General features: G+C 43.1%; 1 protein-coding gene across 3 annotated transcripts; it reads left to right on the top strand.

Annotated features, from left to right (window-relative positions):
* The first annotated feature begins 52,309 nt into the window (after positions 1–52,309).
* LOC143765042 (A-kinase anchor protein 2-like) lies at positions 52,310–238,840 on the top strand. 3 transcript variants are annotated; one of them, XM_077251316.1, is made up of 4 exons: positions 52,310–52,557; positions 219,471–221,826; positions 227,643–227,821; positions 237,134–238,840. In XM_077251316.1, the coding sequence occupies exons 2-4, from the start codon at positions 219,576–219,578 to the stop codon at positions 237,224–237,226; spliced, it is 2,523 nt and encodes an 840-aa protein (XP_077107431.1). In that variant the 5' UTR covers positions 52,310–52,557; positions 219,471–219,575; the 3' UTR covers positions 237,227–238,840. The 3 variants fall into 3 exon arrangements, with proteins under 3 accessions (XP_077107431.1, XP_077107422.1, XP_077107439.1); XM_077251307.1 differs by lacking the exon at positions 52,310–52,557 and adding an exon at positions 205,570–205,700; XM_077251324.1 differs by lacking the exon at positions 52,310–52,557 and adding an exon at positions 206,619–206,675.
* The last annotated feature ends 49,518 nt before the right edge of the window (positions 238,841–288,358 follow it).

Genomic DNA, 288,358 nt, shown 5'->3' with positions numbered 1-288,358 from the left:
TCAGAAGCCATGCGGAAACTCTACGTATCCTCGAAATCTCAAAACTCATCAAAAAATTGGAGTTTCTGCTCAGTGGCTACGTGCACACCAAGTCTATTTGCTGAGTTTTTTTTAAAGAGGAAACTGAGCAAAACTTCCAAGTTTTTGGGGAGTTTTGCATTTTTTAAAAGAATTTGAAGAGTTTCCTCTCAAAAAACTCCTTAGAAAACTTGATGTGCACAAAGCCAGATTCTGCTCTGAGAAATCAGCAAAAAGAAAAATCTTAGCACTGCTAAGCTTTATCTATTTGCAGCGTCGGACTAGAGTAGTTTTGGCCCACCAGAGAAAATCATTCCTGGGACCCACCATGCTTAAGGGATACTAGCTGCAGAGTCTTCCATTAGCATCCATCTAGTCAAGCTGATAATCAGGGAATTTTTCCCAACTATATACCTGCCCAAACAATCACTTGACAAACAAGCAAAACACTCATTTGTTGGGTGCATTGATTTTTACACTTGATGTAACCCCTTAGTGACAGTTTGCAGCTTAAAGGGAAGCTGTCAGCAGTTTTGGCCGATATAAGATGCGGCCACTGCCTTTCAGGGCTTATCTACAGCATTCTATAATACTGTAGATAAGCCCCCGGTCCCACCAAAAAGATAAGAAAAATAAGTTTTATTATACTCAGAGGTAATAGTCTTAGGCGAACTGAAGACCGCGCACACGAGGTAGATTTAAGGTGGTTTATACTCAGAGGGACAGTCTGGTCTGATGGGTGTCGCAGGTCCGGGTCCGGAGCCTCCCATCTTCTTATGATCACCGCCCTCCTGTTGCTTCATCGCTCCCCGGCATTGCTCTCCTGCGCAGGCATTCTTATCTGCTCTGTTGAGGGAAGAGGAAAGTACTGCAGGCGATGGGAAAGGTCAGAGAGGCCCAGCACCTGCGCACTGCAGTACTTTCCTCTGCCCTCAACAGGGAAGATAAGTACTCCTGTACAGGAGCATGATGCTGGGGAGTGATGAAGCAACAGGAGGGCGGCAAACATAAGAAGATGGGAGGCACCGGATCCGGACCTGCGACACCCATCGGACCGGACCGCATTGGACCGCCCCCTGGGTGAGAATAATAAAACTTATTTTTCTTCACTTGCAGGTTGGACCGGGGGCTTATCTACAGCATTATAGGATGCGGTAGATAAGACCTGAAAGATGGTGGATGCATCTTATATCGGCCAAAACTGCTGACAGGTTCGCTTTAATGCACAAGCCAATTTTTACAATTCTGACCACTGTCATTTTATGTGGTCATAACTCTGAAATACTTCAACAGATCCGAGTGATTCAGAGACTGTTTTCTCGTGACATATTGTACTTCATATTAGTGGTAACATTTCTTCAATATGACTTGCATTTATTTATGAAAAAAAACGGAAATATGGCGAAAATTTTGACAACTTTGCAATTTTCAAACTTTGAATTTTTCTGCCTTTAAATCAGAGAGATGTGTCACACAAAATACTTAATAAATAACATTTCCCACATGTCTACTTTATAACAGCACAATTTTGGGGACAATATTTTTTTGTTAGGAAGTTATAAGAGTTAAAAGTTTACAAGTGATTTCTCATTTTCCAACAAAATTTACAAAACCATTTTTTTAGGGATCACCTCACATTTGAAGTGATTTTGAGAGGTCAATATAACAGAAAATACCCAAAAGTGACACCATTCTAAAACTGCACCCTCAAGGTGCACAAAAACACATTCAAGAAGTTTATTAAGCCCTGCCGTGTGCCCAAATAATAGTATTTCCCCACATATGGAGTATCGCGTGCTCAGGAGACATTGCACAACAAATTGTATGGAGCAATTTCATCTTTTACCTTTATGAAAATGCAAAATAAAAATATGGAGCTAAAATGATTTATTTGGGAAAAATGTGATTTTTTTTTTATTTCCAAAGCTCTACGTTACAAACTTCTGTGAAGCACCTGTGGGTTCAAGGTGACCAATACACATCTAGATAAGTTCCCAAAGGCTATGTGCACACGTTGCGGATTTGCCTGTGGAATTTTCCGTGCGGATTCTGCATCTCTTGGCAGAAAACGCAGGTCAAAATCTGCACTTTTTTTATGCGGATTTGTGCATTTTTCCTGCAGATTTGCTGTAGATTTTGTGTGGATTTCATGCGTATTTACCCCTGCATTTTCCTATAATGGAATGGGTGCAGAAACGCTGCAGAAACGCACAAAGAATTGACATGGTTCTTTTTTTTAATCCGCTGTGGATTCCGTGCGGAATTTTCCGCACCATTAGCACAGCATTTTTATTCTCCCACTGATTTACATTGAACTGTAAATCACATGCGCTTCTGCAGAGTTGCTGCACGGAAAAAACGCAGCGGAGCCTCAGTAAATCCACAACGTGTTCACAAAGCCTAAGAGGTCTAGTTTCCAAAAAGGTGTCATTTGTTGGGGGTTTCCACTGTTTAGGCACATCAGGAGCTCTCCAAACGTGACATGGCAACCGCTAATTATTCCAGCATATTTTACATTCAAATATTCAAGTGGCGCTCCTTCCCTTCCGAGCCCTGCCGAGCACCCAAACAGTAGATTTCCCCCACATATAGGGTATGAACATGCTCAGGAGTAATTGCAAAACAAAATGTAGAGTCCATTTTCTCTGTTACCTTTGCGAAAGTTAAAAAAAACTTCTACTTTCGCAAAGGTAACAGGAGAAAATGGATCCTACCTGTGCCTGTTCTTGAATCTGCACCGTCTATCCAGCCGTACCAGTTCCTGTCCGGCCTGACTATCCAAGTCCATCTCTGCTCTCCTACCCCTTTGAGGTCAGCTGCTGCACTTCTGTGGTCTGTCCTGGCATCCACCTGGGACCATGTCTAACCACACCATTAGGGGTTATAGTGAAGAACCAGCTGGTTGCTTAGTTGCGCTCCCCCTCCACGGTCCATAGCACAGTGGTTCCACAACCACCAGTCATGATAGTTTGCCTAGGCCATGGAACCCGCTTATTCCAATACCACTCCGCTCTGAGTTACTTTAGGAGATAACCCACCAGACAGACCAGCAGAATGAAATCCTGTCCCACCTGCAGACAGTGAACACTCATTTGGACGGCCTGATGTCAGCTGGTGCATCCACTCCAGTCCAAGGTATCGCAACCTCGGCAATGACTATTAAGCCAGCAAGTCATGCACCGGGAACGGGTCCTCGTCTGTCTGCACCACCACGTAGGGAGGTGCCTGAGCAACTTTAGTGTTAGTGTGTTTGCTACCTTATTAGTTGTAAAGTCCCTGTATCTGTGCTCCCTGATTCTGACCATCCTGCCTAAACCCAAACCCGATCCTGAATCCGTCCTGCTTATACTTAATCCTGATCCAGATCCACCCCCTCCGCATCTGTACTTCTACCCTCTCCAGTCCAGTCTGATCCTGCGCCCATAATCCTATACCTGAGACCATTGTGTGTTCCTTTACCTGTCCTTTCTGTACCTGCTCCCGTATCCGCTCCGTCTGATCAGATGTACAGTATCCATCCCTCCGATTTAACTAGGCCTAGGAATTAATTTTAGCAGCTAATTAGTTGTCTATGAATAATTCTTAATGAGGGTATGGGTAGCACCAATTCCCTGTATTAAACAAATACTATAAAAGACACCAACGAAAAATCCAGTGGATTAGATAGATTAGTTATTAATACCTTGGTGATAGGATACACGCTAACTTAGTGGTTTTTTAAATGTCCTTTATTAGTTTGATTAAAAGTTATGTTTTATTATAGTCTTTGGTAAGGATCTAATTGCCTCTGGCAAGCTATTAATTTTTGTGCTTACCTTATGCTGATTATTGAACAGCAATTGTTGTTGATCAGTTTGAGTACTGAGACTCTACACAGCATATGCGATGTAGTTACACTATACTACCTGCAGTGCATGGAGTCTCAGTCCTTAAAGGGAACCTGTCAGCAGGATTTTGCTCAGTAAACTACAGACACTGTCAGGTTGGCACTGTTATACTGGTTACAATGATACCTTGGTTGATGAAATCCATCTTGTGGTTGTTGTTTAATCTTTGTGTAGTTTTCAGTTATTGAGATTCTTGTACTCTGGGGCAGCCTGTGGGGGGTGGTGGTGGTGGGGGGGGGGCTTTATGTGGTGCTCTGCTTACATATACATCTGTATTGGCTTATGACAGGTCACTGATCCTTCAGTGACCTGCACCCTATTTTACATACTGCATATACTAATGTGGGGTTACAAAAAAAAAATTCAGCTTCATCAAATTGTCACCGGCGGCGGAGCCTGCGCTGTAGCATGATACATGCCTGATATGCCTATATACATTTACAGTATGCTTTATTCCTATAGTATTGTGAGGTAAAAAAATTACGTTCATCAAAATGGTGGTGGCTCCTGCGCAGTAGCATCTATCAGAATGCGATAGATGCTAATGCGTAGGCGCCGCCATTTTCATGAAGTTGAACTTTTTTTATAGCCCTACAATAATATGTGCAGTAGGATAGGGGGCAGGTCAGCAAAGGATCAATGACCTGTCAAAAGTGCTTTTTTCATCATATTGTATTGTATACACCAGTGGACAGCTTCCAAATGAAAGCCGAAGAAAGAATGGCGAGGTCACTTCTGTTAACTGCTTTGCAAGACAAATGGACTCCGCTCATTCATTGCCCCTAATTGGCAGCACTTCAAACTGTGACAGCCACCAAACCACTCTGCTGAGCAAGCTGAACGGGGCTCTCTTAGCCTGACTTGCTTGAAGGTGAGCGATGGTTAACTCTTCAACCCTCTTACAGACATATCCTGTTCTTTAAACATCACTTTTCAATTTTTAGAAGTCATCTCATTTTCAATTCAGGCAGGATCACAATAACAGGTACCACTTAGATTGATAAGTGCTGGAAAGCAGATCTTTGAATGCTATTAGCATCCCCATTATTCATGTGCAGAAAATAAAATAAAAAAATCTACAATAAAAAAATAAAAACAAATTAGAATGAAACATAAATGATGTTGGTTTAAATGAGGAAAAAAAAAAGTAAAATGTACAGTCTTTTGCATGTTTATCACACTTACTTGTTTCAGATCACAAAACAAATCTAAATATTAGACAAAGATAACACACGTAACCACAAAATGCAGTTTTTAAATGAAGGTCTTTATTATTAAGGGAAAAAGAAGTCCGAATCTACAGGGCCCAGCGTGAAAAAGTGATTGCCCCTTAAAACTAATAACTGGTTGGGCCACACTTAGCAGCAAAAGGGTTTGCGATAACTGACAATGAGTCTTTTACAATGTTCTGGAGGAATTTTGGCCCCCTTCATCTTTGCAGAATTGTTGTAAGAGTTGAGCGACTTTTACTTTTTTCGGATCGAGTCGGGTTTCGCGAAACCCGACTTTGTCAAAAGTCGGGTCGGGTGAAATCGGCCGATTATTGCGAAAAGTCGGGGGCCGACTGAAACACGAAACCCAATGCAAGTCAATGGGGAATCAAAGTCGGCAGTGAGTGGAGGACAGGAAAACACCTACAGTGCCCATTTTAATGCCAAAAACATCAATTCTTATTACTTAAGCTTGTCAATCTTTATTTACTTTATAATAATAGTTAGGCATTGAAAACTGGGGGTCATTTGGCTAAAGTCGTGGGGGGGTAGGGCTGGCTCAAGATTTTCGTGGGCCCAGGAAACGTGGAATACGTCACGGCGGTGGAGCAGGGAGAGCTAAGTATTTCAACTTTGCAAGTGTTGTGATCCTGAGTAAGCAGGGGGAGCCCACTCATTCGTAGGAAGGTGCAGATGAAAGTGCAGGTTCCCTCATCAGGTGGGGGGGCATACTCATTGGCGACGTCACTGGCACAGGGCTCTTCATAGTACGGCAGTGTGTTTGATGGCGGGTGGCGCCTCCCACTGGCAGAGACACTTTTGCGTACTATGAGGGGCCCTGTGCCAGTGACATCGCCAACGAGTATGCCCCCCACCTGATGAAGGAACCTGCACTTTCATCTGCACCTTCCTCTTTGTTCCCATGTAAGGTGGTATAGTATGCGGGAAGGGGAACCTGACTTTCAGCAGGGTCAGATTCTGGCTGTGTAGAGTGCATGGGGAATGTAGTGGTCTGGGTCAATGTACCAGCAGACTCATCTAGCAGTGGCTGGGCAATGGGTAGGATGAGGAGAAAACACAGTTAGTAGGCCCAAATAATAAAGTGGGCTAAATGCAGTTCAAATGCGGTAACAGGACTAAACAGGCGGCATTGCTTTGTTCAGTGGAGGAAAACTGTAATGAGTGGCAGACACAGTTAGTAGGCCCAAATAATAAAGTGGGCTAAATGCAGTTCAAATGTGGTAACAGGACTAAACAGGTGGCATTGCTTTGTTCAGTGGAGGAAAACTGTAATGAGTGGCAGACACAGTTAGTAGGCCCAAATAATAAAGTGGGCTAAATGCAGTTCAAATGTGGTAACAGGACTAAACAGGCGGCATTGCTTTGTTCAGTGGAGGAAAACTGTAATGAGTGGCAGACACAGTTAGGAGGCCCAAAAAATAAAGTAGGCTAAATGCAGTTCAAAATTGGTAACAGGACTAAACAGGCGGCATTGCTTTGTTCAGTGGAGGAAAACTGTAATCAGTGGCAGACACAGTAGTAGGCCCAAAAAATAAAGTAGGCTAAATGCAGTTCAAAATAAAATTGGTAACAGGACTAAACAGGCGGCATTGCTTTGTTCAATGGAGGAAAACTGTAATGAGTGGCAGACACAGTTAGTAGGCCCAAAAATAAAGTAGGCTAAATTCAGTTCAAAATTGGTAACAGGACAAAACAGGCGGCATTGCTTTGTTCAGTAGAGGAAAACTGTAATGAGTGGCAGACACAGATATAGGCCCAAATAATAAAGTAGGCTAAATGCAGTTCAAAATTGGTAACAGGACTAAACAGGCGGCATTGCTTTGTTCAGTGGAGGAAAACTGTAATGAGTGGCAGACACAGTTAGTAGGCCCAAAAAATAAAGTAGGCTAAATTCAGTTCAAAATTGGTAACAGGACAAAACAGGCGGCATTGCTTTGTTCAGTAGAGGAAAACTGTAATGAGTGGCAGACACAGATATAGGCCCAAATAATAAAGTAGGCTAAATGCAGTTCAAATGTGGTAACAGGACTAAACAGGCGGCATTGCTTTGTTCAGTGGAGGAAAACTGTAATGAGTGGCAGACACAGTTAGTAGGCCCAAATAATAAAGTGGGCTAACTGTCTGCCAAAAAAATGTTCATAAATAAACAGGTTGTATAGCGAGATACAGGGGTGGGCTCCTTTGCTGAGTAGCAGACAGTGGTAGTAGGCGCAAAGTATTAACTGGTCTAAATGGAGGCCAGGGCCCCTGTATATTTTAACTATCATCTATCATTTCAACAAATTTGTATTGGCAGTGCAATTGAAGGATTTAACAGCACAGACTACACAGTGGTGGAGCAGGGAGAGGTAAGTATTGCAAGTGGTAGAGCACTGTTCGAGCTGGGGGGAACACTCTCTCGTGGGCGGCGGTACTGGCACAGGGCCCCTCATATTACGACGGTGTGTCTGACGTTGGTTATGCACCACCACTGTCAGAGACACTTCATTGTACTATGAGGGACCCTGTGCCAGTGCCGTCGCCCAAGAGTGGGCCCACCCACCTGTCCAGGCAAACGGCACTCGCACGGGTGCTTCCGCCATTTGGTGACCACGGCCCTCTGGGGGGAGTCAGCCCATTTAGGGAGGTATAAAAATGGCCTATGGTGGACATTCAGCTGCTGCAAATGGAGGGATTGGAGAAGTCAGTAAGAGGAGGCCAAAAGCAAAACATTTTTCAGGCAAGCTACGTGTCAGCAGGGGAAGGTGGGGCAAAATAATTTGAAATCCATGATTGGTTCATTTTAATGAAGGTTAGATCATCAACATTTTGGGTAGCCAGACGTGTCCTTTTTTCGGTCAGTATTGAACCAGCAGCACTGAAGACTCTTTCTGATAGCACACTAGCAGCAGGGCAAGCGAGCTCCTGTAATGCATATTCTGCCAAGTCAGGCCAGGTGTCTATTTTAGATGCCCAGTAATCAAAGGGGAATGACCTGTGAGGGAGAACATCGATAAGGGAGGAAAAGTAGTTCGTAACCATACTGGGCAAATGCTGTCTCCTGTCACTTTGAATCGATGCAGCAGTACCTGTCGTGTCAGCGGTCATTGTGAAATCACTCCACAACCTGGTCATAAAACCCCTCTGTCCAACACCACTTCAGATTTGTGCACCTCTAACACCTCTGCCATGTTGCCCCCTACGGCTCGTGTGAGAACCATCACCGTCGCTGTGTGCTGGGAATGCCTGAACCAAACGGTCTACAAGAGTTGCCTGTTTGGTAGCCAATATTTGATCAAGGTTCTCATGTGGCATGATATTTTGTAATTTTCCTTTATATCGTGGATCCAGGAGGCAGGCCAACCAGTAATCGTCATCGGTCATCATTTTGATAATGCGGGGGTCCCTTTTTAGGATATGCAAGGCATACTCAGCCATGTGGGCCAATGTTCCAGGTGTCAATTGACAGCTTGTGCTGGGTTGAGGAGCACTTTCTTGCAAATCAACATCACTTGTGTCTGACAAAAACCCTGACCTTGCTACGCCACCAGTTTCTATTGCCCCCTGAGAAGCATCCTCCTCCCATAAATATTCATCCCCATCATCCTCCTCCTCCTCCTCTTCGTCTGCCACCTCATCCAGGAGAGTTCCCTGAGCAGACAATGGCTGACTATCATCAAGGCTTCCCTCCTCCTCGGCTGCAGACGCCTGCTCCCTAATGTGCGTCAAACTTTGCATCAGCAGACGCATTAGTGGGCTGCTCATGCTTATGATGGCATCGTCTGCACTTACCAGCCATGTGCATTCCTCAAAACACTGAAGGACTTGACAGAGGTCTTGTAGCTTTGACCACTGCACACCAGACAACTCCATGTCTGCCATCCAAGTGCCTGCCCGTGTAGGTGTATCCTCCCACAAATTCATTACAGCACGCCTCTGTTTGCACAGCCTCTGAACCATGTGCAGTGTGGAGTTCCACCTTGTTGCAACGTCGATTATAATGCGGTACTGGGGAAGATTCAGCGATCGCTGATGGTTCAGCATACGGCTGGAGTGTACGGGCGACCAGCGGATGTGCGAGCAAAGTCTTCACACCTTCAGGAGCAGGGCTGGTAACTCCAGATAATTTTTGAGGAAGCACTGCACCACCAGGTTCAAGGTGTGAGCCAGGCAAGGTATGTGTTTCAGTTCTGAAAGGGATATGGCAGCCATAAAATTCCTTCCGTTATCACTGACTACCTTGCCTGCCTCAAGATGTACACTGCCCAGCCATGACTGAGTTTGTTGCTGCAAGTACTCAGCCAGTACTTCCGCGGTGTGTCTGTTGTCGCCCAAACACTTCATTTGTAACACAGCCTGCTGACGCTTACCACTAGCTGTTCCATAATGGGACACCTCGTGTCCAACACTGGCAGCTGCAGATGGAGTGGTCGTGCGACTGCCCTCTGTGGACAAGCTTTCGCTTCTGGAGGAGGAGGAGGAGGAGGTGTGGCGAACGCCTACAGCCAACTGTTTCCTAGACCGTGGGCTAGGCAGAACTGTCCCACTATTGCTGTCCCCTGTGGACCCTGCATCCACCACATTAACCCAGTGCGCCGTGATGGACACGTAACATCCCTGGCCATGCCTACTGGTCCATGCATCTGTTGTGAGGTGCACCTTTTCACTGACTCATTGCCTCAGTGCATGGACAATGCGGTCTTTGACATGCTGGTGGAGGGCTGGGATGGCTTTTCTCGCAAAGAGGTGCCGACTGGGTAGATCATAGCGTGGTACTGCGTGGGGCATCAGGTCTTTGAAAGCTTCGCTTTCAACCAACCGGTAGGGCATCATCTCTAACAAGATTAGTATAGCAATGTTTGCGTTCAAACCCTGTGTACGCGGATGAGAGGATGAGTACGTTCTTTTCCTAACAAGAGTCTCTTGTAGGGTGAGCTGGACTGGAGAGCTGCATATGGTGGAACTAGCGGTGCTGGTGGTGGACATGGCGGATTGAGAGAGGGTTGGTGATGGTATTCTTGATGTTGGCCTACATACAGTGTTTCCTACCAATAACCTTGTCATTCCCTGACTGCTTTGGCCTTGCGACGATACCTCCGCATTTGCTGCTGGTGGTGTCCTAACCGGTGGGCTTACAGTAAGGGAAGCAATGTAGCGTTGCTGACTACCTTCATTCTGAGCAGGTGCACCAATGGTAAGTGACATTTGGTAGTTAGTCCAGGCTTGCAAGTACATGCTGGTTAAATGTCTAAGCATGCATTTAAATTTTGAAGATTCTTACCTCTGCTAAAGGTCTTTGAGCATTTCTTACAGATAACTTTTGACTGATCATTCGGATCTTGGTTAAGAAATTGCCACACTACACTCTTCCTACTATGGAATACCTTTTCAGGCATTGCACGCTGTGCTACTTTCACCGGAGGGCCACGCTGTCCTAAAACTGTTTTTGTTTTTGACACACATTTTTGGCCTGATACGGGCCTGCCAGATGACAGCTGTTGCAATGTAGATGGCTGCTGCGGATCATCCTCCTCCGCTTCTGAGCTACTGGCAGCGGCACCCTCTTCCCCCAATGGCTGCCAATCTGGGTCAACAACTGGGTCATCTATCACCTCCTCTTCAATGTCATGTGCACCTTCCTCTGTGTCACCGTGTAAGGTGCTATAGCGTTCGGGACGGGGCACCATAGTCTCATCAGGGTCAGATTCTGGCTCAGTACACTGCGAGGGCAATATAGTGATCTGAGTCAATGGAACAGCATAATAATCTAGCTGTGGCTGTGCATCAGTGCACTCCATGTCCGATTCATCTTGTAATGGGCAGTTAACAATTTCCCTTTCTAACCCAGGCACGGTATGCGTAAAGAGCTCCATGGAGTAACCTGTAGTGTCGCCTGACGCATCCTTCACTTTTGGTTTGGGTGAAGGACACAAGGAAACGTCTTGTTCCTGACCGGGAGCATCCACTGACGACTCGCTGCTTTTATATTTGGAACTTTCTGAAGAGGAGGCGAAAGAGCTAGAGGCTGAGTCAGCAAGGAAAGCCAAAACATTTTCCTGCTGCTCCTGCTTTAAAAGCTGTTTTCCTACTCCCAGATAAGGGAGCCTTCGAGGCCTTGTGTAGCCAGACGATGACGATGGCTCAACACCTCCAGCCTTAGGTGCTATTGTGCTTTTGCCACTCCCACTAGATGCACCACCACCACCATCAGTACCAGCTGGCAACCACCGCCCACGGGCTCTTCCACCAGACTTCCTCATTTTTTGGAAAATCTAACCAAAATAACTACCGTTATATGGTACTGTAAATCAAGGTAGAAGGTGTATATAAACTTGTTGAGAATTTAAATCTCCCTTTTTTGTTGGGAGACTGAACCAAAACTCAGGCCCTGTGCATAAAGCAACACAATATAAGTGGCAGAAAGTGGCTGGCTGATATACGACAAACTAACGGGACTGAAGTATATCCACTTTGTGAGAATTTGAATCTCACTTTTTTTAGGGGAGACTGCACCAAAACTCAGGCCCAGTGTATAAAACAACATAATGTATGTGGCAGAAAGTGGCTGGCTGATATACGACAAACTAACAGGACTGAAGTATATCCACTTTGTGAGAATTTGAATCTCACTTTTTTTTTTGGAGACTGAACCAAAACTCAGGCCCAGTGTATAACACAACACAATGTACGTGGCAGAAAGTGGCTGGCTGATATACGACAAACTAACGGGTCTGAAGCATATCCACTTTGTGAGAATTTGAATCTCACTTTTTTTTGGAGACTGAACCAAAACTCAGGCCCTGTGCATAAAGCAACACAATATAAGTGGCAGAAAGTGGCTGGCTGATATACGACAAACTAACAGGACTGAAGTATATCCACTTTGTGAGAATTTGAATCTCACTTTTTTTTTTGGAGACTGAACCAAAACTCAGGCCCAGTGTATAACACAACACAATGTACGTGGCAGAAAGTGGCTGGCTGATATACGACAAACTAACGGGTCTGAAGCATATCCACTTTGTGAGAATTTGAATCTCACTTTTTTTTGGAGACTGAACCAAAACTCAGGCCCTGTGCATAAAGCAACACAATATAAGTGGCAGAAAGTGGCTGGCTGATATACGACAAACTAACAGGACTGAAGTATATCCACTTTGTGAGAATTTGAATCTCACTTTTTTGGGGGGGAGACTGAATCAAAACTCAGGCCCAGTGTATAAAACAACACAATGTAAGTGGCAGAAAGTGGCTGGAAGATATATGAAAAAATACAAGGACTGTAGTACAATTTCAATCTCCCTACAATGAACTCAGGACAAGTATGGCAGCAATAAAAAGGACTGCTGCACACAAAAGTGTGGACAAATAAACAAGATAACTGTGCAGAATGGAGCAACAGGATTTTTGCTTTTAAAAAATCAGTTGGTTTGCACAGCAGCGGTGCAAACAGCAATGCAGCTATCAGGGAGCCTTATGAGGCAGCCTAATAAGCTACAGAGCTGATGAACAAAAATATAGCCTCCACTGTCCCTGCAAAAAAAAGGTGGTGTTGGACATTGGAAATCGCTACAGCACAAGTGGTTTGGGGGTTAATCTTCCCTCCCTAACTATATCCCTTCTTCTGATGAAGCTGCAGCAACCTCTCCCTATGCTAAGATCGGCAGAAGTAAGATGGCGGTCGGCGTGCACGCCCCTTTATAGCCCCTGTGGCGCCGTAGAAAGCAAGCCAATCACTGTCATGCCCTTCTCTAAGATGGTGGGGACCGAGACCTATGTCATCACGCTGCCCACACTCTGCGTCCTCCTTCATTGGCTGAAAAATGGTGCTGAAAGCGTCATACGAAATGCGACTTTTGCGCACAGATCGCCGACCTCATGGCCGATTCCACACTAGGATCGGGTCGGGTTTCATGAAACCCGACTTTGCCGAAAGTCGGCGATTTTTGAATTTGTCCGATCCGTTTCACTCAACCCTAGTTGTAATTCAACCACATTGCAGGGTTTCCGAGCATGAACTACGTTTTTAAGGTCATGACACAGCATCTCAATCAGATTAAAGTCTGGACTTTGACTAGGCCACTCCAAAGTCTTAATTCTGTTTTTCTTAAGCCGTTCAGAGGTGGTTATACATTTACATTAATACAGAGGAAGTGGAAAAAGAGAAGTATAGCTCACAGCAGAGCTAGTAAAGAAATGGTGTAAATATATAACCGGTGGGAAGTAGTGTACTGTAAACTTATCCAGCTCAGAGAAAAATTGTTTTTTGCAAGAGTGTTACTAAGAGATCTGTGATTAATGTATGCCCAGAGGGTTGGTCAGTAGGTCTGTTTGTACCTCATAGGTAGACCATGATGGCAAATGCTTGCCTGTTGCTAGAACTGCCATATGTAAATATATATAAATAATAATAATAATAATAATAATAATGCAATAACCATGTACATAAAAAACAACACGCAAACAAAAAGGATGCGCATATGTACGAAATTAACCTTTGGAAATACCGTATTTTATAAAGGACCCAACTAATAAATAGTTTGTCAGTTTGTATTCCTTAAATATCATTTAAATGTCATTTACGGTACTTCACAAAACATTTGCAGGATCTGCTCAGAAAACAATAGAAAAAGACATTTAAACAGAACTGCAGTAACATGTTGATTGTGACCTTTCCTTTCTTGTCAAATATCAACATATATTTCATGGCTGGAGCTTAAAAAAGGAAATCAAATAAAAGGAATTGTTTTGCCAAGAGATTCAAGATTATGTCTTTACAGCCTGCATGCTGGCCCAATTTTTTTGCATTTACATAAACTCAATAACAAACTACAGATATGGGGGAACTATTATTTTTAATAGAAGTTGCATGAGGAAGGCTTCCAGTGAACTAGTGATTTTAATAGGATGCTGTATAGTGCCACTTCATCCTAATCCTACCAGGAGAAATGAGTATTATTGCTCTTTGTGCACATGGTCGTATTGGATTAGGGCCCTATTATGCCCTAATACAGTGACATATCAAGCACCATATGGTGGCTCTCTAGTCGAGAGCCATAAATGTTCTGCTGGATCTGTGGTGCGCACAAAACTTTACATGCCAGAATCATCTTGCCAATGACAGCTAATTATTTAGTAGGAACCCAAGAAAAAGTGGAGCTTTTGGCAGTCTAGCTTTTAAAAATAGTACTTGTCAAAAAAGGATTAATGTCACAATACGTATTGCGACCCAACGGGCGGTCGGTCAGCGGACGGCACAACACACATACAACGAAATGGTATTGAGGAGAGGAAGGCCCTACAGATAGGGAAATGGAGATGTTCACCACCTTAGCTCAAACCTGAGCCTGTCCCTGCACTCCCCTAAAACCAAAAATGTATCTCTCCCTCCAGAGAATCTGTCAGAGAGAGAGATCTTGGGTTCCAGTTGAGCCTGCACATGAGCCGAGACCCAGAACCCAGACATCTGCTGAAGCTGGTGCACCACCTGAGACCGCAGCTCCTTAAGCTCATCAGTGAGGGTCTGGATCAGTTGGGTGAAGACCTGCAATTGAGCCATGGTTCACCGGAAAAATGTGAGGGTTGGTGATGTCACGATACGTATTGCGACCCAACAGGTGGTTGGTCAGCGGATGGTGCAACACACACAACGGGATGGTATTGGGGAGCGGAAGGCCCTACAGATAGAGAAATGGGGGATGGTCACCAGCTGAACTGAAACCTGGGCCTGTCTCTGCACTCTCCTAATGCCCTAAGTGAGTCCTTCCCCCTGCCGCCATCACGAACCTAAGTCCCTCGATGTCACCTTATACTGCCCTGACTAGTGCACTGGCCAGCAAGGAGCACTAGCCTCACCACTGCAGATAATACAACACAGTGACAATCACCAAAGGGATGATGTGAAAATACAGCACTTAGCTTCCAGACACCGCTGCCAAGCTCCACACCGCAGATAGCACAGCAACAGAACTCCAAACACCAGAAGTGGCTGACACCGGAAAGCTGCTTCTGCTAGACTGGTCTCCAAAGATAAATTCTATTACCAACAGTCAGCTGATGCATCAGGGGACCATTTAAAGGATGGTGGGAGTGGTCACCACCACATCAGCTGAACCAGCAACACTGCAGTTACATCAAATTGCCAGCAGGGGTAAAAACTGACATTAACCCCAGATGGACTGAAAGGGAAAAAGCTACATTTAAAGAAAGTGGAACCAGAGCTGACACAAATCCAAAAATGGATCATGACAGTACCCCCCTTTCAATGAGGGACCTCTGGACCCTCAACACTGGACCTCACCAGACAACGACGTATGGTGAAGGCGCCTCGATCTACCAGAGTTCACCTCTGCAGTCACCTGATCCTTAGGTTTACGGCAAAGGCAGCCTGATGGAGATGACAATAACATAGGCTCCGGAGACGCAACAAATCTCCAGAGCGCCGGGCAGTGGAGTGTGTTGTGTATATGCATTACTGGGGGTAACACCAGCTGGAAAGTCCCCGGGCTTAGAATGGCCAACATCCGATATGGCCCGATCACCCTAGAACTCCAGGTCCCAATAGCATACTTCCACCTGATATTTTTGGTGGACACCCACACGTACTCATTCACACACACGTCCAGACATGAATGTTTATTTTCAAGCATGCGTTTACCACAAGATGGTGAACTCTTTGAGGAACCAATAACAGAGGCATCCCCCTGTGTCACCAAACTCATACCCCCACTACCCACAGAGAGAACCACCACCCTCCCCTGACCCCTTGGGGTTCTGGGTCTCGACTCATGTGCGGGCTCAACCGAAAACCAAGATATCTCTCCCTGACAGGTTCTCTGGAGGGAGAGATAAAAAATGAATGAATTTAGACCAATGTTAATCTATGATGGTGTGTTCATTTGCGTGTTTTTTTCCAGCTCGAATCTGATCACAATCGGACTGGAAAAAAATTGCAGCATGCTGTGGTTGTTATCAAAAATCGGATTACATCCCCAAACAGAAGTCAATGTGTGTGATAAAAAAATCACACAGCACTCACACAGTAATCGTACCATGCGAGTGCTGTGCGATTTTTATGTCCCGGTGTCCTTGGAAAAGCCGGCAACTCATATCCGGCTACAGTAAAATCACACTGACATAGTATAATAGAAAATATAGAATACATGTATACACATAGAATACATATATATATATATATATATATATATATATATATACAGTATATATATATACATGTCAGTGACACACACACACATATATATGTATTTATATTGAACTGAAAGATAGAATAAAAGCCGTTAATTCATTTGTCGGCTTCTGTAAAATCAGTGAAGGAGCTAACAGGATAGAAGAGATGGATTACATACAGTAAATTCATATAGAATAGGTAGATATATAGATGTCAGTGACAAATACAATTAGTACAGTGTATGTGCAAATTACTGGACATGTATTTAATTAATAAAAAATTATTTTATGAAAAAAATGGTGTGGGCTCCCGTGCAATTTTAAAAACCAGCAGAGAGAAAGCCAGCGACTTGGGGCAGATGTTTATAGCCTGGGAAGGGGGTAATACCCATGGAGCTTCCCAGGCTATTAATATCAGCTAACAACTGTATACTTAGCCTTTACTGGCTATTAAAATGGGGAACCCCCCAATAATGACATGGGGTTCCCACATAATTAATAACCAGCAAAAGCTATGCAGACAGCTGCAGGCTGATATTAATAGCCTAGGAAGGGGCCATGGATATTGGCGCCTCCCTGGCTAAATACATCAGCACTCAGCCACCCCAGAAAAGGCGTATCTCTAAGATGCACCAATTCCGGCACTCAGCGCTCTTCCCACTTGCCCTGCAGTGGTGGCAAGTGGGGCAATAGTTGTGGGGTTGATGTCACCTTTGTATTGAAAGGTGACATCAAGCCTGGCTTAGTAATGTACAGGTGTAAATAAGACACCTATCAATTACTTATCCTATAGTTGGTACATGTTAAATAAAGACACAGCCAGAATAAAGTCTTTTAATGAAATAAAACACTAAACACAGTTTGCCATCTTTATTATCCAGTTAATCCATGTGATGCCCTCGATCTCCTGTAAAAAAAAGTAAAAAAATAAACCAACAATATACCCATACCTGTCCGTAGTTGTGCTCCACGCCGTAATCTATATCTGGGGTATATCCAGTTTTCAACCAGGACGGTGCCAAGATGTGACCACCTGGCTGAAAACTACTGGTGAATGAGGAGATGCTGCCAGCGCAGCTTCAGTGTCTAGGGATGCCGTCACTGAAGCTGCGCTCCCTCACAGCCTGAACTGCGGTGAACTCTGGAGCATGGGAAAATGCCAGTTCATTTTCACACGCTCCAGAGTTCAGCGCAGGTCTATCTATCATATAAATATATATATATGCATGTTTTGAAGAATATTTAGTTTGAAAATGATATGCAAATGACAGAGAATTGCTGTATGTAAAAGCTCATGTTAAAATCGCATTGCAATCAGATAGCAATCCCACTGCATTCTGATGTAAATCGGATGCTAGGTGTGAAAAATCGGACTGTACTCGCATAAAAAACACATTACACTCGCATGACACTTACATTACACTAGTCCAACTCTCCTGCATCAAAATCGGATGGATTTTAAAATCGCTAGTGTGTCTCCAGCCTTATACAGATGATGCTTTGATTGCAGCGTATAGTCACAGTATATACAGCAGTATCACCTATATAACGTATTTACACACAGTAGTTGCAGTATCACCTACATAATGTAAACAGACTGGTGTACAGTGGGTACGGAAAGTATTCAGACCCCTTTAAATTTTTCACTCTTTGTTTCATTGCAGCCATTAGGTAAATTCAAAAAAGTTACTTTTTTTCTCATTAATGTACACTCTACATCCATCTTGACTGAAAAAAACAGAAATGTAGAAATTTTTGTAAATTTATTAAAAAAGAAAAACAGAAATATCACATGGACATAAGTATTCAGACCCTTTATTCAGACAATCATATTTAAGTCACATGCTGTCCATTTCCTTGTGATCCTCCTTGAGATGGTTCTACTCCTTCATTGGAGTCCAGCTGTGTTAAATTAAACTGAGACAAAGATAGACCTTTTTGGTAATAATTCTAAGTGGTATGTGTGGAGAAAACCAGGCACTGCTCATCACCTGCAAAATACAATCTCAACAGTGAAATATGGTGGTGGCAGCATCATGCTATGGGGTGTTTTTCAGCTGCAGGGAGAGGATGACTGGTTCTTTTGTAACCTTGGCCAGATGTGTGCCTTGCCACAATTCTGTCTCTGAGCTCCTTGGCCAGTTCCTTTGACCTCATGATTCTCATTTGGTCTGACATGCACTGTGAGGTCTTATATAGACAGGTGTGTGCCTTTCCAAATCAAGTCCTATCAGCTTAATTAAACACAGCTAGACTCCAATGAAGGAGTAGAGCCATCTCAAGGAGGATCCAAAGGAAATGGCCAGCGTGTGACTTAAATATGAGTGTCTGAGCAAAGGGCCTGATTACTTAAGAGTCAGACCATGTGATATTTCAGTTTTTCTTTTTTTATTAAATTTGCTAAAATTTCTACATTTCTGTGTTTTTTTCAGTGAAGATGGGGTGCAGAGTGCACATTAATGTGAAAAAAATGAACTTTTTTGAATTTGCTAAATGGCTGCAATGAAACAGAGTGAAAAATGTAAAGGGGTCTGAATACTTTCAGTACCCACTGTATATGCATTATAAAGGTGATACAGTGATTATATACAGCAGTATCGCCTATATACCGTATATACACAGTAGTCACAGTATCACCTATATAATGTATATAGACTGCTGTACATACATTATTTAGGTGATGCAAAGATTATATATAGCAGTCGATATATACATGAAAAAAATTTTCATCTTGGTACTCACTCAGGTCCCTGAGATGGGGAGAGGATGAAGAGATGAGGTGGGTCCTGTCCAGTCAGCGTCGGAGGTGCTGAGGACTCGGAGCGGATGTCCGGGATTGGTAAGGAGAGCGCTGTTCTCTGACGCTGGTACTTGCCAGCATCAGACAGAGAGAGGTAGGCGTCCTGTGCACGCAGCAGCGGCCTTTTCAAACTTCTGAACAGACCCTATGTGCATGCGCTCTCCTGCTTGCTGGCCCTGACAATAAGGGCCATGCTCACACACTGAAAAGAAAAGAGGTAATGAAAAGCTTAGGAAGCTGACAGTCCATTGAAGTATATGGCCAGGTGACCTTATTGTCACAACCTGGCTTCTCCAAACATCTCCATGGGAGCAGGTGACTGGAGAGCCCCAATGTGGCTTCTCCAAACGTCTCCATGGGTTCAATGATGGTCAATGAAGCAGACATGTATTCCTTATTCCTCCAGCTAGGGCCATGGTCCCATAAGCTGGCATCCTGTAGAATGTCAAATCTGTTGTTGTTGTTCTTTAGAGTCTCTTTGCAGAAGAATAGAGATCCTTTTTACACCCACAACTATCCTCCAGGCCATATTCCACAGATCAGGGGGGAAGGTGGGAAGAGGTTAACTCTCTTTGTTTGAGAATTTAATCAATCTGCATAGATTGTCTTTCACTGTTTTGCAGGTAAACAAGCTACATGGACTTATACGATGGGTAATCAGCTTATTAGCACAACATCGATTGTTCAATGATCCTGTGTCCCTGTCCTTCAAAGATAGCAACACAATAAACTGTAGGGGCTGATATAATAGGTAAACAGCAGCCATCCAACAATTCACAAACATCAATTCAAGAGTCAATGTTCAAACCAGGGGGGTAACTACCACAGTCACAGTGGTCAGAGGCACCCAACACCATGTTGCAGTGCAGGAGATTCCTCCCGCACCGCAACAGTCAGAGGTGTATCTAGGGAGAGGGGGGCAGCCGGGGCATGGAGAGATATGAAGCAGCTCCAGTCAGCATGATGAGACAGCTTCTCCTGCTCTGCAGCCCCGGGACAGAAGGCGAGAGTGGGGAAGGTGTGGTAAAGGACAGAGCTGATGTAAGCAGGAGAAGCTGAGGAGCTGCACGTTTATATCAGCCTCCTACTTATATCAGACTCCTCCCCTGGTCCCTCAATGCTTCCCATCTTCCATGCACTGAGTCCTCCTGCACCCCCATGCATTCCCTGCCCCTTGTCCCCGTGTGACCCGTCTGACCTGCTCTCAAGTCTCCCCTGTTCCCTTTCTCACCATGTGTTCCCCATCTACCCTGTCATCGTAATTCCTGTTCCCCTTCTTCCCTGCTCCCAAGTCTCCCCCATCTTCCCCTGTCCCCTTGCAGCCCTGTCTCCCCTTGTGTCCTCTTGTGCCTGTCTCCCTTGCCGCCTAGTCCCCGTGTGTCCCATTGTGGCCTTCTTCTCTTCCTCCTGGTCCCCATGAGTCCCCTTGTGCTTGTGCCCCTTGTCCCCGTGTCCCCTTGAGTCAGTCTCCCTTGCCCACTAGTCCCTGTGTGTCCCCTTGTGCCTGACTCTCTTGTCCCCTTGTGCTTGTGTCCCTTGTCCCCATGTCCCCTTGTGTCATTCTCCCTTGCCAACTAGTCCCTGTGTGTCCCCTTGCGCTTGTGTCCCTTGTCCCCGTGTGTCCCCTTGTGTCAGTCTCCCTTACCCACTAGTCCCCTTGTATCAGTCTCCCTTGCCCACTGGTCCCCTTGTGTCAGTCTCCATTGCCCACTAGTCCCCATGTGTCCCCTTGTGTTAGACTCCCTTGCCCACTAGTCCCCGTGTGTCCCCTTATGTCAGTCTCCCTTGTCCCTTGTGTCAGTCTCCCTTGTCCACTAGTCCCTGTGTGTCCCCTTGTGTCAGTCTCCGTTGCCCACTAGTCCCTGTGGGCCCCCTTGTCAGTCTCCCTGGCCCACTAGTCCCCGTGTCCCCTTGTGTCAGTTTCCCTTGTCCTCTTGTGTCAATCTCCCTTGCCCACTAGTCCCCATGTGTCCCCTTGTCAGTCTCCCTGGCCCACTAGTCCCCATGTGTCTCCTTGTGTCAGTCTCCCTTGTGCCCTTGTGTCAGTCTCTCTTGCCCACTAGTCCCCTTGTGCCCATGTGTCTCCTTGTGCCTGTCTTCCTTGCTTCCTAGCCCCCCTGTGTCACCCTTGTGGTTGTCTCCCCTAGCCCCCTTGTGGCCTTCTCCCCTGCCCCCTAGTCACCATTTGCCCATGTCTTTCTCACTGCCCCTGTATGGAGGGGCTGCATTATACTATGAGGGGGGGCTGCATTATATTCTATGGGGGTTACATTATATTGCATGGCGGGACTGCATTATACTTTTGTGGGGTGGCTGCATTATACTCTGGGGTGGCTGCATTATACTCTGTGTGGTGGCTGCATTATACTATATGTGGGTTGCATTATACTGTATCGAAGACTATGGGGAATACATTATACTATATGAAGAACTATTGGGTGCATTGTACCATGAGAAGTGAATTGTACACCATGGATGACGATGGCTGTGCAGTATACTATATGGAGCACTATGAGGAGTGTATTATACTATATGGAGGACTAAGCAGTGTATTTTAATATATGGAGGACTATGAGGAGTGTATAATACTATATGGAGGACTATGAGGGGTGCATTATTCTATATGGAGCACTATGAGCAGTGTACTATACTATATGGAGGACTGAGGAGTGTATTATACTATCTGGAGGACTGAGCAGTGTATTATACTATATGGAGCACTGTGAGGAGTGTATTATGCTATCTGGAGCACTATGAGGAGTGTATTATGCTATCTGGAGCACTATGAGGAGTGTATTTTAATATATGGAAGACTATGAGGAGTGTATTATACTATATGGAGGACTGAGGAGTGTATAATAATATATGGAGGACTATGGGGTGTGTATTATATTATAAGGAGGACTTCTTATATGGATCCCCATGACTGATGAGTCTAATGGTTTATTTTATTTTATAAATTACATAACAATGACAGTACGGGGGACAAATATATACCAGGATGGGGCACCGGATAGTTACGCCACTGGTCACACTATACAACTTTGCAATAAAGCTATAGTGTGCGAAATAAATATGAAAATGTGAATTTGGGTGAAAAATATTTTGGCATGGTGGGGTGGGGGCCATTTGAAAGTTCGCATCGGGGCCCATAACTTTGTAGTTACGCCACTGGTTCAAACTCACATGAACAGTAATCTATGTTTCTTGGCCTTCTTGGAATAATTAAGATTAAGTGCTGTGTCATCACATATGTCTATATGTCTGACTATCTATATCTCTTATCTATCGCTATAGCTTTCATTGCTGTCCAAAAACGCTAGATAAACGCAGGTGAAAAACAACAAATAAAAAACGTGGGTTTTTCTGTTGCATTTTTTCCTGACAATCTTCTGCTGACTGACTGCACAGACCTGGTACCTGAGCACTATGGCGACATTATGGGAGTAGAATTGGTTATGTTGTTGTACAATTATCCCTGACTAAAAGTACAAGAGTATGTCTGTGCTAATTAAAGGGTTTGTCCCATCTGGGAAATTTATGGCATATTTAAGGGATATATCATCTGTGTTTGATACATATAAGTCCCACCAGGTTCATTCAGAAATTTTCAGAATTCCTATTAGGAATCAATGGAGCAAGCCGCACATATGCAGCCATCTCTCCTTTTCTGGAAGCCACCACTGGTTCCCTAATATTTCAGCAGTGGGACCTGCATTTATTGGACATACTTTATATAGGATATCATTTCAATTTGCCATAAATGTCCCAAATGAGACAAACTCTGCATCCCACATGTATTCTTCTACTTGTGGTGTTGATGTTGTTTAAATATTTAAAAGCAGTTGATCACTCCATCTGGAATGGCACTGGAATGCGAGAATACGTGTCGTTATTTTAATGGGGCAAACATGCTGATCGAGAAGGGGCTGTTCGAGTAGTGTACATCTCCTTTAGGCTATGTTCACACGCTGCGGATTTTGCTGCAGATCCGCAGCGTTTTCGCAGCTGCGGGTCCGCAGCAGTTTTCCATTGCATTTACAGTACCATGTAAATCTATGGGAAACACAATCCGCAGTGCACATGGTGCGGAAAAAAACACGCAGAAACGCAGCGGTTTATATTCCGCAGCATGTCAATTCTTTGTGCGGAATCCGCAGCGGTTTTACACCTGCTCCATAATAGAAAACCACAGGTGTAAAACCGCAGTGGAATCCACACAAAAACCGCAATAAATCCGCAGTGGTTCCGCAGTAAATCCGCAGGAAAACTGCAGTGCCTTTTACCTGCGGTTTTCACAAATTCGCTGCGGAAAAATCCGCAGGCAAATCTGCAACGTGTGCACATACCCTTAAAGGGAATGGTGTTCAAATTTTTTTGTGATATAGGAGTGTGGGGGGCATTGTGGTATTTGAGTTGGTGGCCTATCTATCTATCTATCTATCTATCTATCTATCATCTATCTATCTATTTATCTATCTATCATCTATCTATTATCGATCTATCTCATATCTATAAATCTATCTATTATCTATCTATTATTGATCTATCTATTCTATCTCCTATATATCTATTATCTATCTATTATCTGTCTGCTATCTACTGTAACATCTATCTCCTATCTATCTATCTATCTATCTATCTATCTATCTATCTATTTATCTACCTATCTATTATCTATCTATTATTTATCTATCTTCTATCTATCTATCTATCTATCTATCTATCTATCTATCTATCTATTATCTGTCTCCTATCTAATATCTATCTCCTATCTATCTATCTATCTATCTATCTATCTATCTATCTATCTATCTCTTATCTATCTCTTATCTATCTATCTATCTATCTATCTATCTATTCTATCTATTATCTATCTATTATCTATCTATACCATATCTATCTATCTATCTATCTATCTATCTACCTATCTATCTATCATCTATCTATCATCTATCTATCTATAACATATTTATCAATCTATCTATTATCTATCTATTACTGATCTATTATCTATCTATCTATCTATCTATCTATCTATCTATTATCTATCTATTATCTGTCTCCTATCTATTATCTATCTCCTATCTATCTACAGTATCTATCTATCTATCTATCTATCTATCTATCTATCTATCTATCTATCTATCTATTATTTTTCTATCTTCTATATATCTATTATCTATCTATCTATCTATCTATCTATCTATCTATCTATCTCTCTATCTATCTATCTATTATCTGTCCCCTATCTAATATCTATCATCTATCTATCTATCTATCTATCTATCTATCTATCTATCTATCTATCTCCTATAAATCTATTATCTATCTATTTTCTGTCTCCTATCTATCTATATCTATCTATCTATTATTTATATATCTCCTATATACCTATTATCTATCTATCTATTGTCTATCTCCTATCTAATATCTCTCCTATCTATCTATCTATCTATCTATCTATCTATCTATCTATCTATCTATCTATCTATCTATCTCGTATTTATCTATTCTATCTATTATCTATCTATAACTATCTATACCATATCTATCTATCTATCTATCTATCTATCTATCTATCTATCTATCTATCTATCTATCATCTATCTATTATTGATCTATCTATACCATATCTATCAATCTATCTATTATCTATCTATTATTGATCTATCTATCTATTATTTCTATCTCCTATATATCTATTATCTATCTATTATCTGTCTCCTATCTAACATCTATCTCCTATCTATCTATTTATCTATCTATCTATCTATCTATCTATCTATTATTTATCTATCTCCTATATATCTATTATCTATCTATTATCTGTCTCCTATCTAATATCTATCTTCTATCTATCTATCTATCTATCTATCTATCTATCTATCTATCTATCTATCTATCTATCTATCCTATCTATTATCTATCTATTATCTGTCTCCTATCTATTATCTATCTCCTATCTATCTACAGTATCTATCTATCTATCTATCTATCTATCTATCTATCTATCTATCTATCTATCATCTATCTATCTATAATTTATCTATCTCCTATATATCTATTATCTATCTATCTATCTATTATCTGTCTCCTATCTAATATCTATCTCCTATCTATATGTCTCTTATCTATCTATTCTATCTATTACCTACAGGTCAACAAAAAAAAAAATTTTTTCTGGTGTCCAAAATATTTTAATGAATTTGGGGTATTTTTGGGGTGCTGATTCTGAATATGCTATCAGTTTTGCCAGATTGGCTCAAGTTTTTGACATTTTTGGTATCTTATTTATAGCACTTGTTGGTAAATGCGACGCATCATCTCATTAATTTCTTTGGATTAGTACTTGAACTGAGCAGTTCTCAATATAGTTTTGTGTTAATTAGTGTTCTAAAAGTTTGTTCATAGCTTGATTTTTGCACTAACTTTATGTTGTTGTCTGTTTTCCAGTGAAAAGCATGAACTCATCAAGAAGAAGTTGTCTTAACGATCCAGACTCATTCTGTTACATTTGTGGTGAATACACACTGCCAAAACATAGAAGAAACATAACAGACTTCGTAAAAAAAGTGTATTTTGCCTATTTTGGGGTTATGCTTGGGGACCAAGACAAGTTTTGGGCACCACACATAGTGTGCAAAGCATGTATCGAATTATTACGAAAATGGAGCAAAGGACAAAGAAAAAGCTTCAAATTTGGTGTTCCAATGGTGTGGAGAGAGCCAAAAAATCATCATGATGACTGTTATTTCTGTGCAGTGCAAGTGCAAGGATTCAATAAGCATAAGAAACGAAAATGGGAGTAACATAGAATCTGCAAGAAGGCCTGTCCCTCATTGTGAAGATGTGCCTGTACCTGTGTTTACCATAAATAACAGTCATCATGATGATTTTTTGGCTCTCTCCACACCATTGGAACACCAAATTTGAAGCTTTTTCTTTGTCCTTTGCTCCATTTTCGTAATAATTCGATACATGCTTTGCACACTATGTGTGGTGCCCAAAACTTGTCTTGGTCCCCAAGCATAACCCCAAAATAGGCAAAATACACTTTTTTTACGAAGTCTGTTATGTTTCTTCTATGTTTTGGCAGTGTGTATTCACCACAAATGTAACAGAATGAGTCTGGATCGTTAAGACAACTTCTTCTTGATGAGTTCATGCTTTTCACTGGAAAACAGACAACAACATAAAGTTAGTGCAAAAATCAAGCTATGAACAAACTTTTAGAACACTAATTAACACAAAACTATATTGAGAACTGCTCAGTTCAAGTACTAATCCAAAGAAATTAATGAGATGATGCGTCGCATTTACCAACAAGTGCTATAAATAAGATACCAAAAATCTCAAAAACTTGAGCCAATCTGGCAAAACTGATGACATATTCAGAATCAGCACCCCAAAAATACCCCAAATTCGATGAAATATCTTTGGCACCAAAAATGCTGTTGACCAGTGTTATCTATCTATCTATACCATATCTATCTATCTATCTATCTATCTATCTATCTATCTATCTATCTATCTATCTATCTATCTATACCATATCTATATATCTATCTATCTATCTATCTATCTATCTATCTATCTATCTATCTATCTATCTATCTATCGCTCTATCTATCTATCTATCTATCTATCTATCTATCTATCTATCTATTATTTATCTATCTCCTATAAATCTATTATCTATCTATCTATTATCTGTCTACTATCTATCTATCTATCTATCTATCTATCTATCTATCTATCTATTATCTATCTATTATTTATCTATCTCCCATATATCTATTATCTATCTATCTACTATCTGTCTCCTATCTAATATTTATCTCCTATCTATCTATCTATCTATCTATCTATCTATCTATCTATCTATCTATTCTATCTATTATCTATCTATACCATATCTATCTATCTATCTATCTATCTATCTATCTATCTATCTATCTATCATCTATCTATTATTGATCTATCTATAACATATCTATCAATCTATCTATTATCTATCTATTATTGATCTATCTATCTATTATCTATCTATCTATCTATTCTATCTATTATCTATCTATTATCTGTCTCCTATCTATTATCTATCTCCTATATATCTACAGTATCTATCTATTATTTATATATCTCCTATATACCTATTATCTATCTATCTATTATCTGTCTCCTATCTAATATATCTCCTATCTATCTATCTATCTATCTATCTATCTATCTATCTATCTATCTCTTATCTATCTATTCTATCTATTATCTATCTATCTATATCTATATCTATACCATATCTATATATCTATCTATTTATCTATCTATCATCTATCTATTATTGATCTATCTATACCATATCTATCAATTTATCTATTATCTATCTATTATTGATCTATCTATCTATTATTTCTATCTCCTATATATCTATTATCTATCTATTATCTGTCTCCTATCTAACATCTATCTCCTATCTATCTACAGTATTTATCTATCTATCTATCTATCTATCTATCTATCTATCATCTATCTATCTATTATTTATCTATCTCCTATATATCTATTATCTATCTATTATCTGTCTCCTATCTAATATCTTCTATCTATCTATCTATCTATCTATCTATCTATCTATCTATCTAAGGAATGAGATAGATAGATAGATAGATAGATAGATAGATAGATAGATAGATAGATAGATAGATAGATAAAAGGAATGAGAGATAGATAGATAGATAGATAGACAGATAGATAGATAGATGATAGAATAGATAGAAGGAATTAGCTAGATAGATAGATAACAGATCTATAGATAGATAATATCTATCGATCTATGTATAGATCTATCTATCTATAGATCTATCTGTCATCTATCTATCCCATTCCTTCTATCTATCTATCTATCTATCTATCTATCTATCTATCTATCTATCTATCTATCTATCTATCTATCCATTATCTATCTATCTATCTATCTATCTATCTCTTATCTATCTATTGTCTATCTATTCTATCTATTATCTATCTATCTATCTCTTATCTGTTCTATCTATTATCTAGCTATCATAACACTTAAGGTACCTTCACACTAAACGATTTACCAACGATCACGACCAGCGATACGACCTGGCCGTGATCGTTGGTAAGTCGTTGTGTGGTCGCTGGGGAGCTGTCACACAGACAGCTCTCCAGCGACCAACGATGCCGAGGTCCCCGGGTAACCAGGGTAAACATCGGGTTACTAAGCGCAGGGCCGCGCTTAGTAACCCGATGTTTACCCTGGTTACCATTGTAAATGTAAAAAAAAAAAAACAGTACATACTCACCTTCTTCTGTTTGTCACACGTCCCTTGCCGTCTGCTTCCCGCACTGACTGTGAGTGCCGGCCGTAAAGCACAGCACAGCGGTGACGTCACCGCTGTGCTCTGCTTTTACTTTACGACCGGCGCTCACAGTCAGTGCGGGAAGCAGGCGGCGAGGGATGTGTGACAGACAGCAGAAGGTGAGTATGTACTGTTTTTTTTTTTTACTTTTACAATGGTAACCAGGGTAAATATCGGGTTACTAAGCGCGGCCCTGTGCTTAGTAACCCGATATTTACCCTGGTTACCATTGTAAAACATCGCTGGCATCGTTGCTTTTGCTGTCAAACACAACGATACACGCCGATCTGACGACCAAATAAAGTTCTGAACTTTCAGCAACGACCAGCGACATCACAGCAGGATCCAGATCGCTGCTGCGGGTCAAACACAACGATATCGCTATCCAGGATGCTGCAACGTCACGGATCGCTATCGTTATTGTTGCAAAGTCGCTTAGTGTGAAGGTACCTTTAAACAACGGAATATAGCTCCACGTAAATCAAACTTCTGTGAAATCAAGCTGTCCACTTAGGAAGCAACACTGTTTGTCAATCAATTTCACATGCTGTTGTGCAAATGAAGTAGACAACAGATGGAAATTATTGGCAATTATCAAGACATACTCAATAAAGGAGTGGTTCTGCAGGTGGGGACCACAGACCACATCTCAGTACCAATGCTTTCTGGCTGATGTTTTGGTCACTTTTGAATGCTGGTTGTGCTTTCACACTCGTGGTAGCATGAGATGGATGGTACATCAATGCGAGCTGTGGCAAGAAGGTTTGCTGTGTCTGTCAGCATAGTCTCCAGAGGCTGGAGTCTCTCACAGGAGACAGGCCAGTACACCAGGAGACGTGGAGGGAGCTGTAGGAGGGCAACGACCCAGCAGCAGGACCGCTACCTCAGCCTTTTTGCCACAAGGAACAGGAGGAGCACTGACAGAGCCCTGCAAAATCACCTCCAGCAGGCCACAAATGTGCATGTGTCTGCAAAAACGGTTAGAAACCGACTCCATGAGGATGGTCTGAGTGCCCGACGTCCACAGATGGGGGTTGTGCTCACAGCCCAACACCGTGCAGGATGCTTGGCATTTGCCACAGAACACCAGGTTTGGCAAATTCACCACTGGCACCCTGTGCTCTTCACAGATGAAAGCAGCTTCACTCTGAGCATTGAAGCCATGGACTGGCCCACCCATTCCCCAGACTTAAATCCGATTGAACACATCTGGGACATCATGTCTCGCACTGTCCACCAACGTCTCGTTGCACCACAGATTGTCCATGAGTTGGCGGATGCTTTAGTCCAGGTCTGGGAGGAGATCCACCAGGAGACCATCCGCCGCCTCATCAAGGAGCATGCCCAGCCATTGTTGGGAGGTCATACAGGCACGTGGAGGCCACACACACTACTGAGCATCATTTCCTTGTCTTGAGGCATTTCCACTGAAGTTGGATCAGCCTGTAACTTCATTTTCCACTTTGAATTAGAGCATCATTCCAACTCCAGACCTCCGTGGGATATTAGTTTTGATTTACGTTGATAATTTTTAGGTTTTATTGTTCTCAACACATTCCTCTATGTAATAAATAAAGATTTACAACTGGAATATTTAATTCAGTGATATCTAGGATGTGGGATTTTAGTGTTCTCTTTATTTTTTTTAGCAGTGTATATCTATCATCTATCTATCTATTATGTGTGTGTGTGTTTAGAAGAATATTTCCTTTGAAAATGATGTGTAAATGACAGAGAATTTCTCTATGTAAAAGCTTGTGTTAAATTCGGATAGCAATCACACTGCACTCGGATGTTAATCGGATGCTAGGTATGAAAGATCGGATTGTGCTCTCATGAAAAACGCATGACACTCGCCCAGATTTGCAGGAACAAAATAGGACCGATTTTAAAATTGCTCGTGTGACTCCAGCCATATGTAGCTATCCACCCAGCAGCATCACAATTTGATCCATTTGGAATAGCAACATTTATGGGAAATTTATTGTAATGTGTTGTGCATGTGACTGTTTTCCAGCTATTATGCCATTGCCATCACATAGTGATCCAATTTAAACAGAGGCGAATATAGGTTTTATGGCATCTAGGGCAAAAATTCAACTTGTCGCCCCCTTCTATACGCAGCTTGCGTGGTTTGAGTAGTCTTCATGTTATGTTTCACATGCAATTTTCACACTTGGGCCTTGCTCTCACTTGCATATAAAATCGGCGACTGCATTGCGAGAAAACATCGCATTGCACTTGCCTGACACTCGTCCGACTGTCATCGGAGCGATTTTTCTTTTTTACGTAGATGTGAGCAAGGCCTTCTTCCTAATTCTCTCAATGTTCAGTGAAAAACCACAACCTCTGCGTCACTGAGATAAGCAGGAAGAGAAGCTAGTCATCATGTGACCTTATAAAAATCATATAAGTTGTCATGTGATGACAGCTGGTAATGACAAGCAGAGCCAGTGAGCATATTACACGCTGTTAGCATTGAGCATACTATAGTGCTTAATTTTATAATTAAAGGGTTTGTCCAAGTTTCTGAGGAAAGTCTGTAGACACCCTACGTGACTGTGGGCTTCTGTCAGGATCATCCTGTGCCACTGGCAAGAGTGATCATGGGACCACAGATACAGTGAGGGAAATAAGTATTTGATCTCTTGCTGATTTTGTAAGTTTGCCCACTGACAAAGACATGAACAGTCTATACTTTTAAGGGTAGGTTAATTTTAACATTGAGAGATAGAATATCAAAAATAAAATCCAGAAAAATAAAATCACATTACTGAGATAATGACTTTTGGGTTTTCATTGGCTGTAAGCCATAATCATCAACATTAACAGAAATAAATACTTGAAATAGATGACTCTGTTTGTAATGATTATATATGATTTTTACTTTTTGTATTGAAGAACTGAAATAAATTAACTTTTTGATGATATTCTAATTTTGTGAGAAGGACTTGTATATGTAAGTTTGGTCGACGTCAGTCTTGGATGTCCATGCACAGGCGTCCACAGGAACTAAGCAGTGAGCTGACTTCTTGTTTTGTTTCCTGCATAATAGATCCTAACTTCCTAAGTGATAATTATTATTATTATTTATTATTATAACGACATTTATTCCATGGCGCTTTACATGTGAAATATATAATAAAAATGTGTACAGTAATCTTAAACAATAAAAAATAAAAGTTATGACTGGTACAGGAGGATTAAACCTTTATAGTATATACATTTGGCCACAGCAATATGGTAAAGTTGACAATTAAGTAAAAGATATGTTTGCATCCATGATTGATGTAAACTACATTTGTCAGTCTGCATTATAAGGGCATCATAAATCCTTAAATCAGTGCAGGACATGATAGGTGTATGGTGTGATAGGCAATGACATGGTAGACGAGTGATATTGTTAAGTGTGTGTGATACATTACTATGATTTTTCCATGAATATTGGTATTCCAACTGGATTTTCATATTGTGATATTCCTGGGAGGAAAATATTAGCAGCTGCATATTAGTGATTACATCAGCAGGTGTATCTTAGTGATGACAAAGATGCCATGGTAATTAATTGGCAGTGAGAAAAGAATATGTAGATGGCTGTTAAGAATGCTTAAAGAAATGGGTATAGCAAGGTGGATAACTACTGTATATCCCTGTGTATCTTTATTACTCTGAAGGGAAAAGGTAAATTAATAGGGATGGAAGAGGTTGGATTACAGTACAAGATCTAAAAGGGTGTTAGGGCTGGCGGAGCGCACCGAGTAAATATTGAGATAATATAGGTGTGTTCGCAGCCCGGGGTCCACGTGCAGAAGTGGAACCTGCTGCTAATATATGGCGTCACTATATGGCGGTACAACGCCTGAATAGACACGGGTTCAGTCACCGGGTCTATATAGGAGCGAGCTCTGTTGCTTCACAGAGTCGCCAGAATTAGGATAATGCTGTGCCCTGTTAACCTCACAGAGGATCACCGCTAACTAACAGAGCAGATAGCATATAGTGGTCATACAGTCAGCATAGCACACAAACAACTCCTCTCCAGAGGTGCGGGAATTCTAGTGGCTATACACCAGCCCTAAATTCACATACACAAACTCCTCTCCGGAGGTGCCGGAATTCTAGTGGCTATACAGCCGATCCTGAGACATGCAGACACAGACCACAAAGTAGCTAAGCTCATAAACATAGGTTGATACTAGCACATGGCCGTGCCGCCATGCGAACCTTTTACAGAGAGAGCTCTCCAGGACCTTCCTAGTGGTCCAATAGGAACCGCTTCAGGACTTGAGCATGTGACTCCTGACCTCCAATAAGAGGTCGTCCCCTGGGCATGCTCAGTAGCGGAAAAGCAGGACTTAGTCCCAGGGGCATCTGCTCGCCGCAGAACAGTGCTGGTTATAATGGCTGAGCCTGGAAGATCAGCAGTAACCAAGCGCACAGTATCTGCCTGAGCCAGACACTGGGACCGATGTCTCCACTGCGGCTGAAGAAGAATGGGAGACCTCAGCGGAGGTGGCTCGAGATTCCCCTTTTGCAGTGGCAGGAACTCAACACCTAACAAAGGGGTTGTCCTGACTTCTCTAGGTCACTGCAGACATCTGAATCCTTACTGTGAGTGTAGTGCATGGAGTCAGGATTTTCCAGTATCTGTGCCTGGAGCAGGCGGTTACGTGACCCATGTGCATACTTCTGGCCACATTCCAACTAGACCTGCTTAGTCTCGCTTAATTTATATGTATTGAGGCAGAGCATGTATTGTTGGAATATGGCCAGAAGTATGCAGGCAACCACTTTAAGCTATGATCACCTAAAAATCATGATATAATAAAAGTAGCATTGCAGCATATGACTCTTAGAGGGTTATTATCACTGGCTCGTCTATCATTTAAAAAATAAGAGAGATGATCATTCAGACCATAAAGGTGTAAAGGCAAGCAGTTTCTTTGGATTCAATGACACTCCTTTTGTAAAGGTAATTTGTCCCAATCACCACCTCTTGTAGGAGGACAAACTACAGTATATTCCCAATTTGAAAGTAGAACCTTTCCAAGGTGTCCTCATCTCTCCTAATGTAACCATTGTGGTCCAGAATTATGTCTAAACTCCTACGCAGTTGAGCGTAGTTTACTGTTGGCAAATTTCCTATTTTTATGGGTTTTTGTCTGTGGAGACACTCATAAATGTGCTATGCTTGTTAACCTACACTTGCACACTTTACAGTGTCCACATTGGGATGTTTCCATTATTTTCAGGTTACCCACATAGTTGTTGGATTTATATCCTTGTCTGCAAAATGGCTGTGGACTAAATGGTCTCCCAGGTTTTTTTCCACCATATTGGGGGTCTTTCGTCTCTAGGAACCAGTGTACAGCTCCACAGCTTGTCTGGTGTGGTAACAAGCTGTGCTGTGCCTCTACATCAAGAAGGGTCTACTGTATATACAACACGGCATCTCTTGAGTAATAAAGGGAAGGAACTTTCTATATCCCAGAAAGACTATAAAATGTCAGGGACTATAGGAGCTTGAAATAATTCAAACTCTGCTTTTCCACTCCTATCTAAAATCATGAAGGGGTTTTGTTCTCAAATTTAGGTAGCACATCTGGTCACATTTCCTGGCATTAGTTGGTGACCATTAGCATAATGTTCTCTCTCTTGTCAACAGGTTTAAAGTAATTGCTATATCCTTAAAAAGTATGTAGTTCCTGTATTACATGTGATGGTGTATTGCCTTGCCACTATGCCTCCATTGTGTGTGTCCAACAACTAGAAAAACAAAATGGTCAATATTTAGGGTGTTCAACCAGAGGTGTATCTAGGGTTTCTGGCACCTGGGGCAAGAATTCATTTTGGCGCCCCCCCCAGGACATATGCCCCCCGTCAGCCCCATCATTGCCCTCTCCTCCTCCACCATCCGCATCATTGCTCTCTCCCTGTCAGCCCCATCATTGCCCTCTCCTCCTTCACCATCCCCATCATTGCTCTCTCCCCATCAGCCCCATCATTGCCCTCTCCCCGTCAGCCCCATCATTGCCCTCTTTTCCTCCACCATCCCCATCATTGCGCTCTCCCCGTCAGCCCCATCATTGCCCTCTCCTCCCCCCACACACACCATTCACTTCTCTGCACATTCCCCTGCAGCGCAATACACACACACACACACACACACACACACACACACACCCAATACTGAGCCACACACATACACATTCACATTCACATACACACACACAAACACATACACACATTGACATACACACACATTAACATACACAAACACACACACACATTCTCACACACACACACACGCTCACACACACACACATGCTCACACACACACACACATTCACATACACACACACACACATTCTCACACACACACACATACACACATTCACACACACACATTCACACATACACACACATTCACACACACACATTCACATACACACATTCACATACACACTGAGTGATATTATACACTGTGTGTACAATCAATATGGCCGCCGCAAGGTGGGAAACCGGGGGGCCGTGTGGCGGTATAACCAGACATGTCAGATGTCAGCCAGCTCTCCCATCCCCCTGTACATCATGTGTTATACTCAGTTATACTCCAGTCCCCTCCAGAGCTGCATTCACAATTCTGCTTAGAGGAGCGTTACACGGTGAGATCCCGGCTCTCGGGTTATGAATCACAAGGTCAGGTGCTGCCAAAAATGTGAACATAGCTCTAGATGTGACTTGGGAAAATGACAATAAATCCCAAAATTAATAGCACAAAGTATTGATCTGTGTCTGGAAAATTATAGGGTCTGTTAGGGGTTGAGACACTTACAGGAGTCCCCATGTCTGAGCCTCTCATAGGGGCACCTGTGTGTGAGAAACCTATGGGGTCCCTGTGCCAGAAACACTCATGGAGCACCCATGTCTGAGCTACTTATGGGGGCACGTGTGCCTGAAAAATGTATGGAGTACCTATGTCTGACCTACTTATGGGGGTCTCCATGCCTCAAATACTTATAGAAGCCCCTGAGTGTGCAACACTTATAGGGGTCCCCATGCCTTAGATGCTTATAGGGGACTCATATCGGAGACACTTATGGGGGCTCCTGAGCGTGCAACACTTATGGGGGTCACCATACCAGCAGATAATTTTTCTGTCTTCACACATGGTAAATCTCCATAACCCTCATTAGTGCCATTGAGCCACTTATGGGGGTCCTCATGCCTGAGGCACTTATGGGGGCCCTGGAGTGTGTGACACTTATGGGTTTCCCCATGCCTGACACACTTATGGGGGCCTGGAGTGTGTGACACTTATGGGGGTCCCCCTGACTTAGACATTAGGGGTCACCATGCCAGCAGCTATTTTTCTGTTTTCACATATCAAAAATGTTCGAAACTCTTCTTTGTGCCATTGTACGACACTTCCATCCATGGTGTAGGTCTATGGTAGAATTGGGTTTCTATGGTCGGCCATGTTTACCTCACTTTCACCATTCACACCCCAGTATTATACAGGACAGGCTTCAGTAATGGCGGCCAGAGGTGTCTGGACAGAGTCGGTGCGGCAGCAGACAGGACGGGCCCTTTGTTATGGAGGAGCTGTGTTTGCTCACGTCTGTGGGAACAGCGGCAGAGAAGAGTCTCATATAAAGGGGCCTTGTATGCCCGCGCCCCTCCTGCCCGCACCCACACATTCACACATTCTCACACACACACATGCTCACACACACATTCACACACACACATTCTCACACACACATTCACACACACACCTCTCAACTCTCCTCGCGCTCTGCCGCAGCATCTCATCGCCTTCCTCTGACACATAAGGCCGCTGAATGATGACGTCATCCAGCGGCGCGTCTGTGTGAGAGGAAGCAGGAAGACAGATCTCTGGGTGGCGGAGCTGCAGGGATTTCTCCCTACCCGCCGCAGCCACCCTGCAGGGGCCCCCTCCACCTCTGCACATGTTGGGAGTCGGCGCTCTGCAGCTTCTCTGTGCCGGCTGTCAGCTTGACAGTCGGCACAGAGAACAGCTGACTCCCAGACCGGGGGCGGCAGAATGCCGCCGCCGGGAGAGACACTGCGGACCGCCGAATTAGGCGGCCCGACTGCGCCCCCCTGCCGGCTGCGCCCGGGGCAAATGCCCCAGCTTCCCCCCCCTAGATACGCCACTGTGTTCAACCCTAGGGGTGTTTTGACACTCTTCTTCAAATTTGTAAAATTAACTTTCTTTTCCTCCCTTTATCTAGAGTTAAATAGTTCCATAAGTGTTAGGTATTCAAAAATAGTTCCCTTTTATTCTTTTTGTTCCCAGCATTTTGATTAAAAAAAATATCCCACTTTAGTTCCTTTGATCAACTCTAAAGAACTGAAGTGAAAGTGGGAAACAGGTGAAATGAGGTCTTGTTTTGTGTGAAGATAGAGTAATGTTTTTTGTTTTAGTATCTGGCTTCCTTGAAAAATCACATCTCCCACTGTGAATTTTTCTGAGTCGATATTTTGTTGCTGTACGACCTCTCTTAATGTAGGACCTATTAGTCATACATTATAAATACAGCTTCTCATTTGTTAAGAGCCATGTTCTACCCTTTCTATATCTCATATTCCTCCTTTAGACGAAGAGATTTCGAAATTTGTTTCCTTACAAGAGTTACTATCAGTAAATTGCTGGTTGTGATGACACAGCGTTTCTTGTTATTTATTATGCCTGACGTAAATTGAAAGGCCCAAAATCTTAAACTGTTGTCTGACGTATTGACTCTTCTTGTAGGAAGAATATAAACCTCTAATATTATCTCCTACAGGTTATTTTCTGTTATTTTTGCAAAATAGTAATGCATGGTCACTGAACAATGATGTTTGTTGATATGATGATTACATAGTAGAAATGCAGGAATCTGGGATGTTGTCACAGACAGGAGGCAGATCAAGAGTTAACAAATTTATTAACAGAGTTAAACTCTGATCTGCAAGGTAGGCCTGCGCTCACGCAATGCTCCGCTGACAAGGCCGACACTTTACCTTGCTGCTTCCCTCCAGGTCTGCTCTCCTTTTCCTGCACTCACCCCTTTTTATATCAGACCCACCCCCTACTGTCCAATGCAAAGGTCAGTCCATGTCTGAAAGCTCTCCCCCGTGCAACATTGGTGACAGTTCCAGAAACGAAGAGGCACCCCCGGTCTGGTTCATCTCCTTACACATACAATGTCCATGCTAGACAATTTGTTGTTTGAGGAAAAACTATGCAAATAGATTACATAATCAAACAATGCAGGTTGGCCTCATTCACGTCTCTCTCTGACCTCTGGATGCTGGTTGAAGACCAGTTGTGAACTATGTAAAAAGACTCTTCTGGTCCGTGTGAAACCCTTGAGGATCTCAGTTTAGGGGACTACGGCCTTGGCTGTAAGAACACAGGACTGCTTCATTAACCATCACTGAAACCCCAGAGACATCTTAAAGAATGCAGGTTAGGCAATTGGGTCACCTGGCCACATACCTCACTGCTCTCGGTTAGCTTCCTGTTGTGAACTTTGTTTTCAGGCTCCCTCTTGTGGTCACAGGTGGTATTGTGTGACTTTTGTTTTGGGCTCCCCCTGGTGGCTTTGTTTGTTATCCTGCGGGTCTGTGGCTGATCAGCTGCCTCGTTATTCACTTGGGAGTTTCCTATTTAGCTCTGTTTCACTTCCACTTGTTGCCGGCTGTCAATGTATTCAGGGCTATTCTGACTTCTTCTGACTACCTTGCTACCAGTCTCTTCAAGAGAAGCTAAGTTTCCGTTTTGTTCATTTTTTGATCATCTGTGTTCAATATGTTTCTTGTCCAGCTTGCTAATATGTGATTTCTCAGCTTGCTGGTAGCTCTAGGGGGCTGAGTTTCTCCCCCCCACACCGTTAGTTGGTGTGGGGGTCTTGAATTCTCAGCGTGGATATTTTGGTAGGGTTTTTTGCTGACCGCACAGTTCTCTATCTGTTTTCTGCTATCTAGTATTAGCGGGCCTCATTTGCTGAATCTGTTTTCATTCCTACGTGTGTCTTTTCTCCTTACCTCACCGTTATTATTTGTTGGGGGCTTCCTATATCCTTGGGGTTATTTCTCTTGAGGCAAGTGAGGTCTTGCTTTCTCTTTAGGGGTAGTCAGTTTATCAGGCTGCGTCGAGACGTCCAGGATTTTAGGCACGTTCACCGGCTACCTTTAGTGTGTTTGGATAGGATCAGATTTGCGGTCAGTCCAGTTACCACCTCCCTAGAGCTTGTTCTTTGCTTAGTAACTTAGCTGGTATTTCCTGTGATCCCCAGCCACTGGGATCATAACAGTACAGCCGGCCAATAAGGTGTTAATTGCATGGCAGAAGCAGGAGAAAAGAAGCCTTGAGAATTTTTTTTTTTTTTTTGCCGTGTGTCTAGCTGCTGTGTGTCTAGCTTCTCTCCTCCTCTTAATCTTGGTGTGGCTCTGAACTCAGCTGCTGATATGGATATTCAGAGTTTGGCCTCCAGTGTAGATCATCTTGCTGCAAGGGTACAAAGTATTCAGGATTTTGTTGTTCACAGTCCTATGTCAGAGCCTAGAATACCTATTCCGGAGTTGTTTTCTGGAGATAGATCTAGGTTTCTGAATTTTAAGAACAATTGTAAATTGTTTCTTTCTTTGAAACCTCGTTCCTCTGGTGATTCCGTTCAGCAAGTTAAAATTATAAATTCTTTCTTGCGTTACCCTGATTTGTTCCTTGTCATCTTACCCGGTTATGGCTTTTGTAGATTCAGGTGCTGCCCTGAGTCTGATGGACTTGTCATTTGCCAGGCGCTGTGGTTTTGTTTTGGAGCCTTTAAAATTCCCTATTCCACTAAGGGGAATTGATGCTACGCCATTGGCTATGAATAAACCTCAGTACTGGACACAAGTGACCATGTGCATGACTCCTGTTCATCAGGAGGTGATTCGCTTTCTTGTGCTGCATAATTTGCATGATGTTGTTGTGTTGGGTCTGCCATGGTTGCAGACTCATAATCCAGTCCTGGATTGGAAAGCAATGTCTGTGTCAAGTTGGGGTTGTCAGGGAATTCATGGCGACGCTCCTGTGGTGTCAATTGCTTCATCCACTCCTTCTGAAGTCCCTGCGTTTTTGTCAGACTACCAGGATGTATTTGATGAGCCCAAACTCAGTTCTCTACCTCCTCATAGGGATTGTGATTGTGCTATAAATTTGATTCCTGGTAGTAAGTTTCCTAAGGGACGACTTTTCAATTTGTCAGTGCCGGAGCATGCTGCCATGCGGAGTTATATAAAGGAGTCCTTGGAGAAAGGACTTATTCGCCCCTCCTCCTCCCCTCTTGGTGCGGGGTTCTTTTTTGTGGCTAAGAAGGATGGTTCTCTGAGACCTTGTATTGATTATCGCCTTCTAAATAAAATCACGGTCAAATTTCAGTATCCTTTGCCATTGTTATCTGATCTGTTTGCTCGCATTAAGGGGTCTAGTTGGTTCACCAAGATAGATCTTCGTGGTGCGTATAACCTTGTGCGTATTAAGCAGGGTGATGAATGGAAAACTGCATTTAATACGCCCGAAGGCCATTTTGAGTACTTGGTGATGCCTTTTGGACTTTCTAACGCTCCTTCTGTCTTTCAGTCTTTTAATCACGACATCTTCCGCGAATATCTGGATAAATTTATGATTGTGTATCTGGATGATATTCTGTTTTTTTCTGATGATTGGGAGTCCCATGTTAAGCAGGTCAGGATGGTGTTTCAGGTCCTGCGTGCCAATGCTTTATTTGTGAAGGGCTCAAAATGTCTTTTTGGAGTCCAGAAGGTTTCTTTTTTGGGTTTCATTTTTTCTCCTTCTACTATTGAGATGGACCCAGTCAAGGTTCAGGCTATTCATGACTGGACACAGCCTACATCTGTTAAGAGTCTTCAGAAGTTCTTGGGTTTTGCTAATTTTTACCGTCGCTTCATCGCTAATTTTTCTGGTGTTGTTAAGCCTTTGACGGATTTGACCAAGAAAGGTTCTGATGTTACTAACTGGTCTCCTGCGGCTGTGGAGGCCTTTCGGGAGCTGAAGCGCCGGTTTTCTTCGGCTCCGGTCTTATGTCAGCCAGATGTCTCTCTTCCTTTCCAGGTCGAGGTTGATGCTTCCGAGATTGGAGCGGGGGCTGTTTTGTCGCAGAGAAGCGCCGATGGCTCTGTGATGAAGCCATGTGCTTTCTTTTCAAGAAAGTTTTCGCCTGCCGAGCGGAATTATGATGTCGGTAATCGGGAGTTGTTGGCTATGAAGTGGGCATTTGAGGAGTGGCGACATTGGCTCGAGGGAGCTAAGCATCGTGTGGTGGTCTTGACTGATCACAAGAATCTGATTTATCTCGAGTCGGCCAAGCGGCTGAATCCTAGACAGGCTCGTTGGTCGTTGTTTTTCTCTCGTTTTGATTTCGTGGTCACGTACCTGCCTGGTTCGAAGAATGTAAAGGCTGATGCTCTTTCTAGGAGTTTTGTGCCTGACTCTCCTGGAGATTCAGAGCCGGCTGGTATTCTCAGAGAAGGGGTGATTTTGTCTGCCATCTCCCCAGATTTGCGACGAGTGCTGCAGGAGTTTCAGGCGGATAGACCTGACCATTGTCCACCGGAGAGACTGTTTGTCCCGGATAGATGGACCAGCAAAGTTATTTCCGAGGTTCATTCTTCAGTGTTGGCGGGCCATCCTGGAATATTTGGTACCAGAGATTTGGTGGCCAGGTCCTTTTGGTGGCCTTCCTTGTCGCGGGATGTGCGTTCCATTGTGCAGTCTTGTGGAATTTGTGCTCGGGCTAAGCCTTGCTGTTCTCGTGCCAGTGGTTTGCTGTTACCTTTGCCTGTCCCAAAGAGGCCTTGGAGGCACATTTCCATGGATTTTATTTCGGATCTCCCTGTCTCTCAGAGAATGTCTGTCATCTGTGTGGTGTGTGATCGTTTTTCTAAGATGGTCCATTTGGTGCCCTTGCCTAAGTTGCCTTCCTCCTCCGAGTTGGTTCCGCTGTTTTTTCAAAATGTGGTTCGCTTGCATGGGATCCCTGAAAATATTGTTTCCGACAGAGGATTCCAGTTTGTGTCTAGATTTTGGCGGACCTTTTGCGCTAAGATGGGCATTGATTTGTCTTTTTCGTCGGCCTTCCATCCTCAGACGAATGGCCAAACCGAACGAACTAATCAGACCTTGGAAACCTATTTGAGATGTTTTGTTTCTGCTGATCAGGACGACTGGGTGACTTTTTTGCCATTGGCCGAGTTTGCCCTTAATAATCGGGCTAGTTCTGCTACTTTGGTTTCTCCTTTTTTTTGTAATTCGGGGTTTCATCCTCGTTTTTCCTCGGGTCAGGTGGAGCCTTCTGACTGTCCTGGAGTGGATGTTGTGGTGGATAGGTTGCATCAGATTTGGAATCATGTTGTGGACAATTTGAAGCTGTCACAAGAGAAGGCTCAGCGCTTTGCCAACCGCCGTCGCTGTGTGGGTCCCCGACTTCGCATTGGGGACTTGGTGTGGTTGTCTTCTCGCTTTGTTCCTATGAAGGTCTCCTCTCCTAAGTTCAAGCCTCGGTTTATCGGTCCTTATAAGATTTTGGAAGTCCTTAACCCTGTGTTATTTCGTTTGGACCTCCCAGCATCGTTTGCTATTCATAATGTGTTTCATCGGTCGTTGTTGCGGAGGTATGTGGTGCCTGTGGGTCCTCCGGTTGAGCCTCCTGCCCCTGTGCTGGTTGAGGGAGAATTGGAATACGTGGTGGAGAAGATCTTGGATTCTCGTATTTCTAGACGGAGGCTTCAGTATTTGGTTAAATGGAAGGGCTATGGTCAGGAGGATAATTCCTGGGTTGTCGCCTCTGATGTTCATGCGGCCGATTTGGTTCGTGCCTTCCATGTGGCTCACCCTGATCGCCCTTGGGGTTTTGATGAGGGTTCGGTGACCCCTCCTCAAGGGGGGGGTACTGTTGTGAACTCTGTTTTCAGGCTCCCTCTTGTGGTCACAGGTGGTATTGTGTGACTTTTGTTTTGGGCTCCCCCTGGTGGCTTTGTTTGTTATCCTGCGGGTCTGTGGCTGATCAGCTGCCTCGTTATTCACTTGGGAGTTTCCTATTTAGCTCTGTTTCACTTCCACTTGTTGCCGGCTGTCAATGTATTCAGGGCTATTCTGATTTCTTCTGACTACCTTGCTACTAGTCTCTTCAAGAGAAGCTAAGTTTCCGTTTTGTTCATTTTTTGATCATCTGTGTTCAATATGTTTCTTGTCCAGCTTGCTAATATGTGATTTTTCAGCATGCTGGTAGCTCTAGGGGGCTGAGTTTCTCCCCCCCGCACCGTTAGTTGGTGTGGGGGTCTTGAATTCTCAGCATGGATATTTTGGTAGGGTTTTTTGCTGACCGCACAGTTCTCTATCTGTTTTCTGCTATCTAGTATTAGCGGGCCTCATTTGCTGAATCTGTTTTCATTCCTACGTGTGTCTTTTCTCCTTACCTTACCGTTATTATTTGTTGGGGGCTTCCTATATCCTTGGGGTTATTTCTCTTGAGGCAAGTGAGGTCTTGCTTTCTCTTTAGGGGTAGTCAGTAGTGTTGAGCATTCCGATGCTGCAAGTATCGGGTATCGGCCGATACTTGCTGTATCGGAATTCCGATACCGGGATTCCGATACTCTTGTGGTATCGGATATCGGGTATCGCAACAAAATTAATGTTAAAATGTGTAAAAGAGAGAATTAAAATAAAAAATATCGCTATCCTCACCTCTCCGACGCAGCCGGGACTTCAGCGAGGGAACCGGCAGCGTTGTTTGTTTAAAATTCGCGCTATTACTTGGTTACGTGAATTCCCGGCTTGTGATTGGTCAGGTCGGCCATGTTGCCGGGACGCGGACCAATCACAGCAAGCCGTGACGAAATTACGTCACGGCTTGCTGTGATTGGTCCGCGTCCCGGCAATATGGCCGCCCTGACCAATCACAAGCCGTGACGTCACGGGAGGCTGGACACGCGCCCATTTTAAAATGAGCGCGTCCAGCATCCCGGCTTGTGATTGGTTGACCGCGGCGCAACCAATCACAAGCCGTGACGTCACGGGAGGCTGGACACGCGCCCATTTTAAAATGAGCGCGTCCAGCCTCCCGGCTTGTGATTGGTTGACCGCGGCGCAACCAATCACAAGCCGTGACGTCACGGGAGGCTGGACACGCGCCCATTTTAAAATGAGTGCGTCCAGCCTCCCGGCTTGTGATTGGTTGACCGCGGCGCAACCAATCACAAGCCGTGACGTCACGGGAGGCTGGACACGCGCCCATTTTAAAATGAGCGCGTGTCCAGCCTCCCGTGACGTCACGGCTTGTGATTGGTCAGGGCGGCCATATTGCCGGGACGCGGACCAATCACAGCAAGCCGTGACGTAATTTCGTCACGGCTTGCTGTGATTGGTCCGCGTCCCGGCAACATGGCCGACCTGACCAATCACAAGCCGGGAATTCACGTAACCAAGTAATAGCGCGAATTTTAAACAAACAACGCTGCCGGTTCCCTCGCTGAAGTCCCGGCTGCGTCGGACAGGTGAGTATAGCGATATTTTTTATTTTAATTCTTTCTTTTACACATTTATATGGTTCCCAGGGCCTGAAGGAGAGTTTCCTCTCCTTCAGACCCTGAGAACCATCAGGAATACCATCCGATACTTGAGTCCCATTGACTTGTATTGGTATCGGGTATCGGTATCGGATTGGATCCGATACTTTGCCGGTATCGGCCGATACTTTCCGATACCGATACTTTCAAGTATCGGACGGTATCGCTCAACACTAGTAGTCAGTTTCTCAGGCTGCGTCGAGACGTCCAGGATTTTAGGCACGTTCACCGGCTACCTTTAGTGTGTTTGGATAGGATCAGATTTGCGGTCAGTCCAGTTACCACCTCCCTAGAGCTTGTTCTTTGCTTAGTAACTTAGCTGGTATTTCCTGTGATCCCCAGCCACTGGGATCATAACAGCTTCCTAAGCTTGTCATTACCTCCTTGCTGTGTGGGCCCGCCAAAAGCAAGGAGCCACTGGAGGGGGTATGCAACACTGGAAGCAGCTCTAATCCCTAATCTCTAATAATGTTTAGAAGTATTTTTTATATATGTATACAGGTAAAAACATTTATGACTTCAGAAAAAGACCAACAAATTTTATGTCTGTATGACAGGGGATGGGGGAGAAGAAATCACCGTTGTAAGTAAATTGGTATCTCCCTGCCTATCTGCGGAGGTTGGCACCCTAGACCGGCACAGTGGTGCCCCCGCTCGTCTGTGGCTAATCCATCCCTTTCCCTAGAAAACCCTACCAAGAAATATATAGGGGGTAAAAAGGGCCTTCATCACACCTCGTGATGAAGTACTAAGACGAAACGTGCAATGGGGCGGTGCGGGGATGCTTTTACAAGCCTAATTTCATGTAAGTTATGCTGTAATCTATTGTCCAAATTGTGGGGAAGTGCTACCACGTGTACTATTGCCTCTGTAGGTTTATTTGACAAGATAGGCATTTTTACTATGCTCTATGTTGTACTGTTTGGCGTCTCCATTACTTAGTGTTCAGTCCAGTAGTATGTTTGTTTCTAATTTATTTTTGGTTTTAATATACCATATTTTTCAGACTATAAGATACTCCGGACCATGAGACACACCTCAAATTTTGGGGTGGAAAATAGCAGAAAAAAGATTTTTATGAGATGGGGGTCTGTCTTATTGTCCGAATTTAAGGCATCTTTCCTGAGGGCCATTGATGGTACAGCGTGGTCACAGGAGGCATGGTCCCTTCCTCAGGAAGCCAGCGGTGGCAGAAGTGGGGCAATTCTGCAGTACTGGGGTGCGATTCTGTGGGTCCGGTGTTGACGGTGAGGCAGAGCACCAGAGCAGGGTCCATTCCTCAGGATGTTGGTAGCCGAAATGTGTCCACGCTGTAGTCCGGTGTTCATGCTGCGGCCCGTTGTCCACTCTGCAGCCCAGTGTCCATGCCGCAACCCAGTGTCCACTGCGAGCGCATCACCGGTTTATATGCTGCCATCTTCCTGAAGCCATGGGCCACTGGAGGCTTCAGGAAAATGGGCACCCGAGGCCGCGCGTGCACAGATTGAGATCTCGGCGGCCATTTTCCTGAAGCCGAGTGCCGCCGAGATCTCAATCTGAGCACGTGTGGCCTCCGGCGGCCATATTCCTGAATCCACAGCTTCAGAAAGATGGCCACAGGGAAACTGGTGATGCGCTCACCGTGGACACCGCACCGCGGCGTGGACAGCGGCGTGGACACCGGGCCATAGACACATTTCTGCCACCTGCATTCTGAGGAAGGGACCCTGCTCAGGTGCCTTCTTTCGGTGGGAATTCAATAAAAAATATTTTTTAACGGGTATATACTCTTTGGTTATTTATTTAACAGTTTTTGTATACAGTGTCAATCTATGAGGTTAATTACCCAAACATTCTAGCGGGTATTTCTTCTTGTTGCTTATCTTAGGTTTTATCTGTTTAATGGACAGTGTGAACATGCTCCTGTGCATGTATACCAACTTATACTTCAGTTAATTTCTTTTGGTTTGGAACAAGAATATATATTAATATTTCTCATGTGCAATGTTGTGCATTTCTATAATTGTTTGTTTACTTTGTTGTTATGTCTTTGCTTCAGAAATAATAATGAAAGACCTCAAGGAAATTGAAGAAAAAGGAGAGAGCAGCCTACAAATGACTGTAAGTGAAGTTTACAATATCACGTTACTGTGCAAATTAAAGTATTGGTTCCTGGAACTCTAAAGGGGTTTACTAGTTTAAAATGAATGGCTCATCTTATTGTTAAATCAGTGTGGGTCTGATTCTTCACACCACCGTTGATCAGCTGTTAAAACGGTGCTGCATTCCCTTTATTGTTTACAAAGCACAATGTTGTACTATTAGTAGCATCTGTGCTCCGTATATAAGCTTTATTTACTATTAATAATTTATTTTACTATGGAGGATGTCATAGAAAACATTATAACCCATAAAGCCACTCTAGTGAGAGGGCATTCAACCCCCCCTCCCCTCTTTTCTCACATAGAATTTCCAGTAAGAAAAAAAGCTTTACTCTATGTCTCTTTGAAATAGAATTGCACAATGGACATAGAAAAGTGGGTAAATTACTCATAGCTAGGGGGTGAAGAAACCATCTACGATAGGAATAGTTAACCATTCAAGTTCCCTTTTACAGCCAAAGCTCCATACAAAGTACAGGCTTTAGACAGGAAAGACCTTTTCTGAGGTCCAGATAACAAAAGGGACATATGTTTAAGTAGAGAAGTGAAAAAGTCTCCTTTGTTCCCAGGGAAAAAAAACATACTGAGGTGAAAGTAAACTATTATTTTCTTCAGGGGAAATGTTACACCTGCAACCAGACACGGGGTATAGGTGGAAAGTTATGATTATTGGGGTTTGTACAGATCCAATGTTAATGAGATATACATCTTCAACTTCAGGACTAATTGGGAAAGAATATGAATATTTTTTCATAACTGTGACACCTACCTATAAGCCACAAGCCTGCCATGTTGGGTTTACTATCTATGGAAAGATAAATTTCCAATAAAAAATATGGTGATGATAATCAGGTGTGAAGATATTGTTAACGTTGGGAATTTCATAAAATCATGAAGGGCTGAGAACATCCCACAACTCGGCCCATGTGAGGTCATCAAGGAGGGGGTGTATGGGTGTAACTTTTATGCTGATAAGAGGCCAAGACGAATTATGATCTGTGTTCCTGTAGAGAGATACATATTAGTGTATGATTCCCATTCACTAGACATTTCCAATCAAATTTCTTTCCTTCGCTAAGCTTAATCATCTCTGTGATCAGCATAGTACGTTTCTTTTTTTATTCCTTTTTATTGTATGTAATTTAATTGTATATTCTGTATTGTTTTTTTCCCTTTGAAAAATCTTTTGTATTTTTTTTATAAACACTGTCTATCATTCTTGATTAAATATGAAATTTCATGGTTATGTTCCTTTTGTTCTGTAAAGCGCACTCTGAAGTCATATGCTACCTGACAGGCATCCAGTCGGCCTGTATAACGCCTTCGCGATCTATGACATATACTGTATATGTCATAGGTTGTTTCCCCGCACTCCATGCGGACTGCGGCGCTAAGCCCACATGTTTTCTGGCGCATGTCAGCTGGTTCCATCAGCTGATATTTGCTCCTAAGCGCCGCGGGTGGGATCGTGATCCACCCGCGGCTGTTAACATGTCAAATGCCGCTGTCAATCTCTGACAGTGTCATTTAACATACTCACACCGGAAGCACGTCACAAACCCCGCACATTGGCGCCCGTGTTACATGACCGCCCTGTGGCCAGTGCTCATAGCAGATCATCATTTTAGCTACACATAGCAGGGCTGCAGCCCTGCTATGTGTAGTACAATCGATCGGATGATCACAGCTGCTAGTCTCCAATGGAGACTATTGAAGCCAGTGAAAAATTAAAAAAATGTTTTAAAAAAAATGTAAAAAAAAAATAAAAAAATATAAAAGTTCAAATCATCCCCCATTCAAGCTAAAACAATAAAAAAAAATTAAAAATACACATATTTGGTATAGCTGCATTCAGAAATGCCCAATCTGTCAAAATCTAAAAAGAATTAATCCGATTGGTAAACGGCGTAACAAGAAAAAAATCTAAAGGTCAGAATTAAGGTTATATGGTCACCACAAAATTGCAATTTAATGCAATAACATGCAATCAAAACATCGTATCATCACCAAAATGGTATCAATAAAAACGTCATCTCGGCTTGCAAAAAATAAGCCTTCACCCAGCCCAAGATACTGAAAAATGGAGACGCTATGGGTCTTGAAAAATGGCGTCATTTTTTGTTGTTGCAAACTTTGAATTTTTTTTTCACCACTTAAATAAAACAGAACCTATTCATGTTTGGTATCTGTGAACTCATAATGACCTGATGAATCATAATGGCAGGTTATTTTTAGCATTTATTGAACATGGTAAAAAAAAAGAAAAAAGCAATTGTGGAACTGCACTTTTTTTTGTAATTTCTCCACACTTTGAATCTGTTTCCCGTTTTTCAGTACTTAATCCGGATAAAACCGATGGTGCAGTTCAAAGTACAACTAGTCCCACACAAAAAAAAGCCCTCACATGGCCATATTGACTAAAAAGTTATGGCTCTGGGAAGACAGGGAGCAAAGAACAGAAATGCAAAAATGGAAAAAACCAAGTTCGTGAAGGAGATAAACGACTGGTGGTGGAAGCGAGTGGTTCTTGGGTTATCGTAGAGTTAGCAGTCACCATACAGGGGGTATATACTCATATTGCATGAGTGGGAATTGTAGGTCTATACACCATACGCTTACTGTTAGTTTCCCAATAATTCTAATAAAAAGTTGCTTGTCACCCTAAATGTCAGTTAAAGGGAATCTGTCACCCTCTTTGAGCGATTTAAAAGGAATCTGTCACTACATTTGAGCTATCTAAACTACTAATATGGGCATACAGGTTATAGCCTGCTGAAAAAAGTCCTAGCTGTATGCTGTATATAAGATGCCTTGTTGTGGATAAATCATCTTTTATGCTGCTGTCTGGATGATAACTCTGCCTCCAGAGCTTATTTTACATGAGAGGGGAGTTACCAGTGTGATATGTAATAGATACTCTCTGCTCTCCTGATCTTCCTGAAGACCTGCGTGTGGTTATAACTGACATCTTGCAGGTTCCTCTCAGCTTCCATCTCACAGGCAGGAAGGCTTGTAATATTGTGCTATACAGCAGAGCTCAGAGAGAAACAGAAAGTGTTTGCAAGAAGACAAATTTCATTTCTCCTGTTCTGTGTTAGTCACTTGTATCACACTGGTAACTCCTCCTTCATGTAAAATAAGAAATGGAGACAGAGTTATCTTCCAAGCAGCATCCTCCACATAGCCTGGAAGAGGTCATTCATATAAAGTGATAAAAGATGATTTCTCCACAACAACGCAGCTGATATGAGACATACAGATAGGACTTTTTCAGAATTCCATAGCCTGTATGCCCATATTATTAGTTTAGATAGGTCAAATGTGGTGACAGATTCCCTTTAGGCTATTAATAAGGGAATACAGGTTGTATATAGTTGATATTAGTCATATCTGTATGTCTCATGGATGGTAACTTGCTGTGTAGAAATCATCTTTTCTCACTTTATGTTAATTAGATCTTCCAGGCTATGGAGCGTTTGCTGCCTGGAAGATAACACTGCCTCCTCTCTTCATTAAAATACATTTCTCTCACACTTTCAGCTCTCTTACACAATTGGGAGAGCTGCCTGGCATGACTTTATTATACTGGAGAATTGGAAATGACATGCTTACTATGTGGGGGGAATAAGGAAGTCAGGTGTGCACATTTTCTGCGCACTGGAGAACACTGGGTGCGGAAGTTACAGTGACTCTGCAGTGCCTGCGCAGAACAAAATTGAAGCCAGTGGCCATAGAAGGGCGGAACAGTGCAGAGGATGCGCAGGAGCAGGATTTCCAGCCATGCATCTAATGTAATAGGTACACTGTGAAGAGAGGGGAGCCTCCCCAGAGCTTGGAAGAACTAATTAACATAAAGTGATAAATAATGATTGTAACACAAGACATCTGATACGAGACATGCAGATAGGACATTTTCAGCATTCTAAAACCTGTATGCCCATATTAATGTTTAGATTGCTCAAATGGGGTGACAGATTCTCTTTAAAAGTACATAGAGTTCAGTTTAATAACCATATCAGTTACGGTATATAATTTCCCTTCATCGGTGGAAATTAAGATGAAGACTTTTTGAGCATCATTTCTTAGAAAGACATTGTTTCTCTGCTAATTCTTCTTCACTTGTATGTAGAAATTGACAACTAGTTGTTTTCATTCCCCTTGGTGTGTCCCTACACACTCTGTTAGTGTCAGCACTGATTGGATAGTGAGAGAGTGTGTGTAGACACCCCCCTACTGGTTACACCCAGTTGTCAATCTATATATACAATTGCCTAAGGGGTACTTCCATCTGTTTGTCAGTCTGTAACTTCTGTAATGGAAATCCTGGGTTGGCGGGATTTGAGATTGGGGCGGGATTTGAACACCGCTTCACTTTTTATTATTAATGCAGCCTAAGCAACATCAATATTAAAAACATAGAATGTTAAAAATAATTTTAAAAAACCCCAAACATTATATTCTCACCTTCCGAAGTCCGCTGCAGCCATTCCTGCTCCTCGCGCTCCGGTCCCAAGAATGCTTTATGGCACTGACTCGAGATCTCGTAGCGGTCTCTCGAGATGATGACGTGGTGGTCTCGCGAGACCGCTACATGATCTTGACTCATTGCCGCAATGCATTCTTGGGACCGGAGCGCGAAGAGCATCGGTAAAGGCCTCGGCTGGATTCGGGGGCTGACGGAAGGTGAGTATATAACTATTTTTAATTTTAATTGTTTTTTTACAGGGATATGGTGCCCACATTGCTATATACTATGTGACCTGTGTTATATACTGCGTGGGCTGTGTTATATACTGTGTGGGCTGTGTTATATACTACGTGGGCTGTGTTATGTACTTCGTGGGCTCTGTTATGTACTGCGTGGGCTGTGTTATATACTGCGTGGGCTGTGTTATATACTACGTGGGCTGTGTTATATACTACGTGGGCTGTGCAATATACTGCATGGCTGTGCAATATACTATGTGGCTGTGTTATATACTGCGTAACTGTGCTATATACTATGTGCCTGTGTTATATACTACCTGGCTGTGTTATATACTGCGTGGCCTGTGTTATATACTACGTGGCTGTTATATACTAAGTGGCTTGTGCTATATACTATGTGGGCTGGCCTATATACTACATGGGCTGTGCTATATTCTATGTGGGCTGTGCTATATACTACATGGGCTGTGTTATATACTACATGGGCTGTGCTATATACTACATGCCTGTGCAATATGCTATGTGGCTGTGTTATATACTGCGTGGGCTGTGCTATATACTACTTGCCTGTGTTATATACTATGTGGCTGTGTTATATACTGCATGGCCTGTGTTATATACTACGTGGCTGTGTTATATACTAAGTGGCCTGTGCTATATACTACGTGGGCTGTGCTATATACTATGTGGGCTGTGTTACATACTGCGTGGGCTGTGTTATATACTATGTGGCTTGGCAATATACTACGTGGCTGTGCTATATACTACGTGGCTGTTTAATATACTACGTGGGCTGTTATATACTGCGTGGCTGTGCTATATACTACGTGGGCTGTGTTATATACTATGTGGCTCTGCTATATACTACGTGGGCTGTGTTATATACTACGTGGCTGTGCATTCTAGAATACCTGATGCGTTAGAATCGGGCCACCATTTAGTGTACTTATATTCATACATGCAGAGAAATGGTATAAGAAAAGAATTGTTCTATCAAAGGGAATGTAGAGCAGCCATGTCAGGGGGGCAGACAGGTCGTCTTGATAAGGATAGCAGAGCAGCAGACTGAATGTTAACAGTCCTTGTTTTGCCCTTCCTTGTTTAATAGTTGTCTGTGAAATAATAGCTCACAATGCAGCAAGGCTTCTATTGGCAAGCTTCGTGTAATGTGAGCAGCCTTGGATCTCATCCCACTGTGTACATCCACTCCTTCTAGTTTGGATCCCACAGCCTGATTGCACTGGAATGAGTGTGAAACCTCTAACCAACCCATTCATTTATTTATTAGAGAGAGCAGCAGGGAGGTAGTGGAGACCCAGGGAAGCTCAATGTCATAGCAGTCACAGTGCTGCTGCATATGCCCACACACTGGCCAGAGCAGCATCCACACCCACTGATGATGGGCAGCAACTAAATAACTGTGGCTGGAGGAGTTGCAACAACATTAAGTGGAGTGGTGCCTGCTGCTACTGCAGTTCTTGACTTCTTTTCACATCACCGAAACAGGAAATCCTTGTGATGTTTTAAGACCAAGGGATACAGAACGTCTATTTGGAGCCGGCATAAACCTCAAGGACTAAGGTACAGTAGTTTTAGCAGAATGCAGCAATCATCTTGCAGCATCTGCAGCTTCTAGTACCAAAACTAGACTGCTGAGGTCAGGTAGGTTTGGGACGCAGTGACTCTGGAGGATGGGGGATACTTCCAAATCCTAATATAACAATTAGGAAAATCGCATTCAGCATAAGACAAAATGATGCTGTTATTTTTCACCGATCTAAATATTTTGGATCATTTTTGTGACGCCTTTAGGATACGTAGAAGATGCATAACCCATGTCAAAGTTATTTCAAGTTTCTCTGTAAGACCCGATTGTTTAATTTTTAACGTATGAGACTTCCGGAGATGAATATTACACTGATGTAGGTTTTTACTGCACCCACTGTAAGTTTGGCAGCACTATTACAGGCTGCAGAGTCCAGCAGTGTCATGTCAGGGATGCTCAGTGCTAGAAGCCATACTGTTCTCATGTCTCCTAAGAAAATATACAAGTCTACAGAGGGTGATTGAAGGACATATTTATAGAAACTGCCTCGTTATTGCGGCTTCAGCTCTGGAAAAAGGCAGTAATCCATTCTATTAGTGTCTCACACTTGACAGCACATTGGGCTTCTTCATTTAATGATGTGCCTATAGCTGGGATAAGTAGGTGTTTAACCCTTCATCAACTGGAAATGACTTTGCTTGGCTCAAGTAACTACTTTGAGAATATTCGAAAGAGAAACGATGGGATCAAGACGCCTCAGGGGCTTAAAAAACAGTTGTGCCTTTACAGTATTCTCAGCATATAACAGCCTTACTAAAGCATATTTGATTACCTATGGGTTTACTGGGGATATTGACTTTGCATAGAACTGCAGACTTTTGATTTACATTAGAAGTTGTCAGCTTACATTGGATAAATTTTGATGTATGGTATCTTGACGTTATTCTGTCTCTTAATGCTCCGGAGTCTTCGCTGCCTTTAGTAAATTATTCTGCCATGAAGCAAGATCAAAACTTTCCTATGGTTTGTGTCAAAGTTTTGATTATTATGACTCATTGATAATATTCTCCATAGTGGTACTGCCCAAGTTTTACTGCTGCTCTTATCTCAAGACAACTTGTGTTTTTTCCAGGCACATTCCTAAATCATCAACCTCTTGTGTAGGTTAAAGCTGCACTCCAATCTTTTATTTTTATTTCAGCGCTGGAGCAGTGCCACAAAGGCAAGTTCCCTGCCCCTAGTATTATACTTACCAGCCACCATCTTCAGCTCTTCCCAGTGCCGCTCTGGTCCCACCCCATCTTGTGACCGCAACATCTGATTGACCGCAAGTCAGAGGTAACAGTCACAAGCTCTCAATGTAAATCTATCCGAGCCTTGTTCTGGCCTCGTTCTGTGTCTCATAGACTTAGACTGATTTGTGACTTCTGGATCGCCCAGCAAACACTGGAATGATCTGGCAGGTCGTAACATGCAGAAAACCGACCGGAAGACAGGGGCTGGTAAGTTTAATGCTAGGAGCAGGAAACTGAGATTGGTTGCACCGCTCCACCGCTGCAATAAAAAAATGCTGGAGTGGTGCTTTAACTTTTTTTTTTAAATGACCACCACTTGCCAGTACATTGGTGCTGCCCTGTGTTTACAGAGTAGTTTCTATCATCCATGACTCAAAAACCAACTTCGTTAATAGGAATTAGATTTAAAGTTCTCAGGACAAGAACCTCTCTATATTTCTTATTAGGAAGAATGGATGGCACAGATGGAGATCCTTCTGTGTGCCAGAAAATACAGTCACTCTGTAAAGTTGGATTTTGTTCTTGTGGGATATATTAAATGTATGGCCAAAATTGGGCTTTTCTGTTAATAAGCATTACTGATCTCTTCAATCATCATTGCTTTATTGCTTGTAGGTCATGAAGCAATTATATCATGCAAGTTTCACCAAGGTCTGGTGGCTCTGGTCCTCATCACTGTAAGACTGGTGGGGACCAACAAAGAGGTGGAGCTAGAGCTGTGAGGGATTGAATAAGATAGTAGTGTTGAATAAGATAGTAGTGCTCATTTTGTTATTATTATTATTATTATTATTATTATTATTATTTTTATTGTTAGGTAGTTGATGGCAAAAGTGTTTATTCATGCGTCATTTCAGCATTTCATTTGTCTGTTGCATTTTAGTAGAATACAAATGAAACAAGTGATCCGTTACATCATATGTAATTGAAAGCGGGAAGGTCCCATTAATTATTATTATTGGGTCTATTTTTTAGAACATAAAAAAGTATTGCATGCTTTTGGTTTAGCTGATTTAATGGATCACTTATTCCATTTTTCTGTTTCTCCATTTTTTAGACAAATGGAATATCTGAATGAACACTTCAACAAAGCCTTAGCCCATGTTTTAGATGTCCCAGACAATCTCTTTATAGGGTTTGTTCTGGCTTGGAACAAAAGTCTACAATCACTCTGTCATGATTCCACCACATGAATGCGGTTTACATTCCTGCGGTCTCTTGCCTACTAGACTTGTCCAACCTCCCTCAATTCACTTCTATTGAGAAGTCAAGTGCATATAGTTAGCATGTGACCACAAGTATGCAAATCAGATACATGTGGTCATGTGATTGTTTACTCACATCAGCAATATCAGGGAATCGTGACAGTATTCACAACGCATGCTGACATGATTCCACAGTCTGCAGTCTCATAGTGTAACTGCACAATTTTTGTCCCAGGCTTGGACATCTCTATTATTTTTTTTTTTTAGCGGATTGGATTCCTGCTTCTTTTTCTTGTAACTAACAATAGCAATTGTATACTTGTAAAGTTACTAAAATCCTCAGTGATACAGTGATACATTATAGCTGCTAACTTAAAATGAAAGTCACAGGATGTAAAAATTACTTGCTGCCCGTAGTTCCAACCTGTGAAGTCCAATTTTGGGATTTCACTGAATATTACTACATGCACCTTTATGACCATTTTCAGCTGCCTGTAGGAAAAATCCGGCATTTTTTTATTTCACCTCTGGCGTGGTATCAATAACACATCATGTAATCTGCTTGCCGTCTTCTTCTGTTCTTGGCGCTGCTCTGGTCCTCTTCTGTTACTTGTGTTGTTGGGCAGATCAGAAGTCACAACTCAGTGTAAGTCTATGAGATCCAAAATGAGGCCAGAACAAGACTCTCATAGACTTGCATTGAGCGCCTGTGACCGTTACCTCTGACATACGGTCAGTCAGGAGTTGTGGTCATAAGATGGCGGATTGGAACCAGAGCGGTGCTGGGAACAGCTGAAGATGGTGACTGGTAGGTATATTACGTGGAGCAGAGAACATGCATTAGAGATACCACTCCAACAGTGAAATACAAAAGCGCTGGAGTGGTGCAGTAAATTTTTATTGAAATATGTTGGCCAGTGTATGGGAAGGTGCACATATATAATTTGGTCACATATCTGGATACCAGACACTTGTAATAAAAAACATATCAATTTTGGAATACCATGACACTGTTCTTTGAGGCCTACAAGAAATCACGTTTACCTTGCCCATGGGTAGTGTATGATATGGAACCGCAGCTATATTGCAGTGATTGGGGAAGAGAATAATTTTCTTTGAATTATTTTTAATCAATGAAGCCCATGAAAAAAGAATATAGCACAAATGTTACTTTAGATTATTTATTATTGCACTATCCAGCAAATACTGAAATATTTTTCTAGAAGTATCTTGTGTGTAACTTGTTCTATTCTGTGTAAAGCATGAACCCTCCATTACAGTAATGTAAACTTGACAAATTGTGGAGGAAATGACTATTTTTTTCTTGAATAATGTTCCCACGCTAGTCTTAGTATAGTTAGAACCAAGAGACCGTTAACATTTTTCTCAAAACTTCTTTTAATAAAATACAGAATTTCCATGGGAAACATTGCTTAGTAGTAAGCCATAATTTTCGAGCATGGAAATTTGATTCTGTGAACTGTTATGGTGTCAATTTCATCACAAGATGTTTCTATTATGTTACAAACTGGTCTAGTGTATTCACAAATAACAGATGGGATTACAAAATCATCACTTATTACAGTGAACCGCCACTATTGTGTTATATATACAGAAATGAGAATTAGAATTTAAATACTAAAACAAGATGAAGCATTAATGTATTGCTCTATCGAACACTACAAAAAAGATTGTAAAAGTGTATACAGAGCACTCTTAAAATATTTGATCACAAATGTCATGATGAGTATTAAATGGGGATCTTCAGCTAGAACCCCGACATCCTTGAAAATGGTGAGTCCCACAACCCTGTCCTTATCATGAGATTAAAATGGAGATTTTCAGGAAGGACTTCCACAACCTTGAAAATATGGAGTCCCAGGACCCTATCCCTATCATGACAATAAATGAGGATCTTCATCTTTGACTCCCACATCCTTACAATGAACCTGTCACCAGGTTTGGCTGATACGAGTTACGGCCACTCCCTTTCAGGGCATATATACAGCATTCTATAATTCTGTATATAAGTCCCAGGACCCTATCGCTGCCATAAGAATAAATGAGGATCTTCATCTTTGACTCCCACATCCTTACAATGAACCTGTCACCAGGTTTGGCTGATACGAGTTACGGACACTTCCTTTCAGTGCTTATATACAGCATTCTATAATTCTATATGTAAGCCCATGATCCGACCTGTAAGAGAAGAAAAATAACTTTTATTATACTCACCTGAGGGATGGTTCGGTCCGATGGGTGTCGTTCTTCTTGGTCCGGCACCTCCCATCTTCTTGCGATGCCGTCCTACTGCTTGCTTCATGTGGATGATGTGTCATCCACACAGGCTACCCAGAATCCTACTCCTGTGCAGGTGTACTTGTCTGCCCTGTTGAGGGCAGAGCAAAGTACTGCAGTGCGCAGGCGCTGGGCTTTTTGGACCTTTCCCGGCACCTGTGCACTGCAGTACTTTGCTCTGCCCTCAACAAGGCAGACAAGTACACCTGCACAGGAGAGGGATTCTGGGGAGCCTGTGTGGATGACGCTTGGACGTGTCATCCACATGAGCCAAGTCGAAGGACGGCATCGCAAGAAGATGGGAAGCATCGGACCAAGACCAGTGACGCCCATCGGACCGGACCGCCCCCCCAGGTGAGTATAATAAGTAATTTTTCTTCTCTTACAGGTTGGATCGGAGGCTTATATACAGCATTAAAGATTGCTGTATATCAGACCTGAAAGGGGGTGGCCGTAACTCTTATTGGCCAAACCTGGTGACAGGTTCCCTTTAAAAATAAGGAGTCCCAGGACCCTATCGCTGTCATAAGAATAAATGGGGATCTTCAGCTTGGACTCCCACATCCTTAAAAATAAGGAGTCCCAGGACCCTATCGCTGCCATGAGAATAAATGGGGATCTTCAGCTTGGACTCCCACATCCTTACAATGAACCTGTCACCAGGTTTGGCTGATACGAGTTACGGCCACTCCCTTTCAGGGTATATATACAGCATTCTATAATTCTGTATATAAGTCCCAGGACCCTATCGCTGCCATAAGAATAAATGAGGATCTTCATCTTTGACTCCCACATCCTTACAATGAACCTGTCACCAGGTTTGGCTGATACGAGTTACGGACACTTCCTTTCAGTGCTTATATACAGCATTCTATAATTCTATATATAAGCCCATGATCCGACCTGTAAGAGAAGAAAAATAACTTTTATTATACTCACCTGAGGGATGGTTCGGTCCGATGGGTGTCGTTCTTCTTGGTCCGGCACCTCCCATCTTCTTGCGATGCCGTCCTACTGCTTGCTTCATGTGGATGATGTGTCATCCACACAGGCTACCCAGAATCCTACTCCTGTGCAGGTGTACTTGTCTGCCCTGTTGAGGGCAGAGCAAAGTACTGCAGTGCGCAGGCGCTGGGCTTTTTGGACCTTTCCCGGCACCTGTGCACTGCAGTACTTTGCTCTGCCCTCAACAAGGCAGACAAGTACACCTGCACAGGAGAGGGATTCTGGGGAGCCTGTGTGGATGACGCTTGGACGTGTCATCCACATGAGCCAAGTCGAAGGACGGCATCGCAAGAAGATGGGAAGCATCGGACCAAGACCAGTGACGCCCATCGGACCGGACCGCCCCCCCAGGTGAGTATAATAAGTAATTTTTCTTCTCTTACAGGTTGGATCGGAGGCTTATATACAGCATTAAAGATTGCTGTATATCAGACCTGAAAGGGGGTGGCCGTAACTCTTATTGGCCAAACCTGGTGACAGGTTCCCTTTAAAAATAAGGAGTCCCAGGACCCTATCGCTGTCATAAGAATAAATGGGGATCTTCAGCTTGGACTCCCACATCCTTAAAAATAAGGAGTCCCAGGACCCTATCGCTGCCATGAGAATAAATGGGGATCTTCAGCTTGGACTCCCACATACTTAAAAATAAGGAGTCCCAGTACTCTATCCCTGTCATGAGAATAAATGGGGATCTTCAGCTTGGACTCCAACATCCTTGAAAATAATGAGTCCCAGTACCATTTCCCAAAATGGAAAGATAATTGTTCACATATGGTTTTGCTTTATTGACATTAATGGTAATTGTAGAAATTCTTTAGATCCATTCTGTTTGGTTGGCATGACCTATTTTGAAGTAATTGTAGAATGCAACAAACCCTGTGGTTCTTAAGATTGCTGGGGGTCATGTCATAAATAGTAATTTGGGTAAAACATTTTATATGCTCTTGGGTATGAATATTTATAAGTTGCACGTATGTGCACGTATGTGCAGTTGTTGATTTCACAGCTTAGCAATAAGGCAGAATTGTCAATTGTGGCTGTAGAATTGATGAGAGGTTTTCCTCTGTATTGCAAGAGTATTTATCCATGGTGAAAATCTGCTTATACTCTACAAAATAATAGTCATGCTGCAACCTAAACAATATTCCCATCACATGCATTTATAGGATATAGGATATCCATAGGATGCCATTTATGTGCTATCAGTGCACGTTCCAGAGATAGAGCACATCTATCTTGAGAACTAGGCTCTATCTGGTGCCACTGGTAATGAAGAAGTGCATGTTCAGCTCTATCTGTATACTACTAGGAGACCTGCATGTTAGACTTCTTTTGCATATACGGTACTGTATGTCACATACACACTTCTCAGCACAAAATGTGAGTGCGACTGCAAATCTAGTTCTACTCACTCAATCTTGAACTCGCCTTCCACTCAGGCTGCAAAATAGAGCATAAATCACACCCCAACACAGTGCACATACCCCAAATACTTAAAAAAATGGGGTGTTGAATCATACAATTTAAAGAATAAACACTTTCAAAAAGCTTAGGCTTCTTTAGAGTATGCAAGATTCAAACTTATTAAAGTTTTATTTTTCGTTTTAGTTTTTTTCCTCCCCTTCTTCCAAGAGCCTTAACTTTTTTTTAATTTTTCCACCAATATAGCTATATGAGGGCTTTCTTTTTGTTGAACTTTTCAATGACATTACTAATTTTATTATATGATTCACTGGAAAGTGGGAAAAAATTCCAAGTGCATTGAAATTGCAAGAAAAGTGTAATTCCACAATTGTTTTTTCGGTTTTGAATTTACCATGTTCACTATATGATACATGTGACCTGGTAAGTACAATTACACAGCTATCAAACATGTACAGTTTATTTTTATTCAATTGGTGAAACAAAAATCAGAAATTTGTAACAAAATTTTTTGCCTGTGTCTCCATTTTCCGAGACCTGTAATGTTTTACATTTTCAGGATTTGGGGCCTGTGTGAGGGCTTATTTTTTCGCTGAGCTGACGGTTTTAATGATGGAACACACTGTTAGGGCTGGCGGAACGCACCAAATAATAAAAGAGCAGTAATAAGGTATGTTCGCTGCCCGGGGTCCAGAGATGTTACCTGCTGTTTAGTAATGGCGGACACTATATGGTGGTATAATAATGAACACACACGGGTTAACGTCACCCGGTATGTATAAAGATGGACTCTGTTGTTTCTCAGAGCCACAATACCGCAGAATGTGCGCTAGTGTTTGGTCACAGGACTCTGCCCCAAGGACATGAGGTTAGAGTCCCTCTAGACCCTCTAATGCACGGCACCACACCTGCGATGCCAGAAAAAACTAAATAATAAATTTAGCGCACTGAGTGCACACAGCGTCGCTTTGCCAAACGCCACTAACAGCCCTAACTAGGGAATAGAAATACGTGCACTAATTGTCGCACTGGCGAACACCTCTGGTTGACGCTGGTAGATCGTGCTCAGTGCTGGTATGCACTAACTGGCACTAGTTCCGCTCCAAACACCCAGACTCATGCAACAACGCTAGGGAAGGGGATAATTAGGAGCTTGCACCAGTATCATACATGCATCCACACACACCACAATATCAGGTTATACTAGCGCATGGCCAAGTGGCCATGCAAACCTCTTATACTCCCAGCCTTCTGGGACCTTGCCAATGGTCCAATGGTCCAATCAGAGCCGCTTGAGGACCTGGGCATGTGACCTCTGACCTCCAATGAGAGGTTGTCTCATGGGCATGCCCAGTAGGCAAAAAGCAGGACTTAGTCCCAGGAGCATCTGCTCATTGATGATTAATGCTGGTTACAATAGCTGGACCTGGGATGGCAGCAGTAACCAGATTCACAGCATCAGCATGAGCAAGACGCTGGGACCGATGTCTCTGCTGAACAGAATCCTCTGTGACTGAGGAAGAATGGGTGTGAGATTCCCCCTGTGCAGCGGCGGGAACTTGACACCTAACACACTCAAACCTGTCTGACCCCCCACACCTTTCATATATCCAAGTCATCCTTTAATCCACAGTCAATAACTCAAGTTTCCAGGACCATGACCCAGGATTGCCAAAAGAACCTCCCTGGCTCGAATTCCTGCTATATTCCCATGGCACAGACTGCAATAAAAGTTGAAGTTTTTTTATGGTTCTTTATACAAAGATAACCATGTAGATGTCATAAATTCATCCTAATATTACATTTTCTCTTGTGCAGTAGATATGCTGTAAATATCTAAAATAGGACTACCTCTTTAACTCTGACAAATCCACCAAATGTGCTCTGCAGGAAACCATCTCTTCAGAAATGAGAAGCACTGAGAGTTGGTTTTTGGTGGTGTGAATTTCTTCCATGAGCATTCATTAATTTCTTATTTTATACTAATCATGGGAAACATTACTTAGCCATTAGTTATAGTGGCAGTAAATCATAATTCTAGGGTCAGTGGCAGTAGAGCAGATTCTTTGTATTTGAAGTGTAACTTCAGTCCAGCACTGTACACAGATATAAACAATTTATGGCATATCCTTTTCCTGAGATGGATAATGAGACTGTTCCCATTTTAAAAAAATATAATTCATTCCCAACAGATAAAATCATATCCTGTGGAGGACATACATGAAATAGAACTTGTTACAATAAGTCCCTAAACTAATACATTCCAGGGAGTAGTTGCACAAAGTATTTGTCAGAGCGCATGGCAGGCTATCTGACAAGGTTCCAACTTTTAAAGGAAATTCCACCCTCCACTTCCCAGCAAAACACCAGCACTCATCTGCAACATCACTTAGGAATTCTCACTGCTCATATAGCCTATGGAGACATCTGCTTCTACAGTATATCATTTGAGGGTAAAGTTCAAAGCCAGTCAGAATGAAAGCACTTGACTAATCCATGTTGTATTGGGAGGTCTGTATTCATCTACAGAAGGAGAAATCCCGATAAAACCTCATGTCATGAACAGAGTGCCTGTAGAGTTCAGACACAAATTGTCAATTGACAGTATTTAAGTTGTCAAATCTCATTGGACATTTATTCACAATAGTGTACACCACTTGGAAATTATAGACAAATGGGAAAGGGAAGGGGGAAAGGATTTGTGAATAAAATGTAACTTTTATTAATTTTATTAAATATCAATAATAAATTAACTAAAATTAATTAAATCCATGTACAAGTGCTTCTCAGTAAATTCGAATATCATCAAAAAGTTAATTTATTTCAGTCCTTTAATACAAAAAGTGAAACTCATATTATATAGAGTCATTACAAACAGAGTGATGTATTTCAAGTGTTTATTTCTGTTAATGTTGATGATTATGGCTTACAGCCAATGAAAACCCAAAAGTTATTATTTTAGTAAATTAGAATACTTTATAACACCAGCTTGAAAAATGATATTAAAATCCGAAATGTTGGCCTACTGAAATGTATGTTCAGTAAATGCACTCAATACTTGGTTGGGGTTCCTTTTGCATTAAGGTGGCGTGGCAAGGAGGCAATCAGCCTGTGGCACTGCTGAGGTGTTATGGAAGCACAGGTTGCTTTGATAGCAGCCATCAGCTCATGTGCATTGTTGGGTCTGGTGTCTCTCATCTTCCTCTTGACAATACCTGATAGATTCTCTATTGGGTTAAGGTCAGGCGAGTTTGCTGGCCAATCAAGCACAATGATACTGTTGTTTTTAAACCAGGTATTGGTACTTTTGGCAGTGTGGACAGGTGCCAAGTCCTGCTGGAGAATGAAATTTCCATCTCCTAAAAGCTTGTCAGCAGAGGGAAGCATGAGGTGCTTTAAAATGTTCTGGTAGTTGGCTGCGATGACTTTGGTCTTGAGAAAACACAGTGGACCTACACCAGCAGATGACATGGCTCTCCAAACCATCACTGATTGTGGGAACTTCACACTAGACCTCAAGCAGCTTGGATTGTATGCCTCTCCACTCTTCCTCCAGACTCTTGGACCTTGATTTCCAAATGAAATGCAAAATGTACTTTCATCTGAAAACAACACCTTGGACCACTGAGCAACAGTCCAGTTCTTTTTCAAACTGTCATATTATCTACAGATTGTCAGGTCATGCCATTATACTAGGGGCTGCTGATAAGTCTTTGGTTTTCCCCAGAAAGAAACAAGATAGGATGATGAAACTTTACATTTATTTCACATACTCTCCACTGATGTCACAACACTACTTACATTGGTATTTCAAGTTCTGTAAGCCCTGCAAAAAGAAAGATTTCAGTTGTGCCTCAAACCAGGCATCCGTAGCAGCCATGGCATCAAAAATGGTGTGAAATTTGGTACCCTTGAGGTGTTTCTTCAAGTTTGCAAATAGATGGTTGTCAGAGGGAGCTAGATCTGGTGAGTAAGGGTACCGTCACACAGTGCAATTTTGATCGCTACGACGGCACGATTCGTGACGTTCCAGCGATGCATTTATCATATCGCTGTGTCTGACACGCTACTGCGATCCGGATCCCCGCTGAGAATCGTACGTCGTAGCAGATCGTTTGAAACTTTCTTTCGTCGTCTAGTGTCCCGCTGTGGCGGCATGATTGCATTGTGTGACACAGGTTGTATACGATGTGCGCACAGTAACCAACGGCTTCTACATCGCAAATACGTCATGAAATTATCGCTCCAGCGCCGTGTATTGCAACGTGTGACCGCAGTATACAACGCTGGAGCGATACTTATACGACGCTGCAACGTCACGAATCGTGCCGTCGTAGCGATGAAAATGGCACTGTGTGACGGTACCCTAAGGTGGGTCGTCAACCAGCTGGAAGCCCAGCTCTGCCAGTTTTGCCTTGGTTGCTTGTGCAGTGTACGCAGAGGTGTTGTCTTGCAGGAACAAGATTCCTTTGGACAGCATGCCGCGCCTTTAGGTCTTCAGAGCTGCCTGCAATTGGTTCAAAAGTTCAATGTAATACCTTGCATGGATGGTGGAACCCTTTTGAAGGTAGTCCACTATCAGCACGCCCTCTTTATACCAGAACACAGACGCCATCACCTTAGCTGATTTTTGCACCCTGAACTTCTTTGGATAAGGAGAACCACTGTACCTCCACTCTTTTGACTGCTCCTTGGTTTCAGGGTCATACAAATAAATCCAGGTCTCGTCCATAATGACCAGTAGATCCAGGAAGTTCTTATCAGTCTTGAAATGTTGACAAATGGACCAGGAAGTTTTAACTCGCATACTTTTCTGTTGTCAAACATCTGGGGACCCACTTTGCAGATAGCTTCTTCATGTCCAAATGTTCATTGATAATTACATAAACACGTTCATGGGAAATCCCCATGATGTCTGCTATTGCTTTAGCTGAAATTCTACGATTCTCCAGTATGAGGTTGTGCGCAGCATCGATGATCTCCGAAACAACAACCACTCTCCATCGACCAGAATGTTCCTCATCGTTGGTGCCAAAGTGGCCCATTTTAAATTTGGCAACCCAGTTCTTAACTGCAGAATATGAAGGGCATTGGTCCCCCAATGTCTGCGACATATCACTATGAATATCCTTTACGGACTTTCCTTGCAGAAACAAGATTTTATCACTCCTCTGCTCTCATTTGCTGTGAATATCGCATTAGACTCCGCAATTTTGTTTTCCTGCATGCGTAGAACACTGTTGCCATAAGCTAAAAAACAAAAAATTTTGAAAACATATATTAGACACATAAGGCTTTCATGTGATGTAACAATCGTTACTATAGAAACAAAAAAAGATCACAAAGCCGAAGATTTATCAGCAGCCCCTCGTAGCAGTGGTTATGTATCTCCGCTGCTGCGCGGTAACAATCACTACATAACTGCAAGCACGCTGCTGGGTAATCTGTTGGATGCAGCTCACGTGAAAGATCATGTGTAAGTGTAGCAGCTGCAGGCGTGGTCACCCTCGGTCAGTGACCACGCTGGTGATCAGAATCAGTCAGTGCACATAAACAATATGAACAATATAAACAAACTGTTAAATTATCTGCAGCTTGTCAGGTCATGCCATTATAGCAGCGCTTGTCAATGTATAGGATTTATCATTAACTCTATCTAGATTACTTTGTTTCAGACCCTATTTACTGTCTAATATCTGACTGGGACATGTGCCCCTGACGTGCGTTTCCCCGAGATACCAGCTTTTGCAGTTAACAATCAATGACTTTGAAATGTGATCTAGAACATTGAGTACCAATGGTGGTCATCTGCATTATCTTGTAATCTACACCTCTAGCACCAAATAGTAATCACTTGATATTTTTAGGGTGTCAATGCAAAAGAAACAAAGTGTGGGCAGGGGCACCTTAGGTTGAATATATGAAATGTGTGAAACATCTTCAAATATGTTTTTCTTATTCTCCTGGACAGGTATGGTTAGATGGACCGAAAAATATTATGATTACATAATCCCAGTATGCAATAATTAGAATTTATCATTCTTGGCATTAGTAGTAAAAGACGCATAGTATCACCTTAAATAAACAGAAAGTAAAACTACCTATGCTAAAGAGTTTGTTTTTAACTGTTTTGCATACAGGTTTTAAGACTGCTCCACAGCCGTGCAAAACCGCTTTGTTATCCCAATGATTAGCCTTTTGTCAGAGTTGCATTTATGTGTGAATTTTTTTATTTTTCACTTGTTTGATATATTGCTTCAGGTTTCATTTCTGTTGAATGTATTCTACATGCAACTCTGCATTTCCAATTCTTATTTATGGAATACTACTATTGCGCTACAAAACCTCTGTGTGGCGTAACCTTAGCCTGCACATGCTGATATTATGAATAAGCGCTGTATGGATCTGTAACACAGCACCCATAACCTGCTAATTTTCATACTGCTCCTCATCTGTCTCTGAGCCTATATATATGTAGCCAAATTGATTTATTTTATCTCATTGATTGACCATGGAATGATTACAAGTTAAACCAGGGGGGAGCAATTAATTTATCTAAGGGGCCACATGAGAATTTGTGATTGTAGCAAAGAGCCGAACCAATAAGCTGAACTATTAGTCATAGTGACGATGTCACCGCTGCAAATACAGATGCATAACTGGAGCAGTAGAAGGTGAGTAACTTCTTAATTTGCTGTTTTCATGCAGCGCAATCCATTGTACAGAAGGAATGTGTTAATGGAAAACCCTTTTAAGGGGACTGTCCACTCCAAAACAGCCCCTTTTAAATTCTGCAGATATTTACCGGTTCAGGTAGGCAGACCATTACTCTCCCAGTGTCCTCTCCACCTTTGCGCCACTCTTTGTTTACTGGCTGTAGTGGTGAGATCACTACTACATCACCACCCTAGCCAATCAAATAATTCAACAGCCCCTTCTGTCTACAGAGACTACAGCAGCGGAAGATAGGCAGTGCTGAACGTAGGGAGGCCAGAAAGCTATAACCAGAAAACATTTTTAAATAAAACAAAGTATAGTTACTTTCTACTCTTGAGCCGTCTGGCCGCTATGAGCCCTGTGTCCCCCGACGAACTTGTGGTATAAACAATGTCATGTGACAGCTGCAGCCATTATGTGACATTTCTTTTTATGTCACAGAGATGGTAGGGGACACAGGGCTCAGGGTGATAGAATGGTGCAGGAGGTAAGTAAGGTAAGTATACTCTTTTATGTGATACAGCAGTGATACAGTTGAACCTGCGATGATGGGCCGGGAGGGCCCACTGCTGGCACCGGGCCCCCCCACCTGCTCCAGGGCCCCATAGCGGCCGGGTGGCAGAGCAGGGAGATCGATTCTCCCTGCTCTGCCACAGAATATAACTGTATTGGCGTACTGTCGCTTACCCTATGTGCAGGTATTGCAGTAGTTTAGTAAGCATGGTTACGACCACTAACAGCTAACTGTCATAACTATATGAGTGGTTGTAACCATGGATACCTAAGCTACTGCAATGCCCTGCACATGGGGTAAAAAGCATAATGAATCAGAAGAACTATGCTACATTTCTAATTGGAGGTATTTGCTAATACCGTCATTATTACACTTACTACATATCGGGATAGGATCTTTGAGATGGAAATACCCCTTTAAAGATTTGACAGTTCTGAAGGGACAACCTAAGTAAAAGCAACTATAATGACCTTTGGGGTCCTGGTAAAGGAAATTGTCAGGTTATTTTATGATGACATGGTATGTTTCTATTCTGCATTGGAAGTTAGTGCTGGAAAGCTGCCACATTCACTGTTAATCACAAGGAAACTAAAGTATCAAAAGTGTAATTATTTCAAAGTGCAGAAATGACCCATCAGAAGAGTGTATGCACATACTTACCTCAAGTGAAAGTAAGCTGGTGTTATCAGAACAGTTTGTTCTTTGAGAGTTTTGGGCGTTGTATTGTTCGTCCAATCCATTCCTCCAATTTAAGTAAATTGACTACTGGATGTTCAATTTCTTCCTGGTGGTGTGTTCCTACACATGTCAAAGTAATGTGAACACAGGATCAGACTATATTAGGTCCATAATAAGAAAATATGCAACTGCAATTCCACGGAGGATATACGTTTTCTAATCAAACATGTCAGAGCTGACAGACTTTCTTTAACAGGGTTTTCCACTTCCAGGAAAAGCTAAAATACCTAAAATAACAAGCAGAGCAGGTACTCACCTTCTCCGGGTCTAGTGCCAGTGATGAAGATGCGACTCCACTGAGATGTCTCTGCAGAAAATCTTCCACATGTGAATATGCTACTATGATTATATTGAGCTTTTGAAATTAGGACAGTAAAAGAAAATAGATGTATGAAAATGTAAAACTTTTTAAATGCTGAAATGATATGATACCGATGTTCTTTACATAGATGCTGTCCAGATAATGAAATTGACGAAGACCAGTGTCTTAGTTACATATAACACATGTTGTAAAAAGACATTGTTTCATCAAGTTCAACCTTCTCCACAAGTTATACATTCTCTATAACTTGATTGTTTATAACCCACAATGCCATTTGTTGCTATTGGCTGCTATTAATGAAATTATTAATCATTATTTGAGAAATGTTCTGCCATGGTGATTGCACTTGGGCATGCAAATCATCAAGTTCCACTACTGGCAGTTCTCTGTGCAATTGTCGACGAATGATGTCCCAGATGTGCACGATGAGAGACAAGTACATAGATGTTGAAGACCAAGGTAGCACCGTTCATAATAGCACTAGCAATATGCGGCCTGGCATGGTTGTGTTGAAATACAACTATTTGGAATCTTTGAAGATATGTTTGTGTCACTGGTTCCATGATTGATCCATTTTGTACTGCAAGTGAAATTGGATGTCACATGCTAAGCATAAGATGTTAAACATTAACCAGAAGAAGGCATCTGCATGACATTGGGCTATGTGCCAGACGTTCAACTACAGATCTTCCATTGACCTCAAGCCACTATTTCCAAAGGATATCATGATGCATAGCAAGACCGCAAAGGAGGCTGGAATGAAGACCTACCCTATTCTTTCTTGGCCACAGTTAAAGCTGGGGATTAGTCTTAAGACCACATGGGCAGTGCCGTGAAGAGGCTTTTATGTGGGAATGTTACACATGGTCCTACTTCCGGGAGTTCGGTAGCATAATATCCAGTAGCGTGACCCCTCTAGTCTTTATTCCATGTAAACCGCTCAGCATTACATTGATTTGCTCGTTGAACCAGTGGTACTAATGTCACTGTAGTGTTCCAGGAGCCATTTTTCAAACACAACAACCCCATTTAATGTTGCTCGTGCTAAAGTGAGAAGCAGGAGCTGCAAGGCTGCAGCATCTCAGGATTTGTCTTCAATCAAATTCAACTTGGATATCATTGGTGGACAATTTCAAAGGGAGCTGCCAGTAGCAGATGTTTATAATTTGGGTAGACAAGAGGATTCTGCATGGCAAAAGTTCCTCAGAGGATTCTGCATGGCAAAAATTCCTCAGACAACTATTATCCCCTTCATTACACTGCCATTTTCCATTTTTTGGTCTTCATTTTTTTCCTCCCCTTCTTCCAATACCATAACTTTTTCATTTTTCCATCAATATGGCCGTATGAGGGCTTGTTTTCTTTGTGGCGCAAGTTGTACTTTTAAATTACAACATTCATTCTACCACATGGAATATTTTTCCTGTTTTCCAATATACAAAGTGTGTTGATATTGCAAGAAAAGGACAATTTCACAATTTTGGAAATTTTTATTTACCATGTTCATTATATGGTAAAAACTAACCTTGTAATATGATTCTCCAGGTCAGTCTGAGTACGCAGATAGCAAACATGAATATTTGATTTTTTTATTGAAGTGGTGGAAAAAATTGGGTCGCGTAACGTTTTAATGTTTTGGGATATATGACTGTGTTAGGGTTTATTTTTTACTCCCTGTGCTGATGTTTTTATTAATAGCATCTTGGGGTAGATACTATGTTTTGATCAACTCTTATTACATTTTATTGCAATGTTGTTGTCAGCAAAAAACGTATTGTTTTGTTTAGATTTTTTTCTCTTTTATGTTATTTACGTATCGGATTCATTTTATATTTTGATAGATTGGAGCTTCACGAAAGCAGCAATACCAAATATGCATATTATTTTTTAATTGTTTTATATTTATTGGGGCTTTTGTATTTTTTTTATATTTTTTTCCTATTTTTAAAAACTTTCTTTTCACTTTTTACTGTATTTAATAGTCTCTATAGGGAACTTGAAGCTGGCATTCATGGCTGATAATCATACAGCCAGTGTCTGATACATGCTGCCCATATATTGGGCAGCGTGTATCATCTGTCAGGTTCCCTTTAAGTCATGTAAGAAAATCAACATACAGTATCTGAATGTCAGTTTGAAAGTACATAGGTAGGGATCTTCCAATCCAAATCTGGACCTGTGGCATTTCCAATCCAGATCAGCTTTCAAAAGCCACATCCTGACATATATTTCATTATACTATGTATTCTGTTTAGGTCAGTTCTGAAAATGAAACGCTAGTTCTTGAATCTAAATTTCAAAGAATTGCAGAACTTCCCTTTTTACTGTAGGTCAATCAGCTGGAGATAAATTCCCTAGTGGAATTCCCCATCTCACATCAGATTGTACTTTTATTTTGACTTTTAATCATCTCATTGATGGGTTTATCATCGGATGTCCCATAGTAATGTTACAATGCTGAAAACTGGTCTGTCTCATAATATGGATTTGGCTTCATGTTAAATGTAAGTATGTAAAAGAGAAACGTTTCATTTTCAATTTTGTAGCTTTTAAATTTTTTTTTTAATAAAATACAGGCTTCCTGCATTGTCTGTACATACCGAGCAGCAGGATTTATGCGCACTTTTTGGCTTCCGCAATTTAAGGAGGTTAAAGGAAGTCTGTAACCCGAAAACACAAATTAAACCTCTTGCACATTCATATAGGGGATGTTGCCCCTATAAAAATCATACTTCTAAGATAGATTTTGTTTTCTATAAAATTATTGTATTTCTTATGCAAATGAGGGGTCCTCCATACACCCTTGGCGTGGCCGCATCTCCTCTTTTGTTGACTGAGAGCCCGTGCTCTGGTGCGATGAGTCAGTTGAATCTCCATCCTTGCACACACTGACACTGCAGCAGCCAAGAGCACACACAGTGTTCATGCAGGCATGCTCTCATCCACTTTTCCTGTCTGCAGAGGCCGCTGGCAGCACACAGGATCACACAATAGCAAGAGGCTGATGTTGATAGGAGAGAGGGATAAGAGTGTGTCTGCACAGACACTGTGTATGTGCACTCAGATTCTGCAGTGTCAGTGCAGGCACACTCTCATCTTTCTCTCCTGTCAGAGTTGGCTGACTGTTACTGAATGATCCTGTGTGAAGTGAGCAGCCGCTGCAGACAGGAGAGGGTGATGAGAATGCACCTGGCACTGTGCCTGCACCAAACATCAATGCAGACACTGACCATACAAGGGCAGACTGTGCTCGCGTAACCGCGCGATCGCACAGTGCATGTGCGGGAATACAGTGCCGACCAGGTCAGTATGACTTTGATGGGAGGGGGGGTGATTGTATAATGAATAGAGGAAGCAGTGATTTCTTACAGGAGCCGCACACCCCGGAACCTGGAAGATATCATTAACATAAAAGATTATAAGTCAATTTTTCAATGTCTACACCACAGCTATGAGGCATACAGGTGAGACCCGTTTAACCACTCTATTACCTGTATGCCCATAGTAATAGATAGAAATCGTCCAGGGGGTGACAGATTCCCTTTAAAGGCTAGAAAAGTATTTATTAGTTAGCACAGTCTTCATGAAATAATGCAATACAGCCCCTACCCTTAGAGTTCAGGAAGAGGCAGGGAAGATGCAGAGCCTTATCTCATTGTAAAGTATGATGGCTTCTTTTCTTTATGAGAAGAGTATTTTAATGGCATGGCACCTTTACATTTACCATTCAATGTATTGAAAAACAAGGAATAACTTCTTAGTGAGATGGAAAAAAAAAACAATTCCGTTATTGTGTTTTTGGGATCAGTTTTTATACCATTCATTGTGCAGTAAATCACCTGGCTTGATGAATTGGGTCCACTGTCTATATGCCCAATAGCGCTCACAATCTAATGTTCCTCGGGAATACAAATACACATCAGGACCATATTTATAGAAAGCTAGTTAAGCTGTTAGTATAATTTCTAATTGTGAGAGAATAAAGGATAAACTGGGAGGAAACCCATGTAAACACAATGAGAACATCATATACATGATGCCCATAGTCAAATAAAAACCCAACTGCTAACAGGCAAGAGTGCACATTACTGAGCCACCGTGCAGACTGTTATTGTCCTGTGTGAAAATACTGTATATCTGCAATATAGGATTCTATGGGTACTTCTAGTAAATGTTTTGCCCAATAGGAAACCTGTCACGTGATTCTTCAAAGGTGTTTAATAAAAAACATAGTTTAAAAATGTGGTTGGGGAAAATGTCTCTCAGCTGACTAGTCTGAGGTCGATCACCTAGATTGTCAAGTTTCTTCTTATTTATATGTAAACAGTTCCTGAACATCTTTTCAAAGTATGTTTTCCCTGAAACACTACAGCATTTTATAGTAAAACATACCGTCATAAAAGAGCTAGACGTTGATCCATACTACACGTTGTTCGGGCAGCAGGACTAAAACTAAAAATAAACCCTTAAAACAATTAAGTAGCACCATAGCCTGCTTCAAATGGAGTTGTCTTTGGATGAATCTTCCTCTTGTGATCCTCTGGTATTATGTTGGGCGAGTACAAACGTATACAGGGTTGGACTGGCCCACCAGAGAACCAGAGATTCCTCCAGTGGGCCCTGGCTTCTTTTTCAGGAGAGTTCATAGTTCAAAACTTCCAGCTGCTATGGAGCTCTTGATTGGGGGAGAAAGATGGGCCTCAGAATCAAATCCTCTGATGGGCCCAATGTTCTTCAGTCTGACACTGAATGTATAAAACCCCTGATCTTTCTTTTTTTCTTAAAGTAAGGTATGTCTCCATCTGGAAATTCCTTGTGTTTCCCACCTCTTAAGCTTCTTAATGAGAGGAACTCCTTGTTGAATACAAATGATCATGCCTTTTGTTCAATGTGGTGTTTCATCTAAACACAGCACATGATCCTTCCTTCCTGGATAACAGGGTGAGAATTGTTCCTAGAGGTACATTCAGTCGCTGTTCGTCGCTTGTTTCCAGTTCATATGGCTATGTCAGTACAGAACTATATACAGGGAGGAAATGGCAAGTGGATTCGCTAATGTCTGCTTGATTAGAATTGATTAGGAATTAATTTTTATTATTCTTTTTTGAGGGGTGTGCTTATGAGGAAAAACAATTCAATGAAGAAAGAATATTTGATTTTTTTCTGACAAAAATAAATAAATGTGTCCCAAAGGTTAGGTTTGATACATTCAAAAGCATTGTGAACAGACAGAGAAGACAGCAAAAGCCGGTCTTTCATATGCCCAGCTTTCACCATGAAAATTTATGGACTTCCGAAAACCAAATTTCTTCATCCCTGGGACTGCAAACATTCTAACAGTGAAGAATGTCAGTATCCTTTCTAGTTTGTTTGACATATATCATATATTATATTAACTAAAATAAGTACATAGTAATTAGAGATGACTGAATCTTTTGAAATTCAAGTTGACCACATTCGCTAAATTTTTCCCCAAAATTAAATTTTTAGTGAAACGAGTCCTGGTGAATACATCAATTGCCCTGCAAAGATATATGTAACACTCTGAGGTCTCCTAGGACTGTGTACTACCCCTTTCAAGCTACAAACGCAAACTCAACCTTAGTAATGTCAAAGTGACCTCAATAAATATTGCTATTGGCAAATTGATGGTAACTACTCTTCACTGCTATGATACCACACAAACTATTTACAGAATTTGTTCGCATCTAAATGTCTGTCTTTCTTTATCCCTGTTTCTAAGTTGTGAGCTGTGATCCTCTCACTATACAGATATACCCCAAAATGGTTGCTGCATTTCCTACCTCTACTTTTATACAGGCTATGATAGTCCCTCCTGATTATGTGCAGTAACATGTAAAAGTAATAGTTGCAAGGCATTATGGGGCAGCCCGCCCCGCCACATCCAATGTCATGTGAGTCTTCTCTGGCTGATGCAATCTGTTGCAATATACAAAATGTTGACAATTTGAACAAAGAGAATTGCAAATTGTTCACATTCATCAAATTCAGTGAATTCCTAAAAATGTGACACAAATTTGATTCACAATTAATCAATTTGCTCATCTCTAATATTAATTCATATCATTTTTGCACTGTAGTCTCATCTGTGCTCCGTGGACAATACAGTGGGGGAAATAAGTATTTGATCCTGTGCTGATGAACAGTTTATAATTTTAAGGGTAGGTTAATTTTAACATTGAGAGATAGAATATTTACGTCAAAGGTCATGTCCCTGCCTTTGATGTGGGCTTGCACGCCGAACCCACATCTTTCCCCACACATAATGACGAATTTAATCAACAAAGAATTAAATCCTTCTGTCAATCTCTGACATATGCGGGCAGGAAGCATGACATTAATCCCTCCCATCAGGGCCCCTGTCAAGTGATCGCGGGACGCCAATGATTTGTCATGACAGCTACTTGTGCTCGTGATTACAATACAACCTCACGTTGCTCAAAAATATGGCAATTTTTCAAAACATTTTTTGCACCTAAAGTGTTTACTCTTTCTGATGTAAAACATTTTGAAAGTTTAAAAATTTTTAGAGTGTTTTGGAATTTGCACGCTAGCTTCAAGCAGATTCACCAATTTAGGCAGAGATGGGGATGAGCCAGATTAGGGTGTGATGTGGCAAATTTTTCAAAAGTAGTGCCATTTCTTTCTCTAGAAATGTTACTCCAGTCCCTGACTGCAATAACATTTCTAGCAAGGTGTATGTAGATACACACCATTGATAACATGCACCAACTTATTCTGGCACGTCCCTCATTAGGTCTGATATACAAAACGCTACTCTTAATGAATCGGGGTTTTGTCTCCATCAGAAAGCAATTCATATTGAACAACCAACGTTGGGGGATAAACGCAACGTGAAGAACCCCTAATTTAAAGTTACATATCTGTCACAATTTTGCAGTAACAAGTTTTTTTTGCCTCCCATATCTTTCTTTTGGATGTCACTGTGAATAACAAAAGGTACCTTCACACTGAACAACTTAACAACGATAACGATAGCGATCCGTGACGTTGCAGCGTCCTGGATAGCGATATCGTTGTGTTTGACATGCAGCAGCGATCAGGATCCTGCTGTGATATCATTGGTCGGAGCTAGAAGGCCAGCACCTTATTTCGTCTCTGGATCACCCGCTGACATCGCTGAATCGGTGTGTGTGACGCGGATTCAGTGATGTCTTCACTGGTAACCAGGGTATACATCGGGTTACTAAGCGCAGGGCCGGGCTTAGTAACCCGATATTTACCCTGGTTACCATTGTAAATGTAAAAAAAACAAACACTACATACTCACATTCCGGTGTCTGTCGGGTCCCCCGGCGTCCGCTTCCCTGCACTGTGTCAGCGCTAGCCGGCCGTAAAGCAGAGCACAGCGGTGACGTCACGTTACATTTACACTGGTAACCAGGGTAAACATCGGGTTACTAAGCGCGGCCCTGCGCTTAGTAACCCGATGTTTACCCTGGTTACCCGGGGACTTCGGCATCGTTGGTCGCTGGAGAGCTGTCTGTGTGACAGCTCTCCAGCGACCACACAACGACAAAACAGCGACGCTGCAGCGATCGGCATCGTTGTCTATATCGCTGCAGCGTCGCTTAATGTGACGGTACCTTAAGTGGCTAGAGGTTATTTGCTATTTTGGGTGTGTCTAGTAGTTCTCTATTAAAAAAGTCCTTGAGTTTTAAACTTGATTAAACCAACTTAAACTGCTAACTGGAACTTTACAGCTGTCTGTCCTATATATCATGCTATTCCACTGAGAGCTCTGCTGTAACCAGTCCTGCTGGTTGTTCAGTAATGTCAGTCTGAGCACCATGAACCCATACTTGGTATTATATTGTCTTTATTAAAAACAATGCATTGTGAGAGAGAAAATCATTATATCTGTGAGGATGCTATTTTGCCTTTTCTAGTCTTTAGGTGCTCAGTGGTTAGCACTGCAGCCTTGCTGCGCTGGGGTCCTGGGTTCAAATCCCACCAAGGACAACATCTGCAAAAAGTTTGTATGTTCTCCCCGTGTTTGCGTGGGTTTCCTCCGGGTTCTCCGGTTTCCTCCCACATTCCAAAGACATACTGATAGGGAATTTAGTTTGGGAGTCCCATCAGGGACAGCAATGATAATGTGTGCAACCTGTAAAGCGCTGCGGAATTTGTTAGCGCTATATCAAAATAAAGATTATTATTATTATTTGGGAGTAATAGGACTTAGCCTGCATTGAGCGGTGGCACCATTACATAATTTTAGGGTGCCAACCTTTGTAGCTCGGGTAGTGGCAACTAAGTATTATGGTCATATTGTAGGTGCCCTTTCCGTTTTTGACGCTATCCTTTTGTTCCCCTCTTTATATATATATACATATATATATATATATACATATATATATATATATATATATATATATATATATATGTATATATATATATATATATATATAGTTTTGAGGCATTTTTAATGCATTTATCTAATGAAGAGTTACTGATTTTTAAAGTGCTAATTTCTCTGTTAACTGTGTGATGAAGGGGCAGAAAAAACAAAAGAGAAAAAATGAAAAATCAGGCAATCACGTATGGATTTAAAAGTAATTGAAGAAAAAAAATAGAAACGTTGAGTTACTCTTTAACTATTATGTTTTAGTATTTGCTGGAAAATATGCATGTTCAGTGTAATCAATCCTTGCATGCCTATACAGTGCCTTGCGAAAGTATTCGGCTCCCTGGAACTTTTCAACGTTTTCCCACATATCATGCTTCAAACATAAAGATACCAAATGTAAATTTTTGGTGAAGAATCACCAACAACTGGAACACAATTGTGAAGTTGAACGAAATGTGGTTATTTTAAAGGGAACCTGTCACCCCGGTTTTTCATTCGGAGATAAAAATACCGCTACATAGGGCATGAGCTGTGCTTTACAAAAGTGTTTTTTTTCTACCCTGATTCCCCACCTAAGCTGCCGAAATTACTTACCAAAGTCGCCGTTTTCGCTTGTCAATCATGCTGGTCTGGTCATAGGGGCGTGGTGACAAAGCTGTTTCTTCCCCCAGATCTTGCTTAGGTTTCCGTTGGTGGCGTAGTGGTTTGCGACTGCGCAGGTGACGGAAAAACAGCACGCTCTGCGCTATATCCCTGGTGATCGGTGGGGGCGGCCATCTTCCTGTGGCCATGCGTGCGCAGTTGGAGCAATCTGCTGCCCGGGGCTTCAGGAAAATGGCCGCGGGCTGCCGCGCGTGCGCAGATGGAGATCGCGGCGGCCATTTTCCTGAAGCCGAGATGCGAACTCTGCTTCAGGAAAATGGCCGCCGCAATCCCCATCTGCGCACGCGCGGCATCCCGCGGCCATTCTCCTGAAGCCCCGGGCAGCAGAGTGCTCCAACTGCGCACGCGCGGCCACAGGAAGATGGCCGCCCCCACCGATCACCAGGGATATAGCGCAGAGCGCGCTGTTTTTCGTCACCTGCGCAGTCGCAAACCACTACGCCACCAACGGAAACCTAAGCAAGATCTGGGGGAAGAAACAGCTTTGTCACCACGCCCCTATGACCAGACCAGCATGATTGACAAGCGAAAACGGCAACTTTGGTAAGTAATTTCGGCAGCTTAGGTGGGGAATCAGGGTAGAAAAAAAACACTTTTGTAAAGCACAGCTCATGCCCTATGTAGCAGTATTTTTATCTCCGAGTGAAAAACCGGGGTGAAAGGTTCCCTTTAAATTTTTGTGGAAATTCAAAAACTGAAAATTGGGGCGCGCAATATTATTTGGCCCCTTTACTTTCAGTGCAGCAAACTCATTTCAGAAGTTGATTGTGGATCTCTGAATGACCCAATGTTGTGCTAAATGCCTAATGATGATAAATATAATCCACCTGTGTGTAATCAAGTCTCCGTATAAATGCACCTGCTCTGTGATAGTCTCAGGGCTCTCTTTGAAGCACAGAGAGCATCATGAAGACCAAGGAACACAACAGGCAAGTCCGTGATACTGTTGTGGAGAAGTTTAAAGCCGGATTTGGGTACAAAATGATTTCCAAAACTTTAGACATCCCAAGGAGCACTGTGCAAGTGATCATATTGAAATGGAAGGAGTATCATACCACTGCAAATCTACCAAGACCCGGCCGTCCCTCTAAACTTTCATCTCAAACAAGGAGAAGCCTGATCAGAGATGCAGCCAAGAGGTTCATGATCACTCTGGATGAACTGCAGGGATCTACAGCTGAGGTGGGACAGTCTGTCCATCGGACAACAATCAGTCGTACACTGCATAAATCTGGCCTTTATGGAAGAGTGGCAAGAAGAAAGCCAGTTCTCAAAGATATCCTTAAAAAGTGTCGTTTAAAGTTTGCAACAAGCCACCTGGGAGACACACCAAACATATGGAAGAAGGTGCTCTGGTCAGATGAAATCAAAATTGAACTTTTTGGCAACAATGCCAAACAATATGTTTGGCGTAAAGGCAACACAGCTCATCACCCTGAACACACCATCCCCACTGTCAAACATGGTGGTGGCAGCATCATGGTTTGGGCCTGCTTTTCTTCAGATGGTTAAAATTGATGGGAAGATGGATGGAGCCAAATACAGGACCATTCTTGAAGAAAACCTGTTGGAGTCTGCAAAAGACCTGAGATTGGGACAAAGATTTGTCTTCCAACAAGACAATGATCCCAAACATAAAGCAAAATCTACAATGGAATGGTTCACAAATAAACTTGTCCAGGTGTCAGAATGGCCAAGTCAAATTCCAGACCTCAATCCAATCGAAAATCTGTGGAAAGAGCTGAAAACTGCTGTTCACAAACGATCTCCATCAAACCTCACTGAGCTCGAGCTGTTTGCCAAGGAAGAATGGGCAAGAATTTCAGTCTGTTGATGTACAAAACTGATAGAGACATACCCCAAGAAACTTGCAGCTGTAATCGCAGCAAAAGGTGGCGCAACAAAGTATTAAGTTAAAGGGGCCGAATAATATTGCACACCCCACTGCATGATATGTGGGAAAAATTTGAAGAGTTCCAGGGAGCCGAATACTTTCGCAAGGCACTGTAAATCATTCAGCCAAATCATTGACTAAAGTTGTTTATAAAACCCCTAACCAAGGGAGAGGAGGTCTGAGCAATGAAACCTGCCCCGTTTTTCTGATACACAAAAATTAAATATTTGAGGCTTCCCAAATGTCTCCTTGCACCCAATCAATGAAAATGGACAGCACGCAGATGGCATTCATTTCATGTCTGTTTTTGATACTAACCAGTTCACTGCAATGGTTGACTTTATTCCTCAAAATGGGCCAGAGTAAGACATGCTTTCTCTTCTTATGTGGACTACAAGTCTTCAAAAAAGAAAACGAACATGTTAATTATCCCATAGCGTATAATGTTCCAGTGTGCCGACAATGGAAAAACCTGACCTCACACAGACATCTGAATATGGCCTTACGATAACTGATTTACTATATACTTTACTTGTTTTTCAGCTATTTATAATCCATTACTACTAGTCTCTTAAATCTAAAAAACTTACCAAATCTCACCAGACAGTGGACATTATTTCTGTTGCTATGGTTAGAATGTGGATTTGTTCATTGTCATCATTTGTATCTTATGCAAATTGGTGTTGTGCCATATCCAATCAAGTAGTATAAACACGTCTGAAAGCACAAAAGGAAGTTTAAAATTACAAGTGATGTATAGGTAATGGAAATAGATCTCGAGAGCCCAAGCTAAAACAATTCTGAGCATACTTTTACCTGTTGGTTGGCTTATCACATACACTTATCTACTATGAAACTGCAACACCAAGTAGGAAACATGGTGAAATTATGGAAATCACAGGATAGATAGACAAGATAATGACATGTAAGGATGAAAAAAATGGAAACATTTTCAAAACATTTTGATTTATTCAGTGTTGAGTATGAGCGCCATGTGCAGAACTACCCGCACTTACACACCTTGGCATGTTATCAGTAAGGTTACTAATGGTTGGCTGAGGAATGTTTTACAATGCTGAATAAACTTGGGAGGGCAAATCATCAAGATCTACTGCTGGCAGCTCCTTGTGCATTTGACGACCAATGCCTTCCCAGACGTGGTCAATGGGAGACACGTCCTGAGATGTTGCAAACCATACTAGCATGTTTAGGCCATACTGGCTGCTCACGGTAGCACGAGCAACATGCAGCTTGGTATTGTTGTGTTGAAAAATATCCCCTGGGACACTTTAGAGAAATGGCCGTGCTCCTGCGGTGACAGCCAGGGACAGTTCCAGAACTGCCCCTGGCTTTTTAACCCCTAAATGCTGTGAGCGAGAGCGTTCACAACTAGTGTTGAGCATTCCGATACTGCAAGTATCGGGTATCGGCCGATACTTGCTGTATCGGAATTTCCGATACCGAGATCCGATATTTTTGTGATATCGGGTATCGGGTATCGCAACAACATTAATGTAATAATGTGTAAAAAAGAGAATTAAAATAAAAAATATCGCTATACTCACCTGTCCGACGCAGCCGGGACCTCAGCGAGGGAACCGGCAGCGTTGTTTGTTTAAATTTCGCGCTTTTACTTGGTTACGTGAAGTCCCGGCTTGTGATTGGTCAGGGCGGCCATGTTGCCGGGACGCGGACCAATCACAGCAAGCCGTGACGAAATTACGTCACGGCTTGCTGTGATTGGTCCGCGTCCCGGCAACATGGCCGCCATTAACCAATCACAAGCCGTGACGTCACGGGAGGCTGGACATGCGCGTATTTTGAAAAGCGCGCGTGTCCAGCCTCCCGTGACGTCACGGCTTGTGATTGGTTAATGGCGGCCATGTTGCCGGGACGCGGACCAATCACAGCAAGCCGTGACGTAATTTCGTCACGGCTTGCTGTGATTGGTCCGCGTCCCGGCAACATGGCGCCGTGACCAATCATAAGCCGGGACGTCACTGGAGGCTGGACACGCGCGCTTTTCAAAATACGCGCATGTCCAGCCTCCCGTGACGTCACGGCTTGTGATTGGTTAATGGCGGCCATGTTGCCGGGACGCGGACCAATCACAGCAAGCCGTGACGTAATTTCGTCACGGCTTGCTGTGATTGGTCCGCGTCCCGGCAACATGGCCGCCCTGACCAATCACAAGCCGGGACCTCACGTAACCAAGTAAAAGCGCGAATTTTAAACAAACAACGCTGCCGGTTCCCTCGCTGAGGTCCCGGCTGCGTCGGAGAGGTGAGTATAGCGATATTTTTTATTTTAATTCTTTCTTTTACACATTAATATGGTTCCCAGGGCCTGAAGGAGAGTTTCCTCTCCTTCAGACCCTGGGAACCATCAGGAATACCGTCCGATACCTGAGTCCCATTGACTTGTATTGGTATCGGGTATCGGTATCGGATTGGATCCGATACTTTGCCGGTATCGGCCGATACTTTCCGATACCGATACTTTCAAGTATCGGACGGTATCGCTCAACACTATTCACAACATTTAGGAGGCAGGGAGAGGGAGGGGGCTCCCTCTCCCTTCAGATCAGCATCAGCGCCCCCACGACTTCATCGAGGGGGCTCGATTGTTGCCAGCAAGCTATAGAAAGCCTCTTAGACCATCCTCAGAGTATGGTCTAAGAAGCTTATGTACAGGTCTAAAGCATTGCAATGTATTATACCTGTGAGCAAACTAAAAAAAAAGTGAAAGTAAGGAAAAAAAGTAAGTAAAAAAGGAAAAAAGGAAATTGTAAAAATATTCAAAAATAATAAAAAGATATACCATATATTATACCAAAAAATAAACATTTTTATATAAAAAAAATAATAATCCAAAATAGTACACATATTTGGCATCACTGCGTCTGTAATGACCTGATCTATAAAACTAAAGATAGAAGGTTAGGCTGACAGCACAACTGACAAACGGATGCCCGTCCTAATTCCACTAGACCCAAGTGGAAGAGTACATACCATGAATTGAAGTGAAGGACATCAGGGTCATGTTTGAAAAAGACCTTGAAAGTTGAAACGTCGCATTTGGCACAATAAAAAAACTTTTTTCACCTGGACTGGATGCTGTCCTTCACTTCAATTCCTGATCTATAAAACTGTCTCACTAGTTAACCCCTTCAGTGAACGCCGTAAAAAAAAAAACTTTTCAAACTGATGTAATGTAAATAAAAATATCACTGAAAACGTCATCTTGTCTTACAAAAACAAGTTCCCATACAGCTCCATCTGCGGAAAAATTAGCTCTCAGAATAAAATGATGCAAATATTTTTTTTATATATAAAATAGTTTTTATTGAGTAAAAGCGCCAAAATATAAAAAAAGAAATATAAATTTGTTATCGCTGTAATCGTACTGACCCGATGAATAATGTTGCCTTATCAATTTTACCACATGCGAAATGGCATAAAACATAAATAAAAAAATTCCTGAATTGCAGGTTTTTGTTAATTCTGGCTCCCAAAAATCAGAATAAACAGCGATCAAAAAATATCCTGTGCCCGAAAATGATATGAATAAAAATGTCAACTCGTCCCGCAAGAAACAAGACCTCACATGACTCTGTCTGCCGAAATATAGGAAAATTATAGCTCTTAAAATATGGCAATGCAAAAACTAGTTTTTTTGCAAAACAAGTCTTTTAGTATGTGACAGCAGCCAAACATTAAAAAGCAATATAAATCTGGTATCACTGTAATCGCACCGACCTGAAAAATAAAACCGTCTAATAATCACTTATACCACATGAGGAATAGTGTAACAAATAATTAGAACCAATTCTTCACCTGCTTTTGATTTGTTCATTCTGCATCGCAGTAAGGCTCGGCGCACATTTATCCTGCGCTCTGTGCTGAACGCTTACAATGTGGTTTCCATGTAAATCTCTGAAATACGTGTTTTAGATGGAACCCTCGGCAGAAGATTCCCTATAATGAGGCAGATGGAGACACTGTGGAAGCCGTCTGGCCTATGATCCGGTGGTGTCCGTCTTTTTAGGCATTCATAAAAGCACTGTCGGCCAGAGTTTTGTGAACTTCTGAAAAGGACACCACTGGATCATAGGCCAGACGGCGTCCACAATGTCTCCATCTGCCTCATTATAATGAGTGGATCATGCAGGGCTTTCTTCTGAATCACGTCACTCGGAGATTTAGATGAAAACCCCAATGTAAGTGCTCAACATAGAGCACGGGATAAATGTGATCCCATATGTTATGTAAAATGTTCCCAACAGAAGCTTCAACTCAGTCCACAAAATAAGGAAGTCCCCACTCAGGTCTGTCATCTGTCAATGGAATTATAGGGGGCTTCCACGTTACTGGTAATTCAAAGGCCCTGGAAAAGTGCTATGGCTCCTCACCCCTCAAAATAAATCTAGCGAATTCTACACTCCCAAATACAAATGCCCCCCTATCTTCTGAGCCCCGCAGTGTGCCTAAATCACATTTAGCATCCACATGATTGGAAAGGATATAATTTCCAAAATGGGGTCACTTGAGGTGGGATTCTGCTCTTCTAGCACTTAGAGGCTCTGTATATGGAGTCTGCAAACTATTCTAGGAAAATTTGTGTTACTGAAGGCAAATAGCGCTCTGTCCCTTTGGTGTCTTGCTGTGTGGCTAACCAGTATTGCACAGTCACATATGGGGTATTTCCATGTTCAGCAGAAATTGGGACACATTTTGGTGTCATTTTTACCGATTAACCCTGTGTGAAAATGTAAAATCTGGGCTAAAACTAAATTTTTGTGGTAAAAATGTAATAATTTTCTCTTCACTGCCCAATGGTATAAAATTCTGTGACACACCCGTGGTTGCAATATGATCACTGCCCCTTAGATGAATTACTTGAGAAGTGTAGTGTGTAAAATGGGGTCATTATTGGGGCATTCTGCTGTTTTGCCATCTCAGGGGCTCTCCCAGTGGGTCATGGCATCGGTACACCATAACAGTAAAATCTGCACTAAATTATGGTGCTCCTTCCGTTCTGAGCTTTGCACTGTGCCTCAAAAGCAGTTCCCGATTACATATAGGGTATTGGCATACTCCAGAAAAATTGCACAACAAACATATAGCTCCATTTTTTCCTATTAGCTCTTCTGAACATTAAAAATTTGGGGCTAAAACAGCATTTTAGCAGTAAAAATGTAATTATTCTTTCTTCACCACCCAATGGTATAAATTTCTGTGAGGCACAAGTGGTGTCAACATCCTCACTGCACCCTTAGATGAATTTATTGAGAGTTGTAGTTTGTAAAATGACATCGCTTATGGGGGAGTTCTGCTGTTCTGGCACTTCAGGGGCTCTGCCTATGTGACATTGCACCCTCAAGCCATTCCAGCAAACTGAACTCCAATATGGTGCTTCTTCTCTTCTGAGCTTTGCACTATGCCTCAAAAGTAGTTTTCGACTACATATGGGTTATTGGTGCGCTCAGGAGAAATTGCACAACAAATTGTATGGTCAATTTTTCTCCAATTGTATGGTCAATTTTTCTCAAAATTATAACTTTTTGGCAAAACCATCATTTTTGTGGGAAAAATTTCAAGGTGCTCACCATACATCTAGATACATTCCTTGAGGGGTATAGTTTCCAAAATGGCCTGCGCTCTCGATTTCAGCCATTTTTGCGTTCAAAAAGTCAAACAGTTCTCCTTCCCTTCCAAGCCCGGCCATGTACCCATACAGTAGTTTTTCCCCACATGTGGGGTATTGGCGTACTCAGGAGAAATTGCACAACACATTTTTGGGTCCATCTTGTGCTGTTATTCTTGTGAAAATAAAAAAATTGGGGTTAAAATACCATTTTTTTGGAAAACAAAAGTTTTTTTTTCATATTCACTTCTCTACTTTATAAACATTTGTGAAGCATCTGGGGTTTGAGGTGCTCAACATACATTCCATGAGGAGTCTAGTTTCCAAAATGGGGTTACTTGTGGGGAGTTTCCATTGTTAAGGCACATCAGGGGCTCTTCAATCTCCACTTGGCATCCGCACTGTATTCCAGCCATTTTTTAATTCAAAAAGTCAAACGGTGCTGCTTTCATTCTGAGCCCTGCCATACACACAAACCGTAGTTTTCCCCACATATGGGATATCAGCATACTTGGGAGAAATTGCACAACATATTTTGGGGTCCATTTTCTCCTGTTACCCTAGCGAAAATAAAAAATTGAGGCCAAAGTAAAATTTTTCTGAGAAAAAGTGAAATATTAATTTTTCTCCTCCCACATTACGTTGATTCTTGTGAAGCACCTGAAGGGTTAAATTTCTTGAATGTGGTTTTGAGGACATTGAGGGGTGCAGTTTTTAGAATGGTGACACTTTTGGATATTTTCTGTCATATATGCCCCGCAAAGTCACTTCAAATGTGATGTGGTCCCCAAAAAATGATTTTGTAAATTTTGTTGGAAAAATTAGAACTTGCTGATCGAATTTTAACCTCTCTAACTTCCTAACAAAAAAAAAAATCAAATTTTATTTTTATGTATACATTGGAAAATATACTTCGGGAGCCAAATTATAATTGATTGAACAGTATTTTCACAGTTTGCAGATATATTCTAGAAATGACTGCATTTGAAAATCCATTTACTGCATTCACATGAAGGAGACATTTGTAAAAATGTCTATTGTGAGTGAATGCCCCCATAGTGTCATACTGACATATGACACTGTTTGCACTTATATGAGCAAAGCTAAAAGGAGAAAAAAACATAACAAATGTCTTCATAGAGCTCATTTTATCTGACATGTCACATTACTGAACACTTGCTAAGGTCTGTAAACTGAACCAAATAAGGAACTGGACCACAAATAGCATTTTGATAGACTAGAAGGAGTAGGCAACTGTTGGAACACTTTGATGTATTACGTGCCTGGACACAAGTTTGCTCTGCAGGTAGTACTGTGTGTCTGCACACAGCGGAATTTGTTTGGTGTTTTGCTTTAGATACAGAAAGAATCTCTTCCTTTCTGGCTCCCTTACACATTGCTAAACAAAACGTTCATAGAGGCCATTTCCTTCACTAGTAGAATGGACTTCAGCTACCCTCCACCAAACCTCCTTCTGCACTTCATTTATCATCAGCCTTCAGACATTCGAAAAATGCTTGTACTCCTGTCTGTTATGGATAATAAATCCAAAATATTTCCATACCTGAGAGTGCCATACCTAAAATACATTCAAATTTAGATATTAAAACAATTTTTGGCTAAGACACTGGAATCGTTGTATGTTGCTTGAGTCTTGTGCAAGTTCTAGATTTATATTTGTGTCTTTAATAATGTTCTTAAAAAAATGGAAGACTTAAAGATTTTTCTAATCTGCCAAAGAAGTTACAAGAATCTGACAGAAACACTCACACCCAGTGATTAAAGGGTTTATCCAGGAATATTTTATTTTTCTCTCATGGGCCTAAGACCCAACAGATATGTAGTTGCTAACTACCTACCCGTTGCTTCTGGCACCGATATTGGTCGGCTCATACAGGCTGCAGACTGCTCCTGCGGCTTTGCGATGAAATCACATTGACAGAGCAACTGCTTCTCTTCTGCTCTGCTGTTTTGACAAGGCGTGACTGCCAGTGTCATGATGATTGACAGCTGGCTCCCTGCAGGAAGCCAGCCATCAATCAGCCATCAATCAGCATGCATTAGTCATGTCCCGTAAACAGAACGGAAGAGGTAGAGCTGCTCTGTTGATGTGAGCAGGACAATTGTTGGCAGGAGCGGTCAGTGACCACTCTAAGCCTGCGCCAGACAGAAGAGCCAGATAGATAGAAACTACCTGTTTGTTAATTCTTAGCCCCATGAAAAATAATAGCCCTGGTTAACCCCTTTAAACTCTTTGGTCCACAATGGTGCAGCCCATTGATCTTTATAGCCGCCTTTTGAATTTCCATATAATCTCATCTCAAGTAGAAGATTAATTAAATGGATGGAACTTAATATTACATTGTTACATATTCATTAAATAGGTCAAAATCTACTGAACGGAGTCTGCTGAGGCTTCTAAATATGCTGCATTCATCTAGTAAAGACAAGCAATTTTCCATTTTACTTGTTATTAAAAATCTTTTCCGTTCTCAATAAGGGATTTTAAAGGGGATTTTTGGGCTTCACTCTGTGACTGCATACCGCTGAAGCGTGACAGTGAGCAATGCGCACACTGTTATGAATCACCCGTATGTTCGGAGTGAGTGGCTGGGCACTGTATCCATGTATGTGGTCACTAGCCTAATCTGGCATCTTACAATAGAAGACTGTCTTTGTTCACAAGCTGCGAGCACTTGACCGCTGCAGACAATCCATACCCTCTGCGGTTACATGCCAGACTTTCATTGTGACTTCACTAAGTGGTGATGCCAGTAGTACTGCACGTGACCCTTCAGGACACTGCAGCACGTAATGAACAGGAGAGCAAGCTGCACTACTCCAACACTTTGTGGGTGCACCTTTTTGTATCATACTGTACATACCAAAATACTAAAGATAATTGTGCAACTCTTCTGACTAGTTTGTATTCTAGAGTGAGTTGAAGAAGCCTCATTAGCATATATCTCTTGTCTAACTGACTAAATGACATAAAAGTGTGTCATCTTCTCTCGAGCGAGTATATCCAGGACACGTCTATCAAGGACATTTCTTACGCAAACAGCAGTGTTATCAAGTCCCTTTCACAGCTTCACTTATCCTTCTGACTTCTGAAGACAGTGTGAACACGTTCGATTAATTATTAGAAATGTTACCACACCAATATTCTATCATCCTCATGGAGTAATTTCACACATGCTATTCAGGAGTAGTTCTCAATTGAGACTTGATTTTACAATGATGTATCCATAAAGTCAAAGCCACATTAACACTTTGTACTACTGCTCCTCGGGTTGCTACAACTTGCCATTAGTTAGGATTTTGGTTATTTGTTAGTAGCTCAATTTCAAAGATAAATTTGGAAATCAGTCTACCTCTTAATACCAAAGGCATAAAATGAGATATTTGTGAATTTGCCAAGTCGTAAAAATTGATAACCAGAATCACTTGGCAGGCAAAATACATTTTTTTAATGAAAAATTAAGTAGATTGCCTTACAGCAACAGTGAGCTGCACCAGGAGTAATACAAATATATTGCCTATCATAACTAGTTCAATATTGTCATGAATGGGCACGGGATGGTCTGGCAGATGGCACAACATATAAGTACAACAGGATGGTAAAGGGAGTAGAAGGCCATAATGGTAAGGAGCTGGGGATGGGACAACTCTAGACACCATCTTGTGCCTGTCCCTAAGCTCTCCCTGATGCCCTATGCTGGTCCTCCTGTTGTGAAATTGGATTTTGGGCTCCCCCGGTGGCCACTGGTGGAATTGAACTGGTGTGCATCATCCTCTCTGTTCACCTGTTTCCATCAGGATGTGGGAGTCGCTATTTAGCCTTGCTCCTCTGTCACTTCCATGCCGGTCAACATTGTAATCAGAAGCCTTTCTGTGCATGTTCCTGCTGCTAGACAACTCCCAGCTAAGTTGGACTTAGTCCTTGTTTGTTTTTGCATTTTATTCCAGTTCACAGCTGTAGTTTCGTTTCTGTGTCTGGAAAGCTCTTGTGATCTGAAATTGCCACTCTGATGTTATGAGTTAATACTAGAGTCTTAAAGTAATTTCAGGATGGTATTTTGATAGGGTTTTCAGCTGACCATGAAAGTGCCCTTTCTGTCTTCCTGCTATCTAGTAAGCGGACCTCAATTTTGCTAAACCTATTTTCATACTACGTTTGTCATTTCATCTAAAATCACCGCCAATATTTGTGGGGGCCTCTGTCTGCCTTTCGGGGAAATTTCTCTAGAGGTGAGCCAGGACTATATTTTCCTCTGCCAGGATTAGTTAGTCCTCCGGCCGGCGCTGGGCGTCTAGGGATAAAACGCAGGCTACGCTACCCGGCTACTGTTAGTTGTGCGGCAGGTTTAGTTCATGGTCAGTTTAGTTTCCATCCTTCCAAGAGCTAGTTCGTATGTTTGCTGGGCTATGTTCTCTTGCCATTGAGAACCATAACAGTTTGACCGGCCCAAAAGGGTTAAATTAATTGACAGAGAAAGGAGAGAAAAGAGAAGTCTGCTGAAGATTTTTTTTTTTTTCTCAGTTCTGAGTGTGCTTGTAATTGAATCTCTTGCAAGTCTGCCTATATTGCAGCCTTTCTCTCTCTCTCTCCTTCTAATCCTGGAATGGCTCTGTGTTCACCTGTTTAAAATGGATATTCAGAGTTTAGCTGCAGGTTTGAATAATCTCACCACGAAAGTTCAAAACTTACAAGATTTTGTTGTTCATGTTCCTATATCTGAACCTAGAATTCCTTTGCCTGAATTTTTCTCGGGGAATAGATCTTGCTTTCAAAATTTCAAAAATAATTGCAAGTTGTTTTTGTCCCTGAAATCTCGCTCTGCTGGAGATCCTGCTCAGCAGGTCAGGATTGTGATTTCTCTGCTCCGGGGCGACCCTCAGGATTGGGCTTTTGCATTGGCTCCAGGGGATCCTGCGTTGCTCAATGTGGATGCGTTTTTTCTGGCCTTGGGGTTGCTTTATGAGGAACCTCAGTTAGAACTTCAGGCGGAAAAGGCCTTGATGTCCCTATCTCAGGGGCAAGACGAAGCTGAAATATACTGCCAGAAATTCCGTAAATGGGCTGTGCTTACTCAGTGGAATGAGTGCGCCCTGGCGGCGAATTTCAGAGAGGGTCTCTCTGATGCCATTAAGGATGTTATGGTGGGGTTCCCTGTGCCTGCGGGTCTGAATGAGTCCATGACAATGGCTATCCAGATCGATAGGCGTCTGCGGGAGCGCAAACCTGTGCACCATTTGGCGGTGTCTACTGAGAAGACGCCAGAGAATATGCAATGTGATAGAATTCTGTCCAGAAGTGAACGGCAGAATTTTAGACGAAAAAATGGGTTGTGCTTCTATTGCGGTGATTCAACTCATGTTATATCAGCATGCTCTAAGCGTACTAAGAAGCTTGATAAGTCTGTTTCAATTGGCACTTTACAGTCTAAGTTTATTCTATCTGTGACCCTGATTTGTTCTTTATCATCTATTACCGCGGATGCCTATGTCGACTCTGGCGCCGCTTTGAGTCTTATGGATTGGTCCTTTGCCAAACGCTGTGGGTATGATTTGGAGCCTCTTGAAACTCCTATACCCCTGAAGGGGATTGACTCCACCCCATTGGCTAGCAATAAACCACAATACTGGACACAAGTAACTATGCGGATTAATCCGGATCACCAGGAGATTATTCGCTTTCTTGTGCTGTATAACCTACATGATGTGTTGGTGCTTGGATTGCCATGGCTGCAATCTCATAACCCAGTCCTTGACTGGAAAGCTATGTCTGTGTTAAGCTGGGGATGTAAGGGGACGCATGGGGACGTACCTGTGGTTTCCATTTCATCATCTATTCCCTCTGAGATTCCTGAATTCTTGACTGAATATCGTGACGTTTTTGAAGAACCTAAGCTTGGTTCATTACCTCCGCACCGGGAGTGCGATTGTGCCATAGATTTGATTCCGGGTAGTAAATACCCTAAGGGTCGTTTATTTAATCTGTCTGTGCCTGAACATGCTGCTATGCGAGAATATATAAAGGAGTCCTTGGAAAAGGGACATATTCGTCCTTCGTCATCTCCCTTAGGAGCCGGTTTTTTCTTTGTGGCTAAGAAAGATGGCTCTTTGAGGCCGTGCATTGATTATCGGCTTTTGAATAAAATCACGGTTAAATATCAATATCCGTTGCCACTGCTGACTGATTTGTTTGCTCGCATAAAGGGGGCCAAGTGGTTCTCTAAGATAGATCTTCGTGGGGCGTATAATTTGGTGCGAATTAAGCAGGGGGATGAGTGGAAAACCGCATTTAATACGCCCGAGGGCCACTTTGAGTATTTGGTGATGCCTTTTGGTCTTTCAAATGCCCCTTCAGTCTTTCAGTCCTTTATGCATGACATTTTCCGTGATTATTTGGATAAATTTATGATTGTGTATCTGGATGATATTTTGATTTTTTCGGATGACTGGGACTCTCATGTCCAGCAGGTCAGGAGGGTTTTTCAGGTTTTGCGGTCTAATTCCTTGTGTGTGAAGGGTTCTAAGTGCGTTTTTGGGGTTCAAAAGATTTCCTTTTTGGGATATATTTTTTCCCCCTCTTCCATCGAGATGGATCCTGTCAAGGTTCAGGCTATTTGTGATTGGACGGAACCCTCTTCTCTTAAGAGTCTACAGAAATTGTTGGGCTTTGCTAACTTTTATCGTCGATTTATTGCTGGTTTTTCTGATGTTGTTAAACCATTGACTGATTTGACTAAGAAGGGTGCTGATGTTGCTGATTGGTCCCCTGCTGCTGTGGAGGCCTTTCGGGAGCTTAAGCGCCGCTTTTCTTCCGCCCCTGTTTTGCGTCAGCCTGATGTTGCTCTTCCTTTTCAGGTTGAGGTCGACGCTTCTGAAATCGGAGCTGGGGCGGTTTTGTCGCAGAGAAGTTCCGATTGCTCCGTGATGAGACCTTGTGCTTTTTTTTCCCGTAAATTTTCGCCCGCCGAGCGGAATTATGATGTTGGGAATCGGGAGCTTTTGGCCATGAAGTGGGCTTTTGAGGAGTGGCGTCATTGGCTTGAGGGGGCTAGACATCAGGTGGTGGTATTGACTGACCACAAAAATCTAATTTATCTTGAGTCCGCCAGACGCCTGAATCCTAGACAGGCGCGCTGGTCGTTGTTTTTCTCTCGGTTTAATTTTGTGGTGTCCTACCTGCCGGGTTCTAAGAATGTTAAGGCGGATGCCCTTTCTAGGAGTTTTGAGCCTGACTCCCCTGGTAATTCTGAACCTACAGGTATCCTTAAGGATGGAGTGATATTGTCTGCCGTTTCTCCAGACCTGCGGCGGGCCTTGCAGGAGTTTCAGGCGGATAGACCTGATCGTTGCCCACCTGGTAGACTGTTTGTTCCTGATGATTGGACCAGTAAAGTCATTTCTGAGGTTCATTCTTCTGCGTTGGCAGGTCATCCTGGAATCTTTTGTACCAGGGATTTGGTGGCAAGGTCCTTCTGGTGGCCTTCCCTGTCTCGAGATGTGCGAGGCTTCGTGCAGTCTTGTGACGTTTGTGCTCGGGCCAAGCCTTGTTGTTCTCGGGCTAGTGGATTGTTGTTGCCCTTGCCTATCCCGAAGAGGCCCTGGACGCACATCTCGATGGATTTTATTTCGGATCTTCCTGTTTCTCAGAAGATGTCTGTCATCTGGGTGGTGTGTGATCGTTTCTCTAAGATGGTCCATTTGGTTCCCCTGCCTAAGTTGCCTTCTTCTTCCGAGTTGGTTCCTCTGTTTTTTCAAAATGTGGTCCGTTTGCATGGTATTCCGGAGAATATCGTTTCTGACAGAGGTACCCAATTCGTGTCTAGATTTTGGCGAGCATTCTGTGCTAGGATGGGCATAGATTTGTCTTTCTCGTCTGCTTTCCATCCTCAGACTAATGGCCAGACCGAGCGGACGAATCAGATCTTGGAGACATATTTGAGGTGTTTTGTGTCTGCAGATCAGGATGATTGGGTTGCTTTTTTGCCTTTAGCGGAGTTTGCCCTCAATAATCGGGCCAGTTCTGCCACCTTGGTGTCTCCCTTTTTCTGTAATTCGGGGTTTCATCCTCGATTTTCTTCTGGTCAGGTGGAATCTTCGGATTGTCCTGGAGTGGATGCTGTGGTGGAGAGGTTGCATCAGATTTGGGGGCAGGTAGTGGACAATTTGAAGTTGTCCCAGGAGAAGACTCAGCTTTTTGCCAACCGCCGGCGTCGGGTTGGTCCTCGGCTTTGTGTTGGGGACTTGGTGTGGTTGTCTTCTCGTTTTGTCCCTATGAGGGTTTCTTCTCCCAAGTTTAAGCCTCGGTTCATCGGCCCGTACAAGATATTGGAGATTCTTAACCCTGTGTCCTTCCGTTTGGACCTCCCTGCATCTTTTTCTATTCATAATGTTTTTCATCGGTCATTATTGCGCAGGTATGAGGTACCGGTTGTGCCTTCCGTTGAGCCTCCTGCTCCGGTGTTGGTTGAGGGCGAGTTGGAGTACGTTGTGGAAAAAATCTTGGACTCCCGTGTTTCCAGACGGAAACTCCAGTATCTGGTCAAATGGAAGGGATACGGTCAGGAGGATAATTCTTGGGTGACTGCCTCTGATGTTCATGCCTCCGATTTGGTCCGTGCCTTTCATAGGGCTCATCCTGATCGCCCTGGTGGTTCTGGTGAGGGTTCGGTGCCCCCTCCTTGAGGGGGGGGTACTGTTGTGAAATTGGATTTTGGGCTCCCCCGGTGGCCACTGGTGGAATTGAACTGGTGTGCATCATCCTCTCTGTTCACCTGTTTCCATCAGGATGTGGGAGTCGCTATTTAGCCTTGCTCCTCTGTCACTTCCATGCCGGTCAACATTGTAATCAGAAGCCTTTCTGTGCATGTTCCTGCTGCTAGACAACTCCCAGCTAAGTTGGACTTAGTCCTTGTTTGTTTTTGCATTTTATTCCAGTTCACAGCTGTAGTTTCGTTTCTGTGTCTGGAAAGCTCTTGTGATCTGAAATTGCCACTCTGATGTTATGAGTTAATACTAGAGTCTTAAAGTAATTTCAGGATGGTATTTTGATAGGGTTTTCAGCTGACCATGAAAGTGCCCTTTCTGTCTTCCTGCTATCTAGTAAGCGGACCTCAATTTTGCTAAACCTATTTTCATACTACGTTTGTCATTTCATCTAAAATCACCGCCAATATTTGTGGGGGCCTCTGTCTGCCTTTCGGGGAAATTTCTCTAGAGGTGAGCCAGGACTATATTTTCCTCTGCCAGGATTAGTTAGTCCTCCGGCCGGCGCTGGGCGTCTAGGGATAAAACGCAGGCTACGCTACCCGGCTACTGTTAGTTGTGCGGCAGGTTTAGTTCATGGTCAGTTTAGTTTCCATCCTTCCAAGAGCTAGTTCGTATGTTTGCTGGGCTATGTTCTCTTGCCATTGAGAACCATAACATCCTCCCCTCCGCCGCCGTCGCGTGTCTTGTCCCTGGCTGTCACCTCAGCTAACCCTGGCTAGTGTACTGGCCAGCAAGGATGCTAACCTTGTCACTGCAGGTGATAAAACAACAGGGAAAGAGACAAACAAGGGACTGACAGGGTACAACTCAGCTCAGAATCTGCTGCTATGCTCCACAGCAGCAAAATAAACAGCACCAGGTAAACAGGACTCCAACAGCGGCAATACTACAGTCACAGGAGAGCTCCATACACCTAGCTGGCCTGCATAGAAGTAACTCTATAACCGATGATTAGCTGATGGGTCATGTGTCTATTTAAAGGGAGGTGGAAGTGGTTGCCAAGCAACATCAGCTGACCAGCCTAAAAGAAGCTGCCAGCAAGAGACTGACATTAACTCTTGCTGGATCAAAGCAAAAAACTACATTTAAATTCCAGCAGATCCATAGCTGCCACAAATCTCTTAATGATTCGTGACATACGGGTTTTCAGCAACTAAATGTGAGCAAAAATATTTTCATAGCAAGCAAACTTTGAAATCAGTAATGTGAATGGAACGTCATCATCCAGCACTGTAAGCAAAGAGCAGTGATTGATACAAACACAGCGGATGAAAGAAGTATTGAACACGTCACCAATTTTCTACATAAAAAAATGTATATTTCTAAAAGTGCTATTGACATGAAATTCTCATCAGATGTCGGTAACAACTCGTCCAATCCACACAGGCAAAGAAATCAAACCATAGATGTCCATAAATTAAGTTATGTGTAAGAATGAGAAATAACACATGGAAAAAGTATTGAACACACTTACTGAAATGTAATACTTTGTACAAAAGCCTGTGTTGGTGATGACAGCTTTGAGACGCCTTCTGCATGAAGAAACTAGTCGCATGCATTGCTCAGGTGTGATTTTGGCTCATTCTTCTGCACAAACACTCTCTTCAAGTCCTGAAGGTTCCCTGGGCTTCTTCTATGAACTCTGAGCTTTTGCTCCTTCCATAAATTTTCTGTTGGATTCAGGTCAGGTGATTCTAGCAGCTGCATTTTCTTTCTCTGAAAACAGTTGAGAGTTTCCTTAACTATGTGTTTGGGATCATTGTCTTGCTCAAATGTCCACCCTCGTTTCATCTCCATCATCCTGGTAAATGGTAGCAGATTTTTATCTAGAATGTCTCAGTACATTTGTCCATTTGTCTGTCCTTCAATTATATGAATTTTGCCAGTGCGTATGCTAAAAAACAGCCCACACCATAATGTTACCACCTCCAAACTTCACTGTTGGTATGGTATTTTTGAGGTGATATGCAGTGTTTTATTGGCCATGAATAATGATGTGTATTATGGCATTCAAAAAGGTCAGTTTTGGTCTCATATGACCAGAATATATTCTCCCAGTATTTGTTTAAAGGGCCACTGTCACCCCCTCCAGCCGTTATAAACTAAAAGACCCACCTTGTGCAGCAGTAATGCTGCATTCTTACAAGGTGGCTCTTTTAGTTTTTGGTGCATGTATTCCCAAAATAAAGCGTTTTATAACTTCTCCAAAATACCTGTCTTTTACCAGGGAGGCAGGTACTCACCCCCCTGCTTGAAACGCCACACTGCCGTCACTCAAATCTTTAGGAGCGCCGGGCACCGCCCCCTCCATGCAGTTTTCACATGAAATCCGGCGCCTGCACTGTTTAGTACTGTCTGGTGCAGGCGCAGTGAGCTCTGGCCGTCTGACGTCACAGCCAGGCTTGCAGACTGAGCCTGTGCGGCCGCCCTGCTTGTGAATCCCGACCCCACAGTGTGTTATGCATTATGCAGCGTGCAGGGCTGTGATTCATAAGCAGGGCGGCCGCACAGGCGCAGTCTGCAAGCCTGGCTGTGACGTCAGACGTCCAGAGCTCACTGCGCCTGCACCAGACAGTACTACAAAGCGCAGGCGCCGGATTTCATGCGAAAACAGCGCGGAGGGGGCGGTGCCCGGCGCCCCTGAAGATTTGAGTGACGGCAGTGTGGCGTTTCAAGCAGGGGGGTGAGGACCTGCCTCCCTGGCGAAAGACAGGTATTTTGGCGAAATTATAAAACGCTTTATTTTGGCTTTAACTGCACCACTAACTAAAAGAGCCACCTTGTCAGAATGCAGCATTACTGCTGCACAAGGTGGCTCTTTTAGTTTATAACGGCTGGAGGGGGTGACAGTGTCCCTTTAAATGTTGTTGAGCAAACTTTAAATGCGCTTGAACATGCTTTTTTGTTCAGCAATGGAGTCTTGCACGGTGAGCATGCATACAGGCCATGGAGGTTGAGTGAATTACTCATAGTTATGTCTGAAACAATTGCACCTGCTGATTCCATGTCTTTCTGTAGATCTCCACAGGTGGTCACTGGCTCTTGGACAACTCTTCTGATAATTCTTTTCACACCTCTTTCTGAAATCTTTGCGAGGAGCACCTGATCATAGCAGGTTTATGGTGAAATTATGTTCTTTCCACTTCTGGATTATTGCCCCAACAGTGGTAACTGAAACCTTCAGTAGGTTACAAATTCTTCTGTAACCAATGCCATCAGTATGTTTTGCAACAATAAGGTTGCAAAGGTCTAGAGACAGCTCACTGGTTTTGCCCATCATGAGATGTTTCTTGTGTGGCACCTTGTTAAGGAGACACCTTATTATAGGCCATCAGTTGAAACAGCTGATATTATTTTTCACTAAGTGGCAGGATTGCTTTGTAATTACTGAATATTTTCAGCTGGTGTCATGGCGTTTTGCACCTCTCTTTTTTCATGAGTTCAATACTTTTTCTCTGTGTAATTTCTCATTATTACACGTAACTTAATTTTTGGACATCTATCTATTCATTTCTTTGCCTATGTGGATTGGATGGGTTGTTACTGACATCTGATGAAAATTTCATGTCAATACCACATTTAGAAATATATTTACTTAGAAAATTGGTGACGTGTTGAATAGTTATGTCACTGTAGGCCTGGTAGTTCCATTGCCCAGCAAGGAAAAGAATTCAAAAGGGATACAAATACACATTGCATAATGATCCAAATGGATAAGAAGGCGATGTAGGTAGCAAGTATGGACACAGATGTCAGTATATGAAGACTTATGCCCCCGTACACATTAGACAAATGTCGTCCGAGCCTGCCGATATTGACGGGTTCAGCAAACAGTCTAATGTGTATGGGGGCAGCGGCCAGCTGATCGTCGAAGCTGAATGAGTGCTCTTACGTATGGGAGCATCCTTATTCCATCTAAAAGACATAACTGGCAAATGTATAAAATAGGCACCTAAAAACAATACTGTGTCGGGAATATTCCTCTGGTTTTACCCACCACGCACACATTCAAATAAAATCTCAAACTATTTGCTGTATTACATCTTTTTTATTAATTTCAGCCAGCGTAGCTGGAGACAATCTTGGGAATGTTAAGGGACTAAATCCTGAGTAAATCTTTAAGTCATATGATATATTAATTATTTTATCCTAAGCCAAAAATGGTAAAAATATTTGTTTCACTAACGCTAAGTATATAAGCTATAGCATTAAATGGCCCTTTGAACAAGGATTATGACATACTTCACTTGTGTTTTTTCAGGTTACATTCTGTAAAATTTTAATTTGGAATTTTCTATGCTTTTGGCTACAGTATATGGTTTTATCTAGAATATAGCATTTTTATTTTTCCAAATAAAATAATGGAAGTCGCATGCAAACCTTATTGATTGGATGACTTATTGCTTTAAGAGGTATTGTTCAAATTTACTGTGTGTCTATCAGCAATAATTGCAAGATTCGTAGCACATAATCTACAGACTATAAGTTCAATGTGTCCAGATAAAAAAAAAACGAAAGTGGTCCTTTATCGTGCGACAATTAAAAATACTTTAAAGGGGTTGTTCTGCCTTAAGCTACAAGTTTGCAGTCATTCTATCTTTGGTTGGACTAAAACTTCTGAACATTCTATATTAGTGTAACATATTCTCCCTTCCTTGAGCAACCAAGGGCCAAATGTAAAGTGGTGTTTGTAAGATTGTGAACCCTTCAAAATTTTCCATATTTCTTAAATAAATTTGGCTGAAAATTGCCACAGATTTTTACACAACTTTCCGACTTTTTTTTTAACCATTCTTTTGTAGAACGACTTGTGTGCTTTGGGTCATTGCTTTGCTCCATGACCTACGTTCTCTTGAGATTCAGCTCATGAAGATATGTCTTGACATTTTCCTTTAAGAATTTTCTGGTTATAATTAAAAATTCAGTGTCTTAATAATGATGGCAAGTCGTCCTGGCCCAGATGCAGCAAAACAGGCCTAAATCAAAACTTACAGAATTTGGCTGAAGCCACTAAGTCAAAAGTAAACCTAGTGGTTGTAGTCAAACATACAATTATTAAACCCTTAACGACTGCTGATATGCCTTTTAACAGCGGCAGTTAAGGATACTTATTCCTCAGCGCCGCTTTTTAATGGCGCTGAGAAATAAGGTTATAGCGTCCCCCAGCATTGGAAAATCTCCAGGGTCTCAGCTACCGGGGGTAGCTGAGACCCCAGACAACATGATTCGGGTCAGTTTTTACCGCCCCCATTGTTATGATCGCCGTTATCCACAGAATAACGGAGACCACAAAAATAAAAAGTCAGATTTCCCATTTATTTCTCTCTCCTCCCTCTGGCTCTGTCCCCTGACTCACCTCGTCTTTTTCCGAGAAAAAAATGGCAGGCACATACACAGTGCGCCAGCCGAGATCAGGCACCCGGCAACAATAGAAGATTTTTCCTAAGGGTTCATTTTGATCACTGTGATAGACCCTATAACAAAATAAAAAAGTAAATTATAATAAATAAATTTAAATTTAATTTGAATTGATAATGAAAATTATATATAGCACAATATGCAAATATCCAATAAAGTGTAACAATAAGTGTAAAAAATCTAACTGCAAAGTGCCAAAGGAGAGATACATACCGGTGCTTCACACAAAATTAGAATATCATCAAAAAGTTAATTTATTTCAGTTCGTCAACACAAAAAGTCAAATTCATATATTATATAGAGTTATTACAAACAGAGTGATCTATGTCAAGTGTTTATTTCTGTTAATGTTCATGATTATGGCTTACAGCCAATGAAAACTGAAGGTCAGGCGAGTTTGCTGGCCAATCAAGCACAGTGATACTGTGGTTTTTAAACCTGGTATTGGTACTTTTGGCAGTGTGGATTGGTGCCAAATTCTGCTGGGAAATTAAATATCTATCTCCAAAAAGCTTGTCGGCAGAGGGAAGCATGAGGTGCTCTAAAATTTCCTGGTAGACAGCTGCACTGACTTTGGTCTTGATAAAACACAGTGGACCTACACAAGCAAATGACATGGCTCCCCAAACCATCACTGATTGTGGAAACTTCACTCTAGACCTCAAGCAGCTTGGATTGTGTGCCTCTCCACTCTTCCTCCAGACTCTGGGACCTTAATTTCCAAATAAAATGCTAAATTTACTTTCATCTAAAAACAAAACCTTGGACCACAGAGCAACAGTCCAGTTCGTTTTCTCCTTGGCCCAGGTAAGAGTCTTCTGGCATTGTCTATTGGTCATGAGTGGCTTGACACAAGGAATGCGACACTTGTAGCCCATGTCCTGGATATGTCTGTGTGTACTGGCTCTTGAAGGAATGACTCCAGCAGCAGTCCACTCCTTGTGAATCTCCCCAAAATTTTTGAATGGCGTTTTCTTAACAATCCTTTCAAGGCTGCGGCTATCCTGGTTGCTTCTGCCCCTTTTTCTACCGTACTTTTTCCTTCCACTCAACTTTCCATTAATATACTTGGATACAGCACTCTGTGAACAGCCAGCTTCTTTAGCAATGCCCTTTAGTGACTTACCCTCCTTGTGGATTCCTTCCCCATCATTGTGGAAACTACTGTATTAGCATAAAGGGACCTTTTTGAACTCTAAAGGTACCTTCACACGAAACGACTTTGTAACGATATCGCTAGCGATCCGTGACGTTGCAGTGTCCTGGCTAGCGATATCGTTTAGTTTGACACGCAGCAGCGATCAGGATCCTGCTGTGATATCGCTGGTCGCTGAATAAAGTTCAGAACTTTATTTGGTTGTCCGATCGCCGTGTATCGTTGTGTTTGACAGCAAAAGCAACGATACCAGCGATATTTTACACTGGTAACCAGGGTAAACATCAGGTTACTAAGCGCAGGGCCGCGCTTAGTAACCCGATGTTTACCCTGGTTACCAGTGTAAAATGTAAAAAAAAACAAACAGTACATACTTACATTCGCATCCCCCGGCGTCTGCTTCCCACACTGACTGAGCGCCGCAAAGTGAAAGTGAAAGCACAGCACAGCGGGGACGTCACCGCTGTGCCCTGCTACTGCCGGCGCTCAGTCAGTCAGTCAGTGCAGGAAGCGGACGCCGGGGGACGCGAATGTAAGTATGTGCTGTTTGTTTATTTTTACATTTTACGCTGGTAACCAGGGTAAACATCGGGTTACTAAGCGCGGCCCTGCGCTTAGCAACCCAATGTTTACCCTGGTTACCCGGGGACCTCGGCATCGTTGGTCGCTGGAGAGCGGTCTGTGTGACAGCTCTCCAGCGACCAAACAGCGACGCTGCAGCGATCGGCATCGTTGTCGCTATCGCTGCAGCGTCGCTTCGTGTGAAGGTACCTTTAGGAAGCCTTTGCAGGTGTTTCTTGTTAATTATTCTAATTTACTGAGATAATGACTTTTGGGGTTTTATTGTCTGTAAGCCCTAATCATCAACATTATCAAAAATAAACACTTGAAATAGATCACTCTGCTTGCAGTGGCTCCATATAATATATGAGATTCACTTTTTGTATTGAAGAACTGAAATAAATTAACTTTTTTTGATGATATTCTAATTTTGTGAGAAGCACCTGTATAATAGGCTGCATAATATGGCATAGATTATTGTTTTCCTCATAAGCATGTAATGGATGAGCCCTTCATGATGATTCCACATACAAAACAAGCCTACACCACCATATTTCACAAATGGTATGAGGATGTCATACTGTAAGGTTATGTTCACTTGTTGAGTATTTCGTGAGCTTTTTACCTCAGTATCTGTAACCAAAGTCCAAGAGTGGATGAGAAATACATAAGTGATGACATGTTTCTATTATACTTTTCCTCTTATTCTTCCACTGCTGACTTTCGCTTACAAATACTGAGATAAAAAACTAACCAAATACTCATTGTGTGCACATGTCCTAATGTAGCATCTCTCTTTCTTCAAACATGATGCTTCCTATTTAAACAAAAAAGCTGTAGTTTGGTCTCAGCCGTGCACAAGACATTGTTCCAGTTGCCTTTTTGCTTGTCCATGTCATCTTTAGAAAGCATCAAGTGGACAGCAATGTTATTTTTGGAGATCATTAACTTTCTTGCAATCCTGCCATGTGCACCATTATTGTTCGGTGTCTTCCTAATGGTGGACTCAAGAATATTAATATTAGTTCGTTAATATGAGAAAGGCCTTTAGATTCTTAGAGGTTACCTTGAGTTCCTTTGTGGCCTCACAGACTATTATATGCCTTGCTCTTGGAGTGATATTTGTTGATCAATCTCTGCTGGAAAGGGTAATAATAGTCTTGTATATCCTCGAATTCATACACAATCTGTCTGACTGGATTGGTGAAGTCCAAAATCTTTAGTGATTTTTTTTTAACCTTTTTCAGGTTTATGAGCATCAACAACCCTTCTTCTGAGGTCCTCAGAAATCTCATTTGTTAGAGGAATGATACACCTCCACAAATGTGTTGTGAATATCAGACTTTGATAGATCCATGTTCTTTAATTAAAACAGGTTGCCCACTGACACCTGATTGTCATTCCACCGAAAGAAAACACCAGACTCCAATTTCACCTTCAAATTCTTTACTAATCCTAAAGATTCACATTATTTTGCTACTCACAGAAATAGTAAATAATACTTTTGACTCATTTCTTTGATTTGTTTCTCTATTTCTACTTTTAGGAGTTGTGTGAAAATCTGATGCTGTTTTAGGTCAAATTTATGCAGAAATATGGAAAATTCGAAAGGGTTCACAATCTTTTAAAATCCACTGAAATGCTATAAAACACTATCATGTAGCCTGTCACTAAGTTAGGCTAATGATCATTAATATTTTGAACCATTGTCACATAAACTGTACAAGGTCAGCATTATCATGTGAAATGTTATTGATGTTTTTAGAGGGAGAAATGAATAAGGAATCTTGACTCCTTTCAACATATGAACCTGCCCTACATGACCTCAGGCATTCCTTCTAAGGAATGTTTGCTTAAAGACTGCCACTTGCATGCAGCTGCTGGTAAAATATATGTCTAGGTTACTTCCCACACTTGTTAGGGAGCAGGGAACATAGTCAACAGCCATTTAACAGGATGGTCAGTCATTTTCTCTGTGTCAGGGGTTAGGGGTAAACAAAAACATGAGGCTAGCATCTGCCCAGTGGGCCAACAATTACATAACAGTCAAAGAAGAAGCAATTACAGGTCAGTTAAACAAAGGTTGTCACTGTGATAATGGATATTTGTTTTACATAGATTGAAATTAATTGCCACTTTCAAGACTATATTAAGAAATGTCATCAGTAAAGTTGCTCCTTACAGTCACATTACACAGAATCTTTAACTCATTTACAAAGTAAATAGAGCTAAATGATCTGTACACTACCGAGGCCGATAATATTGATTTTATGAAGTGAATAGTTAATGTATAATTTATATAGTTAATAGTACACTTTTTCATATTATCCACAATACCAACTGTTAGTGATGATATCCTTTTCCTTTCGTCAAATTTTTTTTAATTAAACGCATATCTGACATTAGTTCTGTGCATTGTTTGAAACATCTGTGAGATATGGAGAAAAACTAAAGTTGTGTAATTATTTATTACTCAGGTAGCTGTGATTACAATGCACTCGAGCGATTCAGTATGCTTCTAAGCACATTCTGAGGGAAACATAACGGCCCTCGCATATTATTCCCCTTACTGTCTCACATATTGCCCCCTCTGTGACCGGGCATCCGCATTACCTTGTGACTTCCCAGCTCGATGCTCCACCAAAAACATAAAATTTTGCAAGGGCATAAGCCAACTGGTGAATGGAGAATTCCTCTACTCAGTATTTCTCATCCAGACCAGGGGAGAGTGGTCTGTCGCCCCACTAAATAGGTGACTGGATGTTCTTCTCCTTTCACCTCTTGCGAGAGAACCACTCCTTGCCCTTCATCAGAGTCATCCATTTGCACGATAAATCCATTCCTAAATGTTGGATTGATAAAGATGGGTTGTTTGCAACTTCATGGATTTCAAAGTAGTCAGCCACCTGTGGATTCCACAGGACCATGAATGATTTTCGTCCCTTTAAGAGATCGGTCAGTGGTGTTTTATAGTAAGAGGCTGGGGCCAGTTTTAAATGGCTTCGATTTTATTTACCGTATGTACTCGTTAGGGTGCCAAGGAAATGCATGGTAAAAATTAAGTTGTAAGTTTTTGAAGGTCTTACCTCCTAATTTTGTTCCTTTTTGGTCATAGATATTTTATAACTAGATGGTGGCCCGATTCTAACGCATTGGGTATTCTAGAATATGTATGTATATAGCAGCCACATAGTATATAGCACAGGCCACATAGTATATAGGAGCCATGTAGTATATAGCAGACAAATAGTACGTGGCCTGTGCTATATACTATGTGGCTGCTATATACATACATATTGTAGAATACCCGATGCGTTAATACAGGCCACGCAATATATAACAGTGGCCACGCAGTATATAACACAGCCCACGTACTATATAACACAAGCCACGCAGTATATAGCAGCCATGTAGTATATAACACAGGCGACGTAGTATATAACACAGGCCACGCAATATGCAGCACAGCCCACGCAATACAAAACACAGGCCACATAGTATGTAACACTGGCCACGTAGTATATAGCAGCCATGTAGTATATAACGCAGCCCACGCAGTATCTAACACTGCCCATGTAGTATATAGCAGCCATGTAGTATATAGTACTGCCCATGTAGTATATAGCAGCCATGTAGTATATAGTACTGCCCACGTAGTATATTGCAGCCATATAGTATATAGTACTGCCCACGTAGTATATAGCAGCCATGTAGTATATATCATTGCCCATGTAGTATATAGCAGCCATGTAGTATATAACGCAGCCCACGCAGTATTTAGCAGTGTGGGCACCATACCCCTGTTAAAAAAAAGAATTTAAATAAAGACCGCTAAGTCTTCTGGGTAATTTCGCAATGCATCTCTGGGACCGGAAGCTGGCGGAAGGCGCGAGCGCAATTGTCGGACTACGGACAGTGAGTATAGCAGGTTTTTTTTTTTTAATTATTATTTTTAACATTAGATTTTTTTACTATTGATGCCGCATAGGCTGCATCAATAGTAAAAAGTTGGGGACACACAGGGTTAATAGCAGCGGTAACGTTACCCGCGGCATAGCGCGGTATGTTACCGCTGGGATTAACCCTGTGTGAGCGGTGAGGGGAGTATGGAGCAGGCGCCGGGCACTGACTGCGGGGAGTATGGAGCAGGCGCCGGGCACTGACTGTGGGGAGTATGGAGCCGGCGCTGGGCACTGACTGCGGGGAGTATGGAGCAGGCGCCGGGCACTGACTGCGGGGAGTATGGAGCAGGCGCCGGGCACTGACTGTGGGGAGTATGGAGCGGGCGCCGAGCACTGACTGCGGGAGTATGGAGCGGGCGCCGGGTGTTATGACCCCAATGGCAGAGGGTCTCAGAAATAGTTACTAAGTCTGCAAACACAAAAACCAGCTCATAGGGCAGTGGTAACTGGGCTGACCATATATCTAATCCTAGCACCACAAATAACAGCAGCCGGGGAACGTGCCTATGTTGATTCTAGACGTCTCGCGCCAGCCGGAGAACTAACTACCCCTAGAAGGGAAAAGAAAGACCTTTCTTGCCTCCAGAGAAAAGACCCCAAAAAGTTGGATACAAGCCCCCAACAAATAATAACGGTGAGGTAAGAGGAAAAGACAAACGTAAGAATGAGCTAGGTATTTAGCAAAGAGAGGCCCACTAGCTAATAGCAGAATATAGTAAGATAACTTATATGGTCAGCAAAAACCCTATCAAAAATACCCACGCTGGAAATTCAAGAACCCCCGAACCGTCTAACGGCCCGGGGGGAGAACACCAGCCCCCTAGAGCTTCCAGCAAGGTCAGGAATCACATTTAGTACAAGCTGGACAAAAAATGAGAGCAAGCAAATAACTGAAAAAACAAAGCAGGACTTAGCTTAATTTTGCACGAACCAGGGCCAGCAGATAGGAGCAAACAAAAAGGATCTGATTACAACGATGCCAGGCACTGGACTAAGGATCCAGGAGGTTTATATAGCAACACCCCTAGACTAACGGCCCAGGTGGGTGCAAACTGAGGGAAGAAAATCCCAGAGTCATATCACTAGTAACCACCAGAGGGAGCCAAAAAGTCTAATTCACAACAGTACCCCCCCCTTAAGGAGGGGCCACCGAACCCTCACTACGACCACCAGGGCGATCAGGATGAGCAGCGTGAAAGGCACGAACTAAATCGGCCGCATGCACATCAGAGGCAACCACCCAGGAATTATCCTCCTGACCATAGCCCTTCCACTTGACCAGATACTGAAGCCTCCGTCTGGAGAGACGAGAATCCAAGATCTTCTCCACCACGTACTCCAACTCACCCTCAACCAACACCGGAGCAGGAGGCTCAACAGAAGGAACCACAGGCACAAGTAGCGCCGCAACAAAGACCTATGGAACACGTTGTGAATGGCAAATGACACCGGAAGATCCAAGCGAAAGGACACTGGATTAAGAATTTCCAATATCTTGTAAGGACCGATGAAGCGAGGCTTAAATTTAGGAGAGGAGACCTTCATAGGAACAGAAGACAGCCATACCAAATCCCCAACACGAAGTCGGGGACCCACACCGCGGCGGCGGTTGGCAAAACGCTGAGCCTTCTCCTGTGACAACTTCAAGTTGTCCACCACATGATTCCAGATCTGCTGCAACCTATCCACCACAGAATCCACCCCAGGACAGTCAGAAGGCTCCACATGTCCCGAGGAAAAACGAGGATGGAAACCAGAGTTGCAGAAAAATGGCGAAACCAAAGTAGCGGAACTAGCCCGATTATTAAGGGCAAACTCAGCCAACGGCAAGAAGGTCACCTGTTGTGAAATTGGATTCTGGGCTCCCCCGGTGGCCACTTGTGGAATTGAACTTGTGTGCATCATCCCCTCTGTTCACCTGCTCCTATCAGGATGTGGGAGTCGCTATATAACCTTGCTCCTCTGTCAGTTTCTTGCCGGTCAACAATGTAATCAGAAGCCTTCTGTGCTTGTTCCTGCTACTAGACAACTCCCAGCTAAGTTGGACTTTTGTCCTTGTGTGTTTTTGCATTTTGTTCCTGTTCACAGCTGCTGTTTCGTTACTGTGTCTGGAAAGCTCTTGTGATCGGAAATTGCCACTCTGGTGTTATGAGTTAATGCTAGAGTCTTAAAGGAATTTCTGGATGGTGTTTTGTTAGGGTTTTCTGCTGACCATGAAAGTGTCCTTTCTGTCTTCCTGCTATCTAGAAAGCGGACCTCGATTTTGCTAAACCTATTTTCATACTACGTTTGTCATTTCATCTAAAATCACCGCCAATATATGTGGGGGCCTCTGTCTGCCTTTTGGGAAAATTTCTCTAGAGGTGAGCCAGGACTGTCTTTTCCTCTGCTAGGATTAGGTAGTTCTCCGGCTGGCGCTGGGCATCTAGGGTTAAAAAACGTAGGCATGCTACCCGGCCACTTCTAGTTGTGCGGCAGGTTTAGTTCATGGTCAGTATAGTTTCCATCTTCCAAGAGCTAGTTCTCATATATGCTGGGCTATGTTCTCTCGCCATTGAGAATCATGACAGTTTGACCGGCCCAAAAAAGGGTTAAATTACTGGCTGAGAAAGGAGAGAAAAAAGAAGTCTGCTACAATTTTTTTTTTTTTTTTTTTTTTTTCCTCTAGTTCTGAGTGTGCTCTTAATTGAATCACTTGCTAGTCTGCCTATACTGCAGCCTTCCTCTCTTTCTCTCCTTCTAATCCTTGAATGGCTCTGTGTTCACCTGTTTCAAATGGATCTTCAGAGTGTAGCTACAGGTTTGAATAATCTCGCCACAAAGGTACAAAATTTGCAAGATTTTGTTGTTCATGCACCTATGTCTGAGCCTAGAATTCCTTTGCCTGAATTCTTCTCGGGGAATAGATCTCACTTTCAAAATTTTAAAAATAATTGCAAATTGTTTTTGTCCCTGAAGTCTCGCTCTGCCGGAGACCCTGCACAGCAGGTCAGGATTGTAATTTCCTTGCTCCGGGGCGACCCTCAAGACTGGGCTTTTGCATTGGCACCAGGGGATCCTGCGTTGCTCAATGTGGATGCGTTTTTTCTGGCCTTGGGGTTGCTTTATGAGGAACCTCATTTAGAGCTTCAGGCGGAAAAGGCCTTGATGTCCTTGTCTCAGGGGCAAGATGAAGCTGAAATATACTGCCAAAAATTCCGCAAATGGTCTGTGCTTACTCAGTGGAATGAGTGTGCCCTGGCGGCGATTTTCAGAGAAGGTCTCTCTGATGCCATTAAGGATGTTATGGTGGGGTTCCCTGTGCCTGCGAGTCTGAATGAGTCCATGACGATGGCTATTCAGATCGATAGGCGTCTGCGGGAGCGCAAACCTGTGCACCATTTGGCGGTGTCTACTGAGAAAACGCCAGAAAATATGCAATGTGATAGAATTCTGTCCAGAAGCGAGCGGCAGAATTTTAGACGAAAAAATGGGTTGTGCTTCTATTGTGGTGATTCAACTCATGTTATATCAGCATGCTTTAAGCGTACTAAGAAGCCTGACAAGTCTGTTTCAATTAGCACTTTACAGTCTAAGTTTATTCTATCTGTGACCCTGATTTGTTCTTTGTCATCTATTACCGCGGACGCCTATGTCGACTCTGGCGCTGCTTTGAGTCTTATGGATTGGTCCTTTGCCAAACGCTGTGGGTATGATTTGGAGCCACTGGAGGCTCCGATACCTCTGAAAGGGATTGACTCCACCCCATTGGCTAGTAATAAACCACAATACTGGACACAAGTGACTATGCGTGTTAATCCGGATCACCAGGAGGTTATTCGCTTTCTGGTGCTGTATAATCTACATGATGTTTTGGTGCTGGGATTGCCATGGCTGCAATCTCATAACCCAGTCCTCGACTGGAGAGCTATGTCTGTGTTAAGCTGGGGATGTAAAGGAACTCATGGGGACGTACCTTTGGTTTCCATTTCATCATCTATTCCCTCTGAGATTCCTGAATTCTTGTCTGACTTTCGTGACGTTTTTGAAGAACCCAAGGTTGGTTCACTACCTCCGCACCGGGAGTGCGATTGTGCCATAGACTTGATTCCGGGTAGTAAATACCCTAAGGGTCGTTTATTTAATCTGTCTGTGCCTGAACACGCTGCTATGCGAGAATATATAAAGGAGTCCTTGGAAAAGGGACATATTCGTCCTTCGTCATCTCCCTTAGGAGCCGGTTTTTTCTTTGTGTCTAAGAAAGACGGCTCTTTGAGGCCGTGTATTGATTATCGACTTTTGAATAAAATCACGGTTAAATATCAATATCCGTTACCACTGCTTACTGATTTGTTTGCTCGTATAAAGGGGGCCAAGTGGTTCTCTAAGATTGATCTCCGTGGTGCGTATAATTTGGTGCGAATCAAGCAGGGGGATGAGTGGAAAACCGCATTTAATACGCCCGAGGGCCATTTTGAGTATTTGGTGATGCCTTTTGGTCTTTCAAATGCCCCTTCAGTCTTCCAGTCCTTTATGCATGACATTTTCCGCGATTATTTGGATAAATTTATGATTGTGTATCTGGATGATATTCTGATTTTTTCGGATGACTGGGACTCTCATGTCCAGCAGGTCAGGAGGGTTTTTCAGGTTTTGCGGTCTAATTCCTTGTGTGTGAAGGGTTCTAAGTGTGTTTTTGGGGTTCAAAAGATTTCTTTCTTGGGATACATTTTTTCCCCCTCTTCCATCGAGATGGATCCTGTCAAGGTTCAGGCTATTGGTGATTGGACGCAACCCTCTTCTCTTAAGAGTCTTCAGAAATTTTTGGGCTTTGCTAACTTTTATCGTCGATTTATTGCTGGTTTTTCTGATGTTGTAAAACCATTGACTGATTTGACTAAGAAGGGTGCTGATGTTGCTGATTGGTCCCCTGATGCTGTGGAGGCCTTTCGGGAGCTCAAGCGCCGCTTTTCTTCCGCCCCAGTGTTGCGTCAGCCTGATGTTGCTCTTCCTTTTCAGGTTGAGGTCGACGCTTCTGAAATCGGAGCTGGGGCGGTGTTGTCGCAGAGAAGTTCCGACTGCTCCGTGATGAGACCTTGTGCTTTTTTTTCCCGTAAATTTTCGCCCGCCGAGCGGAATTATGATATTGGGAATCGGGAGCTTTTGGCCATGAAGTGGGCTTTTGAGGAGTGGCGTCACTGGCTTGAGGGGGCCAGACATCAGGTGGTGGTATTGACTGACCACAAAAATTTAATTTACCTTGAGTCTGCCAGGCGCCTGAATCCTAGACAGGCGCGCTGGTCGTTGTTTTTCTCTCGGTTTAATTTTGTGGTGTCGTACCTACCGGGTTCTAAGAATGTTAAGGCGGATGCCCTTTCTAGGAGTTTTGAGCCTGACTCCCCTGGTAATTCTGAGCCCACAGGTATCCTTAAAGATGGAGTGATATTGTCTGCCGTTTCTCCAGACCTGCGGCGGGCCTTGCAGGAGTTTCAGGCGGATAGACCTGATCGTTGCCCACCTGGTAGACTGTTTGTTCCTGATGATTGGACCAGTAGAGTAATCTCTGAGGTTCATTCTTCTGCGTTGGCAGGTCATCCTGGAATCTTTGGTACCAGGGATTTGGTGGCAAGGTCCTTCTGGTGGCCTTCCCTGTCACGAGATGTGCGAGGCTTTGTGCAGTCTTGTGACGTTTGTGCTCGGGCCAAGCCTTGTTGTTCTCGGGCTAGTGGATTGTTGTTGCCCTTGCCTATCCCGAAGAGGCCTTGGACGCACATCTCAATGGATTTTATTTCGGATCTGCCTGTTTCTCAGAAGATGTCTGTCATCTGGGTGGTGTGTGACCGTTTCTCTAAGATGGTCCATCTGGTTCCCTTGCCTAAGTTGCCTTCTTCTTCCGAGTTGGTTCCTCTGTTTTTTCAAAATGTTGTTCGTTTGCATGGTATTCCTGAGAATATCGTTTCTGACAGAGGGACCCAATTCGTGCCTAGATTTTGGCGGGCATTCTGTGCTAGGATGGGCATAGATTTGTCTTTTTCGTCTGCTTTCCATCCTCAGACTAATGGCCAGACCGAGCGGACTAATCAGACCTTGGAGACATATTTGAGGTGTTTTGTGTCTGCGGATCAGGATGATTGGGTTGCTTTTTTGCCTTTGGCGGAGTTCGCCCTCAATAATCGGGCCAGCTCTGCCACCTTGGTGTCCCCGTTTTTCTGTAATTTGGGGTTTCATCCTCGATTTTCCTCCGGTCAAGTGGAATCTTCGGATTGTCCTGGAGTGGATGCTGTGGTGGAGAGGTTGCATCAGATTTGGGGGCAGGTGGTGGACAATTTGAAGTTGTCCCAGGAGAAGACTCAGCTTTTTGCCAACCGCCGTCGTCGTGTTGGTCCTCGGCTTTGTGTTGGGGACTTGGTGTGGTTGTCTTCTCGTTTTGTCCCTATGAGGGTTTCTTCTCCTAAGTTTAAGCCTCGGTTCATCGGCCCGTACAAGATATTGGAGATTCTTAACCCTGTGTCCTTCCGTTTGGACCTCCCTGCATCCTTTTCGATTCATAATGTTTTTCATCGGTCATTGTTGCGCAGGTATGAGGTACCGGTTGTGCCTTCCGTTGAGCCTCCTGCTCCGGTGTTGGTTGAGGGTGAGTTGGAGTACGTTGTGGAAAAGATCTTAGACTCTCGTGTTTCCAGACGGAGACTCCAGTATCTGGTCAAATGGAAGGGATACGGTCAGGAGGATAATTCTTGGGTCACTGCCTCTGATGTTCATGCCTCCGATCTTGTCCGTGCCTTTCATAGGGCTCATCCTGATCGCCCTGGTGGTTCTGGTGAGGGTTCGGTGCCCCCTCCTTGAGGGGGGGGTACTGTTGTGAAATTGGATTCTGGGCTCCCCCGGTGGCCACTTGTGGAATTGAACTTGTGTGCATCATCCCCTCTGTTCACCTGCTCCTATCAGGATGTGGGAGTCGCTATATAACCTTGCTCCTCTGTCAGTTTCTTGCCGGTCAACAATGTAATCAGAAGCCTTCTGTGCTTGTTCCTGCTACTAGACAACTCCCAGCTAAGTTGGACTTTTGTCCTTGTGTGTTTTTGCATTTTGTTCCTGTTCACAGCTGCTGTTTCGTTACTGTGTCTGGAAAGCTCTTGTGATCGGAAATTGCCACTCTGGTGTTATGAGTTAATGCTAGAGTCTTAAAGGAATTTCTGGATGGTGTTTTGTTAGGGTTTTCTGCTGACCATGAAAGTGTCCTTTCTGTCTTCCTGCTATCTAGAAAGCGGACCTCGATTTTGCTAAACCTATTTTCATACTACGTTTGTCATTTCATCTAAAATCACCGCCAATATATGTGGGGGCCTCTGTCTGCCTTTTGGGAAAATTTCTCTAGAGGTGAGCCAGGACTGTCTTTTCCTCTGCTAGGATTAGGTAGTTCTCCGGCTGGCGCTGGGCATCTAGGGTTAAAAAACGTAGGCATGCTACCCGGCCACTTCTAGTTGTGCGGCAGGTTTAGTTCATGGTCAGTATAGTTTCCATCTTCCAAGAGCTAGTTCTCATATATGCTGGGCTATGTTCTCTCGCCATTGAGAATCATGACAGTCACCCAATCATCCTGATCTGCCAAAACAAAACACCTCAAATAAGCCTCCAGAGTCTGATTAGTTCGCTCCGTTTGTCCATTAGTCTGAGGATGAAAGGCAGACGAGAACGACAAATCAATGCCCATCCTAGCACAAAAGGATCGCCAGAACCTGGAAACAAACTGGGATCCTCTGTCAGACACAATATTCTCAGGAATGCCGTGTAAACGAACCACATTCTGAAAGAACACAGGAACCAGATCGGAAGAGGAAGGCAGCTTAGGCAAAGGCACCAAATGGACCATTTTAGAAAAGCGATCACATACCACCCAAATGACAGACATGCCCTGAGACACCGGGAGATCAGAAATGAAATCCATGGAAATGTGTGTCCAAGGCCTCTTCGGGACAGGCAAGGGCAAGAGCAACCCGCTGGCACGAGAACAGCAAGGCTTAGCTCGAGCACAAGTACCACAGGACTGCACAAATGACCGCACATCCCGTGACAAGGAAGGCCACCAAAAGGACCTAGCCACCAGATCTCTGGTGCCAAAAATTCCCGGATGACCTGCCAACACCGAGGAATGAACCTCGGAAATGACTCTGCTGGTCCACTTATCAGGAACAAACAGTCTGTCAGGTGGACAAGAGTCAGGTCTACCAGCCTGAAATCTCTGCAACACGCGTCGCAAATCAGGAGAAATGGCTGACAAGATAACTCCCTCTTTAAGAATACCGACAGGTTCTACGACTCCAGGAGAGTCAGGCACAAAGCTCCTTGAAAGAGCATCAGCCTTCACATTCTTTGAACCTAGTAAATACGAGACCACAAAGTCAAAACGGGAGAAAAACAATGACCAGCGGGCCTGTCTAGGATTCAGGCGTTTAGCAGACTCGAGATACATCAAATTTTTGTGATCAGTCAGGACCACCACACGATGCTTAGCACCCTCGAGCCAATGACGCCACTCCTCAAATGCCCACTTCATGGCCAGCAACTCCCGATTGCCAACATCATAATTCCGCTCAGCAGGCGAAAACTTCCTAGAGAAGAAAGCACATGGTCTCATTACCGAGCAACCAGGGCCTCTCTGTGACAAAACGGCCCCTGCCCCAATCTCAGAAGCATCCACTTCGACCTGAAAGGGAAGTGAGACATCAGGCTGGCACAAAACAGGCGCCGAAGAAAACCGGCGCTTCAACTCTTGGAACGCCTCCACGGCTGCAGGAGCCCAGTTAGCAACATCAGAACCTTTCTTGGTCATATCCGTCAAAGGTTTAACAACGCTAGAAAAATTAGCAATAAAACGACGGTAGAAGTTAGCAAAACCCAAGAACTTCTGAAGACTCTTAACTGACGTGGGTTGAGTCCAATCATGAATAGCTCGGACCTTAACTGGGTCCATCTCCACAGCAGAAGGGGAAAAAATAAACCCCAAAAAGGGAACCTTCTGTACTCCAAAGAGACACTTTGAGCCCTTAACAAACAACGCGTTCTTACGCAAAACCTGAAACACCATCCTGACCTGCTCCACATGTGAGTCCCAATCTTCAGAGAAAACCAGAATATCATCCAGATAAACAATCATAAATTTATCCAGATACTTCCGGAAAATATCATGCATAAAGGACTGAAACACTGAGGGAGCATTAGAGAGCCCAAAAGGCATCACCAAGTACTCAAAATGACCTTCGGGCGTATTAAATGCAGTCTTCCATTCATCTCCTTGCTTAATGCGCACAAGGTTGTACGCACCACGTAGATCTATCTTGGTGAACCACTTGGCACCTTTAATCCGGGCAAACAAGTCCGACAACAGAGGCAAAGGATACTGAAATTTAACAGTGATTTTATTCAGAAGCCGATAGTCAATACAAGGTCTCAAAGATCCGTCCTTCTTGGCCACAAAAAAGAATCCCGCACCAAGAGGGGAAGAGGATGGACGGATATGCCCCTTCTCCAGAGACTCCTTGATATACGAACGCATTGCGGCATGCTCAGGTACAGACAGAATAAATAATCTTCCCTTAGGAAATTTACTACCTGGAATCAAATCTATGGCGCAGTCACAGTCCCTATGAGGAGGCAGAGCACTGGATCTGGACTCGCTGAATACATCCTGATAATCAGACAAATACTCAGGAACTTCCGAAGGAATAGAGGAAGCAATAGACACCGGCGGGGAATCAGCATGAATTCCCTGACAGCCCCAACTTGACACAGACATTGCCTTCCAATCCAAGACTGGATTGTGGGTCTGTAACCATGGCAGACCCAAAACGACCAAATCATGCATTTTATGCAGAACAAGAAAACGAATCACCTCCCGATGTTCAGGAGTCATGCACATGGTTACCTGCGTCCAAAACTGCGGTTTATTTTCCGCCAATGGCGTAGCATCAATACCTCTAAGAGGAATAGGATTTACCAACGGTTCAAGAACAAAACCACAGCACTTGGCAAATGACAGATCCATAAGACTCAGGGCAGCACCTGAATCCACAAAAGCCATAACAGGGTAAGAAGACAATGAGCAAATTAAAGTCACAGACAAAATAAATTTAGGTTGCAAATTACCAATGGCGACAGGACTAACAACCCTTGTTAGGCGTTTAGAGCATGCTGATATAACATGTGTAGAATCACCACAGTAAAAACACAACCCATTCTGACGTCTATGATTTTTCCGCTCATTTCTAGTCTGAATTCTATCACATTGCATTAAATCAGGTGTTTGTTCAGACAACACCACCAGAGGATTAGCGGTTTTGCGCTCCCGCAAACGCCGGTCAATTTGAATAGCCAGCGCCATGGAATCATTCAGACTTGTAGGAATGGGGAAACCCACCATCACATTCTTAATGGCTTCAGAAAGGCCATTTCTGAAATTTGCGGCCAGAGCACACTCATTCCACTGAGTAAGCACGGACCATTTCTGAAATTTTTGGCAATACACTTCAGCTTCATCCTGGCCCTGAGAAATAGCCAGCAAGGCTTTTTCTGCCTGAACTTCAAGATTGGGTTCCTCGTAAAGCAATCCGAGCGCCAGAAAAAACGCATCAATATTTGCCAATGCCGGATCTCCTGGCGCTAGCGAGAAAGCCCAATCCTGAGGGTCGCCCCGTAAAAAAGAGATAACAATTTTAACTTGCTGAGCTGAATCTCCAGATGAACGGGGTCTCAGAGAAAGAAACAATTTACAATTATTCCTGAAATTCCTAAACCTAAATCGGTCTCCAGAAAACAGTTCAGGAATAGGTATTTTAGGTTCAGACATAGGACTACTGGTAACAAAATCTTGTATGCCCTGCACACGAGCGGCAAGCTGGTCTACACTTGTAATCAAGGTCTGGACATTCATGTCTGCAGCAAGCACAAGCCACTCAAAGGTAAAGGGGAGGAAGAGAGGAAAGAAAAAAAAAAAAATCAGAATTTCCTTTCTTATTATCCCACTTCTGCAATGCATTAACATTCAATGTTGGCCTGGCATACTGTTATGACCCCAATGGCAGAGGGTCTCAGAAATAGTTACTAAGTCTGCAAACACAAAAACCAGCTCATAGGGCAGTGGTAACTGGGCTGACCATATATCTAATCCTAGCACCACAAATAACAGCAGCCGGGGAACGTGCCTACGTTGATTCTAGACGTCTCGCGCCAGCCGGAGAACTAACTACCCCTAGAAGGGAAAAGAAAGACCTTTCTTGCCTCCAGAGAAAAGACCCCAAAAAGTTGGATACAAGCCCCCAACAAATAATAACGGTGAGGTAAGAGGAAAAGACAAACGTAAGAATGAGCTAGGTATTTAGCAAAGAGAGGCCCACTAGCTAATAGCAGAATATAGTAAGATAACTTATATGGTCAGCAAAAACCCTATCAAAAATACCCACGCTGGAAATTCAAGAACCCCCGAACCGTCTAACGGCCCGGGGGGAGAACACCAGCCCCCTAGAGCTTCCAGCAAGGTCAGGAATCACATTTAGTACAAGCTGGACAAAAAATGAGAGCAAGCAAATAACTGAAAAAACAAAGAAGCAGGACTTAGCTTAATTTTGCACGAACCAGGGCCAGCAGATAGGAGCAAACAAAAAGGATCTGATTACAACGATGCCAGGCACTGGACTAAGGATCCAGGAGGTTTATATAGCAACACCCCTAGACTAACGGCCCAGGTGGGTGCAAACTGAGGGAAGAAAATCCCAGAGTCATATCACTAGTAACCACCAGAGGGAGCCAAAAAGTCTAATTCACAACAGCCGGGCACTGACTGCAGGGCAGTAGGGAGGGACTAATCGGACTGTGGCCATCGCTGATTGGTCGCGGCAGCCATGACAGGCAGCTGGCGCGACCAGCGACTCGGGATTTCCGTGACTGAAGTTGCCGACAGAAAGACGGAAGTACCCCTTAGACAATTATATATACAGTATAGATTTTCTTTTTTTAAGATTAGTTATCATTTACTGGTTGCTGAATGGCACCTCATATTGCAGTTTTAAATGTTTGTTTAGTATTTATCTTCATTCATATCCCACGTTATGTTTGGTATGTTATGCCGTTTACCGATCAGATTAATTGATTTTATATTTTGATAGATGGGGCGTTTCTGAACCAATACCAAATGTGTGTTTTTTTGTGTTTTTTTAATCCTTTCATTTTCAATGGGGCGAAAGGGGGTGATTTGAACTTTTAGGTTTTTTATAAATAGTATATCCAGTTAAAGATATGATGACAAACTGAGTGGTTATTGTGTGTACAATATTGTGGAAAATGAGAAACATAAAAATTTAATGTCAACATATTTTACATGGTGAATCCTTATGCCAAAAGGAATAAATTTGAGGGGTAAGACTTGCCAATTTGCAAAGTTCATTTTTCCTTGGCACCCTAATACTCATGTATAAGTTGAGTTTTTCAGCCCCTTTTTTTGGCTGAAAAAGATGGCTTATACACAAATCACGGTCCCAGTGCTGAGGTCCCCGGCATCTCCGGAACATGTCCGCGCTCCCCTGCAGCCTTGGTAAGTGTTCCGGTGGCTGCTGACAGGGCCGGCGGTCGGTGTTGGCACCGGGACAAGTGTCGGTATCCTGAGCTGGCGGGGACACCGGCGTGCTATGGGGGCCAGGTGCCTGTGCCACCGCTTGCTCAGGACACCGGCACTTGCGATATTCACCTGTCCCCGATCCACCGCCGCGCTGTGTCTTCCACGTCCTCTGGCTGTGACGTTCAGGTCAGAGGGTGCGATAACGTGGTTAGTGCGCGCCCTCTGCCGGAACAGTCACTGCAGAGAACCGGCGAGGCTGAGGAGCAGCGGGCAGGGACAAGAGGTGAGTATGTCATTTTTTTTATTGCAGCAGCAGATATACAGTACTCATATCAGCAGAAATTGCACTGATATGATGAGCATTATATGGGGCAAATTTTCTATGGAGCATCTTATGGGGCCATCATTAACCTTTACGCAGCATTATATGGGGCAAATTTTCTATGGAGCATCTTATTGGGCCATAATCAACCTTTATGCAGCATTATATGGAGCATCTTATGGGGCCATCATTAACCTTTGTGCACCATTATATGGGGCAAATTTTCCATGGAGCATCTTATGAGGCCATAATCAACCTTTATGCAGCATTATATGGGGCATATTTTTCTATGGAGCATCTTTAGGGGCCATCATTAACCTTTGTGCAGCATTATATGGGGCAAATTTTCAATGGAGCATCTTATGAGGCCATAATCAACCTTTATGCAGCATTATATGGGGCATATTTTTCTATGGAGCATCTTATGGGGCCATCATTAACCTTTATGGAGCATTATATGGGGCATATTTTTGTATGTAGCATCTTATGGGCCAATCATGAACTTTATGGAGCATCTTATGGGGCCCTTCATGAACTTTATGTAGCATTATATGGGGCATATTTTGTATGGGGCATCTTATAGGGCTCCTGGTTCAATATGGATATTCAAAAACACTTAACCTACTGATGTCTCAATTAATTTTACTTTTATTGGTACCTATTTTTATTTTTGAAATTTACCGGTAGCTGATGCATTTTCCACCCAGTTTTTTGTGGCAAAATTAGGGGTCTCGGCTTATACTCAGGTCGGCTTATACTCAAGTATATACCTTAATTTAATTTAGAACCATTAAAGGAGTTTGTGTCTTTCTTTCAATTAAAGGACTTTATTCTTTATTTACCATACAACTACAGGATTAGGAATGGATAGGTGTCTTATAGACGCTTCTCCATTACTAATCCGTGGGCTTGATGTCACCTGACAACACATAGGTGACATCAACTCCACTTGCCACCGCTACAGGGCAAGTGGGAAAAGCCGGGCAAAGCACCAGAATTGTCACATCTAATAGATGCTCCTTTTCTAGGCAGCTGCTATTTTTTAGGTTGGAGGGAACCTATATCAATGATTCAATCTATTTTTGTTTTTGAAATTTACCAGTAGCTGCTGCATTTCCCACCCTAGGCTTATACTTGAGTCAATAAGTTTTCCTAGTTTTTTGTGGCAAAATTAGGTACCTCATCTTATACTTGGGTCTGCTTCTACTCGAGTATATATGGTATTTGAGGTTTGATAATCCCACAGCCAATAACGTACCCCAAACACCAGGCTTTCTTAATTACTCCTAACTGGAGCATGTTCTTTACCTCTTCCAAGATGGCTTGCCTCTGGGCCTCTGGCACAAGGTACGGTTTCATTTGCACCCTTACCTGAGACTTGGTGACAATGTAATGCTGGATCACAAATGTTAGATCGGGCAGTTCTGAGTATATTAATTGCACTAAGTGCACTAATTTCCAAGCCTCTTGTCGCTGTGTTTTGAAAAAGTTTTGCTAACCTTTATCTCGTTCACAGCCGATACACCATGTAGTTCAACTCCTCAATTTTGTCCCGGACTTCATATGGGCCTTGCCACCTGGCCAAGAACTTACTTTCTGCGGTGGGTAACAAAACCAACACTCTATCCCTTGTTTAAAGGACCAAACTGTGGTTCTTCTATTGTAACCTTAGTTCTGAGCAGCCTGGGCATTCAGAAGAATGCTTTTATGAGGGGTGGGCTCCTGTTCCCATGTGTCATTGGCAATGTCCAGCAGGCCCCTGGGATGTCTATCATATAATAGTTGAATGTAGAGAATCCCGTGGAAGACTGCGGTACCTCCCAGATGGCAAACATTAGATACGGCAACAACATATCCCAGTCCTTCCCATCTTTACTTACCAATTTTTGTAACATAGATTTTAGGGTCTTTTTACTAGACCATCGGGCTGTGGGTAGTAGACTGATGTGAGCAACTGTTTGATCTGGAGCAGTTTAACACCTTCACCCCGAAGCCTGTTTTCACCTTCCTGACAAGGCCAATTTTTAAAATTCTAACCACTGTCATTTTATGAGGTCATAACTCTGGAACGCTTTAATGGATCCCGCTGATTCTGAGACTGTATCCTTGCGACATATTGTACTTCATGATAGTGGTAAAACTTCTTTGATATTACTTGCGTTTATTTGAGAAAAAATCTGAAATTTGACAAAAATTTATAAAATTTTGCAATTTTTAAACTTTTAATTTTATGCCCTTAAATCAGAGTCATATCACACGAAATAGTTAATAAATAACAATTCCCACATGTGAGCTTTACGTCAGCACAATTTTTGAAACATCTTTTTTTTAGTAGGAAGATATAAGGGTTCATATTTGACCAACGATTTCTTATTTATATCAAAATTTGTCAAGCCATTTTTTAGGTACCACCTCACATTTGAGGGGCCCATAATACAAGAAATAACCAAAAGTGACACCATTCTAAAAACGACCCCCTCAAGGTACTCAAAACCACATTCAAGAAGTTTATTAACCCTTCAGGTGCTTCACAGGAATTAATGGAATGTGGAAGGAAAAAATAAACATTTACTTTTCTTTCATAAAAATTTTCCTTTAGACCGAATTATTTTTACTTTTGCAAGGGTAAAAGGAGAAAATAGACCATACAATTTGTGCAATTTACCCTGAGCATGCCGATACCATATATGTGGGGTAAAACCACTGTTTGGGTGCACGGAACCTAAGCCCCTTAAGGAACTTATCTAGAAGTGTATTGAGCACCTTGAACCCACAGGCGTTTCATAGATATTTATAATGTAGAGTCGTGAAAGTAAAAACAATCACATTTTTCCTAGATAAATCTTTTTTAGCTTCAAATTTTTTATATTTTAATAATGGTAACAGGAAAAATTGTTGTGCGCAGATACCCAATATGTGGAGGTAAACAACTGTTTTGGTGCACGGCAGGGCGTGGAAAGGAAGGAGCTCCAATTGACTTTTTTCATTTAAAATTTCCTAGAATAATTAGCAGATGCCATGTCGCGTTTGCAGAACCCCTGATGTGCCTAGGCAGTGGAAACCCCCCACAAGTAACCCTATTTTGGAAACTAGACCCCTTTGGGAACTTATCTAGATGTGTATTGAGCACCTTGAACCCCCAGGTGCTTCACAGTAGTTTATAACATTGTAGCCGTGAAAATAAAAAAAATCACATTTTTCCAGCAAAAATCTTTTTTAGCTCCAAATTTTGTATTTTCACACGGGTAACAGGAGAAAATGGACCCCAAATTTGCTGTAGAATTTCTCCTGAGTTCACGGATACCCATATGTTTTTTGCGAAAACTAGTTTTGAGGCACAGTGCAAAGCTCATAAGGGAAAACTTCTCAATTAATTCATGTAGGGGTGCAGTGATTATTGACACCACAGGTGTGTCACAAACTTTTATACCATTCGGTAGTGAAGAAAAAGTAATTTACATTTTTACCACCAAGATTGTATGTTAGCCCCAAGTTTTATATTTTCATACTGGGAAATGGGTAAAAATGGCACCAAAATTTGTTACACAGTTTCTACTGAATGTAGAAATACTCCATATGTGTACTGCTTAGCCATACAGAGAGACTTGGGAGGAACAGAGAGCTATTTACCTCCTGGAGCACAGATTTTCCTAGAATAGTTTGCAAATTCCATATCAAGAGCCGCTAAGTGCTAGAAAAGCAGAATCCCCCTCAAGTGATCCCATTTTGGAAATGATAACCCTTTGGGAAATTATCTACAGATGTAGTGACATTTTTTACTCCATGGGTGTTTTACTGAAACAAGCAGCAGTGGATGTTACTGCTGTTGTAGTGACCAGTAGGCTGTAATGACCAGTACATTATGCCCAGCTCATGCTTCTGGAGATATGCACCTGTAAATTAGGTGGGCTCTCATCATTTCAGAAATGCAAAACGTGGATGCAATATGTAGGTTTAGGTACACTATGGGGCTCAGAAGGGAGGGGGCATTTGGATTTGGGAGACAGAATTTGCTGAATTTCTTTTGGTGGGCGAGGAGCCATTTCATTTTTCCAGAGCCTTTGTGCTACCAGCAGCATGGAAGAGCTCTATATTTCCGTTAACAGATAACAGACCTAAGTGTGGACTTGCTTTTTTTGTGGATGAGTTGAGACTTTTATTGGGAACATTTTACATAACATTTATGATCACATTTATCCAGCACTCTACATTGAGAACATACATCGGGGTTTCCATCTAAATCTCCGAGTGACATGACAGATGAAATCCCCTATGGATTCATTCACTAAGGCAGTAGAGTTACTGTGGATTTCTTCTGGCCTCTGTTTAGCATTGTCTTTCATAGAAGTGCACAACAAACTGTGGCCAGCGACAATTTTACGCAATCCTAAAAAGATGGACACCACTAGATCACAGGTCCTATGGCATCCACAATGCCTCCATCTGAGTTATTACAGGGAATCTTATGCCGGGGGTTGTGTCTGAATCACGTATTTCAGAGATTTACACGGAAGTAAATGCTCATCGAAGTGCGCAGGATAAATGTGTGCTGAGTAGTGTTGAGCGATACCGTCCGATACTTGAAAGTATCGGTATCGGATAGTATCGGCCGATACCCGAAAAGTATCAGATATCGCCGATACCGATACCCGATACCAATACAAGTCAATGGGACACCAAGTATCGGAAGGTATCCTGATGGTTCTCAGGGTCTGAAGGAGAGGAAACTCTCCTTCAGGCCCTGGGATCCATATTAATGTGTGTTGTGAATTTGGATTCTGGGCTCCCCCGGTGGCTACTGGTGGAATTGAACTGGTGTCTTCATCTTCTCTGTTCACCTGTTCCCATCAAGATGTGGGAGTCGCTATATAACCTTGCTGCTCTGTTAGTTGCTTGCCGGTCAACAATGTTATCAGAAGCCTCTCTGTGCTTGTTCCTGCTCCTAGACAACTACTAGATAAGTTGGACTCTTGTCCATGTTTGTTTTTGCATTTTGTTCCAGTTCACAGCTGTAGTTTCGTTACTGTGTCTGGAAAGCTCTTGTGAACGGGAATTGCCACTCTGGTGTTATGAGTTAATGCCAGAGTTTTAAAGTAATTTCTGGATGGTGTTTTTGATAGGGTTTTCAGCTGACCATGAAAGTGCCCTTTCTGTCTTCTGCTATGTAGTAAGTGGACCTCAAATTTGCTAAACCTATTTTCATACTACGTTTGTTATTTCATCTCAACTCACCGCCAATACATGTGGGGGGCCTCTGTCTCCTTTCGGGGTATTTCTCTAGAGGTGAGCTAGGACTAATATTTTCCTCTGCTAGCTTTATTTAGTCCTCCGGCTGGGCTGGGCATCTAGAATCAACGTAGGCATGCTACCCGGCCACTGCTAGTTGTGCGTTAGGTTTAGTTCATGGTCAGCTCAGTTCCCATCTTCCAAGAGCTAGTTCCTATATATGCTTATGCTATGTTCTCTTGCCATTGAGATCATGACAGTTTGACCGGCCCGCAAAGTGTTAATTGTTTGGGCTGAAGCAGGAGAAAAAGAAGTGTTGAAGGGAAATTTTTTTTTTTTTTTTTTCCCCTCAGAGTTTTGCTGCCTAGCCCTTAATTGCTGTCTAGCTGCTTCTTACCTCCTCTTAACCCTTGAATGGCTCTGTGTCCACCTGTTTGTAATGGATCTTCAGAGTGTAACTGCAGGTTTGAATAATCTCGCCACGAAAGTACAAAATTTGCAAGATTTTGTTTGTCATGCACCTGTATCTGAGCCGAGAATTCCTTTGCCGGAATTTTTCTCGGGGAATAGATCCGGGTTTCAGAATTTTCGAAATAATTGCAAATTATTTTTGTCTCTGAAATCTCGCTCTGCCGGAGACCCTGCACAGCAGGTCAGGATTGTGATTTCCTTGCTCCGGGGCGACCCTCAAGACTGGGCTTTTTCATTGACACCAGGGGATCCTGCGTTGCTCAATGTGGATGCGTTTTTTCTGGCCTTGGGGTTGCTTTATGACGAACCTCATTTGGAGCTTCAGGCAGAAAAAACTTTGATGTCCCTATCTCAGGGGCAAGATGAAGCGGAAATTTACTGCCAAAGATTCCGTAAATGGTCTGTGCTTACTCAGTGGAATGAGTGCGCCCTGGCGGCGACTTTCAGAGAGGGTCTCTCTGATGCCATTAAGGATGTTATGGTGGGGTTCCCTGTGCCTGCGGGTCTGAATGAGTCCATGACAATGGCTATTCAGATCGATAGGCGTTTGCGGGAGCGCAAACCAGTGCACCATCTGGCGGTGTCCACTGAGAAGTCGCCAGAGAGTATGCAGTGTGATAGAATTCTGTCCCGAAGCGAGCGGCAGAATTTTAGACGGAAAAATGGGTTGTGTTTCTATTGTGGTGATTCTACTCATGTTATATCAGCATGCTCTAAGCGCACTAAAAAGCTTGGTAAATCTGTTTCCATTTGCACCTTACCGTCTAAATTTATTCTATCTGTGACCCTGATTTGCTCTTTGTCATCTATTACTACGGACGCCTATGTCGACTCTGGCGCCGCTTTGAGTCTTATGGATTGGTCCTTTGCCAAACGCTGTGGGTATGATTTAGAGCCTTTGGAGACTTCTATTCCTCTGAAGGGGATTGACTCCACCCCATTGGCTAATAATAAACCACAATACTGGACACAAGTAACTATGCGTATTAATCCGGATCACCAGGAGATTATTCGCTTTCTGGTGCTGTATAATCTACATGATGATTTGGTGCTAGGATTGCCTTGGCTGCAATCTCACAACCCAGTCCTCGACTGGAGAGCTATGTCTGTGTTGAGCTGGGGATGTAAGGGGGCTCATGGGGATGTACCTGTGGTTTCCATTTCATCATCCATTCCCTCTGAAATTCCTGAGTTCCTGTCTGACTATCGTGACGTCTTTGAAGAATCCAAGCTTGGTTCGTTACCTCCGCACCGAGAGTGCGATTGTGCCATAGATTTAATCCCGGGTAGTAAATACCCAAAGGGTCGTTTATTTAATCTGTCTGTGCCTGAACATGCTGCTATGCGAGAATATATAAAGGAGTCCTTGGAAAAGGGACATATTCGTCCATCGTCATCTCCCTTAGGAGCCGGTTTTTTCTTTGTGTCAAAAAAAGACGGCTCTTTGAGACCATGTATTGATTATCGGCTTTTGAATAAAATCACTGTTAAATATCAATACCCATTGCCGTTGCTGACTGATTTGTTTGCTCGCATAAAGGGGGCCAAGTGGTTCTCTAAGATTGACCTTCGTGGGGCGTATAATTTGGTGCGAATCAGGCAGGGGGATGAGTGGAAAACCGCATTTAATACGCCCGAGGGCCACTTTGAGTATTTAGTGATGCCTTTTGGTCTTTCTAATGCTCCGTCAGTTTTCCAGTCCTTTATGCATGATATTTTTCGCGATTATTTGGATAAATTTATGATTGTGTATCTGGATGATATTCTGATTTTTTCGGATGACTGGGACTCTCATGTCCAGCAAGTCAGGAGGGTTTTTCAGGTTTTGCGGTCTAATTCTTTGTGTGTGAAGGGTTCGAAGTGTGTTTTTGGGGTACAGAGGATTTCCTTTTTGGGATATATTTTTTCCCCCTCTTCCATTGAAATGGATCCTGTCAAGGTTCAAGCTATTTGTGATTGGACGCAGCCCTCTTCTCTTAAGAGTCTTCAGAAATTTTTGGGCTTTGCTAACTTTTATCGTCGATTTATTGCTGGTTTTTCGGATATTGCTAAGCCATTGACCGATTTGACTAAGAAGGGTGCTGATGTTGCTGATTGGTCCCCTGATGCTGTGGAGGCCTTTCGGGAGCTTAAGCGCCGTTTTTCCTCTGCCCCTGTGTTGCGTCAGCCTGATGTTGCTCTACCTTTTCAGGTTGAGGTCGACGCTTCTGAGATCGGAGCTGGGGCAGTGTTGTCGCAGAAAAGTTCTGACTGCTCCGTGATGAGGCCTTGTGCCTTCTTTTCCCGTAAATTTTCGCCCGCTGAGCGGAATTATGATGTTGGGAATCGGGAGCTTTTGGCCATGAAGTGGGCTTTTGAGGAGTGGCGCCATTGGCTTGAGGGGGCCAGACATCAGGTGGTGGTATTGACTGACCACAAAAATTTGATTTATCTTGAGACCGCCAGGCGCCTGAATCCTAGACAGGCGCGCTGGTCATTATTTTTCTCTCGGTTTAATTTTGTGGTGTCATACCTACCGGGTTCTAAGAATGTTAAGGCGGATGCCCTTTCTAGGAGTTTTGAGCCTGACTCGCCTGGTAACTCTGAGCCCACAGGTATCCTTAAGGATGGAGTGGTATTGTCAGCCGTTTCTCCAGACCTGCGGCGGGCCTTGCAGGAGTTTCAGGCGGAGAGACCTGATCGTTGCCCACCTGATAAACTGTTTGTTCCTGATGATTGGACCAGTAGAGTCATCTCTGAGGTTCATTCTTCTGCGTTGGCAGGTCATCCTGGCATTTTTGGTACCAGGGATTTGGTGGCAAGGTCCTTCTGGTGGCCTTCCCTGTCACGAGATGTGCGAGGCTTTGTGCAGTCTTGTGACGTTTGTGCTCGGGCCAAGCCTTGTTGTTCTCGGGCTAGTGGATTGTTGTTGCCCTTGCCTATTCCTAAGAGGCCTTGGACGCACATCTCGATGGATTTTATTTCAGATCTGCCTGTTTCTCAGAAGATGTCTGTCATCTGGGTGGTGTGTGACCGTTTTTCTAAGATGGTCCATTTGGTTCCTCTGCCCAAGTTGCCTTCTTCTTCCGAGTTGGTTCCTCTGTTTTTTCAAAATGTTGTTCGTTTGCATGGTATTCCTGAGAATATCGTTTCTGACAGAGGGACCCAATTCGTGTCTAGATTTTGGCGGGCATTCTGTGCTAGGATGGGCATAGATTTATCTTTTTCGTCCGCTTTCCATCCTCAGACGAATGGCCAGACCGAGCGGATTAATCAGACCCTGGAGACATATCTGAGGTGTTTTGTGTCTGCTGACCAGGATGATTGGGTTGCTTTTTTGCCATTGGCGGAGTTCGCTCTCAATAATCGGGCCAGCTCTGCCACTTTGGTGTCCCCGTTTTTCTGTAATTCGGGGTTTCATCCTCGATTTTCTTCTGGTCAGGTGGAATCTTCGGATTGTCCTGGAGTGGATGCTGTGGTGGAGAGATTGCATCAGATCTGGGGGCAGGTGGTGGACAATTTGAGGTTGTCCCAGGAGAAGACTCAGCTTTTTGCCAACCGCCACCGTCGTGTTGGTCCTCGGCTTTCTGTTGGGGATTTGGTGTGGTTGTCTTCTCGTTTTGTCCCTATGAGGGTCTCTTCTCCTAAGTTTAAGCCTCGGTTTATCGGCCCGTATAAGATATTGGAGATTCTTAACCCTGTTTCCTTCCGTTTGGACCTCCCTGCATCCTTTTCTATTCATAACGTTTTTCATCGGTCATTATTGCGCAGGTATGAGGTACCGGTTGTGCCTTCCGTTGAGCCTCCTGCTCCGGTGTTGGTTGAGGGTGAGTTGGAGTACGTTGTGGAGAAAATCTTGGACTCTCGTGTTTCCAGACGGAGACTCCAGTATCTGGTCAAGTGGAAGGGATACGGCCAGGAGGATAATTCTTGGGTGAATGCATCTGATGTTCATGCCTCCGATCTGGTTCGTGCCTTTCATAGGGCCCATCCTGATCGCCCTGGTGGTTCTGGTGAGGGTTCGGTGCCCCCTCCTTGAGGGGGGGGTACTGTTGTGAATTTGGATTCTGGGCTCCCCCGGTGGCTACTGGTGGAATTGAACTGGTGTCTTCATCTTCTCTGTTCACCTGTTCCCATCAAGATGTGGGAGTCGCTATATAACCTTGCTGCTCTGTTAGTTGCTTGCCGGTCAACAATGTTATCAGAAGCCTCTCTGTGCTTGTTCCTGCTCCTAGACAACTACTAGATAAGTTGGACTCTTGTCCATGTTTGTTTTTGCATTTTGTTCCAGTTCACAGCTGTAGTTTCGTTACTGTGTCTGGAAAGCTCTTGTGAACGGGAATTGCCACTCTGGTGTTATGAGTTAATGCCAGAGTTTTAAAGTAATTTCTGGATGGTGTTTTTGATAGGGTTTTCAGCTGACCATGAAAGTGCCCTTTCTGTCTTCTGCTATGTAGTAAGTGGACCTCAAATTTGCTAAACCTATTTTCATACTACGTTTGTTATTTCATCTCAACTCACCGCCAATACATGTGGGGGGCCTCTGTCTCCTTTCGGGGTATTTCTCTAGAGGTGAGCTAGGACTAATATTTTCCTCTGCTAGCTTTATTTAGTCCTCCGGCTGGGCTGGGCATCTAGAATCAACGTAGGCATGCTACCCGGCCACTGCTAGTTGTGCGTTAGGTTTAGTTCATGGTCAGCTCAGTTCCCATCTTCCAAGAGCTAGTTCCTATATATGCTTATGCTATGTTCTCTTGCCATTGAGATCATGACAAATGTGTAAAATAAAGAATTAAAATAAAAAATATTGATATACTCACCTCTCCGGAGGCCCCTGCACCTCACCGCTGTTAACCAGCAGCCTTCTTTGCTTAAAATGAGCGCGTTTAGGGCCTTCCATGACGTCACGGCTTCTGATTGGTCACGTGCCGCTCATGTGACCGCCACGAGACCAATCACAAGCCGTGACGTCATTCTCAGGTCCTAAATTCCTAGAATTAGGAATTTAGGACCTGAGAATGACGTCACGGCTTGTGATTGGTCGCGTGGCGGTCACATGAGCGGCACGCGACCAATCAGAAGCCGTGACGTCATGGAAGGTGCTGAGCGCGCTCATTTTAAGCAAAGCAGGCTGCCGGTTACTACCAGGGCGCGTCAGAGGGTGAGTATATCCCTATTTTTTATTTTAATTCTTTATTTTTTACATGGATATGGATCCCAGGGCCTGAAGGAGAGTTTCCTCTCCTTCAGACCCTGGGAACCATATACTGGGAACTTCCGATTCCGATTCCCGATACCACAAAAGTATCGGATCTCGGTATCGGAATTCCGATACCGCAAGTATCGGCCGATACCCGATACTTGCGGTATCGGAATGCTCAACACTAGTGCTGAGCCTTACTACGATCTTTGGGAGGCAGAATGAATAAAACAGCAGGTGAAGAATTGGTTTACACGGAAATCTCAATGAAAGCGCTCAGTGTAGAGTGCAGGATAAATGTGCGGCCTACTGTGATCTTTGGAAGTTAGAGTGAAAAAATCAACAACATGTGAAGAATTGGTTTAATTTATTTTTCCTCATGCAGCATAAGTGATTAGATTACTTTATTGTTCGGGTCAGTGCGATTACAACTTTACCTGATTTATATAGGGTTTTTATGTTTGGCTGCTTTCATACGCTAAAAGACACTTTTTATTGTGAAGACTAGTTTTTGCATCACAATAATTAGACAACTATAATTTGTCCATATTTCGAGGCCGACAGAGACATGTGATGGCTTGTTTTTGGCAGAACGAGCTGACGTTTTTATTGGTACCATTTTCGAGCACATGACTTTTTTTTCATAGCTTTTTATTCTGAATTTTGGGAGACAGAATGAACAAAAACCAGCAATTCAGGAATTGTCTTTAAGGCTACTTTCACACTAGCATTGTTTGCTGTACGTCGGTATGCATCGTTTTGGAGAAAAAAACGCATCCTGCAAAGTTGCCCGCAGGATGCGTTTTTTCTCCATAGGCTTGCATTAGCGACGCATTGCGACGTGTGGTCACACGTCGCATCCATCGTGCGACGGATGTGTCGTGTTTTGGCGGACCATCGGCACAAAAAAAGTTACATGTAACTTTTTTTGTGCGTCGTGTCCGCCATTTCCGACCGCGCATGCGCGGCCGGAACTCCGCCCCCTCCTCCTCGGACATTACAATGGGGCAGCGGATGCATTGAAAAACTGCATCCTCTGCCCCGTTGTGCTTAATTAACACACTGTCTGTCGGTACGTCAGGCCGACAGTTTGTGATGGCCCTTACCGACGGACTAGTGTGAAAGTAGCCTTAGGCTTTTTTTTACACCATTCCACGTGTGGTAAAAATGGTAAGGCACCTTTATTCTTCGGGTCAGTACAATTACAGCGTATATCTTTTTTTTCTATGTTTAGGCACTTTTACACAATAAAAAAAATTTAATGGAAAAAAATATTTCTTGCATCGCTTTATTCTGAGAGCTATAACTTTTTTATTTTTGTGCTGATGGAGCTGTATGGCAGCTTGTTTTGCGGGACAAGACATTTTCAGCGGTACTATTTTTATTTATATTTATCTTTTTCATCACGTTTTATTGCATTATTTCCTTGGTGATATGATAATAACGCATTGTTTTTTGCCTTTTTTTATGGTGTTCACTGAAGGGGTTAACTAGTGTGATAGTTTTATAGAACAGGTCGTTATGGACGCGGCGATACCAAATATGTTTATTTTTTTATTTACATAACTAAGTCTATTTATTGGAAACTTATTTGTTTCTTGTTTTTTTGTTCTTTATTTGGGGATTTTTTTAAAAAATATTTTTTACACTTTTTACATTGTCCCATGATGGGACATTACTGTATATATAATGGGTTAAATGCCCGCGATTGGTGCAGACAGAGCTGACACCTGCAACTGATTGCCACGGAGCTCAACATGATCCATTGCGATTGCGGCGCCTTACATATACTGCTGTTTGCGGGAACGCAGCTCCCGCAATGTAGTATATGTATGGCGCATGTCGGCAAGGGATTAAACAATTCTTTAGTGATCTTGGACATAAAAGGAGTTCCCTGATCTGTAAGGCTCTCCTTTGGTACCCGAAGGCAGCAGAACATGGCAAACAGCTCCTGGGCAATATGTTTTGCCAAGGTATGACGAAGAGATATCGGCTCCGGGTAATGAGTCGCATTATCCACTATGACCAATATATGTTGCTATCCACGAGCTGATTTCACTATTGGCCATAGCAGATCCCTAGAAATTCGCTTATAAGGTACGTTTATAACAGGCAGAAGTTTGCTATGAATGAGGTCAGCTGACATTCTGGGTACAACTCACATAAACACCAAGTCAAAAGAATCACTGCATAATACACTCTTGAGGGGGGTGTATAGGTCCCAGATGACCTCCGAGAACGTGTTTGGGTGCCATCTCAAGCACCACCTGGCGGCATGATTAGGGCACTACCAGCTGATTTATTACTTTGTTGCGGATTTTGTCAACCCAATATAACAATTACTGGTTGACCACCTCTTCCTCAGGTTGCTGTGCCATCCCATTTATCCTTACTACCCGTTCCCATACCCAGGCTAGTGAGGGATCCTGGAGCTGAGCTGTCCCAAAAGTCCCCTGGGATACTTCCAGCTCTGGAATTGATGTGGTCTCCTTGACCTCTAGTGCGAAGACCTCTAGGGTTAACCGATCGGGATTACACTCTTTACCTATGATGGTGACCCCTGTGGAAGGTATCCCTGACTGGAAATCTTCGGGTTCAGTGCCCACAAAAACCCATAAACCTTCAGTCCATGGGTTCAACAGTCAGTGGGGCAATTGGCAGCCACATGTCCTGGCCCCTGGCATCGCCAGCATCTGTCCAGATAAGGGAATACTGGGTCCCTCCCCTCAGTTTTGGCACATTTCAGACTAACCCCAGCAGAGGGTCATATCCCTTTTCCAGGCTAATGACCTTGTAAGGCCCAGCATGATACTTGCAGTGGGGCAGAGTCCTGTTTTAAGTCTATCCACCTGATCTAGGTTTCCCAGGTCCCCTTGCCTCACCCAATGCTGTATAGCTACTGGCAGAGTTCACACCAACTGGTTGACTACTACCCTCTCTACCATCCGTGCTGGGCTCAAGGTCTCAGGCTGAAGCCCTTTTTTTTACTAACTGCAACAATTCATATGCCTGAGACCTAGTGAGTGGGGTCTCCACAAATGATGACTGGTACACTCGTGCACACACACACACATATATATATATATATATATATATATATATATATATATATATATATATATATATATATATATATATATATATTAACCCCCAATCAGAGGAAAACTTTCATGTTATCTTCCGGACTTATCTTCCTCAGTGCTGACCTGACTTTGTCCCGGACTTCAAGATGAACCAGGGTCAGCGGTGGGAGCGTCTCTCATAGGTCCGAAATCTGTTGCAGATTGTTGTTAGTCTGCTGCTGTTGGTACAGCTCCTGCTGTTTGCCTTCTTCTGGTGCTGCATCTGCTGTTGCCATTGTTGCTGCTGTTGCTGCTGAAACTGCAACTGCTGCTGTTGGGTGAGGACCAACTGTTTTAATAGCTCCTCAGATTGCAGCCAGGAATATGTTTAATAAAGTCCAGTGTCACTGGCACTTGTGTAAGGGGTGACAGAGACTCGTATATGCCCTCACCCTTTTAAGTACGTCCCGGTTGAAGCTAGTACTAAATGATGTATGTTGTTGTAGTTAAATGCCATATCTAGTGCTGTTATGTACCGTATTTTCTGGCATATAAGACGACTTTTTAACCCCTGAAAATCTTAAAAGTCGGGGGTCGTCTTATACGCCGGGTGTCGTCTTGTATGCCGGGTGCAGACCAATATGTATATGGTGGGTGGGGGGAGTGGTCCCGATGACGAAGAGAGGGGGCGTCTCACAGGAAAGTGTGAGTGGAGTATCCCCCTATTACCACATTGTGGCAGCGTGGGGTTTCTGTGCTGGTGAGCGGCGGCGGCTCCTCTTGTGCAGCGTCAGGGCTCTGTGCTGTGGGACGGCGGCGTATCTTAGTGCAGAGTCGGGGCTCAGAGCACAGAGGCCCGACGCTGCATGAAGATACACCGCCCCACAGCACCCACGCGGAACAAAGAGGAGCAGCCGTCGCCGCTCCCCAGCACAGAGACCCCACGCTGCTACAATGAGGTAATAGGGGGATACTCCTCTCACACATTCATGTGAGACACCCCCTCTCTTCGTCATCAGGACCACTCCCCCCAAAAGGCACATTATTCACTGGCCCTATAAGATGACACATGGCATATAAGAAGACCCCAGACTTTTAAGAAGATTTTATATTTTAACTGGAAAATTTGGGGGTCGTCTTATACGCCCAGTCGTCGCCAGAAAATACGGTACATATATTTATATATTGTCTTGATTTATATGCTGTTTAATGTAGATGTTACTTAGGGAAAGTGCAGTACCTAGATGGGGCACAGTAGGATTAGGTAGTAGAAGCTTAATACAGTAACTAGCTAATATAGGAGGTGCCAGTTGTGGTTAAGACAGGAGCTTTTCCTGAAAGTGTTTAGTGAAGCCAGGGAGCTAGAACTGCTCAGTAGGGCCAGAGAGCCCAGACAGTCCTGGAGGGCCTTAGGCCCGGGGCAACACAGTCAGCTCCACAATGTTAAGGTGCAGGACCCAGCCATCCAGAGCCTACAGGGCGAGAAGTTTAGCTGAGCAGCAGGTTTACAGCAGTATTGGAACGAAGGCTGAAAGCAGGGCCAGGACAGTACAGGGACATGGCTCCATAATGTGGCAACTTATCGCATGGGCTGATGCCCTCAGATCCCTTGTAAAATGGCTGAGGGAACACCCAGGTGCAGTGAGATTGAACAGGGAGAATGCTGCGTTACTGCGAGACGCGGTAGGACCCGGGCACATACTGAAGGCGGTAAGAGGAGAAGCAGGAGAAGTGGAGGATGTCGATTGTATGGAACCCGATGCTGTAGATGTAACTGAGAAGGATGTGCTGTGAACAGCAGCAAGTAAAGTTTTGTGTTTGAAGTTAAAGCAAGACTGTGTCTCAATTTGTGTGCAGTCATATGAAAAGGGTCTGCAGCAGCTCAGAAGAGACTTGGAGAGTATGGATGACAGAGAGGCAAGTACCCTCATAGAAGTACGTTCTTTGCAAGTGATGGGAGGCCAGGGTGCGCAAAGACCTTTAACCTAAGCCACGACTACGGCCCTGGCTCTCCTTTACACTTGAACCCTTTTAAGGTTCTTGGGTGCTACCGTGTTTGTCCACATAGCTGGCTCTGGTCTCTGTTAGCTTCAAGCAGCCAGGCATACAACCACAGCATCTTCAGCTCTGCTGCATAAGAAATCCAAACACAGAAACTGACACACAAACCTTTACTGCAGTTTTAAAGGAAAACCGTGGCCATGGGCTATTTGTAAGACCCAGACTGGAGGGAGCGATCTGTCCCACTACCTTCCACAGCTCTCTCCAAAAATAAAAGCCCAAGAAAGGTTTTTCTAAACTGACTTGGTCAAATAACTTGACCCATTCCACACTCACTTTTATTTTGCATGGTAACCACAGCCGTGGCCTTGATTCAGTATGATTCTAAGCACATTCTGGGGATATATAACAGCCCTCGCATATGATTCCCCCCCACCGTCTCACAATACATATGCAGTTGTGCTCAAATGTTTACATACCACGGCTGAATTTTTGCTTTCTTGGCCTTTTTTCAGAGACTATGAATGATAACACCAAAACTTTTTCACCACTCATGGTTAGTGGTTGGGTGAAGCCATTTTTTGTAAAACATTAAATGAAAATTGAAAACTATCTGCGCTGGAATCCCAAAAAAGGAAATTTTAATTTTGAAGACCAGAGTTTAGAGATAAAAGATTTAAACTTAACTACTGCGAACACAGGTGTATATAAAAATCGTCACCTAGTGATAAGAACAGGGAACTAAAAATGTAACAGCCGCCAAGGAAAATAAAGGAATGTCTGTTAAAAACAATTATCGGTGGAACTAATAAGACTGATAAAAATGTTATAACCACCTAACAAGGATATATCCGAAGATGTGTGTTTAAAAGATGATAATAAAATAATATATACCTGGTGGAGCAGTCTTTACACGATGCACACTACCGTGTTTGCATCCATTTGTGTAGTCCAGAAGGGGTAGAATCAGGTGAAAGCCTGGTGTCATTTTCAGAAGTGCGGGCTGCAGGCGCTGCCCCGGCCGGTGGCAGAAAACCCGCGCCCGTTACCTCCTTACAATCTGTCAGCGCTGCTGGGCTGAGCCGCTAGGTACTCTGCTTGCTGCAAGACCTTCCGTGACGTCACGGTCACGTGATTACTCACGTGACGGCCTAAGGAAAGTATAATGGACCAATTCCTACGCGTTTCGGAGTCAGACGTGCTCCTTCCTCAGGGATGGTCCTTGTTACGTGATGTATACATTTATAGCCCGCAGCGATCACATGACCATACTAGGTATTAAATGCAAATAATTCTATTTCACTGTTCAAGCCTCTGGGAATTAAGGTGTCAAGCTTAAAGATCATTTTAGTTTCCTCCCTGGACATTTGTCGAATAAAATCACCTCCTCTCCAGCATTTCTGCACCTTTTTGAGGCCAGTGACAGTAGTACCACACATTAACCCCTCATGGTGGGTTACGAAGTGTTTGGAAAGCAGGTGACCTTCAAATTTTTTGTTGATATTTCTAATGTATTCATTAATCCTGGTTTGAAGGGCCCATTTGGTTCTTCCTATATATATTTTATCGCAGGGGCATCTAATAGAATAGATTTATTTTATTTTAAAATATTAAATGACCAATGATCAGCTTGCAAATAGCCAATTAGCGGTCATTTAACTACCATAATCGTGCAGTGTAAACACACCTTTATATTGGTTGATTTAAAATCATTCAGCTACTAACAGCTTTTGGCAGTGGCGTAACTACAAAGTTATGGGCCCCGGTGCGAACTTCCAAATGGGGCCCCCCCCCCTACCTCCGTGACGCCCCCCCACCCCCTTCCCCTAGATACGCCTCGGACTGTTGCAGGAATCTCCTGCACTGCAACATGGTGTTGGGTGCCAGCACAGCCCGCACAGTGGTATATCCAGCACAGCCCGCACAGTGGTATATCCAGCACAGCCCGCACAGTGGTATATCCAGCACAGCCCGCACAGTGGTATATCCAGCACAGCCCGCACAGTGGTATATCCAGCACAGCCCGCACAGTGGTATATCCAGCACAGCCCGCACAGTGGTATATCCAGCACAGCCCGCACAGTGGTATATACAGCACAGCCCGCACAGTGGTATGTACAGCAAGCCCGCACAGGGGTATATACAGCACAGCCAGCACAGGGGTATATACAGCACAGCCGGCACAGGGGTATATAGAGCACAGCCAGCACAGGGGTATATAGAGCACAGCCCGCACAGGGGTATATAGAGCACAGCCCGCACAGGGGTATATAGAGCACAGCCCGCACAGGGGTATATACAGCAGAGCCCGCACAGGGGTATATACAGCAGAGCCCGCACAGGGGTATATACAGCAGAGCCCGCACAGGGGTATATACAGCACAGCCCGCACAGGGGTATATACAGCACAGCCCGCACAGGGGTATATACAGCACAGCCCGCACAGGGGTATATACAGCACAGCCCGCACAGGGGTATATACAGCAGAGCCCACACAGGGGTATATACAGCAGAGCCCGCACAGGGGTATATGCAGCACAGCCAGCACAGGGGTATATAGAGCACAGCCAGCACAGGGGTATATAGAGCACAGCCGGCACAGGGGTATATAGAGCACAGCCAGCACAGGGGTATATAGAGCACAGCCCGCACAGGGGTATATAGAGCACAGCCCGCACAGGGGTATATACAGCACAGCCCGCACAGGGGTATATACAGCAGAGCCCGCACAGGGGTATATACAGCAGAGCCCGCACAGGGGTATATACAGCAGAGCCCGCACAGGGGTATATACAGCAGAGCCCGCACAGGGGTATATAGAGCACAGCCCGCACAGGGGTATATAGAGCACAGCCCGCACAGGGGTATATACAGCAGAGCCCGCACAGGGGTATATACAGCACAGCCAGCACAGGGGTATATAGAGCACAGCCCGCACAGGGATATATACAGCAGAGCCCACACAGGGGTATATACAGCAGAGCCCGCACAGGGGTATATGCAGCACAGGGGTATATAGAGCACAGCCAGCACAGGGGTATATAGAGCACAGCCAGCACAGGGGTATATAGAGCACAGCCAGCACAGGGATATATACAGCACAGCCCGCACAGGGATATATACAGCACAGCCCGCACAGGGATATATACAGCAGAGCCCGCACAGGGGTATATGCAGCACAGCCAGCACAGGGGTATATAGAGCACAGCCAGCACAGGGGTATATAGAGCACAGCCCGCATCTCATCTTCCCCCCCCCCCCGATAATGGCCCCACAGTCCGGTGAAAAAGAAAAAAAAAAACTCTCCTCACCTTTCCTTTTGCCCGCGCTGCTCCTGGTGGCTGCAGTCTGCCCAGGACACTGCAGGTGCGCGATGATATGACGTCATCGCGCACCCGCAGTGTACTGTCAGAGGCAGAGCGGGGAATGATGGGAGAGGGAGCGTCAGGTGACGCTCTCCTCCATCATTGCATTGAACTATACCGGTGTCATAGACGCCGGTATAGTTAAATGCGGCGGCGGCGGCGGCGGCGGGGGGGGGGAGGAACAGTGCAGCGGCCCACTACTGGCATCGGCTCTTCTGGCATTTGCCAGAAGTGCCCGATGTCCAGCCCGGCCCTGCCCTGACCTGCCGGCCCGGGGCCCCTGACCTGCGGGGCCCGGTCGCAATGGCGACCGCTGCGACCGCGGTCGTTACGCCCCTGCCTTTTGGTGATGTAGATCTAGATCAATAAGTGCTGATTTATGGGCTAAGCAATTCATATCAATCTCTTCTGGGAATTGGAGTATGAACCATACAAAAATTGCCCGTCCCACAATTGACATAACAAGAACAAGTGGCTTTTAAATCAAGCATTGCTTAACTCTAATTTATTGATAGGTACCATTGAAACCATTTGAACCATTGAAGTTTACATACGCTTTATAAAACAACACAAAAGCATGTTTTTCCTCAATATCTGACATGAAATCAGAATAAACTTTTCCTGTCTTAGGTCAGTTAGGATTACCATAATTATTAATATTTGCCAAATGCCAGAATAATGAGAGCAAGAAAATGTTTAAAGGCATTTTTGCTTACTGCAAAGTCAAACGTTTACATACACTAAGATTACTATGCCTTTAAACAATTCTGGACTAGAATTGATAGAAGATATCAGGAAGAGAATTATGGACTTGCGCAAGTCTGGCTCATCCTTGGGTACAATTTCAAGATACTGTACCTGAAGGTGCCTCATTCATCTGTACAAACAATTATATGGAAGTACAAACAAGATGGGAATGTCCAACCATCATACCACTCAGGAAGGAGATGGGTTCTGTGTCCCAGAGGTGAACATGTTTTGGTCAGACATGTGCATATCAACCTAAGGAAAAAAGGAAAAGACACTGTGAAGCTGGTAAGATTGTGTCAATATCCATAGTCAAACAAGTACTTTATCAACATGGCTGAAAGGCTACTCTGCCAGGAAGAAGCCATTACTCCAAAAGAAACATAAAAAAGCCAGACTAATGTTTGCAAATGCACACAGGAACAAAGACCTTAATTTTTGGAGACATCCTGTGGTCTGATGAAACTATAACTTTTTGAGCATAATGACCATCGTTACGTTTGGAGGAAAAAGGGAGAAGCTTGGAAGCCTAAGAACACCATCCCAACTGTGAAACACAGGGGTGGCAGCATCATGTTGTGGGGTTGTTTTGCTGCAGGAGGGACTGGTGCACTTCACAAAATAGATGGCAACATGAGAAAAGATTATGTGGCAATACTAAAGCAACATCAAGACATCAGCCTTGAAGTTAAAGCTTGGGCGAAAATGGGTCTTCCAAATGGACAATGACCTTAAGCATACTGCCAAAATGGTAACAAAGTGGCTTAAGGATAAAAAGTCAATGTTCTGGAGTGGCCATCACAAAGCCCTGATCCCAATTTTATTGAAAATTTATCAGCAAAGTTGAAAAGGCAGGTGCGATCACGGCAACCTACAAACCTGGATCAGTTCCACCAGTTTTGTCAGGAGGAATGGGCCCAAATTCCAACCAACTATTGTGAGAAGCCTGTGGAAGGATATCCCAAACGTTTCACTCAAGTCATTCAGTTTAAGGGCAATCGTACCAAATACTAATGAAATGTATGTAAACTTTTGACTATACAGTAAATAATAAAAATGCCTTAAAACATTCTCCATCTCATTATTCTGGCATTTGGCAAATATTAATAATTATGGTAATCCTAACTGACCTAAAACGGGAAAGGTTTATTCTAATTTCATGTCAAATATTGATAAAAAGATGCATATGTGTCTTTTTATATAGTGTATGTAAACTTCTGCTTTCAACTGTACATGTTCCGGCAAATACTTTTCTTTCTCCAGAAACATGGTAAGTTATAGAGACCGACTACTGAGTGAAGTCCTTGGCGTACACTGATGACCCTCTAATTAGCACTTGTTAGCACTGACAACAGAAACCTGGCAATAAATAACCCTAACAAAGGTGAAAGTAGCACCTGCTGCCTTTCTGGTATATTGTCAGCCACAAGGTTTCCTAATGTACTTTGAACCTGGTATCACATAGCTTTGGTGCTTTAAGAATCCTTACATGTTATTTGCATACTTAACACCCTTTAGACTTAGGGTACCGTCACACAGTCACACTTTGATCGCTACGACGGCACGATCCGTGACGTCGCAGCGATCGTATGAGTATCGCTCCAGCGTCGTAGACTGCAGTCACACGTTGCAATCACGGCGCTGGAGCAATGCCGAAGTCCCCGGGTAACCAGGGTAAACATCGGGTAACTAAGCGCAGGGCCGCGCTTAGTAACCCGATGTTTACCCTGGTTACCAGCGTAAAAGTAAAAAAAAAACAAACAGTACATACTTACATTCCGGTGTCTGTCCCCCGGCGTCTCAGCTTCTCTTCACTGTGTAAGCACAGCGGCCGGAAAGCACAGCGGTGACGTCTGACGTCAGACGTCACCGCTGTGCTCGCTTTCTGGCTGGCCGCCGCTCACAGTGCAGAGAAGCTGAGACGCCGGAGGACAGACACCGGAATGTGAGTATGTACTGTTTGTTTTTTACGTTTACGCTGGTAACCACGGTAAACATCGGGTTACTAAGCGCGGCCCTGCGCTTAGTTACCCGATGTTTACCCTGGTTACAAGTGAACACATCGCTGGATCGCTGTCACACACAACGATCCAGCGATGTCAGCGGGAGATCCAGCGACGAAAGAAAGTTCCATACGATCTGCTACGACGTACGATTCTCAGCAGGATCCCTGATCGCTGCTGCGTGTCAGACACAGCGATATCGTATGGATATCGCTGGAACGTCACGGATCGTATGGTCGTAGCGATCAAAGTGTGACTGTGTGACGGTACCCTAAGCTATGAGTGTTTGTTGCGTTTTTGATGTTGCAGATATTCTGTACCTACTATTTAACCCCTTCACCCCCAAGGGTGGTTTGCACGTTAATGACCGGGCCAATTTTTGTAATTCTGACTACTGTCTCTTTATGAGGTTATAACTCTGGAACGCTTCAACGGATCTTGGCGATTCTGACACTGTTTTCTCGTGACATATTGTACTTCATGATAGTGGTAAAATTTCTTCGATATAACTTGCGTTTATTTGTGAAAAAAATGAATATTTGGCGAAAATTTTGAAAATTTCGCAATTTTCCAACTTTGAATTTTTATGCCCTTAAATCACAGACATATGTCACGCAAAATACTTAATAAGTAACATTTCCCACATGTCTACTTTACATCAGCACAATTTTGGAACCAAAATTTTTTTTTGTGACGGAGTTATAAGGGTTAAAAGTTGACCAGCAATTTCTCATTTTTACAACACCATTTTTTTTTAGGGACCAGATCTCATTTGAAGTCATTTTGAGGGGTCTATATGATAGAAAATACCCAAGTGTGACACCATTCTAAAAACTGCACCCCTCAAGGTACTCAAAACCACTTTCAAGAAGTTTATTAACCCTTCAGGTGTTTCACAGGAATTTTTGGAATGTTTAAATAAAAGTGAACATTTAACTTTTTTCACACAAAATTTATTTCAGCTCCAATTTGTTTTATTTTACCAAGGGTAACAGGAGAAAATAGACCACAAAATTTGTTGTACAATTTGTCCTGAGTACGCTGATACCCCATATGTGGGGGTAAACCACTGTTTGGGCGCATGGCAGAGCTCGGAAGGAAAGGAGCGCCATTTGACTTTTCAATGCAAAATTGACTGGAATTGAGATGGGACGCCATGTTGCATTTGGAGAGCCCCTGATGTGCCTAAACATTGAAACCCCCCACAAGTGACACCATTTTGGAAAGTAGACCCCCTAAGGAACTTATCTAGATGTGTGGTGAGCACTTTGACCTAACAAGTGCTTCACAGAAGTTTATAATGCAGAGCCGTAAAAATAAAAAATCATATTTTTTCACAAAAATGATATTTTCGCCGCCAATTTTTTATTTTCCCAAGGGTAAGAGAAGAAATGGACCCCTAAAATTGTTGTGCAATTTGTCCTGAGTACGCTGATACCCCATATGTGGGTGTAAACCATTGTTTGGGCGCAGGGCAGAGCTCGGAAGGGAAGGAGCGCCATTTGACTTTTCAATGCAAAATTGACTGGAATTGAGATGGGACGCCATGTTGCATTTGGAGAGCCCCTGATGTGCCTAAACATTGAAACCCCCCACAAGTTACACCATTTTGGAAAGTAGACCCCCTAAGGAACTTATCTAGATGTGTGTTGAGCACTTTGACCCAACAAGTGCTTCACAGAAGTTTATAATGCAGAGCCGTAAAAATAAAAAATCATATTTTTTCACAAAAATGATCTTTTCGCCCCCATTTTTTAATTTCCCCAAGGGTAAGATAAGAAATTAGACCACAAAAGTTGTTGTGCAATTTGTCCTGAGTACGACGATACCCCATATGTGGGGGTAAACCACTGTTTGGGCGCATAGCAGAGCTCGGAAGGGAAGGAGCGCCATTTGGAATGCAGACTTAAATGGATTGGTCTGCAGGCGTCTCGTTGCATTTGCAGAGCCCCTGATGTACCCAAACAGTACAAACCCCCACAAGTGACCCCATATTGGAAACTAGACCCCCCAAGGAACTTATCTAGATGTATTGTGAGAACTTTGAACCCCCAAGTGTTTCACTACAGTTTATAACGCAGAGCCGTGAAAATAAAAATTCTTTTTTTTTTTCACAAAAATGATTTTTTAGCCCCCAGTTTTGTATTTTCACAAGGGTATCAGGATAAATTGGACCACAAAAGTTGTTGTGCAATTTGTCCTGAGTACGCTGATACCCCATATGTGGGGGAGAACCACTGTTTGGGCGCATGACAGAGCTCGGAAGGGAAGGAGCGCCATTTGGAATGCAGACTTAAATGGATTGGTCTGTAGGCGTCACGTTGCATTTGCAGAGCCCCTGATGTACCCAAACAGTACAAACCCCCCACAAGTGACCCCATATTGGAAACTAGACCCCCCCTCGGAACTTATCTAGATGTGTTGTGAGAACTTTGAACCCCCAAGTGTTTCACTACAGTTTATAACGCAGAGCCGTGAAAATAAAAAAAATCTTTTTTTTCCCACAAAACTTATTTTTTGGCCCCCAGTTTTATATTTTCCCAAGGGTAGCAGGAGAAATTGGACCCCAACAGATGATGTCCAATTTGTCCTGAGTACGCTGATACCCCATATGTTGGGGTAAACCCCTGTTTGGGCACACGGGAGAGCTCTGAAGGGAAGGAGCACTGTTTTCCTTTTTCAACGCAGAATTGGCTGGAATTCAGATCGGATGCCATGTCCCGTTTGGAGAGCCCCTGATGTGCCTAAACAATGGAAACCCCCCAATTATAACTGAAACCCTAATCCAAACACACCCCTTGCCCTAATCCCAACAGTAACCCTAACCACTCCTCTAACCCAGACACACCCAACCCTATTCCCAACCGTAAATGTAATCCAAACCCTAACCCTATCTTTAGCCCCAACCCTAACTGTAGCCCCAACCCTAGCCCCAACCCTAGCCCTAACCCTAGCCCTAACCCTAGCAATAACCCTAGCCCTATCACTAGCCCTAACACTAGCCGTAACACTAGCCCTAACCCTAACCCTAGCCCTAACCCTAGCCCCAACCCTAGCCCCAACCCTAGCCCCAACCCTAGCCCTAACCCTAGCCCTAACCCTAGCCCTAACCCTAGCCCTAACCCTTGCCCTAGCCCTAACCCTAGCCCTAACTCTAGTCCTAACTCTAGCCCTAACCCTAACCCTAATGGGAAAATGGAAATAAATACATTTTTTTATTTTTTTATTTTTCCCTAACTAAGGGGGTGATGAAGGGGGGTTTGATTTACTTTTATAGCGGGTTATTTAGCGGATTTTTATGATTGGCAGCCGTCACACACTGAAAGACGCTTTTCATTGCAAAAAATATTTTTTGCATTACCACATTTTGAGAGCTGTAATTTTTCCATATTTGAGTCCACAGAGTCATGTGAGATCTTGTTTTTTGTGGGACGAGTTGACGTTTTTATTGGTAACATTTTCGGGCACGTGACATTTTTTGATCGCTTTTTATTCCGATTTTTGTGAGGCAGAGTGATCAAAAACCAGCTATTCATGAATTTCTTTTGGGGGAGGCGTTTATACCATTCCGCGTTTGGTAAATCTGATAAAGCAGTTTTATTCGTCGGGTCAGTACGATTACAGCGATATCTCATTTATATCTTTTTTTATGTTTTGGCGCTTTTATACGATAAAAACTGTTATAGAAAAAATAATTATTTTGGTATCGCTTTATTCTCAGGACTATAACTTTTTTATTTTTTTGCTGATGATGCTGTATGGCGGCTCGTTTTTTGCGGGACAAGATGTCATTTTCAGCGGTACCATGGTTATTTATATCAGTCTTTTTGATCGCGTGTTATTCCACTTTTTGTTTGGCGGTATGATAATAAAGCGTTGTTTTTTGACTCGTTTTTTTTTTTTTTTCTTACGGTGTTTACTGAAGGGGTTAACTAGTGGGGCAGTTTTATAGGTTGGGTCGTTACGGACGCGGCGATACTTAATATGTGTACTTTTATTGTTTTTTTTATTTTATTTAGCTAAAGAAATGTATTTATGGGAATAATATTTTTTTTTTCTTTATTTAGGATTTTTTTTTTTTTTTTTTTTTTTTACACACATGTGGGGAATTTTTTTTTTACTTTTTTACTTTGTCCCAGGGGGGGACATTACAGATCATTGATCTGACAGTGTGCACAGCACTCTGTCAGATCTACGATCTGCTGTGCAGGGCTGCATGCTTACCAGCGCCTGCTCTGAGCAGGCACTCGGTAAGCCACCTCCCTCCCTGCAGGACCCGGATGCCGCGGCCATCTTGGATCCGGGACCTGCGGCGAGGAGGGAGGTAGGAGACCCTCGGAGCAACGCGATCACATCGCGTTGCTCCGGGGGTCTCAGGGAAGCCCGCAGGGAGCCCCCTCCCTGCGCGATGCTTCCCTATACCGCCGGTACACCGCGATCATGTTTGATCGCGGTGTGCCGGGGGTTAATGTGCCGGGGGCGGTCCGTGACCGCTCCTGGCACATAGTGCCGGATGTCAGCTGCGATATGCAGCTGACACCCGGCCGCGATCGGCCGCGCTACCCCGTGAGCGCCGCTGATCGATGATGACGTACTATCCCGTCGGTGGTCATACGGGCCCACCCCACCTCGACGGGATAGTACGTCAGATGTCAGAAAGGGGTTAAATTAGGTTACTTGCGTTTTTATGTGCGTTTTTGACTTTTTGTTTTTGTCTCATTTTGGTATGCCATGTTAAATAATGCTACTTTGTTTTTTATATTCCTTGAATTTTGGCTTTGAATAAACATTATTGATACAGTCTCATGTGGAATATATATGCTTTTAATGCGTTTCCACAGCGGAAAATGTACTAATAACGCATTTTCGTTTCTACTTGTGGATTTTCTGCATTTAATGCAAGTCTGTGGGGAAAATCCGCACATAAAACTTAGCATAGCTGCAAGAGAAATTGACATGTTGCAGATTTCAATCACGCACCTCAGGTCAATTTACACAGCGTAAAAAAAAAGCCCAGCAGGCATGAGATTTCTATAAATCTCATTCACTTTGCTGGAACTGTAAACCACAGCGTTTTTTTGCACAGCGAAAATATGCAGTGTCAGTAACTCACCAAAAACCGCTTGGGGATCGATAACCTTTCAGTTATTATTAGTGATGAGCGAGTATACTCGTTGCTTGGGGGACCTCTGAGTATTTGTTATTGCTCGGAGATATAGCTTTCATCACCTCAGTTGCATGATTTACGGCTTCCAGATACGCTGAATACATGTGAGGAATGCCTGTTTGTTAGGGAATTCCCACATGTATTCAGCGTATCTGGAAGCCGTAAATCATGCAACTGAGGCAATGAAAACTATATCTCCGAGCAATAACAAATACTCGGAGGTCACTCGAGCGTGCTCAGGAAAACCCGAGCAACGAGTACACTCGCTCATCACTAGTTATTAAGTCTTTGCTGGTTATAATAGTTTTTTTTTGGATAATGTTTTTCCAAGCCTTAAACTGACCTTGTCTTCATAATCATTCAATTTATTATCTACTGAATTGAATAAAGCTAATAGAAGAAATGTGCTCATATGGCACTAGAGTTATAGTCATCTTCCTCTCGGAAGACACAATTTGCATATACAATAAGACATTATGAACAAAAAAGGAAAATGGTACCTAACCACTTTTTTCTACTTATGTGTACAAACCAGGTACAAGTGTTGCCCATTGAGAAGATTGAAACCATCAGGTTATGAGGGAACATTTATCCCTAAAAGGGTCCTTTATATGGTAGGGTAATATAGTGCAGGAAATTTTAGAAAATTAGTATTACTCTTTGGACAGCAGAGTACTCCATATGGCACCATCAGAATTACTCTCTGTCTCCTAGAAACACAGTGGTCTTTGTTCTCAGTAATGATACAGGAAATGATGTAATCAATTACACTTAGTAAATCATGTGATATTGTATTTCCTCGTCCTCACTAGTTTCATGCCGTCCTGCCACCCTTCAATTAGTTATGAGACCACATCCCTAGATTAGAGGCTGTATTAGGTGTGTACGATACAGCCTCCGTAGAGTTCTCGATACATAGTATGCATTCTTTAGGCAGTTCAGAATACATGTTTTGGTGATTTATTAGCCAATATAGAGTCAAGTTAGTCCTGGATGACCCAGTGGTTTAGCTTATAGCTTCTGGTTATATAAAAAATAACTTGAGTGTCTGGTGTCACTTTTATGGATGCCCATTTGTGCATTGCACCATAATTTATCTAAACACATTTGGCTTGTAGCACCTCGGATGCTTTCCTTTTATGCTTCTCGTTGTTTTGTTTTTTTTTTAAATATGGCCAAAATGGACAAGATATGGACTTTTAAGGTTACAACACATTTGAGCTATGGCTAAATTGAAGAGTGTAATTAATGGGATTTTGAGGTTATCATCTCACTTTGATTTTGATCCCTACACATGGAGCAGGACTTTGCTACAAAAAACCCAGCTCACAACTTCAGCATAATCTCTGCTAGTGACGTTGTCAGATGGAAGATTCCAATGTGTAGTGCCTGAACGAGAACTAGGAAGCATAGTCAGACAGATGTAGGTCAGGGAGTGCCAAATTCTAAACATAGGAGAGAGCATGGCCACAGAGAGAGTGTGTTGTGTAGTGACTGGAGCAGGGGTGATATTGTTGGTGAGCGATTGTGACAATTATGGACAAGATTTACAGACCACCTATCTCTTTCTAGTCAGCTCAGATCTATACATGGATCCAGCCCTTACTGTTCACTGGATCACTGATTGGCTTACATTTTAAAGATATGTTTACCTTTTCAACCACTCTCTTACTGCTCCACAGCATTTGAAACATAAAATTTAAATTCTTTGCAATTAGTCATGATTTAAAAAAAAATCATATTGAATTGTGTTTTCAGCTCTCATGGTGTCTCACTGTGTCTCTTTGGCTACACTCTACAAATAAACCCTTACACTTAATGTACCCCCATAGACAATAAACTAATGTTGGCTGATGTTAGCGATATCAATGGGTTCAGACGGTCTAATGTGTATGTGGGTGTTGGCTGACTGATGGTCAGGGGAGATGTCGATCTTGCATGTCCGGTTTCAGACTGCCAACCACATTGTCATTGCTGAGATAAGCCACCGGCCGATGTGTCAGCTAGCAGGTTTATCAGAGAACACAGCGCTCCTATGTATGGCAGTGTCAGCTGAGATGGCTGCTGACGAATGAACAGCCTAAGTATCATTGTAATCTAATATGTATGATCAGACTAACACACCATGCTTGTTGCTAAATTATAGACAGTAAAAGTATAAGTATTAGTACAGAAATAAATGACTAGAGGATCAGACTATACAGAATTACCTTTGTAGTCTACTATGGCGAGACATTGGTTGATATAGGAACTGCACATACAAAACAGTGAGTTATTTTAAATCAATACTTTTTTAAAATGTTGCCGTATTCTTATACTTTAACCCCTTCATGACATATAGTGTAACAACATATATTGTGTTTCTATCTTTTATGCAGGCTCTCAAGGCGAGTCTGCATCTTTCCTGGCAGGTGATGGCTGATTCATTCAGCCATCACCTGCTTCTAATAGCCGTAGGAAAAGCAAAGCTGAAAATCTCTGACATTGACATATAACATGCACCAGCAGGGGGTAAGCGTCTTTCCATGCACTCATTGGTGCTCCTGTGACATGATCATGGGCTGCTAATAAGTTACCATGACATGAGTCTGCTGAAGAAAATAGCCTAGTCATGAAGGAGTCAATTTGCCAACATACAACCATGACAATAATGGCTTTCTGTTGTCATTTACCAACATGCTGAGCAGTGTCGGACTGGGGTGACAAGGGCCCACCAATAACATTAACTTTGGGAGGGGGGGGGCCCACTTTTCACCTGCATGCAAATATTATACTACCTTCGCTCACAAATTTACCTGTATCTCTATATAATAATAAACTGGGTAACGAGGTTAATGAATGATGAGATGCTGCATTTTTCTGTACATAGTGAATCAAGTGAATTATGCCAAGTACTGCCCATACGGTGAGGTTGGGAGCCCAGATCTACACAGGGGCCCACCGGGGGATTCCCCTGTTACCATGTGGGCCAGTCCGAGCCTGATGCTGAGTAGTAATAGAGTTCATTTTGAGAGCATTTCATGGGTCACTAATTTTTATAGACACCTCAGAAGCCTTTTTGCCTGAACTAACTTCCAGATTGTAGTATTTGCTTTATTTGTGCAGACTGCAGACAAATCCTTGAGCTCGGTTATTGTTCTTCGAGGATGCACTAAAACATTATCCAGGCTTTCAGTCCAGCAAGCAATCCTGCATTTCAACCTGATCCCATTATCCCTAAATGATATGTCTATGTGACTGATATGTGCAATGGCAGATGTGCCGAGGTTCAAAAGGTTGTGCCCTAAATACCATAGACACGTGTGCACTGAAAGCTAGCACAAGCCATTTCCTTATGGTCTTTGATGCAGGTACATAACACATGTATCAGGTAGATGACAAGGGACTACCTACTACACCCTACACTGTTCAAGCTCAAATAATTCTGGGAGGATTTAGCACATTGACAAATGAGACTTGAAAGGGAGAAAAATGCTAAAGAGTCTAATGCTGCCATGGGGATGACATTCCTGTATTAATGGACCCGCTTAAGAATGCAGTCAAAAGCCACTTTACTAGATGTCCACAACTATTACGCTAGACCTCAATTTAATAACTGAGGGTTTGCTTCTACTTTGTTTCGGGATATGCAAATAGCCTCTTCAGAGTAGAAGAGGGCTTGAACTTTAGCGCCACCCATTGGAAGTAGCAATCCTAAAAGTTGATGTTGACCCATTAACTAGCATTGCCATATGACTTAGGATAAAAACCAAATCATAATCATAATCTCAGTTTGCAGACACGTGTTTCTGGGTGTTGCCCCTCCTCAGTGCAAAGTATCAGATTTCATTTTGCTGTATGTGAGGCCTCTGTCTGGGGGCAAAGAAGTTCCACTCTCCTTGTGGAGATTCACATGCCAGTGTAAGGAGATATTTAGGCCATGCAATGCTTCAATATACTGTATAAACTCGAGTATAAGCCGACCCGAGGATAAGCCGACCCCCCTAATTTTGCAACAAAAAACTGGGAAAACTTATTGACTTGAGTATAAGCCTAGGGTGGAAAATGCAGCAGCTACCGGTAAATGTCAAAAATAAAAATAAATACCAATAAAAGTAAAATTAATTGAGACATCAGTAGGTTAAGTGTTTTTGAATATCCATATTGAATCAGGAGCTCCATATAATGCTCCATACAGTTCATGATGGGCCCCATAAGATGCTCCATACAAAATACGCCTCATATAATGCTCCATAAAATTTATGATGGGTCCCATAAGATGCTTAATATTAAAATATGCCCCATATAATGCTGCACAAATGCTGATTATGGCCCCATAAGATGCTCCATATGGATATTTGGCTTATATAATGCTGCACAAATGCTGATTATGGCCCCATAAGATGCTCCATATAACAATGTGCCACATACAATGCTCCATACAGTTCATTATGGACCCATAAGATGCTCCATATAACAATATGACCCATATAATGCTCCATACAGTTCATTTTGGCCCCATAAGATGCTCCATATAACAATGTGCCACATATAATGCCCCATGCAGTTCATTATAGCCCCATAAGATGCTCCATATAACAATGTGCTACATATAATGCTCCATACAGTTCATTATGGCCCCATAAGATGCTCCATATAACAATGTGCCACATATAATGCTGCTACTGCAATAAAAAAAATCACATACTCACCTCTCGTCGCTGCCCGCTGCTCCTCAGCGTCCCGTCTCTCCACACTGACTGTTCAGGCAGAGGGCGGCGCGCACACTAATACGTCATCGCACCCTCTGACCTGAACAGTCACTGCAGAAGACGCGGAAGATGGGGAGGCGGTGGAATGAGAAAAGGTGAATATGAAATACTCACCTGCTCCCAGTATGGTTCCTGACAGCTTCTCCTGGACAGATGGTCTCCGGCACGGCAGCTTCTTCCCCTGTTCTTCGGTTACTGGTACCGCTCATTACAGTAATGAATATGCAGCTTCACCCTTATGGGAGTGTAGTCCATATTAATTACTTTAATGAGCGGTACCACGTGACCGCTGAACAGGGGAAGAAGCTGCCGGCGCCGGAGACCATGGGACATGCAGGTACCGCGTCAGGAGCAACAGGAGTAGGTGAGAATGTGACCGTCGTCGCTCCCCCTCACCAGCTGACCCCCCCGCCATCCATGACTCGAGTATAAGCCTAGAAGGGCATTTTCAGGCCATTTTTTTGGGCTGAAAATCTCAGTTATACTCGAGTATATACGGTAATTAATTATGCAAGTATGGCATCACCGATAGAATGAATTAGATTTTTCAATTATTGTTTATGCACAGATTTAAATTTGGATTCGGAAATACAAATGATTAAAAACACAGTATATATACTAAAGGTGGTGCACACTGTGGATTCAATTCAACATGAACTTTATGTCAAATTTTCAGGATTTATGAGAGCTTGGGACGGAGAAAAAATATTTTATAATGTTAGTCTATTTGTCTATCCCTATATCACAGTTTTGGGCCCTGTTAACACATAACATAAATGCTGCATTTTTTCGGTTGCTTTTTAGCTGCATGTTTTCTGCACGTGTCCGAACTATAATAATACTTTTCATTTATATAGCGCCAACATATTCCGCAGCACTTTACATTATATAATCCACAATAACAATCTCTAATTATTGCACTTTTTCTGCTTTTCCCCACTTATTTGATGTGTTTTTGGTGCACATTTGAAGCAAGTTTTAAGCAAAGAAGAACTTTGATTCTGCAATCTGCACTTAAAAATGCATTTTCATTTTTTTTACTTTGTTTTTACATGCAGTATTTTCAGGTTCCCCATAGAAGCCTATAGAGAAAAAAATGCACCAAAAACCATAAAGTTCAACAGCGTCTTTAGACGCACAGTGGGCAAGAGTTTTCATGAATTCGCATGCTTGGACAGTTAAACGCAGCAGATTTTCTGCACACAAAAAATCGCAGTAGAATAAAATGCAGCATTTCTGTAAGTTACTTGGGACCAGGGCCTTATCATTCTTTTATTGTCACTTATGATGGTGAATTAGATACTTAAAGTCCAGGAACACCAGGAGACAAAGACTTGAGCATTAGCATCACCTGCTGTGGTGGGAATTAGAACCTATGCAAGAGGTGGGCAGGTTCATGGGGTTATGGTAATTGAGTTTGATCTAAGCTCCTCCTGAGAGAAAGCTTCTTATCCTCCATGACTTTCACAGTCTCACTCTAGCTTCAGTTCACATGGAGGTTTCCTTCCTATAAGCTGTAAAATTGTCTTTGACTTAGTGGAAGACGTCACTATTGCAACTGTTGAATTGAGAGAGCTGTAGAAAAAGAGAATGTATATCTGCTTGGTACTTGGATCCATCATTGTCTTCCAATTTGCGAACAATGTTCAGGCACACCGCTCCTTGGCAAGTACTATGCCTATCCATGGATGAAGATGTGCGGGTGAGATACCTAATTTCTACTGTGTTGTGTTGTGTATGTAGCTGGATGTATAGCATCCCTTTGTAATCTTTGCCAGTCGCGCGACAAAGTGAAAGGTGATAATCCCACTAATTGTCTATGTCATCAGACTGTCCAAAGCCAGCTCAGGGTGACCATTATGCTCCGACAACCTAAATCTGTCTTCACTAATTCAGCCATTTAACTCATTTTCTGCAAGTGGATGGAACATATGTGTCTTCAGTAGCTACAGAATTTTCTAGATAAATTTGTCTACCTTTAACCATAACTAAGTGATTATTTTATGTTACGGTGGCTCAGTGGTTAGCACTGTTGCTTTGCAGCGCTGGGTTCCTGGGTTCAAATCTCAACAAACAAGGACAACATCTGCAAGGAGCTTGTATGTTCTCCCCGTGTTTGTGTTTCCTCTGGTTTCCTCACACGCTCCAAAGACATACTGATAGGGAACTTAGATTGTGCGCTCCAATGGCAATGATAATGTCTGTGAAATATGATGTCAAACTCACTATATAACTAAGCATAATAAATCTAAATTTTTGAACTTTAGGAGGAATTACCCAGCAAACACAGCTAAATGACTGGGCAGCCACTTATCTGTATAGGTTAATTCCAGGATTTTGAACACAGGTATCCATTGCTGAGCCGCGCATAATGTTTCTGTAATAGAGGAAGGAATTGCTGTTTCAGCTGACAGACGTTAAAGGTACCTTCACACGAAGCGACGCTGCAGCGATAGCGACAACGATGCCGATCGCTGCAGCATCGCTGTTTGATCGCTGGAGAGCTGTCACACAGACCGCTCTCCAGCGACCAACGATGCCGAGGTCCCCGGGTAACCAGGGTAAACATCGAGTTGCTAAGCGCAGGGCCGCGCTTAGTAACCCGATGTTTACCCTGGTTACCATCGTAAAAGTAAAAAAAACAAACAGTACATACTCACCTGCGCGTCCCCCGGCGTCCGCTTCCTACACTGTGTGAGCGCCGGCCCTAACAGCAGAGCGGTGACGTCACCGCTGTGCTTTTACTTTCACTTTAGGGCCAGCGCTCAGTCAGAGCAGGAAGCGGACGGCAGGGGACGCGCAGGTGAGTATGTACTGTTTGTTTTTTTTACTTTTACGCTGGTCACCAGGGTAAACATCGGGTTACTAAGCGCGGGCCTGCGCTTAGTAACCCGATGTTTACCCTGGTCACCAGTGTAAAACATCGCTGGTATCGTTGCTTTTGGTGTCAAACCTGACGATAAACGCCGGTCTGACGACCAAATAAAGTTCTGAACTTTATTCAACGACCAGCGATATCACAGCAGGATCCTGATCGCTGCTGCCTGTCAAACTAAACGATATCGCTAGCCAGGACGCTGCAACGTCATGGATCGCTAGCGATATCGTTTAGTGTGAAGGTACCTTAAGTGCGTGACAACTTGGGGAACATTGCAGCCCATTAGGAGCTGTTTGCGCCTCCAAATATCATCAACAATTTATAATCTCTTTATTAACAATCTTGTGGATGGAATTGAGAGTAAAGTGTCAGTCTTTGTAGGATAATAAAAACTGACCTAAACGGTAAAATATTACAAAAGGATCTGAATAAGATGTCTGAATGGGCAAACACTTGGCAAATGAGGTTTAATATAGATAAATGTAGAGTAATGCACCTGGGACGGAGTAATTCTATTGCTGCATACACATTAAATAGGAGCATACTTGGGATTACAAAACAGGAGAAGGACTTGGGTATTCTGGTTGCAAGTAAGTTGAGCAGCAGTACTCAATGTCAAGCAGCAGCCGCAAAAGCAAACAAGATTTTAGGGTGTATAAAAAGAGAGATAAAATCCTGTGATCCCGTATTGTTACTCCTCTATAAATCGCTTGTGAGGCCACATTTAGAATATGGGATCCAGTTTTGGATTCTACATTCTAAAAAAGATATTCAGAAGTTAGAATTAGTTCAAAGATGGGCAACTAGATTATTACAAGGGATGGAAGGCCTCTCATATGATGAGAGGTTGGATAAGTTGGGCTTGTTTAGCTTATAAAAAAGACGCCTCAGAGGAGATCTCATTTACATGTATAAATATATGTGTTGTCAGCACAGAGGACTGGCACATGACTTATTCCTTCCAAAGACCATACTAAGAACCAGGGGGCACTTACTACGGATGGAAGAAACGTGATCCCGACAGCTAAATAGGAAAGGGTTCTTTACAGTTAGAGTAGGAAGTCTGAGGAATGCCGACCACAAAAAGTAGTAATGGCAGGTATTATAACAGTAATCAACACTGGAGAAGCCTCACAGCATGCAGTGTGCGCACTATGAGGATTCACAAGTCTGCAGTTACATAGAGTGACTGCAGACTTGTAGCTTAAGACCGGGCAACCCCTTTAATATAGTAATAATAATAATCATTAATAATAAAAATAATTTTATTTATGTAGAGCCAACATATTCTGCAGCACTTTACAATTAAGCACGGAAATGTACAGACAATAAAAACAATACAAAGTAACACATAGTTCTACAGTTACCGGAGGAGTGAGGGCCCTGCTCGCAAGCTTACAATCTAGAAGACGATAGGGGGGACACAGTAGGTAACACGTGCTTGTACGGTACGGTCCATTACATGTACATGAACATTACATACATGTAGGGATGGGTGGACCCGTGGATGTTCGGGTACGTTGAGTTCGGCTGGACTTTAAAAGTTCGGTTTGTGTACCAGAATGGTACACAAACTTGATCCCGAATCCCATTCAAGTGAACGGTGGGCTCAAACAACTGGTGGTTCCCATGCTGTCGTCTGTGTGACAGCATGTGAAATAGCATCTCTGACCAGGGATAACATTACTTAAGTCATCGCCGGTCACAGCTGCTGGGTATTGCAAACCGCTGCGGGTTCCCATGCTGTTGGCGTTAGGGTGGTGTTGTGGTTAGGGTTATGGTTGTGGTTAGGGTTGGGATTAGGGTTACGGGTGTGTTGAGGTTAGGGTTGGGATTAGGGCTGTGTTAGAGTTGGAGTTAGAAAAAGTTCTCAAATGATTGCTCTTGGTACAATTTTTTTTAGATGACAAATACATGGCATATTAACAGGGGAGTGCAGACTTTTTATGTCCACTGTACAGGTGAGTATTGCTTTCTGCAAATAAAACATTTGTCTATGGATCTTTTCAAGAGAACTTCTGGTGGATCTTTTCAGTCTGATTTGATTTGTAGTGTAGGATTTTGTAAAGAGGCAAATAAATGGAAATCATTTTTTTTATCTGAGTTGAACTTGGTTGAATGCTTTTTTTACTTTTGTGCCGCTTAGGTTTTGATCACCAGTTTACATCAGTCGATTTGACAACTGTGTCCAATGATTAAAATGAGAAGCGTGTTGCTCTACTAAGTATTTCCTGAGAAGAGATAATAAAACATAAGAAAGAAACATATTTTACCAAGAACAGCAGCTTAGTTATAGTTCACATCAAAAACACGTACAACAAGAGTCATTGGAATGTCCATTTCATTGAATTACTTAGTACTTCATGTAGTAAGAACAAGCTCAAAGCATAAATAGCTTTTCATGTAACCATTCAATTAGCTTGTTCTTCAAATGTCACCGAGCTGTGAGCTAAAGACTGGGACAGTTTATACAGAATGTCTTAATTGGACTTCATGCCGTCTAATAATGGCACATAATTAGCCCTGGATGTATATTCACTGAACATGTCTAAAAGTTATTTTATGTAGGTATGTAAAATATAGGCTTCAAGGAAATGTTATATAGAGTATTATTGTATTTATTTTGTACTGATCTATAAGGAATGTTGGTTTTTATTGATACATTTTATGTACTAGATGGAGGGTGGTAATGTCACGATGGGGGCAGGCTTTGCAGCATTGAGAATTGCTCTTCAAGAGTCTCATTTGCCCATTGTTGTCTTCGACGTTGTGCCTTTGCTGCTTTCCTTTCATTGTCATTGGCGTACTTTTTTGGAGGAGCCATATTGGCGTTGATATTTGCTTTTTAAAGGGGTTTCCCACGAACAAAAGTTCATTTTAAAAATTGTCTGTGTCTGACTGTGTACAGAACATACCACAGCTCCTCGGCAGGGGAGGAAGCAAAAGACAATACTGATATTACAGCAGGAGATCGCAGAGGATATATCCTGTGAGGTAAAATATTGTTTAAAAACAGTCAGTGAAACATTTTACCTCACAAAATGAATTCTCTGTGATCCCCTGCTGTAATGTCAGTATTGTCTTTTGCTCCGTCCCCTGCCCAGGTGATGTGGTATGCTCCGTACACGGTCAGACACAGACAATTTTTAAAATGAACTTTCGTTTGTGGGAAAACCCCTTTAATGTGACCGGCTTCCTCTGCTTGTTGACACGTCATGCATCTGCTGCCAGGATCAGCTGAATGATTCACTGCGCCTGCGCAGAATTTGCGCAGTAAATCAGACTGCCGCCATCTTTGTGCAGACAGATAGTGGCGGTCACATTAAAACTGCGCATGCACTCCTCCTGTTCAAAGATGGTCAGTGAATCATTCGGCTGATCCCGGCGGAGGCGTGTTCGCGACGGTGTTCTGCTGGTGATACTGCGCAAGAGGCTGCGTACGGCGTATACAGTGTGTGTGTGTGTGGTGCATACGGCATACACGTGTGAGTGTGGTGTGATGGTGTTCTGCTGATGGTACTGCGCAAGAGGCTGCTACCACCAACTGTTTCCATATTCAGACACCTATCACTTGGGTGTCCCAATATGGCGGTCGTGAACTTCCGCCGCTTGGAATTCTGGGATCCGGACACATCTGGACGGAACAGGATGTGAAGACATTACAAGGTAAGTATATATTAAGAAGATTAAGTTATAATGGTCAGATCCATTGAATCAGATCAGTCATCTTTATAGCCGTAAGAACGTTTGGCAAAATATGAACAGGGAAAAACTCTATTAATAAAGGAGATAAATTTTGCTACAGTAAGATCCTGTTCGACTGCAATATGCTTCATGTAAATGCTCACACCATAAACTTATCTGAAAATCCAATTGTTTTGGGAAAAATCTAAGCCTAATTTAGGTAATGTTGAATTTTTTTTTTGTCTAAACTGAGATCATATCCAAATGGAGACAGATTTCCTTTATACCTTGTTATTAACCCTTTAGTAATATTGTTGATAGCTGTATATGCAGAAAGTATTTACACAACTTGACACTTGTCAGGAGTACCAAAAAATATCTAGCTGGATGAATGATGTTCCCAGATCTTTTCTGCCTCGGCCATTATTAATATCGCTAGCCACAGCTATGCAGGATGTTTCTATATACACTGCTCAAAAAATAAAGGGAACACTTAAACAACAGAATATAACTCCAAGTAAATCAAACTTCTGTCAAATCAAACTGTCCACTTAGGAAGCAACACTGTTTGACAATCAATTTCACATGCTGTTGTGCAAATGGAATAGACAACAGATGGAAATTATTGGCAATTATCAAGACACACTCAATAAAGGAGTGGTTCTGCAGGTGGGGACCACAGACCACATCTTAGTACCAATGCTTTCTGGCTGATGTTTTGGCCACTTTTGAATGATGGTTGTGCTTTCACACTAGTTGTAGCATGAGACGGACTCTACAACCCACACAAGTGGCTCAGGTTGTGCAGCTCATCCAGGATGGCACATCAATGCAAGCTATGGCAAGAAGGTTTTCTGTGTCTGTCAGCGTAGTGTCCAGAGGCTGGAGGCGTTACCAAGAGACAGGCCAGTACACCAGGAGATGTGGAGGGGACCGTAGGAGGGCCACAACCCAGCAGCAGGACTGCTACCTCAGCCTTTGTGCAAGGAGGAACAGGAAGAGCACTGCCAGAGCCCTGCAAAATGACCTCCATTAGGCCACAAATGTGCATGTGTCTGCACAAATGGTTAGAAACCGACTCCATGAGGATGGTCTGAGTGCCTGATGTCCACAGATGGGGGTTGTGCTCACAGCCCAACACCATGCAAGATGCTTGGCATTTGCCACAGAGCACCAGGATTGGCAAATTCGCCACTGACGCCCTGTGCTCTTCACAGATGAAAGCAGGTTCACACTGAGCACATGTGACAGACATGACACCAGTCTGGAGACGCCGTGGAGAGTTATCTGCTGCCTGCAACATCTTTCAGCATGACCGGTTTGGCAGTGGGTCAGTAATGGTGTGGGGTGGCATTTCTTTGGCGGGCCGCACAGCCCTCCATGTGCTAGCCAGAGGTAGCCTGACTGCCATTGGGAAATATACTCAGCTTGCGGTCCAAAGTTTGACATGTGCATTAGCTGCATTGAATATGAACTGTTAAAGGATAATTCTAATCATAGTAATACTAATAACAATAATGTGCAACTTTCTCCATCTTTCTTAAAAATCAAGAACACATTTTTTTTCTTTTTAAAGGACAGAGGAATAAAGTGTTGTGTTTTCATGTACTGTTCAGGACTTTGACAACCTTGGCCACTCAACGCTTTGGCTATGGCAGCTAAAACTACATCTAACCCAGCATGTGTGGTTTCAGCCTAGAAGATGATGGGGGGCTGATACAGAAACTATTTGTGCATATAGCTCTTTCAAAGACAAGTCCATCAATACCTTTACATGTTCCCCATTATTGATAAATCAGTGTTTGAATTGATATGGAAATGAGGTTAAAGGACGATGGTAGATCTGAAGCCTCTGTCACTCCAGCTCTATTCCTTGCCCAGTGCTGCTTACTTCTGCTTGACTGACAGCTTCTATGCTTTGTGATTTCAGCCAAAGGAGCTGTTAGTCAAGCAGGAGGAGGTGGCATTGAGTAGGATTAGAGCCTGAGTAACAAAACGTTGATTTCTAAGTAACGGTTGTTCAAAGCTACTTTTAAGGAAATACAAGTTGAAGTTCTAACATTTTATAACAAAACAAGCAAATTGAGCTTTTCTTTTGTTTTAAGTCATTATGTCGCTTTCACATGCTAAAGATGGAGGCATCACGGGTGTATCATTAAGTATTCAAATACAGTAAAATGTTGAGTTCAATCTTATCACATGAGAATTGCATGATTTTATTACATTATTTATGTGACTTTCATTTTATTTTGTCCATTCAACATTAGCACTAATCATACAAGGTCTTTTTACAGGAAATGTTTTGAGTCTCTTAGACCAGATGTTCAGCTTGTAGGTCATGACACTAAGCAGGGTGACAGATTCTGATTCTTTTTTGTAAGGCCCTTCATTTTCAGATGCGCAACACATTTTCTTTGCTGGCAGAACTAACAATTATGACATACCAAAGCATGGAATCTCGGCTTAAAATGTATTTTGTACCAAAGTTTTATCACAAATCAAAACGCGGAACCTCTGGTTCCTGATCTCTACCCCATGATTGAGATGTAAGGTCCAAGCTCTCTAACTCTTGCAAGTATACCCACCAATGCAACATGACCTTATGGTGTGCTCTTCTTAAGGTAGCTGTGGAAAATGTACGAACACTACGTAACTACCAGTAGGAAGGAAAATCGATGAATCCTGATTTGTGACCTTCCATTTTATTGAGGCCTTCAGCTGCCTCATGATGAAGTGTAATGAACACTCTTGTGTAAAAGCATACTAGTTGGGAATTTAGATTATGAGCTCCAATGGAGACAGTGATGTTGATGTATGTCTTCTGCCTTAAATCTGTAGATACTTTAAGAATTCCCTCCTCAGTTGGACAAGGCAACCCCACCCCCACTGTTAGAGAGGGCCTACTCAGTGACACTAAGTGGAAAAGCAAGCTGTTTTGGTGAAACATTCCATTCAATGCATGCTTCATGAATGTGTGTTTATATTTGGCTTGGTGACTTGTAGCTCATTGATTGGCATAAATATAGAGATTGCTCTGTTTCCAGATATGAAGAGGAAGGAATTAAAACAAGGACACTAACTTGGTTATCATCAGACACATTTGATGCATGGTCAGATGCATAATAAATGCTGCAATGTTAAAAGTCATGTAAATAGAGTCTTCTAAAAAATAGCAATTATTAATTAATCAGCATTAGATGTGTAAGAGCAAGGTTCATTTAATCCAACACCCAACAGTTTAGCTTGAATACTAATCCAAAGCCATTTTTCATGTTTTGCTACCTCACAACTTAGAAATTCACTCTTTTTTTTAGTGTTTGCATAATTTCATGAAAAAACATGCCTACAACCGTTAACATGTGTTTTTTCTTTTCCTTGTGAAGAAAGCAACAAATAGGACAAAATAACTGAAAACTTCAGTGTGCATAATTATTCACCCCCACTAAAATTAATAATTTGTAGAGCCTCATTTTACAACAGTTACAGCTGCAAGTTGCTTGGATAAGTCTCTATGAGCTTTTCACATCTTGCCACTCTGATTTTTTTCCCTGTCCTGAAGAAAAAACTGCTCCAGTTCCTTCAAGATAGATGGTTTCCTCTGATGAACAGCAATGTTCAAGTCTGACCAAAGATTCTAAATTGGATTAAGGTCTGGGCTTTGACTAGGCCACTCCAAAACATTTACATGTTTCCCCTTAAACCACTCGAGTGTTGCTTTAGCAGAATGCTTTGGGTCATTGTCTTGTTGGAAGGTGAACCTCAATCTCAGTCTCAAATCACTGACAGACTGAAACAGGTCTTGCTTAAGAATATCCCTGTATTTCGCACCTTCCATCTTCCCCTCTACTCAGACCATTTCCCCTGTCCCTGTTGCCAAAAACATCCCCATAGCATGATGCTGCTACCACCATGTTGGCTTGGTGCCAAAGATAGCAATTACCTTGGTGCCAAAAAAGTTACATTTTGGTCTCATCTGACCACAGCCTCATTCTCCATTCATTTGGGGAGTCTCCCACATGTTTTTTTGGCAAACTCAAACTGAGCATTACAATTTTTGTGTGTAAGTAAAGGTTTTCTTTTGCCCATTCTTCCACATTGGTCATCTCTATGGAGTGTACAGCTTATTGTGGTCATATGGACAGATACTCCAGTCTCTGCTTGGCTTCAGGGTTATATTTGGTCTTTGCACTGCCTCTCTGCTTAATTACCTCTTTGTCCGGGCTGAGAGTATTGGTGAGCGGCCCTCTCTTGGCAGGTTAGTTGTGGTACCATGTTCTTTCCATTTGATGATAATAGATTTGATGGTGTTCTGGGGGATCATCAGACATTGGGATTTTTTTTGTAACCCACCCCTGACTTGTACTTCTCAACAACTTTGTCCGTGACTTGTTTCGAGATCTCCTTGTCTTCATGGTGGTGTTTGGTTAGTGATGCCTCTTGCTTAATGGTGTTGCAGCCTCTGTGGCCTTTCAGAAAAGATGTGCATATACTGACAGGCTATGTGACACTTACATTGCACACAGGTAGACTTCCTATCACTAAGCACGTGACTTATAAAGGTAATTGCTTGCACCAGAAATTTTTAAGGACTTCATAGCAAAAGGTTGAATACGAATGCACATGCCGATTTTTAGTTGAATACTTTCGCAAGTCACTATATTTTATTTATCACTGGAGATTATGTCTCCGAAAGTCTACTTTTTCTACAGTGTTAATATATCCAGTTTTTTACCTAACTATTTTGTTTGCCTAGGATGGCACATTACTACATCTCTTCAGCTGATCAACAGGAAGGAATAACTGTGAAACCTAATGGATTCTCCTTATGTCATGGAATAGATGGACAGACAGTTGCTATGCTGATTTCTTCCTTCTTTCATTACATAGTTGAAGAAAGCTTTATTCAGCCAGCCATCATACTTGTTCCTATCAATACTGGTTTATTGAAATCTCACTGTAAAACTGTAATACAAACATCGTTAGTCCAAATGAATCGTCTGTCACAACAGTACTCTTCCACTGCTTAGTTGGGTTCTTCTACCAACCAGAAACATAGTTTTGGAGGAAATTGTGATGCGCATCATTACATTAGAAAGATCAGCCAAAAATAAAGCCCTATAATTAAAAATACATAGTTTGTTTACAGTGTTTCAATTTTAATATTGGTGGGAGAACTGCAGTCTAAATGAGAAGGCGCAAAGTTCTTACAGCTCATCCCGTTGGTATCTCAAAAAGACAAATGACTCTTTGTTTAGAAAGTTCAATCTCTCTTTTATGGGCATTTGTAAGGACAACGTAAACTATTATTTGAAAAAAATATGTAGAAAGGCATGATTGGTATACATGGGGTAACCAAGGCAGAAGAGCTTTGAAGCAGAATTGAAAGGGAATCTGCCAACCATTTCATACAGTCTGACAGACAGGTTCCCTCATTGCATGCAGTTGTGCTGTACTAACACTGCGACATTTCAAAGAAAAAATAGCTTGAAAAAGTAGTCAAATGTAGGAAGAGGAGTCTGCTGAGTGGCTCTCTTTGGCATTTCTCTCTCCAGCTCGGCTTGATTGACTAGTCTCTCTGTATACACAAATATGCTCCCTGTGGTTTGGATAGTATGAAATTACAGCTTCCCTTTTAAATGTCCAGTAAGGCCGTACTGGGCCGCAGGCCTTCAAAGGGAGGACGCCATGACAGGGTTAAGTGATAATACATGAGAAAGCATTGGGTTGAGGGAATTTTGGGTGGGGAAGGGTTAATAAATTTGAATCAGGGGAATGATGTATGGCTAGGGGGAGGGGGAATGGGGAGAAGAGGCGGAGTAAGGGCGGGCAGTATAAGGGGCAACGGCCATCTCAGTGGGGCAACCATTTTAGGTCCCCCACCGTACTAGAAACAAGCTCAGAGCTGATTTTAGTTATGGAGATTGAGGCGATTTTGCAGCAATTGAGAGCGGCTGCGGGAACCAGAGGTGCGGGATGGCTGCAGGCATCCATTCAGGGCCTGCTGCCTGATGAGGGAGCCGGCCAACCCCAAGGTTTAAGTGCAGGGCGACGGACTCGGAGGTCTAGGCCTCCGGAGCGCCTCAGCCCTGAGGCTACCCCCAGGGCCCGGCGCCGTATAAGGAGCCCCTCTAGGGACCCTCCGGCCGCGGTCACGAAGCGTCAGCAGCCGGCGCGTAAACCTGCGGCTGGGAGGAATCCGCAACACCGGCGGGGCCTGCAACAGGGGGAGGTGTCGGCCTCCCCTGCAGCGATGGCGTCTGGAGGAAGCGTGGATCCAGGAGCAGGAGCGGCCGCTGCCCAACCAGGAACGGGCTCGGCTCGGCGGGGCAGAGAGGTACTGAAGAGCACACGAGGGCCTGCTAGTCAGGTGCCTTCAGCGCAGGGGGGAAGCCGGCAACGCGAGCACTCACCAGCAGCAGAAGGAGCCAGGGATCCGGGGTCAGGAACGGCTGGGGCCCCTTCGGTTCGGCCCCAGGCTCGGCATTCATCCAGCAGCAGTGAGGAGTCGGCGGGGCGAGCATCAGCACGCAGGGCGGCTGGTGAGTGGCAGTGGGGAGTCTCCTCCTGCTCATCGGCTGCTGCTGCTGCTACAGAGAGCAGAGCTGGACGTCCCTGTGCTGCAGCTGGGAGGGGGAAGGGGAGGGGGGCGAAGCTGACCGCAGGCATGGAGGAGATCGCTGTGTAGTAGGAGGGAGGGAATCTCTGGCCACTGGGGAGGGGGAGAGGAGGGGGGAGCATGGATTAGGCCATTCATTTAGAAGAAGAGGATCATCAGATGGATTTGAACCAGGACATGTGGGACGTATGGACACTGGGGACGCAGCGGTCGAGTCAGGCTGGCTGCACACTGCATCAACTTCCATGGGACAGCACGAGGATGGAGGAAGCACGCGCCCAGAGAGATCGCGTCAGGACGCCGGATTGGTGGCTGCTGGGAACACAGCACCCAGGCAGCCAGGTGAGCGAGACTGCACTTCTTTTTACTTACCTGCACTAGCCTCAAATGTGAATGCAAGGGGGGAGGAATTATCTGTTGGGGGGGCTAGTGGCGGCTCTGGTGTTTTATTACAAAGTCTTAAAGATTTAGTGCGGTTATGGGAGGCGGGGAGTGCGCAGGGTACGTTATCTCCCTCGGCGGCTTGGTTAGGTAATAGAAGGGGTATAGGGGATGGAGAAAGAAGTCTGGAGTCACGTCCTGTGGTACAGAGCGAGGTAACGGGGGTTACTGCGGCGGCTGGGGACGAGGCGGCTTCGGGCAACGCAATAACTGGTCAGGTATCCACGGCGGTTGATAACGGGGGCAAAGATAAAGATGAAGCAGTGCGTTTAGGGGATGCTGCAAAATGTGAAGTGTATGTCTGTTTTGAGGGGCCTCTGGGAACACATTTAAAGCAGGAAGTAAGGGATAGGATTTGGAAGGGGGAATACGTGGAGATATTCTCACTTCTCCCACTCGAACGTTTTAATTTAGACAGGGTCAGACGGGATGAGTATAAAAAGGAAGACGAGGAGAGGAGACGTTTTCGTTTGATACCCCGCACATTCAATAATTGGTTACAGGCTTTCGCTATATTGGCTAGTGTGATTGGGGAAAAAGCGCCAGAAAATTGTTCGCCCCTATTCTGCTATATGGATACCATAGGGGAGGCATATAGAGTATACGGGGGACAAGGATGGTTGAGATATGATGAACAATTCCGCCAGAGGAAAGCAGTTCGTCCAAACATTAGATGGGAACATAAAGACATAGCTCTATGGATGAGAGTGACGGCCCCTGGAAAAGGGGGTTCGGGTTCACAATCGTTTCTTGGGGGCACCGGGGGTTCAGGGCAGTCAGGGCACTCGGTGGCAGTACAGAAAGGACTGTGCTTCTCATACAATGACGGCGCATGCAGGTTCGGCGCCAAGTGCAAATTCAAACACGAGTGTTCCGCCTGCGGAGGTAATCATGGGGTGTCGAAGTGCTTCAAGGGAGGAAAACAGAAGGGATCTGAGGGTTTTGAAAAAAGGGGTGACACCGGTTCGGCTGGAAGAGATGGAGCACTTCCTAAATAAATACCCTGACAAAGAGGCTGCAAAAATTGTTGCGTGATGGTTTTCGGGAGGGATTCAAGATCCCTTTTGTTGACATGGAGGTGAGGTTATCAACCAGGAATTTGAAATCAGCCAGGGAATTCCCAGAAGTGGTCACTGAAAAATTGCAAAAAGAAGTGGCTTTAGGTAGAATGGCTGGGCCGTTTGACACAGCCCCCATGGTTAACCTGAGAGTGTCGCCATTGGGGGTTGTACCAAAAAAGGAGCCTAACAAGTTCAGGTTGATTCATCACCTCTCATTTCCGAAGGGCTCTTCGGTAAACGATGGAATTGACCCCCAATTGTGTTCTGTGTTATATACTTCTTTTGATTCGGCAATGTCATGGGTTAGAAAATGTGGACAAGGGGCCATGTTGGCAAAGACGGACATTGAGGCAGCGTTTAGACTGCTACCAGTTCATCCGGACAGTATGCATTTGCTTGGTTGTTTTTGGGACGGGGGATTTTTTGTGGATCGTTGTTTACCGATGGGGTGTTCATTGTCATGCGCCTATTTCGAAGCATTTAGTACGTTTTTAGAATGGGTAGTTAAGGACGTGACAGGACTCGGTTCTTGTGTTCATTATCTGGATGATTTCTTGTTTGTTGGGTCGGCCTTTTCTTCGGATTGTTCGGTTTTACTTCACTCGATGGAAGGGGTGGCTAAAAAAATTGGCGTTCCGTTGGCAGCGGAAAAAACGGTTGGGCCTGTTACATCTTTGAGTTTTCTGGGTATTGAAATCGACACGGTGGCAATGGAGTGTAGATTGCCTGAGGACAAACTGGTGAACATGAGATTGGAGGTGAAGCGTGTGGGTAGCTTGAAGAAGGTAACACTTCGTGAGGTCCAGTCGTTGCTTGGTAAACTGAACTTCGCATGTCGGATCATGCCAATGGGAAGAGCCTTTTGTCGTAGACTTTCATTGGCCACGGTTGGGATTAGGGCGCCAAATCATTTCATACGGCTTAGAAGGGATCTGAAGGATGATTTGAAAGTTTGGGAATTTTTTCTGGATTCATACAATGGAAAGTCACTCTGGATTGCGCCGGTGGTGTCGGCGGAGTTTCTCGGCATTTTGGTCGGTTCAGCGGACGAATCGGGTTTTTCTTTGTTTTTTCGGAACGAATGGTTAGTGGCCGAGTGGCCAAAAACGTGGAAAGAGAACGGTTTAGTGGCTGATATTACACTACGCGAAGTTTTTCCTATCGTGGTAGCTTTGACACTATGGGGAGGCAATGTTCGAGACAAGAAAATATGTTTTTGTTGTGGCTCAGTTGGGGCCATGGAGGCTATTAATTCGTTGTCATCATCAAAACACTCTATTCTGCGAGTTTTACAACAATTGGTTTGGGCTGGTTTGAATTTTAATTTGTGGGTCACGGCGGAACTTGGGGTTTTGAAATATAACAAAATTCTTGAAGCTCTTTCTTCTTCGCAGTGGGATCGTGTTCGGGAGTTGGCACCTCAAGTGGAACCCACGGGGAAGGTTTGTTCAGAGGAGCTTCGGAATCTTCCGCTGGGGCAGTGAGAGACTTGTTGGCCAGATCGCTGTCGGCTGGAACTTGGTCGCACTATACGAGGGCCTGGGATTCTTGGGTCCGGTGGAAAAATCAGATGAGTGCGGATTTAGAGGACGAAAGCAAATTGATTTTATTTATCGGTCATATCTGGGAGTCAGGTTGGTCAGTGTCAAAAATCAATAATTCGTTATCAGGCTTGGCTTTTGGCTTTAAACTTAGAGGGTTGCAGGATTTGACAAAATCGTTTCTGGTCCGGCAGGTGGTAAAAGGCTGTCGTAAAGGCTGGAAGGTGTCAGACGGTAGGCGGCCGGTGTCATATGAAGTTTTATTAAATCTGGAAAATCAGTTAGAGGCTGTGTGTTCGGATATGGGGGAAGTAATTTTGTTTAGATTAGCATTTTCTCTAGCATTTTTTGGTGCGTTTCGGTTAGGTGAATTGGTTAGTCCTTCCAAGTGTAAGAAAGGTGGTATACTGAGGCAGGATGTGGACATGTTTGGGGACAGGCTAGTGATAATTTTGCGTTCTTCCAAAACGGATACTGCAGGTAAAGGTTGTCGAGTGGTTCTTTTTGAGGTAAACGGCTCTCCAGTTTGCCCGGTAAAATGTTTGAGGGAGTTCCTGTCTGGTCCAGGTTCGGGGGATTGCCCATTGTTAGTGCATAAGGATGGGTCATTTCTCTCCCGTTTTCAATTTTTGACTGTATTTAGACGTTGTTTGGAAAAAGGGGGCATTTCAGCGAAGAATTTTAGTGGGCATTCATTCCGGATTGGGGCGGCAACGGAGGCTGCCAGGAGGGGTCTAGGAGATGAAATGGTTCAGAGGATCGGTCGGTGGGAATCAGTAAGATTTCGTTCTTACATTCGCCCGTCTTTGTTGTAACGGATTGATCTAATTGACCGCAGTTTTCCTTTTTAGTTATACGGTGTTGATGTTTCCTTTTCTATTTTCAGAGCCGAGGCAATTGCTTATTTGGATCATGGGTCATTCATTTGTATTCTGGGCGGCATTGAGGGCCGACGTTCGGCCGGACGGGAGACAACTGGGAGTGCCCCGATCGCGTGGAACCCTGAGGTGGATCAGAAAAAGGGGTATGATGTGGAAGCAATTGCTGTCGGAATTCCACAGATTTGTTCGATTGGATCGGGTGCCAGACTTGTTGGTGGTTCATTTGGGGGGCAATGACTTGGGCAAACGTCCCTGTAGGGAACTAATTAAGGATATCAAGTTTGACATGTTACGGCTTTGGTCTATGTTTCCACGTTTGTTGGTTGTTTGGTCGGACATTGTGCCCAGGAAGGTTTGGCGCGAGGCAAGATCTGTTCATGGTGTGAACAAGGCGAGGATTAAGTTAAACAGAGCGATTTCACGTTTTATGGTGAGAAATGGGGCACTTGTGGTTCGGCATAAGGATCTGGAGTCTGGGCAAGGGGAATACTGGAGGAAAGATGGGGTCCATTTAAATGCGATAGGTCTAGATTTGTGGTGTCTGGCGATTCAAGAGGGCATTGAGAAAGGTATTTTGGTATGGCGTGACATAAATGTTTGAGGGGTCAGAACATTTATGCTGGTGGCGTGGGGGGGGAGGTCCTCGAGGTTGGTGGTGATGGAAATGGTGGATCGGAGGGGGGGGGGATCTCTAAGGTCCTGGACTCCCCCGTGGGTGAACAAATTTGGAATGGAACAAAAAGATCACATGGAGGTGATAATTAGGATATATGGGTAATTTTGGAGGAAATTGGCCGGGTGAGTCTATGGGCGTCTCTGAGCTGGAGCGTAGCGGCTAGAGGCAAGACGTGACCTGGAGGCCAAGTTTTACGGTTATGGAAGACAAGTTTTTATGGTCTGGAGGCCAAGTTTATTACATTTTGGGGCTTCGAGGACCACCCTCCCCGTGGTTAATGTTTAATAAATAAACTGTTTGTTATTATGTGTTAATAAACGGCTGCTGTGGCCAACTTATCCAAATACCATTGTGGTCAGTTTTTTATTTTAGATAAAGCGGTCGGGCCGTTTGGTTGAAGGGTAAAAATGAGGAGTAAAAAAGGTGGGTAGAGAAACTCATGGGGATTCACGTATACCAACTGTCAAGTAAGGCCGTACTGGGCCGCAGGCCTTCAAAGGGAGGACGCCATGACAGGGTTAAGTGATAATACATGAGAAAGCATTGGGTTGAGGGAATTTTGTGTGGGGAAGGGTTAATAAATTTGAATCAGGGGAATGATGTATGGCTAGGGGGAGGGGGAATGGGGAGAAGAGGCGGAGTAAGGGCGGGCAGTATAAGGGGCAACGGCCATCTCAGTGGGGCAACCATTTTAGGTCCCCCACCGTACTAGAAACAAGCTCCCACCCACCCTCCCTTTTTTGTTGGTTGCTTTGGAAACGTTCATAGGTGATGTCAAGGTCGTTAAGAAAAAGGGGTTATTATCGTTGTATTGCTCGAATTATTGCGTTATGTTTTCTGTTGTTTTGTCGCGGCAGCAAGGCGTGGGGGGGGAGGTCCTCGAGGTTGGTGGTGATGGAAATGGTGGATCGGAGGGGGGGGGGATCTCTAAGGTCCTGGACTCCCCCGTGGGTGAACAAATTTGGAATGGAACAAAAAGATCACATGGAGGTGATAATTAGGATATATGGGTAATTTTGGAGGAAATTGGCCGGGTGAGTCTATGGGCGTCTCTGAGCTGGAGCGTAGCGGCTAGAGGCAAGACGTGACCTGGAGGCCAAGTTTTACGGTTATGGAAGACAAGTTTTTATGGTCTGGAGGCCAAGTTTATTACATTTTGGGGCTTCGAGGACCACCCTCCCCGTGGTTAATGTTTAATAAATAAACTGTTTGTTATTATGTGTTAATAAACGGCTGCTGTGGCCAACTTATCCAAATACCATTGTGGTCAGTTTTTTATTTTAGATAAAGCGGTCGGGCCGTTTGGTTGAAGGGTAAAATGAGGAGTAAAAAAGGTGGGTAGAGAAACTCATGGGGATTCACGTATACCAACTGTCATGAGAAATGCATTTAGTTGAATATTACACGATTGACACAATTCAGGTGTTCCCCAATTTGTCTAACAGAATTTGTAATGTAGCATTAGCTGTCACGCACAGTGTAGGAATGCCTAAGTGCAACACAAAGGGATGAGGGGAAGGGAGCCCAACACTAGGGAAGGGCAAAGTGGAGCCCCCTAGGCAGATATAACGTCACGCTCTCTGTCCTATTGTCCCTATATAGGTTCTGCACCTATTGCCGAGCAGGAACCTAATCTCTGCCTGACCTTGGCAATAAGCCCTGCTTAGGGAAGGACGGGGTTGCACTAGTCAATCCCCACTACAGCCAATGACAGCTGGGGTAGACAAACAAGGGGAGCACTTATCTTCAGTAGACTCAGAGAGGTAACACAGACATCATCCAGCAGAACCCGTCATGTCGGACGCTGTTCACACTAGGGCGTCCGACAGACAGCGGTAATTCCTCATTCGTCCACTATATGCTCAGTGGCGCCGGCTAGATTGATCCAGATTGTCCGGGGTTAATCTGGCTGGTACTCGGGTTGGAGGCTTAGTCACGCCCATTGCCTTTAAATAGTTTTCCTGGGCTTTGGGCGTCGCCGATTATAGCTTGTGTCTTGTGCCTGGTGATCTCGGTCTGGAGTGGTGGTCTAGGAGAGGAAATATCGTATCTGGTGGTGTATTATCCTTCGTTATATTTCTCCTTCCTCTTCCTATGTTTGTATTGTTTTGCCCTGTGCACATTATAGTTTTTCCTGTGTGTCTGCGGCATGGTGCGTTTTTAGTTTTCCCTGTCTGTGCTTTCTGTAGGGGTTGGTGAGAGGTCTTATCACTGGGTGGTGGGTGGAGGTTTCAGCTTAGTACTGAAACAGGACTCAGGGTCAGGCCTGGCGGCCCAGACATGCACACCTTCAGTGTAAACTCTGGGAGAGGGACAGACAGGGTTTCCCTAGTTTGAGGGATATTGCAGGGGCCCGGGTAATCAGCTGTAGTCTACCCAGTACCCCTGTGACATTATAATCGGCCATATTTTTTGTATTCCATGGATCCCATGACTTCCATAACCCGCCAGTTGGAGGCGCTGTCCCTGAAGGTCACTGAGCTGAAGGGGGCAGTTCAGCAACAGGGTCTAGTAGTATCTTATGTGCAAGCTGAATCTGCAGGCAGAGTTGCTGAGCCAACGTTTCCTTTACCTGAAAGGTTTGCTGGGGAACGCAGTAAATTTGTTACTTTTCGTGAATCTTGTAAACTTTATTTTCGTATGCGCCCGATTTCCTCAGGTAATGAGGCTCAGCGTGGGGGCCTGGTGTTGTCATTACTGAACAGGGATCCTCAAGCATGGGTGTTTTCTTTACCATCTGATTCTGCTGCATATAACTCAGTGGAGAGTTTCTTTTCTGCTCTTGGACTCATTTATGAGGATCCTGACAGAATGGGTCTAGCAGAATCTAAAATTTGCGCTATCTGCCAGGGGGAGCGTATGGCGAAGGATTACTGTTCTGAATTTCGCCGCTGGGCGGTAGATACACAGTGGAATGATCCTGCACTGCGGAGTCAGTTTGTTCATGGGGTTTCAGGAAGGGTTAAAAAAGCCCTCCTGATGTACGAGACTCCTGCTTCTCTAGAATCCGCTATGAGTCTTGTTATCCGCATTGATCGCCGTCTGCGTCAGGGGGTGCAAGAGACGCTGCCTATGGGAGAGAGCGTAGGTACACGTGAGGTTGCTGCAGGTGAGCCCACGGAGCCTATGCAAATCGCAGGGGTGTCACATGTGAAGCATCGTGCCCCTTTGCTCAGGAAGCAGAAAGCCTGTTTTTGCTGTGGTAAAACTGGTCATTATGTTAGTACTTGTCCTCTGCTATCTAAGAAAAGCGCAATGGCGGAAAAACTACTAAGCTCAGAGGGTGTGGAGGAGGCCAACCTGAACTTATGCAAATCCTCCATTGTGGTTTCTCAATGCATGCTCCCTGCCAAAGTTATGGTCGCTGGCAGAGAGCTGCCAATCACTGTGTTTGTGGATAGTGGTTCTGCCACTAATCTTATTGATGAGGAGTTTGCACGCACAGCCGGTTTCAGGATCGAAAAACTGCCTGATCCTATCCGGGTGGTCACCATCAATGCTGCTCCTCTCCCACAGGGGGAGATTACTGAGTTTGTGGCTGAGGTTAAACTCCACATTGGGGTCCTACATTTGGAGCAAGTTACATGTAGGGTGCTCAGTAATCTGCCTGCACAAATGGTTCTGGGTTTTCCATGGTTGGCTGTGCACAACCTGGTGATTGACTGGAAAACCCAGGACATCATCCAGTGGAGCGGATTCTGCCAGGAGAATTGCCTGGCCACGTGTGTGTCCGCTGTGACTCCTAGTATTCCTGAGTCTCTGCTGGATTACACAGATGTGTTTTCTGAGAAGGGTTGTTCAGAATTGCCACCACATCGTCCCTATGACTGCACTATTAGGTTAAAACCAGGGGCCAAATTGCCGAAAGCCAGGATGTTTAACATCTCTGGTCCTGAGAGGCAAGCCTTAAAAGACTACATCGCTGAGAGTCAGAGCAAAGGGCACATCAGGCCTTCGTCCTCGCCTGTGGCAGCAGGGTTCTTCTTCGTTAAGAAGAAAGATGGCGGTTTACGCCCGTGTCTGGATTTCAGGGAGTTAAACCAGATTACGGTTCGTGACCCATACCCTATGCCGCTGATACCCGATCTGTTCAATCAGGTGGCTGGCGCTAGGTCGTTCTCTAAGCTTGACCTCAGGGGGGCGTACAACCTCATAAGAGTCCGTCAAGGGGATGAGTGGAAAACGGCTTTTAATACTCCTGAGGGTCATTTTGAAAATCTGGTGATGCCATTTGGTTTGACAAACGCGCCTGCTGTATTTCAACATTTCATAAACGATGTGTTCTCTCATATCCTGGGAAAATTCGTTATTGTGTACCTTGATGACATTCTCATCTATTCATGCGACCGTGATACTCATTTAGAGCATGTTAGGCAGGTGTTACAGCTACTCAGAGAGAATAAGCTCTATGCTAAATTGGAGAAATGTGTATTTTCGGTTCAGGAGTTGCCTTTCTTGGGTTATATTGTGTCCGCTTCTGGGTTTAAAATGGACGCCGCTAAGGTGCAAGCGGTGCTGCGTTGGGAATGGCCTGATAACCTAAAAGCGCTCCAGCGGTTCCTTGGGTTTTCTAACTATTATAGAAAGTTTATCAAAAACTTTTCTACCATTGCTAAACCGCTCACTGATATGACAAAAAAAGGTACCGATTTCTCCGCCTGGTCTGAGCCTGCTGTGCGCGCATTTGAGTTTCTGAAGAACAGTTTTGCTTCAGCTCCCATTCTGGTGCAACCGGATGTATCGAAACCATTTACCGTGGAGGTCGATGCGTCTGAGGTTGGAGTGGGGTCGATGCTGTCTCAAGGCTCATCCTTGAGCAAGTTGCGTCCATGCGCCTATTTCTCAAAGAAACTGTCACCCACCGAACGTAACTACGATATCGGCAACAGGGAGTTGTTGGCTATCAAGTTGGCTTTTGAGGAATGGCGACACTTTTTGGAGGGGTCGGTTCACCAGGTTACTGTTATTACCAACCATAAGAATTTGTTTTATTTGGAGTCAGCCAAGCGTCTGTCCCCCAGGCAGACTCGCTGGGAATTGTTTTTCACGCGGTTCAACTTTTTTGTTACTTACCGACCTGGGTCTAAGAACACTAAGGCGGATGCTTTGTCCAGGTGTTTTCTGGGGGCAGAACCTAGGGAAGAACCGGTACCCATCCTCCAAAAATGTGTAGTGGTCTCGGCTTTCACGACAGAGGTTGAGGCTGAGATTACTTCCCGTTAACAAATCGTTTGTACCGCTCCATCTTCGCCTAAAGATATTGGCAGAGCATCATGATGCTGTCCTGGCTGGTCACCCAGGGGTTAGGGGTACTTTGGAGTTGGTGTCGCGTCGGTTTTGGTGGCCCAAAATCCGACAGGACGTGGTCTCATACGTGTCAGCATGCACCACGTGCGCTAGGGCTAAGACGCCCCGCTCCCATCCTGCTGGCACACTACTTCCTCTTGAGGTACCCAGTAGGCCATGGACGGAGATCTCCATGGATTTTATCAAGGTGGTGGGTTCTGTGTACACGGTGCCGATGCCTCCTCCAGTCTTGGTGGATGGCAGTTTAGAGTTTGAAGTCTCCAAGGTGGTTGACTCTCGAGTGGTGTGCCGCACGTTACAGTACCTGGTACACTGGCGTGGTTATCGGCCGGAGGAGAGGTCTTGGGTACCAGCCTCGGATATACATGCGGACCGGTTGGTCAGTATGTTTCACCGCCGCCATCCGGACAAGCCGGGTCCTATAAGTCGTGAGGGCCCTGGGGTCCCTCGTAGAAGGCGGGGTACTGTCATGTCAGACGCTGTTCACACTAGGGCGTCCGACAGACAGCAGTAATTCCTCATTCGTCCACTATATGCTCAGTGGCGCCGGCTAGATTGATCCAGATTGTCTGGGGTTAATCTGGCTGGTACTCAGGTTGGAGGCTTAGTCACGCCCATTGCCTTTAAATAATTTTGCTGGGCTTTGGGCATCGCCGATTATAGCTTGTGTCTTGTGCCTGGTGATCTCGGTCTGGAGTGGTGGTCTAGGAGAGGAAATATCGTATCTGGTGGTGTATTATCCTTCGTTATATTTCTCCTTCCTATGTTTGTATTGTTTTGCCCTGTGCACATTATAGTGTTTTCCTGTGTGTCTGCGGCGTGGTGCGTTTTTAGTTTCCCTGTCTGTGCTTTCTGTAGGGGTTGGTGAGAGGTCTTATCACTGGGTGGTGGGTGGAGGTTTCAGCTTAGTACTGAAACAGGACTCAGGGTCAGGCCTGGCGGCCCAGACATGCACACCTTCAGTGTAAACTCTGGGAGAGGGACAGACAGGGTTTCCCTAGTTTGGGGATATTGCAGGGGCCCGGGTAATCAGCTGTAGTCTACCCAGTACCCCCGTGACAGAACCATCACCCAGTCTAGGTGTGTCAGTTAGAGCTGGGGAGAGGTTGCCACTGGGTCCAAGAGTCAGAAGGACTAGGAAGTTGTCTGCAAAGCCAACCGCAGAGATCTTCTGCAGCCAGATGCAGTGCCACTGTCTGCAGCCTCTGACACACCTGTGACACTAGCCTTACTAGTCCTATAGCAAAGGAAGCAGTGGTATGGGGGAGGAGGATTGTGAAACCCCCCAATGCTGCCTTATGCATCTAACAGTAACTACAGTAGTCTTCTGTCTGTAATGTGTTTGGTTGCATTTTTGGAAAGTGTTGTGAAGTCGGTCATTTAACCCCTTAGTGACAGAGCCAATTTGGTACTTAATGACCGAGCCAATTTTTACAATTCTGACCAGTGTCACTTTATGAGGTTATAACTCTGGAACGCTTTATCGGATCCCGCTGATTCTGAGATTGTTTTTTCGTGACATGTTGTACTTCAAGTTAGTGGTAACATTTCTTCGATATTACTTGCGATTATTTATGAAAAAAATGGAAATATGGCGAAAATTTTTAAAATTTTGCAATTTTCAAACTTTGTATTTTTATGCCCTTAAATCAGAGAGATATGTCACAAAAAATAGTTAATAAATAACATTTCTCACATGTCTACTTTACATCAGCACAATTTTGGAAACAATTTTTTTTTTTGTTAGGGAGTTATAAGGGTTAAAAGTTGACCAGCAATTTCTCATTTTTACAACACCATGGTTTTTTTAGGGACCACATCACCTTTGAAGTGATTTTGAGGGGTCTATATGATAGAAAATAAACAAGTGTGACACCATTCTAAAAACTGCACCCCTCAAGCTGCTCAAAACCACATTCAAGAAGTTTATTAACCCTTTACGTACTTCACAGGAACTAAAACAATGTGGAAGAAAAAAATGAACATTTTACTTTTTTTTGCAAACATTTTACTTCAGAACCATTTTTTTTAATTTTCACAAGTGTAAAAACAGAAATTTAACCACAAATTTTGTTGTGCAATTTTTCCTGAGTACACCGATACCCCATATGTGGAGGTAAACCACTGTTTGGGCGCACCGCAGAGCTTGGAAGTGAAGGAGCACCGTTTGACTGTTTCAATGCAGAATTGGCTGGAATTGAGATCGGACGCCATGTCGCGTTTGGAGAGCCCCTAATGTGCCTAAACAGTGGAAACCCCCCACAAGTGACACCATTTTGGAAACTAGACCCCCCAAGGAACTTATCTAGATGTGTGGTGAGCACTTTGAACCCCCAAGTGCTTCACAGAAGTTTATAACGTAGAGCCGTGAAAATAAAAAATCGCATTTGTTTTCACAAAAATGATTTTTTCGCCCACAAATTCTTATTTTCACAAGGGTAACAGGAGAAATTAGACCACAATAGTTGTTGTGCAATTTCTCCTGAGTACGTCGATACCCCATATGTGGAGGTAAACCACTGTTTGGGCGCACCGCAGAGCTTGGAAGTGAAGGAGCACCGTTTGACTTTTTCAATGCAGAATTGGCTGGAATTGAGATCGGATGCCATGTCGCGTTTGGAGAGTCCCTGATGTGCCTAAACAGTGGAAACCCCCCACAAGTGATACCATTTTGGAAACTAGACCCCTTAAGGAACTTATCTAGATGTGTGGTGAGCACTTTGAACCCCCAAGTGCTTCACAGAAGTTTATAACGTAGAGCCGTGAAAATAAAAAATCTAATTTTTTCTACAAAAATGATCTTTTTGCCCCCAAATTTTTATTTTCACAAGGGTAACAGGAGAAATTAGGCCACAAAAGTTGTTGTGCAATTTCTCCTGAGTACGTCGATACCCCATATATGGGGGTAAACCACTGTTTGGGCGCACCGCAGAGCTTGGAAGAGAAGGAGTGTCGTTTTACTTTTTCAATGTAGAATTGGCTGGAATTGAGATCGGACGCCATGTCACGTTTGGATAGCCGCTGATGTGCCTAAACAGTAGAGACCCCCCACATATGACACCATTTTGGAAACTAGACCCCTTAAGGAACTTATCTAGATGTGTGGTGAGCACTTTAAACCCCCAGGTGCTTCACAGAAGTTTATAACGTAGAGCCGTGAAAATAAAAAAATCGCATTTTTTCTACAAAAATGATCTTTTTGCCTCCAAATTTTTATTTTACCAAGGGTAACAGGAGAAAATGGACCCCAGAAGCTGTTGTACAATTTGTCTTGAGTACGCCGACACCCCATATGTGGGGGTAAACCACTGTTTGGGCGCATGGCTGAGCTCGGAAGCAAAGGAGCGCCATTTGACTTTTCAATGCAAAATTGACTGGAATTGAGATCGGACGCCATGTCGCGTTTGGAGAGCCCCTGATGTGCCTAAACAGCAGAAACCCCCCAAAAGTGACCCCATTTTGGAAACTAGACCTCCCATGGAACTTATCTAGATGTGTAGTGAGAACTTTGAATGCCCAAGTGCATCACAGAAGTTTATAATGCAGAGTCGTGAAAATAAAAAATATATATTTTTTAACAATAAAGATTTTTTAGCCCCCAAGTTTTTATTTTCACAAGGGTAACAAGAGAAATTGGACCCCAAAAGTTGTTGTCCAATTTGTCCTGAGTATGCTGGTACCCCATATGTGGGGGTAAACCACTGTTTGGGCGCACGGCAGAGCTCGGAAGGGAAGGAGTGCCATTTTGGAATGCAGACTTTGATAGAATTGTCTGCGGGCGTTATGTTGCCTTTGCAGACCCCTAATGTACCTAAACAGTAGAAACCCCCAACAAGTGACCCCATTTTGGAAAATAGACCCCCCAAGGAACTTATCTAGATATGTGGTGAGAACTTTGAATGCCCAAGTGCTTCACAGAAGTTTATAATGCAGAGTAGTGAAAATAAAAAATATTTTTTTTCCCACAAAAAAGATTTTTTTAGCCCCCAAATTTTTATTTTCACAAGGGTAACAAGAGAAATTGGACCCCAAAAGTTGTTGTCCAATTTGTCCTGAGTATGCTGGTACCCCATATGTGGGGGTAAACCACTGTTTGGGCGCACGGCAGAGCTCGGAAGGGAAGGAGCGCCATTTTGGAATGCAGACTTTGATAGAATTGTCTGCGGGCGTTATGTTGCGTTTGCAGACCCCTAATGTACCTAAACAGTAGAAACCCCCACAAGTGACCAAATTTTGGAAACTAGACCCCCTAAGGAACTTATCTAGATATGTGGTGAGAACTTTGAAAGCTCAAGTGCTTCACAGAAATTTATAATGCAGAGTAGTGAAAATAAAAAAATATATTTTTTTCCAACAAAAAAGATTTTTAGCCCCCAAGTTTTTATTTTCACAAGGGTAACAAGAGAAATTGGACCCCAAAAGTTGTTGTCCAATTTGTCCTGAGTATGCTGGTACCCCATATGTGGGGGTAAACCACTGTTTGGGCGCACGGCAGAGCTCGGAAGGGAAGGAGCGCCATTTTGGAATGCAGACTTTGATAGAATTGTCTGCGGGCGTTATGTTGCGTTTGCAGACCCCTAATGTACCTAAACAGTAGAAACCCCCACAAGTGACCAAATTTTGGAAACTAGACCCCCTAAGGGACTTATCTAGATATGTGGTGAGAACTTTGAAAGCTCAAGTGCTTCACAGAAATTTATAATGCAGAGTAGTGAAAATAAAAAAATATATTTTTTTCCAACAAAAAAGATTTTTAGCCCCCAAGTTTTTATTTTCACAAGGGTAACAGGAGAAATTGGACCCCAAAAGTTGTTGTCCAATTTATCCCGAGTACGCTGATGCTGTTTGGGCGCACGGCAGAGCTCAGAAGGGAGGGAGTACCATTTGACTTTTTTAGCGCAAAATTGGCTGTCGTGTTTGGAGACCCCCTGATGTACCTAAACAGTGGAAACCCCCCAATTCTAACTCCAACCCTAACCCCAACACAGCCCTAACCCTAATCTCAACCCGATCCATAATCCTAATCACAACCCTAACGATAATCACAACCCTAACCCCAAAACAGCCCTAATCTCAACCCTAACCATAACCCTAATCAAAACCCTAAATCCAACACACCCCTAACCCTAATCCCAACCCTAACCCTAATCCCAACCCTAATCCCAAACGTAACACTAATCCCAACCCTAATCCAAACCCTAACCCTAATCCCAACTCTAACCCTAACTTTAGCCCCAACCCTAACTTTAGCCCCAACCCTAACTTTAGCCCCAACCCTAACCATAACTTTAGCCCCCGTCGTCACAAAAAAAGTTCAATGTAACCTTTTTTTTGTACGTCGCGTCCGCCATTTCCGCGGATGCGTGGCCGTAACTCTGCCCCCTCCTCCCCAGGACATAGACTGGGCAGCGGATGCGTTGAAAAACTGCATCCGCTGCCCACGTTGTGCACAATTTTCACAACGTGCGTCGGTACATCGGGCCGACGCATTGCGACCGCCCCGTACCGACGCAAGTGTGAAAGAAGCCTAAGGCTACTTTCACACTAGCGTCGTACTCGGCCCATCGCAGTGTGTCGGGCCGACGTACCGACGCTAGCGTTGTAAGCGCCGCACAACGGGTGCAGCGGATGCTGTTTTTTCAACGCATCCGCTGCCCCATTGTGAGGTGCGGGGAGGCGGGGGCGGAGTTCCGGCCACGCATGCGCGGTCGGAAATGGCGGACACGTCGCACAAAAAAGTTACATGTAGTTTTTTTTGTGTCGACGGTCCGCCGAAGCACGACGCATCCGTCGCACGACGGATGCGACATGTGGCAATCCGTCGCTAATGCAAGCCAATGGAGAAAAAACGCATCCTGCAAGCACTTTTGCAGGATGCGTTTTTTCTCCAACGACGCATTGCGACGGAAGCCAAAAAACGCTAGTGTGAAAGTAGCCTAACCCTAACCCTAGCCCTAACCCTAACCCTAAATTTAGCCCCAACCCTAACCCTAACTCTAACCCTAACTCTAACCCTAACCCTAACCCTAACTCTAACCCTAACCCTAACTCTAACCCTAACCCTAACCCTAACCCTAATTTTAGCCCCAACTTGTCTTCTCCTGCCGGCCGGCAGATGGCAGCAGATGGCGGGCGCACTGCGCATGCGCCCGCCATGATGAATAAGCCGGCTGGCAGGAGAAGACAGAAGAGGACCCAGGGACCCCGGGTGAGTATGATAGGGTCCCCGAATCCCCCTATTTCTCTGTCCTCTGATGTGCGATCACATCAGAGGACAGAGAAATAACTGATCGCTTTTTTTTTTTTTTTTTTTTTGCGGTCGCCGGTAAACTGTTAATTACCGGCGATCGCAAAGCAGGGGTCGGTGCAAACCGACCCCGATCATGTTCTTTGGGGTCTCGGCTACCCCCGGCAGCCGAGACCCCAGAGAAAATCCGACTCTGGGGGGCGCTATTCACTTTTTCCACAGCGCCGTTAATTAACGGCGCTGTGGATTAAGTACCCTTAGCGGCCGCCGTTAAAAGGCGTATCGGCGGTCGTTAAGGGGTTAAAGTTCCTGATTCCTTTATTTTTTAAGACACCGTCTCCTTTATAAATGGGCAAAAATTAGGAAAGAAAAATGTAGTAAAATGATAACATCATACTTTTTGTCACCATCACGTGAACAATGAGGCTACAGAAATAGAACATAAAACACAGGAGAGGTGATAATTGATTTTCTACCACCACTAGATATCCCTGGTTAGGCCTGTCTTTTGATAAATGGATTGTTGAAGAAAATGAAATATATTTATATTAACAGATCTAAACTTGTCTAAATTCCTATTAAAATGCAAATTATTTAGACGCGAAAGTCCTCAGTGGTTGATACCTTTTAATGGCTAACTGAAAAGATGGTAACAAATTGCAAGCTTTCGAGACTACGCAGGTCCCTTCATCAGGCAAAGACTAAAGCAAATTCTGAAGAATCACATACTTATATACAACACAGCACAGAGAGAAAGAAGGCAATAGATAAGACAAGTGACGTGAAGCAGAATTATCATTATGTGAGGGGGATAGCCATAGATATTGGAACAGTTCATAGATAAGGAAGTCTTAATGTTTTATCGTTCTCTGAATGGGTCTGGTTCTATGTTGTGATGACCCAGAAGGTTTGAAGAGCAAATTCCTTAATTGATGTAAAAAGACACAAATCCATGCAAAACATTCATTCCTGCACTGAGTGTGTCAAAGGTCGTCATGAGTTTATACTCACAGACTCTTCTGTCTTTCTGAGATTTGAAATTACCTTTAAAACAAGTAATTTCATGTCCATGATGCTATGATCAGGCACACAAAAATGTTTTGCTACCTGTAGGTCCATTCTTTTTCTCTTATTATGTGGCGATGAGAATTCATCCTTGTTCTAAGTTTTTGCCCTGTCTCCCCCACATACAGACCCCCAGTTGGACATTTAGTACAAATGATTAGGTACACCACATTAGATGTGACGCAGCTGAAAGTACCTGGGATCTTGTAGTCCTGATGTGAGTTGGGGATCTTTATCTTGTCCGTGGTCATTATAAATGGACAAGTTTTAAATTTTTTCTAGTTGCAAGGAAAGGTTCCTGCAGCTGTTGGAGAGGACAGGGAGCTTCTGACAATGATATTTCTTAGATTTGGGGGCTGCCTAAAACACAGTAGTGGGGGGGTTTGGAAAAATGGATTGTAATCGGGCATCTTTTTGTAGTAAAGGCTGTAATTTCCGTGCAGCTCCCCTTAGCGCCTCCAGATTTGGATTGTAGGTAACTACTAGAGGTACCCGGTTATTTTCTTCTTTAGCTTTGTAATGTAGCAGGTGATTCCTTGATATTCTGGTGGCTCTTGTAATTTGGTTTTCAACTGTTCTTGGATGGTAACCCTGATTCAAAAAAGTATTTTTGAGGCGGCCAAGGTGTTCATCTCTATCCATAGGGTTGGAACATATACAATTGTATCTGATGGCTTGGCTATAGACAATAGAGTTCTTTATGTGTTTTGGATGGAAACTGTCCCATTTAAGGTATGTTGGGCAGTCCATTGGCTTCTCATACAGGGATGTCTCTATTTCATTGTTCTGCAGCTTAATGATGGTGTCCAAAAAGTTAATTTTAGTGCATGAGCAGTTGAGTGTTAAGTTGACGGTGGGATGAAATTGATTAAACTGGAATGTCACTCTTTAGCTGTGGCTCAGACTCCAGATAATTAAAATATCATCAATGTAGTGGTAGTAGGCCAGAGGCCTGATGGGACATGAGGACAAAAAATATTAAAATGCATAAATTAATTATGCACTATTCATATATAATATATATATATATATATATATATATATATATATATATATATATATATATATATATATATATATATATTTTATGTATTTATTTTTTATAAACAATAGTCGGAGTCTGTACATTTCCACCGACCACAATTTCAACTCCACAGCCCTATTTTTGTAATACAGACTAAATACTTGCTGTTATGATGAGCAGTAGCAAATATATACTGGAATGAGCCTCGGCACTACATTTCATTGCAGATTTTAATTTCACTGTTCTTAACCAGTGCTGATAGACAGTTTACGAATTACGATTTGTAAATGAATGGGCATATGTCATTCCATGGTATAATGCTGGTAGGATAAGGGTAGTGGCAGACGCATTAGCTCTCAGTCATTCAAGCCAACAATAATTGCATTTGCACACATTTCCTGATGGCCTGGATTTCTGCTGAAGAACATTGACTGAGGGTATTAAGAAAGGTCTGTGAAGACTCCTATTGGTAGTCGTGTCCTTTGGGGTACAGTTTGTTTCTGCCTGTTATTATTATTCATTACTTTGCTTAGTTGGAAAAGGATAACCCCAGGGTCAGACTTCACGTGGATTTTTTAGATTGAGCCGGAAGCGGTTTAGCATCAAGCTAATTTTAGCATTTTCAGCTGGAACCAAACTTTAGAAAGATGTAAAGTGTCATCACTCACATTAGAGAGACATTTAGGGCAATTAACTGTGCTGTTAAAATGATTAAAATATACACTTAACACCTCACTAATGCTACAAATGACTTATTGCTTAAAGTGAATCCTTAATTATTGTTCATATTTAGGACATAAAAGTTTTTCTTCTCTACTTTTCCTTTTATTGGATCCATTCCTGGCTTTAGCAAAGGAAACTATATATATATATACACTCACCGGCCACTTTATTAGGTACACCATGCTAGTAACGGGTTGGACCCCCTTTTGCCTTCAGAACTGCCTCAATTCTTCGTGGCATAGATTCAACAAGGTGCTGGAAGCATTCCTCAGAGATTTTGGTCCATATTGACATGATGGCATCACACAGTTGCCGCAGATTTGTCGGCTGCACATCCCAAAGATGCTCCATACAAGGCAGGATGGATCCATGCTTTCATGTTGTTTACGCCAAATTCTGACCCTACCATCCGAATGTCGCAGCAGAAATCGAGACTCATCAGACCAAGCAACGTTTTTCCAATCTTCTACTGTCCAATTTCGATGAGCTTGTACAAATTGTAGCCTCAGTTTCCTGTTCTTAGCTGAAAGGAGTGGTACCCGGTGTGGTCTTCTGCTGCTGTAGCCCATCTGCCTCAAAGTTCGACGCACTGTGCGTTCAGAGATGCTCTTAGGCCTACCTTGGTTGTAACGGGTGGCGATTTGAGTCACTGTTGCCTTTCTATCAGCTCGAACCAGTCTGCCCATTCTCCTCTGACCTCTGGCATCAACAAGGCATTTCCGCCCACAGAACTGCCGCTCACTGGATTTTTTTTCTTTTTCGGACCATTCTCTGTAAACCCTAGAGATGGTTGTGCGTGAAAATCCCAGTAGATCAGCAGTTTCTGAAATACTCAGACCAGCCCTTCTGGCACCAACAACCATGCCACGTTCAAAGGCACTCAAATCACCTTTCTTCCCCATACTGATGCTCGGTTTGAACTGCAGGAGATTGTCTTGACCATGTCTACATGCCTAAATGCACTGAGTTGCCGCCATGTGATTGGCTGATTAGAAATTAAGTGTTAACAAGAAGTTGGACAGGTGTACCTAATAAAGTGGCCAGTGAGTGTATATGTTAAATATGCAAATTACCTCTGTACGGAGAAAGAGGACTTAAACTCTATAGCGCCATCTGATTGAAGTAGCGATCCTACAAGTCACAATCAATCCTTTAACGAGTCATGCAATATGACAGGATAAAAGCCAAATCAGAATCTCAATTTGCAGAGACGGTGTTTCAGGGTATTGCCCCTCATCAGTGCAAAGTATGAGAACTGACTTCACAAGGTGAGAGACTCTGGACTGGGGTCTAAGGGGTAAGGTTTCTTCTTGTGGAGAGTGACATACCAGCTGGCTTGTCAATGTAAGGAGGCTTATTCGCCGTGAAATGCTCCCCTGGGAAATTTAATATGCAAATTGCCTCTTCAGAGAGAAAGAGGACTTGAATTCTATATAGCGCCACACCACCTGTTGGAAGCAGCGATTCTACAAGCATAAGTATATATGTGATAGAAACTTTAACATTACATACAGTGGAGGAAATAAGTATTTGATCCCGTGCTGATTTTGTAAGTTTTCCCACTGACAAAGACAGGAACAGTCTATAATTTTAAGGGTAGGTTAGTTGTAACATTAAGAGATAGAATATCAAAAATAAAATCCAGAAAATCACATTGTATAAATTATATACATTTATTTGCATTTTGCAGTGAGAAATAAGTATTGCTCCCCTACGAACCATTAAGAGTTCTGGCTCCTACAGACCACTTAGACGCTCCTAATCAACTCGTTACCTGCCTTAAAGACAACTGTCTTACAGCCATCTTTATAAAAGACCCCTGTCCACAGACTCAATTAATCAGTCAGACTCTAACCTCTACAACATGGGCAAGACCAAAGAGCTTTCTAAGAATGTCAGGGACAAGATCATATACCTGCACAAAGCTGGAATGGGCTACAAAACCATATGTAAGACGCTGGGTGAGAAGGAGAAAACTGTTGGTGCAATAGCAAGAACAGTTGAACAAGGACAGAAAAAATAGATGTTGCAGATGGATATTAACAAGAATGCACATGTACAGTCTGAAAATTGAAAAGTACGGTACATGTTTAATGCCAATGACCTCTGTAACATTGAAATGCACATTATAAGCAAGGTTGCAAAAATAAATCAGTATTTTAAATTGTTCAGTACACAGAAAGCTTAAAAATCTCCATTTCCCGATCTGTCTTCTGGTTCTTGTTATGTAATTTGAGAGCAGCATGATGTAGGGGCAGAGACACTGATTCCAGCGATGTATCACCTATTTTTCTGGTCGATGCATTATTGATTACAACTGTTTTATATGGTGTAAAATTACCAGTTATCTGAATGCTGAGTAGTAAAGCCCTGCTCACACCACTGATTGATAACTTTTTGTGTATACTTTGCATAGGCAGAAAGCTGCTAATCAGTGATACATCACTGGACTCAATTTCGGTTTCTACATCACGCTACCCTCAGGTTATGTTTAAAAAAACAGAGATATATTCCCTTTAAAGAGGGAAAAATTATACATATTTTTATATTACATATTAAGGGATGCTAGACAAACCATTCAACAAAAACAAAATACCTTATATATGGAGCCCATGGAGTTATAGAGTTATATATGGACTCCATGGTGTTATAGAGATATATACAGACTCCATGGAGTTATAGAGGTATATATGGACTCCATAGAGTTATAGAGTCATATGTATGGAGTCCATGGCATTATAGAGTTATATATGGAGTCCGTGGAGTTATGTATGGAGCCCATGGAGTTATAGAGTTATATATGGACTCCATGGTGTTATAGAGGTATATACGGACTCCATAGAGTTATAGAGTCATATGTATGGAGTCCATGGCATTATAGAGTTATATATGGATTCCATGGAGTCATAGAGTTATATATGGACTCCATGGAGTTATAGAGTTATATATGTACTCCATTGAGTTATAGAGCTATATATGGACTCCATGGAGTTACAGAGTTATATATGGACTTCATAGAGTTATAGTTATATATGCAGTTCATGGAGTTATAGTTATATATGGTGTTCATGGAATTATTGCGTTATATATGGACTCCATGGAGTTACAGAGTTGTATATGGAGTCCATGGAGTTATAGAGTTATATATGGACTCCATGGAGTTATAGAGCTATATATATACTCCATTGAGTTATAGCGTTATATATGCAGTTCATGGAGTTATAGAGTTATATATGGTGTTCATGGAATTATGGTGTTATATATGGACTCGGTGGAGTTAGAGTTGTATATGGAGTCCATGGAGTTATAGAGTTATATATGGACTCCATGGAGTTATAGAGCTATATATGGACTCCATGGAGTTATAGAGTTATATATGAACTCCATGAAGTTATAGAGTTATATATGGAGTTCATGGAGTTATAGAGTTATATATGGACCCTGTGGAGTTACAGAGTTGTATATGGAGTCCATGGAGTTACAGAGCTATATATGGACTCCATGGAGTTATAAAGCTATATATGGACTCCATAGAGTTATAGCGTTATAATTGGACTCCATAGTGTTATACAACTATATATGGACTCCATGGACTTATATCGTTATACAGTGGGGCAAAAAAGTATTTAGTCAGTCAGCAATAGTGCAAGTTCCACCACTTAAAAAGATGAGAGGCGTCTGTAATTTACATCATAGGTAGACCTCAACTATGGGAGACAAACTGAGAAAAAAAAAATCCAGAAAATCACATTGTCTGTTTTTTTATCATTTTATTTGCATTTTATGGTGGAAAATAAGTATTTGGTCAGAAACAAACAATCAAAATTTCTGGCTCTCACAGACCTGTAACTTCTTCTTTAAGAGTCTCCTCTTTCCTCCACTCATTACCTGTAGTAATGGCACCTGTTTAAACTTGTTATCAGTATAAAAAGACACCTGTGCACACCCTCAAACAGTCTGACTCCAAACTCCACTATGGTGAAGACCAAAGAGCTGTCAAAGGACACCAGAAACAAAATTGTAGCCCTGCACCAGGCTGGGAAGACTGAATCTGCAATAGCCAACCAGCTTGGAGTGAAGAAATCAACAGTGGGAGCAATAATTAGAAAATGGAAGACATACAAGACCACTGATAATCTCCCTCGATCTGGGGCTCCACGCAAAATCCCACCCCGTGGGGTCAGAATGATCACAAGAACGGTGAGCAAAAATCCCAGAACCACGCGGGGGGACCTAGTGAATGAACTGCAGAGAGCTGGGACCAATGTAACAAGGCCTACCATAAGTAACACACTACGCCACCATGGACTCAGATCCTGCAGTGCCAGACGTGTCCCACTGCTTAAGCCAGTACATGTCCGGGCCCGTCTGAAGTTTGCTAGAGAGCATTTGGATAATCCAGAGGAGTTTTGGGAGAATGTCCTATGGTCTGATGAAACCAAACTGGAACTGTTTGGTAGAAACACAACTTGTCGTGTTTGGAGGAAAAAGAATACTGAGTTGCATCCATCAAACACCATACCTACTGTAAAGCATGGTGGTGGAAACATCATGCTTTGGGGCTGTTTCTCTGCAAAGGGGCCAGGACGACTGATCCGGGTACATGAAAGAATGAATGGGGCCATGTTTCGTGAGATTTTGAGTGCAAACCTCCTTCCATCAGCAAGGGCATTGAAGATGAAACGTGGCTGGGTCTTTCAACATGACAATGATCCAAAGCACACCGCCAGGGCAACGAAGGAGTGGCTTCGTAAGAAGCATATCAAGGTCCTGGAGTGGCCTAGCCAGTCTCCAGATCTCAACCCTATAGAAAACCTTTGGAGGGAGTTGAAAGTCCATGTTGCCAAGCGAAAAGCCAAAAACATCACTGCTCTAGAGGAGATCTGCATGGAGGAATGGGCCAATATACCAACAACAGTGTGTGGCAACCTTGTGAAGAGTTACAGAAAACGTTTGACCTCTGTCATTGCCAACAAAGGATAGATTACAAAGTATTGAGATGAAATTTTGTTTCTGACCAAATACTTATTTTCCACCATAAAATGCAAATAAAATTATAAAAAAACAGACAATGTGATTTTCTGGATTTTTTTTTCTCTGTTTGTCTCCCATAGTTGAGGTCTACCTATGATGTAAATTACAGATGCCTCTCATCTTTTTAAGTGGTGGAACTTGCACTATTGCTGACTGACTAAATACTTTTTTGCCCCACTGTATATGTACAGTAGTTCATAGAGTTATAGAGGTATATATGGACTCTGTGGCATTACAGAGTTATATATGGACTCCATGGAATTATAGAGTTATATATGTACTCCATGGAGTTATAGAGCTATATATGGACTCCATGGAGTTATAGATTTATATATGCACTCCATGGAGTTATAGAGCTATATATAGACTCCATGGAGTTATAGATTTATATATGTACTCCATGGAGTTATATATGGAGTCCTTAGAGTTACAGAGTTATATATGGAGTCTGTGGAGTTATACAGTTATATATGGAGTCCATGGAGTTATAGAGTTACATATGGAATCCGTAGAGTTATAGAGTTATATATGGAGTCTATTGAGTTATATATGGACTCCATGGAGTTATAGAGTTATATATGGAGTTCGTAAAAGTATAGCGTTATAGATGGACTCTATGGAGATATAGAGTTATATATAAACTCTATGGAGTTATAGAGTTATATATGGACTTATAGTTATATATGAAGTCCGTGGAGTTATAAAGTTATATATGAAGTCCGTGGAGTTATAACATTATATATGGAGTCCATGGAGTTATAGAGTTACATATGGAGTCTGTGGCTGTATCTACAGTAATTCCCATACATTATGAGTGCAATGCAGCATGGACAATAGCCAGTTGTCACTGTGATATCTAATCCAAACTGTATAAAACCCTAAAAAAGCATTTAGCAAACTATACCGTTTATGTAGGTTCTGCAGAATATATTTTACATCTGTTATTTAAGATATGTTTGGAGAAATGATCTCACATTTTCAGCCTTCTGGAGCTACACTTTAAAGTGACAATACAGGTAGAAAATGAAAAATCTGCTTTGGGTCAGGGGAAACAACTTCCTGTTTCCCTTTAAAACTAACATACTCCTACTGTTAAGTTTTTCTTCCAATCTCAATATTTATAGAGATTTTCTTAATCCCTTTACCCCAAAGGTGGTTTGCACGTTAATGACCGGGCCAATTTTTACAATTCTGACCACTGTCCCTTTATGAGGTTATAACTCTGGAACGCTTCAACGGATCTTGATGATTCTGACAATGTTTTCTCGTGACATATTGTACTTCATGATAGTGGTAAAATTTCTTTGATATTACCTGCGTTTATTTGTTAAAAAAATTGAAGTTTGGCGAAAATTTTGAAAATTTCGCAATTTTCCAACTTTGAATTTTTATGCCCTTAAATCACAGAGATATGTCACACAAAATACTTAATAAGTAACATTTCTACTTTACATCAGCACAATTTTGGAACCAAAATTTTTTTTTTGTTGGGGAGTTATAAGGGTTAAAAGTTGACCAGCAATTTCTCATTTTTACAACACCATTTTTTTTAGGGACCACATCACATTTGAAGTCACTTTGAGCGGTCTATATGATAGAAAATACCCAAGTGTGAAACCATTCTAAAAACTGCACATCTCAAGGTGCTCAAAACCACATTCAAGAAGTTTATTAACCCTTCAGGTGTTTCACAGGAATTTTTGGAATGTTTAAAAAAAATTAACATTTAACTTTTTTTCACAAAAAATTTACTTCAGCTCCAATTTGTTTAATTTTACCAAGGGTAACAGGAGAAATTGGACCCCAAAAGTTGTTGTAAAATTTGTCCCGCAGTAGGCTGATACCCCATATGTGGGGGTAAATCACTGTTTGGGCGCATGGCAGAGCTCGGAAGGGAAGGAGCGCCGTTTGACTTTTCAATGCAAAATTGACTGGAATTGAGATAGGACGCCATGTCACGTTTGGAGAGCCCCTGATGTGCCTAAACATTGAAACCCCCCACAAGTGACACCATTTTGGAAAGTAGACCCCCTAAGGAACTTATCTAGATGTGTGGTGAGCACTTTGAGAAAACAAGTGCTTCACAGAAGTTTATAATGTAGAGCCGTAAAAATAAAAAATCTTATTTTTTCACAAAAATGATCTTTTCACCCCAAAGTTTTTATTTTGCCAAGGGTAACAGGAGAAATTGGACCCCAAAAGTTGTTGTAAAATTTGTCCCGCAGTAGGCTGATACCCCATATGTGGGGGTAAATCACTGTTTGGGCGCATGGCAGAGCTCAGAAGGGAAGGAGCGCCATTTGACTTTTCAATGCAAAATTGACTGGAATTGAGATGGGACGCCATATCACGTTTGGAGAGCCCCTGGTGTGCCTAAACATTGAAACCTCCCACAAGTGACACCATTTTGGAAAGTAGACCCCCTAAGGAACTTATCTAGATGTGTGGTGAGCACTTTGAGAAAACAAGTGCTTCACAGAAGTTTATAATGTAGAGCCGTAAAAATAAAAAATCATATTTTTTCACAAAAATTATCTTTTCACCCCAGATTTTTTATTTTCCCAAGGGTAACAGACGAAATTGGACCCGTAAAGTTGTTGAAAATTTGTCCTGAGTACGCTGATACCCTATATGTGGGGGTAAACCACTGTTTGGGCACATAGCAAAGTTCTGAAGGGAAGGAGCGCCGTTTGACTTTTCAATGCAAAATTGACTGGAATTTGGAGACCATGTCACGTTTGGAGAGCTTCTGATGTGCCTAAACATTGAAACCCCCCACAAGTGACACCATTTTGGAAAGAATCCAAGAATCTGCAAAAGCCCTAGTCCATGCCCTCATCATCTCCCGCCTTGACTACTGCAACCTCCTGCTCTGTGGCCTCCCCTCTAACACTCTTGCATCCCCCAATCTATTCTAAACTCTGCTGCCAGACTAATTCACCTGTCCCCCCGCTATTCCCCAGCTTCTCCCCTCTGTTAATCCCTGCACTGGCTCCCTATTACCCCAAGACTCCAGTTCAAAACCCTCACAATGGCATACAAAGCCATCCACAACCTGTCTCCTCCATACATCTGTGACCTCGTCTTCCGGTACTTACCTGCATGCAACCTCCGATCCTCACAAGTTCTTCTTCTATATTCCCCTTTTATCTCCTCTTCCCACAATTGCGTTGAAGATTTCTTCCGTGCATCCCCCATACTCTGGAACGCTCTACCCCAACATATCAGACTCTCGCCTGGAAACCTTCAAAAAGAACCTGATAACCTACCTCTTCCAACAAGCATATAACCTGCAGTAACCACCGATAGACCAAACCGTAGGCTAAGTAAAGATATATTATTTAACAAAAAAAGAATTGTGATGTCATTTCTTGTCCAACCTCTTCATTTACATATTCCATTGAAGAATAATGTTTACACACACAGATAGATAGACAGATAGATAGAAAGCTAGAGAGATAATAGATAGATATATATTGTAGATAGATAGCTAGATAATAGCTAGATAGATGAAAGATAATAGATAGATGATAGAGTGATAATAGATAGATGATAGATAGATAATAGATAGATATATCTATGGATAGATACGATAGATAGATAGATAGATAGATAGATAGATAGATAGATAGATAGATAATATCAAGACCAATGTTTATTAATACAATTACGTCCATATATATTTGGACAGAGACATAATTTTTCTAATTTTGGTTATAGACATTACCACAATGAATTTTAAACAAAACAATTCAGATGCGATTGAAGTTCAGACTTTCAGCTTTCATTTGAGGGTATCCTCATTAAAATTGGATGAAGGGTTTAGGAGTTTCAGCTGTGGTAATGTCTATAACCAAAATTAGAAAAATGTTGTCTCTGTCCAAATATATATGGACGTAACTGTAAACATTAATAAAGTGGTACATAAAGAGTTAAATAAAGACACACACACAAAATTTGCGTTAGGCTGGGGTCACACTTGCAAGAAACTCGCACGGGTCTCACACCTCAGTACCCAGCACTGCTGCCGGCACTCGTTCAGCTACGTAGAAATACATGCAGCCGCACACTCCAGTCCCGAGTGCCGGCGTCAGTTCCGGGTATTGATGTGAGAGACTTGTGTGAGTTTCTCGCAAGTGTGACCCCGGCCTTAAACTTAATATCTGTTTAATTTATAAAAACATGGCATGGGCTCCTGTGCAATTTTCTACACCAGAGAGGGAAAGCCAGCGACTATGGACCGATGTTTATAGCCTGAGAAGGGGTTAATACCCATGGATCTTCCCAGGCTATGAATCTCAGCCCGCAGCTGTATATTTAGCCTTTTCTGCCTAAACGACGTGGGTTCCCCTATAATTTATAGCCAGAAAAGGCCATGCAGACAGCTGTGGGCTGATATTCATAGCCTTGGAAGGGACCATGAATATTGAAAAAAAAAGGAAAAAAGCCAACTCACCAGTCCTCGAGAGAAGCACGGAACTCAGTCTTGATGCGCTTGCGCGGTTGCAGTCGAAACATGTCGCTATCCTCATGGGGTTATGGTGAGGTTCGAGGAGCATGTATCTTTTTAAATTTTTGGATTAAAGACTTATATATTTTATCTACATGAAGCTGGAACATTTGCTTTTTCTACCATGAATATTGACCCCCCCTAGCTACAAACACCACCTCTGAGCCGCCCCAGAAATGGTGCATCTGTAAGATGTAAGATGTGCCCTGTAGCGGGGGCATATGGGGTAATAAGTGGTTAATGTCACCTTTGATTGTAAGGTGACATTAAGCCCGGTTAGTAATAGAGAGGCATCAATAATCAACCTATCCATTACTAATCCTATACTTGTTAATGGGTTAAATAAACACACACACATGCAGAATAAAGTATTTTAATGAAATAAAACACCACACAGTTTTGCCATCTTTATTGTACGCTCATTCCTGCGACGCCCTCCATTGCCTGGAGAAAAATAAAAAATAATAAACGAATTATATATGCCCTGGTCCGACAAAGTCCATTTAATAACGAGTGTCCCAAGACGTTCTCCCCTTTAGAGCTGTCACATCAGGAGATGTGACAGCTCTATAGACATCCAGTGACACACTGACAGGAGACAGTGGCTCCTTCAGTGTATCACTGAAGAGGTTACCTGTGTTCAGCCTCTCGCTTCATGGCAATGCTGCGTGTGAATTTTTCCATGCAGCGGTGATGCAAGTGAGAGTATGAACTCTCCACTCACAGCGGTGGAGGGATACAGTGCGGAAGGATACCTTCTGTCATTGTATCGCCGGAGCCCCTGGAGAGCGGTCGCATCTGCCGATGTGACAGCTCTCCACGGGAGATCGTCATGGGACACTCGTTATTATATGGATTACTGCGGATCAGGGAGTATATTGTTGGTTTATTATTTTTATGTTTTCTCCTGGTGATCAATGGCTTAGGGGATTAGCTGTACTGTATATGTGTGTGGGTTTTTTTACACTTGACCACAGTAGCCGGATGATGGGATTACTACTGTCCCATCATCCGGCTACCTGTCACTGTAGCAGGCATATCCGGATGGGACTCGTAGTCCCTTTGGACGATGCCTGCCTACACACAGATCCGCACGCACACACGTACAGCCCCGCACACACACACACAGCGCCAGACACCCACGCAGAGATCCACACAGCTCCGCACACAAACACATAGAGCCCCGCACACACACACAGATACACACAGCCCCGCACAGCCCCGCAGACCCCCGCAGACAAACAGATACACACAATCACCGGCACACAGCCCCGCACATCTTCCCCGCACACACACAGTCCCCGCCCACACACTCTTCCCTCTCCCAATCTGCAGCGTTTCTCGCAGGCACGTCTGAAGATCTTTTTTACATCTGCGGGTTTGCTGCAAATTGGCCTGACACAATGGAAGTCAATGGGTGCAGAAAGGCTGCAGATCCGCAAAAAGAATTGACATACTGAGGAAAAAAAAGTTGCGATTCCGCGTGTTTTTTTCCGCAGCATGTGCACAACAAATGTCAATTTTGCATAGACTAACATTGCTTCTGCACTACACTGCAGATTTGATGCAATTCCACAAAATCCGCAACGTGTGTACATAGCCTTATAGGTGCCTGCCTGCACACAACACCATTACATGAGTGCTGCCATTAAATATACCTATCCCATACCAGACGGTATTGTCCTACTTTATATGCACTTCTGTCTGTCATGTTTTCAATATGTGAAATAACTGATCATAATAGGGTGATATTATCTGGTATCAATACCTCCAAATGTGGTGCTGGAGAAGGATATCAATATGATGGATGGCAAGAAGAACAAACAAATCAATTTTAGAACAAATCAAGCCAGATAAGTTACTCGAAGCAAGGATCACCAATCTATGACTTGCCTATTTTGGACACATCATACGAAGAAAGCAATCACTGGAGAAGATCAAGGTCGGAAGAATAAAAGGAACAAGGTGAAGAGGAATAGCAGCAACCCGATGGCTTGATACAATCTAGAAAGCAGCAGAGAAGACCCTGGTGGACCTATCTAGGCTTGCATAAGATCAATCTTCCTACAGAGCATTCATCAAATCGTCATGGCTTGAGATCGAGCTGAAGGCCGTTAATAATAATAATAATAATAATAATAATAATAATAATTATAATACTAAAACTACAAGCATCATGCATGGCACAGTTTGCATGTTCGGTGTTTCTCTAATGTGCATTTTAGCTTGTAGTCAGTGTCCACTTTGGCTTATAGAGGTAGGTCTTACAATGTCAATATTTCCTAAAGGGCATGTTAATAGAGGTTGTCTTCTTGAGGCAAACCATTTATGGCCACAAATTCAGGGTTTAAAGATGACGTGTTGCTGCATTAGTTAAGGACATTAAATCAGTTATGCACTGAAATGTTTGGCTACAAAGATTTCTATGTTAGACAAACAAGGAGGGAGAACTGCTGGAATCTACTGACAGAAAGTAGTTTTACAGATACTTAAAATACATGAAAGTCACTTTCAAATAGGTTAATGGTTAAATATGAAACACATGTTTCACTGTATGATCATGCATGTGGCACTAACTAGCATTTTACCAGAAACATTAATTGCTGCTTGTTTCTGGTACATTTTTTTGTGTAAAAATTTAATTTTTATTTCTTCATTGTCCAATAGCATAAAATTCCGTGAGGCACAAGCGGTGTCAATATGATCACTGCACCCCTCAATGTATTCAATGGGGGTGTGGTTTGAAAAATGGGGTCACACATGGAGGAGCTCTCCTGTTTTGGCACCTCGGGGACTCTACCAATGTGACATGGCTCCCTGACACTATTCTAGCAAAATCTGAACTCCAATAGGGAGTGTCTTTCCTTCTGAGCTTTTCACTGTACCTCAAAAGTAGTTTTTGACCACATATGAGGTATTGGTGTACTCAGGATAAATTGCATAACAAATTGTACCACTCCTTTTCACCTATTATCAATTTTAAAAATTAAAAACCTCAGGGCTAAAGCAACCTTTTAGTAGAAAAAATTAGCTTCTCGAGAGGTGTAGTTTCCAAAATGCAACATGGCATTCACAATCTATTCCAGCTATTCATAAATTCAATTGGCACTCTCTCTTACGGGCCCTGCCAGGTGCCCAGTCAGTAGTTTCCCCCACACATGGGGTATCAGCACACTCAGGAGAAATAGCACAACAAATTTTTTTGTCCATTTTCTCTTGTTACCCTTGTGGAAATTAAAAACTTGGGGATAAAACAACATTTTTTGCAGGAAAAAATGTAATTTTTTATTGTCATGGTTCAACGTTATAAAATTCTGAGAAGCACCTGTGGGTTCAAGGTGCTCACCACACCTCTAGATAAGTTCAACGAGAGGTGTAGTTTCCAAAATGGGGTCACTTGTGGGGGTTTCCATTGTTTAGGCACATCAGGGGCTCTGTAAATGTGACATGGCGTCCGCTATCTATTCCAGCCAATTTTGCACTTCAAAAGTCAAATGGTGCTCCTCCCTTCTGCGCCCTGCTGTGTGCCCAAATAGTAGTTTTTTACCACATATGGGGTATTGTGAAATTTCTCCTGAGTACACCAAGATTTATCGTGTATTTTCTCCTATTACCCTTGTGAAAATGAAAAAGTTGGGGCTAAAGCAACCTTTTTGCAGTAAAAATTAAAATTTTCATTTTTTCCTTCCATGTTGCTTTAATTCCTCTGACGCACCTAAAGAGTTAATAAACTTCTGGAATGGGGTTTTGAGTACTTTGAGGGTTGCATCTTTTAAAAAGGTGTCACTTTTGGGTATTTTCTGTCCCATAGGCCCTTCAAAGTCACTTCAAATATAATGTGGTCGTTAAAAAAAAATTGGTTTTGTACATTTTGTTGGAAAAATGAAATTAAAAATTGCTGATTAACTTCCCAACAAAAAAAAAATGTTTAAAAAATTATGCTGATGTAAAGTATACTTGTGGCAACTGTTATTATCTTTTTTGTGCAGATAAATATTTGGTTTAGGGTTCGCTGACATCTGCATATAAACTCAATAATTTTTATGTACTCCTATTTAGAAAGAGTAATCTCAACATTTTCTGTAGTTAAAACTTTACATAAAAATAGCTTTTTTTTGCTGCAATAAAGTTCTATAAATGTAACATTCTAAGAAAAGCATGAGCCTTGGCAACCTGCCAGCCTCTGGATTACTGGAATTGTAAGTTGTGAGAGAACAGACTATTACATTCTCAAAGCAAATTGATAAGTGTCATCTAAATTCTCAAGGTCACAAGCAATCTTAATGTTAATTAGTTCACAGAAGGCAGCAGAATACACTGTGTGCAGAATTATTAGGCAAGTTGTATTTTAGAGGAATATTTTTATTATTGATCAACAACTATGTTCTCAATCAACCCAAAAGACTCATAAATATCAAAGCTTAATATTTTTGGAAGTTGGAGTGGGTTTTTTTAGATTTGGCTATCTTAGGAGGATATCTGTTTGTGCAGGTATCTATTACTGTGCAGAATTATTAGGCAACTTAATAAAAAGCAAATATATTCCCATCTCACTTGTTTATTTTCACCAGGTAAACAAATATAACTGCACAAAATTTAGAAATAAATATTTCTGACATGCAAGAACCAAACCCCAAAAAATGAGTGACCAATATAGCCACCTTTCTTTATGATGACACTCAACAGCCTTCCATCCATAGATTCTGTCAGTTGCTTGATCTGTTTACAACCAACATTGAGTGCAGCAGCCACCACATCCTCCCAGACACTGTTCCGAGAGGTGTACTGTTTTCCCTCCCTGTAGGTCTCACATTTTATGAGGGACCACAGATTCTCTATGGGGTTCAGATCAGGTGAACAAGGGGGCCATGTCATTATTTTTTCTTCTTTGAGACCTTTACTGGCCAGCCACGCTGTGGAGTAGTTGGAGGCATGTGATGGAGCATTGTCCTGCATGAAAATCATGTTTTTCTTGAACGATACCGACTTCTTCCTGTACCAGTGCTTGAAGAAGTTGTCTTCCAGAAACTGGCAGTAGGTCTGGGAGTTGAGCTTCACTCCATCCTCATCCCAAAAAGGTCCCACAAGTTCGTCTTTGATGATACCAGCCCATACCAGTACCCCACCTCCACCTTGCTGAGTCGGAGTGGAGCTCTCTGCCCTTTACTGATCCAGCCTCTGGCCCATCCATCTGGCCCATCAAGAGTCACTCATTTCATCAGTCCATAACACCTTTGAAAAGTCAGTCTTAAGATATTTCTTGGCCCAGTCTTGACGTTTTATATTATGTTTCTTGCTCAAAGGTGGTCGTTTTTCAGTCTTCCTTACCTTGGCCATGTCCCTGAGTATCGCACACCTTGTGCTTTTTGTTACTCCAGTAACGTTGCAGCTCTGAAATATGGCAAAACTGGTGGCAAATGGCATCTTGGCAGCTTCACTCTTGATTTTCCTCAATTTATGGGCAGCTATTTTGCGCCTTTTTTGCCCAAAACGCTTCTTGCGACCCTGTTGGCTATTTGCCATGAAACGCTTGATGGTTCGGTGATCACACTTCAAAAGTTTGGCAATTTCAAGACTGCTGCATCCCTCTGCAAGACATCTCACAATTTTGGACTTTTCAGAGCCCATCAAATCTCTCTTCTGACCCATTTTGCCAAAGGAAAGGAAGTTGCCTAATAATTTAGCACACCTTATATAGGGTTTTGATGTCATTAGACAACACCCCTCCTCATTACAGAGATGCACATCACCTGATTTACTTAATTGGTATTTGGCTCTTAAGCCTGAACAGCTTGGAGTAGGACAACATGTATAAAAAGTATCATGTGATCAAAATACAACCTGCCTAATAATTCTGCACACGGTGTAGAATAAAACCAACTGATATTTGTGAAGTTAGAAACTTCTATTATTGAATCTGTATCAATGGGGAAGAGTTAATTGATATGGAGCTAATTGTATCAATTTTGTGACACCTTAGACAATTCCAGGATAATGGTATCCATGTCACTTCAAAGTTATACTTGATTCACGGTCAAGTCCAAAGCACTGTCTTGGAACCTGTGTGTAGTATTTCACACCCAGAGCTATTTATATGCGTCTTTCAAAGACAAGTCCAACCATAACTTTTACCTAAATTATCCATTCCTCCTTTACTGAGAAAGCAGCATTTGAATTGATATGTAAATGAAGCTGAAGAACTATTTGTAGATTTGAAGTCTCTGTCACTCCAGCTCTATTCCCCAACACAGTGCCACCTCATCCTGCTTGACTGAGGACTCCTTTACCTGAAATCACCCAACATAGAGGTTGTCAGTCAAGCAGACGGAGGTGGTGCTGGGAGGGGAATGATAGAGGCTTGAGATCTACAATAGATCTTCAGCCTCATTTCTATATCAGTTCAAACCCTGATTTCTCAGTTATGGAGGAACGGATTGGCCATGTAATGTACACACGTTGCAGATTTTGATGCACTTCCGCTGCGTTTTTGGATCCTGATGTGACAGCTCTATACTGGAGATCATCGTGGGACACTCGTTATTAAATGGACTGCGTCAGACCAGGGAGTATACTGTTGTTTTTTTTTTCCAGGCGATCGAGGGCGTTGCAGGAATGAGCGCACAATAAAGATGGCAAAACTGTGTGGTGTTTTATTTCATAAAAATACTTTATTCTGCATGTGTGTGTTTATTTAACCCATTAACAACTATAGGGTTAGTAGTGGATAGGTATCTTATTGGCACCTCTCCATTACTAACCAGGCTTAATGTCACCTTACAATCAAAGGTGACATTAACCCCTTATTAGCCCATATGCCACCGCTACAGGGCAGTGGAAAGAGAGAGGCTAAGTGCCGGAATTGGCGCATCTGCTATTTCTGGGGCGGCTGAGGGCTGGTGTTTGTAGCAAGGGGGCCAATATCCATGGTCCCTTCCTAGGCTATGAATATCAGCCCGCAGCTGTCTGCATAGCCTTTTCTGGCTATAAATTATAGGAGGACTCCACGTCAAATTTGTTGGGGAGGTCCCCCTATTTTAGTAGCCAGTAAAGGCTAAGCATACAGCTGGGGGTTGAGATTTATAGCCTGGGAAGATCTATGGCTATTAACCCTTTCTCATGCTATAAACATGTGCCCCTAGTCGCTGGCTTTCCCTCTCTGGTACAGAAAATTGCGCGGGAACCCACACCATTTTTCTTTCAATTTTTTTATAACTTAAACAGATACTGGTTTTAGGCCGGGGTCATACTTGCGAGAAACTCGCACGAGTCTCTCACATCAATACCCGACACTGACGCCGGCACTTGGGAACGGAGTGTGCGGCTGCATGTATTTCTATGTATCTGAACGCTACAGTCCGAGTGCCGGCGGCAGTGCTGGGTATTGAGGTGCAAGACTTGTGCGAGTTTCTCGCAAGTGTGAGACCAGCCTAACGCACATTTTGTGCATGTGTCTTTATTTAACTCTTTATGTACCATTTTATCAATGTTTATTACTAAACATCGGTCATGGTATTATCTATCTATCTATGGATATATCTATCTAATATCTAGCTGTCTATCTATCTATCTATCTATCTATCTATCTATCTATCTATCTATCTACAGTATCTATCCATAGATATACCTATCTATTATCTATCTATCTATTATCTATCTTTCATTTATCTAGCTATTATCTATCTATCTATCTATCTGTCTGTCTGTCTGTCTGTCTGTCTGTCTGTCTATCTATCTGTGTGTGTAAACATTATTCTTCAATGGAGGATGAAAATGAAGAGGTTGGACAAGAAATTATGTCACAATTCTTTTTTTTTTTTGTTAAATAATATATTTTTATTTAGCCTACAAAAACGCATACAAATCTGCATGAAAAAACGCATGAAAATCCGCATAAAAAACATACAAAAAGCTCACAAAAACGCATCAAAAACGCGCTGATTTTTACCTGCGATTTCTGCTAGGAGATGCAGATTCTGTGCAGAAAATTCTGCAGACAAATCTGCAACGTGTGCACATACCCTAAAAGCTGCTGCTACCCCGTGACTGGAGGAAAGGTTCTTCCAGAGGTATAGTGGCAAAAATGGAAGCTGGCACGTTTAAGCGGGCTGCTGTGCGGGAATGAAGAGTCTTGGGATTTCAAAACCGTTTTTATTAATACCAATGCGTTTCTCAAGGTATAAAAACAAAGCCCAAGGTATAAAACTAAAGGCTTTGTTTTATACCTTGAGAAAGGTGCCTGTCGGGCTCAGAAACGCGTTGGTAGTAAGAAAAAATTTTAAGAAAAGGCTTTTCATTCCCACAGCACAGCCCACCTAAACGTACCAGCTTACATTTTTTTGCCATTGTTTCACATATTGGCATTCAGTCCTGAGACAAAAGTGACATAACCTATGAGAATTGCAGACAACTTGCAAGTGATAATTCCTTAAGCTGGCCATACACATTAGATGGCTGTCGATCGATCGACGCTTCAGGTGATCATTCAGCCGTCAGCCATCTCAGCTGACTCTCATGCACAGGAGCGCTTGCTCGGCCAAGCATTCTTGTGTTCTCTTTATGAAAACCTCTGACACTTTGGCCAATGGCTTATCTCTTGGAGAACAATGCGACTTGCAGTCCGAAATCGGACATGCACGATCAACATCTCTCCTGACGATAGGCCACCCTGCGACCCATACGCATTAGACCGTAAGCCCAACACCTAAATGTTGGTAGGTCAGTCCGACATTAGTGTATAGGCACATTTCAGGCATCAGTGATGTACATTCTGGCCATGGGTTTCCCGATCAATACTCACTAGCCTCATAGGCTTACAGTTGTCAAGTAACATTATCTCCTTCCCATGCAAATGGCACTGCTATCAAATGCCCACATAATACAGCACCCATATTTTCATAATAGTAAGACTAACACTTATCTACATATTACAGTCATATATTGACCATATAGCTTTGTCACACATTCTAAAGAAAACCTTTTCATCATGTGCAAATTACAATCACTGCCATGAAGGTCTTCCATTATTTTGCCACACATAAGAGCACAATACATTTAGTTCTTCTGGAACTACACTGTTATTTTACAAGTCTCAGGACAGGAAACATGTGTTTATCAGAGAGAAAGCATACATTGGTTGCATTCTTTGCAAATAGTCTACTTCTCATAGTTATTAAGGCTCAAGTGTAGGAAATTAGTAGGAAATTTGCATTTCTCAACAATTGTAATCGTTAAAGGGGTCATCCACTATTCTGACAACCCCTTCTTAAAGGTAATCTGCTAGTAGGATCAACCTTCAAAAGCCATCTATATGAGCATGTGTGGTGCCCCAGGGTCCTGGTCGTCACAGTAGCATTGCTTTCCTCACGGGGAGAGTGATGTTACACTTGACGGCAAGAAGGAATAACTGCAACCAGGTACCACAAACATGCAACACTCCAGGCCACCAGGGGGAGGTTTTGATCCTACTTGCTAGGTGACTCCCCATATATATATATATATATAACTGGTAGTCTGTAGGGAGAAGTCAGTTCAGTCTTGCCAGGAAACAGGCTGGATCAGTCTGAGGCAGAGGAAGGTTTTACGGAGCTGTGCCGCCGTAGTGCAGCAGTTCCTGGAAAGAGACATTTAGAAGGTCGAATTGATTGCAGCGAACATGCAGGAGAGCAAAGCACAGGAGAAGATACCAGGGGGAGACCAGCCCCGAGCAGGCTGCCTCTTTCTGAGGTGCAGAGACCGGTAGCCGGAACACCGAGGTTTTAAGGACCTCTATGACTTATATCAGACACCGGCAGGACAGCCGAACTTTAAGTTACCTGTCCGACCTAACACCCAGGAGGCACGGTGGCACCCCTCAGAGGCCGGGGCATGCTAATGTCCCTATAAACAGCCTCAAGCCACCAGTCATACGGGTTATGTCCTATCCTATCCGGGGGACAGAGAAAGAGAGAGATAACATCTGTGAGGACCTTATGTGAAGCTTTAAGCAGTAAGGAACTACACCACCACGGCGCTAGAGGAAGGCTTTTGATTTCCATCTGGGTAAGGGGACTCCTAACTTGCCTTCAAGCCGGCTGGACCCTGCCTGCCCTGTGATCTGGTGCCCTGGACTGTGGCTGCCTGAAGTCTTCAGTAAACCAAGGTAAAGAGACTGCAACCTTGTGTCCTCGTTCTTTACTGCACTCCTCACCATCTTCCATCTACACCACGGGAGCCCTGGGGATACACTTCACCTGTGGGAAGTTATACCACCTAGCTGCCACAACATCACCCCAGAGGACCCCTTAAAGCAGCGTCGGTCCCCATTGACCGAACACCACAGGTGGCGTCACGAACATAAACTCTATTCACCAAATCCTCTTTAAAGACTTTCCCCTTTTACATGGGCACCCAGGGCCACGGACCGGGTCGCCACCGTGACATCCTCCTGTGAACACCGGACCCGGTACCGGGTACCCCACGGCCCTGGCGGGCGACTTACATGCAGGTCATAGGAAGTTGAATAAAATGATACCTTGATATTTGTAATTCAATGTCTTATTCCAGAGATATGTTTTATTTTAGATATAAATGTCCTCTTTGATGCTATGAGCCAGACACTGATTTGCATGAGAATATGCCTCCAGAGCTTATTTTGCATGAAGGGAGAGTTACCAGTGTGAAACATATAAGTGCCGCTCTCTGCCCTCCTGATCTCACTGCAGAGCTGTGTGTGATTATACCTGACACTGCAGGTTCCTTTCCGCTTCAGCTTCCAGCTCACAGGCAGACAGGGTTACAATGCAGCAGAGCTGTGAGAGCTGCAGCTGCTAATGTGTTTGATATGAGACAGAGTTCAGTTCTGCTGTTCTGTGTTATTACATGTCTCACACTAGTAACTCCCCCTTTAATTTCTAATAAGTTCTGGTGACAGAGTCTTATGCAGATCAGTGTCCTGTTCATAGTCATTCTCATGCTGATCTATGACCTGCCCATAGCCCTGAACAGCTCATTTACATATATGAAAAATGAGGATTTCTGTGGAATAAGATATTGAACTGCAGATATCAAGGCATCATTTTATTCAGCTTCCAAGGACCTACATGCCCACATAGATGGCTTAGGATAGTTGATCCTACTGACAAATTCTCTTTAAATACTATATTTACCAGTGTAAAATAAAAATGCCTTATACTCACCTCCCGCACCAGTCCTGTTCCAACTATGTCGGCGCCAGGTCTCCCAGGTCTTGGGTGAAATTGTTAAGTCACGTGAGCACTGCAACCAATCGGCGACTGCTAACGGGCTGCAGCTGCTGATTCAGTACTTCACAAGCCCTGGGAGACCCGGCACCGACATTGCTGGAATGGCGCCAGTGGGGGGAGGTATCTGTTATTTGCATTTTACACTGAGAAATATATTATTTTTTAAGGGGTTGTAAGGGTAGTGGACAACCCTTTGAAAGACTCATACATACAGTATCATCAACTTCATATATATTTTTTAATGTAACATCAGATTGAACCCTAGGAGAAAAAAAATAAAAGGCTTCTTGGGATATCTTTCCTTCTTTAAAAATACAGAACGGGTAAACCAGTCCTAATTTGCAATCATTTAGAAGCCTGAATTTAAACCTGTTTATTATTATCTTAGACTTCTTCAAAGTTTTCTATTTTTTATTATTCTTATTATTAATGCTATTTTTTAATTGCATAAAGTTTTTTTTTACATATCTGTAGCTGGATTGCAATCTTTCTGACAGCTGATGATACTATCCGAGCTGTGCTAGAGTCGGTAGCTCTTATGTAACAGTAGGCCACTTTGATCAGTTGACTAATGAGGCGTAAAAACAAGATGTAGTAGTATTGTATCATGTCTCCGCGGAAAGAGAAAAAAAAAACACTACCAAATTGTCTGGAAAATAAAGCATAGCTTCAGTGTTGCAGCCTGCGCATGTAGAACTATTGAATTACAGCCTAGGTTTTTGTTAAGGGGTTAACAAGGCTCGGTGCCATGTTTTCTGTACACCTGGAGCAGTGAACAAGATGTGCTAGAATTTCAGGTCTCTTGATCAAGTATCTGTGTACTGTGGATTGCTGAATGTTATTGTATTGGAGAATGCCAGGTTCTGGTGACAGAGGTGCGTCTTATTTGTTCGCCCCAAGCTTCATTGTGTGTCTCTGTAGGAGATGTCTGCATACAGAGGAGCAGGGATCATGGTACACAAAGCCGTGATGGAGTTTCACCCTGCCTGGTTTCCCAGGGAGGAATAGAAGTGTTAGCACCCTACTTAATATGTGCTTTTCACCTGAGTATTCCTTCAGAGAACCTTTCAGGCAGGAAAAAACGCACAGGTTTTTTATGCATTTTTTTATGCATTTGTGAAAAACTGCAAAAGTGATAAAATATTTGACATGCTGCAGTTTACAAAAAAAAATTACACCACAGCTCAAAAAACATAAGGAAAATAAACGATTTTAGGAATCTCATTTATTTTGCTACTACTGTAAAAAAAAATGACGCACATGAGCATCTGCTAGCTCTATCTGCTCTAGCGGTATGACAAGTCGGCACTTGCGTTAACAGCAGCCCGTTAACACATGTGTTGAACGGGCTGCTGTTAGCGCAATGTGAACCTAGCCTAATGTAGTTGAAGGTTTGCCACAAATTAATTTGTTGGTGGATTCTATTAATATCTCAGAATGTGCAGAAAAAAATAGGAAAGGGTTGGTGCTTGTTCCATTTTAATAATTTGTTTTAAAGACAATCTGTCACCAGGTTCTTGTTACCCCATCTGAGAGTAGCATGATATAGGAGCAGAGACACTGATTCCAGTGTTGTGACATTTACTGGGTTGCTTCCTGTAGTTTTGATAAAATCACTATCTGTTGCAGATTGAATTTACCATAGCTGACTGCTGAGCCCCATATAACCAGCACACACCACTGATTTACAACTTTCTGTCTACACTGTAAATGGGCACAAAGTCACCAATCAGTGGTGGGGGGCAGGTAAATACAGAGCGCATGAATATGGAGGACTACCTGGCAGCAGGCTTACTAGTCCTCTAGTGTTTATTTCCTGCTGATAACACTGTGATTGTATCAAAACTACAGCAAGCAGCTCAGTAAGTGACACATCGCTGGAATCAGGGTCTCTGTCCCTACATCATGCTCCTCTCAGACTATGTGGCAAAATGTGACGACAGATTCCCTTTTAAGATAAGAGGTGGGGAAAGTACATCTGATAGCCAAATAATCTGCTGTCACTTCAAGTAATACCATACTTCTTTATAAGAGCATGTTCCTGTACAGTCTCTGGGCATTAATGTATTACTATGCAAACATACAGGATGCATCTGTAGCAGCTCTAGAGAACAATGTGGAGTTCTTTTTATTAGCTCTATGTAATGACACGGAAGCTGCAACTTCTTTATAAGCGCAAACAATGAATTTTGCACGGTGGCTCAGTGGTTAGCACAGCAGCCTTGCAGCGCTGGGGTTCTGGGTTCAAATCCCACCAAGGACAACATCTGTATGGAGCTTGTATGTTTTCCCAGTGTTTGCGTGGGTTTCCTCCGGGTTCTCCAGTTTCCTCCCACATTCCAAAGACATACTGATAGGGAATCTAGATTGTGAGCCCCAACGGGGACAGCGATGATAATGTGTACAAACTGTAAAGCGCTGCAGAATATGTTAGCGCTATATAAAAAACAAACATTATTATTATTATTTTCTGCTATTTATGTTATGCTCCTAAAGATGGACATATAATAGATAGATAATAGATAATCGATAGATAGATAGATAGATAGATAGATAGATAGATAGATAGATAGATGGATAATGATAGATAATAGATATCGGATCAATAGATAATAGATATTAGATGATACAGTAGATAGATAGATATGAGATAGATAGATATGAGATAGATAGATATGAGATAGATAGATATGAGATAGATAGATATATAGATAATAGATAGATAATAGGTAGATAGATGATAGATACAGTAGATAGATAGATATGAGATAGATAGATAGATAGATAGATAGATAGATAGATAGATGATAGATAGATAGATAGATAGATAGATAGATAGATAGATAGATAGATACGGGCTAGATAGACATAAGGACATAGCAGCGAGCAGGGTGGACATCCTTCCTAAGGTCTGGCTCACAATAGACTGTTCCGCTGGGCTTCCTTTCCTCCACCCTCCTGCTCTTGGCTATATATTTTAGGCCTCTGTATTTCCACCTTATCGTTGATATCTACCGTTGAGCCCTTTGGCGAGCCCCCATCGCTCAGCACAGGGGAGGCTATAACATAGGCAGACGCTGTCACACAGCCTTGAACACCATGCTTGTGTATGTAAAGCTGAGGCCTGGATTTCCTTCGCCTTTCCCGCCCCTCATACACACTGCTTTTTTTTAGTAGTTTTAGAAGGGTCTCATTGTATAAACTGACTTGAAGGCAGGGCTGCCCTCTTTTTGTGTATCCCAGCCCCCATTCCTGTGACATCATTCCTTGCAAGAAAGCAGGATGGAATTTTGATTTGGAAGTGTAGAAAAGAGGCTTTTGTGGGAGAGGAGCAGTGGGGCTGCCTAGAAAGTGGAGCTAGTCCAAGATCTGGGGGTAAGTCTCACTTTTCTGACACTAGCTTCCATCACCCTTTCTTTTCTGTGAGGAGGACGGTTCCTCCGGACGGGGCTTTAGATGGGACGACAATAACCGTGCAGTAGCTGAGGGTGTGGGGACTTTCATCAGCTTCCTCGCTATGTCACAGAAGACTTTGGACGTCCTCACTAGTAGTTGTACTTATTAGTGTTCTTTTCTTGTTGCCAGCCAATCTTTGGGTTTTTTATAGCATTGTTTCTTTTCTACGTTCTTACGTCGACGAGAGCCTGCTTAGTTTAGTTCTGACGACGACCTATAGAAATTCATCCGTTTTCCGTGTGTAGACGACCAAACAGGGTTTACAACAAGTTTTTGTTCAATTTCCAGATCCAGAAAGTGAAAATGAGTGTTTAATGCGGCAGTTGTGTCCTCTGTGCTCGGCTCTGGGCGGACATCTGTCTGGGGCTTAGTTCACACTTACATCACTTCATAGTGCAGTGAGACAGCAGCTGAGGGATATCAAGGGGATACGTCCATATATCCAAGTGGGCCAAGACTATAAAAGAGAGAAGCTACTGTTCGTGAAGATGCTCCAAGACTGAGGATCTTACTCCGCTGTGTGCAGCTTTATTCTTTGTGGCAGTCATTAATCTGCTTTAATAATCCCTGTAATGTGATCGTTATAGGCTGGATTATTTTTACCTTGTATTGACTTGCGTAAAGTCTTGGCGGTTGTGTGGCTCATTAATTAGCTGTTTGTCATGTAATGCTGTAGATTTGAGAACACAGTGCTAAGTTGAGGGCTGCATGCTTCCGTTTCTCCCATAGACTGTGACATCAGTGGGACTAGGCATACATGTCAGGAATAGGGACCCGGAACATCTGTTCCCAGGATCTGTGCGGTCCCATGGGTCAGCCCCATAAATCTGACTTTTGTGGAATAATATTAAAATGTGAGAGTCCTCAGTGTGGAAAATCAAGTCAATTTGCCAGGTCAGTCTTTGGGTGGATCACATAACACATGATCATCTTCTGCTTATCAAAGGATGAATGTCCAAATAGTCTAACTAGAAAATGAATGCCATAGGCTATATATATATATTTTTTAATTTATTTTTTTTGCCACATTGTTTTGTAACCATTTTCAAAAACGTTGTCATTCTACCACAGCAAAAATGCAATGTGCCCGCAATAGTGGGAATGTAGCCTAAAAGTTGCAGCTAATTAATTTAAGTACTGGGATGGTAATAAGACAACTGAAGACACAGTAAATGAGAGCAAGAAACAATTAGGCTACGGCGGACCACATCTTAACTGATACTCTGCCCCATATATATATGTATGTGTGTGTGTGAATGCATGTGTGTATATGTATCTCCGCCCCATATATATAACTCCGCCCCATATATATGTATGTGTGTGTGTGTGAATGTATGTATATATATATATATATATATATATATATATATATATATATATATATATATATACATATATATATTATGACAACATATGGAACATTTTGCTTTTAGTGGCTATTTAGTCAATGTTAATAAAAGGTATTTTTGTTACTCGTTATGGAGGAGACTACTCTGAACATATAAATGGTTAATAGCAAATTTGTACCCAGGCCTGACTATTATGACAACTACCATATGATACACCAGTGACTGTTAGGTCTCATTCAGACATCTGTCATTCCAGACTCTGAAATTTGTCTATTTCTTCACGTATGAAAATAAAAACCCAGACATTTGAAGGAGACCTTTACCAGTGACTGGGGAAGCATTGACTGAGGATACTATAAGACAATAGCATTGGCGATGATGACGTTTTGGCACCAGGGTTAGAACAATGTGACAGGGAGGTGACGCTAAGCTAAAAATATATAATATCACTGTCTTTTGGCTTTTAAGTCAGGATAGTACAACTTTGTATCAGTGCAACAATATCACTACACCTTTTCACACTAATAATATTTTCTACCTGTTTATTTTATTAGACTTTATTGTTGTCCAAGTGAAGTCAAACTCATAATACATAGCACTTTGGTCCAGCACATAAACCAAATCCCTGAGATACTGGTATAAATCACAAAGAGATAAGAAAAGAGCTCTAAAATAATGTTAAAATATCAAAGAAAGTAGATATATAAAATGTAATTAAAAAGACTATATAAAACATGAAGTACTTCTAGTTGAGGGACACTTACAATTAGCTGTTTATAAAGCCAGCAATATAGACCAAATAACAAAGCATATGAAAAAATGGGTATAATATAATGCCAGTGCACATGAATATGAAAACCCTCCCACTGAAGTCTAAGCTAGCAAAGGACTCAACATAACATTATTGTGAATTACCCCCATCAGTATTGTTATGCTCAATATAGATGGTATGGTTACCTGCGATAGGGAAATCCTTGCTGCTAGGGATATGACAGTGTGTCCCTCCACCCTGACGCGCGTTCTGCCTTACTTGCATCTTCCGGGGGCAGTGGTTTTTTTTTTTTTATAATTTTTCATAGACTTGTTGCTTTACCTAATGTGTCTCAACTATGACCTACATAAAATCAGATACACAATTATTTTGGTTTAAATTATGATCTCTACATCTGTTCATATAGAATTTAACAATAGGGATCTTGGAAAGTTATTACTAGAACTTAGTAAAAATGTACCCCTACATAAGGCTTGTATTACTGCTTATTTGAATGCACAGTCCCCATTCTACATGTGGTCTGGCTTTCATAGCTCATTAAAAAGCAATTAAGAATAAAGTAGGCTGATGTGAGGTCCCAAGCCAGAGAATGTTAATGGATCGTTAATGACTCGTGTGTACTGGAATGTGTAATATGCAGCATATACATAGTCCTCAGGGGTGCGTAAAATGCAGTATAAAATTATATCAAATCTACAAAGGAAGATTTTAGTGGATCTAAGAACTCTACAAATGTTTGTCAGTCAAAATGCCAGATCTGCCATATTAAAAGCTAATAAAATGAATGGAAAATTTCATTTATTGAGAGATTGTGTGAATCATGTTTTGTTCACTAAGGCCAGTGTCACACTTGCGTGTGCAATGCGAGAGACTCCATACCCGATGCTGCCGCCGGCACTCGGGACCGGAGTGTGTGGCTGAATGTATTTCTATGCAGCTGAATGCTCCAGTCCTGAGTGCCGGTGGCAGGGTCGGGTATTGAGGTGAGAGACTCTTGCGAGTTTCTCGCATTGCACACGCAAGTGTGACCCCCGGCCTTAGTGAGATACATTGTTGTGGTAGCCATATTTGCTACATTTGATAACAGGCAATTCGGGCTTATTAGATGTTACCTTTACAGGGGTTGTCTGGTCTAAAATGATAATTCTTTGGTCACTCTATGTGACTGTAGACTTGGGAAATGACACAACGCAAGCACTGCGCACTGTGAGGTTTCTCCGGTGTCAGCGCCGGGGACATCGGTCACGTGAACACAAGTATGCAATATGCACGCGCCAGGCCAGAATCCAACTAGTCTGTGTCCGGCCTGGCGCAATGCACTAACATTGAAACAGTCTAGTTAATGGTGACTGCTGACTTGTTGTTTTAGACCGGACAAACCCTTTAAACTGGAACTGACCACAAACTTCTATTTCAATGTGGTTTGTCAATAAAAGGCAACAAATATAATAAATATATAAAACCAAAAGATTATCTGTCCATTTACACTGAAGGGAACAGTCTGCCAATTACCTGATGAATGAGCAAAACTGTGATTCATCTGGTGAAATGATCTTTTGTGCAGCACAACAGATCATCCTTCGTGGTGGTGCATCATCCTGTGTAAACAGGGCTCGCAGTGCGTAGAACCTTGGCAGTTTATGTGCACAGGGCAATTTAGTATAGATTACTTAGAACTAGCGATGAGCGAACATGCTCGGATAGGGCTCAAACATAATTTTCGAGCGCACCGTAGACACTTGGTTAACATGCGAGCATGCTCAGATAACAGCTTATCCAAGCATGCTCGCTCATCACTACTTAGAATGTATTGATTACTTTGGTCTGCCTGTGTAACCCGCTGATCATTACAAATTTACAAATCAGTGGTTTTATTATGCCGCCAGTCTTTCCACGGACCTTAACTCTCTTTAATATATGGCCTATTTATGCTCTGAGGAAAAATGTGCTGTATATTTGAATTAGAGTAGTATCTTTCCCTGGCCCGAACATTCAGATTGCTGCACTAGGCCTTTATCTAACTACCATGGCCAAGTGAAGCTCTGTTCACACTAAAGGCCTTCTCTTAGCTTGTACACTGGAAAAAACTTTCAAAACAAAGACTGTGTCCATAAGGTACCATTAACCTAATGGAGGTCAAAAGAGTCCTGTATTGGCCTCCATCTGGTCGGTATGCTGTGCATTGCTATGCTACAAAAGATAGGGTATGGAATAGAGTAGCTGTCTATGCTAGTCATTGCAAAACGTATATACTGGCATATGTATATTTTGGTATGCAGATTGTATGTATTGTGATACATTCTAGGACTCCATCATAGGTATAAGTCCAGAGCCGCTACCAGTATATGTGTGAAATGGACACCATTAAAGTTACGTGAACAGGGCTTCAGCGTGGCAACAGTGGCTTGTTGGCAACCACTGTCTCGTCCACCAGTATGTAGTGTATATGCCTTCCAGATACCATGCCCCTGGCCTGAACCACAGATATAGCCTAAGGAAATGAATACAATTTTAAAAGGGGTCCTGTGGTGATATTCATGCTGCTCCAGTCACGGCCAGCATGAATTAGTGGAGCCGTGTATGTTTTAATTTGAAATGTGGCTTTCAGAGAAAACCTACTTTAAAAAGCCTAACGGGGCTCTGCATCTTGGATGACTAGTCCACGGGGTGTCCCCAGTTTCAGCCTGCCCCAATCTCCTTGGCTGACAGGTCTCGTCTTATGCACACATGTTTGCCAAAGGGAGTACGGCTGGGATAAGGCGCTAAGGACCTGCCTCACACTCCTCATCCAGGACTCAGTCCCCGGAAGGCTTGTCATAGTCTGTGTTCCCTGAACCCTGGCAGTATTTCAGAGTAAAACATACCTCATTGTAATCGCACTCCCAGCGTCTGGCTCATTGCCTGTGGTTCGGGCAGCATGGATCTCATGACAGGATCCCTTTAACTAGAGACTGGTTATCTACACTATTTTCCGAACAATATGGCACTGACACATTCTGGATCTTTGCTTGTGTCTCGTCAGCTTCTGAAACATTAGAGCATCTTGTTCTATTTTTCGAGGGAAACTAAAAGTCACCATAATGGATACCAGAAGGGCCCCATTATAGTAATTAGGCCGGAGACACACTGGTGCGAGATACGGCCGAGTCTCGCTGGTTAAAAGCAAGCTGTGGCACCTGCACTCCGGAGCGGAGCGTGCAGCTCCATGTATTGCTATGCAGCTGCACGCTCCGCTCCGGAGTGCCGGCGCCACAGCTTGCTTTTAACCAGCGAGACTCGGCCGTATCTCGCACCAGTGTCTCCGGCCTTATGGGTCCTCTTGGTGCCATTGTATAAGGAATCGGCCTTCCACATGATGCAAAATGCAGGTGTGAACAGGCTCTGATTAGAACACAACTATCAGCTAAAACCGACTTTAACCAAACCTGGCTCAGCCTCAAAAAGGAGCAATGGTGGCTTCTTCAAAATGATCTTTATCTCTGTATATGCTAATATACTATATATATAGGGACAATAACCAAATATTAATATTTGTCCATATTGGCTCAATAATTTACCTAATGAGCTATCATTCTAATAGCTAACACTTAGCATTTGTCTCTGAAATGAATAGCTCAGATTTTTTCAGTAACCAATGTACTTCATTGACCAAATTATTGAAAAAGTGTCACTTATAGTAGAAGAAACAGTGACACCTGCAGGCCAGGAAACATTAAACGTCTGTTATATTTCTAATATTTCTGAAATGCACATATATTTCCAAAGGGATAGAATGCTGGGGCCCTTTAGACAAGGGGCACATCAGTACCCTAATAACAAATTTTCCATGGAAAAACTGTTACCATAATTCCCATGGTTTACAGGTACTGTGAGATTACAATATAGAAATACAATACTTGTTGGAAAGGAATTCTTATATGTATCTCATTCTCAGCAAATTAGATGTTAAACGATGTCACCCACTAATATTTGGTGCAACTGGGTATGTCCGCCCATACTACCTATATATATTATAATCTATATAGGCTCTTGATATTTTTAGACACCATTATGTGTACAAATGACCCATCACCAAGGAAAAAGCCAGGTTGTGCCCTTTTCTTATTCCCACTGCTCCCCTGACTATTCCTATTCTTTATTTTGCTTCTTTTAATGGTCTTTTTATATGGCTATGGCTCACAGGGTAATAATGCAGAACAGCCTGCCGACAGAGAATCCTGTGAGCAGCGCCTGCTTGGTAAAAAAAAAAAACATATAAATTTGCACCAACTGAAAAGGCCTATATCTCTGGAACCCTATGAAAGATTAAAAAAAAATGATTTCAGGGGAGCAGCAGGAATAAAATACAGTAAAAAGCAAAAACTGGCCGCTTTTAACCCGGTGACAGGTTCTCTTTCATCATGCCTGTTATATATGGTGTGTATTCTTTTACTTCCAGGGAAAAATGTACCTCTAGAAATAATAAAGTAAAAGCTACTGTGCTTTAATAGTATATGCTTTTATCAGTGCCTTATTATTTGAAACATCTTATATGCTGGGAAGGGTTTGGAGTATAGAATTTTGGTAAATTCCTTTAGGGTATAAAAGGGAATGGAATGATGTTCTTTATTTCTCTGATTTCCCAAGGGTGCAGTGCCATCTGGACAGTGACTGTTGTGTACCCCATCTTTCACAAAACAACTTCAGCTCAACCATATGCTTGTAAGAGAAAGCGCAAATGGCTGCTACAGAAAACATGAACGTGTGTCCCCCCAAAACTTGTACAAAATAATGAGGCCAAGGTTAGGTTCACACGAGCGTATAAAGTCTCATCCGGAAAAGTGGGATTTATTTCTCACTTGACATCCGTGTGCTGTCCGTATACAATCTGATCTTTACTGCAGTTATTAATCATTTACAGGACCACTTACAGTTTCCTATGTTCCCATAAAACAGGGTGCTATATGGGTCCATTTTGCATCCAATTTTGGCGCACCCACAGAGTGAGTCTCATCCGATTTACAGAACTAGAACATGCCACGGGGGGTTTTCACACGCAGATTCAGTCAGTGAATAAACTGAGTCATCTGCATAACCCCATTGAATAACTTTGCCCGAGTACTGCCTGTTTTTGTCACGGACAGTACTCGGATTAAAAATACAGTCGTGTGAACAAGCCCTTAAAGCACATTTGCCAAACTATGGCCCACAGGGTGAGTATATTTGTCCCGCAATGTCAAGTGGTCCCCACCATCCCCCCTCCGCCCAGCACCACACTTTCAACTGTATTGGCGACTATCAGGGACTCGCACATATTATTCGAGCGCGCCAAAGACACTCTGTTAAGACCTGAGTATGCTCAGCTAACACCTTATCCCAGCACGCTCGCTCATCAGTACATCAGTATGGATCCTTAGACCGCTCACTTGGCTCAACAAAGGAGAGGCAGACAATAACAAAGGGACACAATGATCAGATGAGAATCGGTGGGGGTGGCAGCACCTTTTAACCCCTGTACTTTCATCAGTGCCTTTTGTGTACCGCTGTGTCTACTTTGCGCCCAATTTCGAAAGCTAGATCCAGTAACATTCCCTGTTGTTGCATATAATGTCTCAGACCGATTTCTCCGCTGCCCCCATATGATGCTGGGTCCTTCTATAAAGCAATTAGCAGACACCAGATATTCTGTATGCACACACTACAACTGAAGGATCACTCATCACTCCACCAGTATGTCAGCTGAACCTACTTTCTATTCTGGGAAGAGGGAATATCCATCCGTAACTAAGCAAAGCCTGCACAATAGCACAAAACAGTAGACAGCAAGCGGATATAAATAAAACATTGAATGCTAAGGCCATGTTCACACTTTGCGGGGTCCTCTGCGGGTTCTCCCGCAGCGGATTTGATAAATCTGCAGGGCAAAACCGCTGCGGTTATCCCTGCAGATTTATCGCGGTTTGTTCCGCGGTTTCTGCTGCGGGTTTCCGCCTATACTATTGATGCTGCATATGCAGCAATATGCAGCATCAATAGTAATGATAAAAATAATAAAAATTGGTTATACTCACCCTCTGATGTCCGGATCTCCTCGGCGCTGCACCCGGCGCTCCGGTTCCAAAGATGCTGAGCGAGAAGGACCTTCGTGACGTCACGGTCATGTGACCGCGGCGTCATCACGGTCATGTGACCGCGACGTCACCGCAGGTCCTGTTTGCACAGCAACTCTGACCGGCCGGCCGCGTGCAGCGCTGAGAGGTGAGTATATCATTATTTTTTATTTTTATTCTTTTTTTTTACCCCAAATATGGTTCCCAGGGCCTGGAGGAGAGTCTCCTCTCCTCCACCCCGGGTACCACCCGCACATTATCCGCTTACTTCCCGCAACGTGGGCACAGCCCCATGCGGGAAGTAAGCGGTTCAATGCATTCCTATGGGTGCAGAATCGCAGCGATTCTGCACAAAGAAGTGACATGCTGCGGGTTGTAAACTGCTGCGTTTCTGCGCGGTTTTTCCCGCAGCATGTGCACAGCGGTTTGCGGTTTCCATAGGGTTTACATGTATCAAAATCGCGGCGGTTCCGCGGTAAAAACCGCAAAGTGTGAACATGAGATACACAATCTCAGAAACCAGTACCATAGTAGACTTTGGGACCACCCCTTAAAGCTACTCAAAGACTAGAAAAGTGATGCTTCCAAATAACTCATTAGAACACAGCTTTGAAGCACATGACCACACCAGGTAATGATAAAATAAATACCTTTATTAATATTCATTTAAAAATGTACAAGAACAGTGCCAAGTCACATGTTGACTAACAATAATTTATAACATAACCAGAGTACAAATAATGAGGAGAAATGGGTGCACCCACTAAAATGTGCTGCACCATGGAAACAGCATGGGTCTCTGAACGGGAGATATCAAGGAGTCATAGGTAAATCTACTAAAGTGCTTAGTGCATAAAGTGCCACTGATAATAAGGCTACCTCATTGCAAGGTGAATATACCAATGTCCCATCAAAAAACCGTGTACCCATCAAAGATCCTTACCCATACTCGAATCCACGTGCACGCACCCGCGCCCCAACGCGCGTTTCGCCCTCGGCTTCCTCGGGGGGCGACGCGATCAAGCCATCCCATTACCCGGTTTTTATAAGTCCTCATACCGCCAATAACAGATGCGGCGCATGCGCACAACACTCCGGGTGCCGCTACTACGTCACATCCGGCGTCGGCATAGGACCGGGGGTAAGGGGAAATCCCCAGTGACGTCAAATACCCACAATCCTTGCCAGGAGACGCCGAATGCGACGCGCGGTGAAGCCTGGGTCATGGTCATGCGCACTAGGCGGTGAAAAGTATAGCGGCCACCATCTTTAATTCGGGAGCTGTAACTGCACTATAAAATGTAACCACACAGCATCCCTGTGGCCTATTGTTATAGTAAAAGAGGAGATATAAAACATATGTACCGGTGCACAGAAAAGTCCTGAAGTTGTTACGGATAAATAGAAAACCACCCCATAAATGAGATACATCCCTTAATGCAGTACCTATGGGTCACCTCCCCTGGAACCTAGTGTCAGAATCCAATGTGCATAAATATAATAATATAATATAGTGTGATAAAGTGAATAATAATATGTGCATAATTATATAATTACATAAGATATACATACACCCTAAGTGCACTACAATATATATATATAATATAATACAACTTCATCACAATATAATAAAATAAAACAGCGTAAATACATATAAACACATGCACATATATGCTTTAGTAAATAAATAAATACAGGTGAAACATAATAAAAATATAATAGTGAAATAATAAAAATAATAAATATGAAAAATATGAAAAGTGTGAACATGGCCTAAATGGTCTGATTTGCAATATGTAAAAACGTGCCCGTGCACAGGTATATTTAGCCATTATGGATTACCACGTTCTGAATAACTACAGGATGTGTGGGATAAACAGTGGTGGTGTTCGTAAAAACCAGTACTGCATTCTTGCAGTTATTTTTCTTTTCATTTTCCAAGGGTAAAAAAAAATATTGCAATTTACAGTTCCAGTAAAGTGAATGAAATTTATTTTTTCCTTGCAGATTTGAATCATTAAAGTTTTTTTTTATATATATATCTGCATTATTGTCCATTCTTTCAGCATTTTTCATCAATTCAAATGAATGGGGGGAAAAAATGCATCAAAAGCGTGCGTAAAATAAACTCATGTATTTTTCACAGCTTTTTTCACTGTGTAGAACGATCTGCTGCCAACGTTCAATATGTGCACGTACCCTACTAGTCCAAATGCAATTTTGGTTAAAGTGAATCTCTACCTTTCACGATAATGTAGCTTTTAGCTTGGATTGGATGCTGATTGCAATCCTATCTATCCTCAAGTCAGAGTCCAAGTTTTCTGACCCAGAGCTCCAAGTTCCCTGCAACAACACAGACTTCTAACCTTGTAGCTGCCAGCAGTCATTCATTACTAGAGCTTTCTGCATACTGCATTATGTTTAGTCAGAAATATGCAATGACCCAGCAGCCAGAATGTTATCATTTCACTCCAATCATGGCGGTAGAAAACCAATACCCCCCAAACATCACCATCTGGGGGTTATTTAACATATTAAGAAGATAAATGCTCCTTTATTCTGTCCACATTTAACGTGGCCTGTTACTCTTGAAAAGATCCTGACATTTGACCTACATCTTGTGTCTCTGTTTCACATCTAATCTACTTCCAATGCTTAGAATCATATTTGACAGTTATCCTAAGGCCTCATTCAGACATCCGTTTTTCACATATTGGTTTTATCCGTGATTTTCATGGACATAACATGCACCCATTATAGTCTGGGAGTCTTGGAATAATCACAGCAGTGTCCGTTTTTGAGCCAAGACACGGATGAAAATAACCAGTTTATTGATCTGTGAAAACAGACGGACAGCGCACAGATGCCATCCGTGTGCAATTCATGTGCGGTCTGTTTATAACCATGAAATGGGTACAATAAGGTTTGCATTTTTTTTTGCGTATGAGAAAATCATTGATGAAATACTAGTAGTACAGAATGCAATATTGTACATATGGGAATAATAGTGGATCTAGCATCGAAAGTAAGACGTTCCAAGTTGTTTCTTGATTTGACAGCAGACAAAACCAAAACAGAAAAACACACACAAAAATTGAGCTTGGTTAGAGTTAGTATACATGCAGCACATAAACGCATGTTCACATTGGCCATAAAACATACAAAACCTACAAGAAACAAAATGAGCAAAAACCCTGCTGTAACTAAATAAGTAAAAAGCAAAAGTGCATTTAAGAAACTCAGGGTTCTTAATAATACTGTTTTTGATCAAAAATGGCATAAAAGCCATCCCACCACGACACGGTAACTCCGGGACGGGACCTATACTGTCTAATATTAAAAACCTTACCATGTTGACCTCAGTGTGTGAATAAGGGCAGACAAAACAGTCTGTGAAGAGACTTGTAAAGCCAGTCTCATATGGAACGTCATTAGTTGTGCCTGGGGACAGCCAAGAAATGTGAAGAATTCACCAGCATCCTGTGCTGATTTGTTTATTTAGCACCTATGTATCCAAAACTACTGAAATAACGCTCATGTATAGATTAAGCATAAGTACATTGTGCAATGAAGGGTAAACCAGTATCTGCCCCATATGGTGTATGGTACAGATACAGTATGCAATTTCTGTACATTTCTAGGATGTAACTTAGCATGTACCAACAGTACAAGTAAGGAAAGGCCTAGACAGATACATAGGAATTAGTGAAAATAGGAGAACATTGAAAAACAAAACAAGGCTAGTGACCTGTCCCTAAGGTTCACTTTACATGGTTCACTTTACCAGTTGGCGGTCACTTAAAAAGCCTGTGTTTAACGACAATGGAAGAATATAAGTGAAGAACCATTATCTATTCAGCCAGTGTCTTTATATATATACAACCTAAAAGGACTATGCCTCCATATTTTTACTGCCCCATGTGACACCATAAACTTTGATTCCAGCAATGTGTCACTCACTAGGCTACTGGCTTCGGTTTTCATACAATCCATGTTTTATCTACTGCAGCTCTGCTATTCCTCTCAAGCATCACAAGCGCTGCATAATCCCGCCTACAACATTAACAGCTCTCTCTTTACACTGTGCATAGGCAGACAGCTGCCAATCACTGGTTGAGTCGGAGTTATACAGAGCTCATGAATAGCGGGTATTACAAGGCAACAGGTTTACTAGTTATCTAGTGATAATATCCTGTTGATAATATAGTGCTTTAAAAAACTACAGCAAGCAGCCCAATAAGTGACCATCACTGGGAATTAGTGACTTAGTCTCTACATTATACTGCTCTTAGATGATGCAAAATAATATCATTCTTTAAGGACAGAGTCTTGCTGCAGCTATGATAAAGTAATGTGGCAGAGATCGCCTGGTCAGAATTAATTTAAGATATTTTTAATGGGGTTATTCCCTTATAGTTAAATTTCTCCCCTGGCTGCAGTTTTCTATATAAAACACATTCTATGCACCTTCCCTGGGTCCTCCAGTAGGTCTCCGCAACTGTTTCCGGTGTCTGGCATTGGCTGCGGCGTAGACGCCATGTCAAAAGTGCAGCAGCCAATCAGTGAAGTGAGCTAAGCAGCTCTGAACATAGCATTCTATCTACACGGGAATTCCCTTCTAGAGCCGCTGAGCTCACAGATCAAGTGCTGCACTGTCAAGGTGACAGGAGAGCCGCAGCCATGCCAGACAATGGGGACAGAAGCGGAGCCTTGCCGGTAGACCATCAGAAGGAGAAAAAAGGTGACAGGAGCGCCGCAGCCATGCCAGACAATGGGGACAGAAGCGGAGCCTTGCTGGTAGACCATCAGAAGGAGAAAAAAGGTGACAGGAGCGCCGCAGCCATGCCAGACAATGGGGACAGAAGCAGGGCCTTGCCGATAGACCATTGGAAGGGGAAAAAAGTGACATGAGTGCCGCAGCCATGCCAGACAATGGGGACAAAAGCGGAGCCTTTCCGGTAGACCATCAGAAGGGGAAAAAAGGTGACAGGAGCGCCGCAGCCATGCCAGACAATGGGGACAGAAGCGGAGCCTTGCCGGTAGACCATTGGAAGGTTTCTCTTTTTTTATAGCAAACTGAAGGCAGAGGAGAAATTTAACTGAAAGGGAAGAAACCTTCTAAAGCTGTATATGTTTGGAGGCAATAAGTCAAGAAATGAGTGCAGCACGCAAGATGCCCTGGAGATGCAAGTTAGAGGATGTAATGTTGGAATATTAGTGTTGTAGTTCATGGGTTGAGTCAAGAGCACAAATGACTTAGTAGAAGGACATTAGAGCAGAGACATAGGATGGTTCAGAATTGTAGCGGGCTTTGAAGATTAGTAAAAGAGGCAACAACTTAATGACTGAGATAAGAGGCATCAGTGTAACAAAAAAAATAACTTAATTTATGATGAAGTGTCCAGTTTGTCTTAGTGATGTTTCTTCAGAAGGTTTAATAATTGTTCATTAGATCTTATATATCTTTTTCTTTTTTTAGAGACCATCGATCCCAGAGGATGAAATTAAGCTGAAGAAGGATACTGATCAAAACAGTGCCAATTATCACACACCTATAGATATTATCCTAACCAGCAGTGAAAGTATGGAGTTGGAGGTCCAGGCCTCAGAACCTAGAGGAGTTGTGTTGGTTACATCAGATGTTGCAATAGACAATCAAAATGTTCTACTTCCTACACTAGCAAACCAGAATGGACTTAAGGACAGACATGAATCATTAGACAGTGACGTTGCAAAAGAAATACGATATCTAGATGAAGTTCTGGAAGCTAATTGTTGTGATACTGGATCAGATAACCCTTTTAATGGATCATTTTCTCTTGCTGAATCTACAGCTTCTACAACTACAATAATTGTTGATGGCTCAGGTCCCTATGTCAGTGTTACAAATGATTGTGCTGATGCTGAAAAGGATATAATAGTAGTGGATCGCAAGCCCCTACCAGTTGTGGAATTAAGTGAAACCATGGAGGGCATGGAACCAATTAAAATCAATGGTTATTCTAAAGGGGAGTTGAAAGACGATCATACTGATGTATTTACATACCCAGCAAGCCCAAATTCTTCTAACAGTTCACGAAGGTCATCCAGAGATGGTGATAGTCTACCAAAGGTTATTAAAAAAGAAGCAAAGTTTGAGCTTCGAGCATTCCATGAGGAAAAAAAGCCATCAAAATTATTTGAAGATCTGAATGAGAAGGAACACTTCAGGGTTAGAAAAGTCAGGCCTTCAGAGGAAGTAGTTGAACTAGAAAAGGAAAGACTTGAACTGATCAAAAGTCAGGCTGTGAAAAAGAACCCCAGTATTGCAACCAAGTGGTGGAATCCACCTCAAGAAAAAACTATAGAGGAACAAATAGATTGTGAGCATCTGGAATCACATCTGAGATATAAAGAGAGGAAACAAAAACAGCAGCAAGGAACATCTCCACCAGCTTTTAAAAGTACTCCTCCCTCATTTGTACCTACAGAGCCAACTTCTGTTAATAAGGAAGACATTGTTACTGAGCAAATAGATTTCTCTGCTGCAAGGAAACAGTTTTTGAGTATGGAAAATACAAACCAGACCAACGTCAAAGGACCAGCAAAAAGATCAGTTTCATCCAATCTTTTTTCAGTAAAGCCGTTTTATAAGGTGAACCAAACTAATAGGTCACAATCTTCTGTCATAGTGACTAGCCCATCAAGTTCATATGTTGAAATGGTCAGACCAGATGAGATTTCATTTGTGAAAGTGGAAAAGGTGGTCTGCAATTCTGAGGACCAGTCCTCAACAGAGCAATCTATGAAAACATCAAGAGAAGATCCTGATTTTGAAAGTGACACAGGAACATTTACATTAGCAAAAGATGATGATATTGATATTTCTGACCGTTTTGTAAAATCAGTTACTGTGTCTTCTCTGCCAGAGGACCTGGACTCCGGTTTAGATGACTTGTCTGTAAAATCTCAGGACACTACAGTCATGGAAACACTTTCAAATGATTTTAGTATGGACAATATCAGTGACAGCGGTGCATCAATTGAGACTATTAATACCCTTCATGACCATTCACTGGGAGAATATTCACAACCCCAAACACCCCTTAGGGACACCCCTTCTGATTACTCAGTGGAAGGGGTATCCAAATCATTTAGCGATCAAGGATTTTATTCTCCATCCTCAATGCTTAATGACTCGGTTCTTTCTGATGATCAGCTAGAATATCAAGCTGGTATATTTGTACATAATATAATTCAGCAAGCTCTTTCTGAAAAAGCTGGATTTACAGACTGTGGAAAGCAAGAAAATTTCACAGAGAAAAGTGATGAAACCAAAGAGATGCCAGAAGAACAAAAAGTCATAGTAAATGATACTACAAGACCTCTAAGTCCTGAGAGGAGGAATGATACCATATTCGAGCCACCTCAGGTTTCTTCACCTGTGCAAGAGACCAGAGGAGTTACAGTGACACCAAAGATTCCAGAGCAACATGAAACCCATCGAGGTAAAGCTCTTGAACCTTTATCTATTCCATCTGTAATGGATGATTTTCCAGTCGAAGAAAATAAGCATGAAAGTTACTTCAGCAAGTACTCCCAAGCTGCTGAACTAAGAAGCACTGCATCCATCTTGGCAACACAAGAACCTGAGATAACAGTTGGACCTTTTAAACTGAGATCAAAGAAGCAGAGAACACTATCAATGATTGAAGAGGAGATAAGAGCTGCACAAGAAAGAGAACAGGAATTGAAAAAACAAAGACAGAGACAAAGCTTGCAAGGTCCACCAAGTCCATCAAGCAGAAACGCACCTGTAGGGTCAACAAGAACTGCATCCTACAAAACAGCACCAGGTAAGCATGCATGAAAATCTTGCCAAAAGCTCTGCCTTCAACCTTTACTAGTGATTCCTCCTTCACTATCCTTTAATCTAGATTTAGTGATATCTTATTGAAATGGAGTAATGTTTGCATCAAGTTGCCATCAAGTTACATAAATAACCAGTGCATCAGATTTAGACAAGAGATTTGAGTCCATTTTCAGAAATACACACTACATGTTTGTTGCGCCTAACTCTCCATTATGCCAAATGGTTCCCAACCTTTAATATGTTTGAGCCACAGATTTATTAGATTTTTAAACATGAATTGCAAAGATCAGCAGATAAATAGTTTCATACAAAATATTGCACCTGATATCTACAAGCCCAAATTCCAGCTTCAAGCTTTCAGTCATAATCTTTTCATTTAGGATGGTAGGATGAAGTATGAAACATGTTACAAGCAATTATGTTGTCAGCTCTCTATACACAATAAAGTAGGCATTGAAACATCCAAAATGTCCCTTTCTGGAGGTGTTGGCCTGGGACACTTTTCCAATATTGTCAAGGTGGATATAGGACTTCAGTATTATGAGACACATGTGTTTGGCACCTATGCCACAGAGACAGTTGGTCAGAATGATTCTATTACATAAATAAATATATTTTTTAATAAGGCCATTAATATGGTTTGTCAGGGATAACCTTCAGGGCTGAAATTGCAAAAATCTGAATATCAGATAATGTTTAAGTCTCATTGTTAGCACGTGACTCTTTCCACAACAGAGAAAACCAGACTGATTCCTACAGCTTGAAGGGGTCTGTGCTTACTCCACCAAATAATATCAAGATCTCCTGATTTCAACTTTTCTACACAAGTTTATGGAGGATTAATAAAAAGTGGCACAGTAAGGGTATTTCCAGGTGGAGTGAAGGCCAAATTAGACAGGCAGTAATTGAGAACGGGTGTTCCTAGGAATGCTTGTTTCCCAATTATCGGTCAGTCTATTACAGGTCAGCAGTCATCCAAAGAACAAACAAAATTGTCACTCATCAAATGACATGATTTTAAAGCAAAGATGATTTTTGTTAAGGAAATTTCATCATTTTTGATAGCTCATCCGCTTGTATGAACAGATGTATAACATGATGTTCTATCACAATGAACGCTTGTATTAGTAATTGTTCTGTGACTATAGAAGTGCGGTCGGTTTGTCTAAAGATAAAACAACTACTGATCAGCTTGCATGCAGACAATCAATGGTCGTTTAATGGGTTGTTGTCTTCCAGTCTCAACAGGCCCATAGTTTGTAGGAAGGTTGACATGTGTTACTTAGTTTGCCTTCTACTACATGTACGTGGGCAGGTTACATGCATTCAACTATGACTAACAAACAAAGATCAGTAAAGAAATGTAAATAGGAATATTTATTTTGATTCGAAGGGCTACCATACATCTTAGACTAATGTTAGCAGAATATCGACAGGTTCAGCCAACGGTCTAATTTGTGTGGGCGACCGGCCGACTGAAGATTAGGAGAGATGTCTATCGTGTATGTCCAATTTCAGACTGCCAATCGCATTGTTCTCCCGGAGAACCAGCCAAGCAAAGGCTCCTGTGTATGGGAGAGTCGGCTGAGACCAGTTGAAGCATCGTTCGGCGACAGCCATCTAATGTGTATGGCCAGCTTATGCCTTTAATTACTGAACGCGCAGTCGGATGTGACAGATAATAATTGCTTGCTTAAATTACAACACTCAAAAAGAGTTAAGAAACCCATTTCTGGAATAATTGAAGCCTTGTTACCCTAAATATGATGCCAGAAAGTAGAGAGCACTATCACTTTTTCCATGATGGTTAAGCACCAACCATGGCTTATAAGAAAGATTAATAGCTTCACAAAACTTGTGCAACTGAATTACATACAAAGGGCATGAAAAGTTGCATTAAAGAGCAGCCTGCTTTGTGTGCCGCTGTATTGTGCTGCATAGGGTACCGGATTCTTCCCTTAAAGTAAGGCTTCTATGGTAGAATACTGCTGTAATACATAATCCATGGAGCTACGCAGTATATCCTGATGTTTCCCATAAAAGATTTGAACCTCCTGTTTTTTATGTCCTCTTCTGGCTGGGTCCATGCCATCTGTTGGAAATTACAAACCAATTAGCTCACTGGGAAAAAGTGCACAAAACAAATGCATGTTATGTACATAAGTATTGTCAGCTAAATCTCCTCTCAATAGAGGCTTTTCTACAAAGCTCTAGCGGATAAGCTCACATTGAACTAATGTGAAGAGGGAAAAACAGCCATCAACAAAATGTGACCCAGTCTTCTAGTGCCAAGTATGTTCTCCATGCATGTGGTTAATCTAGGATTATTGTTTGTTAATACTGACAGCTTCATCATTGCGAGGAATACATTGGCTGCAGTAAATAATAACTGGCTTTACTACAAATGATTAATCACTTTACAAGCAGTGTTAGGAATATCTTGCTATATATGAAGGGTAATATTCCATATCCATTTCCCAGAGGATATGTACGAAGTGTTCTCCATTGTGTCAATCCAGCATCCAACAGAGAACCTACTATGTTCCTTCTCGAAATATGAAATTCTAACATTTTAAGAAAAACTTTATTTCTTCCCTCTGTCGGTATCTGGTTCAAATATTCTATAGCTTCAGCATTAACAAAGCATTGACTTAGAATCCTTTGCACAATGGTTTTGTGAAATCTAACAATCTATGTGACTAAAAATTGTGAACATTGGGGTCACAGTAATCTAATAAATTAAAAACTATTATCTACTTTGCAGTTGTGGCCATAAGTGTTGAGAGTGACACATATTTTGGTTTTCATAAAGTTTGCTGCTTCCGTGTTTGGAGATCATTCAGTCAGATGTTTCTCTGGTTACTGAAGTACAATTATACATATGTCATAAGTTTTTGGATCTTTTATTGATCAATACATCAGGTTTATATATAGTGTTGACCCTTATTTTTAAGACTTCTACAATTCCCCCTGACTAGTTAGATGTCAGCTTCTGGGGCCAAATCCTGACTGATGACAACCCATTCTTGTCTAATCAGCTCTTGACATTCATCATCTGATTTTTGAGGATTGACCACAGGTTCTCAATGGGATTGAGATCTGGGGAGTTTCTGGCCATGGACCCAAAATTTCAATGTTTTGCTCACTGAGCCACTTAATTATCACTTTTGCCTTGTGACATGGTGCAACACCATGCTGTAAAAAGCATTGTTCATCACTAAATTGTTCCTGGATCAATGAGAGAAGTTTTTCTTGGAGGATGCTTAGATCCCATTCTTTATTCACGGGAGTGTTCTTAGGAAATATTGTGAGGAAGCCCACTCCATGGATGAAAAGCAACCCCAGGCATGAGTGGTCTCAGGATGCTTTCCTGTTGGCATGACACAGGAATCGTGGTAAATCACCTTTTCTTCTGCAAACAATTATTCTTCCAGTTCCCTGCAGTCCAGTCCCCGTACTTGCTACAGACTGCAGTAAACTCCCGAGATCTCAAAATCCGGGTGGACAAATAAAAACGCAGAAATTATGATAAACTCCATGCACTGATTAGGTAATAATGAGTTGCCATCAGTCAGAATTTGGCCCAAAAGATAATATCCACCATGGCAGGGCCAGTTGCAAAAGTATTGAAAAATAAGGGTTAACACTGTAAATATTAATTATTTGCATAAATGTGATGTATGTCTCAATAAAAGTGTAAAAAACGTATAAAATACTCTAACCACAGAAACATTTGTTTAAAAAGTCTAAAAACACTGAAGCTGAAAAATGTGTGTCAGTCTCAAAACTTTTGTCCACAACTGTAGATTTCAGGAAAGGTTTTCTGAAAGGGGACATCTTTAACCCCTTAAGACTGCCAATGCGCCTTTTAACAACGGCAGTTAAGGGTACTTAAATCACAGCGCCGTTAACGGCACTGTCGAAAAAGTGTATAGCGCCCCCCAGAGTCTGAATTTCTTCAGGGTCTCGGCTACCAGGGGAAGGTGAGACCCAAGAAAACATGATTTTGGTAGGTTTTTACTGACCCCGGTGTTGCAACCGCCGTTATTAACGGTATAACGGCGACTGAAAAAAAAAAAGACATAGTCCAATTTTGAATTTAATTTCTCTCTCCTCTGATGTGATCGCATATCAGAGGAGAGAGAAATAGGGTCCCCCAATCACCCCCCGATACTTGTCGTGTCCAGGCATCCCCCCGGGCCCCCGATGTCTTCTTCCCAGAGAAAATGGCGGTGCGCCCGCCGAGATCTGCCGGCATGTCCCCTTCAACAATAGGAACATATTGGTTCCCTTAGTTAGGGAAAAATAATTAAATAAAAAAATAAATGTATTTCCATTTTTCCATTAGGGTTAGAGTTGGGCTAAAGTGAGTTGGACTAGGGTTAAGGTTAGGGTTAGGGTTGTGGTTATGGTTGGGATTACGGTTAGGGTTGGGATTAGGGTTAGGGGTGTGGTAGGGTTATGCTTAGGGTTGGGATTAGGGTTAGGGGTGTGTTGGGGTTAGGGTTGGAGTTAGAATTGGGGGGTTCCACTGGTTCATCAGGGGGTCTCCAAACACAACATGGCGCCACCATTGATCCCAGCCAATTTTGAGTTCAAAAAGTCAAACGGTGCTCCCTCCATTCTGAGCCCTGCCATGCACCCAAACAGTGGCTTTCCCCCACATACATGGTATCAGCGAACTCAGGAGAAATTGAACAATAAATTATGTGGTCCATTTTCTCCTGATACCCTTACGAAAATAAGAAAAATTGGTTTCAAAGTAATTTTTTTGTGACAAAAGTAAAATGTTCATTTTTTCCTTCCACATTGCTTTAGTTCTCGTGAAGCACCTGAAGGGTTAATAAACTTCTTGAATGTGGTTTTGCCCACCTTGAGGAGTGCAGTTTTTAGAATGGTGTCACTTTGGGGCATTTTCTGTTATTTCGACCCCTCAAACTCACTTCAAATGTGAGGTGGTCTCTAAAAAAATGGTTTTGTAAATTTAGTTGGAAAAATGAGAAATCGCTGGTCAACTTTTAACCCTTCAGTTCCTAACAAGGAAAAATTGTTTCCAAAATTGTGCTGATGTAAACATGTGGGAAATGTTATTTATTAACTATTTATTGTGATACAACTCTCTGATTTAAGGGCATGAAAATTCAAAGTTTGAAAATTGCAAAATGTTCTAAATTTTCTCCATGTTTCCGCTTTTTCTTTTATATATAAACGCAAGTCATATTGAAAAAATGTTACCACTAACATGAAATACTATATGTCACGAAAAAGCAGTCTCAGAATCAGTGGGATCCATTGAAGCGTTCCGCGGAGTTATAACCTCATAAAGTGACAGTGGTCAGAATTGTAAAAATTGGCTTGGTCATTAAGCTGCAAATTGGCTCTGTCACTAAGGGGTTAAGCCTCAGGGAATATAATCTGTCTTTGTGGCCCTAGGACAAGGAAACATTCTGCTGCCCTCAGTGATATTATCTACCCAGCTCCAACAAATTAACACTGCGAGTAGGGTGACATCTAGTGGTCAATTATTATAAACGCAATTATGTACGTTTTCCAAATTTATAAAGTAATTCCTAGAAATAAATGAAGGAATTCAGTTTCTGATATGCCCACATGGCCAAAAAAAGCAGTGTTGCAAACAGAAATATTCCAGCTTACTTTTATTTTTATTTAAAGGCGTTGTACAGGATCAGAAAATTATGACTGCTTTCTTGCCAAAAACCATGCCCTACAGGTTGTGTGAGGTATTACAGCTCAGCTCATGTAATTCCTGATGAGACTGTTGTACTTTTATTTTTCCAGGTAAAATAGAGAAAGTAAAATCTCCGTCTTCACCAAAAGCAGAATGTTTCCCAGCACAAAGTGATCCTCAACTAGAAGATCCTACTGGATCTCAGCGTCCCAAGAATCTCATGCAAACACTCCTGGATGATTATGAGAGCCATAAAAGTAAGAGACGTGACCGAGTGGATGATTCTAGTGTAAGTTTTCCTTATCTTCATGCTTTTGTGCATCTTTTCTGCAGATGTCTATAACACTTACTAATATTTGCATAATCATATGTCATCCCGCAAAACCAATAGACCAAATAGTGCTGTGATAGCTATAAGCATTCATGTAGACGTCTTCATTCACTGCCGGGGTGGACGGACTATTTAAGAATTAGGTCAGCACCTTGTAGGAGAATTAATTGGTGACATACCGCATCACCACAACATGGAGGAGTAAGGAGAATCTGACACAAACAAAACTGAGAGGTCATAAAGTACAGACTGGACTAGAACATGTATGGAGCATGCTCAATGGCTGTGCCAAGTCCAGACAGGGCTATATATGACTGTAGCAGCATGTCCATAACCTGATCTCCAATGTGCACGCTTACCGGCACCCACCACAACTCGTGCTGCCATCACGGGGGATGTCATGCATCTGGGTACTTTTCGGAAGCTCGGCGATAGGCCGCCATTTATATTAGATACCGCAGCACTGTGGTTTGGCAATATTTAGTATGAGCGATCAAACAATTGCAGGTTAAGTCTGCTAAGATGACTAGAAATTACCGTAAAAAATGAAAAATAAAACAATCAAAATATATTTTTAAAAAAATATAAAAGTTTTAAAGTAAAGGAATAAAACAAAGAATAAAGCTTGCTTGCTTTCTAATGGTCAGTAAAACATTAGTGGATTTTTCTCCTCTAATGTAACATCGCTATGTGCCTCTTGTTCTAATTGTCCATGGTCGCAGCCCTGCTTCTATATACAGGTATAGACTTTGTGTTATGTTGCTCACCTCTCATTAACAAGAGGCCATCTTATTGTCCATGCTAACGTTGCACTCAGGCCCAGTCAAGCTTTCTGCTTTAACACTTCGGGACTCTCATCTTCTTAGCTCCCCATTTTTCATCTACTTCTTTCTTCCCACCCGGAGGACAGTTTTGCTTTAGTCACCATGATCATGTTCTTGCACCAGTGGACCTTAACAAGCCATAATGTAACACAGATAAGACATATATAGCTATGTTAAGTAAATGTTGATCTTATAGCTATCATTTTTCTAATATATTTATTCCCATGTTTTACACTAACGCCTTTATTTTACTGTAAGCTTTGTACGAAAGGCGCTTTGTCATTAGGCTGTTCCTAGAAGCCCCATAAGAGGGTGCGCTATCATTGTTCTGTGTAACCATGGATTTGCCATATGCATGCGTGTTTAGATTAGAATTCCTTATATAACATTGTGTGTGTTGTATGCTTTGTGCATCACAAACCTGATGAAACGACCTACTCATTTTTGTAGCCTTGTTTAGAAGCCCCATTCTGAGCAGCATTTAGTTCATATGTTGTATAATGAGGACTTGCATTATACACCTTAGCTAGCTGTCATCCCACACTCTCCTGACCCCCCTACAATTACCATAGCTTGGGCTCGGCAGTGTGGCCATGAGTTCTGGGGGCGAATCTGCAGGAAGAACAGAAGAATTGGTATTTGAATTCAAACTGCCCATCCTTCTCTCTTCCGACATCATGTGCCAGGAGAGTCGTAAACCCCCCATACACAGATAGTTGGCTGGTCCCATGAAAAATGGTCAGGCAATGCAAACTTTAACCTATATGGGGGTCTTAATAGTAAGTGCATAGGTTCATGTCTTTAGGATGTAAAAATCACCAGTGAAGTTGATGCCAACTGATTCGCACGTCCAACTCAATCGGCCACTACAGTGGTGCATGGCCACTGCTTGGGAGCAGAAGTATGGCCGTTTACCTCCTCGCATCTTCTTTAGATTAGGTAGCCTGGTGCAACGTCATCTTTGCGACCTGATGCACATATGTTGTTATGCCAGCTGGATAATAAAAAAACAGCTGTACATGCTGGCAGGTAAGAGACAGTACTCCTGTTTCCGTGCTGCAACCACAGATGACAACTGTTGTGGCTGATGGAGTGGCACGTGCGAACCGACTCACACCCACTCTGCCACAGGTATCGGTGCAGAAGCCTGTTATACAACTGCCTGTGCTAACTAATTGTCTTTCATCTGAAATGCCATGTGCTTCGTTTGCTGTTCCTCTTGTCTGTCAGTGTCCAGTGTACTAATTCTCTTCTTTTCCTTCTCTTTCACCAGTCCACCTGTAAATTACTGTCTTACAGAGTTACTACTGAGGTACCTGTGACCTAACTGTATTCTGACAGTTCCATGCATGTTCGTTAGTGCATGGTTCCCTTGTTGTTATTTTTGTGATCTGTCTGTCATTCATCATACTGTGCACAGGTCTGTAGGAGCAGTTTCATCAGCTTTGTCAGGACTAATTAAGTAATGTGCGTGCAGACTTTAAGGGGTTGTCCGGCCGTAGCCTACAAGTCTTCAGTCCCTACTTGTGAATGCTTACAGCTCACGCACTGTAGGCTGTCAGGAGAAGGCTTGCACATGACCGCCAGTATGCGATTTGCATACATTCAGTCACATGCCAACTAGACATGTTCAATTCACTTGAATTGATAGAGACCATGCAAGGCCAGATATGTCTAGTTGGATTGTGGCCAAGAGTAGGCAATTCTGCCTGTGCTGGACTATCCTCACATAACACAGTACATAGAGTGGCTGCAGACTTGTACCCCAAGGCCGGAGAAACCCATCTAAAGGGGTGTCCGCTTTCAAAATTCTTGCTCTATATGCAAATAACAAAGCCAGTGTTGCTTACCCATTGCCACTAGTACTGTTCCCTGCTGTTCTTTGTGTACATGTATGCAGAGGTGATGTCAAATCATGGCTGCAGCCTGTGACTAGATGCAGTGGTCACATGCTGTAGACGTAAAGCCACCACTTCACACATCATCAACAAAGACATTCAAAGAGCAGAGGAGAGATGGCACTGGACCTGTGTTAAGCAAGTAAGGGCATTTTATTAGTTGTAATACTATTTGAACTTTGAAAGTGGAGTACCCATGTAATTGTGTGTCACACAGGTTTATAATGGCATTAATAATAACTGTAAGCTGATAGCCAAACAGTTATTCCTCCCAACTTTTATCTAACATGTATGGTCAAAATTAAGCATTTTTTGCACAGTTTTTGCTGTATTGTTGGTACGTTCACTTAACCCATTTATAATTTAATTCTAATCAGTACAAAGAGGATAGTATCCATCAGTGGTGTTGTATATCAATAATTCCGTTTTACATATCAAGAGCTGCTCAGTATTGGAGACTATTCAACTTCATGTTTCCTAGAGAAAAATCAATGAATATGTTTGGGGTTTATTTCCGTTGTAGGAAGTCCTAAAGCATACTGCTACGGCTTGAGATAAACAGGTAGAAGATGGGTAACTTTATCGAGCCATCTAAGCCATGTTTATTCAATTATAGAATTATGTACTCCTGTCCTTTCACACATTTTTACAAGGTGGATTTGGAGTGAGTCCGATCCAAAAACAGCCTGAAAAACGCATTGAAAACACTCAAAAGAATGGACATTTATTTCTTTCTAAAAACGACTTCTTAACCTCTTCAGGTTTCCAAAGATGCCAAGCGACTAAAAGAAGTGAGCATACCATTCTTCAGGTGCTTGCCTCTTAAAAAATGCTCAATAATTTACAACAAAAGTCTCATAAGGAGTTAAAAAAAAACCCGGGTATCTCTGTGAGCGTTTTCGAAGCATTTTTCCTTTAAAAATGTTAGAGCCTTCTTTATTTACCGCAAGTAAAGAAAATGCTCAAAAAAGAATGCCAACGGAAAACAAGTAAAATTGCACTTAAAAAACAACCAAAAAATGTTAAAAAAAAAGATGTTTTAAATTTACAAATCTGGAGAAAAAACAGAAATAATTTCTGAAGCATCTTCCACTGTAACACCAACTAAAAAAGATACTGTGTGCATAAACACTTATGGTGAGCCCAAACAATCAGGTTTTGTTCAGGTTTTCTAAGGCAGTTTTGAAGCCAAAATGAGACAAAGATTAAAGGGAAGGCAATATCAGAAAATTACCTACTGTTTAAATCAGGTTTTTGTGTTACGTGTGGTTTTTAAAAAAAATGGCAATGATTTATTTTTCATGTCACGATATAGATATATATACTGTATATACACTGCTCAAAAAAATAAAGGGAACACTCAAATAATACATCCTAGACCTGAATGAATGAAATATTCTCATTGAATACTTTGTTCTGTACAAAGTTGAATGTGCTGACAACAAAATCACACAAAAATCATCAATGGAAATTAAATGTATTAACCAACGGAGGCCTGGATTTGGAACGATACTCAAGATCAAAGTGGAAAATCAAATTAGAGGCTGGTCCATGTTCAGTGGAAATGCCTCAAAGCAAGGAAATGATGCTCAGTAGCGTGTGTGTGGCCTCCATGTGCCTGTATGACCCCCCTACAATGCATGGGCATGCTCCTCATGAGGCGGCAGATGGTCTCCTGAGGGATCTTCTCCCAGACCTGTACTAAAGCATCCGCCAACTCCTGGACAGTCTATGGTGCAACATGACGTTGGTGGATGTAGTGAGACATGATGTCCCAGAAGCGCTCAATCGAATTCAGGTCTGGGCAGGCCAGTCCATAGCTTCAATGCCTTCATCTTGCAGGAACTGCTGACACACTCCAGCCACATGAGGTCTGGCTTTGTCGTGCATTAGGAGGAACCCAGGGCCAACCGCACCAGCATATGGTCTCACAAGGGGTCTGAGGATCTCATCTCGGCACCTAATGGCAGTCAGGCTACCTCTGGCGAGCACATGGAAGGCTGTGCGACCCTCCAAAGAAGTGCCACCCAACACCATTACTGATCCACTGCCAAACCAGTCATGCTGAAGGATGTTACAGGCAGCAGATCGCTCTCCACGGCGTCTCCGGACTCTGTCATGTCTGTCACATGTGCTCAGTGTGAACCTGCTTTAATCTGTGAAGAGCACAGGGCGCCAGTGGCGAATTTGCCAGTCCTGGTGTTCTATGACAAATGCCAAGCGTCCTGCATGGTGTTGGGCTGTGAGCACAACCCCCATCTGTGAACGTCGGGCACTCAGACCATCCACATGGAGTCGGTTTCTAACCGTTTGTGCAGACACATGCACCTTTGTGGCCTGCTGGAGGTCATTTTGCAGGGCTCTGGCAGTGCTCCTCCTGTTCCTCCTTGCCCAAAGGCTGAGGCAGCGATCCTGCTGCTGGGTTGTTGCCCTCCTATGGCCCCCTCCACATCTTGATGTACTTGCCTGCCTCCTGGTAATGCCTCCAGCCTCTGGACACTACGCTGACGAACACAGCAAACCACCTTGCCACAGCTCGCATTGATGTGCCATCCTGGATGAGCTGCACTACATGAGCCACTTGTGTGGGTTGTAGAGTCTGTCTCATGCTACCACGAGTGTGAAAGCACAACCAACATTCAAAAGTGACCGAAACATCAGCCAGAAAGCATTGGTACTGAGATGTGGTCTGTGGTCCCCACCTGCAGAACCACTGCTTTATTGAGTGTGTCTTGATAATTGCCAATAATTTCCATCTGTTGTCTATTCCATTTGCACAACAGCATGTGAAATTGATTGTCAAACAGCGTTGCTTCCTAAGTGGACAGTTTGATTTCACAGAAGCTTGATTTACTTGGAGTTATATTCTGTTGTTTAAGTGTTCCCTTTATTTTTTGAGCAGTGTATATATGTATATATATATATATAGAGAGAGAGAGACATAGAAAAAGAGGAACAGCGCCAGAAAAAATACCTTAAAGTGTGCACGCTTCCCTGACCAGCATTCCAATGGCCTTTCAAACAGTGAACAAAAAGGGAAACAGCACTGGCCACTATGACTTTTTAAGACTTAGGGTATGTGCACACGCTGTGGGTTTGACGCTGCGGATTCACAGCTATTTTCCATGCGTTGTACAGTACCATGTAAACCTATGGAAAACAAAATCCGCAGTGCACATGCTGCGGAAAATACCGCGCGGAAACGCAGCAGTTTATTTTCTGCAGCATGTCAATTCTTTGTGCTGATTCCGCAGCGGTTTACACCTGCTCCACAATAGGAATCCGCAGGTGTAAAACCGCAGGTGGAATCCGCACAAAAACCGTGGAAAAACTGCGGTAATTGTGGCAGTGTGGTTTACCTGTGGATTTACCAAAATCAGTGCGGAAAAATCGGCACACCATTCCGCAACTTGTGCACATACCCTTATACCCCATGTTCTTTCAGGAATAGTTTACAGCAGGGCTCCATATCAGCAGAGGAAGGATTACAAGCGACACCACAAAAAACAGCTGACAACATTCCACCATTCACACAATATATGATTGCCCACCAGATCCTGCGCCCCTTCCCTTCATAATGACCCCTGCACAGGCTCATTAGACACCTCAATGCAAAATAACCAAAGAAGCGGTCATAACTCTAAGAGTTCTAAATCACAACAAAAAAGTCCAAAAAGAAAGAACTCTTCAAAGTATATATATATATATATATATATATATATATATATATATATATATATGTGTGTGTGTTAATCTTAATTAAATAAATACAAACAACAATTTAAAAGCACATAGAAGAGAGGTGTACTGCAGAGAATGATATGGTAGCTCTTAAGGTACCGTCACACTAAGCGACGCTGCAGCGATACAGACAACGATGCCGATCGCTGCAGCGTCGCTGTTTGGTCGCTGGAGAGCTGTCACACAGACCGCTCTCCAGCGACCAACGATGCCAAGGTCCCCGGGTAACCAGGGTAAACATCGGGTTACTAAGCGCAGGGCCGCGCTTAGTAACCCGATGTTTACCCTGGTTACCAGTGTAAAATGTAAAAAAACAAACAGTACATACTCACCTTCACGTCCCTCGCCGTCCGCTTCCTGCACTGACTGAGCGCCGGCCCTAACAGCAGAGCGGTGACGTCACCGCTGTGCTGTGCTTTCACTTTGCGGCCGGCCGGAGTTCACAGTCAGTGCAGGAAGCGGACGGCGAGGGACGTGTGACAGACATCAGAGGGTGAGTATGTACTGATCCTGATCGCTGCTGCGTGTCAAACACAACGATATCGCTATCCAGGACGCTGCAACGTCACGGATCGCTAGCAATATCGTTTAGTGTGACGGTACCTTTAGGTCATGTTAGCACATATTTCATGAAGCATAGTCTACATAGAATACTAATATCATACAAAGAATACACAAATAATCTTTAAAAAAAAAAGAAATAAAATAAATAATGGTTAATATGGCTAGGTATATGGCCAAGATGGAGTAATATATAAATAGAGGTTCAATTGAGGATAAAAAGGATCAAACCATATATATATATATATATATATATATATATATATATATATATATATATATATATATATATATATATATAATTTCTGTTCAAATAATAATCAATAATATATGCCATTCAATATAATTTTATCAAATGGGGAAAAAAATTCCGAATAAAGTATACAGAAGTGAAGCTTGGTCGACTGCTCAGATGGATATAGCGCTCATTTTCGTGAACATTTTGTTAGTATAGGACATTTAATAGATCTGAGAATCAGATGCAATGACTGTACGTCTCACTCAGGGTATAAAAAAGATCTTACCGTACAGTATGAGATCTCCCTCTAGTGGACAGTTACACAATGCACATGCATTGATAACACAGTCAATTTATAGACGTATAGCCTGTTGTTTAAATCTGTACCAAAAAAAGCCATATGTTATACCAATAATCAATGTGAATATTGCAAAAAAAACACAACAGCGCATATAAATTTCGTATAATAACCACCAGTCCTCTTGACACGCGTTTCGCTCTACGGCTTCTGCAGAAAAGGTGTGAGTGGGGTATATCTTGCAACCTTTTTATTAAGGGAACAGCCAATAGGATCCATCATAATCATTCAGGGCAGCTGTATGCTCCATTTACTTTAGGCAAAGATGTCACCAAGGGTCTCTGGTCGCGGCCTCTGACAGCATTCTGGCGCATCCCCCCATGGAAATGTGTAGCGCTGATGTGGCCGTGACACAGTAGCAGTTTCCGACCTGACCCTATTACAGGAGTGCACAATCTTTTGTTGTCACACATTGTTATATTGAATGACTTCCAACGGCTGCAGTAAAACTTAGAGGTATTACTTTTTGAGAGGTGTTTAGCATGTCAACAGTATATGCCATAACTGTCCATGAGATGTAGACTCGCCTTCTAGGACTCTCGCATATCTGGAGAATAGGGGTGCTCTTCTCTACCAATCAGTGCTCTAGAGTTACATATGTAAGGCCGGGCGTCCTTCTCTGGGGAGAGGAGACCCGGCACACATGTAACTCTCTCCATGGAAGACTGTGGACCCAATTCATCAAGACCAGTGATTTTTTTCTCTGTGTTTTGACAAGGGACATTTAGGAGTCAGACGTTCCTGATTAATTAATGGGCGTCTGACTAATGGCATGCACCTCTGTGCTACACCAGAAATCTTACTCCAATTCCCAACTCAGTTCCCAAGTAAGTAATGTCACAGCTTGAGATGAATTAGACAAGCTGTAGTGCCGCACCCCTGTCCCTCCTCAGCTCCACTGCAAGGGAGATGGGGGAAGTGGGGTGAAAACAGCCAAACTCGTAACATTTTTGGACAATTCTGAGTTGTAAGAAAACTTTACAACTTTTCAGGGCCATTTCCACCTGAAAGCGGGCAAAATTGCTTTGATGAATTGGGACCTATGGTGTTGTGTTGGCTTGCTGCATTTCACAATACAATAGCGAGATCTGAAAGCATAGGCAGCCACAACTCTAACTCACATATCCCTGTCTGAAGTGCTAAACAGGGGTCAATGAACCAAGTCTCCAGATGTATGGTGATGGGGTGGGCAAATGTGGTCACAAAGTGCTCTATTCATGCTTGCCCTCCTCTGCTCCTCAGCAGTATGCTCCTATTCCCTTTGACTTCTATATAAAAAAGGTTGAGGGCTGCACAAAACTGTATAGCAGGCCACATTTGGCCCCAGAGCCTGTCCTAATAGATACCATCTAGTTTAGGCATGTCAATGATGTCCTAATGTAAAGTCTTGTCCTGATGACAGATTCCATTCATTAGCCCCATATATATGGGTAGTAGTCAACAGGAACATACTTGAGAATTTGTCAAGAGGTTGGGACCTGGTTTGTGATGTCTCTGTTGTGGATATACATATTGGACTCACTGACGTCCAAATATCTTTTGTGAATAATAAAACATATGATTGTGAATTGTTTTCATTAACTAGCCATCCATGATAAAGTGCTCAGTATACAGCACCAAGAAGTAACTATATAATCCCTCTCATTCCAGGTCCTTGAGGCTGTCAGAGTAAATCGCAGGAAGAGTGCTCTGGCACTACGTTGGGAAGCAGGGATCTATGCCAACCGCGAAGACGATGAATGAAAACTTTTTCATTGAAAATAAAGAACCAAAAATGAATCATTTAACCACATATTTATTGAAAGATAAGCCGCCTCTGCAATCCATATAGCGATAACGAAGACGCATTTATGACAAAGACTGTAAAATGCTTGAACTTATGGGGACTGGCAGTAACGTAAGGTTTGGACCTCAGGAAATGGATATGGTTAACTATCATTAGGAAAGTAAGCTGACTCCACACTTTTAGGCTTAGCAATGATGATGCGCCAAGCCAAACATGCCATTCAATTGCTTCTTTCATAAATGCAGCTTTCAATTGCTTTTTGAAATCATATACCCTGCTCTTACCGCAGCATGTTGGGAGCACCACTGCCCTAATGAAGAATCGCCTGCAAATCCATGTACATACAGGGAACAACACACCATTGCAACGTATGTTCTGTCCGGTCCCAAAGTATTATTCATCTGTGGCTTTCTGCAGAACATGGTTGTGGCAAGTCACGTGGCTTAATGAAACAAAAGTATCCTTGAACCATATTAATATACAGTATATATATTTCAGCAGAAATGCTACATAATCAAATTGCTCCAAAAACATGGCTTTTTGGGGGGTTATTTAATGCCAAGGTAATCTATAGATCTGGATGGACAACAGCATGGGATCGACACAAGTGCAAGAGTCAAGGGTTCACATTTAAAGCACAACATTATCACAAACTGTGTGTATGCTCACATTTGTGGCTCTCAGGGAGGAAAGGGTTATTCTTTTCTTTAAATGTTAGCTTTAATGAAAAACACACATTGTCATTCAAATGACTAAACGTGCGTGTGTATATATATATGTAAAAAAAGACAAAAAACAATATATGTGTATGTATACAGTATATATATACACACACACAAGTATGTTATTTAGTTGCACGTCATTTACACTAGAATCTAAGTGACGTGTACGGGCTCATTCAGACCACAATGCATGGACTGGCTGCGGATCAGCTTCATGTATTTCTATGGGGCTGCCATGCTTGTGTCGGGAGAGCTCGGACCGTTTTGCATGGCTGTCTGCATGAGCCCTAATGCTCGCAAAGCTTCACAGTTACATTGGACAAAGACTAACCCAATGAGGAGACATCAGCACTCCAAATACACAGCACAGTAATGGTAATTGAAGTAACACATTTCGCTGCATATTTTTTAACACTTTGTAAAGATTTGCAACTTGGGCAGCTGATATTAAGGATGTGATTTGTGGTAAATGTGTTTTATTGAAACATTACAGAATGGATGCCGGCAGATTTCAGGAGCTACAATATTCATTTTATGTATCTATGAATAAAACTAAACAAACAGCAGCTTGGGGATGAGTTTTTCTCAGATATCAGTGCAATCCTAAATAGTGATGATAATTAAGCATGGTAGAAAACAGAAAAAAATACTATGTTTTTAATTTGAGCAAAAGTTATGAACCCTGTTTGCCATTTTGATGAATTTTGCCCAATAAACATCAGTAAATACCACAAGATAAAAAAAAGACTTTAAAAATGCTACTGATGAATCGGGCCTACAATTAAAGACCCTTTAAGACTATGCACAAGATTCATGAGCCACGTGCACCATTTTGAAGCATTTAGAGTTAAAAAAAACAGAGACAAATACTACAAGAGAAAAAGGGAAAGTGAGTTAAAAACGGATGATCAAGTTCTTAAAATCCAACCTTATATATTTTAAAAGAGCCCACATTGTTTGTGGCCGGAATTGTCACACAGATAAAATATAGGCCACATTTATCAAAGCTGTCTAATAGTAAGGCTACTTTCACACTAGCGTCATGCACTGCACGTCGCTATGCGTCGTTTGGTTGAAATAACGCATCCTGCAAAAGTGCTTGCAGGATGCGTTTTTTTCACCATTGATTTGCATTAGCGTCGCATTGCGACGCTTTGCCACACGTCGCAACCGTCGTGCGACGGTTGCGCCGTGTTGTTGCGGATCGTCGGCTGCAAAAAACGTTACATGTAACGTTTTTTGCTGCCGACGGACCGCCATTTCCGACCGCGCATGCGCGGCCGGAACTCCGCCCCCACCTCCCCGCACCTCACAATGGGGCGGCGGATGCGCTGGACAAATGCATCCACTGCCCTCGTTGTGCGGCGCATTCACTGCTAGCGTCGGTACGTCGGCCCGACGCACTGCGACGGGCCGAGTACGACGCTAGTGTGAAAGTAGCCTAAGACTGTCTTTGTTGCCTATAGCAACCAATTGTAGTACAGCTTTCACTTTTCCACAGCTTTTTAGAAATGAAAGCTGAGCTCTGCTTGGTGGTGTAGGCAACAAATACAGATTACTTATTAGACAGTTTTGACAAATGAGGCCTGTGTTGTTTTGAGGTTTGTTTTCTACCTGATTTTGATCAATAACAACCCTCACACCTAAGGCCGGCTCCAGGTTTTCGTGGGCCCCAGGTGAAAGAGTCCCAGAGGGCCCCTTTTACACATACCATGATTCATGATGCACAGAAATGTAGGCAGGGCCAGTGTCACCATCCAACGCACCTGGACAAGTGCCAGAGCCTTGGGCAAACGGCATGGGGGGGCCCACTTGCCGTCAGGGACACCCACATGCTATGAGTCGGGGGACCAGGTGTAATGGGCCCCATATATTGCTCCATGCAGCATAATGGACCCCTTATAATGCTACGTACAGTATAATGGGCCCAATACATTGCTTCATACAGTATGCTGGACCCCTATATATTACTCTGCACAGTATAATGTGACCCATATATTATTCCATACAGTATAATGGGTTCCATATATTGCTCCATACAGTATAATGGGCACTATATATTGCTCCATACAAAATAATAGACTCCATTTATTACTCCATACAGTATAATGGACCCCATATAATGCTCCATACCTTAAAAAAATATTTATACTCCCCTGTCCCTCCGCTTCCCCAGTTTCCTCAGCATCTTCTGACCCTCTGCACTTCTTGGCACAGAGTAAAAGCTGTCATGCCCTCTGCACTGAGATGTCACAGAGTTCAGATGCAGAAGGAGAATTATAGAGGTAGTGTCAGCTGACGTCTCCCTTTCCAATCATTGTTTTCAACTGTATTGGCATCCAGGATGCCGAAACCATTGAAAATACGATGCGGGGGAGTCCCATAGCGTGTTGGTGTCCTCGACAGTGAGTGGGGCCCCCGTTTGTCCACAACCCTTGCCCAAGGGCAACGGGTGGTGACGCCAGCCCTGCTCACACTTTGTTTACTATCTATGTGGTTACTCTGGTGAGGGAAGCCTGCGGGTGCTCGATGTCCAGTCATAGGTCCTGTCTTTCCAAGGGCTCTGTAACAGTCTGCCTCAATGGCATGTACACCCTTGTGGGAAAATAATCATGATTTCGATAGTATATATTCCTGTGTTCAATATTTGTACCTAGCAGTTGTGATATCCTTTATTATGCAGTGTTCATTGGGATGGATATAGCAAAGTGTAATAAATAAAGACTGAAAACACATTTGGTACCATGGATCAACCTAAATTCAGGTGACTGTATTATTTTAAACGAGATGGATACAAACGGCACCGGAAAAACCCTCATTATCTGTAATGGGGTTTGTTTGGTTTCCCTTTGGTGGCCGTCATTTTACGAAAAATAATAGTCCAGTAGGCTTGTACTTTTTCACCAGCAAAATCACAAAACTTGCTAAGGAATCTATCTATACAATAACTAGGATTGTATACAACAATAAATAGGAAAATAAAATAACCTTAATTGCCTACTTCAAAGGAATCATAACAGTGTGCGTATTGCACACTGTTAGAATTCGGCAAACCCCAGACACATAGAGTGATTTCAGAAATTTGGCTAGAGTCCACAAAGTAGCAGATGCCAGCTCTATCATAAAGCTGGCATCAGCCTGTAACTGTAGTGATCATTGCAAGCTTAACCATTTACCACTATCAATCTTTGACAGCAGCATGTAAATTACATCATTACCATGCACCAGTTGTCATCGCCAGCCACAACTTGTGACACTATTGTGGGGAAGCAACGGGTTACCATGGCAACCTGCTGTAGGCACCTGTAACTGCCATGTTAGTCCTCCTGTGAAGTTCAGCCACTGGCTGCATTTCATAAGAAAACCATTAAAGATATATGAAAAAAAAATAATATATATATATACATATATATATATAAAAATTTAAATCAACCCCTTTTCCCCTTTTAAAGAAATTTAAAAAGGGTAAAAATAAATATATTTTGGTTCCATCATGTCCCAAAAAGGCCAAACTAGTAAAATACAAAATAATTTAAACTGTACATTAAAAGGCGAAAAGAAAAATAAAATTGAAACACCAGAATTGCCATTTTTCAGTCATAGGGCTTTAAAAAAACATATATACAATACAAAGCGATCAAAATGTCATAAGTAATCGAAAATTATAGCAATAGAAATGTCAGCTTAGCTTGCAAAAATAAGCCCTCACTCAACTCCATGGACAGAAAATTTAAAAAATTGCAAATCTCCAAAAATTGTGACACAAAAAAAAGTATTTTTTTTAACCACTAAAATATATTAAAAAATTTAAGTTTGGCATCACCATAATCATACTATCATTGGAGTATCATATTGCCAGGTCATCTTCACCACAAAAGGAATGCCATAAAAATAAAACCTAAAAAACAATTGCTGAGTTACATTTTTTTCACAATTTTATTCAAAAATTCAACATTGTCCTGCAAGAAACAAGCAGTTAAGTTGCTATGTTGATGGAAAAATAAGAAAAATAAAAGTAAATGGATCTTGAAATAAAGGAAGAAAAAAAGGAAACCGAAAAAAAAAGAAAAATGTCCGGGTCCTTAAAGGGTTCAAATTCTAGCAACAGTCTATAGGCTTTCAACCCATCTATGCATGCATTCAACTAAGGGCTTGCTCACACTAGCATATTAAAAATTGGCCCCATTCTCATCCAGAAAAGTGGTATGATTTTTTTCTCACTTGTTATCAGTATGCAGTCCCTATACAATCTGCTGTTTTTTACAGCAGCAGTTATTAATCATTTACAGGGCTATTTACAGTTTCCAATGCTACAGAATTGTAATGTATTCGTAAAAATCGGATACCAATACTGATGGTTCGTATGACGTGTGATTTTTTTTCTCTCGCACTGTCCGATTTCGGAGTGAAATCACAGCATGCTGTAATTTTTTTCTCATGCTGAATTCAGATGATGAAAAATACGCAGATCTGCACGGCCTTATTGAATAACATTGGTCAGATCTGATTTTTTTTCTTGCATTGCACTCCTCCGATTTATACGCTAGTGTGAGCGAACTCTAATAGTTATATAAAAATGTAAAATGAAACAAAGTACATTTAAATTAATACATCTTGGAATAATAATAATTTCCACATTTGGATGTGTGTATATAAAATGTTCCTGTGCTGAGATAATCCTATAAATCTGCCCCTGCTGTGTACTGTGTCTGACCGTGACAGGACATGGTCTGATCATACCGTAGCTCCTGTGCAGGAGAGGAAGAATAAGTGATTATACAGAACACATAGCAATACTTTCTGTGAAGTACAACATTACACTGCTTGTTTTATCACAGGAACGACTGTTTCTGATGCGTCTTCAGTCCCCTGAGCTCAACAGAAATCAAGTCAGTGAGGTAGGAGCTCCAGCTGCCGCTCAACTCAAATGTCACTGACTTGATTGCAATGTAGGAGTGGTGCTATTTCTTAAAAAAAAAGTTTAAATCAATTTTTCTTATCCTGAACAGCCCTTTTAATTCCAGGTGACTGCAAGCTGAAGTTCCACTTTATGTTTATGTAGACCTGTACATATAGCTGGTGGGGTTGGCTATGTATCCATATTATCCATATGTTTAGCACTATCTTACAGCTTTTGGATAGCCTATGGCTGGCAATGGGTCCAAAGTGGCATATCTATTGGCTAATGTCAATTGAGCCTCCTGATATTCTGTGTAAGCTTCCAGAATTAGCATCTATTCTTCTCAAATATTCTCTATAGGATTCGGTATCACAAATACTCATCAAATGAGATTGTATAGGAGAAAACACTTCCCATATGATAAGCTTGTTGATCTATCAGGAAATCGTCTGATAAAATTAACCCACATGATCTTTATAGTTATAATTTTGGAGTGAATGATTGCACAACATTACTACTTCCTAGGCCAGCATTCATTAGCATTATGATGTGTGTTAATTTTCTAGAAAGAAGGAATATGCAAGTGCCATGAATATTTAAAGAGCATCTGTCATTTGAACAGAGTGGAGGAGGCTGGAGATAAGTGGATGGTTCAGTGTTCATCACATGCTGCCAATCATTTCTTTAGGATCCAGTGAAATCATTGAAGTGTTTAGTGTCCAGAGAGGATGGACTATTCTGTATATTTAAAATATCCATCTTTGCTGTGTATTGGCGATAAACACCTGAAGTGTTTTCTTGTAATTCAGTATTTGGGATTACCCAACAAATGTTTCTGTATTTGCACATAAAAAAAATATTTAGAAATGATCATATTTATCTTATGTTATTTAACCACATAGTTATTTAGACATCATTATACCTGTCAATTAAGAAATATGGTAGTTATGATATTTTTTGTGGAAAAGCAGTTTTTTATGCACCTGTATTATGTATATTTATTTCTGTTGAAATAAAGTGCCCCCGGTGAATACATTTCTAGATATAAAAATGTTTGAGTAAGAAGAAAATCCGTTTTAATGATAACTTGATTAAATGTGGTATTGCTTTATCAATACTCAAGACTGAATATTGATGACCTTGGATTGAAACCTGCTAAACAGGTCATTCATGTTCTATTGTTAAATATTTTAGCCCAAAGTAAAGGCAATCTGTTTCCTTATCTGCCTGCACCACATGTTTTTAATATGATTTCAGTATTGGTATGTTTATAAATTAATGTAATGTAACATTCATGTTTGTATTGGACAAATAAATGTTTTTTTTCAGCCACCTAAATATCCTTACACACACATAGAATACTAAAACAAATACCAAAAGTAATACCCATCTTCCCAATGCCCACATCCCCAGTTACTGATGCTGTCAATTCCCTATGCTTCTGGGTCATATATCATGCTACCACTGATGCACTGGCCACATCAGTGACCTTTCTGGTTCTGGTACAGCTAATGAGCAATGTAAAAGTTTGGGCACCCTTGGTCAAAATTACTGTTGTTGTGAACAGTTAAGCAAGTTAAAGATTAAAGGGAACCTGTCACCCCGTTTTTTGAAGATGAGCTAAAAATAGCGTTAAATAGGGGCTGAACTGGGCGTTACATTAGTGTCTTTGTGTGCCTTTATTACCACCTAAGCTGCCGAAATACCTTTGTAAAGTCGCCGTTTTCTGCTGTCACTCACGCTGGTCTGGTCATATGGGCGTGGTGACAGCGCTGTTTCTCCCCCAGAAACCTGCTCATCATTACGTTGGTGGCGTAGTGGTGTGCGCATGTCCAAAGCGAAGATCCACTGCCCAGGAGATTCAAAACAGCGCGGTCTTCGCTATTCGCCGTTTACCGGTGGGCGCGGCCATCTTTCCTGTGGCCGCGCGTGCGCAGATGGAGCGCTCTGCTGCCCGGGGCTTCAGGAAAATGGCCGCCGCGATCTCCATCTGCGGACGCGCGGAATCCCGCGGCCATTTTCCTGAAGCCCCGGGTAGCAGAGTTCTCCATCTGCGCACGCGCGGCCACAGGAAAGATGGCCGCACCCACCGGTAAACGGCGAATAGCGAAGACCGCGCTGTTTTGAATCACCTGGGCAGTGGATCTTCGCTTTGGACATGCGCACACCACTACGCCACCAACGTAATGATGAGCAGGTTTCTGGGGGAGAAACAGCGCTGTCACCACGCCCATATGACCAGACCAGCATGAGTGACAGCAGAAAACGGCGACTTTACAAAGGTATTTCGGCAGCTTAGGTAGGTTATAAAGGCACACAAAGACACTAATGTAACGCCCAGCTCTGCCCCTATTTAACGCTATTTTTAGCTCATCTTCAAAAAACGGGGTGACAGGTTCCCTTTAAATGATCTCTAAAAGGGCTAAAGTTCAAGATCACACATTTCCTTTACATTTTAGACAAAAAAATGTTTTCAGAAATACCTGCACAAATCTGGTCTTCATGGAAGAGTCATCAGAAGTAAACTCTTCTGCATCCTCACCATAAAAGTCAGCGTCGGAAGTATGCAAAAGAATGTCTAAACAAGCCTGATACATTTTAGATTGTGCATCCATGTAAACAATTGAAAAGCGGCACTCACCGGTATGCGATTCAGAAATCCTTTATTTTCAGTTCATTGGAACAAAGACTAGCAAAGCGGAGAGCAGGGAGTGTGCAGGAGAGAAACAGAGAACGACGGCAGTATCGCGCAGCTGCACTTCATCGGATTCAACTACTACTTCAATGGGTTCCCAGTGAGTGCAGCTTTTATTTTAGTTTTTCTTGGATGTACAATTTCTATTTCTAATGTGAGTACAACCTACAGAGAGGGTTCTGAGGATTATTTATATTGCAATATGCTGTGACTGGTGCATTATCAGCTTCTCTGGATGATTTCAATTGATGCATTTTTAAGAAACAAATTCTGTGGACCAAGGAGGCTAACATAAAATGCTTTGGCCACAATGATCAAAGGTGTGTGTGGAGAAAAAAGGGGACAGAATTTCAAGAAAGAACATCTCGCCAACCATTGAGCATGGGGGTGGATCAATCATGATTTGGGGTTGTGTTGCAGCCCAATGGCACTGAGGACATTTCGAGGGTAGAAGGAAGAATGGATTCAATGACGTTTCAACAAATTCTTGACACGAACATAACACCATCGGTAAAAAAGCTGAGGTTGAAAAGGTGATGGCTTTTGCAAATGGATAATGATCCTAAACAAACGTCACAATCCACAATAGACTACCTCAAAAGGCGCAAGCTGAAGGTTTTACTATGACCCTCACAGTCCACTGATCTGAACATCATTGAAAATCTGTGGCTAGACATCAAAATAGCAATGCATGCAAGATGACCCAGGAATCTCACAGAACTGGAAGAATTTTCCAAGGAAGAATAGGTGACAATCCCTCAAACAAGAAGTGAACGACTCTTGGCTGCCTACAAAAAGTGTTTACCAGCTGTGATCCTTTCAAAAGGGGGTGCTACTAGGTACTAACCATGCGGGATGCCCAAACTTTTTCATCGGTCCATTTTACTATATATATATTTTTTTGCCTAAAATACAAAGGAAATGTGTCATGTTTAATTTAGGCCTTTTGAAGATCAATTCATATTCAACTTGCTTAACTGTTCACAATAACAGTAATTATGACCAGGGGTGCCCAAACTTACATGCCACTGTATAGCAAGTTACCACATGATCACATTATGTGACTCAGAAGAACAGAGATCAGAGGGATATTAGGGAAGCATTGTCACGGGAGCTGAATGGGATTGTTAAAGAGGATATTAATTCATTTCTAATTTGATAGAACTCCAAGCTGTTTTTTTTCTTATTAGGTGGCTTGACATGCTTGTTTAGGTTCTGCAGAATCTTGCATCTTTGGCACTATATCAACATAGAAATTTTTCTCCCTTAATAGTTATATCTGCAAAACAACGGGTAGTTTCTCATTTAAAGATAATTTTGCCCTTTTTATGTAGACATTATAGACTTAAAAATGTGTTACAGTACATATCTTGTATTGATGATAAGATACTGCCTGTATTATGATTCACTCGCTACTTTACCCAGAAAAATTGCTTTAACCCCTTAGTGACAGAGCCAATTTGGTACTTAATAACCAAGCCAATTTTTGCAATTTTTACCACTGTCACTTTATGAGGTTATAGCTCTGGAATGCTTCAACAAATCCCACTGATTCAGAGATTGTATTTTTCGTGACATATTGTACTTCATGCTAGTGGTAAAATTTCTTCAATATAAACTTAAGTTTAGTTATGAAAAAAATGGAAATTTGGCAAAAATGTAGAAATTTTTGCAATTTTCAAACTTTTGATTTTTGTACCCTTAAAATATTTTCCACAAGTCATCTTCACATCAGCACAATTTTGGAAACAAATTTTTTTTTGTTAGGACGTTATAAGGGCAAAAAGTTGACCAGCAATTACTCATTTTTCCAACAAAATTTACAAAACCATTTTTTTAGGGACCACCTCACATTTGAAGAGAGTTTGTGGGGGTCAATATAACATAAAATACCCAAAAGTGACACCATTCTAAAAATTGCACCCCTCAAGGTACGCAAAGCCACATTCAAGAAGTTTATTAACCCTTCAGGTGCTTCAGGAGAACTAAAGAAATGTGGAACGAAAAAAATGAACATTTTACTTTTTTCACAAAAAATTTACTTTGGAACCCATTTTTTTATTATCAGGGTATCAGGAGAATACGGACCACAAAATTTGTTGTGCAATTTCTCCTGAGTACCCTGATACCCTGTATGTGGGAGAAAGCCACTGTCTGGGCACATGACAGGAATCAGAAAGGAGGGAGCACTTTTGAACACAAAATTGGCTGAAATTAATGGTGGGTGTCATGTCGCGTTTGGAAACACCCAATTCTAAGCCTAGCCCTAACCCTAACCTCAACACACCCCTAACCCTAATCCCAACCCTGACTATAACCCTAAGCACAATCCTAACCCCAACATACCCCTAACCTTTATTCCAACCCTAATCATAACCCTAACCACAACCCTAAGCCTAGCCCAACCCTAACTCTAGCCCAACCCAAACCCTAGCTCCAAATCTAACCGCAACCCTAACCCTAGTCAAACCCTAACTCTAGCCCAACCCTAGCCCCAACCCTAGTTCTAGCCCCAACCCTAACCCTAATGGAAAAATGCAAATAAATACATGTTTTATATTGTATTATTTTTACCCAACTAAGGGGAGATAAAGGGGGTTTGATTTACTTTTTTTATTTTGATAACTGTGATAGGGTCTATCACAGTGATCAAAATGATCCAATAGGAAAAATTTCCTTTTGTTGCCGGGTGCTGGCCGGCAGATCTCGGATGGTGTACTGTGCATGCACCCTTCCATTTTCTTTCCGGAAGAAGATGCCGCTGGCCGAGGACATCACAGTGGGATACAGGAGGGTCCAGGGACACCGGAGGTACTGGGGGATCGGGGGACCCCATTTCTCTCTCCTGTTTTGTGCGATCATATCAGAGGGGAGAGAAATTAAATGGGAAATCGGACTTTTGCGGTCTCTGTTATTCAGTGAATAACAGTGATCGCAAAACTAGGGTTGGTACAAACCAACCTGAGACCCCGGAGAATTTCCAATCCTGGGGGGCGCTATACACTTATTTTTCAGCCATTAAAAAGCGGCGCTGAGACATAAATACCCTTAACTGCCGCCATTGAAAAATGTATCGGCGGTCGTTAAGAGGTTAACGTCTAAAATAGATGATCTATCATATTGAAATTTGGACTGTGAATACCTTGGTTCATGAGAAACTGATGTTTTAAAGCAGGTGTTGAAAATTTCTTCTTACACCTGCCATTCCATATTGTTGAATTTATTCCGCAGGATGTTTGAGGTCATAGTCTGAATTTCTTGCTATATGTTCTCGCACAGTGCCTGTAATGTTCGTGACTTGTTACTGTGCACCCGACTCTTCAAATGGCCCCAAAAGGAAAAAATCCATCAAAAACAAATTATTTTCTTTTGATTGGGCTTTTTCAATTTCTGAACGAACACAACCTTTCTTGATCGTTCCTTGAACTGTGGAATACGACATGCTCGTCTCATGGAAAAGCTTGTGCAATGAATCACGTAGAGATGTTAGAAGTCCCTCTTTCACATCTTGAATTGTTTCCTCAGACATCTTCGGATGTCCTCCATCATGCCTATCCAGTAATGTTCCTGTGCTTTCCAACTTATTCACCAATGAGAGAATACACGTTTGGACGGCAGATTTCGACCTCAGAACTTGTTTAGAAACTCACTTTGCCACCTCTTTAAGGAATCCGTTTTCCAATAAGTTTTTACAATGATAACACACTCCTCTATATTCTATCTCTACATTGTTAAAAAATGAAGAAGGAATTCGCCAGGAGTGAAATGCAAGCACCACACAAACAACTGTGCAGAAAGGCATGCAGCAAGTCTATCTGGTAGTAGAGACGACCGGCGGGGCGTCAAGTCGACGAGACCACTCAGCGTGAGGATGTTTCTCGTCGCTGTCGCTGAGGTTCATTGCACTCTCGCTTCTCATGAACCAAAGTATGTACAGTCAAAATTTCAGCACGGTCAACTGTCTAGACCGTTCTTTTAGAAGGTACAGCAATTTTACAAGGTAAAGTAGTGAATGAACCACCCTGCTATACAGAGTCAACAAGTGTTTTGAGAGACTCAAACATCTAAAGCAAGGGTCTTAAATTGCATTCCTTGAGGGCCTCAAACCATGCGTGTTTTCAAGATTTCCTTTGCATTGCACAAGGTGCTGGAATCATTCTCTGCAGGTGATTAAATTATCACCTGTGCAAAACAAGGAAATCCTGAAAACATGACCTGTTTGCAGCCCTCGAGGAATGCAGTTTGAGACCTCTGATCTAAAGGCCACCATCCATATTATACTAACATTGACCCAAACCTCCAATATTGATGGGTTTGGTCATCAGTCTTATTGACCCTTGATCCCCGATAAGGCTCCAACAAGTACGATTTTGGACTGCTAATCCTTTTGTTCTCTAAGAAATTAGCTGCCACCTTAGATGTCTTCCATCGGGTCTCTCAGAGAGAACACAAGAGCGATCAGCAGAGCGAGCGCTCCTATGTAAGGCGAGATAGTGGCCAAGCAGACAATCATTCGATACCATCACTCAGCCATGAGGTATTTAAAGTGTATTGGGCGCTTTAGTTGAGCTCTTTTAAAGGGATTGTCTTGTTAACATTAAAATTTATCACATACCTGCAGAATAGGTGTTAACTTGATGATTGGTAGGTGTCTCACCACTGGGACCCTCAGTGTTAAAAAGATCAGGGAACTTTTATCCCTGACAAAACTTTTTTCCCTGTTACAAGATGGCATGCATGACAGTTCAGACACCTCACTACCGCTCCATTCATTCCATTACTGAAAAAGTGTGAAGTCCAGTGCAGCTCCATAGGTAATTAATAGAGCGCAGGTCGCACATGCACACTGCTCCATTCTTTCGAAGATTAAATGTTCCCTGTTCTGCCAAACTGTATGGGTTCCAGCAGTCAGACCCCCACTGATCCTGCAGATAGCTTGCAGTTTCCTACATCAAGTTGTCCTTTGACACTTTTTGTAATACATATTTCTAGGTAAAGCTCTGTGACAAAGCTTGGTGAAACAAGCTCTGATGAAACAGGAAATGCTGTAAGATTTCAGTTCTGAATTGTAAAATTAGCTGTGCATTATATTATATGCTCAGGATCAGTATAAGATTAGTAACATGATAGATTTCCAAAGTAACAACCTTTTTATGTGTGAAAAAGTGTTTGCCCCCTTCCGGATTTCCTATTCTTTTGCGTGTTTATCACACTTAAATGTTTCAGATCACCAAACAAATTAAATATTAGACAAAAATAACACAAATAAACACAAAATGCAGTTTTTAAGTGGAGGGCTTTATTAAGGGAAAAAGAAATCCAAAAAGTGATCGCCCCTTAAACCTAACAACTGGTTGGGCCACCCTTAGCAGCAACTCATCTTTGCAGAATTGTTGTAATTCAGCCACATTGGAGGGTTTCTGAGCATGAACTGCCTTTTTAAGGTCATGCCACAGTAACTTAATCAGATTAAGATCAGGACTTTGACTAGGCCACTCCAAAGTCTTAATTTTGTTTTACTTAAGCTATTCAGAGGTGGACTGGATAGTGTGTTTTGGACCATCGCCCTGCTGAATAGCCCAAGTACGCTTCAGCTTGAGGTCACAGATGGGAGGACATTCTCCTTCAGGATTTTTTGGTAGACAGCAGAATTCATGGTTCCATTTACTACAGAAAGTTTTTCAGACCCTGAAGAAGCAAAACAGCCCCAGACCATCACACTACCACCACCACATTTTACTATTGGTATGATGTTCCTTTTCTGAAATTCTGTGTTACTTCTATGCCAGATGTAATTGGACACACAACCTCCAAAAAGTGGAACATTTGTCTCATCAATCCACAGAGTATTCTCCAAAAAGTCTTGGGGATCATCATGATGTTTTATGGCAAAATTGAGATGAGCCTTTAAGTTCTTATTGCTCAGCAGTGTTTTTTTGTCTTGAAAATCTGCCATGCAGGCCAAAAAACGTCTATTTTTTTATGGGAGAGTCATGAACACGGACCTTAACTGAGGCAAGTGCGGCCTACAGTTCTTTGGATGTTGCTGTGGGGTCTGTTGTGACCTCTTGGATGAGTCATTGCTGTGCTCTTGGGGTAATTTTAGTCGGCCTACCACTCCTGGGAAGGTTCACCACTGTTCCATGTTTTCGCCATTTGTGGATAATGGCTCTCACTGTGATTCGCTGGAATCCCAAATCTTTAGAAATGGCTTTATAATCTTTAGCAGACTGATAGATTTAAATTACTTTGTTTCTCATTTGTTTCAGAATTTATTTGGATCACGGCATGATATATAGCTTTTGAGGACTTTTGGTCTACTTCACTTTGTTAGGCAGGTCCGATTTAAGTGATACCTTGATTGAGAGCAGGTGTGGCAGTAATCAGGTTTGGGTGTGACTAGGGAATATGAACTCAGCTTCCCAAAGATGTGATAAACCACACTTAATTTATATTTTAGGGGAGGGGGAAAACAATCACTTTTTCACAAAGGGCTCTGTAGATTTGGATTTCTTTTTACTTACCGTATATACTCGAGTATAAGCCGAGATTTTCAGCCCAAATTTTTGGGCTGAAAGTGCCCCTCTCGGCTTATACTCGAGTCATGATCGGTGGTGGGGTCGGCGGGTGAGGACTGTCATATACTCACCTAGTTCTGGCGATCCTGTCGCTCCCCCTGCCCGTCCCACGGTCTCCGGGTGCCGCAGCCTCTTCCCCTGAGCGGTCACGTGGGACCGCTCATTAGAGAAATGAATATGGACTCCACTCCCATAGGGGCGGAGCCGCCTATTCATTTCTCTAATGAAGCGGTAACGGTGACCGCTGATAGAGGAAGAGGCTGCGGCACCGAAGACCAGCTGTCCGGGGGAAGGAGCGGGACGCCGGGAGCAGGTAAGTATGTCATATTCACCTGTCCACGATCCACACGCCGGGCGTCGCGCCATCTTCCCGGCGTCTCTCTGCACTGACTGTGCAGGTCAGAGGGCGCGATGACGCATATAGTGTGCGCGCCGCCCTCTGCCTGATCAGTCAGTGCGGAGAGATGCCGGGACGGGACGTGAGGAGCTGCAAGCAAGAGAGGTGAGTATGTGTTTTATTATTTTTATTGCAGCAGCAGCAATGGCACAGATTTATGTGGAGTATCTATGGGGCAACGGTGCAGAGCACTATATGGCACAGCTATGGGGCAACGGTGCAGAGCACTATATGGCACAGCTATGGGGCAACGGTGCAGAGCACTATATGGCACAGCTATGGGGCAACGGTGCAGAGCACTATATGGCACAGCTATGGGGCAACGGTGCAGAGCACTATATGGCACAGCTATGGGGCAACGGTGCAGAGCACTATATGGCACAGCTATGGGGCAACGGTGCAGAGCATTATATATATGGCACAGCTATGGGGCAACGGTGCAGAGCATTATATATATGGCACAGCTATGGGGCAACGGTGCAGAGCATTGTATATATGGCACAGCTTTATGTGGAGCATCTATGGGGCCATAATGAACGGTATGGAGCATCTATTTTTAATTTTGAAATTCACCGGTACCTGCTGCATTTTTCACCCTAGGCTTATACTTGAGTCAATAAGTTTTCCCAGTTTTTTGTGGCAAAATTAGGGGGGTCGGCTTATACTCGGGTCGGCTTATACTCGAGTATATACGGTACTTTAATAATAAAGACCTTCATTTAAAAACTGCATTTTGTGTTTATTTGTGTCATCTTTGTCTAATATTTAAATTTGTTTGATGATCTGAAACACTTCAGTGTGGCAAACATGGAAAAGAACAGGAAATCATGAAGGAGGAAAACACTTTTTCACACAACTGTGTACACATACAAACCTATACAGTGCATCATATAGATTGACGGTATTTGGCAGTCTAATAGACATAGCAGAAGTTGTATTCTTGTTTGGTAGTTAGGGTTATATACATTATTTTATTTGAAGTTATATATATATATATATATATATATATATATATATATATATATATATATATAGCCACACACCAGAACTATACTATTAAAGAGAATCTGTCAGAATAATCCACCCCAAACTGTTTATATGATCATGTTGCACTCTGAAAGATGTCATCCACGCCTTTACAGTCAAGTTGCTCCCTGAATGAAATATTGTTGTTTAAATATATATTCAAATGAGGCTTAAATTCTTTGGGAACATGAAATGGCCTCACCTTCCTGTGACTGTTCCTTGCTAAGCACCTCCTAGCTCTGCTTGACTGACAGCTCATTGGTTTTGTAGTCATTCTGGTGGGTGGGTGGGTGGATGGAATTGAAAGATGGCCTTTAAAAATCACCAAATATACTGTTTTTCTTTTTTTTAAAATGTTGGACCCATACATTACTCTATATATAATTCTTTTAATTATGAGTTTGAGAAAAATATACAATATAACATGACCCACAACTGCAGTATTAATGCTTCCTTGCCTGGCTTTCAGATTTTGGCTTCTAGGAATATGTTTAAAGAAAACATTTTTTACAGCATTGTATAAAAATGAATTGGTGGCTGTGTTTTAATGGCACAATCATATTGTATTTGGCTTTTTACATGTATCCCGCTTTTGTTTATAGTGTTTGTGAAGCATATAATAATATGATTATTTTCTCATTAAAACTCAAACTGGAGTTTTGCTGTTTTAAAGGATGTTTCCTGTGCATCACTTCTGAAATATCACAAAGTTGATAATATAAGTGAAATACTGACTCAAATAAAGTGTAGACACGTTTTACAAGCGATGAGTATCAGTACGTGTGCTAGAAATCATCATTACCTATTTGCACTTTCAGTGGATAGTAGTACATTGCACATCAAACATTTAATAGGTAGATCCCATCATAAACTTGTAATCAGTCAGTGCATATCCAGAAGTCGGTGGATAGGTTTGATTTATAATCCCATGCCCTATATCCTAGCAGTTCAATTATGTCTTATTTTCTTTGCTACTAGTAGATGTGTTGAGTGGTTGGTACTCTTAAGCTGGCCAAACACATTAGATGACTGTCAGCCAACTGTCTCATACACAGGAGCGCTAAATCAACTGAGCGTTCCTGTTGTTCTCTATGAGAAAGTCACCGACTAACACTTTGGCCAGTGGATTTTCTGAGGGAGAACAATGCAATCGTCAGTCAGAAATCGGACATGTGAGATCTGCATTTCTCCTGACCATCAGTTGGCCGATGGCACCATACACATTAGACGGGTGGCCAAACCCATCAATATCAGTGAGTTCAGACTACTTAAATCTCATGTACATGGCCAATATTTTAGTCCTTCAAGGGCCTTGCTCAAGGCCAACATAATCTAACTTTCAGGGATCAGCTTCATTATGATATTTCTGAATGTTCCTATTAGTGCATGATTCCTATAATGCATGTTGTCATAAAGCAGACATATCCACTTGGTATAGGTCCATAATACAGCAAAAACTTGGCATATTACCCCTTAAGCCCCGAGGGTGGTTTGCACGTTAATGACCAGGCCAATTTTTACAATTCTGACCACTGTCCATTTATGAGGTTATACTGTAACTCTGGAACGCTTCAACGGATCCTGGTGATTCTGACAATGTTTTCTCGAGACATTTTGTACTTCATGATAGTGGTAAAATTTATTTGATGTTACCTGTGTTTATTTGTGAAAAAATGGAAATTTGGCAAAATTTTGAAAATTTAGCAATTTTCCAAATTTGATTTTTTATGCCCTTAAATCACACAGATATGTCACACAAAATACTTAATAAGTAACATTTCCCACATGTCTACTTTACATCAGCACAATTTTGGAAACAACATTTTTTTTTGTTAGGGAGTTATAAGGGTAAAAAGTTGACCAGCAATTTCTTATTTGTACAACACCATTTTTTTTTAGGGACCACATTACATTTGAAGTCATTTTGAGGGGTCTATATGATAGAAAATACGCAAGTGTGACACCATTCTAAAAACTGCACCCCTCAAGGTGCTCAAAACCACATTCAAGAAGTTTATTAACCCTTCAGGTGTTTCACAGGAATTTTTGGAATGTTTAAAAAAAAATGAACATTTAACTTTTTCACAAAAAATTTATTTCAGCTCCAATTTGTTTTATTTTACCAAGGGTAACAGGAGAAAATGGACCCCAAAAGTTGTTGTACAATTTGTCCTGAGTACCCCGATACCCCATATGTGGGGGTAAACCACTGTTTGGTCGCATGGCAGAACTTTGAAGGGAAGGAGCACCATTTGATTTTTCAATGCAAAATTGGCTGGAATTGAGATGGGATGCCATGTTGCGTTGGGGAGCCCCTGATGTGCCTAAACATTGAAACCCCCCATAAGTGACACCATTTTGGAAAGTAGACCCCCTAAGGAACTTATCTAGTGTAGTGAGCACTTTGACCCACCAGGTGCTTCACAGAAGTTTATAATGTAGAGCCGTAAAAATAACAAATATTATTTTTTCACAAAAATAATCATTTCGCCTCTAATTTTTTATTTTCCCAAGGGCACCAGAAGAAATTTTACCCCAAAAGTTGTTGTGCAATTTGTCCTGAGTACGCTGATACCCCATATGTGGGTGGGAACCACCGTTTGAGCGCATGGCAGAGCTCGGAAGGGAAGGAGTGCCATTTGGAATGCAGACTTAGATGGATTGGACTGCAGGCATCACGTTGCGTTTGCAGAGCCCCTGATGTACCTAAATAGTAGAAACCCCCTCAAAAGTGACCACATATTGGAACCTAGACCCACCAAGGAACTTATCCTTATCTAGATGTGTTGTGAGAACTTTGAACCCCCCAGTATTTCACTACAGTTTATAACGCAGAGTCGTGAAAAAAAAAATACTTTTTTCCCACAAAAATGGTTTTTTAGCCCCCCAAATTTTTATTTTCCCAAGGGTAACAAGAGAAATTGGACCCCAGAAGTTGTTGTCCAATTTGTCCTGAGTACGCTGATACCCCATATGATGGGGTAAACCCCTGTTTGGGCGCACAGGAGAGCTCGGAAGGGAAGGAGCACTGTTTTACTTTTCCAATGCAGAATTGGCTGGAATTGAGATCGGACGCCATATCACATTTGGAGAGCCCTGATGTGCCTAAACAGTGGAAACACCCAATTCTAACTGAAACCCTAACCAAAACACACCCCTAATCCCAACCACACCCCTAACCCCAACCCTAACCACACCCCTAACTCCAACACACCCCTTACCCTAATCCCAATCATAACCCTAACCACACCCCTAACCCTGACACACCCCTAACCCTAATCCCAACCGTAAATGTAATCCAAACCCTAACCTTAGCCCCAACCCTAACCCTAGCCCCAACCCTAACCCTAACCCTAACCCTAGCCGCAACCCTAACCCTAATCCCAACACTAGCCCCAACCCTAACCCTAACGCTAGCCCTAACCCTAGCCCTAATGGGAAAATGGAAATAAATACATTTTTTTTATTTTTTTATTTTTCCCCAACTAAGGGGGGTGATGAAGGGGGTTTGATTTACTTTTATAGCGGGTTTTTTAGCAGATTTTTATGATTGGCAGCTGTGACACACTAAAAGACGCTTTTTATTGCAAAAAATATTTTTTTGCTTACCACATTTTGAGAGCTATAATTTTTCCATATTTTGGTCCACAGAGTCATGTGAGGTCTTGTTTTTTGTGGGACGAGTTGATGTTTTTATTGGTAACATTTTCGGGCATGTGACATTTTTTGATCGCTTTGTATTCCGATTTTTGTGAGGCAGTATGACCAAAACCAGCTATTCATGAACTTCTTTTTTTTTTTTTTGGGGGGGGGGGGGGGGGCGTTTATATCGTTCTGCGTTTGGTGTAATGGATAAAGCAGTTTTATTCTTTGGGTCAGAATGATTGCAGCGATACCTCACTTATATCATTTTTTCATTTTTTTATGTTTTGGCGCTTTTATACGATAAAAACTATTTTATAGAAAAAAGAATTATTTTTGCATCTCTTTATTCTGAGGACTATTTTTTCGCTGATGATGCTGTATTGCGGCTTGTTTTTGCGGGACAAGATGACGTTTTCAGCGGCACCATGGTTATTTATATCTGTCTGTTTGATCGCGTGCTATTCCACTTTTTGTTCGGCGGTATGATAATAAAGCGTTGTTTTTTGCCTCGTTTTTTTTTTTACGGTGTTCACTGAAAGTGTTAACTAGTGGGACAGTTTTATAGGTCGGGTCGTTACAGAAGCGGCGATACTAAATATGTGTACTTTTATTGTTTTTTTTATTTAGATAAAGGAATGTATTTATGGGTACTATATATATATTATTATTATTTAGTTTTTTGTTTTTTTTTTACACATCTAAATATTATTTTTTTTACTTTATAACATTGCCCCGGGGAGGGGCATCATGTTATAAGGTCAGATCGCTGATCTGACACTTTGCAATGCACTATGTCAGATCAGCGATCTGACGTGCACTGCTCCTGGCTTACCAGCACCTACTCTGAGCAGGCACGTGGTAAGCCACCTCCCTGCAGGACCTAGAAGTAGCCCCGTGGCCATTTTGGATCCGGGGCCTGCAGGGAGGAGATGCTCGGTACAAGGTGAGCACATTGCCTTGTACCGAGGGTCTCAGGGAAGCTCGCAGGGAGCTCCCTCCCTGCGCGATGCTTCCCTATGCCCCCGGAATGCTGCGATCATGCTTGATCACAGTGTGTCGGGGGTTAATGTGTCGCGGGCGGTCCGTGACCGCTCCTGGCACATAGTGCCGGATGTCAGCTGTGATAGTCAGCTGACACCCGGCGGCGATCGGCCGCGCTCCCCCAGTGAGCGCGGCCGATCGCTATGACGTACTATCCAGTCCCTGGGAATTAAGTCCCAGGTCACCTTGATGGGATAGTACGTCATATGGGATTAAGGGGTTAAAGGGATTTTCTCATCTTACTGTATTAACTGGCTAAAATTTAGAAAACTTGTAAAAACAAGCAATTTTTTAATTTACTTCTTATTAAAGATCTTCTACAGGGAATGTTAATTTTATAGTTTTCTGCTCATCGCCTAGCTGACCAGTCACCTCTGAAATCTGAGAGAGTCCTGTTTACTAAGGAACCAGGCTCTAGTCTCTACTTTAAAGCCTGCAAGCGCTGCTCTTAAACTGGCAACATCACAGAATCCAGCTAGCTTCAGTGTCCTTGAGCTGCCTCTGCTCCCAGCATGCAGAGTGCTCAGATGAGGTCACCGACCATGCCGCTGGCCAAAAATGTCAATCTTCAGCAGTGCCCCGCTCCCTGGCAAACAAGTACCCAGGAGACTAGGTAGTTTTGCACCTCTGAAGATAGAAGAAAAGAACACTCCTTTAAAGAGAACCTGTCAGCAGGATTTTGTTAAGTAAACTACACACAGTGCCATGTTGGTGCTGTTACACTGATTAAAATGATACATGGGGTGAAGAAATCCATCTTGTGGTTCTTGTGAGATGTTTGTGAGAAGTTTTCATTTAATGATATGCCTGTGCTTTTGGGCATGCCTGTAGGCAGAGTCTTATCTTGGTGCTCTAGGCCAGAGAAACCAAGGAGAGACCTGCCCACAGGCCGCCCTGAAGCACAAACTTGTTCCTCATCATAGAGACAGACTGTTTGTGCTCCAGGCCATGCCTGTAGGCAGTCTTATCTTGGTGCTCTAGGCCAGAGAGATCTGCCCACAGGCCGCGCCAAAGCACAATCATGTTCCTCATCATAGAGACAGAGAGAGACACAGACAGACAGGCAGAGATACAAAGACAGAGAGAGATGCACAGAAAGCAAGACAAAGAGAGAAACAGAGAGACAGTCTGAGAGAGAGTTGCTGTAGTGGGGTCGCTGGCATACTCTGCGCTGCTGTGGCGGGGTTGTTTACATACTCTGTGCTGCTGTGGTGTGGGTCGCTGACATACTCTGTGCTTCTGTGGCATAGTCACTGACATACTCTATGCTGCTGTGGCGCAGTTGTTTGCATACTCTGTGCCGATGTAAGGGGCTGTGTACATATGAGTGATTGATATGTAAGAGAGAATCTGTCTGTCTCTGTCTTTCCCTCTCTCAGTCTGTGTCTCTTTTTGTGGCTCTGTGTCTGTCTCTATGATGAGAAACATGTTTGTGCTTCGGGGCAGCCTGTGAGCAGGTCTCTCCTTGGTTTCTCTGGCCTAGAGAAGGATGATGAGACTCTGCCTACAGGCCAACCAGGAGCACAAGAATCTCATTAACTGAAAACTTCACACAAACATTACACAAGAACCACAAAAGGGATTTCTTCACCACAGGTATCATTTTAATCAGTGTAACAGCACCAACATGACAATGCCTGTAGTGTACTTAGTAAAATCCTGCTGACAGGTTCTCCCTAAGGGTATGTGCACACGTCCGGATTTCTTGCAGAAATTTCCTGAAGAAAAACGGAAATTTTCTGCAAGAAATCCGCATTTTTTTTTTTTTCGTTTTTTTCGCGGTTTTTTTAGCATTCTGCAAGCGTAATTAGCTTGCAAAATGCTAAAGTTTTCCAAGCGATCTGTAGCATCGCTTGGAAAACTGACTGACAAGTTGGTCACACTTGTCAAACATAGTGTTTGACAAGTGTGACCAACTTTTTACTATTGATGCTGCTTAAGCAGCATCTATAGTAAAAGATAGAATGTTTAAAAATAATAAAAAAATTAAAAAATGGTTATACTCACCCTCTGCAGACAGCCAATCTCCTCAGCGGCGTCCGTTCCTATAGATGCCGGTGTGGTTCAGGACCTTCGATGACGTCGCGGCTTGTGATTGGTCGCGTGAGTCACATGAGCGGTCACGCGACCAATCACAAGACAGCGATGTCATCACAGGTCCTGAACCACACCATCTATAGGAACGGAAGAGAGAGCATGCACCGGAGAGGCGGGAACACTTCGAGGGCCATCAGAGGGTGAGTATATCACTATTTTTTATTTTAATTCTTTTTTTTGACCAATTATATGGTGCCCAGTCCGTGGAGGAGAGTCTCCTCTCCTCCACCCTGGGTACCAACCACACATAATCTGCTTACTTCCCGCATGGTGGGCATAGCCCCGTGCGGGAAGTAAGCAGATCAATGCACTCCTAGGTGTGCGGAATCCCCGCAATTCCGCATTATTAATGAACATGTTGCTTTTTTTTCCGCGATGCGATTTTTTCGCGGAAAAAAATGCAACATTTGCACAAAAAATGCGGAATACCCTGTAAATAATAGGAGGCATATGTAAGCGTTTTTTTGGCGCTTTTATCACGTTTTTATAGCGAAAAAACGCGAAAAATCCTGAACGTGTGCACATGGCCTAAATCTTTTACTGCATTATAGAAGGTTTTCTACTGAGGAACCAAGCAGAAAAACCAAGAGAACCTACTTTTGCCTTTTAAAGGGGTTATCCACTACTAGGCAACTTCTTCTCAATCTGAGTGTTCCAATTAAGTAAAAGCGCTTCTACTCACCTCCTGTAAAGTTCCAGCTGTGTCAGGACTCGCGCTTATGTTAGGTTGTTACACGTGAGCCCGGCTGTTTTGAATCCAAGTTTCATCAGTGTTTCAGTTTTTACCAACAGGGTTTTAACAGTAATTTTTCATGTACTAAAAAAAAACAGACTGCAAAGCTTCTCCAATGCATTACAATGTTAACCATGAACAGTACATGGATTGTACACTTATGTTTTCTGTGACAGTGATTTTCATTTACCGTATATACTCGAGTATAAGCCGAGAATTTCAGCCCATTTTTTTAGGCTGAAATTGCCCCTCTCGGCTTATACTCGAGTCATACCCAGGGGTCGGCAGGGGAGGTGGAGCAGCATCTGTGTAATCATACTCACCTGCTCCTGGCGCAGTCCCTGGTTCCCCAGTGCCGGCAGCTTCTTCCTGTAGTGAGCGATCACATAGTAACGCTCATTACAGTAATGAATATGGACCCCACTCCACTCCCATAGGGGTAGAGCCACATATTCATTACTGTAATGAGCGGTACCATGTGACCGCTCAATACAAGAAGAAGCTGCCGGCGCCGGGGAACCAGGGACCACGCCAGGAGCAGGTGAGTATAACGCAGTGCGCGATATTCACCTGCTCCACCGTTGCGTCTTCCCCGTCCTCTGCACTGAAGCACAGGTAAGAGGGCGCGGTGACGCGATTAGTGTGCACGCCGCCCTCTGCCTGAACAGTCAGTGCAGAAGACGGGGAAGACGCAGCGGCGGTCGGCGGCGGTGGAACGGGGAGCAGGTGAATATAGCAAGTGCCAGGGGCCTGAGCGACGGGAGGTATGTGATTTTTTTTATTTATTGCAGCAGCATATGGGGCAAATGTCTACATGGAGCCTCTTATGGGGCATAATCAATGTTTGTGCAGCTTTATATGGGGCAAATGTCTACATAGAGCATCTTATAGTATGGGGCATAATCAATGTTTGTGCAGCTTTATATGGGGCAAATGTCTACATGGAGCATCTTATGGGGCATAATCAATGTTTGTGCAGCTTTATATGGGGCAAATATCTTTATGGAGCATCTTATGGGGCCATTATCAACGTTTGTGGAGCATTATATGGGGCAAATATCTTTATAGAGCATCTTATGGGGCCATAATCTGCATTTGTGCAGCATTATATGGGGCATATTTTAATATGGAGCATCTTATGGGGCCCATCATAAACTTTATGGAGCATTATATGGGGCTCCTGATTCAATATGGATATTCAAAAACACTTAACCTACTGATGTCTCAATTAATTTTACTTTTATTGGTATCTATTTGTATTTTTGACATTTACGGGTAGCTGCTCCATTTTCCACCCTAGACTTATATTCGAGTCATTAAGTTTTCCCAGTTTTTCTGTGGCAAAATTAGGGGGGTCGGCTTATACTCGAGTCGGCTTATACTCAAGTATATAAGGTAATTACCCATTAACTTGTGTGAGTAATTTTTATTCATGATCAAAAATGGGCATGTCTTTGTGATGGTCTGCAAAATAGCACAAGGCATTTGAAGTCCTATAGAATTTAATGTTCTAGGTAGAACATGTAGGTAATTCACACACGTTTGAATGAGGCCTAAAAGAACCTTCTTCTATCTTATATAGGATATTTCCAGTAATGGCAGGTAAATGTCTATTATCAATACATTATCAACAGGTGCTGGAACCCAATGTTCATGTTTAGACACCTTCACTATAAACCACAGATGTATGCTTAAATGCAAAAGTTTATGTAGAGCAACAAAATAACTTCATGTACTAATCCTAAAGCCTCTGGAGTAACCAAGGAAAACAAAATGCAAAAAAACTGTTTTCAAATACAAGAACATGGCTACGGAATGGCTGACCCTTGCCCTCCAAACTAAACTACCCCAATAACCTCCACCTTCCATAACTCCCTACCCATTAACTCCATATAACCCTTACTCCACAATAACCACAGACTCTGTGACTTGGATGAAATGGCAATACCAGCCTTTATTAAATAACATTAACCTTTCAATAACATATTATTTAACATATTAATTCACTTGAATATGAGGATAGGGTCTTTGGAAGCAAAACCACATCAGAAAGACCTGTCACAATCATCTACTCCTATTTTGCCATCAAATGCAATACGCCGATTTGGGGCCCTTCTGCTGTTTGGTGCCCCATCCATCTCCCTCTGAGACCTTAGACCAGTAGGGACCCTGAGTATTTTATATCATCTGCCAAAAGGAGGGAGGTGACCCTCCCAAAAGAGGGTCTCCCCCTACCTATTAACATACCACCATTTTGCTTTCCCAAGACCCAATCCCGCCACAACATGCATGAATGAAACCTCATGAATGTATGACCCTCCACACCCTGACTGCCTTCTCCAAGCCCTCTTTCAAACCCAGGGCCCACATATCAATGCCTATTGGCAACAAGTGTACCCAATCCCGACGCAAATGTTCCCAGGAAAGGACATCCAAATTCTGATGCCTTACGTATAATGGATACGTCTTTTAACTTTTGTCCAAGCTTTATTTAAACGACAATGTCCAACCAGACCAAAACCAAATACGGGTGGGAAGACATAGTCCAAAGGCAATCGAATTTGATGACACAAATCAAGTCTCTAGATGTCATGCTGGGTGAAGGATAAATAAGTGCACAACAACATGGAGAGGGAGGTGGAGCCCAAACACTAGGGATGTGGGGAGTGAAGTCCCCCTATCTAAAATCACCCTGTCTGCCTTAACCATCTCTATATAGGTTCTGCACCTATCACCGAGTAGGAACTTAATCCCTGCCTGACCCTAGCCATAGGCCCTGGTTAGGGAAGGGAAGGGGTGACACTAGTCAGTCCCTACTACAACTAATGACAGATAGGGTAGACGAACGAGGGTATCACTTAGCTTGCGATATCGCACCAGCAATCCTCCATTATTCCTCTCAGAAGGAACTAACCGACTGTTAGTACTTCCAACTAGACAGAGACAAGTAAGAGCTAACACTAGCACCTGTTGTGGATTCTGTTTGCGGGCTCCCTCTGGTGGTTACTGCTGGTACTGGGTGACTTTGGTGGGTTGCGGCCTTTGGTTTCCATCTGTCCATCAGAGGCTGGGTGTTTCCTATTTTACCTGGCCTTTCTGTCATTTCCCTTGCCGGCTATCAATGTGTTCAGATGTGCTCTGTTTGGTTCCTGCCTACCTGCTCCCAGATCTTTCAGGATAAGCTAAGTGCTGATTTTCAGTTGTTTGGTTTTTTGTCCAGCTTGCTTAGAATGTCTCTTTGTTAGCTGGTTGCTCTAGTGGACTGAGGTTCTCCCCATGTGCCATGAGTTGGCACATGGGTTCTTGTAATCTCAGGATGGTTTTTTTGATTAGGGTTTTTTGCTGACCGCTCAGTCCCCTTTTGTGTCATTCTGCTTTCTAGTTTTCAGCGGGCCTCTATTTGCTAAAACTATATACATCATCTCCATGTGTGTGCCTTCCTCTCATTTCACCGTCAATACTTGTGGGGGGGCAACTATATCTTTGGGGTTAATTCCTCTGGAGGCAAGTGAGGTCTTTGTTTTCTCTGCAGTACTAGTTAGCTCTTAGGCTGGTGCGTGGCGTCTAGAACCAACGTAGGCACGCTCCCTGGCTATCTCTAGTTGCTTTTGTCAGGCGTAGGGCAGCGGTCAGCCCAGGTTCCATCACCCTAGAGCTCGTCCGATATTTATTATACTTTGCTAATCCTGTGTTATCCCTAGCCATTGGGGATTCATGACAGTATAGCCGGCCACAAAGTGTTAATTGTTTGGGCTGAAGCAGGAGAAAAAGAAGTGTTCAAGGGAATTTTTTTTTTTTTTCTTTTTCCTTCAGAGTTTTGCTGCCTAGCCCTTAATTGCTGTCTAGCTGCTTCTTACCTCCTCTTAACCCTTGAATGGCTCTGTTCTTAGCTGTTTATCATGGATGTCCAGAGTTTGGCTTCCAGCCTGAGTAATCTCGCGGCAAAGGTTCAAAACATACAGGATTTCGTTGTTCACACTCCCATGTCTGAACCTAGAATTCCTATTCCAGAGTTTTTTTCTGGAGATAGATCTACCTTCCTGAATTTCAGGAACAATTGTAAATTGTTTCTCTCTTTGAAATCTCGCTCCTCTGGAGACCCTGCTCAACAGGTCAAGATTGTTATATCGTTCCTACGGGGCGACCCTCAGAATTGGGCATTTGCATTGGCACCAGGGGATCCTGCGTTGCTCAGTGTGGATGCGTTTTTTCTGGCATTGGGATTGCTCTATGAGGAACCTAACCTAGAGATTCAGGCTGAAAAGGCTTTATTAGCCCTCTCTCAGGGGCATGATGAAGCGGAAATATATTGTCAGAAATTTCGGAAATGGTCGGTGCTTACTCAGTGGAATGAGTGCGCCCTGGCTGCAAACTTCAGAAATGGTCTTTCTGAGGCCATTAAGGATATTATGGTGGGGTTCCCTGCGCCTACAGGTCTGAATGAGTCTATGGCTATGGCCATTCAGATTGATCGGCGTTTACGGGAGCGCAAACCCGTGCACCAGTTGGCGGTGTCTTCTGAACAGGCACCTGAGACTATGCAATGTGATAGAATTCAGTCCAGAAGTGAACGGCAAAATTATAGGCGGAAAAATGGTTTGTGTTTTTATTGTGGTGATTCAGCTCATGTTATATCAGCATGCTCTAAACGCACAAAAAGGGTTGATAAATCTTTTGCCATTGATACTCTGCAGTCTAAGTTCATTTTGTCTGTGACTCTGATTTTTTCACTGTCTTCCATTTCCGTCGATGCCTATGTGGATTCAGGCGCTGCCCTGAGTCTTATGGATTGGTCATTTGCTAAACGCTGCGGTTTTAGTCTAGAGCCTCTGGAAGTTCCTATTCCTCTGAAAGGAATTGATTCTACACCATTGGCTATGAATAAACCGCAGTATTGGACACAAGTGACCATGCGCATGACTCCCGTTCATCAGGAGGTGATTCGCTTCCTTGTACTGTATAATTTACATGATGTACTAGTGCTTGGTCTGCCATGGTTACAAACTCATAATCCTGTCCTGGACTGGAAAACAATGTCTGTGCTAAGCTGGGGATGTCAGGGGGTTCATGATGATGCACCTCCGATTTCTATCGCTTCATCTACTCCTTCGGAGATCCCTGCGTTTTTGTCGGATTATAGGGATGTTTTTGAGGAGCCCAAGCTCAATTCGCTCCCTCCCCATAGAGAGTGTGACTGTGCTATAGAATTGATTCCTGGCAGTAAGTTCCCTAAGGGTCGTTTATTTAATCTGTCACTGCCAGAGCATACTGCTATGCGGAATTATATTAAGGAGTCCTTGGAAAAGGGACATATTCGTCCATCTTCGTCCCCTCTGGGAGCAGGTTTTTTTTTCGTGGCAAAAAAAGATGGTTCCCTGAGGCCTTGTATAGATTATCACCTTCTGAATAAGATTACAGTCAAATACCAGTATCCATTGCGATTATTTACTGATTTGTTTGCTCGCATTAAGGGGGCTAGGTGGTTCACTAAAATAGATCTTCGTGGTGCGTATAATCTGGTGCAGATAAAACAGGGTGATGAGTGGAAAACCGCATTTAATACGCCTGAGGGCCATTTTGAGTATTTGGTAATGCCTTTTGGACTCTCCAATGCTCCGTCAGTCTTTCAGTCCTTTATGCACAATATTTTCCGTGAATATCTGGATAAGTTTATGATTGTGTATTTGGATGATATTTTGGTGTTTTCTGATGACTGGGAGTCTCATGTTCTACAGGTCAGGAAGGTGTTTCAGGTTTTGCGGGCCAATTCTCTGTTTGTGAAGGGCTCAAAGTGTCTCTTCGGAGTCCAGAAGATTTCTTTTTTGGGGTACATTTTTTCTCCTTCTACTATTGAGATGGATCCCGTTAAGGTTCAGGCTATTTGTGACTGGACACAACCTACATCTGTTAAGAGCCTTCAGAAGTTCTTGGGGTTTGCTAATTTTTATCGTCGGTTCATTGCTAATTTTTCCAGTATTGTTAAACCTTTGACTGATTTGACTAAAAAGGGTGCTGATGTTGCTGATTGGTCTCCTGCGGCCGTGGAGGCCTTTCGGGAACTTAAGCGCCGGTTTTCTTCTGCTCCTGTGTTGTGTCAACCAGATGTTTCACTTCCTTTCCAGGTGGAGGTTGATGCTTCCGAGATTGGAGCGGGGGCGGTTTTGTCACAGAGAAGTTCTAATGGCTCGGTGATGAAGCCATGTGCTTTCTTCTCTAGAAAATTCTCGCCCGCCGAGCGCAATTATGATGTGGGTAATCGGGAGCTTTTGGCCATGAAGTGGGCATTTGAGGAGTGGCGTCATTGGCTTGAGGGTGCTAAACATCGCGTGGTGGTCTTGACTGATCACAAGAATCTCATTTACCTTGAGTCTGCCAGGCGTTTGAATCCTAGACAGGCTCGTTGGTCGTTATTTTTTTCTCGTTTCAATTTCGTGGTTTCATACCTGCCAGGTTCAAAGAATGTGAAGGCAGATGCTCTTTCCAGGAGTTTTGTGCCTGACTCTCCTGGAGACACTGGGCCTGCTGGTATCCTTAGGGATGGGGTAATATTGTCCGCCGTATCCCCAGACTTGCGACGCGCATTGCAGGAGTTTCAGGTGGATAAACCGGATCGATGTCCACCAGAAAGACTGTTTGTTCCGGATGATTGGACCAGTAGAGTCATCTCCGAGGTCCATTCTTCTGTGTTGGCTGGTCATCCTGGAATATTTGGTACAAGAGACTTGGTGGCCAGGTCTTTTTGGTGGCCTTCCTTGTCTAGGGATGTGCGTACCTTTGTGCAGTCTTGTGAAGTGTGTGCTCGAGCTAAGCCTTGCTGTTCACGGGCTAGTGGGTTGTTGTTATCCTTGCCCATCCCGAAGAGTCCTTGGACGCACATTTCCATGGATTTTATTTCTGATCTCCCGGTTTCACAGAAAATGTCCATTATCTGGGTTGTGTGTGACCGCTTTTCTAAGATGGTTCATTTGGTGCCCTTGCTAAGTTGCCCTCCTCCTCTGAGTTGGTTCCTTTGTTTTTTCAGAACGTGGTTCGTTTGCATGGGATTCCGGAGAATATCGTTTCTGACAGGGGATCCCAGTTTGTGTCTAGATTTTGGCGGACGTTTTGTGCCAAGATGGGCATTGATTTGTCTTTCTCGTCTGCATTCCATCCTCAGACGAATGGCCAGACGGAGCGAACTAATCAGACCTTGGAAACTTATTTGAGGTGTTTTGTTTCTGCTGATCAGGATGACTGGGTTGCTTTTTTGCCACTGGCCGAATTTGCTCTTAATAATCGGGCTAGTTCGGCCACGTTGGTCTCTCCTTTTTTTTGTAATTCGGGGTTTCATCCTCGTTTTTCCTCTGGTCAGGTGGAGTCTTCGGATTGTCCTGGAGTGGACGTGGTGGTGGACAGGCTACATCACATTTGGAATCAGGTGGTGAACAATTTGAAGTTATCTCAGGAGAAGACTCAGCAGTTTGCTAATCGCCGTCGCCGCGTGGGTCCCCGACTTCTTGTTGGGGACTTGGTGTGGTTGTCTTCTCGTTTTGTCCCTATGAAGGTCTCTTCTCCTAAGTTCAAGCCTCGGTTCATCGGTCCTTATAGGATCTCGGAGATTCTTAACCCTGTATCTTTCCGTTTGGATCTCCCAGCATCGTTCGCTATTCATAATGTGTTCCATCGGTCGTTGTTGCGGAGGTATGAGGTGCCTGTTGTTCCTTCGGTCGAGCCTCCTGCTCCGGTGCTGGTGGAGGGAGAATTGGAGTATGTTGTTGAAAAGATCTTGGATTCTCGTGTTTCCAGACGCAAACTCCAGTATTTGGTTAAGTGGAAGGGTTATGGTCAGGAGGACAATTCCTGGGTGGTCGCCTCCGATGTTCATGCGACTGATTTGGTCCGCGCCTTCCATAGAGCTCACCCTGATCGCCCTGGGGGTTCTCGTGAGGGTTCGGTGACCCCTCCTCAAGGGGGGGGTACTGTTGTGGATTCTGTTTGCGGGCTCCCTCTGGTGGTTACTGCTGGTACTGGGTGACTTTGGTGGGTTGCGGCCTTTGGTTTCCATCTGTCCATCAGAGGCTGGGTGTTTCCTATTTTACCTGGCCTTTCTGTCATTTCCCTTGCCGGCTATCAATGTGTTCAGATGTGCTCTGTTTGGTTCCTGCCTACCTGCTCCCAGATCTTTCAGGATAAGCTAAGTGCTGATTTTCAGTTGTTTGGTTTTTTGTCCAGCTTGCTTAGAATGTCTCTTTGTTAGCTGGTTGCTCTAGTGGACTGAGGTTCTCCCCATGTGCCATGAGTTGGCACATGGGTTCTTGTAATCTCAGGATGGTTTTTTTGATTAGGGTTTTTTGCTGACCGCTCAGTCCCCTTTTGTGTCATTCTGCTTTCTAGTTTTCAGCGGGCCTCTATTTGCTAAAACTATATACATCATCTCCATGTGTGTGCCTTCCTCTCATTTCACCGTCAATACTTGTGGGGGGCAACTATATCTTTGGGGTTAATTCCTCTGGAGGCAAGTGAGGTCTTTGTTTTCTCTGCAGTACTAGTTAGCTCTTAGGCTGGTGCGTGGCGTCTAGAACCAACGTAGGCACGCTCCCTGGCTATCTCTAGTTGCGTTTGTCAGGCGTAGGGCAGCGGTCAGCCCAGGTTCCATCACCCTAGAGCTCGTCCGATATTTATTATACTTTGCTAATCCTGTGTTATCCCTAGCCATTGGGGATTCATGACAAGCACCATGCTGCAGCAATTGAATGTATTTAAACCTACAGCACAGGTGTGTAGTTAGCAGCAGAAGGTGGAGGTAACTGTTGGGTTCTAGAGGGAGAAGGATATCGCTCTATAACAAAGATGCAAAAATCAAGAAGATGCTTGAGCTAATCGAAAAGACCTTTTATAGCCGGATCCAGGATGACTGTCTGCATCACCTGACACACCCGTGACATTATTAGAGGTCCAAATGCCCAAGTCAAATCATCAAAATACCCGGAGGCCTGTCCAAACTAGCGTGGAAATAAAACTCAAGCGTAAGTCTGGCCCACAGCATACCACTGACCCGGATCCACTGAACTGTTACTTCTTCCCTGAAGAGTCCAAGCTGACGGCCGTCTGTTCTGATATCAGCCCTTACTGCTCCCCATACCACAAAAGAGTGGCCTAGAATCCAAACCAGTAGTGGGCAATCAGAAACAAGAGAATAAAACAAATTGCTGCCTAAAATACTATCCCACTTTTTTTTGTTTTTTTATACCATGTTTGGACGCACATACAAGTTGAATCGCTCTGACTCCCATCGTCCAATTTTCTTCACCATATCAGGAGACAAACCCCATCTAGATGCTTCAGTGACCGTCCCCAGGGATGAGCGAGTATATTCCCAAGTATTCAGTACTCAGCGAGTAATGCAGTACTCGCAGTTAGGGTTGAGCGACTTTTATTTTTATAGGATCGGGTCGGGTTTCACGAAACCCGACTTTCTCAAAAGTCGGGTCGAGTGAAATCGGCCGATCCTATAAAAAAGTCGGGGTCGGGGTCGGCCGAAACGCGAAACCCAATGCAGTGCAATGGGATACTAAGGTTCCCAGGGTCTGAAGGAGAGGAAACTCTCCTTCAGGCCCTGGGATCCATATTTACGTGTAAAATAAAGAATTAAAATAAAAAAAATTGATATACTCACCCTCTGACCGCGCCCTGGTAGTAACCGGCATCTTCCGTTCCTAAAAATGGCGCTTGAAAGACCTTTCGAATGCTTCACGGCTTGTGATTGGACGCGGCGGCCCACGTGACCGCTGAGCGACCAATCACAAGCCGGTGACGTAATTCTCAGGTCCTGTTCTGGTTCTCAGGTACATGAGAATTACGTCACGGCTTGTGATTGGTCGCTGAGCGGTCACGTGGGCCGCCGCTACCAATCACAAAGCCGTGACGTCATCGGAAGGTCCTTCACGCGTTCATTCTTAAGAAGGAAGGCTGCCGGAAAGAAGCAGGGCGCGTACGAGGGTGAGTATATACCTAATAGGAATATACTCTCCCTCGGCTTCTTTCCAGCAGCTTTCCTTCTTAAGAATGAACGCGTGAAGGACCTTCCGATGACGTCACGGCTTTGTGATTGGTCGCGGCGGCCCACGTGACCGCTCAGCGACCAATCACAAGCCGGACGCAATTCTCATGTACCTGAGAACCAGAACAGGACCTGAGAATTACGTCACCGGCTTGTGATTGGTCGCTCAGCGGTCACGTGGGCCGCCGCGACCAATCACAAGCCGTGAAGCATTCGAAAGGTCTTTCAAGCGCCATTTTTAGGAATGGAAGATGCCGGTTACCAGCGGCGATGTCCAGGCTGCGTCGGAGAGGTGAGCATATCAATATTTTTTATTTTAATTCTTTATTTTACACTTAAATGTGGATTCTGATACCGATTTCCGATATCGCAAACATATCGGAACTCGGTATCGGAATCCCGATACCAGATTCAGAAGATCGCCGACCTCATGGCCGACCCCACACAGGGGTCGGGTCGGGTTTCATGAAACCCGACTTTGCCAAAAGTCGGCGACTTCTGAAAATGGTCGACCCATTTCGCTCAACCCTACTCGCAGTACTCGGAACATAGCAAGTATTTCACTTCTCGCCTCATGGGCGGACATCCCGCCTGTTCAACCTGTGCAGCTGCGCAGGGGCCCGGAGGCTCCAGGGGGCCCCTGCAGGCAGGGCCAGCGTTGGGGGCAGGCAGCTGCCTAGGTCCTCACTCCCCCAGGGGTCCCCAGCTAGCGGCACATCACGCAGCTGCTATGGGGCCCCTGTGAGGCAGCGGGCCCGCCTGCCGCCAGCGCCGACTCCCCCGCCGCATTTAACTATACCGGCGTCTGCCGGTACAGTTCAAAGCAATGATGGAGGAGAGAGCGTCACCTGACACTCCCTTTCCCATCATCCTCCCCTCTGCCTCTGACAGACACTGCCACGCACTCACTGTGTGCCGGCAGGAGCAGGAACTGGAAGCAGCGCGAGCACGAGGAGAGGTAAGGAGTGTGCTGTGTTGTTGTTTTTTTTTACTCTATAACAGTGAGTACTGGACTGTGGGGCCTGTCATGTTCCCAATGGCAGGGAATTAAACACATAACACGGGCAAAAACAGGACGAGCTCTAGGGTGATGGAACCTGAGCTGACCGCGATCCTGAACCTCAACACTCAACTAACAGCAGCCGGGGAACGTTCCTGGGGGGACTCTAGACGTCTCGCGCTAGCCGGAGATCTAGCTACCCCTATCAGAAGAATCACAGACCTATCTTGCCTCCAGAGAAATATTCCCACAGAAATAGCAGCCCCCCACATATAATGACGGTGAAATGAGAGGAAGGCACAAACGTAGTTATGAAAACAGATTCAGCAAAATGAGGCCCGCTTAAGCTAGATAGCAGAGGATACAAAAGGTGAACTGCGCGGTCAGCTTAAAACCCTTCAAAATACCATCCTGAAATTACTTGAACTCATGTGCCAACTCATGGTACATGAGTGGTAATTTCAGCCCACTAGAGCAACCAGCAGCAGAGAATTACATATCTGCAAGCTGGACAAAAAACATGAAAGCAAACATGAAACAGGGAAATCCAGACTTAGCTTGTCTTGAAGGCCTAGGAGCAGGTAGCAAAGGTAACAGAGACACACTGATACATTGATAGCCGGCAAGGGAATGACAGGAAAGCCAGGTTAAATAGGAAACACCCAGCCTCTGATGGACAGGTGGAAACAAGAGACCGCAACCCACCAAAGTCACCCAGTACCAGTTGTAACCACCAGAGGGAGCCCAAAAACAGAATCCACAACAGTACCCCCCCCTTGAGGAGGGGTCACCGAACCCTCACGAGAACCCCCAGGGCGATCAGGATCAGCTCTATGGAAGGCGCGGACCAAATCAGTCGCATGAACATCAGAGGCGACCACCCAGGAATTATCCTCCTGACCATAACCCTTCCACTTAACCAAATACTGGAGTTTACGTCTGGAAACACGAGAATCCAAGATCTTCTCAACAACATACTCCAATTCTCCCTCCACCAGCACCGGAGCAGGAGGCTCAACCGAAGGAACAACGGGCACCTCATACCTCCGCAATAACGACCGATGGAACACATTATGAATAGCAAACGATGCTGGGAGATCCAAACGAAAAGATACAGGGTTAAGAATCTCCAAGATCTTATAAGGACCGATGAACCGAGGCTTGAACTTAGGAGAAGAGACCTTCATAGGGACAAAACGAGAAGACAACCACACCAAGTCCCCAACAAGAAGTCGGGGACCCACGCGGCGACGGCGATTAGCAAACTGCTGAGTCTTCTCCTGAGACAACTTCAAATTGTCCACCACCTGATTCCAAATCTGATGTAGCCTGTCCACCACCACGTCCACTCCAGGACAATCCGAAGGCTCCACCTGACCAGAGGAAAAACGAGGATGAAACCCCGAATTACAAAAGAAAGGAGAAACCAAAGTAGCAGAACTAGCCCGATTATTAAGGGCAAATTCAGCCAGTGGCAAAAAGGCAACCCAGTCATCTTGATCAGCAGAAACAAAACACCTTAAATAAGTTTCCAAGGTCTGATTAGTTCGCTCCGTCTGGCCATTCGTCTGAGGATGGAATGCAGACGAGAAAGACAAATCAATGCCCATCTTAGCACAAAACGTCTGCCAAAATCTAGACACAAACTGGGATCCCCTGTCAGAAACGATATTCTCCGGAATCCCATGCAAACGAACCACGTTCTGAAAAAATAAAGGGACCAACTCAGAGGAGGAAGGCAACTTAGGCAAGGGTACCAAATGAACCATCTTAGAAAAGCGGTCACACACAATCCAGATAACGGACATTTTCTGTGAGACAGGGAGATCTGAAATAAAATCCATGGAAATATGCGTCCAAGGCCTCTTCGGGATAGGCAAGGATAACAACAACCCACTGGCCCGAGAACAGCAAGGCTTAGCCCGAGCACACACTTCACAAGACTGCACAAAGGTGCGCACATCCCTTGACAAGGAAGGCCACCAAAAAGACCTGGCCACCAAGTCTCTAGTACCAAATATTCCAGGATGACCAGCCAACACAGAAGAATGGACCTCGGAGATGACTCTACTGGTCCAATCATCCGGAACAAACAGTCTTTCTGGTGGACAACGATCAGGTTTATCCGCCTGAAACTCCTGCAATGCACGTCGCAAGTCTGGGGAGACGGCGGACAATATTACCCCATCCCTAAGGATACCAGTAGGCCCAGAGTCTCCAGGAGAGTCAGGCACAAAACTCCTGGAAAGAGCATCTGCCTTCACATTCTTTGAACCTGGCAGGTATGAAACCACAAAATTGAAACGAGAAAAAAACAACGACCAACGAGCCTGTCTAGGATTCAGACGCCTGGCAGACTCAAGGTAAATCAGATTTTTGTGATCAGTCAAGACCACCACACGATGTCTAGCACCCTCAAGCCAATGACGCCACTCCTCAAATGCCCACTTCATGGCCAAAAGCTCCCGATTACCCACATCATAATTGCGCTCGGCGGGCGAGAATTTTCTAGAAAAGAACGCACATGGCTTCATCACCGAGCCATCGGAACGTCTCTGTGACAAAACCGCCCCCGCTCCAATCTCGGAAGCATCAACCTCAACCTGAAAAAGAAGTGAAACATCTGGTTGACATAACACAGGAGCAGAAGAAAACCGGCGCTTAAGTTCCTGAAAGGCCTCCACAGCCGTAGGAGACCAATTAGCAACATCAGCACCCTTTTTAGTCAAATCAGTCAAAGGTTTAACAACACTGGAAAAATTAGTAATGAACCGACGATAAAAATTAGCAAAACCCAAGAACTTCTGAAGACTCTTAATAGATGTAGGTTGTGTCCAGTCACAAATCGCCTGAACCTTGACGGGATCCATCTCAATAGTAGAAGGAGAAAAAATGTACCCCAAAAAAGAAATCTTCTGGACTCCGAAGAGACATTTTGAGCCCTTCACAAACAGAGAATTGGCCCGCAGGACTTGAAACACCTTCCTGACCTGTAGAACATGAGACTCCCAGTCATCAGAAAACACCAAAATATCATCCAAATACACAATCATAAACTTATCCAGATATTCACGGAAAATATTGTGCATAAAGGACTGAAAGACTGAAGGAGCATTAGAAAGTCCAAAAGGCATTACCAAATACTCAAAATGGCCCTCAGGCGTATTAAATGCGGTTTTCCACTCATCACCCTGCTTTATCCGCACAAGATTATACGCACCGCGAAGATCTATCTTAGTGAACCACCTAGCCCCCTTAATGCGAGCAAACAAATCAGTCAATAATGGCAATGGATACTGATATTTGACTGTAATCTTATTCAGAAGGCGATAATCTATACAAGGCCTCAGGGAACCATCTTTTTTTGCCACGAAAAAAAAACCTGCTCCCAGAGGGGATGAAGATGGACGAATATGTCCCTTTTCCAAGGACTCCTTAATATAATTCCGCATAGCAGTATGCTCTGGCACTGACAGATTAAATAAACGACCCTTAGGGAACTTACTGCCAGGAATTAATTCTATAGCACAGTCACAATCCCTATGAGGAGGGAGCAAATTGAGCTTAGGCTCCTCAAAAACATCCCGATAGTCAGACAAAAACGCAGGGACCTCAGAAGGAGTAGATGAAGCGATTGAAATCAGAGGTGCATCATCATGAACCCCCTGACATCCCCAGCTTAACACAGACATTGTTTTCCAATCCAGGACTGGATTATGAGTTTGTAACCATGGCAGACCAAGCACTAGTACATCATGTAAATTATACAGTACAAGGAAGCGAATCACCTCCTGATGAACGGGAGTCATGCGCATGGTCACTTGTGTCCAGTACTGTGGTTTATTCATAGCCAATGGTGTAGAGTCAATTCCCTTCAAAGGAATAGGAACTTCCAGAGGCTCCAGACTAAAACCGCAGCGTTTGGCAAATGACCAATCCATAAGACTCAGGGCAGCGCCCGAATCCACATAGGCATCGACGGAAATGGATGACAGTGAACAAATCAGAGTTACAGACAAAATGAACTTAGGCTGCAGAGTACTAATGGCAAAAGATTTATCAACCTTTTTTGTGCGTTTAGAGCATGCTGATATAACATGAGCTGAATCACCACAATAAAAACACAATCCATTTTTCCGCCTATAATTTTGCCGTTCACTTCTGGACTGAATTCTATCACATTGCATAGTCTCAGGTGCCTGTTCAGAAGACACCGCCAACTGGTGCACAGGTTTGCGCTCCCGTAAACGCCGATCAATCTGAATGGCCATAGCCATAGACTCATTCAGACCTGTAGGCGCAGGGAACCCCACCATAATATCCTTAATGGCCTCAGAAAGACCATCTCTGAAGTTTGCAGCCAGGGCGCACTCATTCCACTGAGTAAGCACCGACCATTTCCGAAATTTTTGACAATATACTTCCGCTTCATCATGCCCCTGAGAGAGGGCTAATGAAGCCTTTTCAGCCTGAATCTCCAGGTTAGGTTCCTCATAGAGCAATCCCAGTGCCAGAAAAAATGCATCCACACTGAGCAATGCAGGATCCCCTGGTGCCAATGCAAATGCCCAATTCTGAGGGTCGCCCCGCAGGAAAGATATTACAATCTTGACCTGCTGAACAGGGTCTCCAGAGGAGCGAGATTTCAAAGAAAGAAACAATTTGCAATTGTTCCTGAAATTCAGGAACGCAGATCTATCTCCAGAAAAAAACTCTGGAATAGGAATTCTAGGTTCAGACATAGGAGTGTGAACAACAAAATCCTGTATGTTTTGAACTTTTGCAGCAAGATTATTCAGGCTGGAAGCCAAACTCTGGACATCCATGTTAAACAGCTAAGGTCAGAGCCATTCAAGGGTTAAGAGGAGGTAAGAAGCAGCTAGACAGCAATTAAGGGCTAGGCAGCAAAACTCTGAGGGAAAAAAAAAAAATAAATTCCCTTCAACACTTCTTTTTCTCCTGCTTCAGCCCAAACAATTAATACTTTGTGGGCCGGCTATACTGTCATGTTCCCAATGGCAGGGAATTAAACACATAACACGGGCAAAAACAGGACGAGCTCTAGGGTGATGGAACCTGAGCTGACCGCGATCCTGAACCTCAACACTCAACTAACAGCAGCCGGGGAACGTTCCTGGGGGGACTCTAGACGTCTCGCGCCAGCCGGAGATCTAGCTACCCCTATCAGAAGAATCACAGACCTATCTTGCCTCCAGAGAAATATTCCCACAGAAATAGCAGCCCCCCACATATAATGACGGTGAAATGAGAGGAAGGCACAAACGTAGTTATGAAAACAGATTCAGCAAAATGAGGCCCGCTTAAGCTAGATAGCAGAGGATACAAAAGGTGAACTGCGCGGTCAGCTTAAAACCCTTCAAAATACCATCCTGAAATTACTTGAACTCATGTGCCAACTCATGGTACATGAGTGGTAATTTCAGCCCACTAGAGCAACCAGCAGCAGAGAATTACATATCTGCAAGCTGGACAAAAAACATGAAAGCAAACATGAAACAGGGAAATCCAGACTTAGCTTGTCTTGAAGGCCTAGGAGCAGGTAGCAAAGGTAACAGAGACACACTGATACATTGATAGCCGGCAAGGGAATGACAGGAAAGCCAGGTTAAATAGGAAACACCCAGCCTCTGATGGACAGGTGGAAACCAGAGACCGCAACCCACCAAAGTCACCCAGTACCAGTTGTAACCACCAGAGGGAGCCCAAAAACAGAATCCACAACAGGGGCCATTCTGGGGGGGGAGAGCTGCACTGTATACTATGAGGCAGTGTGCTGTATACTATGAGGCTGCACTGTATACCATGAGGCTGTGTGTTGTATACCATGAGGCTGTGTGCTGTATACCATGAGGCTGCGCTGTATACTATGAGGCAGTGCTGTATACCATGAGGCTGTGTGCTGTATACCATGAGACTGCGCTGTATACTATGAGGCTGCGCTGTATACTATGAGGCTGCGCTGTATACTACGAGGCTGCGCTGTATACTATGAGGCTGTTCTGTATACTATGAGGCTGTTCTGTATACTATGAGGCTGCGCTGTATACTATGAGGCTGTTCTGTATACTATGAGGCTGCGCTGTATACTATGCGGGCTGTGCTGTATACTATGTGGGTTGTGTTGTATACTAAGGTGGGTACATTATACGTTATCTTCTATGGGGGAGGCTGTGTTATATACTATGGGGGGTGCATTATATACTATGGGGAAGGCTGTGTTACATACTATGGGGGGCTGCATTATATTCTATGGGGGCTACATTATATTCTATGGGGAGGTGGACTGTATTATATTCCATGGGGGGCTACATTATATTCTATGGGGGGCTGTATTAGATTTTATGAGGGAGGATTGCATCATACTCTTTGATGGGGCTACATTATATTCTATGGGGAGGTCGGCTGTATTATATTCTATGGGGGGGTTGTATGTTTGGTATTTTTCGTTACCCCTGTTCGTATTATCTTGTTAGTCTGGTTGGTATATTACGGTACACTATTAATCACCTCCTTCCTGCGTGCGGTAAGGGTGCAGACTGAGGGTGGAGCTAAGGCAAGGTATGTGGCCACAGCATCTTCATCATCAGAAGTAACCTGGGGAACAGAGCAAGCTAGGGGCCCCTAGTGTTAGGGACAGGGAATGAGCCCCTGGTCCCAGGACACCCGACAACAGAGTTGTGACAAATACACTCCTCAGTCCTCCAAATAGTATAGTACACAAATTTTAGTCCTCAATATTGTATAATGCACCCCCATAGTCCTTCATGTAGTGCAATCCACCCCATAGTTCTTCATATAGTATAATGCATTCCCCATAGCCTTCCATACAGTATAATGCAGGTTCCATATAGTGCATATAGTATAATGCACTCCCCATAGTACGATAGAGTGTAATGCAGCCCCCATAAAGGATAATGCACTCCATAGTCATAGTCATTGATAGAGTATGATGGAGCCCCCTCAGAGTATAATGCATCCCCCCCTCAGAGTATAATGCAGCCACTACATAGAGTATAATGTAGGCACCCCATAGAGCAGTGTTCCCCAACTCTGGTCCTCAAGAGCCACCAACAGGTCATGTTTTCAGGATTTCCTTAATATTGAAGAGGTAATAATTGCATCACCTGCACAGGCAATAATTCCATCACTTGTGCAATACTAAGGAAAACCTGAAAACATGACCTGTTGGTGGCTCTTGAGGACCGGAGTTGGGGAACACTGCCATAGCATATAATGCAGCCACCCCATAGAGTATCATGTAGCCCAACTGTCCTGCAGTATTATGGCTGCACGTACTCACTAATATATGAAAAAAATTTCCATACTCACCTCTCCTCCTAGTTCCCCCGCTGCTGCAGAGCGTCTCAGCAGCTCCACTGCCTGGCATAGCATGGTGCGCGATTAATTGACGTCATCGCGTACCCACTGCGTCAGAAATAGAGGGGAATGATGGGAGAGGGAGCTTCAGATGACACTCTCTGTATCGGCATCCCCTGACCCACGGATCCCATAGTGGCCTCATGGTGTGCCGGTATTAGCGGCTGCGTGGTATGCCGCTATTAACGGTATACCACTGGCTGGGGGCCCCTGGAGGAGTGAGGGTACTAGGCAGATGCCAAGTCTGCCTACCCCTAATGCTGACCATGGATCTATGAGAGCTTTATGGCACCTCTGTAACAGTGGTAATGTGGGGGGATGTGTCATTACACCATATACTGTTCAGGGTGTATGAAAGCTTAGTGATGTCCCCTGTAGGAGCGATAATGGCGGCCATTTTGATTGTCATCCTTTATTTCCAGATACAGATCACTAGGAAATGACACAAAAGCTGTTACTATCACATCTCTTGCTGTGGACGCCTCTCTGCAGGGGATTCTCCTTCTTCATTAATCTTTTCTGGAGGATCTAATCAGACTGGCTGTCTATGATATGGGGGTCCGGTATAGGAAACCCATTCTTCTCTGTCCTGTTAGGAAGTTCTGAGGTAATAGAGGATGGAGCGGCTCAGTGTTCTCATTTATTAGCGGAAATGGAGAAATGCCCCAGAGTCTCCTGCTCTGGACCTGACACTCCCAGGAATCAGAGCAATTACCTGATTTATCCCCATTGGATATAACGATATCGGGGCTCATCCAGCTTTATCTCATGTGTGACAATGATCCCCAAACTCCAGTCCTCACAGCCCCAACACATCATGGTGTCAGGATTTCCTTCATTTTGCACTGAGGATGGAATTATTATCGAGGCCTCAGAAGCTGCTGCAGGTTCTCTCCCCCGAGAAATACAAAGGAAATCCTGACACCATGATGTGTTGGGGCCGTGAGGCCTGGAGTGTGGGGGACACTGCTGTATGCGCCCACCAGACATAGGGGGCAGTATAATAATGACTACATGGCCGAGCAATGGAGTAAAGACAACACAAAGGTATAGGGGTAAAAAGAAGATTTTATTTATAGATGAGGTTATTATATATTATATATCATGTATATGTGTAAATTATTCATCTATCAGACTAAATCTATCTATGGGCCGTGTTGGTCCAGAGGAAGGCGAAAACCCCCTGTGAGGAATTGGCCAATTATCCTCATATTAGGGGGGAAAATTCCTTCCTGACCCCAAATATGGCGATCAGAATGAATCCCAGGATCAAGGGCTCATAGCTAATGTGTATACGTAAGTTTAATGTAAAAAATATATATTATTTAAAATGATTATTATATTATTATTATATAAATTTTTCGGCTAATTTACGTTTATATTTGTGTCGACTATATTATTGTAAATCCAAAAGATTATATTATTATTTTACATAAATTATATATTTTTTATTATAAACATAAGAAGCTACTTATTTATTCTATTTTACTAAACCTATCTATGGGCCGTGTTGGTCCAGAGGAAGGCGAAAACCCCCTGTGAGGAATCGTTCAATTATCCTCATATCAGGGGGGAAAATTCCTTCCTGACCCCAAATAAAGTATGGCGGTCAGAATAAATCCCAGGATCAAGGGCTGATAATGAACCGATGAGATTAAAGTAAAAAAATGTGTTGTATTATTTTTTTCATACTAATCTGGTAGCATATTTGGACTAATTTATGTCTATATTTGGTTAGGAAACATTTTTTCAACTAATAATATTTTATTTTGTATCTTTTTTATGCTCTAAAAGTGTGCACTTACTTATTAACCTTTGACACTAAATGTATGTATCGGCTGTGTTGATCCAGAGGAAGACGAAAACCCCCAAATTCCTTCCTGACCCCAAATATGGCGAACAGAATGAATCCCAAGATCAAAGGCTGATACCTAACCTGTGTAATGTACCTAACCTGTGTAATATACCTGTCATGTAAAATAATATATGTTTCTTTACTTGGACTAATTATTATTTATAGGAACTATTTTTTCTTTTAAAGTAAGAACATTTTATTTTATTATAACTTTTTTTGTGCTACTAGTGTGTGATTCTACTTATTAATCTATTATACTAAACCTATTTAAGGCCGTGTAGATCCAGAGGAAGGCGAAAACCCCCTATGAGGAATGGGCCAATTGTCCTCATATTAGGGGGAAAAATTCCTTCCTGACCCCAAATATGGCAATCAGATTAAATCTCAGGATCAGAAGCCGATCTATGTCCTACATCTATGTGATGATATGTACTGTGTGCTATGTGTGTGCCTGTACTGATGATGTAGTGTGGGGACCTGCACTGACCATGCACAGTAGTGTGGGTGATGTGTGATGGGTGCGATACTTACCAGGCCTGTGCTAAGGTGAGATCAGGGATAATGGCCGCTCCTTACATGCTGCTGCTCAGCGGCCCCAGGAAAGGTGCGACTATTGTTCCTGAACTCACCAGATGGAAACTTAGCACAGGCCGCTCCTTGGGTAGAAGATCTTCGGGCTGGAGGGATGTTAGATGCCAGCCCAGGAGGTCAAGGGTCTGGGGCAGTAATGGCAGTGGTCCGGCATGAAGATGGAATAGAGAGAGATGATGTTGAAGGGCAGCCGAGGTGACGTACACCAGCAGAGACGTGAGGCACGGGTCAGGAGGCATGAAGTTCTGGGCAGTTGGCACGGGCTCATCCAGCAAGATATAAGAGGAAGACAGGAAATCTATCTACCGGATCTTATGTTATATTAGGGGAATGGTCTTTATAATGAACCATTCTGCTATATAACATCAGATACAATGTACTGACATAATAGGTGTCCTGTGTGTACATCGGTCACTCACCAGATGGTCGTGAATTCTTTCACAGTCCAGATCTTTTCATCCACCTAAGAAAAATAGAAACATAAAGTCACTGTCAGAAAAAGTGAAAAAGGTAAGTGCAGCGCCCCAGAGTCCTGGTCGTTGCAGTACTGTGGCTCCGCCACTAAGGGGAGCTATGGTACGTCTGATTGCACTAAAGGAGTTTCTCTGACCAGGTAACACTCACACTACACTTCACACTCCGGCCACCAGGGGGGGTGGTTCTATCTAGTAGGCCACTCCTCACACTCTGGTAAAACTGGGGGGTTGGACAGGAAGACAAGAGAGAAGTAGCTGGGAAGAGCTAGTGAGAGGACCTGTCAGGGATGGGATCCTGACAGACTCCTCAGAGCAGAACTAACCAGTGCACAACGGGAATACAGTAAAGAGGAATTGGGACCAGAAGGAGTCGTGCTGTTAGACCGAGGCAACATCCTTCTGAGGCGCAAACAGTCGGTGGCCGGAACGCCGAGCAAGTAAGAGACTTTAAGTACTACTGCAAACCACGGCAGGACAGCCAATTACAGGTTGGCTGTCTCACTTAACACCTAAGCAGACAACGGAGGCAGCTGTGGGAGAGGGGCGACTCTAGGGTCCCGGAAGAACTCCAGGCCTACTCCGTCATACGGGTGCGTCCTACCATATCACCTGGAGGACGGAGAGAACGAACATCAGAGATAGACAGAACCAGTTGTGAGGACTGTCCCGGGAGCTCAGCAGGGAAGGACTACAACACCCAGCGCTAGAAGGTAGACACTGATTCCCACCTGTAAAGAGAACTCCTGATGTGTCTTTAGACCGGCCGGTCTCTGACAGCCCTGGTAACAGCGCTCTGGACTGAGGACTCTAAAACCTTCAGTAAAGAGGTAAAGAGACTGCAACTTGGTGTCCTCGTTATTTACTGCACCGCACCACCACCGCTATCCACATCTATTACTGTACGCCCCTCAGCAGGGTCACGGACCGGGTCTAGCCACCGTGACAACCCCAGAGCAGAGACTCAGAGGCCCGGCACCGGGTACCCCTCGGCCCTGCGGCAGTGGGGGCGCTACAACTTGGCGTCACGAACAGGATCTACTTAAGCCTGAAGAATCAGGTCATGTGTGCCTTAGAACTGTGATTTATTGTGCTTGGACTGTACTTTATTGCAAAGACTGTGCTGTGCCATTTACCGCCAAAATTCGCCATTGCCGCGCACGGAGGGAGGAGCCTTAGCTTCGTGGGCGGAACCAGCCAAAAGAAGCGCGGAACGGAAAGCGCAGTAAGGCGCCAATCCCGGAAGAGGAACTCCGACCTCCAGCAGGTTAGTGGGAGGAAGGGACAGCCATGTCCGAGTCGGGAGGAGAGGAGGTGGCGGCCGCAGCCGCGGACGCAGGGGCAGCTCCGGTCCCCGCAGCGAGTGAAGCCGCGGCCCTAATACCACCACCGGTTGCCGCAGAACCCGCTGTTCCCCTCAGCCAGTCGGACACTGCCGCTAACACAAAAGCCATAATGCCCTTCTCCATGCCGTACCTGCCCGGAGCGGCCTGGCTCCCACGATACTCTGGGGAGTCGCATACATTCACTGACTTTAAAGAAGGGCTCTGCAGCCTGCTCGAGTTCTATCCCCTGACAGAGCCTCAGAAGGTTCATATGATAACCGGCCAACTCTTTGGGGCGGCTCTGAGAGAATTGAAGTCCTGGCCCGCCGAGGATAAGGGAACTGCACAACAGATTTTTGCAAAGCTTAAAGCCACCTTCGATACTCGCACTGCTACAGAAATTAAACTGACTTTCTATGGATGCAAACAAAGGCCGCAGGATAGCTTACGGGACTATGCCCTTAATCTCCAAGAGGCGATGCGGGCCATTAAGCAGAGTGACCCCAGCAGCATGCAAGATGAGGATAAACTTCTGAAGGAGCGGTTCATTGAGGGGCTCCTGTGCAGTCACCAGCGGGGCCAATTGCACTTCCTGGCCATGCAAAATCCAGACTTGACTTTTGCGCAATTTAAAGATAAGGCTATCCAGGCATTGCAGGAGCGACAGCCCAGCTGCGCAATACCACCCAGGCGCCCCGCTCTCACATACCACCAGGAGGTGGCATCGGATACCCCAGTTGCCGCGGAGGCCGACGCCCAGAGCTTCGAGGACGACTCCCCTGCAGGACTTCGCCTCCAGATGCAAGAGCTAACCAAGAGCATTGCTGCCCTAGCCCGGACGGTGCAGTCCCTACAGGAGGCCCCCAAAGAAAAGATCCAGCTAGCCTCCGGACCAGAAGATGTCCCCTGGACGCGACAGAAGAGGACCCCACCGACCAGAGGCCGGGACAGCGATCGCTTCCATCAGGACGGACGACCCATCTGCCGCCGATGTCACCAGGTGGGCCACCTTGCAAGGTACTGTCCTTTAAACGAGCAACCCCTGGGGCAAAGGGCCAACCCCCAGGAGTAGGACGGTCAGGCCCGCAGCATTGGAGAACCAAGTATATTGGAGGACGACCAGTTCTCCCTGTAGTGATTGATGGAATCCCCTTGAACGCCTTGCTGGACACCGGTTCTCAGGTGACGACTATACCTTACGTGCTTTATAAACGGTATTGGGAGGACGCTGATATTACTCGTGGCCCTGACGATGATTTCACCATAATAGCCAGTAATGGTCAGCCGTTGCCACAAGTGGGGTATAAGGAGGTCACCATCAAGGTGGGGCGAGTGGAATTGAAAGCCCAAGGGATTGTGATTGTTGATATTGAACGTCGAGAATGTAATCCCATGATGACTCTTGGTACTAATGTTATAGAAAATTGTCTTGCAGAAGTTATTGTTTTGTTGCAACAGGTGGCAGAAACCGCTGGCCACAGTGAGCAACGTGCCCTGCAGAAGGAAATCAGAGCTCTGATGCAGAGACAGCAGGTAGAGCTGACTGGTGGTGAGATTGGTCATGTCACTGTGAGTGATTCAAACCCCATCGCGATACCCCCCAGGAGTGAGATGTTAATATGGTGTCGGGCAGCCATAGGCCTCAGGGGTAAGGACTACCAGGCCTTGGTAGAACCCGTATATTCAGACAATAGGCCCACTGTTCTGACAGCCCGGGGGGTGGTCGACGTCCGCCAGGGGAGAGTGCCCGTACGTGTCCTCAATTGTGGGGAGGAAGAGGTTCACCTCACCAAGTATACCACGCTCGCCAAACTGTTCACTGTCAATAATAGTGTGATACAGACACCTGAACCCTTGGTCCCGTCAAACGTGGCGGAGAACAAAGGTTCTGCAGAGCACTCGAAAGACTGGTGTCGGGAATTGCATGTGGGCACTGACTCTACCCCATCCCATCAAAAACAGGGGGCCTACAGGGTGGTACACGAGTACGAGCAGGTATTCAGCAAACACCCCTTAGATTTTGGGCAGGTGAAAGGGATCCAACATCACATCCCCACGGGAGATCACCGACCCATAAAAGAGAGATATCGCCCTGTACCCCCAGCTCATTACCAGTGTGCCAAGGACATGTTGCGGGAAATGAAGGAGGCTGGGGTGGTGAGAGACAGCTGTAGCCCCTGGGCAGCTCCGTTAGTCCTTGTTAAAAAGAAAGATGGTACAATGAGGATGTGTGTTGATTACAGGCAGTTGAATCGCATTACACATAAGGACGCATACCCACTGCCCAGGATAGAGGGTTCTCTGGCTGCCTTAAAATCTGCTAACTACTCCTCTACCTTAGATCTCACCAGTGGGTACTGGCAGGTTCCTGTAGCGGAGGCGGACAAGGAGAAGACGGCCTTCACGACACCAATGGGTCTCTGCGAGTTCAACTACATGCCCTTCGGATTGTGCAATGCTCCCGGGACATTCCAGAGGATGATGGAGTGCTGCCTAGGACACATGAACTTTGAAACTGTGCTGCTGTATTTGGATGATGTCATTGTCTTCTCTAAGACCTACGAAGACCATCTGAAGCACCTGGCCGAGGTGTTTGAAGCCCTGTCCAACTTCAGCTTAAAGGTGAAACCGTCCAAGTGTCATCTGCTGAAACCTAAAGTGCAGTACCTGGGCCATGTGGTGAGCACTGAAGGAGTGGCCCCAGACCCCGACAAGGTCACAGTGATCAAGGACTGGCCAAAGCCCAGTGACCTCCACGAAGTCCGGCAGTTCCTCGGGCTGGTAGGCTATTACCGGAGGTTCATTAAGGACTTCACCAAGAAGGCCGCACACTTGCAAAACCTGTTGGTGGGCCAACCAAAGAAGACCAAGGGGAGGAACACCCCCTTTGATTGGAACGAGGAGCTGGAGGAATCCTTCACCTGTTTGAAGTCGGCACTGACGGGAGAAGAGGTACTGGCTTACCCCGAATATGACCAACCGTTTGTGCTGTACACAGATGCCAGCAATGTGGGATTAGGAGCCGTGCTGTCTCAGGTCCAGAAAGGCAAAGAAAGGGTGATCGCTTACGCCAGCAGGAAACTCCGTCCCACGGAAAGGAACCCTGACAACTACAGTTCCTTTAAGCTGGAATTCCTTGCCATTGTCTGGGCAGTGACAGAGAGGTTCAAACACTACCTGGCCTCCGCGAAATTCACCATCTTCACGGACAACAATCCGCTAACGCATCTGGATACTGCCAAACTCGGGGCCTTGGAACAGCGATGGATGGCCCGGCTGTCCAACTACGATTACACCATCAAGTACCGGGCAGGACACGAGAATGCCAATGCCGATGCCTTGTCCCGAATGCCCAATTTGCCAGAAGCGGGAGAGGACCCGGAGGCACTTGAAGAGGTGGAACTGCCTGCATTCCATCGCCCCAAAGCCACTCAGAGCTCTCATCATGTGAAGAACAGGCACAAGAACCAACCGGATGACACGCTGAATCCCCTGCCCCATCACGGGTGGGCGGAAACCCAGGATGGTGACCCCGCGGTCCGTCGGGTGAAGGAGCTCTTGACGCAGGCAGGGTCGCACCCTGGCCCAGATGACCCACAAGAGACCCAACAGCTGTGGAAGGGGAGAAGCAAACTGTTTATCCATGATGGCAAGTTGTGCAGGAGGAGCATCGACCCACGTACTCATGGTGTGGCAGATAGTGGTGCCAAGGCGAGATGCGCCCATGGTTCTGGGAGCCTACCATGATGGAGCCGGACACTTCGGATGGAGGAAGCTAGAAAGGCTACTCCGAGGGAGGTTCTATTGGATTGGCATGAAGAGAACCATTGAGAAGTGGTGTCGGGAGTGTGGTCCATGTAGTCTGCGCAGGAAGGACCGTGACAGTCAACGGGCTCTCCTGCGGCCTATCATCACCAAACGGCCGCTCGAACTGGTCGCGCTGGATCATGTGAAGCTGACACCTAGCCGGTCGGGCTATATCTATGCCCTTACCATTGTGGACCACTACTCCAGGTTTTTGGTGGTTGTACCTGTCAAGGATCTAACGGCCAGGACTGCAGCCAGGGCCTTCCAGCAGCACTTTTGTAAGCCCCATGGCTACCCAGAGAAGGTACTGACTGATCAGGGACCTGCATTCGAAGCGGAAGTGTTCCAAGAATTCTGTCAACTGTACGGGTGTAAGAAGATCAGAACCACACCGTACCATCCTCAAACCAACGGGATGTGTGAGAAGATGAACCAAGTGGTAATCGATTTATTGAAGACCTTGCCTGTGGAGGAACGGAACCTGTGGCCAATAAAGTTGCCTGACTTGGTGGATATGTACAATCACATCCCAGTAAGTTCCACCAACTGTACCCCAGCGTACCTGATGCGAGGAAGATCTAGTCGGTTACCCGTTGATTTGGACATGGGGGTCCTAGTACCCGAAGATACCTCGCCGGATGCCGGCTGGGATGCAGAAAGGCAGCGAAGGTACCGCGAGGTACAGGAGTGTGTAGAAAGAAGTCTCGCCCAGGCTAGGCAAAAACAAGAAAGGGACTACAACCAACACGCTCCTGCGATTCCCCTGT

Source organism: Ranitomeya variabilis, chromosome 1 (assembly GCF_051348905.1).
Source record: "Ranitomeya variabilis isolate aRanVar5 chromosome 1, aRanVar5.hap1, whole genome shotgun sequence".
NCBI lineage: Eukaryota > Metazoa > Chordata > Amphibia > Anura > Dendrobatidae > Ranitomeya > Ranitomeya variabilis.
The sequence above is the reverse complement of the archived record's forward strand: the minus strand, read 5'-3'. Positions and strand labels throughout refer to the sequence as shown.

Excerpts from the sequence above, each read along its gene's own strand:
- LOC143765042 (XM_077251316.1), top strand. The coding sequence starts at position 219,576 with ATGGAGTTGGAGGTCCAGGCCTCAGAACCTAGAGGAGTTGTGTTGGTT. Across the intron at positions 221,827-227,642 it reads ATCCTACAAAACAGCACCAG|GTAAAATAGAGAAAGTAAAA; the intron begins GTAAGCATGCAT and ends TTATTTTTCCAG. Across the intron at positions 227,822-237,133 it reads ACCGAGTGGATGATTCTAGT|GTCCTTGAGGCTGTCAGAGT; the intron begins GTAAGTTTTCCT and ends CTCTCATTCCAG.